Source organism: Mobula hypostoma, chromosome 6 (assembly GCF_963921235.1).
Source record: "Mobula hypostoma chromosome 6, sMobHyp1.1, whole genome shotgun sequence".
Classification (NCBI taxonomy): domain Eukaryota; kingdom Metazoa; phylum Chordata; class Chondrichthyes; order Myliobatiformes; family Myliobatidae; genus Mobula; species Mobula hypostoma.
In genome coordinates this window covers 118845620-119051005 of record NC_086102.1, presented here as the reverse complement: position 1 = coordinate 119051005, position 205386 = coordinate 118845620, and the positions used below count along the sequence as shown (strand labels likewise).

At 42.8% G+C, this 205386-nt stretch overlaps 1 long non-coding RNA gene across 1 annotated transcript; it reads right to left on the bottom strand.

The window, feature by feature from the left end:
* Positions 1–47131: 47131 nt before the first annotated feature.
* Positions 47132–146956, bottom strand: LOC134347630 (uncharacterized). Its single transcript, XR_010018211.1, has 5 exons — positions 146859–146956; positions 125914–126024; positions 111147–111234; positions 64760–64832; positions 47132–47584 (listed from the first exon to the last, which is right to left on the bottom strand). It is a non-coding gene; the product is annotated as an uncharacterized LOC134347630 (long non-coding RNA).
* Between the last annotated feature and the right edge of the window lie 58430 nt (positions 146957–205386).

Sequence of the window (205386 nt, the reverse complement as noted above, 5' to 3'; positions counted from 1 at the left end):
ATAAGCACACGTCAGCACTGCCAATCGTGTCTATTACTAAAAGTTGATATTGTAAATATCATGATTATGCTGCTCTTAATAGGCCACATCCAACGTCGCTTTACTTTCACGTGCACTCAAGGCGTAAGCTCTTTCAGGCATTACTGGGGTCACTAGAGCAACACTGACTTAATTGTATTTATTTTTGCTCAGCGTGACTGGAGTTCAAGGGCAGGCTGAACCAGGTTACAGAGGTATTGGCCAAAGGTCGAATCTGACCAATCTGCATTGTGTTTGAATTCAGTCAGACAACAAAGCAGGCCAGTCTGGAGCACAGTTGACACACACTGGCTGACTTGGGCAATTGCACCTCCAAGGTTCTCAGCAGCACCCAGGCTTGTCCATCTTCGCAGAAAGACAGTGAATGAATGTGAGTGAACTCAGCTAATCAGCCCATTTATATCTCTCTCTGGAAATGATAAAGTGCTGGTATCTCAAGGTGTCCTTCCCTGCAGTGTTAAGGATAGTTGTTCGCTCTTTACGAAAGCCACAAGGTTAATCGGAAATTACTTGAATGATTACTGCTCGGCTCTGTAGCATTGCTCTCTGGAAACATTACCTTACAAGTTTTCCCAAAGGCTATCTGTAGAAGTGTTGAACACAGAAAGAAACACAGCATCTATTTACAATCTAGGTCAACAAATCTTAGTTAAGAACTTGAAAGAATTTTATTTTTCCTTTTTTTTATGCCAACTTTTGAGATTCAGTTCTTTTTCTGTCCCTTAGCCGTGACACCTTATTTAACCCGCAATAAATGTTTCGATTGAAATGCAATCATTGAAGCACAATCGTGGCCTCCACATAAAGTTAAACTGGGGATACTCAAAAGTCACAAAATCTCTTTTTTTTTAGCAGGGCTGATGAGATTTCTGTATCTGGATGGATTAGTAGAGGAATAGTGAGTGATATAACAGCTGGATGTTTTCTGCCTGATTTGCTTTTGGACACCAGTGACCTTGGTAATGAAGTATAACTGCTATAAAGACAGTAGAATGATGAGGGGTCGAAACTCAAAGCTGGAGACTTCTCTACATTGAGCAATCCTGTAAGTTCTGTTCGACAGTGAAAGATGGAAGCAAGCAATCTGCTGGACAAAGTCAGCGGGTTGAGCAGCATCTGTAGAAAGAAAGGAGTTATCGATTTTTAAATTTTTTTGGGGGGGGGGTCAAAATCTTACATCAGGACCAATAGATGCTGATCAACACTAAGTTCCTTCAGGAGATTGTTTGTTGTTCCAGATACCAGTAACTCTAGTCTCTCATGTTTCCACTGATGGGCAAAGACTTTGTGTATACACCTCATTTTGGATACGAGCTCCAAGAGCACTAACAGTGTTGGGACCTCCTGAGAGAATTTGCAAAATTGGGTTGAAGTTGAAAGTTGGACTAGAGCATTTCACACATTGCTGGACAGGATCTGATGGGCTACCACGACAAATCATGTGTAGTGTTCATGCTAACTGTCGGGAAGGTGGACAGATTTTAAAGATCTTCCCCATCAGCAACTGCAGAGCAGCCACAAAGGTGAGGTAGGATGTGTCGTCATCTCCATATGTGTGACCACCCCCTTCTCTGTCCATTGCCCCTATCAATGACGCTACAATGAATGGCCCTTGCCTCTGTGAAGTGTGTTTCGAACGATAACAAATATGGTAGCATCTTGAACTGAGGCACAGAAGAAATAGTCAAGAAAGGTACCCATTGTAATGAAAAATATGTCTGGCCAAATCTGTGAGTTAAGCATTAATGTCACTCTTAAATCCACTTCTCTTGCTGATTTTCCATGGGTTTTGCTCCTCATTTCTTGAATCTGATGAACAAAATTGCACCTTTGTATTCACTTATTTCGGTAACAGTGACATGTGGTGACATCACAGGGTGCGTGGCTGTTGCAGCGGAAGTGTTGACTGCATTATGGTGAATCACGTGGAGGCTAATGTTCCAATGTGCACTAATCGACACAGAATTGATTGCTAACACGATCTAACTCGGAGAAATTATGGAAACATTGGCAAATGGATCCAACTCCTTGAGTTTTCAGTCTCAGATTGTAAGTGGCATTTCTTGGCACATGAGTTATAAAATTACTGTCAGCAATTGCAGACGCAAAAGGATGTGTTGGCTCTTTTTTGTTCTACCCAACCATAAACACAGAGGCATGCGATTGAAACATGTCATTCAGAAACTGACAGCAGTAATGTTATTTCTGGATGATTCTGTAATTATAACCTGACCTGGGGATATCTGGCGATAACACTGGCTTTCACTGAGGTTTAGAAAGCTTTGCAGATTTATGGGGATAGAGCTGATCATGGTGAGGTTTATGGGACAGAACTTTCAAAGAGCTAGTACAGGCATATGATGTGTTAAATAGTCTCCTGAATGACATAAAGAAGTGAGCATTAGTAAGTGCACCAATAAAATTTAGGAAATGACTGTGTCAAAATTCCATGCTCTCAATTTATACACAAAGTTGAAGGCCACTCAGCCCCTTGATCTGCTACCCCATTCCATAAGATAATAAATGATCATATTGTAATTTTCAATCCCAACTACCCAATATGTCAAACAACAACAAACTGACGAAGGGTCTCAGCCTGAAACATCGACTGCGCCTCTTCCTAGAGATGCTGCCTGGCCTGCTGCGTTCACCAGCAACTTTGATGTGTGTTACCCAATATGTCAATAGATTGTGACACCTCATCACCTGTCAGCTATCCAGAAGCTCTGTTTACTACAGATGACCTCTTTTATCATCCTCAGTGTGTTTGAGCACAGGTATGTAGGAAACAGCAGAAGAAGTGGACTGGTTAGCCCTTAGTATCATCTCTGCCATTCAATATGTCTTGGATGATCCTCTACCCCAATACCATATTCCTTTCCTCTCCCTTTCACCCATTCTTACATATATTTGTCAATGGCCCCCATAACCCCCTGGGTGAAGATAATTCTCTTCATCTCAGTCCTACATGTCATATCCTGTGTCCTGAGCCGGTGATCCTTCTCCCGATCCCCTACCCCAACCAGGGAAAAGGTCTTCCCAGCACCTGGCCTGTGGGTGTCTATGTATGAGACAAAGACCTCACTTCATCTTCTAGTCCTGCCTTCCTTTTGCAGCACCCCATTACAGGGTTGAAAGCACAAAAACGAACCCTTCAGCCCTCCTTGTCTATGCTGACCATTTGTGCCTTGCCTATTCCTACCGAAGACTGCTTCATCCTATCCGCTCTTGTACCGATCTTCTGTTTCAGCCCGGCGGTGTTCTTTGGGATAGCCTCGCACACCTGAGTATCTCAGTAGTTGGAGAAATCTCCGACAGCATCGTTACTGCACCCTTACACCCCTCTCACATTAGCCTGGTGGAATGGGGAGGATACCCCGGTGTGTAGCTCGATTAGTGTAGCTTTTGATTTCCTGGGAATCAGGAGCTAGGGGGCAGAGGTTTAAGCTGAGAGGAAAAAGCTGAGGCATGTCCTTTAGTGTTAGAGAAAGCCTAGCAGCTCTTTGCGGGAGACCAGGCTGAGGCTTAAGAAGGTATACACACTGTGTCGTTAAGCATATCCAAAGCTCAGACGTTCATGAAGCAGTGATGTTGCTGGGATTTGGGGAAGTGAGCTATGAGCAGCTTGGGACTGCTTGCACTGGAGTGTAGGAGAGGTGTATGAAATCATGAGAGGCACACAGACCTTTTCCTGGGGTTGAGGAATCACAATCTAGAGGCTGGAGGTTTAAAGTGAGAGGGGGCAAATTTAATAGGAACCTGAGGGGCAATTTTTTTTTTACCCAGAGGGTGCTAAGTTTTTGGAACAAACTGGCAGGGCAGGTGGCTGAGGCAGGTACACATTTACTGGCTTCTTGAATGGATATGAATGATTTAGGGGGAAATAGGCCATGTGCAGGCAAAAGGGATGAGCTTAGGCAGAAATCCCTGTCAGCGAGGACCATCTGGGCTGAAAGGCACATTTCTGTGCTGTATGGCTCTGTGGCATTTCCCTCCAATAACCCTTCACCCCTAATCAACATTCCGTCAACAGCCATTCACCAAAGTACAATCTGACTTCCTTGATCTTTGAACTCTGACCTCAAAGAATTGAAAATTCCCTGGAACTACCAATAATCAGTCATACTGCCTGGAGTTTGGAAACATTTTGTCGGCTTGACCTTAGTTTATATACCATTTAGCCTGACTTTACTGTGGGTTCTCAGATTCAATTTACAAGAGGCACATTTAGTTCCAGAGAAGAATGTCATTGATGTATAGCGAAGAGTTGGTGAGCACTGTTCATGTGAACAGCTTGGCCTTTCAGATAATCACTGCTTTCAACGTTGTGATGCCTGGATGAAAGTCCTGGTCAACATGACCATATTTGATTCATCTCACAGTAAGTCACTGTGAACCACCCTCAGGATGAGATAAGCTGTGATCAGAATGCAAAATATTAATTTCCTTATTGCATTTTCAACGGCTACATTATTGTGTAAGTGTTTATTGCACTCGCCCATCAGAACTAGCGGCTGGGTGGACGTGACTTGCGTGACAGCTACAGTGATCAACCCGCCCATGAGACGTCAATCCTGAGCAGGCAGGCAGGAGGACCTGAGAAAGCTGTCAGTGACCCTCCCAACTTAAGCAGACCCAGGTCTAGTCGTGTCACCTGTCTGCGTCTGCCGCAATAAAACGACCGGTTAAAAACTTCTCGCGTTCGCAAGTGACCCACTGGAGGAGCAGCAGGTCGAACAGCATCCGTGAGGGAGAAAGCGGTTGATGATGAAGTCAGAGCGTCTGACATAGTCCTGAAGAGCCACGGAAGGACTGACTGCAGTGCCAAGAAGTTAACCAGTAAACCTAAAATAATCCTTCCTTTCCTTTATTCAGTAACAAAAATGGTTTATTGGCATCATGGAGACTTCAAGCAGCCCAATGAATATCAAGAAAAGTTGACATCCTCAGCCAGACTTGCTACCACAACCACATGTCCTTCCTCAGTACTTGTCTTCACTGTTGCTGATCACCCCACCTCAACTGAATCCACCTGTCACCTGTCACCTCTGCCTCATGCTTTCTGTTACCTTATTATTTTGACTATTTCCCCTCTATTTTTCACTCCAGAGGAAGGATTGTGACATGAAATGTTGACTGCCCATTTCCCTCAGCAGATGCAGCCTGACAGTGCAAACAATGTCTCTCTATAGTATTGTCTAAATCAGTAATGGGAAGTTTTATCCCAGAAAAGAATGAAAGTCCTATCAAAACAATTCAAAGTGGGTACTAAGTCACTAAAGAAATAGGTGTAAAATTTCTCCACCACAGACGACTTGATTTTCAAACCAGAGCATTATTTTATTATTAAAGTTGTCGAAATAAATCTTAAGCCTGAGTGATTTGTCCAAATACTGATTTCCGTTGCAGTGTCCAGATATTGTTTTAAGTAGCTTCATAATTGTTGCAAACACAACAAATCTTGTGGAATTTAAATTATACAGACTTTTGCTGCTGGATGATTCTCATGACCTAACTTTCTGCTGGGTGGTTCGTCCATCTTTGCTCTGGTGGTGGCCTTGGGTGTAAAGGGCTATGTACTTTCAATACTCGTGATTCAGATTCAGATTCAGAGTCAGATTCATTATCACTGATTTACTTGACATGCAATTTGATGTTTTGAGCAGCATTATAATGAAAAGGTGTAGAATCACTAAAATTACACAAACAAATAATGCAAAAATATTAATAATGAGGTGGTGTTCATGGACCATTCAGAAACCTGATGATAGAGGCTATGAAGCTGTTCCTGAATCATCGAGTGTGGGTCTTTAAGCTCCTGTACCTCCTCCCAAATGGCAGTAACAAGAAGAGGGCAGGTCCTGTATGGGTGATTCCACATAATTGTTGTGTTTAATTAATTTGTGAATTATTTTTATGCACAAACTCTTTGCTTGAGGATCAGACACTGGAAATTAAATTTATTAAACTTTGCCTTCCTGTTTAAATATTGTCTGTGGGCAACTCTGGTGTTTAGTTACCAAGTTTGGATTGGTCAGTGTGGTTTGCAAGTAAACAATAATCAAAACCTTTAACCAGTTTCCAATTAAGGTAACTTGGAGTTATAATAGAGCACTTTATCAGTAAGAATGGCTGTTTAAAGATTAAAGATGAGCGTTACCTGTGACATGTGCATCAAAACATACATTAAAGTGTGTCGTTTGCATCAAATTAAATCAGCGAGGATTGTGCTGGGCAAGTGTTGCCACATTTCCAGCACCAACGTAACATGCCCACAATTCCCTATCCCTAACTGTATGTATTTGGAATGTGGGAGGAAACCCAAGCAGTCACGGGGAGGATGTATCAACTCCTTATAGACAGCGGAGGGTGGGAATTGAACCTTGATTGGTAATCGCTGACACTGTAAAGCAATGTGCTAACTGCTAGGCTGCTGTGTCGCTCCCCCCTCCCACCCCCACAGTGGTAAACATGCCAAAGGAGTTTTAAATGCAAGCATTTTCATCCAAAAATTCTTTGCATCCACCACTCAAACTTCCTCCTCCTCCACCTCCATATTCTCCTCAAAGTTCCAAATAAGTATCAGGTCCAAACCTTAAAGAAGACAATTGGGCAATTCCCCCATGAATCACGCAGCGATCATGTTACCATAAGTGAGCGGGCTGCTTTTGTGCGCAAGTATACACTATGTAACTAACCTTCACTTATTTGCTGAGAAATTATCCTGCTGTAATCAAGAGAATTTGCTCTAGTTTTGATCATGCATTCTGTTTGTTTTAATGCACAGAGACTTGGTTTTAAAAAGCTTTTGTCTGCTGTAAATCCTGCCCTAGCTCCTAACCAGTTATTTCTCAGTCCATAAAGTATTTCCCAACAGGTCAAAGTGACTAACAATCAACAATCTGGTCTGCAATATTTATCCTTTGAGAAGATCACTTAGTGCTTTGCACTTGGTGTGTATACAATTAACTCAAAGTAATTTGAATGGAAAATTCCAAAGATAAAATATATTTTTGGAATGGCCACAGCATTGTGAAAAAGCACTATAGCTACACTGCGTAAAAAGGTGTTTCCTTTTGATGAGGTCACCATTTGTTCCCTCGGCCTTTGTTGTGCGGCAGGATAAAGAATTGACTAATTAATGAAACTTTGAGCAAATATTGATACTGAATTCATGGAAAATGTGAATAGTATTTTTTATAGATTGTTAAAGAAATGGCTAGATGCATTTGTAAATAAGGGAGACTCTTGCTTTTAATTTGTGGAATTGTTTTATTTGAGACATACTTGTTCCTTTAGAGTTGTTTTGTATATATATGTATTTGGATTGTGGCTTTTTTTAAATTCACAGCATTGTAGACCTGCTGATGATTATGTGTTCAGCACTAGTTAATGTGGTGTTTTAACTTTTGCGCTTGGCTTTAGCTATAGAAAGCCTTAGCTCCGTGTCTGTTGTCTGATTAATTAGCTTTTGGAAACACAGCTTAAGACAAATAATTGTATTACTCACCTTCACAGAACCAATAACTAACTTTGAAGCTATAATTCTCTTCAGTCTCTAGTTTAGCTTCTTAAGCTCTTTTCGTTCAAATGGCAATGTTCATTCCTGCCTTTTGTCTTTTCTGTGCTCATTCGCACTGCAAACCTGCCTCCTAACTTTTATTTGAGTGTTTAAGTAAAATGATGCTGTAAAACTGGTTATATTGCAGCAAACCACAAATCAGTCATCATCTATACTGTACAATTTGAAAACTTCTTCGTTTTTGTTACATGAATCTGTCAAAAATATATTTTTAATTTAATATAAACAAACTTAAATAAACTGTGAACCATGCTGTCTGTGATGTTCTTATAACAGTGGAGTTATCATAACAGATCAAAGATCAAAGCTAGTTTTGGAATTGTGTGAGCACCTGTATTCTGTCCAATTACATTGGAAGGGGAATATATAAATGCAAACACGTACCTGAAGCAAAAGGATAATAATGTAGGAGCAAGTTCAGGCTGCGTATAAGCAATACTCCCTGATCTTTGACATCATGACACAAGTGTCCAAGAAAATTTTCTTTGTTGTTAAAAAATGTTCAACAGTTGAAATTATTCCCTCCTCCAGATGTGGCAAAAGCTGTCTACAGAACACATCAAGGTGGTCTTAGTTATAGCTGGAGGTCAATTTCATTGGCAAAACAAACGCAAGCCGGTGTAACCCACTGTGTTACACAGCCATGGCATTGGAGCCATACATGTGAGCAAGTGCTAAGACAACTCAACGCAGTAGTTTACTGGGTTTGAAATGTTCCAACAATGCCACATCACATGGTGTCCTCATATTGTATTCTGAAGTGAAGCATTTCTTGATTAACTCATTGATGTCTAAAGATTAATACAATTTGCTATCCAAAACTATGCACACAATGGCAGCTTTTAGATTTTAACAACATTAAATCCGATCTCAGTGCCAATATCCCATATATTCACTCTCTTGAAGTGGAATCTGAAAAAGGAGCAACTCCAGGCATCTCTCTGACAAAAACAAATGGAAGCAACTTGTGTGTTTGTTTTCCAAATAGGTGGTGTCGAACAAATGAATGAACCCTGCAAATGGCTTCCTTAAACTGTTCCTAGTTGTAAACGTGCATTTTTTTCATTGTGTCAATCCATTGTGTTTATAATCATGGTCATGCAAAATGGAAACGGGCTCTTTAGCCCTCTATGTACATCCCAACCATCGAACACCGTTTAAATTAATCCTATACAAAGTCTCCTCATGGTTTTATCAACACCACCCACCTAAACACCAGGATCAAATAACCTTCCAACAGTGAACAGTTAACCCACCAACCCATGTGTCTTTCCTCCCATGGGATGTGGGAAAAAATTGGAGCACCTAAGTTAAACCCACATGGTTCACAGGGAGAACATGCAAACTCCACATGGACAGCACCTGAGGTCAGGATTGAACATAGGTCACTGGAGATGTACTACTAGTTCTACTAGCTGCAGCACATTGTCGCAGATCCCACTGAAGTCAATGGCAGAGCCACCTATTTAATTATCTCACGAAGGAAACATAGAAACCAAATCTGAACATGGGTACTTATTCCCTGGACAACAATATTATTGAGAGATAAAGTACAGTCCAGTATTCCCAGGTTAATAATCCCAGATTTACTCTTTCCCACTTGGTTGATGTGCAGAGCTCATTGGTAACACCTGGAACCACATGCTACCTCACTTAAGAGACACTTTGAAATGATCCCTGGTCATGAAACCATTGGCTGGATCAGATTTAAGGTGACCTAAGAAGGTCCTCTAACAAAGCCCACAGCTGCTAACACGAACCAGCAATCAAGGTTGATTTAACACACCTCTCAACAACAGCATATACCGCTGTTTTTGGGAATTATGTAAGACAAAGAACTTGATAGAAAAAGAAGCAAATTCTCTCATAATGAGGAGGAACTGGAGAAAATACAAAAGAAAAAATATTGATACACAGCAAAATAAAGAGGCAGCAGAAATTAGACGAAAAGCTGATCGATAAATTCCTGAGGAAATATACATCCCTGAAAAACATGAATAAACTAGACAGTAATAAAAATCATTGTGCAGATAAGGGCATGTATAAAACTGAAAGGAAGATGAACACACATAATGTGCAGATAATTAAGGATGACAAAGGCATGCAAAAACGGCAGGAAGGAATTCAAAAATTGCAATTTAGCAACACAAAATGAAATTTAGAAAAGAAATTCTCAATAAATCTTAAAGAAGGTAATATTCTCCAGACTGCTGTTAAGAAGGAATCATTATGGCCACCAACATATACACGAGAGGCAATGATGGTGAAATGATACAAATATTTAATAGTTATTTTTCCAATGGGATTAACTATTTGGATATGATATAGAAGAACTAATAAACATGACATGAATATATAATAAAAATGGTGATATAATTTTTAATTAATCAGGGAGTATGAACCCTATGCTCTTGATGGATTTTACTGGTGGATGTCTAAACAAGTTAGTAAAGTGATAACAAAGGTATTTCTGTGCACATGCAACAATTCATTAGGGATCGAATATAACACCAAGGATCTGGTGCATTGCAAATGAGATCCCTATGATGCATAAGGTTAAATTATCTCTGGAATTGTAGATCAATTTGTTTAACCTTAATGCTAGGGAAGATAATAAAATCTTTATTCAAATATGTAATGGGAAGTCATCTGGGCATTGAAAATAGAATAAGACTATAGCTCAGGCTCTAAAAAAGGAGGTTGTTTTTGAGGAAATCAAATTCTCCTTTTTAATCATTGTGCTATGCTTCACACTGTGCAAAATCAGCTCTTGGGGAATAAGTGGTGTAAATGGTGGGGGTGAAGGATTGACTATGCTGGAAGCATGGCGTGAAACAGGATCTGAAAGGTTCCTGACAAGACCTCACGCAATTCAGAGTTGCTAAGCAATCATTCGGAGGGTGGGGAATGAGAGTCAACTGCTGCTCCTTGAGAAAGAGATGTAGCACTCTTATCAATGATGTTGGGGGGGGGCACAGTGACAAAGCGGGTAGAACCACTGCCTCTCAGCTTCAATGACCTGGGTTAATTCCTGACCTCTGGTGCCGCCTTGTGCTGTTTCCAAGTTCTCACTGGATGCTCTGCCAAGGATGTACAGCTGGTATCTCAATTGGCTACTGTAAGTGGTATCGAGTATGTGTAGGTGAGGAGCAGGGTGTTGGGGAGCTGCTAGGGGAATAGATTTTTCCAATTTTTATCACTGCACCATAGAAAACATCCCATATAGATGCGTCACAGTTTGATAAGGGAACAGCTCTGCTCGTGACTGTAAGAAACTGAAGAGAGTTGAGGACACATCTCAGCTCATCATGGAAACCAGCCTCTCCTCCATAGGCTCTGTCTATGCTTCTCACTGCCTCAATAAAGCAGTCAAAATAATCATAGACCCCACTACCCTGGATATTTCCTTTTTTCTCCTGTCTCCTCCACCGAGATGAAACACAGAGCGTCATAGGAGGTCATTCCTACCTGCGGCCATCAAACTTTACAACTCCTCCCTTGGAGGGTCAGACACCCTGAGCTAATAGGCTGGTCCTGGACTTACTTCCTGGCATAATTTACATATTACTATTTAACTATTTATGGTTCTATTAACTATTTATGGTTCTATTACTATTTATTATTTATGGTGCAACCGTAACAAAAACCAATTTCCCCCGGGATCAATAAAGTATGACTATGACTATGACTATGATGATGACTATTGTGGAGAAGATACAAATGCTTGAAAACAGGTACCACCAGGGTCTAGGACAGCTTCTACCCTGCTGTTATAAAAATAATGAATGGCTCCCTGGTGATGAATGACCTCACAATCCAACCCATCATGATCTTGCACCATAATGTCTAGCGGCACTGAACTTTCTCTGTAGCTGTTACACTTTCTTTTGCACATTATTATTGTTTTACATTGCACTACCTAAATGCACTGTGTAATGATCTTATCTGAATGAATGGTACACAAGACAAGCTTTTCACTATATTTGTGAAAATAAGTACAGTGGAAATAACACTGTATTGGTGACAATACAAACCATTATCATAGAGTCATGGAGCTCTATAACACAGAAACAAGCCACCTAGACAATGTTGAACTCTCTTTCAGCCTAGTCCTATCTACCTGTACGCAGACCATTGCTCTACTTGCCCCTCCCATCCATGTACTTATCCAAACGTCTCTTAAATGTTGAAATTGAACCTGCAACCCACTTCCATTGGCAGCTCGTTCCACAATCACCACCCTCTGAGTGAAGAAGTTCCCCCACCTTTCATCCTGAACCCATGACGTCTAGTTCTAGTCTCACCCAACTTCAATGGAAAACGCCTGCTTGCAGTTACACTATCTATACCACTTGTAATTTTATATACCTCTATTAAATCACAACATCATTCTCCTACACTCCAGGGAGTAACAAATTCAGCCTTTCCCTATAATTTAGGTCCTCAAGCCCTGACAACATCCGTGTAAATTTTCTCTGTACCCTTTCAGTCTTATTGATAGATTTCCTGCAGGTAGGCGACCAGAACTGCGCACAATACTCCATATTGGGCCTCACTATCATCTTACACAACTTTAAGATAACATTCCAACTCCTGTACTCAGTACTTTGATTTATGCAGGTCAAGGTGCCCTAAGCTCTCTTTCCAACCCTATCTACCTGTGACACCATTCTCAAGGAATTACGGACCTGCATTCCCAAGTCCTTCTGTTCAACCTCATTCCTCACTGCCCTACCACCCACCTGGATTGTCCTCCCAGTTTGCAACATCTCACACTGCATGAGGCCACCACATAGGGTGCAGGTTAGTGCGATGCTGTTACAGATCTGGGAGTCAGAATTCAGAGTTTAACTTTGGCATCCTCTGTAAGAAAGTTTGTACATTCTTCCCATGTGCGCGTGAGTCTCCTTTGGGTACTCCAGTTTCCTCCCACAGTCCAAAGACGTAATGGTTAGTATGTCCTTAATTTATGTCATTAACTGGTCATTGTAAATTATCTGTGATTAGGCGAGGATTAAATCAGAAGGGTGCTGGGCTTAGTGACTCAGTAGGCGGGAAGGGTGTACTTTACGGTGTATCTCTAAGTAAGATAAATGAATAATAACTTCCATCTACCATTTTTCAGCACATTTTTCCAGCTGGTCTAGATCCTGCTGCATGCTTTGATAGTCTTCCTTGCTATTCACTATACGCCATTCTGTGTCATCTGCAGATTTGCTGATCCAGTTTCCACACATTATCATCCAGATCGTTGATATAGATGACAAACAACAACGGGCCCAGCACTGATACTTGCAACACAGCATTAGTCATGGGCCTCCAATTAGAGAGGAAACCACCTACTACCACTCTCTGGCTTCTCCCACGAAGCCAATGTCTAATCCAATTTACTGCCTCATCCTGAATGCCAAGTGACTTCTTTTTTTGTTTTTTCGGAGCAGAGTTAGGCCACTCAGTCCACTGAGTCCACTCCTTCCTTCTATTATGGCTGATTTATTATCCCTCTCAACCCATTCTCCTGCCTTCTCCCCATAACCTTTGATGCCCTGACTAATCAGGAACCCAACAACCTCCATTTTAAAGACACTCAATGACTTGGCCTCCACAATCAGCCATGGCAAAGAATTCCACAGATCCACTTCCATCTAACTTAAGAACTTCCTCCTCATCTCCGTTCCAAGTGGGCGTCCTTCTAATCTGAGGCTGCTGCCTCTGGTCCTAGATTCACCCAGTATAGGAAACTTTCCCTCCACACCCACTCTATCTAGGCCTTTCTATATTCGATAAGTTTCAATGAAATCCCCTCATTCTTCTAAACTCCACTGAGTACAGGCCCAGAGCCATAAAACGCTCCTCATATGTTAACCCTTTCATTCCTGGAATCATCCTCGTGAACCCACACTGGTCCCTCTCCAATGCCAGTCCATCTTTTCTTAGGTAAGAGGCCTAAAACTGTTCACAATACTCCCTGCGGTGAGACCAATGCCTTATAAAGCCTCGGTATCACATCCTTGCTCGTATTTATTTATTTAACGATACAGGGTAGAGTAAGCCCTTCCAGCCCTGAAAGCCATGCCAACTCAGCATCCCCACAACCCTGAATGCACAAATAGCCCAGCCAGTATGTCCGTGGACAGTGGGCAGAAAACGGAGCACCCTGGAAAAACCCACGCATTCCACGGGGAGGATGTACAGAGACTCCTTACAGAACGGCACCACAATTGAACTCTGAACTCTGAGACTCCCTGAGCTGTAACCACTAAGTTACAGTAGTGCGTAATTTAATCCACTCGAAATAAATGCTAACATTGCACTTGCCTTCCCTTCCTCCGACCCAACCTTTTGGTTAAACGTTAGGGAATCCTGCACAAGGCCTCACAAGTCCTTTCGTACAGTACTTCCAATTTTTGAATTTATCCCCAATTAGAAAATAACTAAGCCTTCATTCCTTCTATCATAATGTATGACCATACACTATATTCCATCTGCCATTTCTTTGCCAATGCTCCCAATCTGTCCAAGTCCTTCTGCAGACTCCCTGCTTCCTCAACTCTACCTGCCATCCACCTGTTTTTATATCATCTGCAAACTTGGCCACAAAACCATCTACTCTATCATCCAAATTATTAACATATAATGTGAAAAGAAGACCTCCCAACAAGGACCCCTGTGGATACCACTAGTCATTGACAGCCAATAAGAATACACCCACTATATTCCTACTGTTTGCCTCCTGTCAGTCAGTCAGTCAATCTTCTATCTACACTGGTACCTTTCCAGTAATATTATGGACTCTTCTCTTGTTAAGCAACCTCATGTGTGGCGCCTTGTCAAAAGCCTTCTGCAAACCCAAATAAACAACATCCACTGAGCCTCTTTTGACTCTCCTGTCTGTTACTTCCTCAAAGAATTCCAACAGATTTGTCGAGCAAGATCTCCCTTTAAGGAAACCATGCTGATCAACCTTCAAGTACCCTGAAAATTCATCCTTAATAACAAGGAATGTAATAATGACAATGTTACGAATGTCATGAAGGATTTCAATATGCAGGTAGATTGAGAAAATTGGATAGTTGCTGCATCCCAAGAGACGGAACTGCTGGAATGCCTATGAGATGGCTATTTAGAGTAGCTTGAGATTGAACCCACTAGGGGAAAGGTTATTTTGGACTGGGTGATGTGTAATGAGCCAGGTTTGATTAGGGAGCTTAAAGCAAAGGAACCCTTAGGAGGTTAATCTTAATATGAAAGAATTCACACTGCAGTTTGATAGGGAGAAAATAAAGTCATCTTCCCAACCACTGAAGTCAGGCTAACTGGCCTATAATTTCCTCTCTCTGCCTCCCTCCCTTCCTGAAGAATGCAGTGAATTTTGCAATATCCCAGTTCTCCAGAAGCATTCCAGGATCCAGTGATGTTTCTAAGATCATTACTAAGGCCTCCATAATCTCTTTAGCTACCTCTTTCAGTCCATCTTTTCCAGGTGACTTATCCACCTTCAGACCTTCCACCTTCCCAAGCTTTGGTAATGGTAACTACACTCACTTCCTCCCTCAGTGCTCTTAAATTTTTGCATATTGTTAGTGTCTTGCACAGTGAAGACTGACACAAAATATTTATAGAAACATAGAAACATAGAAAATAGGTGCAGGAGTAGGCCATTCGGCCCTTCGAGCCTGCATCGCCATTTATTATGATCATGGCTGATCATCCAACTCAGAACCCTGCACCAGCCTTCCCTCCATACCTCCTGATCCCCGTAGCCACAAGGGCCATATCTAATTCCCTCTTAAATATAGCCAGTGAACTGGCCTCAACTGTTTCCTGTGGCAGAGAATTCCACAGATTCACCACTCTCTGTGTGAAGAAGTTTTTCCTAACCTCGGTCCTAAAAGGCTTCCCCTTTATCCTCAAACTGTGACCCCTCGTTCTGGACTTCCCCAACATCAGGAACAATCTTCCTGCATCTAGCCTGTCCAATCCCTTTAGGATTTTATACGTTTCAATCAGATCCCCCCTCAATCTTCTAAATTCCAACGAGTACAAGCCCAGTTCATCCAGTCTTTCTCACAGCTAACACTGCCGCCCAGCTTCGTGTCATCCGCAAACTTGGAGATGCTGCATTTAATTCCCTCATCCAAGTCATTAATATATATTGTAAACAACTGGGGTCCCAGCACTGAGCCTTGCGGTACCCCACTAGTCACTGCCTGCCATTCTGAAAAGGTCCCGTTTATTCCCACTCTTTGCTTCCTGTCTGCTAACCAGTTCTCTATCCACATCAATACCTTACCCCCAATACCGTGTGCTTTAAGTTTGCACACTAATCTCCTGTGTGGGACCTTGTCAAAAGCCTTTTGAAAATCCAAATATACCACATCCACTGGTTCTCCCCTATCCACTCTACTAGTTACATCCTCAAAAAATTCTATGAGATTCGTCAGACATGATTTTCCTTTCACAAATCCATGCTGACTTTGTCCGATCATTTCACCGCTTTCCAAATGTGCTGTTATCACATCTTTGATAACTGACTCCAGCAGTTTCCCCACCACCAACGTTAGGCTAACCAGTCTATAATTCCCCGGTTTCTCTCTCCCTCCTTTTTTAAAAAGTGGGGTTACATTAGCCACCCTCCAATCCTCAGGAACTAGTCCAGAATCTAACGAGTTTTGAAAAATTATCACTAATGCATCCACTATTTCTTGGGCTACTTCCTTAAGCACTCTAGGATGCAGACCATCTGGCCCTGGGGATTTATCTGCCTTCAATCCCTTCAATTTACCTAACACCACTTCCCTACTAACATGTATTTCGCTCAGTTCCTCCATCTCACTGGACCCTCTGTCCCCTACTATTTCTGGAAGATTATTTATGTCCTCCTTAGTGAAGACAGAACCAAAGTAATTATTCAATTGGTCTGCCATGTCCTTGCTCCCCATAATCAATTCACCTGATTCTGTCTGTAGGGGACCTACATTTGTCTTTACCAGTCTTTTCCTTTTTACATATCTATAAAAGCTTTTACAGTCAGTTTTTATGTTCCCTGCCAGTTTTCTCTCATAATCTTTTTTCCCCTTCCTAATTAAGCCCTTTGTCCTCCTCTGCTGAAATCTGAATTTCTCCCAGTCCTCAGGTGAGCCACTTTTTCTGGCTAATTTGTATACTTCTTCTTTGGAATTGATACTATCCCTAATTTCTCTTGTCAGCCACGGGTGCACTACCTTCCTTGATTTATTGTCTGACATTTCTTTGTCCCCCATTATGACTTCTCCAGCATCATTTTCTTGCAGTCCAATATCTACTCTCTCCTCTCTTTTACTCTTTATATGTTTGAAAAAGAAAACTTTTGGTATCCTCTTCTATATTATTGGCTAGCTTAACTTCATATTTCATCTTTTCCCTGCTTATGGATTTTAAGTGCTTCTCAATGCTCTACCTTCTTACTAATTTTTGCTATAGCATGTGCCCTCTATGTTATCTTTGACTTGCCTTGTCAGTCATGGTTGCATCATCCTCCCTTTAGAATACTTCATCTTTGGGATGTATCTATAATGCACTTTCTGAATTGCCCCAGCCATTATCCATGATAGTGTCCCCATCCAGTGAACTCTGGCTGACTCCACTGGAATACTGATACATCTGACTTTATTTTCTCCCTATCAAACTGCAGGGTGAATTCTATCATATTATGATCACTGTCTCCTAAGGGTTCCTTGACCTTAAGCTCCCTAATCAAATCTAGCTCATTACCCAACACCCAGTCCAAAATAACCTTTCCCCTAGTGGGCTCAACCACAAGCTACTCTAAGTAGCCATCTCATTGGCATTCCACAAGTTCCCTCTCTTGAGATGCAGCAGCTGCCTGATTTTCTCAATCTACCTGCATATTGAAATCCCTTGTGACATTTATAACATTGCCATTATTACAATCCTTTTCTATCTCCCATTTTAATTTGCATCCCACATCTTGACTGCTCTACATAGAAACATAGAAACATAGAAAATAGGTGCAGGAGTAGGCCATTCGGCCCTTCGAGCCTGCACCGCCATTTATTATGATCATGGCTGATCCAACTCAGAACTCCGCCCCAGCCTTCCCTCCATACCCCCTGACCCCCGTAGCCACAAGGGCCATATCTAACTCCCTCTTAAATATAGCCAATGAACCGGCCTCAACTGTTTCCTGTGGCAGAGAATTCCACAGATTCGCCACTCTCTGTGTGAAGAAGTTTTTCCTAATCTCGGTCCTAAAAGGCTTCCTCTCTATCCTCAAACTGTGGCCCCTCGTTCTGGACTTCCCCAACATCGGGAACAATCTTCCTGCATCTAGCCTGTCTAATCCCTTTAGGATCTTATACGTTTCAATCAGATCCCCCCTCAATCTTCTAAATTCCAATGAGTACAAGCCCAGTTCATCCAGTCTCTCTTCATATGAAAGTCCTGTCATCCCAGGAATCAATCTGGTGAACCTTCTTTGTACTCCCTCTATGGCAAGGATGTCTTTCCTCAGATTAGCGGAGCAAAACTGCACACAATACTCCAGGTGTGGTCTCACCAAGGCCTTGTACAACTGCAGTAGTACCTCCCTGCTCCTGTACTCGAATCCTCTCGCTATAAATGCCAGCATACCGTTCGCCTTTTTCACCGCCTGCTGTACCTGCATGCCCACTTTCAATGACTGGTGTATAATGACACCCAGGTCTCGTTGCACCTCCCCTTTTCCTAATCAGCCACCATTCAGATAATAATCTGTTTTCCTATTTTTGCCACCAAAGTGGATAACTTCACATTTATCCACATTAAATTGCATCTGCCATGAATTTGCCCACTCACCCAACCTATCCAAGTTACCCTGCATCCTCTTAGCATCCTCCTCACAGCTAACACTGCCACCCAGCTTCGTGTCATCCGCAAACTTGGAGATGCTGCATTTAATTCCCTCATCCAAGTCATTAATATATATTGTAAACAACTGGGGTCCCAGCACTGAGCCTTGCGGTACCCCACTATACATGCGCCTATATATAACTCCCATCGGGGTCTTTTTAACTATGCAGTTCTTTAACCCTACCCAGAAGGATTCTACATAATCTGATCCTATGTCATCAATTTCTAAGACTTTGATTATATTTTTGACCAACAGAGGCACCCCACACCTTCTGCCTACCTGCCTGTCCTTTCAATACAATGTGATTCTTGGATGTTAAGCTCACAACTATGATCTTCTTTCAGCCACAACTCAGTGATGCCCACAATGCCATACCTGCCAATCCCTAACTGCACTAAAAGATCATCTACCTTATTCTATATACTGTATGCATTCAAATATAATGCCTTCAACACTGTACTTGTCATCTTTTTCAATTTTGCCCCCATGTTACACTCCAACTCATCCCACTGACTGAAATTTTGCCCGATCCTTCCTCACAGTTTCACTATACAATGCATCAACTTGTATACCAATTTTTCCAGCCTCAGTCCCATCACTCTTGTTTCCATTCCCTAAATTAGTTTCAAGCTCCCCAACAGCCCTAGCAAACCTGTCCATATGGATTGCTGTCCCCCTCAGGTTCAGGACACCTGAAGAAGGGTCTGAGCCCGAAACATTGACTGTTTGCTCATTTCCACCGATGCTGCCTGACCTTCTGAGTTTCTCCAACATTCTGTGTGTTGCTCAACATTCGATAGTTTCAACGAGATCCCCTTCATCCTCCTAAATTCCAGCGAGTACAGGCCCAGGGCCATCAAATGCCCCTCATACAATAACCCTTCTTTCCAAGTATGATTCTTGTGAACATCCTCTTAACCCTTTCTAATATCAGCACATCCTTTCTTTAATCAGAGGCCTAAAACTGCTCACTGTATTCCTTACCACCATCTCATAAAGCCGCAGCATTCCATCCTTACTTTTATAGTCTAGCCCTCTTGAAGTAAATGCTAACATTGCATTTGTCTTCCTCACCACCACCTCAACCTGCAAGTTAACCCTTAGTGAATTCTGCACAAAGACTCCCAAGTCCCTATGCACCTTGATTTTTGAATTTTCTGTCCATTTAGAAAATAGTCTACTCTTTTGTTCCTTCTACCACAGTTTATGATCATACACTTCCCAATTACTGTATTCCATCTGCCTCTTGTATGCTCATTCTCCTAATCTGTCTAAGTCCTTCTGCAGTTTTCTTCATTCAACACTACCTGCCCTACCATCTATCTTTGTATCGTCCACAAACTTGGCCACAAAGCCATCAATTCCATCATCCAAAATCACTGATATATAACATAAAGAGAAGCAGTCCCAACGCTGATCCATGTGGAGCACCACTAGTGACCAGCAGCCAATCAGAATAGATTCCCTTTATTCCCACTCTTTGCTGCCTGCCAATCAACCAATGCTCTGTCCCAGGAGTTCGAAACGGGTCCACGGACTTCTCAGTTAATGGTGGTGGTCCATGGTATAAAATAGTTTGGAACCCCTGCTCTATCAATGATAGAATCTTTCCTGTAATACCATGTGGTCTTATCTTGTGAGGGTTCACCCTCTTGAAAGATGTTCTGACATCTCCCTCTGAGACAGAGTTCAAGGTCACCAGATGCTGCAGGAATTCACACCGGTGTCGATTTACTCTCCCTTTCAAAGCCTGCATGAAAGGCGTTGAGCTTATCTGGTAACAAAGCATCACAGCCGTTCACGATGTTAGGTTTCACTTTGTAGGAAGTAATGGCCTGCCAATCTTGCCAAGGCTGATGTACATCTGATTCCATCTCTAACCTCAGTCAGAATTGGTTTTTTTTCGCACTTAAAATAACCTTCCTTAGGTCATATTTGGACTTCTTGTATAGTTCTATATCACCAGTCCTGAATGCCACAGATCTGGCCCTCAACAGACTACCAATCTCTTAGTTCATCTGCGGCTTTTGGTTTGGATATGTCTAGTATGTTCTCAAAGGCACACATTCACCCACAAAGGTCTTGATGAAGTCAATGATGATTCTGGTGTTTTCACTCAGATTTGAGTATGTATTCCTGAATATTGTCCAGTTCACCAACTCAAAGCAGTCCCGTAAGCACTCCTCTCACTCCCTTGGTGCTCATGACTGAGACTGTGGTCTTTAATCTCTGCCTATATACTGGGAGTAGAAGTACAGCCAGGTGATCAGACTTTCCAAAGTGTGGGTGTTGGATAGCATTCTTGATAGTGGCATTACAGTGGTCAAATGTATTGTTTCCTATGGCTCCACAGGTGATATGTCAGTGTAGTTGTTGACAGGTGTCTTCAATCTGTCCTGGTTGAAATCTCCACAATGATAGGGAAGACATCAGGATATATAATTTTGTGCCTACTGATTGCATTGCCTGCCTGATGTTGTTCTGAGGTGGAATGTACACCACTACCAGGATAATTGAAGAAAACTCCTTGGGCAGATAAAATGGATAATATTTGACTGCTAGACTTTCCAGGTCGGGTGAGAAGTACTGAGATAGAACAGCCACTTCTGTGCACAGCAATGAGTTAATCATCAAGCATACTCCACCTCCTCTACCTTTAAAAGACTGAGCTGTTCTGTCTTTGTGAAGAATGATGAAGCCATTGAACTGTAGCACTGCATCCGAAATGGTGGGAGATAGCCACGTTTCCATGAAGCAAAGAACACAGCAGTCTTTGATGTCTTTCTGCTACAGCAATCTTGCTCTGAGGTCTTCAGTTTTAATTTCCAGACACTGTACATTTCTAAAGGGATATTCAGGAGTGTGGGTCTAAAACCTGTGTATTGAAATCGTACTTACAGGCACGCCATCTCCACCTCCATTTTCTTAAAGGAGAACTGAACTTGCAACCCAAGTCTGCTGTCTGAGGTTCATCAATTTTGAGTATTGATAGATTTTTCTAAAATCTTAAAACAATGCTGCTTATGAAAGAGCCCATGGCTGTGACTGTGGATTTCAGTTGTTGTAGTCTTAAACAGGAGTATTTGATGATTCCCATTGGAGCTGCATGCAAACAGTCTCCCAGTGATGGTGCCAACTTCTGTCACATGGAATGACAGCAGGGTTAAGAAGATATACTTGGCAGAGACAACTAGAAAGGGATGGTGTGGGACCGGGGATGGTTGGAGGTGATAAGCTGACAAAACAACCAATGGACTGGCGACAGTAGGTGCAAAAAAAGGTTTCTCACTTGTGGTGGCAACCAGGCCATTAATATTTGGTAACTGGTAATTGCTAATTTTTTAATTACTGTCACATGTGAAGAGGCGCAGTGGAAAATCTTGGTTTTGCATGGTATCTACACAGACCGTTTCACCACATTAGTACATTGAGATAAGTCAAGGGAAAAGCAATAACAGGATGTAGATTATAGTGTTACAGTTCCAGTTACAGGGAAGGTGCAGTGCAGGTAGGCAATAAGATGCAAAGACAATGATGAGGTAGATTGTGAGATCAATAGTTCATCTTATTGGAACATAAGCATTCAGCCTATGATATTGCACTGACCTTATGACCTACTCTAAAATCAATCTAATCCTCCCCCCCCCAACTTATCCTTCCATTTTTCTATCATCCATGTGTCTAAGAGTCTCTCAAATGTCCCTAACGTATGTACCTCCACCATCACACCTGACTGTGTGCTCTACACACCCACCACCCTCTGTGTAAGAGACTTACCTTTGACCTACCCCCTACTCTTTCCTCCAATCACCTTAAAATTATTGCACTAGGGAACTATTCAGTAGTCTTATAACAACAGGATGAAAGCTCTCCTTGAGCCTGGTGGCACATGCTTTTAGGGTTTTGTATCTTCTGCCTGATGAAAGAGGGAGAAGAGAGAACGTTCAGGGTGGGAGGAGTCTTTGATTATGATTGAATATAAAATAGCCACTAATAAATTCATAGGAAATGAGGCAGGGAGTGGAAAGATTGTTGAACGTGGTACGACACCAAGCAGAACAGGGAGCCTGATTTCTGTGAGAAGAAATCAACAGGTGGACAAACTTTGCCCAGGGTTTGTTCGATCGGGGCAGTGAGAAGAGGCTGGTGTGGGGCAGAACTGGTGGGATAGACAGGTGGACAGGAATGCTAGTTGTGCACTTTAGCTGATCTTCCACAACTTTACTTTCTAGGCCCACTCTTCACAGTCAGTCTTCCAGGTAATGGCGACATGTCAGACGTCTCCTTCATCATCTCCTACACAGCTACCAAGTGGCATTTACCCTGTGCTGCTTCTTCAGCCAGTGCTTTGCTGTTGAACACTCAGAGAGCATCTCCCTTGGCAACGTTTACCTGAATTGAAATTTATCTGTGGGCCTTTGGCAGTGTGACATCAAGGGCGTGACAGGAAATGACCACAGCACTCAGAAGTGCTGCTCTTACGAAACATTTTTGAGGTAATCTGCGAATGAATGAAGGCAAACCACTGGTACACGGAGCAGTCAAATGAATGTCTTCAAACTGCCCAAGGTATTTCTGTTACTCTCTTCAATCACAGTTGGAGATAAATGTTAGAAATCTCGGGACGGCATGGTAGTGTAAAGCTATTACAGCTACATGGGTTCAATTCCTGCCACTGCCGGTACGGAGTTTATACGTTCTCCCCATGACTGTGTGGGTTCATCCGCAGGCTCCAGCTTCCTCTCGCATTCCAAAGACGTTGGTTAATTGGCCACATGGGTTTAAACTAGTGGCACAGGCTCATTGGGCTGGAGGGGCCTATTACCATGCTGCACATCTAAATAAAAAATCTCTGTCGAGACAGCTGAGTGTCATACAATTATATCATTGCTGACCGTATTACTGAGTCAGTAAGTTGCATTCAGAATTGTGTTGGGAAACAGCAACATCTCCAGAATGAGTAACAAGGTCACACTGCAGATTAAACCCGTAAACATCCAACACACAAATAGAAGTGACAACAAAGTGCCAATTTCATTTTAATAAATGGAATCACTGGATACAACAGTATACACAATGGGAAAACAGAGGAAGGTAAAATAAATACAGAAAATGCCGAAAATACTTAGCAGATCAGGCCAAGTGGGAAGAGAAGCAGAGTTAACATTTCATTAAATAATGCAATCTCTTTTTTTCCCAGTTACAAAAGTAAACCTCATTCATAAAAATTATGCACATGAAATACAGAAGACCATGCTTGGCTTCATTTACATTCAGTCAATAGCGTGATCAGTTCTATGCATTTGTTGAGTCAGTAGATTCTTCGCAAAGAATTGCCACTCATGTGGCCTCCTGGAACAATCAACTTCAAGTGTTTAGGAGGCTTCTGTGTGGGGCTTGGGTCCTCAGTGTCTCGTGGCAGAAGGACTACAGACTGCAATCCTTTTAGACTGCAATTACAGTTCTGGTCATCGTAGGTGATTAACCTAGAGACGGTGCAGAGAGGATTCACTAAGCTGATAGTGGAACTGTACAGCTGTTATAATGAGAAACCTGGTAGCCTGGGATAGGTTTTCCTGGAATGAAAGAGGCTGAAGTGTGACCTAATAGATGTGCTCTGTTAGAGATGCTTTGTATAAAATGCTTTGCTTTATAAAATTATGACGGGCATGGATAGAGCAACAGTTTGAAAGTGAAGAGAATCTGATTAAGGTGAGAGGGGAAAGATTTCGAGGGGCAGGTTTTGCACACAGAGGGTGGTGTGTAGAATGAGCGAACTCCCAGAGGTAGGTACAACTACAACATTTAAAACATGTTTGGACATGGATAATAGGAAAGGTTTAGTGGAATTTGGATCAAACGCAGGCATCTAGGATTAGCTTAGATAGACAACTTTGTCAGCATGAATAATAAGGACCAAAGGTCCTGTTTCCGTGGTGTATAACTGTGACTGTGTATGAACCTATGCATGCCTTTTCACCAGCTGCACCGAGCTTCAGAGAACCCTGGAACATGCACTCCTGTAGCCTAGAATGTGCCATTCTGCAGCATTGCCTGGCAGACCTCTCACTGAGCTGGAAGATCAATGAGCTTTGGGTAGACCAAAGTGTGCCCAATACCAAACTGAAGACCTTCGGGCAGTAGTTGATGTTTGCCTTGCTGTATACCCCTGGAACAGCTCATTCTCCAGACTCCTCCTTTTCACAGGGGCTCAGAATGACAGCCTGGATATTGACAAGTGCAACCTAAAGCTGACTGGTGCAGGGGCTGTTGGATGTTGTGTACAATATTAATGCAGTAGCAAAGGTAAGGGACAAGGATACTCTCTCTATCAACATGGAGATTTATTTCAGCTTAAATAAGCCAGTAATGGAGTAGGCTTCTGGCTTTACTAACTATTAGCCACAGTATCTAGGTTATTAGATATTCGATCACAGCCCCCTCTGGAGCCTGTGCTGCAATGTGATCAGAAGGTCCCACTCTAAAGTCACCATTACTGGGCATATTCAGCAGAGATTCACCTCTCCAACCAAGACACATGACTGTGTTTTGGGCAGGAATTGTTCCAGAAGAAAACACTATTGAACTAATGGAAATAATCACGGGTTCCTGGATGAGCAGTACACACGACACAGCTCCCTCGTGTCACCTTTTACACCATTTCACCAAATTCCACCTTACGGATACCGTAATGTGGAGAGAAAATGTTCCGAACTATCGCGTTCATTATCAACAGAGATCCAATCACTCTTGGATGCGCAAGAAAAAAGGGTATATTGCAGGAAAATGGGTTTGAGGTAAAAATTTATCCTGTTACCAGTTTATTTAAGCTGAGAGAGATCTCCACACTAATTGAGAGAGCAAGTTTTCTCCTTATGTTTCATACTGCCTTAATCTTGCACACAACACCCTGCAGAGCCTGTACCTTGACACACGGTGGATCAGACCAGGGGGAAACCTACTCCTATTTACTTCTCCTGTATAAAACCTCGGCTGGTCTGCATTTCAAGTGTTATGTGCAGATCTGGTAGAACCCTCCCCCGCCCCCATTACAGGAAGGGAGGCTCTGAAGGGGATGCAGAAGAGGTTTACCAGGATGCTGCTTGGATTGAAGGGCATGTGCTATGAGAAGCGGTTGGATGAACTTAGAGTATTTCCTCCGGACAGTCAGAGGTTGAGGGGTTGATAGAAGTTTATAAAATAATGAAGGGCACAGATAGAGCAGATGGTCATTTTTTTTCCCTAGAGTAGAAATGTCAGCTATTAGGAGGCATGGCTTGAAGGTGAGCGGAGGGAAGTTTAGGTGGGATGTATGGGGCAAATATTTTTACACAGAGTTGTGGGTCCCTGGAAAACGTTGCTAAGAATGTGGTGGATAAAGATATGATAGGGATTTTAACAGGTTTTAAACAGGGCAAATAACTATACAGGAATGGAGGGATATGGATCAAGTGCAGGTGAAAGTATTAGCTTAACTTAGCATCAAGTGCAGCACAGGCATCATTGGCTGAAGTGCCTGTTCCTGTACTATACTGTTCTATGCTCAATGGTCTGGTGACCCAGACTTATTTGCACCAATCCATTCATACAAAGACTACAAGCTCAGGAAGACAATTATGTCTATTCTTCATGCCTCCAATTTTCTCTTAAATGCCATTCCTGGAAGTCCATTGCATAAGCAGAGCTCTCTTTGGTTAAAGATACTTCTGGATGTTTGGCCTTCATTTCAAAAGTAATTGCCAATTGATTTGTAAGCATAGGTTCATTGGTTTGAACTCTGCTGAATGCTTGCTTCATGTACTCTAAGTATAGCCACTTTATTAGCTACACTTCTACACCTGCTTATTAAGGCAAATATCTGATCAGCTAATTATGCGGCTCCAACTCAATGCATAAAAACATGCAGACATGCTCAAGAGGTTGAGCTGTTGTTCAGACCAAACACCAAAATGGGGAAGAAACGTGATCTAGATGATTCTGGCCATTGTATGATTGTTGATACCAAACGAGGTGGTTTGAGTATCTCAGAAACTGCTGATTTCCTGGAATTTTCACTCACAGCAGTTTCTAGAGTTTACAGAGAATGGTGCAAGAAACAAAAATCATTCAGTGAGCCACGGTTCTGTGGGTGAAAATGCGTTGTTAATCAGAGAGGTCAGAGGAGAATGGCCAGACTGGTTCAAGCTGACAGGAAGGCTACAGTAACTCAGGTAACTATGGTTCAGCTGTGGTGTGCAGAACAGTATCTCTGAATGCACAACATGGGAAACCTTGCAGTGGATGGGCTACAACAGCAGAAGACCATGAACATACACTCAGTGGACACTTTATTAGGTACAGGAGGTAGCTAATAAAGTGACCACTGAGTCAATAGTTCCATTTAATATCATCTCCATGGCATTGAGGCTATGACGACCACCCAAACTGCTGTGCTTCATGCCCGCTAGTATGATGAACTGATAAGCAAGGCTTCGGGCCTACTCTGGGCTGCTCTGGGGTTCTGATCTGAGAACTCAATTTCAGTTCAGAATGCTGTTGTTTACTTCAATTGTTTGCCTGATTTGTATTTTGTTTTCTTTCTCTTGCACATCAAGTGTGGTCTTTTATTTTTACTTTTATTCTTTTTTTTCTTTAAATTGGGTTCTTTTGGGTTTCTTGCTTTGTGGCTACCTGTGAGCAAGCAAATTTCAAGGTTGTATAATTTATACATTCTTTGATAATAAATGAATCTTGAATCTTGAACATCAGAGGAAACATACAGTATACAACGGAAATTCTTATTCTTCGCAGACATCCACAAAACCAGAAGGGTACCCCAAAGAATGAGTGACAGTAAAAAATGTTAGAACCCCAAAGCCCCTTCTCCCAGGCACAAGCAGCAGCAAAGCATCGACCCTCTCCCTCCGCCACTTAGTTCATCGTAAGGTATCTGCACCCTCCACCCACCAAGCAAGAAATAGAAAAGCACCCAAGAAAACCATGATCTGCAGTACAACCAAAACTAATCATTCACCCAACAATCCAGCATATCACAGGCTCTCTCTTTCCTCAATAAAAGGGCAGAGATGTGTCATACAGTGAGCTGGGAGACTGACAAGACAAAAAAATTGCTGATTTACGATTTACAAGTGTACATAAATGTAATATTAAAAGTAGAACAGGAGAGGTAGAAGCAGGAATACACCATTCAGTTCTTCAAATCTGCTCTGCTGTTCATCATAGAGATGGCTGAAATTCTACCTCTCTTCCATTTTCCCCTCTCCTCTCCACACCATCCAGTAATCTATTGATCTCAGTTCTGAAGGAACTCAATAACCAAGGTCCCCAGAGTCAAGAATTCCCAAGATTCATCACCACTATGTGAAGAAATTTGTTGTCACCTCAGTCCTAAATAACTTGTCCTTTATTAGAGACCATGCTAACTTCTTCAACCAGAGGAACTTTCATTCTGTGTTCACCTTCAACATTCTAGTGTAAATCTACAAGGTTATTCCCTTTTCAGGACCCAGCCTCCCCCCGCCCCCCCCCGCCTTTGCCCAGAACCCACAACAAAAGAGGAAAACTCTTGCATTTGGGCTCCAATATTTCTGTGGGATTTTTCTCCATTTGTTTCACAGATGTCCTGACATTGGCATTGACTTAAACTGGCAGCAGCTTCTTCCTCTGTACAGTAGACAGCCACATGGGCTCCACAGACTCACCAGCTCCCAGCTTGCAAAGACTACCCACACACCCTGCACTGGGTCAAACTTAATGCAAGGGCAACGGCCCCAGTGGAAGGCATGGCTGTCCAGCACAGGACACAAAAGGCATTTCCACATTCTAATTGAACGCAGCAGGCCAGGCAGCAAGGAAGAGGTAGGGTCTTCCGGAAGGGTCTCGGCCCGAAACGCCTACTGTACCTCTTCCTAGAGATGCTGCCTGGCCTGCTGTGTTCACCAGCAACTTTGATGTGTGTTGCTTGAATTTCCAGCATCTGCAGATTTCCTCATGTCCACATTCTAATTAATTGGTTTAACTTGCTCAATTGTTCCCAGTGCAAATTAGTGTCTCCATTGTAATAAGTAACTCCAGTGCTTAATATTATTCTCATCATTTAATAGTTCCAATTGAATATTTGTACATGTTAAGCAGGAAAGGGCTGCACCAGCTGTAACAGCAGATTTTGGCCATAGGTGCACAATAAAACACTTCCCTGCATTATAATGCAAATGATCACACTGTGCTGGTTTGTGTGACCCTGTATTACCATACATTACAATGGACTGTCATGTGTTACAGTGCACTGTCCTTTTTTTAACAAAAAATACATTTATTATAAATTCAAACCACTGCATTGTGTTTTGTAATACCTCAATACCCATGTTAAACTGTTAAACTACACAGCTCTTGGTTACACTACACTTCCCTATATTGCACTGCACTGTGCTCTGTTAGTATAGAAGTCCTCCTCACATTCCCCCTTATTACACTGCAGGGTCCTTTGTTACAGTACAATGCCTCTGGCTACTAGACAATGCCTGGATCATACAACACTACCTTGTCAAAATCTGATGTTCTGTAAGTTATTTTAAAAAAAGCTGTGAGGTATTTAAAAACCATTAATATTTCTTTAAATAAATGATTTTTAAAAAGTAAAATATATAGCATTTATTACAGACAAATTAAGTGCTAAAGATTAAAGATTAGCTTTATTTGTGACATGTACATCGAAAGATCAAAACATTATCAATAAATAAAGAAATGCTGTAGATAGATAGATTTTTTTTTCATAATCTCCAGATCGGGACTGGTATTGTGGGAATTTAGGCCCTCTGCTTATCTGGCTGTGAGGGAGTCACAGAGGCTGGCTGTGCACATGTAAGTAAAACCAGGGATTCCTAGCTATTCGATGTATATAATTACAACAATTAATTCTCACTAAAGTAAGTGAACACGGTCATGAGGAGACACCAGATTGTGGAGAGAGAAAGAGAGTTTAAAGCAAGTGAGTTGGGGAGGGGTTGCAATTGGCACATTTTGCACGCTACAGTCCCAGAGAAACATTGGATTGCACATAATCAGCACTTGGCAAGGACCAATATAAAGAACTTAGGTTCAAGCGGAGTGGAGATTGTATGAATGGGTCACTGTTAGAGTGGAGAAGTTGAGGCTTTGGCTCATCGAGGCTTTGACGAGGGGAGGCAAAGGCCATAGGTAGGTTTTCTTTTCAATTATGTATTCTTTATTTATTTCTTATTGTACGTTTAGAGCAGTGGGGATGTCAGAAAGAATACTGGAACACTCCTTTTGCAGAACTGGAGAAGACAGGGAGACCTTCAGTGTCCCTGACAACTACACCCGTGCATCAAGAAGTGCATCCAGCTGCAGCTTCTAACAGACCATTTTAAGGACTTGGAGCTGGAGCTGGATAACCTCCAGATCATTCGGAAGGCTGAGGGGGTTTAGCGACAGGAAACAAAGCTGGGTGGCAGTGTTAGCAGTGAGGAGGATGCTAAGAGGATGCAGGGTGACTTGGATAGGTTGGGTGAGTGGGCAAACTCATGGCAGATGCAATTTAATGTGGATAAATGTGAAGTTATCCACTTTGGTGGCAAAAATAGGAAAACAGATTATTATCTGAATGGTGGCCGATTAGGAAAAGGGGAGGTGCAACGAGACCTGGGTGTCATTATACACCAGTCATTGAAAGTGGGCATGCAGGTACAGCAGGCGGTGAAAAAGGCGAATGGTATGCTGGCATTTATAGCGAGAGGATTCGAGTACAGGAGCAGGGAGGTACTACTGCAGTTGTACAAGGCCTTGGTCAGACCACACCTGGAGTATTGTGTGCAGTTTTGCTCCACTAATCTGAGGAAAGACATCCTTGCCACAGAGGGAGTACAAAGAAGGTTCACCAGATTGATTCCTGGGATGGCAGGACTTTCATATGAAGAAAGACTGGATGAACTGGGCTTGTACTCGTTGGAATTTAGAAGATTGAGGGGGGATCTGATTGAAACGTATAAGATCCTAAAGGGATTAGACAGGCTAGATGCAGGAAGATCGTTCCCGATGTTGGGGAGGTCCAGAACGAGGGGCCACAGTTTGAGGATAGAGGGGAAGCCTTTTAGGACCGAGATTAGGAAAAACTTCTTCACGCAGAGAGTGGTGAATCTGTGGAATTCTCTGCCACAGCAAACTGTTGAGGCCAGTTCATTGGCTATGTTTAAGAGGGAGTTAGATATGGCCCTTGTGGCTACAGGGGTCAGGGGGTATGGAGGGAAGGCTGGGTTCTGAGTTGGATGATCAGCCATGATCATAATAAATGGCGGTGCAGGCTCGAAGGGCCGAATGGCCTACTCCTGCACCTATTTTCTATGTTTCTATGTTTTCTATGACATACAGGGAGGTAGTTACACCCAAGGTGCAGGACACAGGTAACTGGGTGACTGTCGGAAGGTGGAAGGGGTATAGGCAGTCAGTGCAGAGTGGCCCTGTATCGTTCCCTTCAACAACAGGTATACCGCTTTGGATATTGTTGGAGGAGATGGCCTAGCTGAGGAAAACCACAGTGGTCAGGTCTGTGTCTCTACGGTTCAAAAGGAAAGGGGGGAGAAAGGGGAGAAGTGGTGAGCTGTAGTAATAGGGGATTTGTTAGTTAGGGGAACAGAAAGGAGGTTCCGTGGACAAAAAACAGATTCCCAAATAGGACGTTGTCTCCCAAGTGCCAGTGTCAGGGACATCTTGGATAAGATCCACAGCATTCTTTATTGGGAGGGTGAGCAGCCATAGGTCATTGTCCATGTTGATACTGTGATGACAAACCAAGTTATCAGAAGATTGATGCTGATGAGAGAGATAAGGGAGACAATGGAGAAACATTCAAAATGCTAATAAGAGAGAAGACAGAGACTAACAAGAAAGAAACACATTTCAGAATGTTGACAGACCGGTTGCTTTGAATCTGAACTGTTTGAAGTTTGATGGACTGGTGATACCCCAGCAGGGGGATAAAAAGAACAGGTTCACTAAGGCACGACACACACCACGAGATCACGAGATAACGAGACCCTGGAAGAGCGGTGTGCCCCCACAACTTAGTGGGAGTTGGAGGTCTGGTTCAAGGGAACCGAACATAGATTGATAGGGTGAAAAGGGACGATCGGCGGGAACCTGGTGTGTGTGTCCGCCCTTGCCTGGGTGCCGGGTTCACCGCGGAAGAACGGTCGTATCCGGAGTGGAGGGGTCACAGTCAGTGACCACAGAAGACATAAAAAAGGGTCCGCCCAAAAGCTAATCAAAGGTCTGCTGTATCAGATTTGCATATCTCTATCTCTCTCTCTCTCTCTCTCTCCAACGGCACCACAGCGATTACTGCGAATTGTACTAAGCTGAACTGAACTCTGCGTCACTTGAGACTGATCATTTTACCACTAGACTGCGATAGAGCTTGGTTGATTCCTATTACCCTAGTTCTGTGTACATGTGTGTTTTATCATTGCTAACCTGTTGCATTTATATCCCTACAATTAGAGTACTGTGTTACTTATTTCTTTAATAAAACTTTATTAGCTTCTGTTGAACCAGACTCCAACTAACTGGTCTATTTCTGCTGGTTTGGCAACCCAGTTACGGGGTACGCAACAATACCAGTGATATGGGTAGAAGGGGTAACGATATCCTGCAAAGTGAGTTTAGGGAGATAGAAGGATAAATTAGAGAGCAGGACCTCAAGGGTTGTGACCTCAGGATTGCTACCCATACCAGGTGCCAGTGAGGCCAGAAGTAGGAAGATCATACAGTTAACACTTGTCTAAGGAATTGGTACAGGAGGGAGGGTTTTATATTTTCCAATCATTGGGCTCTCTTCCAGGGAAGGTGATGGAACCTAAACAGAAGAGACGGTTTGCACCTAAACTGGAAGGGGACTAATATCCTAGTGAGAAGGTTTGCTAATGCTACACAGGGTTGGGGGGAGGTGTTAAACTAGAGTTGCATGGAGATGGGGACCAAAACATCAGAATAGATAGTGGAATAGTTGTAATAAAGATGTTGTTAAGCCTACATTCAAAGTCATTCCTGACTTTGGTCAAAAGGTCAAACATGGTGGGACTAATGTTCTGAGCTGCACATATTTCAATGCAAGGAGTATTGTAGGAAATCAGGAGGGCTAAAAGAAGGCATGAGGTTGCTCTAGCAGTCAAGGTGAAGGAGAATCCTAAGGACCTCTGCAGATATATTAATAGCAAAAGGATAACAAGAGACAAAATTGGTCCTCTGGAAGATCAGAATGGTAATTTATGTATGGAGCCAAAAGAGATGGAGGAGACCTTAAATGAAGTTGTTGCATCTGTATTTACTCGGGAGATGGGCGCAGGGTTATAGATGTGAGACAATGCAGCAGCGAAATCTCATCACGGACCATATGCAGATTACAGAGGAGGAGGCATTTCCTGCCTTGAGGCAAATTAAGGAGGATTAATCCCCTGCAGCTGATGAGGTGTTCCCTCGGACCCTGTGCAAGGCTAGTGCAGAAACTGCAGGGGCCCTAACAGAGATACTTAAAATGTCCTTAGCCATAGGTGAGGTGCTGGAGGACTGGAGGATATCTAAAGTTCTTCCATTATTTAAGAAAAGCTTTAAGAATAAACTAGGAGAATATATGCTGGTAAGCCTGCCATCAGTAGTGCCAAAGTTATTGGGAAGTATTGTAAGGGATTGGATATATAACTATTTGGATGTACATGTACAGATTAGGGGTGGACAACTTGGCTTCATGAGCAGTAGGTCATGTCTAACAAATCATATAGACTTTTTTGAGGAAGCTACCAGGAAAGTGGTTGAAAGCAAGGTAGCAGAGGTTGTCTACATGGACTTCAGCAAGGCCTTTGACAAGGTCCCACGTGGGAAGTTGGTCAAGAAGTTTCAATAACTTGGCATTCAAGATGAGGTAGCAAATTAGATTAAACATTGGGTTCATGGAAGAAGCCAGAGAGTAGGTGTAGATGGTTGCCTCTCTGACTGGAGGCTTGTGACTAGTAGTGTGCCGCAGGGATTAGTGCTGGGGCTGTTGTTCTTTGTCATCTACATCAATGATCTGGATGATAATGTAGTAAACTGGATCAGCAAATTTGTAGATAACACCAAGTTTGGGGATAGTGGTGGACAGTGAGGAATTCCATCAAAGCTTGCAGCAGGATCTGGGCCAGCTGGAGAAATGGGCTGAAAAATGGCAGATGGAATTTAATGCAGACAAGTGTGAGGCGTTGCACTTTGGGAGGACCCAGAAGAGTAGGTTTTACACTATGAGTAGGACACAGAGGAGTGTGGTAGAACAGAGGTATCTGGGAATTCAGGTCCATAATTCCTTGAAAGTGGTGTTGCAGGCAGATAGAATTGTAAAGAAACCTTTTGGCACATTGGTCTTCATAAATTAATGTATTGAGTAGAGGAGTTGGGATGATGTGTTAAAATTATATAAGACTTTGATGAGATCTAATTTAGAGTATTGTGTCCAGATTTGTTTTTCGAACTCCAGGAAACATGTAAATAAGATCGAAAGAGTGCAGAGAAAATTTATAAGGATGTTGCTGGGACTGGAGGACCTGAATTATAAGGAAAGATAGACTAGGTTAAGACTTTATTCCTTAGAACGTAGAAGATTGACGGGAGGTTTGATAGAGATAAGCAAATTATGAAGAGTACAGACAGTGTAAATGTAAGCAAGCTTTTTCCATTGAGATTAGGTGAGACTACAACTATATGTCATAGGTTAAGCATGAAAGGTGAAATGTTTAAGGGGAACATGAGGGGGAGCTTCTTCATTCAGAGGGTGGTGATTGTGGAACAAGTTGTCAACAGAAGTGGTGTATGCAGTGTTGATTTCAACATTTAAGAGAAATTTAGGTAGGTACATGGATGGGAGGCGTATGGAGGACTATGGTCTGGGTGCAGGTCAAAGAGCCGATGTAGGTTAATGGTTCAGCACAGACTAGACAGGCAATTTGCAGTACATATCTGCAGGAGACACATAGAATGGAACATTGACCTTCAGCCTTAATGTAGTGAGAATATGAGAAAGAAAATTAGTGGAAAGAAAATAATGTCTGATTTGCAGTTTACATAAAAATGAAATATTATGAAACTTCAACTGGAGATGATTTATATCTAATTGTAGACACATAATTTAACAAATCAGGTTGGACTGTGTGGAGCTTTCATAATTGACACAAAATATTTCATAACGACTAAGCAGAATATTCCGAATATTTTCTGCCACAAGGCAGGTACGGGTACATTAACTCATTTGTTTATTTGCTTTTTGGGTGATGGCAAGCATTTATTTCCCATCCCCAATAGCCCTTGAGAAGATGAATGTGACACCCTTCCTGTACCAGTGCAGTCATCTAATGAATGGAAAGTGATGTTGGGGAGGTTGAAATACGGGACAAAGAAATGGTGGACAAACTCCATAAGTATTTTGCATCGGTCTTCATGGTGGAAGACGCTAGCTGTATGTCAAAAATCCAAGAGAATCAAGCGGCAGAAGTGAGTGTAGTTCCTATTACTATAGTGAAGATGCATGGGAAGCTGAAAGGTCTGAAGGTAAATAAGTCATCTGCTCCAGATCAACTACACCCCAGGGCTCTGAAAGAGGCAGCTGAAGGGATTGTGGAGGCATTAGTAATGATCTTGCAAGAATCACTAGATTCTGGAATGATTCCGGAGAACTGGAATATTGCAGATGTCACTCCTCTCTTTAAGAAAGGAGGGAGCCATAAGATAAAGATCATAAGACCATAAGATATAGGAGCAGAAGTAGGCCATTCGGCCCATCGAGTCTGCTCCGCCATTCAATCATGAGCTGATCCAATTCTTCCAGTCATCTCCACTCCCCTGCTTTCACCCCATACCCTTTGATGCCCTGGCTAATCAAGAACCTATCCATCTCCACCTTAAATACATCCAATGACTTGGCCTCCACAGCCGCTTGTGGCAACAAACTCCACAGATTTACCACCCTCTGACTAAAGTAATTTCTCTGCATCTCTGTTCTAAAAGGACCTCCTTCAATCCTAAAGTCTTGTCCTCTTGTCCTAGAATCCCCTACCATGGGAAATAACTTTGCCATATCTAATCTGTTCAGGGCTTTTAACATTCAGAATGTTTCTATGAGATCCCCCCTCATTCTCCTGAACTCCGGTGAATACAGCCCAAGAACTGCCAGATGTTCCTCATATGGTAACCCTTTCATTCCTGGAATCATTCTCGTGAATCTTCTCTGAACCCTTTCCAATGTCAGTATATCCTTTCTAAAATAAGGAACCCAAAACTGCATACAATATTCCAAATGTGGTCTCACAATTGCCTTATGGAGCCTCAACATCACATCCCTGCTCTTATATATCTCTAGAAATGAATGCCAACATTGCATTTGCCTTCTTCACAACCGACTCAACCTGGAGGTTAACCTTTAGGGTATCTTGCACAAGGACTCCCAAGTCCCTTTGCATCTCGGCATTTTGAATAGAGGGGGCCCTCTCTGGTTGACAGCCGGTGACTAATGGTGTTCTGCGGGGGTCAGAACTGGGACTGCTTCATTTCATGTTATATGTCAATGATTTGGATGACAGGATTGAATGCTCTGTGGCCAGGTTTGTAGATGATACAAAGATAGGTGGAGGGGTCGGTAGTGTTGAGGAAGCAGGGAATCTTCAGAAGGAATTAGACAGATTAGGAGAATGGGCAAAGAAGCAGCAAATCGAATACAGTTCAGGGAAGTGAATGGCCATGCACTTTGTTAGAAGGGATAAAGGTATAGACTATTTTTTAAATGACAGCAAATTCATGAATCAGAATTGCAATGGGACTGGTACAGGATTCCCTGTAGGGTAACTTACAGCTTAAGTCAGTGGCAAGGAAGGCAAATTAGCATGCATTTTAAGAGGACTAGAATACAAAAGCAAGGATGTAATGCTGAGGCTCTGTACACATTGGATAGACCACATTTTGGAGTATTATGAGCAGTTTTGGGCCCTTTATCTAAGCTAGGTTGTGCTGGCATTAGAGAGAGTCCAGATGAGGTCCACGAGAACTATCCCAGGGATGAAATGATAATTGTATGAGGAGCAATTGACAGCTCTGGGCCTCTACTCACTGGAGTTTAGAAGAATGAGAGGGGATTTCATTGAAACCTACTGAATATTGAAGGATCTAAATAGAGTGAACATGGAGAAGATGCTTTCTATAGTGAAGGAGTCTAGGACCAGAGGGCACAGCCTCAGCATAGAAGAACGTCCCCTTTGAATGGAGATAAGGAGGAATTTATTGCCATGGATGGCTGAGGAGGCCAAGTCATTGGGTATATTTAAAGTGGAGATTGAAAGGGGTTTGATTAGTAAGGGTCTCAAAGTTTACTTGGAGAAGGCAGGAGAACGGGGTTGAGATGGATAATGAACCACCAATGATGGAATGGCAGAGCAGTTCGATAGGCTGAAGAGCTTAATTCTGCTCATATGGTCTAATGGTCCTATGAAGATGCTCCCAGAGTGCAGCTGGAGATTTTCTGGACTTAGACCCGATAATAATGATGGACCAATGACATATTTCCAAGTAAGAATGGCATACAAGGGGAACCTGCAGGTGGTGGTGATGTGTGTACTTGCAGCCCTGGTCCTTCTTGATGACAGACATTATGGGATTGGGAGCTGCTAACAGAGTAATCAAGTTCATGTTCAAGTTTATTGTCATTCAACCGTATGCATGTCTACAGCTGTACGAGACATCGTTCCTCCAGACCACGGTGCACAACACAGCACATATAACTCACACACACACACAACACAAAAATATTATTACCACAAATAAATGAACAAAAAATAAGGTGCATATTTAAAAGTAAACATATAACGCATATGTGATGAGGTTTGGATGGTGGCAGGAAGTTCCAGTCTTACGGCCTGGAGGAAAAAGTTGTCTTCCATCCTAACAGTTCTTGTTCCAATGGTTCAGTGCCTCCTGCTTAATGGTAGGGGTTCAAAGAGATTGTTAGATGGATGGTAGGGATCATTGACAATGCTAAGGATCCTGCATATGCAGCGCACCTGATAAATATCTCTAATAGGTGGAAGAGAGAGCCCGATGATTTTGATTCATGCTTTGTGACCCAGCATCTGGCTGCCTTAATTCAGTTCCTGATCAGCTGTAACCCCAGGATATTGATAGTAATATCAAAGGCAGATGGTAAGATTATGCTTTATTGAAGATGGTCATTGCTAGGAAGGATTGTGGCTCAAACGTTACTTGTCACTTATCAACAGAAGCCTCAGTTTTTCTAGGCCTGGCTGCAGCAGGCATGGGCTGTTTATCTACTGATTTTAAACTCTCCTGAAGGAGCCAAAATACAGATCTACTGTAAGTAACCGGTAACTACATAAACCTTCTGCAAAACATAATTAAATCCACCCACCGCCCTCTTTTCAACATAAATCAACAGTGAAGAGTGATTTGTTGCCTTGTCTGTCTTCTTAAAAATCACAATTACGTTAGTGATTGAAACCTGCCAATGGTTCTTTTAATTTTGTTGCCTGCTCAGAGCCTTCTTAACGAGGATCCATCAAAGAGGGTGCAATAACTATTAAGGCTGTGTGGCACAGAAGCAGAGCAGATTGCACAATGCTTTTCAGCACCTGCTCTAAGATCAGGATTGGATTCCTGTCGCTGTCTGTAAGGAGTTGGGATTTGCTTCCCATGACCATGTGAGTTTCCTCTGGGCAATCCAGTTTTCTCCTACATTCCAAAGGCATAAATTTGAGTTCAGTGAATTGTGGAGAACATAAGAAATAGGAGCAGGAGTTGGCCATCTGGCCTGTCGAGCTTGCTCTGCCATTCAATAAGATCACGGCTGATCTGACAATGGACATATCTCCACCTACCTGCCTTTTCCCCATAACCCTTAATTCCCCTACTATGCAAATATTTATCCAACCTTGTCTTAAATATATTTTCTGAGGTAGCCCCCACTGCTTCATTGGGCAGAGAATTCCACAGACTCACCACTCTCTGGGAAAAACAGTTCCTCCCCATCTCCATCCTATATCTACTTCCCCCAAATCTTGAGTCTATATCCCCTAGTTCTAGTCTCACCTACCAGTGGAAACAACTTTCCTGCCTCTGTCTTATCTATCTCTTCCATAATTTTCTAAGTTTCTATAAGATCTCCTCTCATCCTTCAGAATTCCAGCGAGTCCAGTCCCAGACGACTTAATCTCTCTTCATATTCTAACCCCCTCATCTCTGGAATCAACCTGGTGAATGTCCTCTGCACCGTCTCCAAAGCCAGTATATCCTTCAAGTAAGAAGACCAGAACTGGACGCAGCACCCAAGGTGCGGCCTCACCGGTACCCTGTACAGTTGCAGCACAACTTCCCTGCTCTTAAATTTACTCCCTCTAGCAATGAAGGACAACATTACATTTGCCCTCTTGATAGCCCGCTGCACCTGCAAACCAACCTTTTGTGACTCATGCACAAGCACTCCCAAGTCCCTCTGCACAGCAGCATGCTGCAGTTTTAACCATTTAAGTAATAATCTGATCTTCCACTTTTCCTTCTGCTGATGCTGGAAGCGTGGTGACACTTGCGGGCTACCCAGCACAGCTCTTGCTGATTTCATTTCCCCCAAATGATGCACTTCACTATATATTTCGATTTGCATATGACAAATAGTTAATCTATCTATCTTAAATACTACATTAACATTCAACAACCCTTAAGTGATTTACTGAAGAGTAACCAAACAAAATTTAACAGAGGCACCTCAGAAGCTGTCCAAACAGATAATCTGAAATGCGATTAAAGATCTCAAAGTTTAGAAATATTTTGAAGGAGGCCAGAGGCAGTGAAAAGCAGACTGTGTTAGGAAGGGAATGCCAGAGCTTCTACACAGAGAAAGTGCAGCTACCAGCTTTTTAAGAAAGGAGGGAGAGAGAAAACAGGGAATTATAGACCAGTTAGCCTGACATCTGTGGTGGGAAGGATGCTGCAGTCAATTATAAAAGATGAAATAGCAGCACATTTGGATAGCAGTAACAGGATCGGTCTGAGTCAGCATGGCTTGACGAAGGGGAAATCATGCTTGACTAATCTTCTGGAATTTTTTGAGGGTATAACTAGGAAAATGGACAAAGGAGAGCCAGTGGATAAGGTCCCACATAGGAGATTATTGGGAAAAATTAGAGCACATGGTATTGGGGGTAGGGTACTGACATGGATAGAAGATTGGTTGGCAGACAGGAAACAAAGAGTAGGGATTAACGGGTCCTTTTCAGAATGGGAGGCAGTGACTAGTGGGGTACCACAAGGCTCGGTGCTGGGACCGCAGCTATTTACAATATACATTAATGATTTAGATGAAGGGATTAAAAGTAACATTAGCAAATTTGCAGATGACACAAAGTTGGCTGGCAGTGTGAAATGTGAGGAGGATGTTATGAGAATGCAGGGTGACTTGGACAGGTTGGGTGTGTGGGCAGATGCATGGCAGATGCAGCTTAATGTGGATAAATGTGAAGTTATCCACTATGGTGGCAAGAACAGGAAGGCAGATTATCTGAATAGTGTCAAGTTAGGAAAAGGGGAAGTACAACGTGATCTCGGTGTCCTTTTTCATCAGTCACTGAAAGTAAGCATGCAGGTACAGCAGGCAGTGAAGAAAGCTAATGGCATGTTGGCCTTCATAACAAGGGGAGTTGAGTATAGGAGCAAAGGGGTCCATCTGCAGTTGTACAGGGCCCTGGTGAGACCACACCTAGGGTATTGTGTGCAGTTTTGGTTTCCAAATTTGAGGAAGGACATTCTTGCTATTGAGGGAGTGCAGCGTAGGTTCATGAGGTTAATTCCCGGGATGGCAGGTCTGTCAAATGTTGAAAGATTAGAGCGACTGGGCTTGTATACACTGGAATTTAGAAGGATGAGAGGGGATCTGATTAAAACAGATAAGATTATTAAGGGATTGGACACGCTAGAGGCAAGAATACAGGTTCCCGATGTTGGGGGAGTCCAGAACCGGAGGCCACAGTTTAAGAATAAGGGGTAGGCCATTTAGAATGGAGTTGAGGAAAATCTTTTTCACCCAGAGAGTTGTGTGGATCTGTGGAATGCTCTGCCTCAGAAGGCAGTGGAGGACAATTCTCTGGATGCTTTCAAGAAAGAGTTAGAAAGAGCTCTTAATGATAGCAGAGTCAAGGGATATGGGGATAAGGCAGGAACTGGATACTGATTGTGGATGATCAGCCATGATCACAGTGAATGGCAGTGCTGGCTCGAAGGGCCAAATGGCCTACTCCTGCACTTATTGTCTATTGTCTATTGAAAGTGAACGGAAAATATTTCAGGATGCTAAATGAGAGGGACAGTGGTACTGTTGACAAAGTTGCCACTGCAGAGTTCCTCCCACACCCCAAAGATGCGCAGGTCAGTAGTGACATGGTTATTGTAAATTGCCCCTTCCGTGTAGGTAAATGGCAAATCCTGGGGGAGCTGATGGCAGTATGGGGAGAATAAAGCCCAATTAGCGTAGGATGAGTGTAATTGAATGCTTGATGTTCAGTAAGAAAAAAGTTGTTCGATCAGGCAAAGACAACAGTATTCATTCATTGACCAAGAATGATGTCAGCACTAAATAGAAATAAATTAGGGAAAGTGTCGCAAAGGTATGATATGAATAACAAAGCTTGAAGTGTCAAAAGGAGTCATATACGATGATATAGGATGTGATAGAGGAGGGGTTCCAGCCTGAAAACTATGTTGTTGCAGCTACGCTGTTCTTGGATGACGTAATGAATCTTCCGTCAGGACTAACTGAAGGAAGAGTGAGTAAGGGATTTGAAAGCTGGAGGGGGAGGGGGAGGGGGAGATGCAAAATGATAGGAGAAGACAGGAGGGGGAGGGATAGAGCCGAGAGCTGGACAGGTGATAGGCAAAAGGGGATACGAGAGGATCATGGGACAGGAGGTCCGGGAAGAAAGACAGGGGTGGGGGGATCCAGAGGATGGGCAAGAGGTATATTCAGAGGGACAGAGGGAGAAAAAGGAGAGTGAGAGAAAGAATGTGTGCATAAAAATGAGTAACAGATGGGGTATGAGGGGGAGGTGGGGTCTTAGCGGAAGTTAGAGGTTGATGTTCATGCCATCAGGTTGGAGGCTACCCAGACGGAATATAAGGTGTTGTTCCTCCAACCTGAGTGTGGCTTCATCTTTACAGTAGAGGAGGCCGTGGATAGACATGTCAGAATGGGAATGGGATGTGGAATTAAAATGTGTGGCCACTGGGAGATCCTGCTTTCTCTGGCGGACAGAGCGTAGATGTTCAGCAAAGCGGTTTCCCAGTCTGCGTCGGGTCTTGCCAATATATAAAAGGCCACATCGGGAGCACCGGACGCAGTATATCACCCCAGTCGACTCACAGGTGAAGTGTTGTCTCACCTGGAAGGACTGTTTGGGGCCCTGAATGGTGGTAAGGGAGGAAGTGTAAGGGCATGTGTAGCACTTGTTCCGCTTACATGGATAAGTGCCAGGAGGGAGATCAGTGGGGAGGGATGGGGGGGACGAATGGACAAGGGAGTTGTGTAGGGAGTGATCCCTGCGGAATGCAGAGAGAGGCGGGGAGGGAAAGATGTGCTTAGTGGTGGGATCCCGTTGGAGGTGGCAGAAGTTACAGGGAATAATATGTTGGACCCGGAGGCTGGTGGGGTGGTAGGTGAGGACCAGGGGAACCCTATTCCTAGTGGGGTGGCGGGAGGATGGAGTGAGAGCAGATGTACGTGAAATGGGGGAGATGCGTTTAAGAGCAGAGTTGATAGTGGAGGAAGGGAAGCCCCTTTCTTTAAAAAAGGAAGACATCTCCCTCATCCTAGAATGAAAAGCCTCATCCTGAGAGCAGATGCAGCAGAGACGGAGGAATTGCGAGAAGGGGATGGCGTTTTTGCAAGAGACAGGGTGAGAAGAGGAATAGTCCAGATAGCTGTGAGAGTCAGTAGGCTTATAGTAGACATCAGTGGATAAGCTGTCTCCAGAGACAGAGACAGAAAGATCTAGAAAGGGGAGGGAGGTGTTGGAAATGGACCAGGTAAACTTGAGGGCAGGGTGAAAGTTGGAGGCAAAGTTAATAAAGTCAACGAGTTCTGCATGCATGCAGGAAGCAGCGCCAATGCAGTTGTCAATGTAGCGAAGGAAAAGTGGGGGACAGATACCAGAATAGGCACGGAACATAGATTGTTCCACAAACCCAACAAAAAGGCAGGCATAGCTAGGACCCATACGGGTGCCCATAGCTACACCTTTAGTTTGGAGGAAGTGGGAGAAATTATTAAGAGTAAGGTCTACTATAAGCCTACTGACTCTCACAGCTATCTGGACTATTCCTCTTCTCACCCTGTCTCTTGCAAAAACGCCATCCCCTTCTCACAATTCCTCCGTCTCCGCCGCATCTGCTCTCAGGATGAGGCTTTTCATTCTAGGATGAGGGAGATGTCTTCCTTTTTTAAAGAAAGGGGCTTCCCTTCCTCCACTATCAACTCTGCTCTTAAACGCATCTCCCCCATTTCACGTACATCTGCTCTCACTCCACCCTCCCGCCACCCCACTAGGAATAGGGTTCCCCTGGTCCTCACCTACCACCCCACCAGCCTCTGGGTCCAACATATTATTCTCCGTAACTTCCGCCACCTCCAACGGGATCCCACCACTAAGCACATCTTTCCCTCCCCGCCTCTCTCTGCATTCCGCAGGGATCGCTCCCTACACAACTCCCTTGTCCATTCGTCCCCCCCATCCCTCCCCACTGATCTCCCTCCTGGCACTTATCCGTGTAAGCGGAACAAGTGCTACACATGCCCTTACACTTCCTCCCTTACCACCATTCAGGGCCCCAAACAGTCCTTCCAGGTGAGACAACACTTCACCTGTGAGTCGACTGAAGTGATATACTGCGTCCGGTGCTCCCGATGTGGCCTTTTATATATTGGCGAGACCCGACGCAGACTAGGAAACCGCTTTGCTGAACATCTACGCTCTGTCCGCCAGAGAAAGCAGGATCTCCCAGTGGCCACACATTTTAATTCCACATCCCATTCCCATTCTGATATGTCTATCCACGGCCTCCTCTACTGTAAAGATGAAGCCACACTCAGGTTGGAGGAACAACACCTTATATTCCGTCTGGGTAGCCTCCAACCTGATGGCATGAACATCGACCTCTAACTTCTGCTAAGGCCCCACCTCCCCCTCGTACCCCATCTGTTACTCATTTTTATGCACACATTCTTTCTCTCACTCTCCTTTTTCTCCCTCTGTCCCTCTGAATATACCTCTTGCCCATCCTCTGGGTCCCCCCACCCCTGTCTTTCTTCCCGGACCTCCTGTCCCATGATCCTCTCGTATCCCCTTTTGCCTATCACCTGTCCAGCTCTCGGCTCTATCCCTCCCCCTCCTGTCTTCTCCTATCATTTTGGATCTCCACCTCCCCCTCCAACTTTCAAATCCCTTACTCACTCTTCCTTCAGTTAGTCCTGACGAAGGGCCTCGGCCTGAAACGTCGACGGTACCTCTTCCTACAGATGCTGCCTGGCCTGCTGCGTTCACCAGCAACTTTGATGTGTGTTGCTTGAATTTCCAGCATCTGCAGAATTCCTGTTGTTAATGAATCTTCCGTTCACATAAAGGGGAATGGAGCTGTGGAGTCCTCTCCTCCTGCTACCTCTTTCTGTTCTTAACAAAGAAACTCCGTGTGATTGAAGGAAACAATCCCCGCAAGTCATGTAGCTACTCGTTTAAACCTCGTGTACAAACTCGGAATCAGAATCAGGGCACCACTGACACATGTCATGACATGTGCCATTCTGTGACAGCAGTTCAGTGCAAGACATAAACATTCTACAAGTTACAGCAGTAAATAAATAAATAAACAAACAAACAGAAAGGAGTGTGAAAGAGAAGTAGTGTGCTGGTGTTCATAGGTTCATGGACCGTTCAGAAATCAGATGGTAGAGGGGACGAAGCCTCTCCTAAAACTCTGCGTATGTGTCTTCAGCTCCAGGACCTCCTCCCATGAGAAGAGGGCATGTTCCAGTTGGGGAGGGGTCTTAATGATGGATGGTACCTTTCTGAGGCATCACCTTTTGAAGATGTCTTCAGTGGCAGGGGAGGTTGTGGCTGTGATGGAGCTGACTGAATCTACAACACTGCAGTTTCTTTCGATCCTGTGCTATGCAGACTCCATAGCAGGAGGTCATGTTGCCAGTCAGAATGCTCCCCACTGCACATCTGTAGAAATTTGCTAGGGTCTTTGGTGATGTACCAAATCCATCTGGGCACTTGCCCATTGAAAACTGCCTGATTTGCAGCTTGGGAATCAAACCTGAATGACTTTAACTTCACAGGATATCAGGCACAACGTACCCCACATGGACCTTCCACATAATTTCATCTAAACTTATGAACAGATCTTTCCAAGAACTTTATCACTCATGAGTTTACAAAATTATTTTGCTCTGACTATTTATATGCTGGGAATCTCTCCTTTCTAACAGCTCCAGGTGTGTTTTGTCAGTAAGTCCTAATAAGATTTATTGCTAATCTGAAACTTGTATCTCCGAGTTTCATTCTGCCCATAACTTAGAACATCTTTACAGCTATCACACTGCTTCACAATCAACTATTGCTTAGTCCATTACTTTTGGGAGATGAGAAGCCAGCCTTTGCTGTCTTTCCTGATAAACGCATCCTCTTAATTCTGATGTTGTATCCTGCACTTATGATAGAAAGGCACATATACAGCAAATTTAGCAAAATACTAAGTGATGCCTGTACCCACAACACAGCTGAGAAATCTCAGACAGGATCTTTTGTTATTCTGTTGCTTTAAATTCCTTCTAAGAAATAATATGCAGTATGTGCCTATCACCAGTTTTCTTTGAATGGCATCTGAATCCAATGTGTGTGGGCGAACAAATCAGCCTTTTTTCATGGTAATAACTCTTCATTAAAGAGTACTATAATAAGGGTAGCTTTGTTCTTAATAAAAGGATTTTAATTGCAGAACACCTGCTAACTAACATTGTTACCTGCTTACTCGTTTCTTTCAGTAGCGCTGTGCGGTTGGCATCAGTAACCACCTCTGTTTCATCAGTTCTAAATACATCAAAATCCAAGTGGCATGGGTTCTGCTTCTGTTACATTACCATGCCATCTCAGACAGAATGGATCTGGAACATAAAACTTCACAAAACAAGCCCACCTTTGTGCAGCTGGAAAAGCAATCTTCTGGTTGTGAATTGTGAGATTAATTGGGGGTTAAGTTCCACAGCTCTCAAGAGTGTCCAGGAGGGTCACCACACGTGATGAGCTCATGTCCTGTAAACGGGACAGAACTTCCATTCTGTCCATTGAAACAATGCAACCATAAGGTACGCACTTAAATTGTGCAAGACCACAGCACAAATTTTTTTTGAGGCACCCTGCTGTTGTGAAAGGCAGTAGCGCACAAGGAGCTACAGGAACCCATATGCTCACGGAGCATCTATGGAGTTAAACAGTTGGTTTCAGGTCAAGACCTGTCGTCTGTGAAGGGCAGTCTTTCTTTCCTTTAAGAAGCCAATGCCATGAGAGGCAGTAGCTTGCACTTCTTAAAGCCAGACCACCCTTCTCCAAGTACGGATGTGCATTGCATCCGTAACAGGTTATTGGAACCCACCCAGTGAAAGTGCCCTGAAGGAATCAAACAGCAGTACAATATTGGTTTTGCGGGTTGTGCTGGAGATCTTGTCGGAGCTGCAAGTTAAAGAAGCCTCTTAACTTTCTGATCGACCCTCTCAGTGCCCTTCCCAGCTATTTTCCTTCACCCTGCAGTCAAAGGATTTACAACATTTGTTCCTCCACCACTTTCCTCACCACCATCCAGTGATTCTTTCTGTTAATCCTGGCACAGTAAATGGGGGGGGGGCACGGTTTTTATTAATCACTTTTCTCAGGATAGTCATCACTGAGTTAGAGAAGAATTGCCTTGTCATCTTCTGCTCTTAATTCCATTGAGTTTGTGAGAATGAATGGTTAAACTAGAAAGAGTCCAGAAATGTTTCACAAGGATATTACCATTTCTAGATAGCCCGAGTTATAGGGAATGTTCACCAAACTAGGTCTTTACTCCATGGAATGTAGGAGAATGAGGAGCAAGCTTTAAGAAATCTTTAAATTTATGACAGGCATGGATAAGGTGGGTGGTAGCAATCTTTTCCCCAGAGTAAGGGAGCCCAATACTACACGGCATAGATTTACGGGGAGAGGGGAAATACTAGAAAGGAACCTGAAGGGCAGCTTTTCCATGCAGAGGGTAGTGAGAATATGGAACAAGTTTCATGAAGTGATTGAGAATGGTACAATAGTATCATTTTAGAAGCTTGTGGATAGGTACGTGGAGCAGTAGGGACTGGAGGGATATGGGCCAAACACAGGAAGGTGGGACTGACTGGGTAGACAACATGGTTGGCATGGACACGTTGGAACAAAGTGTGCTTATCCACGCTGTAATGCTCCACGATTCTACACTGAGACGGAAAAGAGTACCACACGAAAGACCTTGCTTATGCTTTTAATATACCAACTTTGAAATGTAATTATCAGTTTCCCGGTTGACCATGTTTGTGACAATTCTGCTACAGTTATTCAGTATTAGAGGTTCTATTTCTCAGGAAGCCGAGAGCTCGGTGGTCAGCAGAATTCAGACTGAGAGTGGCCTTCACTCAGTGATGACCTCAGCCATTTCTGACTCTGTTGCTATTTGGTGGTGGCTGCATCACATTGATAGGGATTGAGGTTTAAGCAGGAGAGAAACAGTTTCTGGTGTGTAGCTGGGTAGTAACTTGCAATGCAACTGTCCTGTTCTGGCCCCTGTCATTCTGCCAGTGAATAATGTTTCTTTGTTTCTTCATCTGTTCTTTCAATGGGAGACATTTAGAGTCCCTGAGGGTTGGTGTGCTGGGCAGTTTCTTTGGGTTTCCGGGCTGACACTTTGGAACTTTCAAAACGGAGTGGCTTCTGTAATAAAAGTGATGGAAAACAATTGGATATATTCTATCAGAGTAAGGTCAGCCATTTCCATGTACACGTGTTTAAAAAAAAGTAAATGTTGGAATTCTGAAACAAGGTAATTACTGCAACTACACAGAAAATCGTCACTATTTGAGAAAGGATTAGTTACAGTTGGTAAATCAATTTCTCTCAGCAATTCATAATTTTATATTTATATAGGGGGAAGGATGGCTTCCAGACGGTAATGGCTAATATGAGGGGGGCATAATTTTAAGCTGCTTGCAGGAAAGAATAGGGAGAGATGTAGGAGGTAGGTGTTTTTTTTACACAGAGAGTGGCGGGTACATGGAACACATTGCCGGGGGTGGTGGTAGAGGCAGATACATTGGAGACACTTAATGGCAGTTAGATGAGCTCATGGTTAAAACAAAAATGCAAGGCTATGTGAGAGGGAAGGGCTAGATTGAACTTGAAACAGGTCAAAAGGTTGGCACAACATTGTGGGTGAAGGGCTCATGATATGTTGTACTGTTCTGTCATCTATGTTTCACATTCCATTCAGAGGAGCACTCTTAGTATCCAAAATCCGCTCTTAATATACCTTGGTGAATTGGCTTCTTACGGGGAAATGTTAAATTTCAGTTGAATAGCAATGTTTGCAATATACATCCATTTGTCTAATATGTTACAGGTTCATAGAATTTTAGAGCTATTCACCAGGAAAACAGGCCTCTCATCACAACTGGTCCATGCTGGCCAAGATGCGCCTCCAAGCTAGACCCATTTGCCATTGTTTGGCTCATATCATTCTAAATCTTTGTAATTTATATACCCGTCCAACTGTTGGTTGTTGTACCTGCCTCAACCACTTTCACATACAGACCACTCTCTAGATGAAAAAATTGCCCTTCAGTTTCCTATAAAGTGTCTGTATAGTAATAGTTTCTGATTATTCAGATTCTTATCTTTCTCTTTGCATCTTCAACCAATGCCCTCTTGTTGTTGATTCTCCAATGCTGGTGAAAAGACCGTGTGCATCTACCCTATCTATCCATGACTCTCGTGATTTCATGCACCTCTGTACGATCACCCCTCATTCTCCTGCACTCCAAAGAACAAAGTCCTAGGCTGTCAAACTTCTCACAACAATTCATTCCCTCAAATCCTGACAGCATCCTGGTAAATCTTTTCCTGCGCTCTTTCCAGCCCTATAACATCTTCCTGTAGCAGAGTGACCAAGCCTGAACACATTACTCCAAGTGCAGTGTGGCAGTGTCATCCTGAACTGATCTAGCAGCTCAAAACTGGGTTTCCTTAAGGCACCTTGGACCGTCAGCAGCAGGACTTTTACTATCACAAACTGCATGACTGTGTCCCAATATACTCCTCACTCAACCATTGCTATCAAGCCAGAGATGCAGCTTTGGTTCAATGGGAAATGCAGAGCACCATCCACGCACACCTAGAAATGAGATGCAACATCCACCACTAAGTGTGAGCTAATGATCATACATAGCACCTAAAAGACAGGCAGAAGCACCTCACAGCCAATGGCTCCAATCATACCAAAGCTAACCGTGTCACATCTGGCCATACATGTATGGTAACTGAACAGCCAACAAGAAGATGGGTTTCAGGAACATATCCAATGTCAATAACAGAGATATTACAAAGACACCTTGTGTTTCTCCACCCCCTTCCCCCACCTTTTAAATCTACTCCTCTTCTTTTTTTCTCCAGTCCTGCCGAAGAGTTTCGGCCCAAAACATCGACTGTACTCTTTTCCATAGCTTGGACTTCTGAGTTCCTCCAGCATTTTGAGTCTGGTGTTTCAATGACAGAGAAGCCCAGCATGTGGACCAAAATCAAGGTTGGAGTGTTTGAAGCTATCTACAGCCAGAAATATCTAATGGATCATCCATATTGTCCTCTTCCCATGATGCCACCATCGTAGAAAACAGTCTTCAACAAATTTGATTCACTTTTCATGATATCAAGAAACAGACAAAAAGTTTGATACAGTAAAGGCAGTGGGACCAGATAACGTTCTAGTTGTACACTGAGGAGCTGCATGCCAGAATTAACTGTGCCTCTTGTAAGCTATTTCAGTACAGTGTAATGCTAGCATCTTTAGAAAAGATGACAGGAGTGTTTCATATCTATAGAAAACAGGAAAAATCCAATCACAGTAATTACTACCCAATCAACCTACTCTTGATCATCAGCAAGTTGACAGAAGCTGCCATCAATAGCTGCTGTTATTGTGGGACTCACTCCCCAGTAACTTTGTTACTAATGTTCAATTTGGGATCACCATGACTACAAACCTCATCAGAGTATTGATCCAAATATAGATCTGGAGTGAAGTCTGGAGGTGAGGAGATGAACATGTCTTTGATAACAACACAACATGTAACTATGTGAGACATTAAGGTGTAGCTGGATTACGAACAGAGTTCTGGAAGTAGCAGGTTAATTAACATTATTGGATAGAGAAACTTGTCTATGTTACAGTTCAATAAATGGTAAAATTGAGTTTGAAAGAAATCAGGAAGAAATATCTCCACTAGCTAGAATTATGCTCAAAAAGTGAGAAGTGAAAGTGTTTGCTGATGATTGTACAATGTTTGATTTAGAAAGATGAAGATAGCATTCAGGCGTGAGTTGGTAAAGTGAAAATACCAGACAATGACAATATTGAAGAAGAAGGAGCTTAACTAAATCTCCTAGATGTTCAGTGGCAACATCGCCATGAGGTCTCCTAGCATCAATATCTTGAGGAGCTGGCGGGTGGGGGGGAGGGGGGAGACGGTGGTTGAGGAACAGTAATGGTGAGTGAAGTCACCACTGACTGTAAAGGTAATCGGATTAGCAAAATAAGTTTCTCTGGGTTAGGGGCTGGGTGTCCTGTGGTGATGTAATCAACTCCCAGCAATGCTTTTCTTGCAAAGTAAAATCACAGGTACAACAAAAATTCTTTACACTTATTGGGTAAGTCCAGCCCCAACAGCTCTCAAAGAAGATCAGCACAATCCAGGAGAAAGCAGGTACAATTGATTAGCACCCCATTCATCATTCTAAGCATTTTCTTTCTCCTCCTTCTGTTCAATATGACTATCTTAAAAATGCTTACAGCACCTCACCAAGGTTTCTTCAAAGTTTCCCCTAAATCTAGAGCTACTCCTACCTAGAAGGAGGCGTAGGGCAATGGAGCCATGTGAAATTCCAAAGTGACACAACATTTTGATTTGGAAATGCATTTCTGGTCCTTCATTGTTGTTGAACATAAATACTAAAACTGACTACTCAGCAGGGCAATGGAAGTGTCTTCGTAACAAGGACTGCAGCATTGGTGGAGGGTCTTTTCAAGGCTAAACAGGGGTATGATGAAACTCAGTGGACCTCCCAAAAACTGTCTCCATCTTATATATTGCAAGACATGATATTAACCAGTTGACTCACATCAGATCCATTCTTGGTAAAGACTAGCATCAGACAAGGTTGTATCATTGTCCCAACACTTTTCTCAATTTTTCTTACTACCAACGTCCTCCAGAAGTGGAACTAACTTTCATGACTAATGGAAAGTTGTTCAACTTCTGATGACTACAGTCCAGAGCCATGCTTATCCAAGTGTCAGTAGCTGACCACCTACTCAATGACTACTTTCTGGTGGCACTTATATCAACCACAGTGGAGTTCTTTGAGAAGTTGGTAATGGATCTTATCAACTGCCTCAGAGATAATTGGGTCTGCTCCAATTTGCCTACCTCCACTACAGGGCAACTGCAGAAATGATGTCTCTGGCTCTAAAATTGTGTTCATGATGTATATGCTCTGCTCTGGATCATATGGACAACAGGAACACATACATTAGGCTACAGTTCATTGACTACAGCTTGGCATTCAGCTTAGGGTTTCTGTGGCAACAGGCGAAATTTAAGGATGGCGTGTTGCCTCCCTGGTGCCGGGATCCAGGATGTCATGGACCAATTGCAAGGAATCCTCAAGAGTGAAGCTGAACATCCGGAAGTGGTGGTGCATGTCAGCACAACTGACGTGGGGAAGAAGGGGAAGGACATTCTACTGCGTGACTTCAGAGAACTCGGAAGAAGGCTGAAAAGCAGGACTTCCAGGGTGGTTATCTCCGGTTTGCTTCCAGTTCCCCGTGCTGGAGTGGTCAAGAACAGGGAGATAATGGATCTGAACGTGTGGCTGAGGAACTGGTGCAGGAAGCAAGGATTTACATTCTTGGACCACTGGGGTATGTTTCGGGGTAAGGATGAATTGTACAAAAGGGACGGGTTGCACCTTAATAAGCGGGGCACCAGCATTCTGGCAGGCAGGTTTGCCTCTGCAACACGGGTGTGTTTAAACTAAGTAGTGGGAGGGAGGGGATGAACTGGAAACATAAGGATGGAGAAAAAGGGAAAGTGAGAATAAGAAAAGTTAAGAAGGACAACAGAATCAACAGAGCAGAAAGCTCAAGAAGGGATCATACAGTATGGCCAAGTGAAACAGGAATTGATATGGGAGGTGAGGGGAGTAATGAATTAAAAGTATTGTATATGGATGCACGGAGTATAAGAAATAAAGTGGATGAGCTTGAGGCTCAGTTGGAAATTGGTAAGTGTGATGTTGTGGGAATAACAGAGACATGGCTTCAAGTGGACAGGGTCTGGGAAATGAATATTCAAGGGTATACGTCTTATTGAAAGGACAGACTGATGGCAGAGGGGGTGGGGTGGCTCTGTTGGTGAGGAATGATATTCAGTCCCTTGCGAGGGGGAACATAGAATCAGGAGATGTAGAGTCAGTATCGATAGAACTGAGAAATTCTAAGGGTAGAAAGACCCTAATGGGAGTTATCTACAGGCCACCAAACAGTAATCTGGATGTAGGGTGTAAGTTGAATCAAGAGTTAAAATTGGCATGTCACAAAGGTAATGCTACAGATGTTATGGGGGACTTCAACATGCAGGTAGACTGGAGGAATCAGGTTGTTACTGGACACCAAGAAAGGGAGTTTGTGGAGTCCCTCCAAGATGGATTCTTAGAACAGCTTGTACTGGAGCCTACCAGAGAGAACGCAATTCTAGATTTAGTGTTGTGCAATGAACCGGATTTGATCAGGGACCTCGAGGTAAAGGAGCCATTAGGAGGTAGTGACCATAATATGATAAGTTTTAATCTACAATTTGAGAGGGAGAAGGGAAACTCGGAAGTGTCAGTATTACAGTTGAACAAAGTGAACTATGGTGCTATAAGGGAGGAGCTGGCCAAAGTTCAATGGAACAATACCCTAGCAGGGATGACAGTGGAACAGCAATGGCAAGTGTTTCTGGGAATAATGCGGAAGGTGCAGGATCAGTTCATTCCAAAGAGGAAGAAAGATCCTAAGGGGAGTAAGGGGAGGCCGTGGCTAACAAGTGAAGTAATGGACAGTATAAAAATAAAAGAGAAGTATAACATAGCAAAGACGAGTGGGAAGCCGGAGGAGTGGGAAACTTTTAAAGAGCAACAGAAGGTAACTAAAAAGCCAATACGCGGAGAAAAAATGAGGTACGAAGGTAAACTAGTCAAGAATATAAAGGAGGATAGTAAAAGCTTCTTTAGGTATGTGAAAAGGAAAAAAATAGTTAAGACCAAAATTGGGCCCTTGAAGACAGAAGTGGGTGAATTTATTATGGGGAACAAGGAAATTGCAGACGAGTTGAACAGGTACTTTGGATCTGTCTTCACTAGGGAAGACACAAACAATCTCCCAGATGAAATAGTGGCCAAAGGACCTAGGGTAATGGATGAATTGAAGGAAATTTATATTAGGCAGGAAATGGTGTTGGATAGGCTGTTGGGTCTGAAGGCTGATAAGTCCCCGGGACCTGATGGTTTGCATCCCAGGGTACTTAAGGAGGTGGCTTTAGAAATCGTGGATGCATTCGTAATCATTTACCAATGGTCTATAGATTCAGGATCAGTTCCTGTGGATTGGAGGGTGGCTAGTGTTGTCCCTCTCTTCAAGAATGGAGGAAGAGAGAAAACAGGGAATTATAGACCAGTTAGCCTGACGTCAGTGGTGAGAAAGATGCTGGAGTCAATTATAAAAGATGAAATTATGACACATGTGGATAGTAGTAACAGGATCGGTCCAAGTCAGCATGGATTTATGAAGGGGAAATCGTGCTTGACTAATCTTCTGGAATTTTTTGAGGATGTAACTATGAAAATGGGCAAGGGAGAGCCAGTGGATGTAATGTACCTGGACTTTCAGAAAGCCTTTGATAAAGTCCCACATAGGAGATTAGTGGGCAAAATTAGGGCACATGGTATTGGGGGAAGAGTATTGACATGGATTGAAAATTGGCTGGCTGACAGAAAATAAAGTGTTTAACGGGTCCCTTTCAGAATGGCAGGCGGTGACCAGTGGGGTACCGCAGGGTTCAGTGCTGGGACCGCAGCTGTTTACAATATATGTTAATGATTTAGATGAGGGAATTAAAAGTAACATCAGCAAATTTGCCGATGACACAAAGTTGGGTGGCAGTGTGAAATGTGAGGAGGATGTTATGAGAATGCAGGGTGACTTGGACAGGCTGGGTGAGTGGGCAGATGCATGGCAGATGCAGTTTAGTGTGGATAAATGTGAGATTATCCACTTTGGTGGTAAGAATGGGAAGGCAGATTATTATCTAAATGGAGTCAAGTTAGGAAAAGGGGAAGCACAACGAGATCTAGGTGTTCTTGTACATCAGTCACTGAAAGCAAGCATGCAAGTACAGCAGGCAGTGAAGAAAGCTAATGGCATGCTGGCCTTCATAACAAGGGGAATTGAGTATAAGAGCAAAGAGGTCCTTCTGCAGCTGTACAGGGCCCTGGTGAGACCACACCTGGAGTACTGTGTGCAGTTTTGGTCTCCAAATTTGAGGAAGGACATTCTTGCTATTGAGGGAGTGCAGCGTAGGTTCACAAGGTTAATTCCCGGGATGGCGGGACTGTCATATGATGAAAGATTGGAGTGACTGGGCTTGTATAGTCTGGAATTTAGAAGGCTGAGAGGGGATCTTATTGAAACATATAAGATTATTAAGGGGTTGGACACGCTGCAGGCAGGAAGCATGTTCCCACTGATGGGTGAGTCCAGAACCAGAGGCCACAGTTTAAGAATTAGGGGTAGGCCATTTAGAACGGAGTTGAGGAAAAACTTTTTCACCCAGAGAGTGGTGGATATATGGAATGCTTTGCCCCAGAAGGCTGTGGAGGCCAAGTCTCTGGATGCTTTCAAAAAAGAGATGGATAGAGCTCTTAAAGATAGTGGAATCAAAGGTATGGGGATAAGGCAGGAACTGGATACTGATAGTGGATGATCAGCCATGATCACAGTGAATGGCAGTGCTGGCTGGAAGGGCCGAATGGCCTACTCCTGCAGCTATTGTCTATTGTCTATTGTCGATAGTCGATAATCATCTCCTCCAAGCTAATCACTAAGCTTTAAAACCTGGATCTGTGTACTTCCCTCTGCAACTAGATCCTTGACTTCCTCATTGGCAGACCTCTATCAGTGAGGTTTCCTCCTTGTTGATCATCAACACAAAGGCATCTCAAGGCTGCTCTGCTCCTTACAAACATGTGACTACATGACTAAGAGTTGCTCCAATGCCACATACAAACTGGCCAAGGACACCACTGTCATTGAATGTGTCTAGATTGGTGATGGGTTAGTGTACAGAGGCCGGAATGGATACCTAGTTGAGTGGAGCCTAAGAAAGAGAGGGAAACAATCTAATTAAAGATATAACCAGAATCATTAATGCTGGTTCTCTCACCACAGATGGCTGTATATTCTGTTCTCATTCTTGGCTTCCAGTATGTAAGGGATTTCACTCTTGTATGTCAGCAACATCCACATCTCATTAATGAATAAAATAAATCTTTATTGATTATCACTCCTATGAATATCAATGGACGTGAAAACTGGAGGATTTTGTAAAAGGTAACAAAATCAATGTTACTCAAGATGACCTTCCTCGAATCAGCTGTGGGCAGATTATCCCTCTAAAGCCACTTCCCTTTAGATGTCCTCTCCAATGACATACCATCAATCAATCTTCAGCATTGCTGGTGAATCCCTATCTGTCTAGAGAACGTAAGCTCACATCATCCATGACAGACATGACTAGCTGCCAAACATATTCGCAGCGGAACAGAAATGTCGACGACTTTTAAAACCTCTCACTCTGTGAACTTTTCTAGCCCTTTGTCAGAGATACTTTAGGAAACGACACTGAACCCAGAGCTCCTTAGCAGCTCTCAAACAATGAAAATGTTTCCAATCACAACATTGCTCCAGTCCTGGCCTCATACTGATTTAATTTGTAATTGTAAATGGGGTTTTTATTGTAGTTGCTGCTGAGAAATGCGAAGCTAATTACACCATGAACAGCAGGGATGTAGGAATAACATCAGATGGAAATTGTACTGTATACTTTAAATAATATGCATTATTCCCTGGTAACATGATTTATTTCCAATGGATTATTAATGATTAAACAAGAGAGTGTGCAGGTGTGCTTTATCTACTTCCAGCCCATTTTATTCTCCTTCCTGCTGTTTCTTCTTTTCAGACTCTCCCTCACCAATCCTTTTCCCATTGCTCCATCATTCCTGTTCTCTTTCTTCCTCTCTCTCTCTCCCCCTCTCAGTTTAATCTGATCATCATATCACTGCTCCTTGCAATGTCCCTGTTCTCTCCCTGTATGTAGGTTTGGTATTCTGTGGTGAGGAAATCAACTAGTGCCAATGCTTTTCCTGCAAAGCACAAATTCACAGATATAGCAAAATATTTTCCACTTGCCTGGAAAGCAAGCAAATGATATCGAAGCGGATAGAGAAATCTTTTTCAAGTATGTAAAAAGTAAAAGAGAGATGAGAGTGGATATAGGACCACTAGAAAATGAGGCCAGGCAAATAATGACGGGGGTCAAAGAGATGGCAAATGAACTAAATGAGTATTTTGCATCAGTCTTCTCTGTAGAAGACACTAGCAGTGTGGCAGATGTTGAAGGGTGTGGGGTAAGAGAAGTGACCGAAGGGTATGTAAGTCACCTGGACCAGATGAACTCTACTCTAGGGTTCTGAAAGAGGTAGCAGTAGAGATTGTGGAGGCATTAGTGTTGATCTTTCAAAAATCATTGGACTCTGCTATGGTGCCAGAGGACTGGAATATTGCAAATGTCACTCAGCTCTTCAAGAAAGGAGGAAGGCAGCAGAAAGGAAATTATAGACCAGTTAGCCTGACCTCAGTGGTTGGGAAGATGTTGGAGTCAATTGTTAAGGATGAAGTTATGGAGTACTTGCTGACACAGGTCATGATAGGACAAAGTCAGCATGATTTCCTTCCGGAAAAATCTTGCCTGACAAACCTGTTGGGATTTTTTGAGGAGATTACAAATAGGATAGATAAAGGGGACGTAGTGGAGTGTTGTAAATTTGGACTTTCAGAAGTCCTTTGATAAGGTGCCACACATGAGGCTGCTTATCAAGTTAAGAGCCCATGGTATTACAGGAAAGTTACTGGCATGGTTAGAGCATCGAGTGATTGGTAAGTGGGAATGAAAGGATCCTTTTCTGGTTGGCTTCCAGTGACTAGTGGTGTTCCACAGGGGTTGGTGTTGTAACCACTTCTTTTTAGACTGTATATCAATGATGTAGATGATGGAATAAATGGCTTTGTTGCTAAGTTTGCAGATGATACAAAGATTTGTGGAGGGACAGGTAGTGTTGAGGAAACAGGAAGGTTGCAGAAGGACTTAGACAGATTAGGAGAATGGGAAAGAAAGTAGCAAATGAAATACGATGTTGGAAAATGCATGGTCATGTACTTTGGTAGTAGAAATAAATGTACAGACTATTTTCTAAACGGGGAGAAAATCGAAAATTCTGAGATGCAAAGGGAGTTGGGTGTCCTTGTGCAGAACACCCGAAAGGTTAACATGTAGGTAGAGTTGGTGGTGAGGAAGGCAAATCCAATGTTAGAGGTCTAGAATACAGGAGCAGGAATGTGATGCTGAGGCTTTATAAGGCATTGGTGAGGCCTTACCTTGAGTATTGTGAACAGTTTTGGGCTCCTCATCTAAAAAAAAAAGATGTGCTAGCATTGGAGAGAGTCCAGAGGAGGTTTACAAGGATGATTCCAGGAATGAAAGGGTTATCATACAAGGAACGTTTGATGGCTTTGGGTCTGTATTTGCCGGAATTTAGAAAGACAAGGAGGGATCTCATTGAAACCTTTCGAATGCTGAAAGGCCGAGAGTAGATGTGGAAAGGACATTTCCCATGGTGGGGGAGTCGAGGATAAGAGGGCACAGCCTCAGCATGAAGGAGAATCCACTTAAAACAGAGATGCGGAGAAATTTCTTTAGCCAGAGGGTAGCGAACTTGTGGAGTTTACTAGCACAGGTAGCTGTGGAGGCCAGGTTGCTGGCTGTATTTAAGGCAGAGCTTGATAGGTTCCTGACTGGACACAGCATCAAAGGTTGTGAGGAAAAGGCCGGGGAGTGGGGCTGAGGAGGGAAAAAAAGGATCTGCCATGATTGAATGGTGGAGCAGATTTGATGGGCCAAATGGCCTAATTCTGTTCCTATGTATTATAGTCTTATGGCATAACCTATGATGAAGATGGTGGGAGTTTGCTATCAAATTGTCCGTTAAAATTGATACCTGTACCTGGCTGGAAGCCTGAGAAGAGTTTATTCATCATATACACAGGGAAAGCACTAGATCCCAGGGGAAGGGTGATTTCAATTACCTGCAGATAAATCTACATCTGACAAGGGCAACCTTTTAAAGTTGTTAAACTGGACACTGAGAGTCCAGCTTAACAAATTCTTGTAAAGGTGAAAGGTAAGGACAGCAAATGCAAGGAACCTTGAATATCAAGGGATACTGGGAGTTGGGAAAAGAAAATGAAGGAATCATATGTTAGGACTGGTATATTGAATATAGGAAAGGCCCTCCCAGCTGGGAAGTGTAGGCAGTCCTTCAGACAGAAATTAGGAAGTCAAAACAAGGGCTCAAATTATCACTGGTAAATATGATTATGGAAAATCCCAAATAATTAAATAAGTATAATCGGAGCAAAAAGGTAACCAGGGAGGGAGTAGAACCCATTAGGGACAAAAGAGATGATCTGTGCAGGAATCCAAAGAAAGTAGTGAGGTAGATGCTTTTCCTCTGAATTCACCAACGGCAGGGACTTGTAGTGGAATGACTCAGAAAAGGAAATGGTGGAATTCTGAATATGTTAAGATTTTCTGAAAAAGGTCTAAATATTATTTATATCTTAGCAATTTGAAGATGGATAATGTGCAGGGCCTGTTGAGATGAATTCCAGACTGCTCTTGAAATAAGACAGGAATTTTCTGGAGCACAGAAAAAGATTTTTGTTTCTTTGCTGGCCATGATAGGAGCCAGCTATCTGAAGGACAGCAAATGAGGTCCCTTTATTCTCGAAGGGCAGCAGGGATACACCAGGCAACTATGAGCTAGTGAATCCGGCATCAGTAATTGGTGAATTATTGGGAAAGTTCTAAGGGACAGGATTGATCTATGTTTGGAAAAGAGATTAATCAAAGCCCATCCACATGACTTAGTTAGGAAGAGGTCCTTTTGAAAAATTGAGTGGAATTTTTCCAGGAGGTGACAAAGTGTATTGATATTAGCAATGCAATTAATGCTACGTACATGGACTACACAGAATCTTTTTACAAGGTCCCAGGAAATCCAAACAGTTACAGCTTACGGGATCCAAGGCAAGTTGATCAATCAGATCCAATTTTGGCTTAGTAACAGGAGCAATGGGGGATGATGAGAGTCATTTTGTGATTAGGAGCCTGTGACCAGTGGTGTATCATAGGATCAGTGTTAGAACCTTTACTGCCTGTTATGTACATCAATGATTTGGAGGTGAATTGTCCTTTTATTTTTTTGCTCTCCCCCCCCCCATTTTTACTTACTCTTTTCACAAACTTTATGAACTAGAACAGCATCAAATATACTTTTGTTCTTTCCTATCAGCCAGCTTCCAGCTGGAATTTTCAGAGAAACTCCCAAGAACTAAATGTTTCATGGACATATAGAACTCAGCATGAAACACTCTTGATGAATTTCTCGCTGATTTACTGAACAACTCCATAAACTTCCACGGGTACAGAGCTGCAGACTTCCTGATGAACAGGAGACTGTGCCTTCTTCAGCCAGATTTACTTCCCAGAGTTGAATCAAAAATGCCATCATGAACCTAATCAGAGAGAAAAATTTCAGGCAAATCTAATGTGGGTATGTTCTTAGGCCACCCAGGAAATGGAGCTGACAGCAGTGGCAGGACGGACCAGTGGGGGCTCTGTGGCACTGTGGGATGTACATGGATGGAGAATCTGAGGAACATCTCCACCAGAGATGGACCAAGTCTGGACGGTGCCCCACTCAGTTGTGAAGCTATATCTGAGTTGGATCCAGTGTGAGACATCAGCAAGTGAAGAACCAAATCTTAGCAAGGCTCATATTAAAGCAAAAGCTTTTTGCAATTCAAATCCAGGAGCCAACAGTGAGCGAGGATCCAAGACCCATAATGTGTAAGGAGGAAGCTTCGAATGATCAGTACAATACTGGGTTATTATTATTTGTTGCTCATTAAATATGAATATACATTGATAACTTCCTTGTTTCTCATTAATGTATTACAGAAAATTGTGGAAAATTGGGGTCTTCCATCATGAACATGTTGCTTTCGCTATATCAGTGTACTTTTGTGTGATCCTTATTAATGTGATCCTTTTGGAAAGAGTCAAGCCATGTGCGTACCTTTCAGGTCCAGTCAACCCAATTTCTCCCCATAAAATAGGTAACATTATCATAAACAGTTCATAACTATCAGCCTGTCAGCTTAAAACCTTAACATATGCATGGTTTAAGTGTTCTGTCATTGAAATAAATTATCTCTTCAGGTATATCCTGTCCTGTTTTTGCACAGACATTACGTAAACTAGGTATTGGGATCAGATCTCTTTGCTATTGTGCAGGCCAACTTTGTAATGTATCCCCAGAGGAAATCTTCACTCGGACTGATGGGAGTCATTTTAACTTGTTGCCACAATGAACAAAGGGCAGTGTGGATCAACAGCCCTTTTGTTTCCATTGAGGCAAAATTACTCCCTAAGTTTCAAGGATTGTCTGTTGTTTGAGAGGGGAAAAAGATAATCACTTCCATGCAATTATGGAAGATCCCAGAAGTGTAGATTAAATACGTATTACTGAAGCTGAACGGAGAGAGCTTTCCCCACTGTCTGACTCGCAGAATGTCTGTGCCCCATGCCAAGAACTACAGATGTTGAAGTAATGGTCGCTGAAATAACTAAAATAACTGGGCCCAGAACACACATACTCTTACCACTCAAGCATTCTTTTTTTATTTTACTTGTGCACAAGAAGAAAAGCATGGCTGTTGTCACCCAGACTGTTCTGAAATCTGAATAGAAAATTGCTTCCTTTATTCAGAATTGGCTTATCAGTTATGATATTGATCATTGTGAATTCCTTGCTCGCAAGGTCAACCGCCATTCACAACAGAGGTGTTAAAGTCAATCAAAATGTTTAAGGAAGATCTTTCTGGAAAAGTCAGAAAGGTGGTACATATATGCTACCTCATAAACCAGATAACAACAACCCCTCAATGGCATTGGTTCAGGCCAAAGATCTCATTTTAGGATGGGATCGGAGATCACTAGTAGTTTCAACATTTCACATATTGTTACCTAAGTCTAGTCCTGTCCCTTGATTGTTACAGTAACATACTTCACCCTTAGCCCCATAACTTTTACAGAAAATTCTTCCTAAAACATAGCACCCCTTTACATAATTTACATTTACATAATGGAGACAGACGAGATAACAGAAAGATGTGAAGTATACCCAACAACTAAGGCTCTATTGTCCTTACTAACTTCAAAATATCATCAGCTGTCCACTTGAAGTTTTGATTGACTTTGCCACCTCTATTATGAATGGCGATTGATCTTCCAAGCAAGGAATACAAATATATACAATTTACAATGATCAATATTCATAACTGTCAAGCCAATTCTGTATAAAAATAGCTGTTCTCTGTTCAGACTTCAGAACAGTGTGGGTGACAGGGGCCCCTGTTGTTCGCCATGTAAAATAAAAAAGTATGCTCGAGTGGTAAGAGTGCCAGTGCTCTGGATATTTTGGGTATTTTATTTATTTTATCAGTGGCTTTGACATTTACTTCAAAACACAGATTCAACAGCACCTTTAGTATCAATGCTGTAAAAACCATGCAGAGGGGAGAGCAATAGGCATATCAAACCAAATAGGCATTGGTACAGTTAATACAACATAGGCAGAGCTCTTTATTAAATAAAATAATGCTAAAACTTGTTTCTTAGCTATAAAATGAGTGTTTCAATCAGAGAGAAAAGTTATCAAAAATATTGACAGTGGCTGGCTGGAGCTCATTGAAGCCTTTGGCACAATCACACTAAAATCATCTTTATTTAACTGCAAATTAAAACTGATTAACATCTTTTGAAATGTATTAAACCATTTAGCTCAGTGAATAAAATCATTATGAATAAAGGTTAGATTTATGATTTTTTTAGATACACAGGAAAGACTATTTTCCATTTAATCCAATTTACATTTTCAGAATAGGTTAAATTTGCATAATATGCTGACTCTGTTAAGATAAGCAGCATATTTTTTAAACACTGATCATTCTTCCAAATTTTTTTAAAATTTTCCAGCAAACTTTGTTTGACTGTATCACTGCTTCATGCAACAAGAACTTGTGTTTTTGCATTGGTTAAAGTAGCAAAACATCTGAAAGTGTTCCATAGGAATATCAAACAAAATTAGGCAAGTAGGTGTGAAGAAAAGTGATAAATGCTTGGTGAGAAAGATTGGGTTTAAATAAAACATGAAAATGCTCGAAATACCCTGCAGGTCATAAGGCATCTCAGTTTGGTATTTTGACCTCTTTTAAGTTAGAGCAAAGAGACCCCTCTAAATGCATGAATTAGAACATAGAACATAGAACTTTACAGCTCAGTACAGGCCCTTCAGCCCACAAAGTTGTTTTGACTTTTTAATCTATTCTGCGATCAATCTAACCTTACACTTTTCTGTCATCATGAATAAAATAGAGATTCACCCATTTTCAACTGGATAACATAAAGCTTTTCATTTAGCCAAATTAATTTACAATGTTGATGACAGGCTGATGTTATTGATACAGTTAGATGCTGCACAGCATTCAAGGTGGAGAGCTGGCCAATGAGAGTTCAAGCAATGAGCACGTGCCCATGAATTACTGCGGTACACTATTATAGAGGGAGCTTCCTAAATTACTGAAAACAACTTAGACAAGGAGATTACTTCAGTGAGTTTCTACAGGGAATTGTGGAAAGGAATTGACCAATGAACTACACACTCACACAAAATGCTGGAGGAACTCAGCAAGTCAAGCAGCACTTATGTAGGGAAATAAATAGCCGATGTTTTGGGACCCTCTATTAGGACTGGAAAGGAAGGGGACCGGAGGAGTGAAGACAGGATGATGATGGAGTGCTGAAAGAGATGATAGAGGTAACAAAGGCTCAGGCAATAGAAAGATTTGAGCACATCATTTGGTAAGTTAGAGTAAATCGCTGGTCACCAGGAACACCAGGCCTGGTCCAAATAGATTGATAGATACTTTATTGATCCCAAAGGAAATTACAGTATCACCAATGTGCATTACAAGTGCACATATACAAATATTAGAAGAGAAGTAAAAAAGAATAAAAAATAAGTTGCCTCAAACAGTCTAATGGTGGGGAGGGGGTCATCACTTCTCCGTCTCTATTTCCTGAGGAGACTGAGGTCCTTTAACATCTGCCGGACAATGCTGAGGATGTTCTACGAGTCTGTGGTGGCCAGTGCTATCATGTTTGCTGTTGTGTGCTGGGGCAGCAGGCTGAGGGTGACAGACACCAGCAGAATCAACAAACTTATTCATAAGGCCAGTGATGTTGTAGGGATGGAACTGGACTCTCTGACGGTGGTGTCTGAAAAAAGGATGCTGTCTAAGTTGCATGCCATCTTGGTCAATGTCTCCCATCCACTGTATAATGTACTGGGTGGGCACAGGAGTACATTCAGCCAGAGACTCATTCCACCGAGATGCAACACAGAGCGTCATAGGAAGTCTATGGCCTGTGGCCATCAAACTTTACAACTCCTTCCTTGGAGTGTCAGACACCCTGTGCCGATAGGCTGGTCCTGGACTTATTTCATAATTTACTGGCATAATTTACACATTACTATTTAACTATTTATGGTTCTATTACTATTTATTATTTATGATGCAACTGTAACGAAAACCAATTTCCCCCGGGATCAATAAAGTATGACTATGACTATGACTATGACTATAGGTTGACTCATTATACAGCCTAATAGCTGAGGGTAGGAATGATCTCGTATAACTCTCTTTGGAGCAGCATTGTCCAGAATTGCCAGTATTTTCCAACGGTCCTTTGTTCCACCACAGCCTCCAGTCTGTGTTGAGTCTATGTTGAAGTAAATGTCATTGCCGCTAATAAAGTATTAAGTCAGATGCCTTTCTAATCAATTTATTGAACCTGTTGGCATCACCCGTGTTGATGCCATTGCCCCAGCACACCACCGCATAGAAGGTTGTACTGGGGCAACAGACTGATAGAACATGTGAAGTCAAGACCTGCATACTCCAAAAGACCTCAGTCGCCTCGGGAAGTAGAGGCAACTGTGGCCCTTCTTGTATGCAGCCTCTGTGTTGGAGCTCCACTCAAGTCCATCATCCAGGTGTGCCCTCAGGTACTTGTAGGTCCTCGCCACATCCATGTCCTCACCATCAATAGTAACAGCATTCAATTGATTAATACTGTTGTGGCTCCATACCTATAGTTGTTATTGAGGATTCAAGCTTGATTGTAATGTTCCCTGGAGACAAATAGCTGCTAAATAGGAAAGGATATTTAATAATAGTGGCACTTTTGGCAACAGATATTTTGCTAATAGACTCCGAAGGGAGTGCCATATATATGGGGAGTTAAAACCTGTTACAGGTAAAAACATGAATTTTACCTCTTTATTAGGCTCAGAGGCTGTTCAAATTCCTTAGCCCCCACTTCAGATGTTGTCTTCATCAACATGCTCTCTGCAAAGATAAAGAGAACAAAAAAGGATTTCATTTGCATTTCATTTAGTCTGTGAGATCTACTCACAGATGGACTATTTCACTCGAATAGCTGGAGTCAGAGGCAACTCAAAGAAGGGGGTGCTCCTCTCTCTGTGCAACCACAAACTTCTTTTGATTTTCTGGTATCCAATCAACTAAATAACTTCGACATGTTCATTAGGCAGCTTGGCCCTTTCAGTAGGAGGGTTTAACTGATAGATCTAAGCAAGTAGGGTCACAGCTGTTCTTCATTAAAGGATATGAAAGAGAGATCCAACACTCCAAACTCCTGCAGGTTAGGGCTAGTGAGTTGTGGACATGCTATGTTGGCACTGGAAGTGTGGTGACACTTGCAGGCTATTCTGCACGATCCTCGCTGATTAGATTTGCTGCATTTCACTGTATCTTTCAATGTACATGTGACAAATAAGGCTGATCTTCTTTAACTGTATTTAGAGTCATAGAACACTACAGCACAGAAACAGGCCCTTCAGCCCATCTAGTCTGTGCTGAACCATCAATCAGTCGAGCCCCATGAACATGCACATGGACCGTAGCCCTCCATTGACTTCCCATTCATGTACCTTTCCAAATTTCTCCTAAATGTTGAAATTGAACCCGTATCCACCACTTGTGTAGGCAGCTCATTCCACACTCTCATCACCCTCTGAATGAAGACGTTCCCCCTCATATTTCCCTTAAACATTTCACTTTTCACCCTTAACCCATGATCTCTAGCTGTAGTTTCACTCATCCTCAGTGGAAAGAGCCTGCTTGAATTTATCCTATCTCTACCCCTCTTAATTTTGAATATCTCAATCAAATCTCCCCTCAATATTCTATGTTCTAAGGAATATAGCCCTAACCTATTCAATCTTTCCCTATGCCTCTGTTCTACCACACACCTCAGTGCCCTACTGTTCACAGTGTAATACCTACTCTGGTTGGTCTTGCAAAAGTGAAACACCTCATACTTGTCTGCATTAAGTTCCATCTGCTATTTTTCAGCCCATTTTTCCTGCTGGAAACTTTCATAGTCTTCCTCGCTGTCCACTACACCCCCAATTGTGGTGTCATCTGCAAGTTTGCTGATCAAGTTTTTCACATTAACACCCAGATCATTAATATGGATGACAAACAACAATGGACCCAGCATTACACCACTAGTCACAGGTGTCCAGTCGGAGAAGCAGTCATCTACTATCACTCTCTAGCTTAGAGTCCCTACCCATCCCAGATATTCTCTCTTCTCCTCCTTCCCTTCAGGCAGGAGACATAAAAGCCTGAAAGCACATACCACCAGGTCTAAGGATATCTTCTATCCTGCTACTGAATGCTCCCCTTGACAAGGGCTGAAGACGATGGAATCTCATTGGATAGAATGTGGAGCATGAATTAAAGTTGGGGAGTGTAGAGGGAACAATGGGGGGATGAAAACCATTGGGAAGAGTGACATTTATGTAGCACTAAGATAGATGTTATGCTTGTATTTTGTGATGTTGTCAGTATGGCAGTTATTTTGTTGGATTGGAAATCCAAAGACCTCAACTATTTACTCCACAGGGTTAAACTTCAAATCTAACTTTTAAACACATTTCTGCCCCCCTCACCCAATGCAGTTTGACAACTCAAATTACTTTAGAAACAAATAATCTGGAGTCAGGTCACTCGTCTGAGTGCTACTGGTACCATGTAACCCAGTACTACCTGTTGCATGGTCGGGTGGTCGGCGACTAAACCGGCTCCCCCACCAGGCTTGCCCGGTGAGGAGGGTGGCTAGACACCCTGCAGGACGAAAAACAAGACCTGTCAAAGGGTGGGTGAACCCTCTCGTAGGGTCAATGGTCATCTTGCAAACACGTGCCGTGAAGCGCGGAAAGGGCATCCCTTGCATCGAAGCTTGGTCTGGCACTCACTGCAACAGAACTTCCCCCAGCTGTCTTGGACTCCACCATGCCACTGGATCCGGGAGGGAATGTCGAGAGGGTGGGTCTGGACCTGTGCAACCCCCTACTCACCTAAAATCCATTCACACATACCCCGTTCCTTTCTGAGGAGTGGGGTACCACCCCACTAACTGACTGAAAGGAACCATCATCATCCTATGGGATGGATAGCCAGAGATCTGGAAACAAAACAGCTGATATCAATAAGATAACTACAGTGTTGCCTGAAAACCTAGCCTGTTTTTTTTTCCTCGTCCTCACCCTCAACAATTTCTTCTTTGGCTCCTGCCACTTTCTCCAAACTCAGGGGATAGCCATAGGCACCCACATGGGCCCCAGATATGCCTGCCTTTTCGCTGGCTACGTAGAACAGTCCATGTTCCAAGTCTTCCCTGGTAATGCTTTTCAACTCTTCCTGCATTATATTGACGACTGCATTGGCACTGCTTCCTGCACCCATGCTGAACTCATCAATTTCATCAACTTTGCCTACAACTTCCACCCTGCCCTTAAATTCACTTGGTCCATTTCTAACACCTCTCTCCCTTTTCTCCATCTCTCTGTGTCCACTCCTGGAGACAAACTGTATACCAATATCTTTTGTAAACATATCGATTCCCAATGGCTATCCTGACTATACCTCTTCCCAGTGAAAATGCTATTCTCTTTTCTCAGTGACATCATCTCCACTGCATCAGCTTCCAGGATGAGGCTTTCCTTTCTAGGTCATCAGGGATGTCCTCCTTCTTCAAAGAATGGTGTTTCCCTTCCTCCGTCATTGACATTGTCCTCCATTTTCGAGACATCTGCACTCACCAATCTTCCCACTGCTTTAACAGGCGTAGAGTTCCTCTAGTCTTCACCTACCACCCATGAACCTCTGCATCCAACACATTATTGCCTGCAATCTCTGCCGTCTTCAACAGGATCCTACCAAAACACACCTTTACCTCCTTCCCACTCTCCACTTTCTGTAGGGATAACTCCATCCATTATTCCCCTTGTCCATTCGTCCCTCCCCACTAATCTCCTTCCTGGCACATATCCCTACAAGTAACAGAAATGCTGCATCTGCCCACTTAACTCCATCCAGAGCCCCAAAGAGACATTCCAGCTGAGGCAACATTTTGCCTGTGAATCAATTGGGGTTGTGTATTGCATCCGGAGTTTCTGATGCTGCCTCCTCTACATTGGTGAGACCCGACATAAATTGGGGGACCGCTTTAACGAGCACCTCTACTCCATCTACAAAAGGTGTAATTTCCTGGTAGCCGACCATTTTATTTCTTATCCTCATTTGCAATCCATCGTGTTGGTCCATTGCTTCCTTTTTTGTCACAATGAGGTCACTCTCAGCAACACTTCATATTCTGCCTTGGTTGCCTCTGTCGATGGCATGAAGATCAATTTTTCTTTCCAGTAACTGTTTTCCCTCCCTCTTCCCTCTTCTTCTATTTCCCACTCTGGCCTCTTACCTCTTCTCCTCCCCTGCCTGTCACCTTCCTTTGGTGCCCCTCCTTCTTCCATTTCTCCTATGCTCCACTCTCTTCTCTTATCAGATTCCTTCTTCTCCTGCCCTTCACCATTCCTATCTGCCCGGCTTCACCTATCACATTCTAGCTAGTCCTCCTTCCTCTCCCCCACTTTTTTATTCTGGTGTCTTCCCCCTTCCAATCCAGTCCTGAAGAAGAGCCTGGCCCAAAATGTCGACTGTTTATTCATTTCCACAGATTCTGCCCGACCTGCTGAGATCCTCCAGCATTTTGTGTGAGCTGCCCTGGATTTTCAGCATCTGCATAATCTCGTCTGTTTTTTTTTTCTCTATTCCCTTGGGGAGAAAACCAGAAAACCTGTTGTCCTTCCCTGAATTAGACTGCATGCAGTTTCCAATCTGATTACATTGCAGTGACTGAACATTGTTCTAGTGACATAGCTGAGTGACAGACCACTGTGGTTCAAGGCAAAGGCCCATCACTGCATTCTCAAGGTGACTAGGGATTCAGAAAAGTAATGCCAACTGACAAGATGGATAGCATATGATCTAAAGACTTTCAACTGTTCCATATGTTCTGCTTGTTCATGGAAATCCTTCATATTACCTTACTGCTTATTGTCCCTGATGCCTACCAATATGGCACATTGTCAAAATACAGCATATCACTGAAAATCTTATCACATTCACCTCTTCCAAGGGTTTTGGCTTAAATACATGCTGCAGTCACTGATACCTAGATGTATGGGGAATGCATTGGAGAAATAAAAAAAGCAGAACCTGTTGGAAAAATCAGCAGATCATAACCATGTTATGACAAAGGGCCATGGACCCCAGACGTAGACTGTTTCACTTCCCACAGATACTGCCTGACCTGCTGAAGTTCCTCAGCATTTGCTGTTTCTGTTCCAGGTTTTCAACATCTGTGTTTTTTTTAAATTTTCATTTATCTGTGAAATAAGGACCTGCTTTTGTCACTGCGTGGTCCGAAGATTATCAAATTGTCGTAAGTGCCATGGCTAATTTGCGCATTGTCCCACTAAAAGCAATTAAGAAATGGTCTGTCAGGGTATTGCATTTTGGAAGAACAAATCATTGGCCACATGGACTCAGATAAAAACATGGTATCCATTACATCCACCTCGTTGGGGGTCTTGCTTTACTATCTGATCCAAAAGTTGGCATCTCTCAGGACAGTTTATTGTCAAAAGCACCAGGGTGCAATGAAATTCCTTACTCATGTGGAGGTCATACAGTAAACAGTATAGATGTAATAATATGTACAATGAGTGCAGAGAAGTGTACAAAACAACTGAACTGTAGAATGATTGCAGTGCAAGTTGAAATTGTGAAGTGATAACAGCAGAATAACTGATGGAGGTACAGGCAAAAATCTGAGGACATGGAGCCAGCACCAGCAAGGGGACATGAAAGAGGTGATTGATTCTGGTCTGAAAGCAGAGGGGTAGAAGCTGTCCTTGAGCCTGATCATCTGGGTTTTCGAGCTCCTGTATCTTCTCCCAAAATGCAGAAGAGAGAAAAGGGAATTGCCAGGGTGGAAGTCGTCTTTGATGATACTGTCAGCCTTGCTGAAGAAGACTATTCTCTATAGACATTTAAGGAAATATATATACTCTATGTGCAGAACATGTTATATAGAACAGTATAGGACCTTCGGCCCACAGCGTTGTTCTGACCTTTTAACATACTTCGTGATCAATCCAATGCTTCTTTTCCCATATCGCCCTCCATTTTTCTTTCATCCATATGCCTGTCCAAGAGTCTCTTAAATCTCCCTAATTTGTACTTCTTTCTACCACCAACCCTAGCAGCCACATTCCACGCACCCACCACTCTGTGTAAAAATCCTACCTCTAACAGCTCCTCTATATTTTGCGCCAATCACCTTAAATGATGATGAAAAAGGCAAGGGCTATCACCTTGATCTATGCCTCTTATCACCTTATACACCTCTATCATCTCTCATCCTTCGCTCCAAAGAAAAAAGCCCCAACTCATTCAACCTTTCTTCATAAGACATTAATTCAGACAGAATCCTGTTAAACCTCTTTTGCAACCCTCTCTAAAGCTTTCACAGAACTGAACACAATACTCCAAGTGTGGTCTAACCAGAGGTTTTATAGAGATGCAAGATTACCTCATGGGTCTTAAACTCAGTCCCCTGAGCAATGAAGACCAGCACACCCACACGCATCCTTAATCACCTTAACAACTTGTATGTTGGCTTTGAGGGTTGTATGAACATAGACCCCAAATTCCAACTGTTTCTCTACACTTCCAAGATTCCTGCCTTTCATCCTGTATCCTGCCTTCAATTTCATCCTTAACACATTTTATTTCACACTTTCTGGATTGAATTCCATCTGCCTCTTCTCAGCCCAGCTCTGCACCCTACAACAACAAATTGATGAAGGTAGAGCAATGGGTGTGGTGTATATTGTACTTAGCGCAATGCTTTACAGTTTCAATTCATGCCACTGTCTGTAAGGAGTTTCCCCATGACCGTGTGGGTTTCCTCTGGGTGCTCTGGTTTCCTCCCTCCATCCATGGTGGGTGAATTTGTCATTGTCAATTGTCCCGCGATTAGGTTAAGGTTAATTCAGGGGTTGCTGGGCGGCACAGGCTCGAAGGGCTGGAATGCCTATTCCACGTTGTACCTCAATAAATAAATAATGTCTTATTATTTTAAAATTCATGGTAGCCTGAAATCGTCAGATCAAATGTGAATTTATACACATTTCAGGAAGGCTGCTTAGCAATAATTAAAAGTACAATTAATGAAAACTAACATTTTCCGGGTTTTTACTTACAGTGGGAATAATTTATAAGATCTCATCAGTTCACTAATTTCTGCAGTTTACGGTGGAGATAGTTGCCAGAACGATGCACCCTGAAGAGTGAGAAATATTGGCAACAGCTTCTAACTGTGCATATGAATATTCTGCAAGATGCTAAAATAAAACATGAAATGCTGGAAACAGTCAGCTATTGGAAACATTATGCTGTTAGCCTTATTGTTATTCTCACTGCAGGTTCCAAGCCGCTGTGCTCAAGTCTCTGGAGTAAGGTTGAACCTTAATTCAGAGGCGCTGCTGAGCTCCTTCTGACCCCCTGATGAAGACAACTCTGCAGATATGCAGAATAGAAAAAAAATCATTTACCTGATAAAATTTATACCAGTGTAGAATACATCAAATTGTTCCGCTTGATCAAAATATGTGCAAAGTGACTGCACGGGTCAGAAGCCCGCACATCTAATTTCTAATACTTGTCCTCAAGGAGGAGGTACAGGAGCCTGAAGACACACATTCAACATTTCAGGAGCAGCTCTTCCCCTCTGTCATCAGATTCCTGAGTGGACAATGAACCCATGGATACCACCACATCTTTTTAACCATTTCTTTTTGTTCTATTAATTTAATTTACTCTTTTTTTCTATATATCAATGAATATAATTTATAGTTTTTATTATTATGCATTGCAATGTACTGCTGCTGCAAAACGACAAACTTCATGACATATGCCAGTGATATTAAACCTGATTCTGAAATTTAATTACAGAGCATGCTAATTGACTTCAAGTTAGTTCTGCAGTTCCCAGATGTACAAGCACAAGAGATTCTGCAGATGCTGAAAATCGATGGACTTACCTATCGACTCACTTACAAGGACTCTTCAGCTCATTCTCTCAACGCATATTGCTTATCTATTTATCATTATTATTTCTTTATTTTTGTATTTGCACAGTCTATTGTCTTCTGTACACCCAGTTGGTGCGGTCTTTCATTGATTCTATTATGGTTATTATTCTATTATGGATTTATTGAGTATGCCCACAAGAAAATGAAGCTCTGGGTTTATATGGTGACATATATGTACTTTGATAATAAATTTACCTTGAACTTAGAAATTCGAAATCCAGAGCAACACCCACAAAATGCTGGAGGAACTCAGCAGGTCAAGCAGCATCTATCCATGAAAAGGAATAAACAGTCGACATTTTGGACTGAGATCCTTCCCCAGGACTGGAAAGGAAGGGGGAAGAAGCCAGAATAAAAAGAGGGTGGAGGGGAAGGAGGATTAGCTGGAAGGTGACAGGTGAAGCCAGGTGGGTGGAAATGGTAAAGGGCTGGAGAAGAAGGAGTCTGATAGGAGAGCAGAGCGGACCATGGGAGAAAGGGAAGAAGGAGGGCCACCAAAGGGAAGTGATGGGTAGGTGAGGAGAAGAGGTAAGAGGCCAGAGTCGGGAATAGAAGAAGGAGGAAGGGGGAGGGAAAAATACCAGACCAAGGAATCAACCTCCATGCCTGCAGGTTGGAGGCTACCCAGATGGAATACGAGGCATTGTTCCTACCGTGCCACCCCCCCCCCAAGAGTGAATGACCTAATCATGGCAAAAGAGGAGGTCATGAACCAACATGTTGCAACGGGAATGGAGATAGGAATTAATTGGTTGGGAAATTCGCTTTTAGTGTATGGGGCTCATCAATGCCCCCCCCCGCAATTTATGGTGGGTCTCACCACTGTAGATGAGGCTGCATTGGGAGCATCAGATACAATGGATGACTGCACAGATTTTCAGATTTTCTGCCTCACCTGGAAGGACTATTTGGGGCCCTGAATGGCCCTAAAGGAGGAGACCTATGTGGGTATAGTATTTCAGCCTCTTGCAGGGATATGAGCCAGGTGGGAAATTATTGGGGAGAGAAAAATTGACAAGGATATATTAAGTGATTGGAAGAAGAAAATGTTCCAGTATTGCCCGTCCATCTATCTGTTCCCATCTAACGGTCCTTTGGAGTTTGCTGGATATGCTGTTTCATGTGAAGAATAGCATTGTAGGTCCCAGGAGTTGGGAAAGGAAATCAGCAAGAATATTCAACATGCTTTAGAACTGTGCCATATTATAATGCATCTGAACCCACAGCCACCAAATCATTGGACCCAGGTGCAGTCCTTAAATCTTGCACAGATCAGGTGCTGGGGGTATTTGCAGACATTTCTAACCTTTCCCTGCTTCAATCATCTGCTTTAAGGTGACCATTATCATCCTGCTTCCTAATAAAAATAAGGTAATGTGCTTTAATGGCAACAATTCAATGGTTCTAATGTCCTCCGTCACAAACTGCTTTGAGAGGCTGGTCATAGCATATGTTATCTCTACCTCTCTGACAACCTTGACGCAGAGTAATTCGCTCACTTCCAGACTATCCTAGGTAGACACCATTTTCTGAACCCAACACTCATCTCTGGAGCATCTGATTAATAAGGACACCTATATCAGACTAGTACTATTGACTTCAGGTCCACCATAACTCTAAGCAAACTCTATCTCACCTAAACCAGGTACTCAGCACCTCCTGTTACAACTGAACCGTTGACTTCCTGACCAGCAGACCACTAACAGTAAGGATACCCCTGCCATGATTATCCTCAGCACTGGTATCCCACAAGGGTGTGTCCTCAGCCACCTTCTTAACTTGCTGTGCACTCAAGAATGTGGCCCAATCCTGCTCTAACTCCATCTACAAGTTTGCAGATGGGATGACATCACCATAGTGGGCCGCATCTCAAATAATTATGAGTTGGAGTGCAGGAAGGAGACAGAGAGCCTCATGGTATGGTGCCATGGAAACAAGCTTTTTATCAATATCTGCAAAGCCACAGAGTGGTCCATTGATTTCAGGGTGAGGTGTAGTGCACACATTCCTATTCATATCAATGATGCTGAGGTCAAGAAGGTTGAGAGCTTTAAGTTCCTTGGAATAAACTTCACCGATAGCCTGTCCTAAACCAATCATATAGATGACAAGATCGAAGTAAGTTGCAGAAACTTGTAAACTTAGCTAGCTCCATCATGGGTACTAGACATCTTTATAGAGCTGTGCTGTCGGAAGGTGGCGTCCATCATTAAGGACCCCCACCACCCAGGACATGCCTTCATCTCATTACTACTGTTGGGAAGGAGGTACAGAAGCCTGAAGGCACACACTCAGCAATTCAGGAATAGCTTCTTCCCCTCTGACATCCAATTTCTAAATGGACATTGAACACATGACCTCACTACTTTTTTTATTTCTGTTTTCTTTGCACTGCTTATTTTAACTAAACTATTTAATGGACATATATATACTTACTGTAATTCGGGTTTTTTTCTCTATATTTATTTATCATGCATTTTGTTGTACTGCTGCCATAAAGTTAACGAATTTCACAACGTACGCCAGTGATATTAAACTTGATTCTGATTCCGACATGACCAAGAAAGCACAAGTCCAAAGAATTATCTCTCCAACCCCAGACATTCTCTCCTCTCACTCTCCCTTCTGACAGAATTGGAATTTGAATTGGAATAATTTATGACTGTCATATGTACCGTTCATACAGTCTTATATTTTGCAGCCTATTATAGAATGCAAGACCTGCCACAACTGAGTTAGTCTGGGACTCGACTTTGAACTGGTGTTGGCTCTTGGCCTCCCTTATAGCCTTACAGTGGTCATATCTCAATTTCTTGGAAAGATCAGGGTCTCCTGATTTGAAGCGGTTATCCTAGACTTCATCGCGGAGAGGATTTCCCAGTTCATCCATGGTTTCTAGTTTGGGGGCATCCAGATTGTCCTCTGGTACACTGTTCTCAAAACACCTGTTGATAAGTTCTGTGGCAGTAATGACATACTCATCTGGGCTGGCAACAGGAGTCCTTCAACATGGACCAGCCCACTGACTCAAACCAGTTGTGTTGAAGCTCATCTCCTTCATCAGGCCAACATAATATCAATGTTTTGCACTGGATCTTCCAGTTTCCGTTTCTGAGATCATACAATCACAAGAGATGTAGATAGGATAGACAGCCACAAACTTTTTCCCAGGGCAGGGATGTTGAACACCAGTGGCACAGCATTAAGGGTGAGAGGCAGAGAGTTTTTCGGGGATGTGTGGGTTAAGTCTCTTCACATAGAGAGTGGTGGGTGCCTGGAACCAGCTGCCAGGGATGGCAGTGGAAGCAGAAATGATAATAGCATTCAAGCAGTGTTTTGACAGGCGCATGAAGATATAGGGAATGGAGGGATATGCATCATATGCCTGCAGAATCCATTAGTTTAGTCCATGACACAGACATTGTGCGCAGAAGTGCATGTTCCTGCACTGTACATATTCTATGTTCTATGCTTGTTTGTGGATGTGGAAAGAAACTGAGGCTCGCAGGAAAAGCTCTTATATCATAGGGAGTGCATATAAACTCCACACTAATTGCGCCCAAGGTCAGAGTCAAATCCCAGTTCCTGGAGCTGAGTGTTTCCAGCATTTTCTGTTTTTATTTCAGCTGTCAATTGCAACAGGTTCTTGGATTAACAACCTTGACATAATTATACATAGATTTCAGATCTAATTTAAAACTCTTAAATTTCTGTTGCACTGTGCAATTAAGTTGAACAAAATTGAAGAATTTTGATTTTCCAGTATTAACAAACAGGTAATCTTGCTACATTTTTATGCAATCTGAGAACAGTGGAAGTATTTTTACACATCACCAGACATAGGAATGGGACCTCCTTATCAGTGTAAATAAGCACTATTCTAGAGACCAAATTGCTCAGTCTCTAAATTTTAGGAAAGATGATTGATCTGACCATGGTTGGGCCCATTCCTAAAACAATCTGGCATAAACTAAGGGATTTACACTTGTTTTAGGATGCTCACTCCTAAAATTAGCTGTATTGTATCGAGCAGGTTCATTGACAAGGCAGTCGAATCAGATAAATGCATACAATGCTGGAGAAACTTAGCAGGTCAGGCAGCATCTATGGAAAGGAATAAACAATCGATGTTGTGGCTCAAGACTTTCTGGGAATAATACAGAAGGTGCAAGATCAGTTCATTCCAAAGAGGAAGAAAGATTCTAAGGGGAGTAAGGGGCAACCGCGGCTGACAAGGGAAGTCAAGGGCAGTATAAAAATAAAAGAGAAGAAGTATAACATAGCAAAGATGAGCAGGAAGCCAGAGGATTGGGAAACTTTTAAAGAGCAACAGAGGATAACTAGAAAGGTAATACGGGGCGAAAATATCAGATACAAAGGCAAGCTAGCCAAGAATGTAAAGGAGAATAGTAAAAGCTTCTTTAGGTATATGAAGAGGAAAAAAATTAGTTAAGACCAAAGTTGAAGACAGAACCGGGTGAATTTATTATGGGGAACAAGGAAATGGCAGACGAGTTGAACAGATACTTTGGATCTGTCTTCACTAGGGAAGACACAAACAATCTCCCAGATGTAATAGTGGCCAGAGGACCTAGGGTAACGGAGGAACTGAAGTAAATTCACGTTAGGTAGAAAATGGTGTTGGATAGACTGATGGGACTGAAGGCGATAAATCCCCAGAGCCTGATGGTCTGCACCCCAGGGTACCTAAGGAGGTGACTCTAGAAATCGTGGACGCATTGGTAATTATTTTCCGATGTTCTATAGATTCGGGATCAGTTCCTGAGGACTGGAGGGTAGCTAATGTTATCCTACTTTTTAAGAAAGGAGGGAGAGAGAAAACAGGGAATTATATACCAGTTAGCCTGACATCAGTGGTGGGGAAGATGCTGGAGTCAATTATAAAGGATGAAATAGTGGCACATTTGGATAGCAGTAACAGGATCAGTCCAAGTCAGCATGGGTTTACGATGGGGAAATCATGGTTGACTAACCTTCTGGAAATTTTGAGGATGTAACTATGAAAATGGACAAGGGAGAGCCAGTGGATGTAGTGTACCTAGACTTTCAGAAAGCCTTCGATAAGGTCCCACATAGGAGATCAGTGGGCAAAATTAGAGCACATGGTATTGGGGGTAGGGTACTGACATGGATAGAAAATTGGTTGGCAGACAGGAAACAGACAGTAGGGATTAACGGGTCCTTTTCAGAATAGCAGGCAGTGACTAGTGGGGTACCGCAAGGCTTGGTGCTGGGTCTGCAGCTATTTAACATATACATTAATGATTTAGATGAAGGGATTAAAAGTAACATTAGCAAATTTTCAGATGACACAAAGTTGGGTGGCAGTGTGAAATGTGAGGAGGATGTTATGAGAATGCAGGGTGACTTGGACAGGTTAGGTGAGTGGGCAGATGCATGGCAGATGCAGTTTAATGTGGATAAATATGAGGTTATCCACTTTGGTGGCAAGAACAGGAAGGCAGATGGCTAACTGAAGGGGAAGTACAACGAGACCTAGGTGTCCTTGTTCATCAGTCACTGAAAGTAAGCATGCAGGTACAGCAGGCAATGAAGAAAGCTAATGGCATGTTGGCCTTCAGAACAAGGGGAGTTGAGTATAGGAGCAAAGAGGTCCTTCTGCAGTTGTACAAGGCCCCGGTGAGACCACACCTGCAGTATTGTGTGCAGTTTTGGTCTCCAAATTTGAGGAAGGACATTCTTGCTATTGAGGGAGTGCAGCGGAGGTTCACAAGGTTAATTCCCGGGACGGCGGGACTGTCATATGTTGAAAGATTGGGGTGACTGGGGTTGTATACACTGGAATTTAGAAGGATGAGAGGGGATCTGATTGAAACATACAAGATTATTAAGGGATTAGACATGTTAGAGGCAGGAAACATGTTCCCGATGTTGGGGGAGTCCAGAACCAGAGGCCACAATTTGAGAATAAGAGGTAAGCCATTTAGAATGGAGTTGAGGAAAAACTTTTTCACCCAGAGAGTTATGGATCTGTGGAATGCTGTGCCTCAGAAGGCAGTGGAGGCCAATTCTCTGGATGCTTTCAAGAAAGAGTTAGATAGAGCTCTTAATGATAGCGGAGTCAAGGGATATGGGGAGAAAGCAGGAATGAGGTACTAATTGTGGATGCTCAGCCATGATCACAGTGAATGGCGGTGCTGGCTCAAAGGGCCAAATGTCCTACTCCTGCACCTATTGTCTATTGTCCATTGCCTATAAGATCTTCCATTAGGACTTCTTCAGGTTTTGATATTGACTGATTCCATTCCATAGATGCTGCCTGACCTGGTGAGTACCTCCAGCATTTTGTATGTGTTACTCTAAATTTATAACTTCTTCAGAATCTCTTGTGTTCATAGTAGAACCAGATACCTTCTCCAACTCTGAATAACATCTAAAAATATAACTCTGAATTTACCTGGGAGCCACAGAGGTCTGATATTGCAAGGAAAATGCAGAAGTTTGTTGGGGGCAAGTCTGCCGGTGGCTCATTAATCCCAGTATTTTACAGCCTAATCAATGACAGCAGTCACCGTGAAGAGCCGGAGTCATTACCCCAAAATCCAGAGTTCAAAAGGACAAATGAGAGAAGTTGGAGATTTTGGATCTTCGAAGGAGGAGAGCAGGGTGAGAGAAATGGCACTTTCAAAACCTACAAGTTTCTCTCAGGATCTGCTGCTGGTGGCTGTGGAGCCAAAAGGCACACACATCTTTAATGTGGGAGAAAGAAACCTTCAGCAGAGACCAGGAAGATGCACTTGAAGGAAGTATGGACTTGGACCCCTGAGTCTCTTTGCTGGTGCACATTCCTTTGTGCCCTCCAATCAGCTTGCCATCTGATCTATATCTTTGCTATCCACAACACCACCAACTTGTGTGTTTTCATGAACAAAAAGAGTCCCAGCATTTTTTTTTGTATAGGCATCCGTTAGTCTCGTGAAACCATGGATTTGCGCCTTGGAACTTTTCCAGGGCACAGGCCTGGGCAAGGTTGTATGGAAGACCAGCAGTTGCCCATGCTGCAAATCTCCCCCTCTCCACGCCATCGATGTTGTCCAAGGGAAGGGCACTAGGGCCGATACAGCTTGGCACCCGCGTCATCGCAGAGCAATGTGTGGTTAAATACCTTGCTCAAGGACACAACACGCTGCCTCAGCTGAGGCTCGAACTAGCGACCTTCAGATCACTAGACCGACGCCTTAACCACTTGGCAACGCGCCAACACAGTCCCAGCATTAATGCATGTGTTACACTGATATCACAGTCCTTCAATCGGAAGTCTTTCCTCCACTGCCCGCTTCAATCTATCACCAAGCCCATTTTGGATCCAATGAGCAAGTTCACCCTGACCTCATATGCTTTAAAGTTCTAGACCAGTGGGATCTTGTCAAATTCTTTACTGGAGTCTATATTGATACCATGCCTTCATTAATCTTCTTAGTTTGACCTAACCAGTAAACCAGCAAATTAGCGAGACAATAATTCCCTGCACAAAGCTGTGCCGATTATCTTTGATCAGTACTGTCTTTCAAAATTTACGTAAATCATATCTTTCAGGATTTACTACAAAAATTTCCCTACCACCGATGTAAGCCTCATCTGGCTTATGTACTGATGTAAGGTGTCAGCCCGAAACGCCAACTGTTTACTCTTTTCCATAGATGCTGCCTGGCCTGCTGAGTTCCTCCAGCATTTTGTGTGTGTTTCTTTGGATTTCCAGCATCTGCAGATTTTTTTGTGTTCCTGTTTTATCCCTGCTGCCCTTCTTAAATAAAGGAACTACAGCAAATATCCTCCAGTTTTGTGCACCTCATCTGTGCTTAACAATGATATAAAAACCTGAATCAGGGCCTCAACTATCATCTCCTTTGCTTCCCATGGCAATGTGGGATTGATCTAATCCACCTCTGGGGATTTATCCAACACAGATGAGAAGTATTCATTTAGGACAGGGGTTCTCAACCTTTTTTTATGCCATGGACCAATACCATTAAGCAAAGTGTGTGTGGAGCCCAGGTAGGGAACCCTTGGTTTAGGACCTTGCCCACATTGCCCATTTTTACACATTCTTTTCTTTGTTCTCTAAGCAGACCCACTCATCATTTGGTTGCACATTTGCTCTTGATATACTTACAAAATGCCTTGGGTCCTCCTTAATCTTACTCGCCAAGGACATTTCATGACCCCATTTTATCCTCTTAATTTCTTTCTTAAGTTGTCATCTTTATGTTTGACATTTCTAGAGACTCCCATAATTCCAAGCGCCTGTAGGTGCAATAGGCTTTGTAATTTTTTCCTCACCCAGTCTTCAATATCCTTTGTCATTTGTTTATTGCCATCCTCCGAGAAAGCAACCTCAATCTCTTTGTCTTCCATTACTCCATTCCCTGCATCCCACCGCCCCTCAATTCCAATCTTCCTGTTCATGCCAAAGTTCTTGAACAGTATATCACCTTGCAAGCACATATCTCTGCAAACTTTTGAACATTTGAATCCTCCAACCAGATTTCTCCATTCACTTATGACGGCTCTTGTTAAAGTAACAAATGGCATTCTTTTGTGACTTAGACCAATAAACTGTCCGCTTTTCCTTGCTTTTGTCATCCTCCTCCTCTACAGTCCAGCATTTGGCCCCAGTCACCCACTAACTGCAGCCAGAGAATCGTCGATTCCTCTCCTGCTGCTTCCACAGAACCCAGGGATCTATTCTTGACCCTTTTTCCACTTTTCATGTGCTACTACTCAGAAACATTTTCTGACATATTTAGGATGAGCAGAAATATAGTCTGGTAAGGGAAAAGACTAGATGCTGCCACTGGTGATCACAAGAAAATTTCAGTTCCCCTGCCATCATTTCCATCGCTGGCAGCTGCCTGAAATGAGCCAGACTGTTCACAACAGCAATCGTGTGTTGGGTCCTGACACAAATCCACTCCCTCGTCAAGACTGTCTACTTCCTCCTTCATTATATTGCCTGACAACCACTACGCATCAGCTCATTTGCTGCTGGAATTCATAGATAACTCTGTAACTTCTAGATTAAACATTTTATCTCTATTTCAAAGACTAATTTTATTCAGGTTCAAGTTTATTGCCATTCAACTGTACAGACATATACTGCCAAATGAAACAACGTTCCTCCCAGGTGCACAACACAGTACATATAATTCACACATAATACATGAAGTAATACCATAAATAACTCAACAACTAATAAGGTGCATTTATATCGCAAGTTATAAGTAAACAGTATAATGCTACTGGTGTCTCATACATTGTGAGACCTGGGAGGTGGCAGGGAGTTCAGTAGTCTCACAGCCTGGGAGAAGAAGCTATTTCCCATCCTAATAATCCCATCCTAATTCTCCCGTACCTCCTGCCTGATGATAAGGGGTTAAAAGGATTGTTAGGTGAATGGGCGGGTTCATTGACAATGCTAAGGGCCCTGCATGTGCAGTTCTCCTGGTATATATCTCTAATGGGTGGAAGTGAGACCCTAATGATCCTCTCAGCATTTCTTGCAATCCTTTGTAGGCAGTTCATTATTCATTTTTTGTTAATGCTAAGAGCTAGTACTTATCCCATTAAATGGGTATAATTGTAGCAACACAACACATATATAAGGTCCTTAGAGTCATAACTGAGTAGATGTTGAGATGTCTCTACTACTGGAGGTCATTACAAGATTTTGGGGCGGTCATTTAAAATTGATATGTACAGGAATCCCTTTTCACAGAGGGTGATGAACCTCTGGGATTCTCTCCTGTAGAAGGTTACTTAAGGCTAGATGACAGGAGGTATTTACTGGGGAGGTAATAATCGTTTGAATGATTGGGGAACTGGCACAGAAAAGGAATTGGGGCCTGAGGAGATAAGCCAAGATTCTGCTGAATGGGTGGGCATACAAATCCGTTTTCTTGCTGTTGATTGTTTAGCTGTCTTTTAAATAAAACAATGTCAACTGCTAGATGGTCAATACAACAAAGAAGCTTTGAACTCTTTAGTCTCTCTCTATCCTCTACGTCTCCCTCCTCTTTTAAGTTGATTCTCAAACTCCACCTTTTTGATCATTTTTTCAGTCATCTATCTTGATACCTCTTTAGTTCAGTGTAGACGTAGCCCACCATTTAAATATTTCCTTTTCACTATGTTGAACTTTATATTAATTCTCTAGGAACATGTTACACAGTATCCTGGACTACAGAGTACAGAGTATCCGGTTCAGACTACCCCAGGATCCATTATGTTCAAAAGAAAGCTCCATATTGACAAGTCATCGCTAATAGTAGATCCTGCTTATTTCAGTACCTTAAGTCCAAGGCATACAACTGACCTGCCTTTCTAGAGGTCAGTGATCACTGGAAAAAGAACTACCCCATATTATTGCAATTATATTCATTTATTAATTGCAACCTGAAGTGAGGTTGTTTCTCACTGCAACAGTGGAGATTTGTTCCACAAATGGAGCATTTCTAATCTTGTTGTTTATGTACAACTAGAGCTTCAGGACCAGTAACTTCCAACAAAGCAGGGGAATTGACTGAGTTCAAGGGAAAGTAACTTGATAAATGGCTATAGGATTAAGCAGGTCAGTGCCCGTGAGGATGTATTTGTAAGTGAGAGAAGTATCTGTGACTGCAAGTGTGCTTGAGAGTGAATGTTGCATGCTTTCTTGATCAGTAGAGGCAAGCCAAAACATTTTTAAAGTGGCAAGAGAACAGAAGTAAAGAGTAAAGAGAGCAGTGGGAATTGATACACTTTGTGATTTTCCTGCAGCCTTCAATATATCTCCTCGAAATTTTATGTGTCTCCTAATTTAGCAAGCACAAAAATTGTCCATTGAAAAATATTATATGTGCAATTCTATCATTTTCAATCCAAAAGCAGAACTGTATCTTTCATAGAAAAACTACAACTGGTGTCAAGCAAGAAATCTAATCATGCAATCTAGTGGGCTGAAACCGTCAGTTGTTGAGCTGTGTAGCTGTCCTTCCTCCAAGTTTTTAAATGAAACATTGTCTAGTGCCAGATGGTCCATACAGTGAAGAAGACTTGAACTAACATGTGTCCATAACACATCTGCTACTCACCACACATTTCTGGCATGAAAACTGACTACTGCCACACCAGGTGTCTGCACGTGACGGCTTCTGAGCTGTCAGCAGCTTTTGAGAAGTTGCAGGTAATTCTCACTTTGTCCAATCCAATCCAGTTGCCTCGTGGTGGATTGAATTAGAAAGCTCTGGCCTCCTTCAATCAGTCCAAGTCTTAGCAAAGACAGATGGTGAAGTATTCTCAACTGCTGACTAAGAAAAGCAAAATCTAGCAGATGATTCTTCACAGGGGAGAATTTTTCTACCTCCTCTTGAAAGATTACATTGCGAAAGAATTATGATTAATAGCCTTTTTTGTTAGCTCTGCAAATTGTCTTTATAGTTGTTTCTTGCTTATTTACAAATCATTGGTCTCGTAACTCAGTAACTTTCTCCAGATCTATATCCTAGTAGAAGATTTGTATTCTCTAGCTCTGTTCTGTAAATCACTCTTACTTCCCAGTGTCCATACGACTGCTAGTTGTACCTTTGTTTGTGAGGGCTCTAAAGTCAGCCCCTCCCCTCCTCAAATCTGCTTTTTGTTTCCTAATCAACCCCAACTATTGTTCTCACATCTATGATATCCTTTAACTTATTTTTATATCCACGCTTGTTTCATTTTTCAGTTCTCTCCTTTATTTTTTATTTTTATTTTAATGAGATACAGCACAGAACAGTCCCTTCCAGCTCTTTGCGCTACACTGCCCCGCAATCCCCAGATTGAATCCTAGCCTAATCACAGGACAATTTTCAATGACCAATTAATCTACTAACTGCTACGTCTTTGAACTGTGGGAGGATACTGCAGCACCTGGAGGAAAGACACAGCTGTCACAGGGAGAATGTACAAACTTTTTACAGGCAACGGTGGGAATTGAACCTGGGTCACCTGTACTTTAAAGCACTGTGCCTCTCCTATTGCATTCAGCTTGGTTTTCAACTGAATTATGAAGCATACAGTTGTCCTTTCTGTGGATAACTTTAATTTCTTCACTTCAAATCAAGTGGAAGATATAGCTTTGGAAGACCTTCTCTTCCCCTAGCATGAATGTTTCCAGTCTGAGCCTGAACAATCTTCTTTTTAAAGGCCTTATTTTACTCAGATGTATTTTATCTGCCAACCTTTTATTTCAGTTTACTGGGCCTCTTCACTACTTATTGAAATTTTCCAAGACTAAAGCTTTCTAAAACTACGTCCTCCTTCACAGGGCGAGGAACAGAGTGGGACAGAAATCCAGTTGAACATGTATACAAATGTATGGTAAAATTTGTCTTGCATTCCTCCTGCTGATCTCTCCTATTGCTGAACTTTCTTAGAGTCATAGAACATTACAGCACAGAAAACAGCCCTTTCGGCCTGTCTAGTCCATGCTGAACCATTATTCTGCCTAGTCCTACACCTGGACATTATCGCTCTCTACCCCTTCCATCCATGTGCCTATCCAAGTTTCTTTTAATGTTGAAACCAAACTTGTATTTAATGGTGTGTTTCTTTCTTCACCTTCTCCTCATCCTGTTTCTGCTGTCTGACATTCAATCCTAATGTATCTCCTTGTCTCTTTAAAATTCAGCAAGGTTATTTTCTTTACTAATCCAATTATATTCTGGCCTTTCCCAATGGCTTTAATGCTGCATCAGCTAAGACCAACTCACTTAACATCAACCAAGCACTGAAACTAGGACTTTTCCACCTTGCAACACTTAATTACTCATTTATCAAACATATGTAATTTAGAAGGAGAGTAAAAGCAATTTTACAGTGAAGTTTCTAACATCTTTTGAAATCAATTTTACCATATTAACTTGTAAATTCAATAAAATCTTTAGTAATTATATAAATATTCAGAATGCTGAATTGATGTTTGGAGTAGCCTTTATTCTTTCCCACAGCTTGTTGATGTTGTCATGAAATCAGCCATGCATGACCTAAGGGTATAAATATTTTTCAAGATAGTGACAAGGCATGGGAGAGAATAACATTCTAGTCCAGAAATATTTTCAGCAATTGCCACCTTTGGTGTCCTGAGTGACAAGAAGATGTTGCTACTGCTGACTCCTGGAAGATTCGATTCTGACACACCAGGGGTGATTGATAAGTTTGTGGCCCAGGGCAGAAGGCGTCAATTTTTGAAAACCTAGCACATTTATTTTTCAACATAGCCCCCTCCTACATTTACACACTTAGTCCAGCAGTCGTGGAGCATATGTGGAGTTATACCACTCTGGAGTTATACATGCACGTGCAGTTCAACTCTTTGAGTGAAAATGCAGAAAGTCTGAAGTTAATAACTCATCTCCTTCTACCTTAGGCCAAAAATTTATCAATCACCCCTGCTGTGGACCACTTTCTGGAGGTCCAAGACACCTGCTTCTACGAAGAAGGAATCCGTATGCTGCACGACTACTGGACTAAGTGTGTAAATGTAGGAGGGGACTATGTTGAAAAATAAATGTGCTAGATTTTCTAAAATTGACCCCTTCTACCTTAGGCCACAAACTTATCAATCACCCCTCATAACGCCAATTTTAAGAATGAAAATAAATTTATTCACAACAAGAGAATGCCACTTCCAAGAACTGTATTTATTGTTCATTTCTAGTTGCACTAAAGAAGCTGGCGAAAGACGTCTTCAAGAAGGACTGTCGTCTATGGGATGTAGGTGTCATGATCCGGTCTGTGAAGTCTGGATTCTGGTTCACGGTCCGGTCCATCGTTCTTTATTCCAGGTTTTTTGGTTTTCCCTTTTTTCTGTTGGGTGCTCTATTTGAGGCAGCTGAATCACATTTTGGGATACTACATAAATAGCTCTTTGGTTCAACTTCAGTTGCTGGGAATAGAAATGAAATCACTTGTAGGCAAGACCAGGTAGGAGTTGGCTTGACTGGAAGCTGGCTGTGTTTTACTTGATGTGTGAGTGTGTTTTGGAACCTGTTGAGGGAAAGAGAGTGGGGAAGGAATGGAAATTGCTGGGAGGAGGTTGTGTGGGTCTGGTAATGGTGGACAAGATAAGAGGTGGGGTTGAGGGAAAGAAAGTGGAGAAGGAGAGGGATAGAGACTTGGGACCAGTGGTAGGCAGCTGGGGAGAGGTGGATTATTGTGAAGGGAAAAATAAAGGGAATGAGGAGGTAGTGAGGGGTCGGATGAATAAAAACCAAGACAAAGGGAATAAAAGAATAAGAAATGATAGTGGAGAAAGCTCTGAAAGTGAGGAAGATGAACAAGCTCAGAGAGGAGGTGTTGTCATAATTAGGTTTAATGAGAAGGCTCAGGGACATATGAAGAAAATTAACCTGTTTGTGCTAACAACAACTCTGACAAATAAGATAGGGGGAATAGTATTTGCAAAAGTCCTTAATGATGGCAACTTATTGGTAAGATGTGTGAATGAGGAACAACTTGAGAAAGCACTCAAGCTAAAAGAGATAGGAAAATGCAAGGTGGAATACACTGGGAGGGTGGGAGCACAAAACAGTGGTTGTAAAGGAGTGATCATGGGGATACCAATGAGTATAAATATGGAGGAGATAAAGAGGAATATCAAAGGAGGGAAAGTAATGAATGTTCAAAGACTGAAAACAACAAAGGAGGGAGTGAAAAAGGAAAGTGAATCAGTATTGATTGAATTTGAAGAAGAAAGAGTGCCAAGGAAGGTGTTCCTGGGTTTCATGAGTTACCCAGTAAGGGTGTATGTGCCAAAGCCACTGAGGTGCTATAATTGTCAAAGGTTTGGACATGTGGCTAAAAACTGTAAAAGGCAGAGGAGATGTGCTAGATGTGGGGGTGATCATGAATATGGAAAGTGCGGAACAGGAGTTCAACCAAAATGCTGCAATTGTGGAGGAGCTCATAATGTTGCATATAGTGGGTGTGAGGTTGTGAGACGGGAGACTAAAATTCAAGAAATAAGAGGGAAAAGAAAGATCACTTATGCAGAAGCTGTAAGAATGTCAAGAGAACAGAATAATGTTCCTAATGAACAGGGAGCAATAGGGATACGAGAGATGCAACAAAGAACAAATGACAGGATTTATGTAGACAAAAAAGCTCTAGTAACATTCATTGCAGGAGTGATTAATAGTACTGCTGAGGTAAAGTCAAAAAGTGACAAAATTCAGCTGGTGGTAAAAGCAACAGTAAACCATTTAGGGTTAGTAGGACTGACATGGGAGGAAGTGAGGGAGAACCTCAGTAATCAGTCAAGCCAGGAAGTGTCATGTGTTGGTTAATACTAATTATGGTGATTCTTTTACAATGGAATGCAAGGAGCTTACTGGCCAATAGCCAGGAATTCAAGCACTTTATTAAAGAAATGGTTGTAAAACCAGATGTAGTGTGTATTCAGGAAACTTGGTTGAAACCAACTTTAGACTTTGTGGTATATGGGTATACAATGATAAGGAAAGATAGAAATCTAGGGGGAGGAGGGGGTTGTGCTATGTTAGTCAAGCAAGGTATACCATATAGGGTACTGGAAAAAGGAGATGATCAGGAATACATAGTAGTGGAAGTGTGGGAGAGAGGGGAGGGAGTGATTATAATTAACTACTACAATCCATGTAAAAGGTTGGATTTGGACAGCCTATTAAAGATACAAGGACAAAACAGACATAAAGTAGTGTGGTGTGCAGATTTCAATGCTCATAGCACAATATGGGGGGGATCAGATTACAGATCCAAATGGAAAGGTAATTGAAGATTTGATGGAAGAAAGGGATTTGGTGTGTATGAATGATGGTAGTGGCACAAGGATAGATATAACAACAGGAACTGAGTCAGTGTTAGATATTATGTTAGTGTCTAATACCTTGGCTGGCATTAGTAACTGGGGAGTTTGGACTGCTTCAACAGTAGGCAGTGATCACTACCCAGTTTTGTGTTCAGTGGGTGAAAGAGTTGAAGTAAGACCAGGTGGCGGAACCCCAAAGTGGGTGTTTGAAAAAGCTGATTGGGGTAAGTTCCAGAAGTTGAGTGAAGAAGGGTTGACAAAGATTGATATTTCTGGAAATGTAGATGAATTAAACAGTCAGGTGACTTCAGCAATTATCATGGCAGCAGAAGGATCTATACCTAGGAGTAAAAATAGGATGAATAGAAAACTGGTACCATGGCGGACAGAGGAATGTTGTCAGGCTGTAAAAAACAGAAACAGAGCATTCAGGCTAGTTAAAAGAACCCATAATATGCAGCATTTGGTTCAATATAAGAAAGCACAGGCAGTGGTGAGAAGAACTATACGTCAAGCTAAAAGGGCAAGTTGGAGGAGTTTTTGCGACAAGGTAGGAAGAACAACACCTGTGGAAGAGATATGGGGAATGATTAAGAGGATGGGAGGAGATGGAAGTGAATGGGAATATCCAGTAATGATATCTGAGGAGGAAACTGCAGTCTCCAGTAGGGATAAGGCTGAGGTCATGGCCAAGTCATTTGTACTGATACACAGTTCAGAAAATTTGTCTGAAGAAGGGAGAAGAAGGGAAAGAATAATGAGCCAACACCCAGGTGTGTTAAGCAGGAGGGAAGGAACAGATGATATAATTGATGATCCATTTACATTAGCAGAAATGGTGAGAGCAATAAAGAGATCGAGACCAACCTCCCCAGGGAAAGATCTGATGTGCTCTGTGATGCTAAAAAAAATCTAGGAGAAGGAGCGCTCTTGAAGTTGCTGCATTTTTATAACAGAGTGTGGGAGGAGGGAAGATTACCAAGTGCATGGAAAGAAGCAGTAGTAATTCCACTAAGGAAGCCTGGCAAGGATCTGTCAAAACCCACTAGCTACAGACCAATTGCATTAATATCAAGTATATGTAAGATAATGGAAAGGATGATAACAGAAAGGTTATCATATGAGCTTGAGAAAAGGGGAATGCTGGCAAGTTATCAGAGTGGTTTTAGAAAGGGAAGGAATTCCATGGACTCAGTGATTATGTTAGAGACTGAAATAAGGAAGGCCCAGGCAAATAGAGAGTCAGTAGTGGCAGTGTTCTTTGACATTGAAAAAGCCTATGATATGATGTGGAAGGAAGGATTATTAATTAAACTGCACAAGATGGGGGTTGGTGGGAGAGTTTTTAATTGGATTAAAGATTTTTTGTTTGGTAGAAAAATTCAAGTTCTGATTGGATCAGAATTATCAAAATAGTACATAATGGAAAATGGCACACCTCAAGGTCGTGTGATTAGCCCATTACTTTTCATGATTATGATCAAAGATGTCTTCACAAAGGTACCAGTGGATATAGGTAGGTCACTGTTTGCAGATGATGGGGCCTTGTGGGAAAGAGGCAGGAACATGGACCATATAGTCAGGAAACTACAAGAAGCAATTGATGAAGTGGTGGAGTGGGGTTATGATTGGGGATGTAGATTTTCAGTAGACAAAACTCAATCTGTATTTTTTACCAGGAAAAGGGTTGAGGTAGGGAAGAAGTTAAGGGTGTATGGGGTTGAATTAGAAAAGGTTGCATCATTTAAATTTCTGGGAGTTGTATTTGATCCACGATTAACATGGGCAGACCATATCAGGAAAGTTGAGGAGAAATGTAAAAAAGTAATAAATGTGATGAGATGTTTGACTGGTAGGGAATGGGGAGCAAGTTGTTCAGCTTTGAAGAGAATGTATGTGGCTTTAGTAAGATCTGTATTGGATTATGGAAATATATGGATCAGCAGCTAAGTCTCTTAAGGAAACTGGATGTGATTCAGGCTCAGGCCTTGAGAGTGTGCAGTGGGGCTTTTAAAACGTCACCAGTGTCAGCCCTACAGGTAGAAATGGGAATAATGCCTTTGGAACTAAGAAGGATGCAACTGATGGCAAACTACTGGGCTAACTTGCAGGGGCACAATGATTCTCACCATACTAAAGGAGTGTTGCAGGAGTGCTGGGAAAATGGGAGGTTTCAGAGGGATACCTTTAGTCGGGTAGGGAATGATATCGCGAAAGAATGTGAAGTATTTGATCTGAGGATAAGTCCTTCAGTAGTTTATCCGGTTGTAGCTCCATGGAAGCTTGTATGGCCTGACATAGACTGGCATTTGTTAGAGGTAAAAAGGAAAGAAAGATATAAAACAGATTTGGTAAATGCATTTAACTGTCATGTGATGGAAAAGTATAGTGATTATACTCACATTTATACGGATGGTGCGAAGGAACCTGCAACAGGAGTGACAGGGTTTGGGGTGGTCATACCAGCAAAAGAAATTGGAATCAGCAGAAGAACATTTAATAAGTTAGGGGTGTTTACAGTGGAGATGCTGGCAGTGTTGGTTGCGTTGCAATGGGTGCAGAAAGCCAGACAAGTCAAAGCATTGATATGTTCAGATTCATCCTCAGTTCTAGCATGTTTAAGGTCTTTTCACGCAAACAGTCGGCAAGATGTACTTTATGAAGTCCTTCAGTTAGTTACAAGAATTGCAAATCAGGGAGGTCAGGTAAAATTTCTATGGGTTCCAGCACATGTAAGGGTGAAGGGGAATGAGAGGGTGGATGAGTTGGCAAAGAGGGCGTTAAAGAAAGAAAATGTGGAAATGCACATTAGTATCAGTAAAGCAGAGGTTAAGTGTGTAATCTGGGGAAAAAGTCAACCGAATGTGGCAAGAAAGATGGGACAGAGAGGGGAAAGGGAGGCATTTATATCAAATACAAAAGAGTGTTGCAGTTACTAGGGTAGGTAATGGAAACAGAAGAGAGGAAATTGTGTGGACTAGGTTAAGGCTGGGGCATTGTGCGTTAAACAAAACATTGAAAATGATAGGGAAACACCAGACAGGATTGTGTGAGGAATGTCAGGAAGAGGAGTCAGTAGAACATGTAGTTTTGTGTTGCAGGAAGTATGGGACACAGAGAGAGATGATGAGAATTAAACTAAGGGAGTTGGGGATGCAGGAATTCACATTAAAGGGGTTGCTGGGCATGGGTGAGAGAGCACAAGTCCGGGTATTTTTAGCGTTTTTAAGGGGTACAGGGGTTTTTTTATGGAATATGACGAATAAACAGGAATAGGATACTAGGATGGTCAAAGATGGGAGGGTGGTTGTGTGTGTGTGTGTGTGTGTGTGTGTGTGTGGTCTAGTGCACATTCTGGAGCAGAGGGTGGTGGTAATGCACCATTAAGCTGGATGCCAACTGCCGTAAAACAAGATACAGACAGAACTTCAGTTGCTAGTCCAGCATGTTTTGCTGAGCTGTAATTGATACAAAATTGAAAGAAGCATGTTGTTCAAGAGGCTATCTGGCTTAAATTTATTTTGGTTTTCTATTAAATCTTTGTTTGGCCATCAAGAGAATCAACATCTGATTGAAGTGTATGGGGATCTGTCTCCGTGTCCATGCTTTTGCTAGGTAGGTCTGGCTGTTTGCTGCTACCTAGTGTTGAAAACTGTCTCTGTGTCCACGCCTTTGCTCGGTAGGTCTGGCTGTTTGCTGCTACCTTGTGTTGAGAACTGTCTCTCTGTGTTCTGTGTATGAGACCTGACCCTATGTCCTGCTCCCTAGGAGGGGTCCTGAATCTGTGTAGAGCCCTGGCCCCAAATCCTGTTCCCAAGGAGGGGTCCCGGCTCTGTGTTCCATGTCTCTGCGTTCCTGTCCTCCCTCAAGCAAGGTTCTGCGTTCCTGTCCTCCCTCAAGCAAGGATATATGTTCTTGTCTCCCAAGACTAAGGCTCTGTGTTCCTGTCTCCCTCGACCTAGTCAAGGCTTTGTGTTCTTGTCCTGTCCATGCGCCTCACCCAGCCCTGTAGTACCTGGCCCATTCCGGTGCTGAGGTTCCCTTGTCCTGTCCCAGCCACGTCTAAGGGTCCTCTGGCTCAGAGTCCAAGCCCAGGCTCCTAGTTCCCAGTTCCTTGTCCTGGTCCCGCTTGCCTAGCCAATGTCCTAGCCCAATTCTGTGTTCTTGTCCCAGCTCCTAGTCTGCATCTAGTCACGTCCCTAACCCAGCTCTCCAGTCAAGTCCTGTTCCTAATACTTCAGTGTCTGTGTCTTGCATTTGGGTCCATTCCCAGCCGCTCCCTTAGGACAGTAGGTGTTCCCACAGTGCTAGTGGGTAGCATGTTCCTGGATCTTGACCTGATTTTGAGACTGAATAGATGTGACAGAACAGGACTTGGATGTTGGGGTGTTTGCTTATGATCCCTGGTCTTTTTCTTCCAGTTGACAGAGGTCATGGGCCTCCGATCATTGAAGAAGTTGCTAAAGATGGTGGGACCAAGTACAATTAAGCAACTCCTGCTGGAATATCTTGGAGCTGAGATGACTGGTTTTCAACCACCATAATTACCTTCCTTTGTACTAGGAATGGGTCTATCCAGTGGAATGTTTTTCCTTCAATTACTATTGACTTCAAGGTTGCTTGGGTTCCTTGGGCATTATTCTTGGTCAAATGTTGCGTTGATGCCAGATACAATTAATCCCACTTTAGCAATACAGGTCCTTGTCAAGTTCAGACTAAATCTGTAATATCTCCGGCAAAACACAAACTAAACATTTGTAGGCAAGTTATTAGAAAGTAAGTGGTTTGGAGAATTAGGGTTTCAACTCTTTAAGACTGAGAGAAGACTGTGAGATAACAACTTCTGTTCTGTTGGTAGATATCAGTTGTAACAAAGCAACAAGGCTAGAGGTGCAACACACATCAAAGTTGCTGGTGAACGCAGCAGGCCAGGCAGCATCTGTAGGAAGAGGTGCAGTCGACGTTTCAGGCCGAGACCCTTCGTCAGGACTCAAGGCTAGAGGTGCCCTATTTCTGGAGTTTTAAATCTATAGTTTTTGGTATGTACTATGTGTTTATCATATGAAGTGAATCAAATTGGTTAAAAATATTACCTTTGACAACTAGCACGTTATCAGGAGGATGGGGTGGATTATCCATTCAGTCTGTGACGACAGACCAAATTATCAGAAGATTGATGCCGATAAGAGGGCAATGGGGGAACATTTAGAAATGTTAATGAGAGACGAAAGGGATTAACGAAAAGGAGACACAGTTCCGAGTATTGTCAGAGACCAGTGGCTTTGAACCCTGAACTGTTTGAAGTTTGATGGACAGGCGATACCCCAGCAGGGGGATAAAAAGGGACAGGTTCGCTAAGGCAACAGACACAACACCACGAGGTAACGAGACCCTGGAAGTGGTGTGCCCCCACAAGCTGGTGAGCGTTTTGGAGGTCTGATCGCAGGACCAGCCATAGACGCACAGAGTGGAAAGATACGGTCGGGCGGGAACCTGGTGTGTGTGTCCGCCCTTGCCTGGATGCTGGGTTCACCGCAGAAGTATGATCGTATCTGGAACGGAGGGGTCACAGTCAGTGACCTCAGAAGACATTATAAAGGGCTCACCCGAAAGCTAACTGCGAGGAATATCGAAGGTCTGTTTGGAATCCGATTTGAATATTCATTCGTTCTTTCTCCCCCCCCACCCCGCCCCAACAGCACAACAGTGATTACTGCGAACTGAACTGAACTAAATTGAACTGAACTTTACGTCACTTGAAACTGATCATTTACCCCTAGACTGCGATAGAGCTTGATTGATCCTATCCTAGTTCTGTGTACATGTGTAAATTATCATTGCTAAACTGTTGCATTTATATCCTTTTGATTAGAGTACTGTGTTGCTTATTCCTTTAATATAACTTTCTTAGTTCCAGTAATCCAAACTCCAACTAAGTGGTCCATTTCTGCTGGTTTGGCAACCCAGTTACGGAGTACGTAACAAGTTTTCTTCACAGGAACGTTATCAGACAAAGTTTGAACTCGACTAGTGGAAGGGCAGCCAACTAAAATCTCAGAAGAGTAAGTATGTTTTTAAGAGAGACCAAATAGGGTGGAAGGTTTATGGAAGGAATTCTAGAGTCGAGGAGTTAGACAGCTGAAAGCATGTGCCTCAGCAGACCAGCAAAAATATTTGGATGTAGAATTGAAAGAATACAAATATCACAGTTAGTTACAAGGCTGGAGTAGATTACATAGGAGAGGGAGAGACCATGCAGGGATTTGAAAATGGGTAAGAATTTTAAAACTTTGCCGTTGTTTAACAGGGGTGCATTGTATACATCAACAAACAAGAGGTGATACTGTATCTCAGATTCATACAGTCCATGCTGATATTTTTAGCCATTTACTCTAATCCCATTTGCCCACATTAAGTCCATATCCTTCTTTACCTTGCCTATTAAAGTGCCTGTATAAAATTGGATCAACCATGATGAAATGGCAGAGCAGACTCAGTGGGTCAAAAAGACTAATCTGCTCCTATATATTATGGACTTGTATTGCACATGTAACCAACAGTGTTAAGATCAGTTCCCAGCAAGCACCTGTTCCTTGTGCAGCACTTCATAGTCATGTATTTATTAATGGAAGGCGCCATCAAGGTGGAGAGTTTGGTTGGCTAACTTTATCCTCTTTCCTTGTTTTCCTTTATCTCACACCTTCCCCATGGAATGGCTGGCTTTCTTCTGAGCTGGATTCAGCTTGTGCCTTAAGTATTGCTGGAAACTCAACCAAGCATGATGAGAAACTGAATTACAGGCGATGTTGGAACTGCAGTTCAGATGGGTTGAAGATTCATTATGTGCTCATTTTCCACCAGGAATACATTGAAAGAAATGAATTTTGACGCTCTTAACCATGACAGTAGCTCTGTCCAAATCAGGCAAAATTTAAATCAGAGAAATATATCCAAGACACACACATTTCATTCAAACTAAATGGCAGCATATTATTACTTCAACTCCCATTATACTGTGTAATTGAGAATGAAGTATGAAAGAAAAAGGCCAACCTGGAAAAGCTAATCTAATGTAATGAGAATGGAAACTAGGAAAGGTAAACCGTAATACAATATTGGCAAACTAAGAGAGGGAATAGTAGTGGAAAATGTATATAAAGAGAATTCAGGAGAAATATACCCTATTGAAAAGAAGTGGATTAAACTAGATATGAAAGTAATGTAAAGTAGCAGAAAAGGCTCACACCAAGTAAACAAGCAATTATGGAGAGGATGATGAACAAGAATCCAAAAAAAAGCTTTGGAAAAGTCAGAAAAGAAATTAGATGAATGAAGAGCAACTTTGAAGTTATATCATGCAGCTTCTTCCTCAGTGCTATCAGACTTCTGAACCAATCACCTCTTTCATATCCCCTTCCTGGTGGTGATGTCATATGTCACTGTCTTCACCCTTTGTCTCTCAGGAGTGCAGAAAGTGCAAGGGCCCTAGCAGAGATATTTAAAACATACTTAGCCACGAGCAAGGTGCCAAAGGATTGGAGGATAGTTAATGTTCTTCCGTTGTTTAAGAAAGGCTCTAAGAATAAGCCAGGAAATTATAGGTTGGAGAGCCTGACATCAGTGGTGGGAAAGTTATTGGAAGGTATTCTAAGAGACTGTATATATGAGTACTTGTATAGACAGGACTGATTATGGATAGTCAATATGGCCTTGTGCAAGGTAAGTCATGTCAAACCAATCGTGGAGTTTTTCGAAGAAGTTACCAGGAAAGTTAATGAAGGCAAAACAGTGGATGGTGTCTACATGGACTTTAGGAAAGCCTTTGACAAGGTCCTGCATGGGTGGTTGGCGAAGAAGGTTCAGTCACTAGGCATTCAAGATGATGTAGTGAATTGGATTAGACATTGGCTTTGCAGAAGAAACCAGAGTGGTTATTCTTGGCTGCTTCTCTGATTGGAGGCCTGTGACTAGTGGTGTGCCACAGGGACCAGTGCTGGGCCCATTGTTGTTTGTCATCTATATCAACAATTTGAATGATAATGTGGTAAACTGGATCAACAAATTTGTGAATGTCTAGATTGGGAGTGTAGTGGACAGCAAAGAGGATGATCAAAGCATGCAGCAGAATCTGGGCCAGCTGGAAAAATAGGCTGAAAAGTGGCAGATGGAATTTACTGCAGACAAGTATGAGGTATTGCACTTTGGGCGGACCAACTAGGGTAGGTATTTCACAGTGAGTGGTAGGGCACTCCGGAGTGTGGTAGAACAGAGTGATTAGGGAATATAGATCCATAATCCCTTGAAAGTGGTGTTACAAGTAGAGAGGGTTGTAAAGAAAGCTTTTGGCACATTGGCCTTCATAAATCAATGTATTTAGAACAGGAGTTGCAATGTTATGCCGAAATCGTATAAGACGTTAGAGAAACCTAATTTGGAGTATTATGTCCTATTTAGGCCTTTCGGAAAGGTGTAAATAAGATTTCAAGAGTTCAGAGAAAATTTACAAGGATGTTGCTCATACTTGAGGAACCTATTCAACAAGGGAAAGGTTGAATAGGTTAGTACTTTAGTCCCAAGAACGTAGAAGATTGAGGGGAGATTTGATAAAGATATACAAAATTATGAGGGGTATTGATGGAGTAAATGCAAGCAGTCTTTTCCTACTGAGGCTGGGTGAGACAACAACTAGAGGTAATGGGTTAAAAGTGAAAGGTGAAATGAGGGGAACATGAGAGGAAACTTCTTCACTCAGCATGGAATGAGCTGCCAGTGCAAGTGGTGGATGTGGCGTCTATTTCAACATTTAAGAGAAATTTGGATAGGTACATGGATGGGAGAGGTATGGAAGGCTGTGGTCCGGGTGCATGTCAATGGGGCTAGTCAGATTAATGGTTTGGCACAGACTAGATGCGCTGAAGGGTCTGTTTCTGTACTGAAGTATTCAAAGGCTCTACGAATCCAATACTCTAAATCAAAGTACTCAGGATAGGAGTTGGGATGATATGATAAAGTTTTACAGCATACGACTTCAACTTATCTGTCAGTAAGGCCTAGTTTGGAGTATTGTGTATGGATCTGGTCACATACCTACAGGAAAGATGTCAATAAGATTGAAAGTGTATGGTGAAAATTCACAAGGAACTTGAGGAGCTAAGTTATAGGGATAGGTTGAATAGAAAAGGACTTTATTCTCTAGACCATTCCCTGAGTTACACATGTTCCCTTTGTACATCGGTTGTTTGTCCATCCTGTTGGTTGGGGTCTTTCATTGATTCTATTCTGTTCATTGTACTTACTGTGAATGCCCACAAGAAAATGAATCTCGGGTTTGTACATGGTGACATATATGTATTCTGATAATAAAATTACTTTGAACATTGAACTTTGAGGGGGAGCTTCTTCACCCATAGGGTGCTGGGAGTGTAGAACCGGCTGCCAGCAGAAGTGGTAGATGTGGGCTTAATTTCAGCATTTAAGGTAAATTTGGTTTAAGTACATGACTGGGAGAGGTATGGAGGTCTGTGCTTCAGATGCAGATCAATGTGACTCTACAGAACGATAGTTTGTCATGAATTAGATGGACCGTAGGGCCTGGTTCTGACCTGTGGTGCTCTATTATTCTATGATGAGAAGTGACTTGATAGAGGTTTTCACAATAATAAGTGGCCGAGATAGAGTGATGGGCAGAGATTTTTTCCCAGGATGGGAAATGGCTAATGCAAAGGGTATCATTTCAAGGTGGTTGGAGGGAAGTACAGGGGGTGTAAGAGGTGAGTTTTTTACACAGTGGTGAATGAGTGGAAAGCCCTACCAGGGGTGGTGAAGAGGCAGATACATCAGTGGCATTTAGGAAACTCTTAGATAGGCACATGGATGATAGAAAAAATGACAGCTATGTAGGAGAGAATGGTTAGATTGATCTTTGAGTAGATAAATAGGCTGGCACAGTACCATGAGCCAAAAGGCATGCACAGTGCTGTAGTGTCCTATGTTCTATCAGTTAGTATTACATTGGCTGTAGGAAAGATAAATCTTTACGCAAAGATATACTTTAAAAAAAGGACTGAAATAGAAAGTCCTAAATGAGCAGTCAGATTTCAAAAGGGAATAAATAGAAACACAAACATAGAAAACCTACAGCACAATACAGGCCCAGCAGCCCACAAAACTGTGCCGAACATGTCCTTACCTTAGAAGTACCTAGGTTTACCCATAGCCCTCTAATTTTCTAAGTTCCATGTAGCCATCCAGGAGTCTCTTTTTTAAAAAAAAAAAAAAACCCTATCGTTTCCACCTCCACCGCTGCCGGCAGCCCATTCCACACACTCACCACTCTCTGTGTTTTCAAAAAAAAAAAAACTTACCCCTGACATCTCCTCTCTACCTGCTTCCAAGTACCTTAAAACTGCCCTCTTGTGCTAGCCATTTCAGCCCTGGGAAAAAGCCTCTGACTATCCACATGATTAATGCCTCTCATTATCTTATACACCTCTATCAGGACACCTCTCATCCTCCATCGCTCCAAGGAGAAAAGGCCGAGTTCACTCAACCTTTTCTCATAAAGCATGCTCCCCAATCCAGGCAACAGCTTTGTAAATCTCCTCTGCACCCTTTCACGTCCTCCTTGTAGTGAGGCGACCAGAATTGAGCACAGTACTCCATGTGGGGTCTGACCAGGGTCCTATATAGCTGTAACATTACCTCTCGGCTCTTAACTCAATCTCACGATTGATGAAGGCAAATGCACCGTACGCCGCCTTAACCACAGTCAACCTGCGCAGCAGCTTTGAGTGTCCTATAGACTCAAACCCCAAGATCCCTCTGATCCTCCATACTGCCAAAAGTCTTGCCATTAATGCTATATCCTGCCATCTTATTTGACCTACCAAAATGAACCACCTCACACTTATCTGGGTTGAACTCCATCTGCCACTTCTCAGCCCAGTTTTGCATCCTATCCATGTCCCACAGTAACCTCTGACAGCCCTCCACACTATCCACAACATCCCCAACATTTGTGTCATCAGCAAATTTACTAACTCAAAACAATAGATATTTAAATATGTGAATACTGACTTTTAAGGGTAGAAAAGGTGTTTTCAGTAGACCTAGTATATTTGAATTTTTGAAAAGCTTTTAATAAGCTATTTTGTATTGAGTCATGCATATGGTCTAAGTATGTCAAGTTAGGCGATAGGTATCAAAACAGACAGGAAGTTGTCAACAAAGCAGAACTGAGTGAATAAGAAACTCGCGATTTGTAGGTGACTCCAGTTAGTTGTGTCCATCAGAAATAGAATAACCACACACATACTTATTCATTAAAATAAGTTTGAATAGTTGAAATTGAAGACGTGTACAGCATTTTAACAGCTTTTTGGTTAGTTTTTGAACGGTGCATGCTCACCTAATATTACATTCAGAAAGTACACTTGCATTTACTGCCAACTGACCACTGCTAGCCATAAGAGATCGGGCAAAATAGAGTAATTTCAGGAAATGAACACACTTGCATTCCTAATTGTCCACCTTGCTCAGTTTATTAACTGACAGGAAGCACCATTTACCAACACACCATTCAAGGAGTGTCAGTCAGCAGCAGCTACAGCTTTGGCTTTCGGGCTGCTGGATAATTCCTAGGGTTTTAGTGTGGTTTCTAACTCTGGGAATTTAAATTTGAATGCTGAGAGGATGACTGTGTTGGAACTGCAACATTTCTGGCTGCAGTCTCACTGAGGTACTGCCTTTGGGCAGAAGCAACAAGAGGACAGAAAGCAGTTGCTGTTGTGCCAGGAGGTAGGAGAAAGGATTTGTTCAAGAGGTCATACACAGATCGATGATTTACAAATGATACACTGACAGCTGAGGCATCAGCATTTCAACCAAAGTCCAATCAAGTTAAGCCTTGATATATGCACAACTATGGTGAGGTATAGGTACAATGGAAAACTGGCTTATAGCAGCATGTATGTAGGTTCAGACCTCAGTCTGTCCATGAGCTATGGCACTCACTGTAACCCCAGTTTAACCTTGTAGAAGGACGTGATCAGAGCCAGCAACTCTTCACTGTTGAGTGTCGGGCTTCTTCTGTGACATCCAAAACATGTTGTACTTATCACTCGGTAAGAGGACACTGTAAACAAGCTCTGAGCTCTCCATCCTCATGCGCTAATGAAGCGAGAACAGGGACCATAAATCTTTACCTGGATTGCAAGCCTCCCCGGGAGGCAAGGTGTCAGTACATTAACATGGCCTAGTGGGTTCTCCAACAACCAGGCATCCTTATCAATCATAAGAGATTGTACTTTCTAAACGTACGGTTGATTTGGGGCCAGATGCAGCTTATTATACAGTTCTACTTTTGGTTTCTTGGCTGCAGCTATGATTCTTTCATTCTGCCTCAGGCTCTCATCTACTAGGCACCTGCGATAATTCCCTTATTACTATTGTTCGGAGCCTGCGGAGAGCAGAAGATCTAGCCAAAGCCAAAGCTGTGCTGCCAAAATAGGCCCATGTGACTAAAACAAATAACTCACTCTCTGTTTGAGGAGTGTTGCCGCGGAGCACTGAATGGGTAGCCAGATTTATGGTTGTCAGCTGCAGACTGAATAACTCTGTCATCAGGTGGGATCTGCATTTGCCATAACATCAGCGGCAGGATTCACAGCAAACACTGCAACAGCGAGAGCAGCAGGGGCAGAAAGGAGAAGGGAAGAGACGAAAGAATGAGAAAGGTAGTGTTCATGAATGGGCATGGTAATCAGGGCTCCTGGGAGATCATTCCCATTAAAGAACACTTTACCTAAATCCCGCTCAATGTCAATAATCCAATCATCACACCATCCTTAATTACACTATCAACTGCATTCCTTTAATCCTGTCTTCTGGGACTTGGCCATCACCATTACAAATATAATTACCAAGTGCAGAAGAAAAACTAAATTATCAAACAAATCTGTCTATATACAAAATTTTAAATAAGCTACAGTCTGACAGCATTGAAGAAACTTCACTGGGTATAGTGGATGAAACAAGCTTTCCTAAGCCTTGTGAACTTATCTCCTGCAGCTTCTCAGCGAGTGCAGCGCAGTTAGTTGCCTGCATGGCATTAACAAAGAGGCTGGTAATGGTCTAAGAGGGAGAAAGCATCCCGAGACTAAGCAGTCAGTGCCCCTCCTGTGAACACATTTCTCTTCCTCAGGGCTGCATCTCAACAATGTGACTCCCCACGAGAGTGAAAGCTGTGCTTCAGATTTCCAGGTCTCCAGCAGTGACTCTCGTTCTCACCATCAGTAGGGCAGCTATCTGAGCTCTCAAGGAATGTGAGAGATTTCAGTGCCACTAAAAGGTTGATGAAGCTGTCTAATTGTTTAGTGTAGGTTAGATAATATCTTCACCCTTTGCACTAGACAGAAATTGGAGCTGTACTGGGGGCCTCCTGTCCCATGATCCTCTCATATCCCCTTTGCCAATCACCATGTCCAGCTCTTGGCTCCACCCCTCCCCCTCCTGTCTTCTCCTATCATTTTGGATCTCCCCCTCCCCCCCCCCCCACTTTCAAATCTCTTACTAACTCTTCCTTCAGTTAGTCCTGACGAAGGGTCTCGGCCTGAAACGTCGACTGTACCTCTTCCTAGAGATGCTGCCTGGCCTGCTGCATCCACCAGCAACTTTGATGTGTGTTGCTTGAATTTCCAGCATCTGCAGAATTCCTGTTGTTTGCCTTCATACAATGCTTTTTTGACAATTGCACCCTCCAGACCTTCATTTTCAATGTATGTTCAAGATGCTTGTCAATACCTTCAGATTATTTACAGCTTCTAACTTGTTGAACTAGCAAAACAGTCCTGACGTTTCTGGCATCCCCAACCCTGAATGCTTGAAATCGCAGAGAGGTTGTCTTACTGCTTATTCCATGCCAACTATGAGTGACAAAAATTACTGTTTTTTTGAACACAAACACACACAAAAGATGCTATTTAAAAACTGTTCACTCTAAGTATGATGTAGCATCTAACAGTCACAAAATTCACATGCCTGACCCTAGTTAGAAACTGTTTGGCAGCAGCCTCCTGCCACAGTTAAGCGGCATTGTGTCCCAAATAAACAAAGGGAGTCCTGGCTAACTTCTCCATGAGTTTTTGTTCTGTAAGAGTTGTCCCAAATAAGCAGCTGCTACTAACCGATAACTGATAAGTGGCCTGATTAACTGTTGGACCAATTAACCAGAAACTACCGTATTATTTATATACAATATGCACTTTAGAATGTGGCTGGGTACCATCCAAATGCCATCTAAAAATCTGCTGATGATACATCGATTGTTGGCAGAATCTCAGATGGAGGCGAGAGGACGTACAGGAGTGAGATATACCAGCTAGTTGAGTGGTGCCACAGTAACAACCTTGCACGTCAGTAAGACGAAAGAGCTGATAGTGGACTTCAGAAAGGATAAGACAAGGAAACATGAACCAGTATTCATAGACGGATCAGAAGTGGAGAGAGTGAGCAGTTTCAAGTTCCTGGGTGTCAATATCTCTGCGGATCTAACCTAGTCCCAACATATCAATGCAGCTATAAAGAAGACAAGACAGTGGTTGTACTTCATTAGGAGTTTGAGGATATCTGGTTTGTTACCTATGACACTCAAAAACTTCTACAAATGTACTGTGGAGACCATTCTGACAGGTTGCATCACTGTCGGCATGGGGTCGGGGGGAATGCTACTGCACAGGACCAAAAAAAGCTCATTAGAAGTTTGAAGAGATTTGGTTTGTCACCTAAAACACTCAAAAACTTCTATAGACGTACCGTGGAGAGCATTCTGACAGGCTGCAACACTGTCTGGTATGGGGGGAGTGGGGGTGGGGGGGCTACTGCATAGGACTGAAAGAAGCAACAGACAGTTGTAAAATTTGTCAGCTCTATCATGGATAGTAGCCTCCATCATCCAAGACATCTTCAAGGAACGGTGCCTCAGAAAGGCGGCGTCAATTATTAAGGATCATCACCACCCAGGAACAGCCCTCTTCTCACTGTTACCATCAGGAAGGAGATACAGAAGCCTGAAAGCACACACTCAGTGATTCAGGAACAGCTTCTTCCCCTCTGCTATCCAATTCCTAAATAGACATTGAACCCATGAATACTTTTTCACTTTTTTTAATACATATTATTTCTGTTTTGCACTATTTATAATTTTACTATTTTATATATATATATATATATATATTTACTGTAATTGATCTATTTATTTAATTGTTTTAATATATTAGGTATTGCATTTTACTGCTGCTGCTAAGTTAACAAATTTTACGACTTATGCCGGTGATAATAAACCTGATTCTGATTCCAATCACCCCTTGCAGAGCTGCTGACTGACCTCAACTCCGGCCGAGTATCTGACCTCCCAAAATGAGTGGGTAGGCAAGTAACGGAATACATGTTTTAACAATGACAACAGCCTTCAGGTTGATTTATACTTGTGCGTACTAGCCTACGCCGTAGCCTATGCAAGTGGGCTATGCCTTTGTGAGCATTTATACTTGTGCATTGGTGTGTCTGCGTCGCGCTGCAATTCACCGCCAAAACGCTAGTTGGCGGTGGGGTTTCTATGCAACTGTGTTGAGTTTCTTCTTGTTGAAACTCAACACGAAGGAACTCAAACTTCAAACAATGGCAACTGAAACTGAAGGAGGGTGAATTTTCTGTGCTTGTCCGGCCACTGAGAGACATGGACGAGGAAATGCATTTCAAATATTTCCAGATGTCGACAGGTAGATTTGACGATTTGGTTCATTGTCTCCAACCATTTATTTTGCATCAGGGTACGCACAGTATACTCAGAGACAGCCAATCACCATTCAAGTTTTAGCTTCTGATGGAAGTCAACGGGCTGTAGCAGCTAGCTACAAACTGGCGTCAAGCACAGGGTCCTCCATAATTTCGGAGGTCTGTAAAGCTTTATGGAAAGCATTGTAGCCAGAGTTCCTTCCCTGCCCTTCAGTCACCCAATGGGAAGCTATTGCAGCGTAGCAGGAAATGCGATGCTACCAAGCGGACCAATCACAGCTGCTGCGGTCTGCGTCACCGCGACGCATAGTTACATTTACGGGGAGGTGCGCGTCAGACTACGGCGTAGGTTATGGCATAGGGTATGGTGTAGGGTACTTGGCTACGTCGTACCTACGGCGTAGATTTGACACACAAGTATAAATTGGCCTTTAATTCACCAACATTGTATTATGTTTGAATAAACCAAGTATGGTGTGTGTTAAATGTATGGCTGACTTTCTAACCTACAAGATTCATATTAGCTTCATGCAGCGGTGTCTCGTGAAAGGCCGTTATAGTTTACAGTGACAGAAATTACACTACAGTGATTTATCCTTCCTTTATGAAGAAGAAATAATTATAATCTATGTATATTGAAGGGAGCACAGCAAAAACAAGAAACCAAGTCTTTCTCTCATATAATTACACTGATCTGTCACTGGGCAGAAGATACAGAAGCTCAAAGCCTCACACCACCAAGTTCAAGAACAGTTTCAACAATTCAGTTCTTGAACCAACCAGTAAAACTCTAATCACTACATTTTAGCTACATTATGACCACTTTTCACTAAAATGGACTTGGTATTTCTTTTGCTCAAAGTTTTTTTTCAAAAACAGTGTTTAATCTATATTTAAATTAAGAATGCTCATGAATGCTGCTAACATGACACTGTGTGTCTGTGATGCTGCTGCAAGTACGAATCACTTTGCACCTGTGCATACATACAAAAATAATCTTAACTTTGGTTTTGGTTTAAAGCTGCTTTTCATGCTGTAATATTACTGCAGTGTAGAGCTGCACTATGCAGGAAAAATTATGCATGCCCTATAGTTGCATTACTGGCTTCCAATGTGATTCCAGTGATTGATGATGTGTGACAGCTTTTAAGTAGTCACTTTGATTGTTTATATGGGAGTGTTAATTTCTGTTAAATGCAGTAATTAGGATTAGCCTCATAATGGAACAGCTGAGGCACTTGCCTGAGGTTCACACCCACAGAACTGGAGTGCTAAATCCTAGTGAAAGATGACAGCTCAATCCCCTAGCCAGTGTAGGTGATGATGAGTTTTTATCAGTTCCTAGAGAAGCTCCTCTGCTGCTTTCAAGGATTCATAATCTGCTCACCCCCAATCACCCATCTACGCTAGATCCTTAGCTGCTGGTAATTGTTCCTTCAGTTAGGCTTAAAAACGTGTCACACTCCTGCCCGTTACCTGCTGTAGAGGGACTTTCAGTATTCCTTGTTTTTTCTGTGTGGAGCTTTGGGCCACTTTTGATGCTTACCAAAATGAGATTAGGGGGAAGGGTTTGATGTTGATGGGGATAGCACAAACAAACACTGTGGCGGAAATTCCACTTTTATCAAAGTATTAACTCTACTTAGAAAATAATATAGAGTGGAACTACTTCCAATTGGTTAGTGATTTCACCCTCTCTTGCCCCCTCGCCTGTGACTTGCCTCCAATCTTTCCACAAAAACTTTCTCTTTACACAATCTCTCCTACTCACATCAAGGGCCACTTTCTCATCTGTCATGTTGTGATCTACAGTTTTCATCAGCCCTGATTATTCTCCTCACCGTACACATTGCTTCCTCCCCTCTTCAAGCCCTACTTATTCCAAATCTCTCCTGTCACTAACGAGAACTCGTTCAAGCAGCCAATTGCCGAACTTTTGTCTCATAAATCTCATTTGTCACAATCTTAATTTACTTAAGTTTTCTTAGTTGTGTGCCGAGATGATACACAGCCTTTCAGAATGTGAGCGGATCAAATCATAAAAACTTTTTTTGTCATCTTACTTTCAGTGTAGAAGATTGAGTAACAGTATATTTGTGAAATTTAAAACGTTGGGCATAAGGTAAATACAGGGAAACTTCATCCCCGATGGAGGTACTCGGTAGGGTTGCCAACTGTCCTGTATTTTCCGGGACATCCCGCATATTGGGCAAAATTGGTTTGTCCCATACGGAACCGCCCTTGTCCCATATTTTCCCTGCTAAGGTAGAGTGTTCCTATGAAACAATTTGTAAGCCGAAACGGTGTAAAGTGCAGAAGCAATTACCATTTATTTATATGGGAAAAATTTTTGAGCATTCCCAAACCCAAAAAATAACCTACCAAATCATACCAAAAAACACATAAAACCTAAAATAACACTAACATATAGTAATAGCAAGAATGATATGATAAATACACAGCCTATATAAAGTAGAAATAATGTATTACACAGGTATCAGAATTCAGAAGATTAAGCCAAAACTGATTTGTAGAAAAGAAATTGGCACATACACGCATGCGCACTTCACGTACGCGCACGTCACACATGCGCACACAGGTGTCCGCGCAAGGCTTCATGGTCATGGTAGTCTTTCTCAGGGTAAACACAAGTGTGCTGTATTTGACTGCTACTTTTGTCCCTTATTTGGGAGTGAGAAAGTTGGCAACCCTAGTACTCTGTGATATACAGATATAGGGCGACACAATAGCGTAGTGGTCAGTGTAATGCTATTACACTGCCAGAGGGCTCGGTTCAATTCCTGCTGCAGTCTGTATGTTCTCCTTGTGATTGTGTGGGTTTCCTCCATGTGCTCCGGTTTCCTTCCCTATTCCAAAAATGTACGGATTAGCAGGTTAATTGGTCACATGGGTGTAAATGAGCTCGTTGGGCCAGAAGGTCCTTTTACCGTGCTGTATCTCCAAATAATTTACAATGGAAATTGATCTTCAGAGAGAAACAATGAAGCACTTTCTGAAGGACAAAATCTGGGCTCTCTCAAATGGCCGGACCAGTTTCAGAAGTCAGATTGTTAGAGAAAGGTGTCAATGATATGGGATGAATGGGAGGTACAATTCGTCCTTGAACTAACAAAACAGCAGAGCAGGCACAAACATCTGCCTGCTCCTAGTTCCCTTTTCCCAGCACATTGCTTTCCCAGCCTTCACTAAACATGCAAACACGAGGAAATCTGCAGATGCTGGAATTTCAAGCAACACACATAAAAGTTGCTGGTAAACGCAGCATGCCAGGCAGCATCTCTAGGAAGAGTGTTACATACCCCGTAACTGGGTTGCCAAACCAGCAGAAATGGATCACTCAGTTGGAGTCTGGAGTACTAGAACTAAGAAAGTTTTATTAAAGAAACAAGCAACACAGTAACCAAAAGGATAATAAATGCAACAATTCAACAATGATAACCACACATGTGCACAGAATTAAGATAACAGCATCAATCAAGCTCTATCGTTGTCTAGGGGTAAATGACCAATTTCAAAATGACTCGAAGTTCAGTTCGCAGTAATCGTTGCCATGGCGATGGACAAGGTGGGGGAAGAGAGACAGAGAGAACAACTCATCATTCAGCACAGCTTCACTCACAGACCAGCGAGATTGCTCACGAGCAACTTTTGGGCGGGTCCTTGGTGATGTCACCTGAGGTCACCGACTGTGACCCCTCCTCCAGATGCGGTCGATCCTCTGCAGTGAACCCGGCACCCAGGCAAGGGCGGACACACACCGGGTTCCCGCTGATCGTACCTTTCCACCCTGTGCGTTGTCCGGTACTTCTCACCACTCGTGAGAGGCGCACCGCTTCCAGGGTCTCGTTACCTCGGGTGGCATGTGTGTCTGTCTTAGCGAACCTGTCCCTTTTTATCCCCCTGCTGGGGTATCGCCTGTCCATCACTTCAAACAGTTCAGGGTTCAAAGGGGGGGAGCCGCTCCAGACAGCTCTCTCTCCCACATCCCTTCATTACACATCTCCAGACGCTGCTCCATTGTTCCTTATCTCTCCTTCCCCTGAGGGCAGGTGGCAGACCAACTGCTGATGCCACTGATGCTAGCCCAGGCCAGCAAACATCTTAATTTTATGTGTATTCTCGTAACAAGAGGTACAGTCGATATTTCGGGCCGAGACCCTTCATCAGGACTAACTGAAAGAAGAGCTAGTAAGAGATTTGAAAGTGGGAGGGGGAGGGGGAGATCCGAAATGATAGGAGAAGACAGGAGGGGGAGGGATGGAGCCAAGAGCTGGACAGGTGATTGGCAAAAGGGATATGAGAGGATCATGGGACAGGAGGCCTAGGGAGAAAGAAAGGGGGAGGGGGGAAGCCCAGAGGATGGGCAAGGGGACAGAGGGAGAAAAAGGAGAGAGAGAAAAAAAAATTAATAATAATAAATGAATAAATAACAGATGGGGTATTAAGGGGAGGTGGGGCATTAACAGAAGTTAGAGAAGTCAATGTTCATGCCATCGGGTTGGAGGCTACCCAGATGGAATATAAGGTGTTGTTCCTCCAACCTGAGTGTGGCTTCACTAAACATGTTGGAATTTCTTCATAGTTTACTGGCCCTTGCTCCATTCTACCAAAATAATCATGGCTCAGGAATCATTATGATGAGCAAATATAACTACTTCCTACGGCAAACTGTTTTCTTTAATTTGTCTCTTTTTTTATCTCAAATTATGCAAAATGCTAACAGATTTTTATATTACTGGCATAAAGACATCGCTTCAACCAAAAATGATCTGATTCAGTTCAGCATCCGGCATTATCATCCTCTCAAAACTCATCATTAAGCACCAAAAACTGGGCCTCGGTAGCTCCCTGTGCAACTGGATCCTCACTAGCAGATTCCAGTCAGAGCAGATTGACAACAATGTTTCTTCCACACTCACCATCAAAACATTTATTACCCTACAACCATCAGGTTCTTGAACTGGTGTGGATAATTTCATTCACCACTACTCTGGACTGAATCTACAACCAACAGACTCACTTTCAAAGATTCTTCACAACTTATGTTCTCAGTATTATTTTTATTTACACAATATTCTTTGTTGTTTGTCAGTTTTTGTCTGCTTATGTAGTTTTTTGTTATATTCAATTGCATTTATTTTTTCTTGTAAATGCTTGCAAGAAAATGACAAGGTAATGTATGCACTTTGATACAAAATTTACTTTGAACTTTTGAAGTTTGAACTATCTAAAATCATTTCCTTCTTTTCACTGCTCTAAACTAAATCAGGTTGTTTTTAACCAAAACAGTTTAAGCAATACGAGAACCATCAGGACTATAGTAAACATAAACCAGAGCCAAACAGTCCTAATAGATTTTTTCCCCAAATTTCCAACAAATTACATTGTCTGTATTTTTTTGGGAGAAGCCTCTATCTTCATTGTTTTTGTTAACAACTTTTGCACTTTTTACCCAAACTCATGAAAACCCCCACTGGCCAGACTTCATTTGTGACATAAAATCATGTGTAAACCTCGTAGTTACATTCCACATCCCATTCCCATTCTGACATGTCTATCCACGGCCTCCTCTACTGTAAAGATGAAGCCACACTCAGGTTGGAGGAACAACACCTTATATTCCGTCTGGGTAGCCTCCAGCCTGATGGCATGAACACTGACTTCTCTAACTTCCGCTAATGCCCAACCTCCCCCTCGTACCCCATCCGTTATTTATTTTTATACACACATTCTTTCTCTCACTCTCCTTTTTCTCCCTCTGTCCCTCTGACTATACCCCTTGCCCATACTCTGGTTCCCCCCCCCCTTGTCTTTCTCCCCGGACCTCCTGTCCCATGATCCTCTCGTATCCCTTTTGCCAATCACCTGTCCAGCTCTTGGCTCCATCCCTCCCCCTCCTGTCTTCTCTTATCATTTTGGATCTCCCCCTCCCCCTCCCACTTTCAAATCTCTTACTAGCTCTTCTTTCAGTTAGTCCTGACGAAGGGTCTCGGCCTGAAACATCTACTGTACCTCTTCCTAGAGATGCTGCCTGGCCTGCTGCGTTCACCAGCAACTTTGACGTGAGTTACATTTTGTGTCCAGCTCACTCAGGAACATAGAAATGTGAATGTCACTCTGAACTGCCAATTATCAAAGTCGCCAGCAAATTGCTTAAAAGAATCATAACTCTCCTTACTTTCCAAGAAGTTGAACATTAATAGTCTATTAATGCTGCCACAGAAAAATGTTCACGGCTTAACACTGTTAACAATGCAATTATTGAAATAACTACCAATCAAGTTCTTGTGCTAAGAAATTGAACATTCTTTTTGAAATGAACTAATACTGACTAAAAATATCAAATCCAAACTTAGTATTTCCTACATTTTATTTCCCTCTATAGTTTTGCTTATTTCTCTTGAAGTGATTAATTTAATATTCAATTCAACTGCCTGCTCCTTCTCATTACTGGTTGTTTGTTTCTCAGTTCATTAATCCCCTTGGAAAAGAAATAGATTGTCGGCCACGTCTGTCACCAAGGTCCCAGGAGCCCTGCTGCTCTTATTACATTGTTATTAGCAAAATACTTCTACCTTTATAGACATGAAACTGTGAAACCCCATAATGTACAAACAGGACACACCACCAGATGCCCTGCTGCCATCAACTCTGAGCTGCCCTTTGGTGGGGGGTGGGGGGTGGAGGTGGGCCAATGTAACTTCAGACAAATATCCAGCTCTCTGTATAAACAGGAATTCTGATCATCTCTGTGGTTGAGTGGATGTGATTCCATTCCCAATCTCCACTGGGGGATTTCTTGTTGGCAGCACTTAAAAGTGACTCTTTTTCTCAGTGCTCTCTGTTGGAAAATCTCATAAAATGTAGAAATATGGCACTATCACATTTTCTGAGACAAGAGGGCTTTGCAGGAGGTGGGTCTCGTGTGGAGAATAAAGAAAACAAAATTGCAATACAAGTAAAGTGTTAAATGTTGGAATAAAATACTAAGGGACTTTGACATTATTTGTAACTTCAATTCTTCAGAGTAAACACTAAACTGGGGAATAAATGAATTTAAATAATTTACAAGTTGAAATAGCTGGGCTAAACTGAATCATTATGGAATGTAGCATTATTTTTGCATAGAAACAATTGTTTTTTGGTGGGTAAAATGGTCCCTATATCTAAACCAGTCAACAATTATTCTTTTATGTAAAAAATGTTTCTGAATGGGGATGCTAACACAATTGGGTGTTAAGCTTCTTTCATCTAATTACCCTTGAGCTTCTTTGCAAATGAATAATTACACTGATCTGTGCACTAATAGATCCAGCAGAAAGGGTAATAAATTATTTTCAAATAAGATAAAATCAAGCATGACATTGTCTAATTAATTTTGAGGAGTTTTTTTGAGAGAAGAATACAGGCTTCCGCAGGGAAATTGGCTATTCATTGTGCAACTAATATCACATGATCGGTAGAAAGCAAAGAACCCACCTGCACCTTGTCTGGAGGCTGACAACTCCCTATAACCAGGTAGGTAATAATCTATCTTCCAGCTTTGTTCCAATTCTGCACGGTCCTTCTGTGAAAAGCAATCATGTGCAATTATTCATTTTGTATAAAGGTTCTACAACTCAGGTCTTCTGGTCAAATTAAACTAAGGATTTTTACATGCACCATTTTAAGACTGTGACAGAATAGCTCCCTGTATTTAATAAGTGTAATATGTGTAAGTTATTAAATCAGTACATTGGTGTGTTGCTGGATTAAAACAGTGCTATTAGATGAGGCTTTCATGTTATCAATATGAGGCTTTTTTTCCAGGACATCTCTAATGTTCTCCTTGATCTGAAAGCATGGCTTTCTTTCAGCTGTGATCTTGCACCTCCTCTGTTTCTTGCATTTCTACTTTCCTTCTGCACGGTACAAAGATAGGGGTCTCATGGTCCTTATCTTTCACACTATGAGCCTCAACATTCAGCATACGTCATCAATTTGCCAATGGCAAAGTAATTCCACCACCAGCCACATCTTCTGCCTTCCACAGGGACCACACCCTTTTTGACTCCCGGATCTGCTCAGACCTCCACAACCATCCCTCCCTTACTCCAAAACTTTCCTCTGCCTTTACCATAGATGTAGCACTTGACCTTACACCTCTCCCTTACCACCATCCAGGGACCTAAACAATTCTTCAAGGTGCAACAAAGGTTCACATGCATCTCCTCCAACCTTGTCTACTGCATTTGGTGCTTTCAATGTACCTTCCCCTACATTGGGAGACCAGGTGCAGACTCGGTGATCATTTTCCAGAACACCTACACACTCTCCACACCGGCCTGAACTCTGCACTCTCTCCTGAACTCCCAGTTGCGACCATTTCAACTCCCCACCCCATTCCCACACTGACCTGCTATTCTTGGTCTTCTCTATTGCCAGGATGAATCTCTATGCAAGCTAGAGGAACAACACCATGGGTAGTCTTGTCAGGAATGAGCTGCCAAGGGTTGTAGTGGAGACAAATACAACAATGATATTCAAGAGGTTTTTAGATGGCACATGAATGTGCAAGAAATGGAAGAGTACGGACTTTGTGTAGACAGAAGAGATTAGTTTAGTTACGTATTTGATTTCTCATTCAATTATTTCACAACAACGTCATGGGCTGAAGAGTCTACTCCTGTGTAAGAAACTGAAGCTGCTACCTTCTGAGTTAATGCCAAGTGTGCTCAGAATTATGGCCTATCGGCCTTTGTGATTTCATGGAAAATATTCTCAAGCGGTTTTCTGTCCCTAAGGGAAAGAGCTAACAGGTTCAAATTGATATAAACAAATCACATATAATGATGTTTGAGAGGAATTTATTGTTAACTGAACAGTAGACTGCTCACTGATTGGAACAAGTCCTAAAACAGACAGGCTTGCCGAGAACTTCCACCTTCCCTAACTTCTGCCCAACCTTCCCGAAATGCATTATTTATTACTGAAAGCCCAAGAGAAACAAAGCTGTCCTTGTTGCTTCAGCTCTTGCTTCTATTTAAGCCAGAAATATGCCAAATTTCCTTTGATGTAGGAGGAAGTAGAGGTGCTGGTATGCTTTTTTGACCATAATGTCTACTTGGTTCGACTAGGATAAATTGTTGGTGTTATTCACATCTGGAAACTTGAAGGTCTCAACCTCTTCACCCTCAATAAAGACAGAGATGTGTATAGCATCCTGTTTTCTGAAGTCAATGAGCAGCTTATTTGTTTTCCTGACATTGAGGAAGGATGCTGTTTTGATACCATAGAACAAGGTTTTCTGTATCCTTCCTGAACTCCATGTTATCACTGTTTGAGATCTGGCCAACTATGTTAGTGCAGATTCTGGTTGCGCAGTCATAAATGAACAGGGAGTAAAGTAGGGGGTTGAGTATGCAGCTTTGCAAGACATTATGTTGAGGACAATCGTAGCAGAGGTGTTGCTACCTATCCAGAACTAATTATGGTCTGTTGACCAGAAAGCCAAGAATCCAGCTGCAGAAAGTGGTGCTGATTCCTAATTCAGAGAGCTCAGAAAAGAGGGTTTTGGAATTATGATATTAATAGGAGCCTGACATGAGTGTCTTTGTTTCCATGGATGAGTGTAAAGTCAGGGACATGGAGAGGAAGTGAGAGAGCAAGAGACTGAGTATAGAAAGAAAAGCAAGGATGTGGGTAAAGGTGAGAGAAAGAGAAGAAACAGATGAACTATAGAGGGAGAGAGTTGGATGAAAACGAGGGAGGGAAGGAGGCAAAGTGAGAGAAGTAGTAGAGTGGGAGATAATTTCAGAGGAGATGAGGAATAAGGTAAAGATAAGGCTAAGGGAGGAGTAGGAGAAGATATAGAAGAAGAAAAATAAGAGTGAGGCAAGTATGAGGAGAGAGAAAGAGAAGGAATAATAGGGAGAAAATTGGGGGAGGTGGGAGAGGGAGGGAAAGTCGATGAGAGAAAAGGAGAGGAAAAAAAGATGAGAGGCACTGATACCCCACTGGGTCCATGTTAGGCTCAATCGTATTGTGAAGAGAGGATGGTTAGCACCCAAGTGCTGCAGTATCCGAGACTAGAACCGAGACACGATATGAAACTGAAATGAAGGCAGGGGTCAAATCTAGACGCTAGACAAGAATCCAATGTTGAGCTGATGATTGAGCACCAAAGCTCAGTTCAGATGCTCTTTAAGTATTAAAATCCTGGCACTACAACATGACAACTAACTAGTGGGGCAACTACAACATGACCACTAAGTAGTGGGGCGAGCCTGATTCCTTAAAGCGGCTGCACCAGCTAGCCATATTCCGGAGAGTTAAGAGCATCTAAACCCCAGAGGCTGGCATAATAGAGTGCATGTTGTAACAATTCCTGAAACATTAAGGGTGTATAATCAGGCTCCTGTATCTCCTCCTTGCTGGTAGCAATGAGAAGAAGGCATGTCCTTGGAGATGGAGTCCTTAATGAGGAATCACCTTTTGAAGATGTCCTCGATGCTGGGGAGACCAACGCCCAAGGCGGAGCTGACAGAGTTCACAACTTTCCCCAGCTTTTTCCGATCCTGAGCAGTGGCCCCTCCACACTGGACGGTGATGCAGCAGTTAGCATGCTCTCCGCGGTGAATCTGTAGAAATTTGCGAGTGTATTTGGTGACATCCTCAAAGTACCAGTGAAAGATAGACACTGTAGTAGTGTCTTCTTTGTAATTACATCAAAATGTTAAGCCCAAAAAAGATCCTCAGAAATGTCGACACCCAAGAACTTGAAACTGCTCACTTTTTCCACTTCTGGCTCTCTTTATTTCATTTATTTTTTTTCCTCCTCAGTCTTTTCTCGCCTTCTTCACGTTTTTTTGCTCTCTCCATCACCCTCTTCACCAGGTCTCTTTCCTCAGAACTTTGCACCACCTTGCTCTCCGCTCCCATCAGCCAGCTCCCTCTATACCTCCTCCCACCCTTGCCTGCCTCACTTCCCCTTCACTTTCTCCACTTGCTCCCTTCTCTTCCCACATTCCCCTCAACTCAGCGGTCAGGGCGAGAAGCCTGTGTGCCAACCTGTGAAAGTTATTTTGTTTTATCTCACTATCATTAAATAGTTTTTGATTTTAGTTATTTTAGATAACTTAATTTTTGTTTACTTAACTTGAATTCAAAAAATTGTTTCACTTTTAAATGGCTCTATATGTCAGGGACAATTAAAAGCTAAATTCAGTAACGGGTTTTACAGCCAACTACACCAGCTTTACCAGCTGTCACAGAGTCTTAGTAATCATGATCATCCTTACTACACTTTCAGAGGCCTCCTTACCATTCAGACAGACCATGAACTGATATCCAGCTCAGCTAACTGTTGAGTAGGCGAGACAACTAGTGTGGGCTGCTTCCTGTATTTTGGATAGCTTGATTTGAAAAGAAAATCATGATCATGCTGGCCATAGTAGAAGTAAAACCCGGTTACAGCAAAGAAACACATCATTCCATGGAAACTACTCTCATCTGAAGGGCTAGATCAAATGAGAACATTCAATCCTTTAAGTCCTAGGTAGTTCATGAAGAAAAGAATCCCACTTTTTCTCACTATGGGAGTTAATTGTCAGAGGACTACTATGACCCATATACAGAGCTGCAGCTTTTTTTATAAAGGTAACCTTCTAATAATTATTAGATACATATTTAATCCTAGCAGTAATGAGATAAGCTCATTACTTTGACAAACTGCACAAATCACTAAACTATTGACATACGACAGGCATTTAAACAGAGATCATTTAACAATTGTGGCTTATTTTATTTTAATAAAAATCATTATTTTTTCATCTTTCTTCCGGGACTTTAATATTTCAATTTGGAACTCTAAGCTTGTTTAGTTATGAATATTACCCTAGGAACCTCTACACACATTGTCTCTACTTAAATGATGAAGCCAAAGATGTTTCTTCAATTGGATGAGGCCATTTACACCCAAAACACATTCCTTTCATCCATATGACATGCTAGGGAGAACAACACTGCCTGAATATTGATGGTTACTGGTGTAGAGTGGCCTTCAAACAAATGAGGAAAGGGTGATGTGCTGGCCATGGGAAGTAAATGGTGTCTGGCATCATATATGTTACCAGAATATGGAAACCCTTCTCCTTTTCCGATTAAAAATGTACATTATTGCTTGCAACCTTTAAGGATAATTGGTTAAGAAGTACATTGAAGTAAGGGTTCAAATCTTAGTGCATGTCATAAACATAAGAGATTCTCACAATCAACACTCACAAGGAACTATACCAGTATAATCACTCATCTTTGGCGTCACATCAGGTCCAGCAATTTGACAAAGAGCAATGCATCAAGTGCTCCAAGATATCCCAGGAACACAGTTACCTTGATGACATCATCGTGATTGGCAAAAATGATAAAAAAGCACCTCCAGAACCTTGCTAAAGTGCTTACCAGGCTGAGTGAGTCTGGTCTGCAGGCAAAGAGAGAGATATGTGAGTTTTTCAAGAATGAAATTTCATGCTGTGGACATGTCATTGACAAGCATGGCTTACATAAGTCACAAGAGAAGACTGAAGCAGTGTTATAGGCATCCAAATCAGAAAATGTTTCACAATTCAGGTCATGTAAACTACTACACCGGTTTCTCTCAAACATTGCTACAGTGCTGCATCCTTTGAATGCACTGTTACAGACAGGAGCAAAGTGGGAATAGTCAGAAAGATGTGAAAGAGCGTTCAAGGAAACAGAGACTAATAACATCCGATGAACTGCTCACCCATTATGACCCATCCCTGCCCATCAGACTGGCATCCGATGTGCCCCCTTATGACATTGGAGCCATTTTGTCACATATTATGAAAGATGGTTCTGAACGTCCGATTTGCTTCAAGATCATTGACGAGCGTAGAATGCAACTACGCACAGGTCAACCGAAAGGCCCTTAGTCGACTATAGGAAATAAAGAAGTTCCACCACTACCTCTACGGACAAACGTTTACGCTAGAGACAGATCACCAGCCACTTGTGTCGGTTTTCACTACCAGGAAGGGAATTCCAATGGTGACTGCTACTCGGTTACAATGTTCGGCACTATTCCCAGGAACCCACTCTTATGGCACAGAGATCAAGGGTGCCAAACAACACAGCAACTGAAGAACTAAAGTCTTCAAACTGTGACCCAGCAGAAATGCTCCACAGCGCAGTGGTGGTCCAGTTGCTAGTGACAAATTGCGAAGTACAAAGGGAAACAAGGAATGACCTGACATTCCCAAAGTCTATGAAATCACCACGCAAGGATGGCCAGCTCATGGTAACCCTATGTTTCCAGAGTTCTCAGTGAGACAAGACCAACTGTCAGTATGTCAAAGAACGCTGATGTGTGGGTCTCATGTTGTGGTTCCCTCTAAACTGTGCACCAGTTAGAAAATATGCATGAAGGACATTTGCGTACAGTCAGGATGAAGAGTCTCAGCAGGAGCTACATGTGATGGCCAGGAATAGATAAGCAGATTGAAGACTTGGCCGGAAGTTGTTTGGGATGCTGAAAAATTCAAGATGGGAGTGGCCATCTTCACTTTGGCAAAGAGTACGTACTGCCTTTTCTGGACCATTCATGGACTCCATGTTTCTGTGAGTGCTCATTCGAAGTGGCCAGAGGTCATTCAATGAAGTCAACACCCTCAGCAAAGACTGTCTCCTCTCTGAGGATTATCTTTGCCAAAAACGGCTTACCAGAACAAATTGAGATTGACAACAGACCACAATACACGTCAGAAGAATTTCAACTGTTCAGAAAGAAAAATAGCATCAGACATTTTAAGTCAGCTCCTCACCACCCAGCAATGAATGGGTTAGCTTAAGGTTTATTCAAACCTTCAAGAAGTCCATTAAAGTAATGGACAAGGAGGACATACCTCTACAGAACAAAAACTTCTCTTTTGTGTATTGGAACTCTGTTCATGTGTCAACAAATCAAATGTTGTTCATGAACTGGAGTCTGAGATCTCGCATTGACCTCCTGAAACCAGATCTATAGAGGTACAAAATAAACAGCTCAGCCAGTTGCCAAGTGAACTGGCAAGGAGCTTTGAGATTGGACAGGAAGACCATGCACGTGATTACTGGGAAGACAAGTGGACACCTGGTAGGATAGCTACAAGTACTGGACCACTAATGCACACGGTGGATGTTGGAGGTCAGACATGGAGACGTCATGTGGACCAGATATTAGATGCTCAACCGAGCACACACTGGAGTCGACTGCATCCAACAAGATGGACACATTACAGTCACCGGACCTATCTCTCAATGGTGATGTCACTGACAGCAATGTGACACTGGAAACTTAGACAAGACGCCTACCAAACTGGATGCCACTACGCTGGTCCAGAAACACTATCCTGAAAGAAACAGAGCGCCACCCTAAAGATTGAATCTTTAGAACTGTGAAGTTAGTTAAGGACTATTATTGTGAAAGCATACTTTTGAAATGTGGGTTATGAGAGGGAAATTGAATGTTTTCTACATATACAGTTTATGTTGCATTAATCTAAAGGGGGAGGAAGTGTAATGTATGGATCTATTGTTTTTAGAGCAATGACCCTCCTTTGCAATACGTATTGATCTGTTGTCTGCACATGTGCTGTTCTCTATGCATGTGCATTGTTTTCTCTCTCTCTCGTTGCAATGTGAATACACCAGTTAAAGCCATCGCTCGTGTGTGTACTTTCATTTAATTGATATGTAGTTGTGTACAGATACAACAGAAGAGTTCTTGAAAGTGAGCCCATGGGTTGTGGGAACAGTTCAGTGATGGGACGAGTGAAGTTATCCCCTCTGGTTCAATAGCCTGATCCAGGTTAATGGGTAATAACTGTTCCTAAACCTGGTGGTGTGGGTGCTCAGGCTCCTGTACCTTGTTCTTGATGGCAGCAATGAGAAGCGAGTATGACCTAAGTGGTGGGGGTCTTTGATGATAGATTCTGCTTTCCTGCAACAGCACTCTGTGCAGATGCGCTCAATGGTGGAGAGTGCTTTACCTGTGATGGACTAGGCCATATCCACTACTTTTTGTAGGATTTTCTATTGAAAGGGCATTGTTTCCATACCAGGCCATGATGCAACCAGTCAATATACTCTCTCTCACACCTCTATAGACATCTGTCAAAATTTTAGATGTCACGCTGAATCTTCGCAAACTTATGAGGAAGTAAAGGCACTGATGTGCTGGGCCCAGGACAGATCCTCCGAAGTGATAACACTGAGGAATTTAAAGTTGCTGACATTCTCCACCTCTGATGCCCAATGAGGACTGGCTCATGGTCCTCCAATTTCCTCCTCCTGAAGTCAATAATCAGCTCCTTGGTCTTGTTGACACTGAGTGAGAGGTTGTTGTTGTGGCTCCACTCAGACAGATTTTCAATCTCCCTCCTATATGTTGATTTGTCACCACCTTTGATTTGACCAAGGACAATAGTCTCATTAGCAAACTTAGATATGGCTTGGAGTTGTGCTTAGCCTCACAGTCATAAGTATAAAGTGAGAAGAGCAGGAAGCTAAACACACAGTCTGTGATGCATCTGTGCTGATGGAGATTGTGGAGAAGATATTGTTGCCCATCAGAAATGACTGGGGTCTGCAAGAGAGGAAATCAAGGATCCAATTGCACTAGGAGGTATTGAGGCCAAGGTCTTGATGCTTATGGATTAGTTTTAAGGAGATGATAATATTGAATGCTAAGCTGTAGTCAATAGAGAGCATCCTGATGTATGTATCTTTGCTGTCCAGATGTTCTAGGGTTGAATAAGGAGCCAATGGAATGGCATCTGCTGTGGTGGTAGGCAAATTGGAGCAGATCCAAGTCTCTTCTCAGGCAGGATTTGTTATGTTTCATCACCAAGCTCTCGCAGTGGATGTAAGTGCCACTGAATGATAGTAATTGAGGCAGGTTACCATGTTCTTTTTAGGCATCTTTCTTAAGGGTCATCAATAAACTTTAGTCAGATTGTCAGCTCCACCTGAAATCACAATGTCAGCTACTGCCCAGTGTTAACAATCTTACCAGGGCATTTCAAATCTATGCATGCAATCTGGGCAGATTATTGCACTTTCCCAGGAAATGGCTTTTGGCCAAGGTATTAAACCACCTACTTTCTCACGGGGACAGATAAGATCCTTAGCATTGTTTCAAAGAAGAGCAGGGGAGCACACTGTGTTTTCCTAATCAATACTTAATCGAAGCTGATTACCAAAAACAGATTAAGATGCCATTATTATAGATTCATGCAGTCAATGAAAATTACAGTCCTCCTGGTCCATAGACTCTATGCTTCCAAGTAGTTGTTTCTTTTAACACTAATTGTACCCTAACGCAATTTATTGTCCCCAAGTTCTCAGTTCCTGCCATTCATTTACACACTAGGGGCAATTCATTGTAGTCAGTTAAGCTATCAAACTACATTTTTTGGGGGGATGCAGGAGGAATCAGGAGTATCTGCAGGAGACTAAGTAGTCACAGGAGAATGCAAATTCCACGCAGAGAGCACCAGAGATGGGAATTGAATGATTGGACCCTAATCATAGGAGGAGCAAGGTAGCAGTGCACATAGCAAAAATACATTACATGAATGACTCACCATCTATGAAGTGCCAAATCTATAAAGGGGACACTGCTGCTAATCAACCAACAAGTGCTTGACCCTTCTATCATTCCCCAAGCTGAGGAAGAACTCTTTAACCTTTGCACTTCGTGATTTAATGTTATAAGTTGTTGAATCCTTTCAACAGAACATCGAGGTTTTCAGCTCATTCTAGTCTTCTATTTATTTACTTCATGTTAACTTGTTACTACTTCACACCTTTGCCAGGAGTATTGTGGACAGAGTGGAAAAGATGGGAGAAGTATGGTACAGATTATGAAGCACAATTGGAACCAAACACCACTTGTGACTGCATAAGGGACTGAGAGTGAGCTGCTGTGCTACAGGTGGATTGGGGACAGCATGTGAACAAAATCTCACCAGAACCCGGCAAACCAAATTGGAATTTACATTTTTGAAACAAAGTTACAAAATTGCTTAATATTCTAGGGTTTTTTTGTCAGTTGCATGAGAATTCTGGATATATAAATACCAGAGATATGTGTTTACTGTGGTTGGTGTGGGAGGAATGGGTAGACAAGAGGTGCAGAAGGGTATGGTAGGGGATGGACTCTAGAGCTGGGAATAAGGGTACAGGAGGGACTTGAGAAGAAAGTGCAGAGAATAAGTGAGCGAGTCCCAGTATTAGAATTAATGGATGTGTTTCTACCCTACCTACTATGTCTCTCTCTCTCTCTCTCTCTCTCTCTCTCTCTCTCTCTCTGTATTAATACCTTCCCTCTTTTCTCTCTTCTTTATCTCCCACTTCTTTTCACTCCCTCATTTCAGTTACTTCCATTGCACTCTCCCTTTTGCTCCACTTTCTAACCCACTCCCTCTTCTATCAGCTCCCACTTCTCTCTCTGACACATTCTATTCTGCTCTCTCTTCCTTTCCTATCCCTTCCTCTTCTTCCCTTTCAAAACCTTTGCACCTCCTTTCTCCTCCACATGTCCCTCCTATTGACATGTCCCTTTTCCTCCCCCTCTCTTCCCTCGTCTCTCTCCACCGTCAAACTTTCCTCTACTCATCTTTTCTCTCACTCCATCTTCTCTGCCTCTCAAAACCTACCTCCTTCCCTCCACATTGCACTGCCTTTGTTGCATCTCATCCAAGTATATTCTTATCATGGAGATTCAGAAATGAGTGTGGCCAGGTAAAATGATGATGAGCCACGATGCCAGATGCCAGTCAGTGAATGATGAAAAGTAGGGTTACATAAGAAGCCAATTAGAGGAATGTAGAAATCCAAGGGTTATGGGATTGGAAGAGATAACAAGAAGATTTGACCACAATGACAATTTTAAATTATATTTATCAAACCTATGAAGTGTTGGATCCTAATGCTTTTGCGATCCAAAGGTTCTTCAGAAGTCAAGAATGAGGCATAAAACATGTTGCTTATGATCATTTTAAGTGTTACAAGAATGAAAAATGAACAAGAGCTGAGAGAACAAAGAAAAGACAAAGGAGAAAGCAGCTGTGGCTGTCTCGTACTCACTGGAGAAAACAAAAATTCCAGTGATAACAATTAACCTGTAAAATGAAACCTGCTCCTGAAAACTAAGAGGTTTCTCAAAAAATACAGAAGCAAGTGTATTACTGGAAAATTCATTGAACAATTATATGCAGAGTGAAGGGGAATGAGAGAAGGGATTTAATAGAGATATGCAGCAGAAAATTACGAGGTGTATAGATAGGGTAAATGCAAGCAATTTTTTTCCCCCTAAGGTTTGAAGTGAGACTAGAACTAGAGGTTATGGGTTAAGGGTGAAAGGTGAAATGTTCAAGAGGAACACAAGGGGAAACTTCTTCATTCAGAGGGTGGTAAAAGTGTGGAACTAACTGCCAATGGAAATGGTGAATGTGGGTTTTATTCTAGTATTTAAAGGAAATTTGGATAGATATGTGGAGGGGAGGGATATGGAGAGCTGTCGTCCTGGTGCAGGATGATGGGATGAGGCAGATTCAGAATTCAACATGGACAAGATGGGCTGAAGGGCCTGTTTTCTGCTGTAGTGTTCTATGACTCTATGTATATAGATGATTATTTAAAAATAGAAGCAAACATAGGAACGTTAAACTACAAGAAAAATAACAATCCCAATCCAACATTAGACAAAGCATTTTTCATTTGACCACTTAGAATTGAAAGCAAAGCATTTTTCTTTGGGCCACTCAAAAATATTGGTACTCTATTGTTTAACAGTGTAATTAAAACTGTGATTAACTTGCAATTATTTTTTTTAATTGCATGATTTATCTTTTTAATCGTGATTAGTTTTGATGTTAATTACGTTAATGAACACAAATGAATCTTCTCTGCAGATTTTGGCTGATAAACTGGTTCGTTCTATTTTTTTCACATATTTTGTATCATTGTTACTGTATACTTCAAAATTTGCTTTACCAGTCATAGCCAAACTTCATGAAAGTTTGAAATAATGAGTTAACTTCTACCCCTGTATAAACATGTATAAAAGTAAGCTGCAAAATATTCTTTGCTCATATGTCAAAATACCATCTAAAAAAAGTAGAGAGGTATAAATCTGCCAACGCTAACCCAGTCAATCTAGCATGAGTAAACCTTCAAAGGCACACTTTAACTAAGGAAGCAAAACCTCCCAAATCTTTGGCCAACAATTCCAATGAAATCAATGGGGACTTGGATCCTGCATCAACTCTGACTTGGCAAGAATTTGTGGATCGTACCTCATATAGAGTCCAGCAAAAAAAAACCCAACAAATTAGGTCTTCTGAATCTGTCAGCAATTTGACAGAACATGAATAGAACAATGGAGTTTACTGCAGTTTTAATGGCTGAATGGAGGCAGTTGCATTCAATACAGTTGGCAATAGACAGCATGATACAGCCCAGCCCAGTATTCTCTGTTTAACATGAGAACTAAGACTAATTTATTCCATGTTGTAAAGTGCCATTTGGGTCAGTGGTTGACTCATTCACCCTGCCATAAATCTGCTCTTTCTAACTTCTTCATTGTACATCCAGGCTGACTGTCCAGTGCTGGACAGAGAGCGTGACCCACATTCTTGGAGGCATTTTTGAAATGAGATGTTAAACTGAGACCTTGGGACTATTGTTGTTTGTGCCCATTTTACCACTGTAAAGCAGACCAAATGGAGATAAATAAGAAATTAGATAGGTGAAGAGTCATCATTATTCATTAGTAAGGCAACTAACTCCATGCAGTCACCATATAGAGTGATGGCACAAAGATAGGGAGGAAATTAAGTTGTGAAGAGGATCTAAATTGTCAATTTTGGCAGGGAAAATAGAAAATACCTATTATCTGAATGGTGAGTTGGTTAAAAGCTCTAAGATATTGAGGCATCTGGGAGTCCAAATGCATGACTTCCAGAAGGCTAGCATGGATATAAAGTAATTACTAAAACTATTAATGTTATATTATGTTGCTAGGAGAATTAAATGCAAATATATGGACATTGTGCTTATGTTATATTAGACAATTATAAGACTATACCTGAAATACTTTATACAGTATTGACCTCCTTATTTAATGAATGAACCAATGAATAGTGACAAACTTGTAGCTCTTGGACAAGTTGAGAATCACCTTTTTCCCATAGGAAGGTCCCCAGTCAAATTGCCAGGGAGCAGAGAGGCACAGGTACCAGTTAGCTCATCCTTTGAACAGTCATACCTTTGATTTGGCTGCCATGTTGGGAACTATCTAATGACATCACCATTTCTGCTCAGGTAAGAACCATGTCTCCCATCTGACATCAGTCTATAAATAGGAGCATAGATATTACACCAGTGCTCGCGACCCATCCTTCCTCCAATTACCAGCATTCTGTAATCATTAATGGACACTTCAACCCACCTCCTTCAGCTAAACCATCATGTTCTCCTTATTATTACTTGCTTCATTTCACGTCGCTTCTACTGAACCACTGCACAGTACTGACATGTACCCAAAGAGCATCCCACAGGTCTCCTGCCAACGACCACCCTCCTATCTAAATTGGCACACGTAGTGAGGAACTGTGAAAAACTTTTCCATCCATACAAATCATTTCATCATATTGAGGTAGAACAAGGGAAAAACAATAATACAATGCAGAATGAAGATTACAGTTACAGAAAGAGTGCAGTGCAGAATCAGTTTTAATTTCACCGGTATATGTCATGAAATTTGTTGGTTTGTGGCAGCAGTACATTGCAATACATAATAATAATTTAAAGAACTATAAATTACAACAAGAAAAAACAAATATATATAGGACATGCCTTGGGTGATGGGGATCCTTAATGATGGATGTCTCCTCTTTGATGCATCACCTTTTGAAGGTGTCCTCAATGTTGGGGAGGCTAGTGCTTATGATGGAGCTGGCTGAGCTTGTAACATTCTGCAGTTTTTTCAGATCCTGTACAGTGGCCCTTCTATATCAGATGGTGATGCAACCAGTTAGAATGCTCTTCATGGTACATCTGTAGAAATTTGCAAGAATCTCTGGTGTTGTACCAAATGTTGTCAACCTCCTAATGAAATATAGCCACTGTCGTGCCTTCTTTGTAATTGCATCATTATGTTGGGCCCAAGGTAGGTCTTTGACATCCAGGAACTTGAAACTGCTCACCCTTCCCACTGTTGATCCCTTGATGAGGACTGGTGTCTCAACCTCCCCTTTGTGAAATCCACAATCAATTCCTTAGTCTTACTGATGTTGAGTGCAAGATCATTGTTGCGGTACTACTCACCCAACTGATCAATCTCACTTCTGTCCCCTTCCTCGTCACCATCTGAAACTCTGCCAACAATAGTTGTGTCATCGGCAAATTTATAGTTGGCATTTGGGCTGCGCCCAGCCACTCAATCGTAAGTGTTGAGAGAGTAGAGTATTGGGCGAAGCATGCAGCCTTGAGATGCACCAGCGTTGATGTCGGTGAGGAGATGCAGGTAGACAATAAGGTGTAAGAGCATTGTGAAGTATATTGTGAGGTCGAGAGTCCATCTCGCTGAAGTAGCATACCACTCAGTAGTCTTATAACAGCAGCATAGAAGCTACTGACCCTGAAGCCTGGCTCTACATGCTTTCAGGCTTTTCTATTATCTGCCCAATGGGAAAAAGGAGAAGATAAAATGCCCAGGATGGGTGTGATCTTTAATAGCTGCTTTACCGAGGCAGCAAGAAATATACTCAGAGTCCAAGGCTGATTTCTGTGATGCACAGTGCTGCGTCTACAACTCTTGCAGTCTCAGCAGAGCAGTGGCCATATCAAGCCCCGAATCTTTCTCTGGCGCATCTTTAAAAATTGCTGAGAGACGAAGAGGACGTGCCAAGTTTCCGTAGCCTCCTAAGAAAGTAGAGGCACTAGTGTGCTTTCTTGGCCATGGCATCTGTGTGGTTAGACCAGTACAGACTATTGGTGATGTTTCCTCAGTACAACATGGGGTGTTGGTGGGTAGTTATTGTACATCTGACACCACTTCCTCTGGACTAAATCAGGGGATATTAAGGAAATGCGAGCATGCAGAATGGCTGTTTACTGAAAATGACTTTTACTTAGTCCATCGAAAGTGATATATATTAGGATAAAACTCTATTCCTTTCATTAAAGGAGAAGGTACCCTTACCACAGTATTTATCTGATACTCAAGTTCCTCTTTCTTCCTCTGTACTTCTTCTAGTTCCCCAGCAGGAAGTATTGGCGAAAGGCTTCGAGCAGTGTAACTGCCTAATTTCAGCTAGAATCAAAGATAGAGAATTTTGCATGAAAAAGAATAACACTTAGTGTCAAACAATAGAAAAGAAAAGTCCTACATCAAGATACTAAACCAAAAACCTATCTTATTCAGGTAATGCTGAAAATATTCAATTAAGTTTTTACAGATTCCTTCTGATGTCCATTACAACCCTTTTAATTGTTCTCCACATGCACTGATCCATTTTCTGAAGGCAAGGAAATGAACCATCGAGGTACATATTTAACAATATTCTTAAAATTAAGTCTATATTTTAATTCTTTGATCATTCAAAGAATATAATAGACTGAACTTCTTCGTGATCTCTCCTTTTCCCAAGGGAAAAAAACTATCACCAGCAAAATCCTCAGATAATTCTGAAATAACAATGCACTTTTCCCTTATCTGTTGTATAGAACTCAAAGACTGATGCATCACCTGGGACCAAAGTTAGGCCCAGACTTAGAGAGGGAAAAGAGGGAGTGCAGAGGCCCTATTTGTGCATGAACAGGATACAGTGCGAGGTAAACATAATCCATATTTGGAATCTTCTGGACAACTTTTGGGTGCTATATCGAAGGGAAAATGTGCTGGTTTGAAAGAGGGTCCAAAGGATGTTCACAAGAATTATCCCAGGAATGAAAAGCTTAATGTATGAGGAGCGTTTAATGTCTCTGAGTCTGTACACAATGGATCTCAGAAGGATGAGGGAGGGATATCATTGAGACTACTGAATACTGTAAGGCCTAGATAGAGTGAATATGAAAACTATGTTTCTATTAGTAGGAAAGTCTAGGACCTAAGGCCACAGCCTCGGAGATCAGGGCTTCTATTAGGTGACTGGAGGGTCATAGACTCAGGGATTGGAGCCCGTTGTTGACTCGGGAAATAAGTAATCAGGAGACCAGGGCCTGAGTTTGTTCGGGTAGGTGGCTCAGATGTTGGACTCTTTGGGTGGCAATTTGATGTCATGGTGGGTAAAGGCTGGCCTTTGTCTTAAACTAAAAGTTCCAAGTAATCAGGGTTTAAGAATATTAGAGCCTTGTGTTAACAGAGGCATGTATTGTCCCATTGACATGCCTTTCTATATAATATCACAATGCGTTAAAGTCAAATGATTATCTTACATTCACAGCGAACTCTATAATCATAAACACAAGAGATTCAGCAGATGCTGGAAATCCAGAGTAAGCTAGACACAAAATGCTGAAGGAGCTCAGCAGGTCAGGCAGCTTCTAGGGAGAGCAAAACAAAGCAGTCCATGTTTCAGGCCAAGACCCTTCATCAGCACTCTTCATCCTGGTAACCGTTTATTCCTCTCTATGGGTAGCTATGGTCTGCAGATCATCCAATTGTGAAAAAAAAATCTCCAAATCATTTCCAGTAATACTTCACTGTGCAATAGAAAAAGTAATCATTATTCAAATGAACCCAAACAGCTTTACTGAAGGCCTTGTTCCTTTTCCATGGAGTCCATTCATATGTCGGCCTTGCAGCAAACCCAGCACAAGCTTATTCTGTTTGCTCTTGTGTAGATGGTGCCGGGCTGTCTCTTTAAACGGGACCATCATATTATGATCCATTTAATGTCATGAATCCATCTGGTGCTGATCTTGAGCTTAGCTTTGCCAGAGGATGTCATATAGTCTATCTGGTGTATTGAGAAGCCTTCAGATTGAATGGCAGATAAAGCAGATATAAGCCACGTTTCAGTGAGGCATAGAACAGAACAGTTGTTCAGTTCTCTTTGGTACATCAGTTTTACCCGTAGTTCATTAACTTTGTTCTTGATAGCCTGGGTATTAGCTACAAACGTTTGTAGTAGTATGCTGGAGAGGGGATGGGGTAACTCAACAAATAAGACTGAACTTACTGCGGAGGTTATCAAGTGGATCACAGCCGTGAAAACATTTGCTGCTCAGAGAAATGGCTGGTCCACGCAGTTGTAAAAAAAATATTAGAGGGAACATTGCACCCACCCTAGACATCCTCTTTTCTCCTCTCTCCCATCGGTCAGAAGATACAGAAGTCAGAAAACCTGCCTCCAAGCTCAAGGATAGTTTCTATCCTACTGCTATCATACTCTTGAGTGGACCCCCTGTAAGATCAGATGCACTCTTGGCCTCACAATCTACCTCATTATGATTGTGCATTTTATCGTTTACCTGCACTGCACTTTTCCAGCTGCTTTTACACTTCATTCTGCATTGTTATTGTTTTACCGATTCTAGCTCAACGCGCTGTGTAATGATTTGATCTGTATAAACAATATGCGAGACAAGCTTTTCACTGTATCTTGGCACATGTTACAATAGTAAACCAATATCAACACCAATAGTATATATTCCTTTAATTTCTAAATTCAAGAGATAATTTGGGTTCAAACAAAGAAGGAAGTGGAAGGGTTGATGGAGAAATAATTTTCCCATTGGAAGGGAATTCAGGAAAATGGAAAGACTTAGTAGAGTTATTTGTAAAACAAGTCAGGAAAGTCACCGTCACATAATGTGTGGCAGATAAGTGGTCAGTTCATAGCTTTAATTTTGTGATTGGTTTATTTTACTCAAAAAGATCTTGCAAGCATAACAAGTGGAGAAGGTTTGGATATACATTGGTTTTAATCTCACAGAATGATTCAAAGTCTAAATGGTTTCTTCCTGTTGCTAACTGGTGACAACATTACAAGTATAAACAATATTATGAATTAGAACCACACTTTAAGCTCAATAATTGCAAGTGTGTTTTGAAAGTCAGAAATTGGGCCTTTCTTTCTCTGTTTTCAGAATCAAAGAATGACTACAGCATCAAAAGACATTCTTTTATCCATTAACTCTATACCGTCTCTACGTTAGAACAATCTAGTTAGTCCCAGTATCCTACTCTATTCTCGAGGTCCTGTAAATCTTTTAATACAGTTATAAAGTCATAGAACACTATAGCACAGAAACAGGCCCTTGGTCCATCTCATACATGCCAAACTATTAAACTGCCTAGTCCCAACAGCTGGCACCCAAAGTATAGCCTTCCAAACTCCTCCCATCCATGTGCCTGTCCAAATTTCTCTTTAATTTTGAAATCAAATCCACATCTACCACTTCCACTGGCAGCTCATTCCACACTCTCACGACCCTCAGAGTGAAGAAATTCCCCTCATGTTTCCCTTAAACTTTTCATCTTTCACCCTTTACCCACAACCTCTAGTTCTAGTCCCACACAAACTCGGTAGAAAAAGCCTACTTGCATTAACCCTGTCAATACCCCTCATAATTTTATATACCTCTGTCAAATCTCCCTTCATTCTCCTACACTCAATGCCCAAGCCTGCTTGGAAACAGTAATACTCAAGTTCACTACCCTTTAGATGAAAACCATTACTTCTCATTTCTGTTGTGAATAGCAGACCCTTATCTTGAGACTGTTACCCCTGTTTCCAGGAAGATCACCCAGGGAAACTTCAGCTTCACATTCACCTGGTGAAGCCCCTTATGAATTTTTAAGTTTCAATATTCACATTTTTTCATAAACTCTCTAGGATAGGTCTAAACTGCTTAATAATTTCCTTATATCAACTGGGTAAATCCTTCCGCATAACCACTATCTTTTTTTTCTGGTAGGGAGGCTAAACATGTACATGACATTCTAGTTTCTCAACAAAGGTTCTGACTTCTACTCTTCTAAACTACGGACAATATCACTCCAGGTTGCTTAATCTTTCCCTTTTAGAACAAGCCACTCAGCATCTCCATTCCAGGAATCAATCCAGTGAAGCTACATTTCCTCTTTTGCAAGCATATCCTTCCTTAGTTTTGGAGATCAAATCTATAAACAATATTTCATGTGCTGTCTCATTAACTTTTCATTCTTCTTAATTCTAGATAGCCTCGACCATTACCTTTGTCCATTAAACAGCCCTCTACAGCACTGCCTTCCCAGGAATTAATTCAGTGACTGTTAGCTGCATTGCAAGCATATCCTTGCGTTCACTGGGAGGCTAGATCTATGCATAATATTCTAGGTAAGCTTTCAGCAGGACTCTTGACTGTAGTTGAAACATCTCCATCTTAAATGTGTCCCAATATTCATAAGTTTTGGCCACCAGAATATCTCCTGAACTATCCGCCAATCATTCTAGTCATTCTGACAGTCAGCTACTGTATGCCTGCGCAAACCTGGGCCTCCTGATCAGTGTTATCCATGAAACACTCAGTCTTGCAGCTGGTCTACAGTGAAGATCGCAATTTGATCTCCTCCAGCTAACAACACTTCCATGGTCTTTTCTAATAGATGTATGATGGAGAGCATGCAAATTGGTTGCACCACAGCCTGATGTGGAGGCTCCAATGCGCAGGATCACAAGAGGCTGCAGAGGATTACAGACTTAGCCACCTCCATCACAGGCACAAACCTCCCCACCAGCAAGGACACCTTCAAGAAGCAGTGCTTCGAGAAGGCAGCGCCTATCACTCAAAACCCTCACTCTCTAGGTCATGGCCTCTTGTTCTGACCATCAGGGAGGAGGTACAGGAACCTGGAGACCCACACACAGTGCTTTAGGAACAGCTTCTTTCCCTCCAACATCAGTATTTCTGAATGGTCCAAGAACACGGCCACATTATTCCTTTATTTGCACTGTTGATTTGTTTTTTTTATTATTTATAGAAATTTTATCTTTGCACCATATTGCTGTTGCAGAACAACAAATTTGATTGTATATGTCGACAATAATAAATCTGATTCTGATTCTGATTCTTCCTGTATCTGTGGTTTTCTTGCTCACAGAAAATGACTTGTATTTCCCACATGGCACAGGATATTGCATTCCATGGGTCTCAAGTATTCTACCATGCCTCAATTTGTCAGACCAACTCAATTAATAAATAAGGAACTACAACTTTTGCTAAATCACTTGTGTTCATCCTGACCTGGGGCAATATAAAAAAAAATTCCCAGTACTTTATTTAAATTAAAATTTTCTCTAAATTTAGCAGCTCTCTGCCTCTCTTGATTCTTTTAAACTCATAACCTCTGCTTCCTCACTCTCTTTTTATTCATTGTGGCTCTATTTCTTACGACTCTGATCTCTACATCTGTCTCACGAACCTCTCTTGAATGCACAGGAGCTCTTTACTTCCGCTGCTTTTATTTACCAACTCCAAGTTCAAAGTAAAGTTATTATCAACGTAATAAATGTCGCCATATACAACCCTGAGATTCATTTTCCTGCGGGCATTCACAGTAAATACAAGAAGCACAATAGAGTCAATGAAAGACTGCACCGAAACGGGAAGTACACACAGTCAATGTGCAAAAGGCAACAAACTATGCAAATACAAAAAAAATAAATAAATAGCAAAAATTTTTGAGAACATGAGATGAAAAGTCCTTGAAAGTGAGTCCACAGGCTGTGGGAACAGTTCAGTGATGGGGTGAGTGAAATTATCCCATCTGGTTCAAGAGCCTGATGGTTAAGGGATAATAATTGTTCCTGAACCTGGCGGCTCCTGCACCTTCTTCCTGATGGCACCTGCGAGAAGAGACCATGAACTGGATGGGGGGTGTCCTTGATGATGGCTTTTCCATTCAAGGGCATTGGCGTTTCTATACCGGGCTGTGATGCAAGCAGTCAATATATTCTCCACCACTTATCTATAGAATTTTGTCAAAGTTTTAGATACCATGCCAAACCTTTGCAAACTTCTAAGAAAGTAGAGATGCTGTCGTGCTTTCCTTATAACGGCACTTGCGTGATAGACCCAGGACAGATCCTCGCAGACGATTAAACGAAGGAATTTAAAATTGCCGACCACCTCCACCTCTGATCCCCTAATGAGTACTGGCACATACACCTCTGGTTTCCTCCTCCTGACGTCAATAATCAGCTGTTTGATCTTGCTGACATTAAGTGAGAGGTTGTTGTTGTGGCACCACTCTAAGAGTTTCAATCTTGCATATGCTGATTCTTTTCTCAATATGCTGATTCTTCACCACCTTTGATTCAGCCAATGTCAGTGGTGTCATTAGCAAACTTAAGTGTGGCCTTTGCTGAGAACTCTACCAGGCATTGTTGTTTCCTACACTCACCTCCCTCGCCCATCACATTCCACCACCTTAAGCCCTTCATCACTTCCGCCTATCACCTTCTGACACCATTCCCAATCCCCCCCCGCCACCTCCCTGCCTATCACCTCCACCTTACATAGATCCACCTATCACCCTGCCAGCACTTGTTCCACCCCTTCAATACAGGCCAACCCCTCTATCTTTCAGCCCGGATAAAGGGTCTTCCACTAAAACGTGGAGTCCATTTCCTTCCATAGCCTGACCTGCTGTGTGCCTCCTGTGATTATGTGTTACTCACCTTTGCTTAAAGTCAATATCAGTGCTTTCTACAACATCCTGCTATCATGTATGAAGTGAGACACTGTGAAAAGGACATAACGAGGCTAATCACACTACCCTAGCCGAATCGCAAACCTCTCAGTGTTCAAGAGACATAGATTAGTTTCACACTATCTTTGAGTGACACGATACAGGCCCATAAACAGGGACGCAACCAAAGAACAACACGGGAAACATTAAATCTTACATGATGCATAGCAATAAGCAGGGGCTGAAATCATGATCTTGCACGGTGCACCATTAACAAGAAAATGCTGTGCACCAAACTCTCTGTGGATATCGGAACAATAGTGAATTTCTTCCCTCTGAGTGCAGAAGTACAAGACATAAAAGTTTCAAAACTGAAGCTGCCAATTTGATTCAAATAGTTCTGTTGGAGATTATCCTCCACACAAACAAATATTTACTACTATGTGCATGTCTACACACGTACACTGACAATAGTTGTGGGCTCAAATAATTACAGTAGTCCTTAAGAGCATCAAAAGGAAATAAAAAGACCAAATGGAAGTATTGTTTTTTGTAGATAATATTCCTGCCCCAATAGAGTTGGAGAGTGTGTCTGTAATGATTGGATCATCTTTTCCCTCACTGCTATAACCTTCAGTCTCTTTCACAATACAAAATCCACAGCTTCGTCTGAAGGGAGTTAATCAACATGGAATTAATTCCTTTTGATAAAAAATTTTTCTGGTTATCAGCTGATTGCTAATAAAAGTCATTCTTATCTCTAGTTTGACTTGATTCTTACAGATGCTCTTCAATCATCTGATGGCATTGTAAGGTTGCCATATCTCCTTACCTCATGCCTATCCACAGCTTTCAGCGCTTTAACCAGTCCAATAGTGATTTAGCATTTCCATAAATGTAGTTCTATGCCACACTTAGTTACTTATAGATGTGCTGAAATTGCAGGATAATCATCCAAAAATTTCTTCAAAGAAAACAAGAATAAATTGAAGTCTACTGCAGAGGACCATGGACAATTAAAATCTTTCTAACGGGACAAATTTTGGGACTGATATTCTGTGGTATGATGCCCAGCAGAATTCCCAGGAATAAATTGACGAAGAGCCAATCTCCTTCTGAGTGGAGAGCATGTGCCAATTAAATGCAAGGGAAGAACATTCAGTAAGCAAGTTATTTGCATGACCAATGCTCTGAGAAATCTCATTGAGGTCCCATAAAGATCATGTTAACGAGTAATAGGAGACAGAGGAGTGGAATACCGCTGCATCACAGCAGGTCAAATTTACATTCAAATCCTAGTACTCATAACAATTCTTGGACTTGTTTGCCACTGCAGCCAGATTAATTTAGAAAATGGCTCAAACTTTCAACCACCTGAGAATCTCAGAAGAATAGGTTGGACAGCTAAGTGGACAGGAAAGACTTAAACGGATATAGGCCAAACTCACAAGATTTAAACAGATGTAGCTTAGAGGAGATCTTGGTTGGCATGGACAAATAATGCTGAAGGGCCTGTTTCTGTGCTGTATGACATTAACAGAGGCTGCTACTGAGGGGGATCAGATGGCAGGCAATGAGATTAACCCAATTTATAAAACCAGCAAATCCCACCAAGGAAACTTTGGCTTCTAGTGATGAAACCTTGACAAAAGAAACATGGAAGCAAGTACCTCCAACCTCACCTCCCCTAAACTTACAGTGTCTGGCTCCTTCTGCTCGACTCCTCAGCTTCTGCTGCCGTGGGTCTCACAGCTCTTTCTATCCCTACTTCCAGCTCCAACTAAGCCTAAATCTAACCCTAACCGTTCCTGCTGCCTCTAATCCCTGCATTCCACCTCCTAGCCTGATGTCTCCGCCTCTGATCCCACATCATTGCAGTAGCTTTGATGGCTATCCAGATCAGAATTGGAATCAGGTTTTTTTCTCACTGATTTATGTCATGAAGCTTGTTGCCTTGTGGCAGCCACACAGTGAAATAGAGTTCATGAGTTCATGGGCCACTCAGAAATCTAATGGTGGAGAAGAAGAAGCTAAGAGGCAGTTCCTAAAACCTTGAGTGTGTGTCTTCAGGCTTGTGTACCTCCTTCCTGATGGTAGTAAATGGAAGAGGGCATGCACTGGGTGGTGGAGGTCCTTAATGAAGCATTGCCTTTTGAAGATATGCTCAATTCTGGAACGGCTAGTGCCCATGATGGGAGCTGGCTGAGTTTTCAAGCCTTTGCAGCTTTTACCAATCCTAAGCAATGGTCCCTTCATATCAGACGGCGATGCAATCAGTTAGAATGCTCTTCTGTAGAAATTTGTTAGAGCCTTTGGTGACATACAGTACTATGCAAAAGTCTTGGGCGCACACACACACACACACACACACACACACACACACACCCACACCCACCCACACACCCACACACATATATAGCTCGGTTGCCTAAGACTTTTGCACAGAACTGTCATAATCTTATGTATTGCACTGTGCTGCTGCAAAAAAACAAAACAAATTTCATGACATATGCAAGTGATAATAAACCTGATTCTTATATGGGGAAAAGGGGAAAGGGAGAGGGGAGGGAGCAGGAAGCACCAGACAGCCATTCTGTAATGATCAATAAAACAATTGTTTGTAATCAAATGACCTTGCCTGGTGTCTCTGGGCTGGGTGTGTCTGCACTCACACCACCCCCCACTCCTGGCACTTCTTCTCTGCCACCTGTCCCCACACCCCTCCTGCAGCGCTCCCCCTTGCCATTCCCAATGTCTCTTGCTCCCACCAGATTTACAAACTCACTCTCTGCTGCATGTTGACAAATACAGTACTATATATATATGTGCCTAAGACTTCTGCACAGTGCTACGCCAAATCTCCTCAAACTCCTAATGAAGGACAGGATGCCTCCTTTACAATTGCATCTATATTTTGGGCCCAGGGTAGATCTTCACAGTTGTTGACACTCAGGAATTTAAAATTGTTCACCCTTTCCACTGTTAATCCTTCGGTGAGGACTAGTATGAGTTCCCTCGACTTCTCTTTCCTGAAGTCCACAGTCAATTCTTTAGTTTTGCTGAGGTTGAGCGCAAGGTTATTGTTACAATGCCACTCAACCAACTGACCTATCTCACTCCTGTACACTTCCGAGTCACCATCGGAAATTCTGCCAGCAAAAGTTACGTCATGGGCGAATTTATAGATAGCACTTGTGCTGTGCCTAACCATACTGTTGTGGGTGTAGAGAGAGCACAACAGCAGGTTAAGCACACATCTTTGAGCACTCCTGTGTTGATTGTCAGTGAGGAGGTGTTATTTCTGATCTGCGCTGACTGTTGTCTCCTGATGGGGAGGCCAAGGATCTAGTTGCAGAGGGAGGTACAGAGGCCCAGGTTTTGAAGCTTATACTTTATACTTTAATTCCTTTACAGTATCTGTTTCAGATGTTTTAGTGCCAGAAGAAATGTTTTATACTTTATATTTTATACTTTATTGTCGCCAAACAATTGATACTAGGACGTACAATCATCACAGCGATATTTGATTCTGCGCTTCCCACTCCCTGGATTACAAATATTAAATATTAAAAATTAGTAAATATTAAAAATTTAAATTGTAAATCATAAATAGAAAATAGAAAAATGGAAAATAAGGTAGTGCAAAAAAACCGAGAGGCAGGTCCGGATATCTGGAGAGTACGGCCCAGATCCGGGTCAGGATCCGTTCAGCAGTCTAATCACAATTGGAAAGAAGCTGTTCCCAAATCTCGCCGTACGAGTCTTCAAGTTTCTGAGCCTTCTCCCGGAGGGAAGAGGGACTAGTACTAATCAGTACTGAGGAAATGATGGTGTTGAATGCTGAGCTGTAGTCAATAAACAACAGCCTTTTGTAGGTATCGCTATTGTCTAGGTGATCCAACAATGAGCTTAGAGCCAGTGAAATTACATCCACCATAGACCTAATGTGGTGGTAGACAAATTGCAGAGGGTCCAGGTCCTTGCTTAGGCAGAAGTTAATTCTAGCTATGATCAATCTCTCAAAGCACCGTTGCAGTAGTAATGGACAGCGGTATGTTTGATGCCCTTTTGAAGCAAATGTGCACCTCCATCTGTAGAATTGAGAGTTTGAGATGTTCTTGAACACTCCAGCACAGGTTTTCAGTGCTGTACCAGGTACACCATTGGGGCCTGATGTCTTGCAATGGTTCACCCACATGAAAGGCATTTTGACATCGACCTCTGAGACAGAGATCACAGGGTCACCAGATGCCACAGAGATCTGCACAGCTGTAGTTTTCTTCTCCCTTTCAAAGCTGCATAAAAGGCGTTCAGCTCATCAGAAGTTGAAGTATCACAGCCTAGCAGGAGGCGATGGTCTGCAAACGGTGCCATAGCTGACGTGCGCCCGACTCTGTCTCCAACTTCACGCGGAATTGCTTTATCGCTCTTAAGATAGACTTCTGTAAGTCACACCTGGACTCCTTGCTGAGGTCTGGATCACCACTCTTGAACACCAGAGATCTAGCCCTCAGCAGACTGATGAATCTCATGGTTCATCCATAGCTTCTGGTTCAGCTATATCCAGTATGTTGTTGAAGGGACACACTATTCCATACAGGCCTTGATGAAGTTGGTGACAACTGTGGCATCTTCATTCAGATCTGAGTACGAAACCTGGAATATGGTCGAGTCCACTGATTCGAAGCAGTGCTGTAAGGTGATCCCCCACCTCCCTTGACCAAGCCTCTGAATCTTCACTAGTGGTGCTGCAATCCTCAGTCTCTGCCCGTACGCTGGGAATAGAAGTACAGCTGGTGGATCGCCCTTGCTGAAGTGCAACTCTGCATCAAGGGTCCAGAGTTATAAATGACCAGTTAAAAAGTTAGCCTGCATCACTTGAGGCTCTTTAATGGGAGGCGGTCTGCAAACACATCTGATACTAGCAGGCACATGGGGATTCCATCTAACCCGGGTTACAGTGGAGTATTGGTTCATGGTTTTTGAACTCTGTATTGCTGTGTTGGTAGAGGGGTAGCAAAGGAAGAGTGAGCTCCTACTCTGCAGATACACGTTACAGAGCTAATGGACTGGGGGAACTGAAGCATTATGAGCAGTCATGGCACCAAGATCTAGGTACAGAGCCGCTAAAATTCCATTGACCCTCACACATATGTCTATGTCTATGAATGTCCATACCCTGCAAGAGTACCAGCAGTGTCACACCGCATCCACAACACTCAACCCAATCTACATCAGTTCGGAGAAACCAAACATTAGAAAACCGCTGATGCTGGAAATCTGGGAAAAAAAATCCCAGCAGGTCAGACGGCAGAAAGAGAAAGAGAGTTACCGTTTCAAATATTTTGTCTTTACCATCAGGGAAGACTGTTTTTGATGGAACTTAGCTATGAAGGTACGCTATTACCATTATTATAGCTGGAATAACTCATGCCACTAACAAGCACCAATGCGTAAGAATGGCTAAGTGGATTTTTTCGCCCGCTCATCTTCTAATTACCACTTAGCTGCGTGCAGGAGTTTTGTGTAAATTGGCTGTCACAATTCTGACATTACAACAGTGAACACAATCTTTCCTTGGCTGTAAATTGTTCTGGGACATCTTGAGAAGCCACAGCAGTGCAATATAAATGCAAATTTTCCTCCTGTTGAATCAAGGATGGGGCTCACCAAAATGCTATATGCAGAATAAAAAGTAATAAGGAAAATAATGATACCGAGTGGCACACTATATTGTTTGCACCTGAGGTGCTTAAAGGAAGTTGGTGACGACTTCAAGCAATACTTTGTAATATCGATAAAATAGTTGTATTATTGTCACATGGACTGAGGTACAGCGAAAAAAACTTTGTTTCACATGCCACCCATAGAGATCATTTCATTACAACAGTGCATTGAGTGGTGTAGGTAGTGTAAAATATAAAGCATTTCACGCAACTCTCTATTTTCTTCTCTGTATTAATAATAAAGTGGGTTTTGAAAGAACTATTGAGCTTGGGTCCATTTGTTCAAGCGAAACCAAATAATTGCAGCATCTACTTGTTACTGTTATTCTATTTTGATATTAGATTTTTGGAACAATTGGCGTAGTCGGCAGGATATGTGGATTGCTGACAATGTTTCACTGGAACAAAGAGGTTGCCCTGGAGCAATATCACATACCTGGGTGGACGGATAATATTGGTAGGTTTGCTGCGCTTGCTAACACCCTTGCTAAGTTGGGACCTCCCATAAGTTGGGATGATCGCCTAGATAATACTGGCGAGAAATTGGAAAGTAAGATGCCTAGATTGTTGCGAGAAATAAATTTTCCATCGAAACGAGGTTCTCATACTGATGGCTATTGGCTGCTGGCCACAGCTTTGCGCCAACAGTTGGAAAGGACCCGCGAAGTGGAAGAAGAAAGGTATAAGTTGAGGGATGAAGTGAATGCTATGAAGGAGAGGTGCTCAGTAATGACTGAGGTGGTGAGGACCAGTCAGAATAGGGCACAGGAAGCGGAGGAGAAGGGAATTAAGATGGCATGTAGGCTAGTGCAAATCAAACATCAGGAGGCGGCCTACTGCCAGAATTATACCCCCAATCCCATGAAGATAACATCAATGTTGTTATCCAAGGGAGATCCAGATACCTGGGATGGGAATATATGGTATGATGACAATGACAATGGGCTCTTTGCTTTTTCCCCAGAGCCATTGCAGGCTCGACCTGCTGTGGTGACTTCTCAAAAGAATGTACACGGGCAGCCGGGAGTACAGACTCTCGAGTACAAGGAGAAAAATGATAAGGAGGTATCTGAGATGGCTGCCCATTTTAAACAAAGATCTGGAGAGTTGCTAGCGGAATGGTTACTCCGCTTGTGGGACAATAGAGGTGCTACTATAACCTTTTACCCTGAAGATTTAGCAAGGTTAGGGTCTTTACCCTCGAATCCCCGTATTAATACTGAGTTACGCCAATTTCCCCGCGCGGATAGATTCTTTTCTCAAATGTTGGAGGCTGTTAAGAAAGTATTCCCACACCCCCTTGATTGGGATTCACAGGTACAGGGGGACTGGGAGACTGCCGCTGAAGGCATTCACCACTTAAGACAACAGGCCCTGGTCAATAGGATGTATGGGGACTGGGACACACAGTGGCAACTGGGTTGGGATCCCGACCAAGAGGAGTTCACCGGAGGGATGTACACGAGATTTGTGCAGTCAGCCGCCCCATCTATTCGGGGTGTGGTTCTTGCATTATTGGGGCCCTTAGTTCAGGAGGATGTGGAGGGCGTGACTAATGCCTTAGCGAACCTTTTAGACTTGCAGGTGGTTAAAACCCGAGTCCGTTCGACATGGCTAATGAATACTGGAGGGGAAGGTACTAATGGTACCGATGGGACTAGGAAACCCACCCTGACTTGCAGGGAGATGTTCACTACCCTTCTGAAAGCAGGCGTCAGTAAGGAGAAGATTGACGGTGTACCGACTAGTGTATTGTAAGCTATGTATCGTGAGCACATGACAGCCGGGAAGAAGCCGGCTGCCCCTTCTGCTCCTCCTGTCTCCTCACTGTACCCATCATTAGCTGAATTGCAGGACGTAGTGAAAAAGGCCATAGAGGAGGAGACCAGGAAATGGCGGCCTCCCAACCCCTCCCGGACCTAGCGAGGTGGCCGGGTTCCCCCGACATATAAGATCAATTCGATGTGGACCCGGGGGGACCCTAGGCCTTATGTACCTATAGTGGTCCACTGAGCTAAGGGAAATAATCAACGGTTTGTTGCTCTGGAGGATACGGGAGCAGGACACACTGTGATCCTGGGCGATCCCGACAAGTGGAGGGGACCCGAGTATAATATTGAAGGGATGGGGGGTGCCCTTACTAGGGCCCGGGAAGTCACTGTGCAAGTAATGATCAACAAAAACTTCCCGCGTTCTGTGTCTGTCCTAATTGCTGCAACCACCGAGTGTATTTTAGGAATGAATGTGTTACGGGGTAGGCAATTGAAGACCTCGATAGGGACCTTTAGGTTTGGGATCCGAAGTGTATGTGTGGTGGTCGGAAGGGCTAAGTGGGAGCCCCTGTTTATCCCACCGCTGACGCAGATAGTGTCGATTCCACAATACCTGATCCCGGGAGATCACGAGGAAATAACTGATACTATTGCCTCCTTGGAGCAAGCTGGGGTTATTCGACCCGCCACGTCCCTGTACAATAGCCCAGTCTGGCCGGTAAAGAAGCCAGACGGGTCTTGGCGAATGACTGTTGATTATTGACAATTGAATCGATACTCTTCCCCACTGAGTTCTGCTGTGCCCGACATAGTGACGCTGGTAGGTAATATTTCGGATGATGCAGATGGTCGATGGTACGCTGTTATTGATCTGGCCAGCGCCTTCTTTTCGATTCCCTTGGAGGAGGAATCACAGGAGCAGTTTGCTTTCACCTGGAACGGTCGGCAATACACCTTTACTCATTTGCCACAGGGATACGTTCATAGTCCTACCTTATGCCACGGGATAGTGGCACGTGATTTGGAGACCTGCGCACTGCTCCTAACATCAGAGTACACCACTATATCGATGATGTTATGTTACAGGCACCGGACGAGGAGGGTGTCGCAAAGGCACTGCGGTCCCTGTTACAGTGTGTGGGAGAGAGGGGATGGGTTGTGAATGAAGATAATGTTCAGGGTCACAGTCAATCAGTGACGTTTCTGGGGATCCACTAGCATGCTGGGGAGAGGATTATACCGGAAAAGGTACGAAATAGAATTCGAGCTGCAGCTACCCCCACTAATAAGCAGGAAGCCCAGCACTTTGCGGGATTATTAGGATATTGGAGGAGACATACTCCCCATTTCACTCTCCTATTGAAACCACTGTATGCCGTCACTCGTAAAAAGAGTGAATTCACCTGGGGAGATGAGAGGAAGAGGTGTTTGAGCAGGCCAAAACGGCAGTTGAACAGGCTCTTCCGCTTTCACCTCGGGTCCCGTGGGCCTTGTATGAATTACAGGTGTCTGTTCACGATAACGTGGCCGTATGGAGTCTGCGGCAACTGCAGAATGGAAGGAGGGTGCTCCTAGGGTTCTGGTCACACACTATGCCGAAGGCTGCCAAATGATATACTCCGTTCGAACGACAGCTCCTGGCTTGTTACTAGGCCCTGGTGGAAACGGAGTCCATCACAGGATCGGACCCCATGGTGTAGCGGCCCGATTTGCCTATTATGTCCTGGGTGCTCACCCCAGATATGAAGGTGAGACAGGGGCGTGCACAGCAGTCATCCATGGTGAAGTGGAAATGGTATATACAGGACCGGGCCGCTAAAGGATCCGAAGGACTCAGCCGTCTTCATGAACAAGATTACCTATGACAGCTGGAACCGAGGAAGAGAAGGTGGCTTCCCCTCGCGAACCCTCCCCCATTCGATGGGGCCAGCCGTACGAGGAATTGACATCGGATGAAAAGGCTAGTGCCTGGTTTATGGATGGCTCGAGCCGTTGGGTGTCGGGATGCCAAGGGTGGAAGGCCGCTGCTCTGCGACCCTCGGATGATGCTCAGTTAATACAAGAAGGAGAGAGCGGATCCAGTTAGCTGACGGAACTTGTAGCGGTTACCCTGCCTTTTTCACTCCCCACCAAGGAAATTAAAATACTTACTGACTCGTGGGCAGTGGCCAACGGAATGGCTATCTGGATGGTGAGTTGGCAGATGCACCAGTGAACAGTTCATAATATACCTATCTGGGGTAAGGAATATTGGCAACAGATATGGCAGGAGGCGCAAAGGCGCGACATTCATGTGTATTATGCGAATGCTCACCAAAAGGACATTAGCCCTACGATGCTCTACAATAATCAAGTAGACGGATTGGCTGCGGTTTCTGCTATTACAGTGCCTCTAGTTAGACGGGCTCACGAACAGTCTGGCCATCTCAGGGAGAAGGGGACGCGAGATTGGGGACGAGACCATGGGATATCTTTGACAGTGGATGACCGTCGGACTATTGTGTCGGAGTGTCCTATTTGCCAGCAAGTCAAGCATTGCTCTGTCCCGCATGGACCTTTTGCCCATATTAAGAGAGGCTCCGTACCGGCTAAAGTATGGCGGATTGATTACATTGGACTCCTGCCTCTACATAAGAATGATAAATATGTATTGACGATGGTGGACACTTATTCTGGATTCCTGTTGGCCAGACCCTTTCCTAGTGCCTGTCAGGAGTCCACCAATCGGGGGGTGGAATACCTGTTGTCACCTTATGGCACACCCGAGGAAACACAGTCAGATAATGGATCCCATTTTACAGGGCAACAGATCCAGGATTGGGCAAAAGAGCAAGGTATTTATTGGGTCCACCATATTCCTTATTACCTCCAGGCAGCTGGCTTGATTGAACGATTAAATGGACTTTTGAAGTAGCAGATTTGATTGATGACCCCCACTCACACTATGAAGAGATGGCATTCAGTGCTGCAACAAGCGGTGAATGTTCTGAACAATCATCCACAAAGGGGGTGGTCCCCTATCTCCCGTTTGATTCAGACATATCCTGTGGCTTTAGAGGGTATTTTAGAAGGGGCTCCCACAAATGAGGCAAGTGAGGTAGCTCGTAAAGTATGGGTAACAGGGCCAAAAGGGGAACGGCAGAAGGGGGAAATAGTAGCCCCCGCACAGGGCAACACTCGATGGGTCGCTATAGAAGGACAGAAGGAATTGCAATGTTTAATTTCCAAATGACTGACAGCTCGGAACTAGAACTAATGTTTTATTGTGCATTACAGACCGATGGCTGGAGTGTTGCTACGGTACATTGTTCTATTAGGGGCATTTCAGGGGAAGACCCTCGGGTCCAAACTTGGAACCCCTCCCCAGCCAATCGTAAAAGAAAGAGGAACCTTACGCGATCAATATATGCGATCTCCCAATTCAATGAGGGACACAGATGCTCTGTCTAAGGCGTGAAGAAAATGCCCTCGGTCCATGGGTCACCGTCTGGAGTCACGGATTTCCTCTGCCGTCCCTCTTCGTCGATGGATATGGACTGAGGAGGTCTGGACGGTGCGACCACATCAAAGGATTTGAGGACTTTGATGATAGTATCGAGCATCAAAATGTGTTTTTGAGAATGAGTTATGAATATGCTATACAACTGAATATTGGGTGTGTTCAATGGGTAATATGGATTGTAATAATATTAGTCATTATAGTAGTTATTGTGCATATGCTTAAGTCAACGTGTGCTGCTGTAATTGCTTTCAGGCGTCCATGATCCACTATACCAGGGTCAGTGGGGTGGAGTGTATAGTGTATGGGTAGAGTGAGTGGGTATGAAAATGGGTATGGTAAAGAAATGGTTTACAAGTAGGAATTTATGTTGTTGGGCAGATTGACCCTTGATACTAAATAAGGGGAGAAAAATATATGCCCCAGGTATACCGGATGACAATACATGAAAACAAGCTAAAATGCTGATTTGTGTAAAAGCAATCAATTACCTTGTCTCTAAAAATATTTTTCACATTGTTTGATTGTAAGCTTAATAGGATGCATTGTCCCTGGGGAGGCAGAGGCCGACTGTTGAAGGCCACCCAACTGTGGGACCTGCAGGTGTGAAGGATGTATGTTGGCTTAATACATGACCAGGACTTGGAATTGGCCCAAGATGGGGTCGTGTAGGTGTCGGATTGGATGCTTGGCCCCTTCCAGCTGGACTGGGAGGTGGCGATAGAGCTATGAAGGTGGGCAAGTTCTTTCTTGCGCAGACCACTCGCCTGGGTCCCACCTTTGGGCCAAACAACTGAACCGGCGCCAAGGACCTCCACCCTAGCCAGTCCACGGTCACTCGCCCGCTTCAGGGACCACGCAGACGTATGCTAAGTATAATCAGCGGTGTAGACTACCAGGGGTTGTTTAATTTAGCCCTACCTATTAGTGGTGTAGGTAGTGTACAATATAAAGCATTACTCGCAACTCTCTAATTTCTTCTCTGTATTAACAATAAAGTGGGCTTTGAAGGAACTATTGAGTCTGGGTCCATTTGTTCAAGCGAATCCAAATAGTTGCAGCATCCACCTGTTACGGTTATTCTATTTCGATATTAGATTTGCAGAACAGTTGGTGAGCTTTTTTGTCCATGGTATATTTATAGTTGTAGCAGGGCAGGTTTCTGGTGACCGAGATGGGGTGGGGGTTGTCCTTGGTTATTTGGCTGCTTTCCTGACACAATAGCAAATGCAGACAGAGTGCCTGGAAGGGTGGCAGGGTTTGATGGTAGAGTGAGTTGCATTCACAGCTCCCGGCAATTTCCTATGGCCTTAGGCAGAGCATTTGTCTTACCAAGCTGTGATGCATTCAGATAGAGTGCTTTTGATAGTGCATCCATAAAAATTGATGAGATTATCAAGGACATGCAAAATTTCCTCAACCATCAGCGAACATGGAGGTGCTAATACCTACTTGGTTGGACACTAGTGTCTACTTGGTTGGACTAGGATTGCTGGTGCTATTCACATCTGGGAACTTGAAGGTTTCAACCTCTGCACCCTAGATAAAGACAGGGATCCGTAATCCATCTTGTTTCCTGAAGGCAATGGCCAGCTTATTCATTTTGCTGACATTGAGGAAAAGGCTGGTGTCTTGTTACCATGGCATTCGATTCTCTTTCTCCTTCCTGTACTCCCACTACAGTGGTGTCACTTGCAAACTCGTAGATGGAGACAGAGCAGAATCCGGCTACACATTTGCGAGGGTAACAAGAGTAGAATAGGAACTGAGAACACAACCGAGTGGAACACCAATGTGGAGGATAACCATGGGGAAGGTGTTGCTGCTGATCCGCACTGATTGCAGTACATTTAAGTGTGGTATAACTGAAAGTATTATCGAAAGACCTGGACAAATGAGGTGTGATTTTAAAGCTCAAAACAATTCTAAAGTTAGTTGATTAAACAATTCAGAATGAAAGTGGCAGCAATGGTAACCATGAAAATACTGGACTGTTGTAAAACCCCGTTCGGTGCCCAATGTCAGAACATAGAACAGTGCAGCAGAGCAACAAGCCCTTCAGCCCATCATGACTATTCTGACCATGGTGACAAATGAACCTGATCCCAGGATCCATATCCCTCCATATCCTGTATAAAGTATCTCTTAAACATCACTATCAGGCCTGTATACATTACTTCCGCCGTCAACCTGTCTGTTATGTTAAAAAAAAATCCTGCCTATCTTCACTAAACTCTCCCCGCTCTTAATTTTAAGCAATACCCTCCACTACTTGGCATTTCTACCCCAGGAAAAAACCTCCATGCACCCTATCTATGCTTCTCGTAACTTTATAAACCTCTACCAAGTCTCCCCTCAGCCTTTGACGCTCCAGAGAAAGCAAACAAGCACTCCTTATAGCTAATACTCTCTAATCCAGGAAGCATCGAGGCAAACCCCTTCTGCACCCTCTCTGGAGCCTCCACATCCTTCCTGTCATGGAGTGGCCAGAACTGTACGTAATACTCCAAATCTGGCCTGTATAGCCACCACATCACTTCCTGACTCTTATTCTCAATGCCCAACTAATAAAGGGAAGCATGCCAAACACCTTCCCTACAACCCTGCCTTTTCATGCTGGCACTTTCAGGGATCAATGGACTTTCACCCCAAGATCCCCTTATAGATTAGTACTTCAAAGAGCCCTGTCACTTACTGTATACCATTCTCTTACATTTAAACTCCATTTACCATTTCTCCGCTCATATCTGCAACAGATCTATATCTTGTTCCTTCACTGTCCACAACGCCACCATTTGTTTCTGTCATTAGCAAACCACATTTAGCCCGTCTACGTTTTCATTGAAGTCATTTATGCTGCCACAAGCAACAGAGGTTCCAACACTGATCCCTGTAGAACACTACTGGTCACAGATCTCCAGTCAGAATAGTTCCCCTTCACCACCACCCCTGCGTTTTCAAAGGTCACACCAAGTCTGAAAACAATCTACCAGTCACCATGATCCCGTGCATCTTAATCTTTTTGATCAATCCACCTTGAGAAACCTTGCCAAATGCCTTGTAAAAGTCCATTAATTTCCCTTAAATTGAACTAAGCAAAAAAAAAACTCTTCATACCATTAGCAAGAGAAAATCTGCAGTTGCTGGAAATCAAAGCAACACATGCAAAATGCTGGAGGAACTCAACAGGCCAGGCAACACTTATGGAAAAGAGTAAACAGTCGATGTTTTGGGCCGAGATCCTGATGAAGGGTCTCGGCCCCGAACGTCGACTGTTTACTCTTTTCCATAAATGCTGCCTGACCTTTTGAGTTCCTTCAGCATTTTGTGTGTGTTGCTCTTCAATTCATTCCCCATCAAATAGATTCTACATATAAAACATCAGAGGCATCAATGGAAATCCACTGGGGTGATATTTACATTGTCACTTCAAAATTAACTAAGCCAAAAAATAACAGACTTTAAGCATACTTTAGGTGAATATTCCTCAGCAGAAGAAAAGCGGTTTGCAAAAGCAGAACCATTTTTTGTAGACGCACTCTTTTGGCTTCACTGTGGGAGGCATAAAAGCCCTGCTGTATATCAGCAGGAATGTCATGATGTTATGTCTACTGAACAATGTTTACTCCCTTCGTTCAATATGCTGGGACTGCCACTGCAGAACAACAGCTCACAAAATGATTATACAGAAAGTATTCAATTAAGCTGAGACACCTCACTTAACATTGGCTGCATACTGCATGCATAGTCGGAGATTTTTCTTTGTAATATCTCTAAGTGACTCACAGGAGCAACAGCTACCACCCAGACCCAATCATCCATTTTCTTCCCGTTGCCACTGTGTTCCTGATGCTGTAAAAAAATAAAAGAAAACAGCTTCAGTATCTTAAACTACAGGCTCAGAAAACTCCACGGTAAGAAATGCTTATTAGCAAGTAATTTAAATGTGTCACTGCATTTTAGATGCAAATTTTCCTTTTGTTTCTGTAAACAGGTGTAGGTGATGACAAAACTGGGAAACTAAGCAGGTAAAGAAACATTAGTGGAAAGAGAAATATTCCATTCAAAGCCAGATGTTAGATATTTTATTTCAAACTTTATACATTTATATTATTTGTTTTTATTTTAGTTTGGTAATATTCTTTATCTGCCAGGTTATGATTAATTGATTCGCTTATATACCTTAATATTATTCTGCTAATTATTACTTCGGAGAAACAAATTATTTTGGAGAAATACATTCGTTATTCACCCAAAACCAGATCTGCATCCCTAGGGCGAACTACTACATAACCTTATGTTGAGGTGCATTTTAACTAAACTGCCTTCACAAAACAGATGAAGGAAGTACAACTCTAGACTTGGGCCTTATTCAATTTTGCTGATGATTGAATCTATTGAAGAATAAAATCAAAATTTAAAAAGAATGCAGGTAGAGAAAGTCAAACAGAAGCATAAAGTACTGGAAATGCTCTTCCGGTCACATTGGATGTGTGGGAAGAGAAGCAGGGTTAACATTTCAGGTTGAAGAGCTGGGAACAAGATAGAAGTGCAGTTATCTGTGGCGAGGGCAGGGAACATGTTGTCAAGTAAAATCAGGGTGATTATGGGGATAATCTGTGAACAAGGTTATTTGGTCAAGTTTGAGGGTGAAAACATGGACAAAATGATTTAAGCAAAAGAATACAGAAGTTGCAAAAATCCATAGCAAGAAGAGAAGCTGTTATCTGGAATCTGGTTTCTTTTAGTCTAGTTTCATTAATCAATCAATATTATTCTTTAGAAAATGCTGAAAACACTCAGTAGGTCAGGATGGCCCTGCTTTTTAGGTCAAAGACCCCTCATCAGAATTGGAAAAGAGAGAAAAGAAGTTTATTGAGCTGCAGGGAGGGTGGGGAGTAGTTTGCCTCTGATATAAAACCCGCTGACCATGGGAATAATCTACAACCAATCAAGGTTAGCTGGCCGTTAAGTGAACAGGAGCACTCAAAGAGTGAGAGCATAGACAGAAGTATGTAGAAGCTGGGAAGTACAGACCTGCTGGAATTTTGTTGCCGGTGTTTTGAGCAAAGAAATTAAAATGCGGACACAATAACATCCGTTGAAAGAGAAACAGATCTAATGTTTCAAGTTGATAATTTTGTGAAAGCTCATAGACCTGAATCAAAAATTCTCTTTTTCCACATACGTTGGCTGACTTGCTATTTCCAGTCCTTTTTGCCTTTATTTCAAATACATTTTATCCAACGTTCTGTTAACACTAACAAAAACAAAATGTGCAATTACAATTAGGGATGATTGTTTTGCTAAAGTATGTAAAATATCATCCCTCTTTCTTTATTATCAAAATTTGCCTTCTACAATTTATCTTTCTTGAGGTGGTATTACAACATATATTTGATTATCATTGTGCAAAAATTTTCTCTGTTGGTTGCTGCAAGAAAACACTGACTCAAGATCAGTCACCCAGAGCTACTATGGTAAACTGAAGAACAGGTCACTGGAGACGCAAGAGGCTGCAAATGCTGGAATCTGGAGCAACAAACAAGAAGCTGGAGGAACTCAGCAGGTCAGGCAGCATCTGTGGAGGGAAATGGATAGTTGATGTTTCAGGTCAAGAACCTTCATCTGGACTGGAACAAAAAAGAAGGGAGATAACCTGTTCAGGTCAAGATATCATGGGAGTCAGTGGCCAATTATTCCATTATAATCCTAACAGGGCCCAATTGAGGAGCAATAATCTCAAAGCTGATGTACAGTCCAACTGTTTATGATTAGAACTGCACTTTTGGAATTCAGATGTCTTTACCCAGATGATAATATGTTTAGAAACCCAGATGGTGACTAATAATTTAGAGAGTTACAGAACAGTAATTAATGAGAGCATTTCTAGAGCTCCTGTGAAATTCATGCTCCACCCAATCACACTATGTTTTGAAAGAATGAGTTCATATTGATCATGTGCTGACTTGACCACTGACTGGGTGAGCAGGACTGAGACAGAACCGCCAGCACTGTGCACCACAATGAGTTAATCATAAAGCATACTCCATCTCCTCTCTCTATTGAAGACTCAAAAGGTAACCTGTCTTTTCAGTGAATGGTGAAGCCCAAGGGCTGCAACACTGCTTCCAAAATGGCGGAGGTGAGACAAGTTTCCATGAAACAAAGTACACAGCAGTCCCTGATGTCCCACTGGCACTGCAATCTTGCTCTGAGGTCTTCAGCTTAATTTTCCAAAGACTGTACTTTTGCCAGCAGGATAGTTGGGAATGGTGGTGCAAGGCCTTTGCATTTCAACTGAACCTGTAGCCTGGCTTGTCTTCCCCGCTTACTTTTTTTTAAAAACGGGAACTGCACTCATGTCCTAAGTCTGCCAGATAGGGTCTGCTAATTTTGAGGATTGATAGATTAATTGTCTTAAAAAAATGTTGCTTACTGAAGTACCCATGGCAGTGACTGTGGATTTCAGTTGTTAGTAGTTCTAAATGGGACAGGAATAATTGATGATTCCCATTGGAGCTGCAGGCAAAGTTGCCACTTTTGGCACCATCTTAGAAAGGTGCTAATGTCCATATTGCTACCCATCCTATGTGCTAGTGAGGCAAGAAACAGAAAGATAATACAGTTTAATGTGGCTAAGGAGAATACGAAGGATAGAGAGCTTCAAATTTTTGGATCACTGGGCTTTCTTCCTGGGAAGGTGGGACTTGTACAAATTGGACAGTTTGCACCTGAACTGGAGGGCAACCAATATATTTGCAGGAAGTTTTGCTAGTGCTGCTCCGGGGATTTAAACTAGAGTCACAGGTGGTTGAGAACCAGAGCGCCAGGGTAGTTTGTGGAGTGATTGTGGGGAAAGTAGATGTTAAGCCTACACATACAGAGACAAGAACCAAGAGATTGAGCATAGTGGGACTAATCTTCTGAGCTGCATCTAGTTCAATACAAGGAACATTGTAGGCAAGGCAGATGAGCTTACAGCATGGATCAGTACGTGGAATTATGATATTGTAGTCATTAGTGATACTTGGTTGCAGGAGAGTCAGGACTGGCAGCTCAGTGTTCTGAGGTTCTGCTGTTTTAGATGTGATAGAAGGTGAGGTATTAAAGAGAAGGAAGGTGTCATTATTAGTCAGGGAAAACGTCACAGTAATGCTCATCTACTGAGGCACATGTGACTTGTTGTGTTTGTCTATTTAAATTCCTGTTGTGTTGGCGCATGGCCAAGTGGTTAAGGTGTTCGTCTAGTGATTTGAAGGTCACTGGTTTGAGCCTTGCCTGAGGCAACATGTATGTCCTTGAGAATGGCACTTAACCACACATTGCTCTGCGACGACACCAGTGCCAAGCTGTATGGGTCCTAATGCCCTTCCCTTGGACAACATTGGTGGCGTTGAGAGGGGAGACTTGCGGCATGGGTAACTGCCAGTCTTCCATACAACCTTGCCCAGGCCTGAGCCCTGGAAACCATCCAAGGTGCAAATCCATAGTCTCGTGAGACTAACAGATGCCAATTTTGTTTTGTTCACCTTTGCTCAGTTTTGAGCCTACCTACCCTGTATGTAGTGACCTTTCAGTCATTGCCTCTGGTCTCAACTAACCAATTCACAAGTAAAGATTCTTTATTCTATTCCACCCTTGTCTCTGGTCTTCTCTGCACTTGAGTCCACCTGGTCTATCTCTCCTGCTAGTCCACAGGTTAAAGGTACAGAGCTTCACCATAACAACCCCGGTTCAAACCCAGTTTGGCAGCCACCCCTGTTACAGCACGACTGAGCCATCTATAGACCCAGCAGTGTATGACCATCTTCAATCAGCACTGGTCAGCCAGGAAGTCATGGAGCATTTTCTCCAGCAGTTCTTGACCACCTCTGCAGTCCATGGATGCTTTTCTTGCTTCATCCCCTGGCCTGCCTTCTTACCTTCTCCTGGGCTGCCTACCTGCCTCTCCCAAGCTGTCTTGAGTCCCCACCACCCCTCCCCCAAGTATGCAGACTTGCTACAGGTTTTTACTAAGAAGAAGGCCACAACACTCCTGCCTCATCGAGCCTGTGGCCACGCAATTCAATTGCCACCTAAAACCTGTCTGTTGCAAGGAAGCCTCTACTCCCTTGCAGCTCCAGAATGGTGGCCATAGAGGAGTATATTCATGATGCCCAAGCATTCGGTTTCATCCGCCCCCTCCACATGCACAGCTGGTGCGGGCTTCTTCTTCATGGTGAGAAAGAATGGTGGACTCCCATCTGGTTGGTGGCTGGCTCCAGTATTTGGTGGATTGGTAGGGTTACAGCCCAGGGGAAAGGTTGTGGGTTCCTCCCATGAGATCCTGAACCCTGACCTGATCTGGTACTTCCTCTGTCACCGTCTGGATCACCCTGGGCTGTCAGGTGCCGGTTGTATGGTGGTGGGGGTTTTCTGTCATGCCTCAGTCTGACCACCTGGGGGTGCCAGAGTCTTACAGGCTCTGATACTCTTCTTCCCCTCATTATTCATTGATTATTTTACCTGTGTCTTGTTTTAGTTATCTGTGCACGTGTGCCTTGTTTATTTGTGTATTTAAATTCCCCGTTTTGTTTGACATTGCTCAGTTTTGAGCCAACCTACCCTTTGTGTAGTGGTTCTTGAGTCACAGCTTGTGTTCTGTACTAACCAATCCACAAGTAAAGGTATTTTGTTCTATTCCATTCTTGTCTCTGGTCACCTCTCCACTTGGGTCCACCTGGTCCAAGTTTCTCCTGGAAGTCCACTGTTTAAAGATACTGAACTTCACCATAACAGGCCCAGTTCAAACCCAGCTTGGCAAATTGGGAAGTCTGTTCTGCCATATCAGAAGCATGAAGTTTTAGGTCGATGTTCCCGACGTATTTTATGCCAGCACAGTCAAATTGAACCTCAGTGATACAGACAATACCATGCGTTATCCAGTAAAGAATCATTTAGAATCCTCCATTCCCCATCCCACACACAAGGTCAGTTTCTGAATGGTTTATATCATGTTGTTTACACTGAGGTCTAGCTTTAGACATCATGGTAGTTTATGAAGTCCACGTGAAGTGGTACAGTATTTATCTTCATGGTTTTAGAAAAACTTTGTTGTTTATATCACGGGGTCTTCATTAATCTTCTGTTTAAGGCAGCAGGATTACAGGTAAAAGTATCAGTGCAGGCTGCTAGGAGTCGTAGATCCATGCAATATGGAACAGGTCCTTCTGACACTGAGTCTATGCCAACCATCCATCAGTCTACAATGCTAATCCTACACTAATTACATTTTACTTTCTCATATTCCTATCGACTCCCCTCAGTTACTACCACTCACTAATATTATAGGCAATTTACAGAGTCATTTAGCCTATCAACTGCATACTTTGAGATGTGGGAGGATACCTAAGCATCTGGAGGAGACCCGCGCAGTGAGGATAGCATTGAACCAGGTTGCAGCTGTGAGTTAGTAGCTCCACTAACTGAGCCATTTTGCTGGAAGAAGGGAGAAAGAGAAGACGAGTCCTTAACTGGATGTCCAATCCAGCAAGGTAGTTCAGGAAACAAATCTCCTATGTACATTTCAAGACGGAGCAATGCTTGAATTGACTCTACTTTAGTTAGGGGATACTATAAGAAATGTACTGTAGCCTCAACTGCAGCTGAACAGTGGGGTCATAATCACCACCATTCTGGGCTATGATCAAGATTTTGCAAAGTTATTAAGTAAACTGGGGAAAGTTATAATAATAAAATTGATTGCAGATTAACTAAGATCTCAATGAATGGCAGAAGAGGCACAAGGAGCAAAATGTTCTTTCATGGTTCTTTGCACCCATGTCTAGAATTGTTGTTCAATTTTTTTTTGGGTACACTCACATTCTTATTCTAGGATTACACTTAGGAAGCAACAACCAGAACTCTGGATCCAAGCTATCCGAAAAAGCTCTTGCAAAGTATTTTGGTTAATATTACATTCATGTTCTCATCCACCATACCAGATTCCCTTCCTGATACCTGAGTGCCCCTATAGTCATTGTTTTTATTTATAATGCTTGTAAAATCTCTTTAGATTTCAATTTATCTTGCCTACTTGACTTTCTTCCTCTTGCCTTTTTAACTCGGATATTCTCACATGAGCAACATCATATTAAAGTAAATTCATCATCAAAGTACGTATACTGTATGTCACCAAATGCTACCCTGAGATTTGTATTCTTGTGGGCATTCACAATAGATACAAGGAAACACAACAGAAACAATGAAAAAACTACACACAAAGATGGACAAACAACCAATATGCAAAAGATGACAAGTTGTGCAAATACATAGAGAAGAAAAAATAATAATCAATAAATAGATAATAAATAATACTGAGAGTATGAATTGTAGAGTCCTTGAAAGTGAGTCCGTAAGTTGTGGAATTAGTTCAGTGTTGGGGTGAGTGCAGTAATCTGCTCTAGTTCAGGAGCTTGATGGTGGAGTGATAATAACTGTTCCTGAACCTGGTGATGTGGAATGCGCCTCCTTTCTGATGTCAGCAGAAAGAGATCATGGCCTGGGTGGTGGAGATCCTTGATGATGGATGCTGTTTTCCTGTGACAGTGCTTCTTGTAGATATGCTCAGTGGTGGGGATGACTTTACATCTGATGGACACGAAAGAACATTTCACCCCTTGAGTCTGTTCTGCTATTCATTGAGATCTTAGTTAATCTGCATTCTATTTCATCATACTGTATTATAACCTTCCCCAGTTTACTTAATAACTTTGCAAAAGCTGTACGAACTACAGAGCTAAAATAAAAAGTTTGCTTAGAAACTGTTACTATTTACATAAATACTTTCAAATCTCTACCTTTGTGGAAATGGCAATCAATGCCAAATCAATTGTTAAGAATGTTGAAGGGCATGGGTGTTTCCATACCAGGCTACGATGCAACCAGTCAGTGTACTCTCCACCATGCATCTGTAGAAATTTCTCAAAGTTTTAGATGAGATGCCGAATCTTTGCAAACTTCAATGAAAGTAGAGGCACTGTCATGTCTTCTTTGTAATGGCACATATGTGCTGATCCTCTAAAAAGGTAACACCAAGGAATTCGAAGTTGCTGACCCTCTCTACCATTGATCCACAGTTGAGGATTGGCTCATGGACCTCCAGTTTCCTCCTCCTGTAATCAATAATGAGCTCTTTAGTTTTGCTAACATTGAGTGAGAGGTTGTTGTTTGTGGCACCACTCAGCCAGAATCTCAATTTCCCTCCTGTATGTTGATTCATCACCACCTTTGATTCGGCCCACAACAATGGTGCCATAAGCAAACTTAAATATGGCATTGGAGCTGTGCTTAGACTTACAGTCATAAGTATAAAATGAGTGGAGTAGGGAGCTAAGCACACAGTCTGGTGGTGCGCCTGTGCTGATGGTGATTGTGCAGGAGATGCCGTTGCCAATCCGAACTGACTGGGGTCTGCAAGTGAGGAAATCAAGGATCCAGTTACAGATGGAGGTCTTGGAGCATATTGATTAGTTTTGAGGGGATGATAGTATTGAATGCTGAGCTGTAGTCAGTGAAGAGCATACTCATGTATGCATCTTCTCTGTCCAGATGTTCCAGGGCTGAGTGAAGAGCCAATGAAATGGCATCTGCTGTGGACCTGTTGTGATGGTAGGCAAATTGGAGTGGATCCAAATCACTCCTCAGGCAGGAGTTGGTATGTTTCATGACCAGTCTCTCAAAGCACTTGATCACAGTGGATGTAAGTGCTACTGGATGATAGTCACTGAGGCAGGTTACTTCAGTATTATCTGGCCTAGTTTGATTCCAATTTTGGTTTCCATTTAATTTTAATTTGTCTATTTATCTATGGAACTATAGTCACACAATTAGAATTTGTGGCACATATTTTTGGGCACTGTGAGTAATATTTTAGTTCCAAGACCTTATCTGGAGTACTCCCAGACTTTTGTGGGGTAAAATGCATTGCATGCTGTAATGGTGAGGCTGTGAATTCACAAGAAGCTAACGCCTGTGGAGAGCACATAGATTATGGCAGATCATGGCACTGTGCCTGTGCAAGGTTGATTTGATGTTAGCACTGCTATTTTTCAGCTCAAATCTCCTTCCAATGCTTTCATTTAAGCAGCTAGAGTTAAACACGTGCTTGGGAGCAGGAAGAACTCCCGCATCTGTGCTCTTTAAAGGACTTACCAACAACTTCCATTCCAGTTGCTGATTGAATTCGACTTGAAACCACATTTGTTGACAATTGTAATGTTACCACCTGTGAGTAGGTTGCTGATGATTGCATCAAAATTCCTGCACAAACCAGAATCCTGGACATGATAAACAAAGAGGCAATTCATTTGAATCAAGAATGACAATAAGCAGAACAAACAGACTGCATGCAACAGACAGCCGGAAGAATGAAGGGGAAGTGATCAGAAGAGCTTCGGCAGATAGCCATATCTCCCAAATGTGTCCAGGGGACATATTCTTATCTGACTCCCTGCATGAGATGACTGCTTCAGAAGAAACATCCTCCAATGAAGTTTGTCACTGCCAGCTGCCACAATGGATATTGAAAGCAGAGCAAAAGCAGTGGCTACCAAGATGTTAGGGATCAGGAACAAGTTTGACGAAGGGCCTCGTAAATGACATCCTAGCTCTATTTTTGTTCTCACAGATGCTGCCTACTTGCTGAGTGTTTCCAGTACTTTCTGCTTTTATTTCAGATTTCCAGCATCTGAAGTGTTTTATTTTATTTTCATGGGCTTTTGGAAGGCTGGAGACAGAGGTTTCTGTAACTTTGCACAGATGGCCATCCATAATTTCAATATGATTGTGGTCACTACTGCCTTTGACTGCCTGTGTCACCTGTCAATAGTGTAGTGCCTTGCAGATGACAATGATTCTATTCCCCCAAAGTCCCATTGGGCCAATCTTCTTTTTAGATGGCCCCTTGGGTTCCAGGATGAATTGTTTCAAATTTTGTGGTTTCTGAGGAAGCCAATGTAGTGAATGTGGGAAGTATGGATTTGACTACAATAAGATAGATTCTTGACTTCATAATCTAACTCACCATGGCCTTGGACCTTAGTGTCTGCCTGTGCTGCCCTTTCTCTGTAACTGTAACACCTTAATTTGCATTCTATTAATCTGGAAGAAAATGGCACCAGCAAATAACACCAGCAAGGGTGACGTGCTTCAGACGATTCCTGAACCTGCTTCCTGTGCTTTGTTTACTTCATCTTTTTCTTTCAAATATGGTTCTGCTACTGTTGGAGCATATCATCTACACTTTGGTGGTGTGTCTTCTGGCCAACTGAGTGATCTGGCCATTCACTGTCTCTGAGGGAGGTCAGCGAGGTTTTGAGTGACGTGTGCAGCCTGGAGACAGGGCATGAGCCCATGATCAACTCCATTTCTCACTGACCCCACTGATGAAATCATTGCAGAAGATTGAAATCAATGTGGACGTGAGTGGAAGGTGGGCAGGTACCCAACAGCGACTACGTGCGTATGACTGGTCACTCTCTCTCCGTTCTCCCACTGCTCCTGGAGGAAGGTGCCTTCATATGAACTCTCTCTCCTTCTCACTCGATGCTGTCGGAGGATGGTGCCAGGGTCCTGTGACTTGGGCAAGGTGTATTCGAAGCGGCTTGTGGATAGGACTCTGTCATTCACGTTGTGATGTGTTTCTGGTTTCTGGTTGCTGTTTTGTGCAATTTTGATCGGTGCGGACATGTGCTGCAGCCTGCAAATTGCGAGCGACACAGAGCTGGATTGAACTGAACTGAGTTGAACAGAATATGCCTGAACACCTTCAATGACTTTGTGATTTGGTGCTTTGTATTCTGTGTTTTTCGATTGATTTTTTTGCTGTTTGTGCTATTTGTTCTTTTTTTGTGCATTGGGAGTTCGACGTTTTTCTTTAAACGGGTTCTGTGGTTTTCTTTCTTTCGTGGCAGACTGTCGGGAAGATGAATCTCAGGGTCATATACTGCATACATACTTTGATAATAAATACATTTTGAATCTTTGAATCTTTGAATTACTTCAATGTGCTGATGTTGTGAAATGATCTGTATGAATAGCAGGCAAAGCAAAGTTTTTCACTGTATCTCAGTACATATGGCAATGTTAAACCAGCTACCAATTACCAAACACTAAATAGACAATGGCAAAAAGTTGGCAGGCTGCCGGCATGAAGCAGAGGTAAAAACAGCGGGTTAATCTGACATTGCTTTGTGAGACATTTAGGTTTATCTCTCAAAATATTCCAATCGCATCCTTTTTACTTCAAAGCATTATATCTGCAGAACAATGTACTTCATATCTTCCCATTTCTTACCTAAGCAGTTCTGTTTATGTACTGCTCTATTTAATAGTTTTTTTTTCATTCTTATTGGATTGAGCCAACTGTCTTTCTGTCTGTCAGCCCTTTACAAACCAGAACATTTCATTGTTTCTTTTTAAACTGAACTTGACTGCAGTAGTTGCCATTTCCCAGGTATTCCCTTCTATCAGTTACTTGCCTAAATCCAAGAATTTACTGAAGCTTTACTGCTTGGTGACCTCTCAACAGGCTGATCCAGGAGCTGTCCATGGCCATGTTCCGGAATATATTCCCTGATCTGGCATGCAGAAAATTGAATCGAACTGTCAGAACTATAAAGTGATAAAGGCTGAATTAGAAAAGCGTCAGTAAAAAGATTTACACTGGTATTGGAACATCAATATAAAATAGCTTGAAGCTTTTTTCAATAAAAATACTGATTATGATCCAAGACCTGAACAAAGAGCGTTGTCTCGATATTGATTGGTGATATAAAGACACTTTAAGCAGTTAATTCACAGAAGACCAGAGAATGCTGGAGGGTTCACGCCAGTAAATTCCAGACTGCATAAGGGTCTAAAGTGTTGTATACTACTCAACAACCTTTATATGTCAGCACTACCTTATACATAGCAACAAATACAGATTCCAGTCTCTTGTGTTTATGATTTGCTACCTTAAGCATGCCCTGCAATAATGGGGTGCATGAAGGAACGGGTATGTTCAGGCCAGGGCAGTCTGAAGGACTGTGGGACTTAGAGGCCCGAGCATGGTGGGAGTGGTCAGAAACCAGAAAGTGGGTTTGAGGATGGAAGTGTTTCCAGCGCTTCGAAATAACACAGAAGACTCTGGGCAGTGTCTGTGGTGAGATAATTAGATTTAATGTTTCAGGTCAATGATCTTTCTTCAGAGATCTGCTGATTTGAAAGAGGCCCGTGGTACCAAAGTCCTGCCTCGCCAGTGCGGCATGAAATAAGGTAATCCAGCAGGAATGAATAACATGATATGTTATTCAAAATTCACACCGTCAGACATAAAAAAAACTGCCTCCTTGCTGGTGAAGGCACAGAAAGTGGAATCAAAGGCCTTTCATTCATGAATTCTACTTTTTAATCATTCCATGATTAATAATTATTTCTATGATTCTATAATTAAAATAGATTTCTCCTTAATTCCTATTGGAGTTAGGGGGTATTATGTGGCCTCTACTTTGGACATCTAGGAATATAATTTGGTCCATAAATATGTGCTGTAGTATCTCCCTCTTGATATTCAACTCCACTAAACACAACCAATGCTACAGTCTCTATTTATCATCAAAGAGTAAAGTTAAATTCCTTCTGTTACTTAAGATTACATAAATTTACAGAGCAGAAACAGCCCATGCAATTCAGCAGTTGTGGGCAAATGTTAGAAACATAGAAACATAGAAAACATACAGCACAATACAGGCCCTTCGGACCACAAAGCTGTGCCAAACATGTCCCTACCTTAGAACTACCTAGGGTTACCCATAGTCCTCTATTTTTCTAAGCTCCATGTACCTATCCAGGAGTCTCTTAAAAGACCCTATCGTTTCCACCTCCAACACCACTGCCAGCAGCCCATTCCACGCACTCACCACGCTCTGCGTAAAAAACTTACCCCTGAATTCTCCTCTGTACCTACCTCCAAGCACCTTAAAACTATGGCCTCTCATGCTAGCCATTTCAGTCCTGGGAAAAAGCTTCTGACTATCCACATGATCAATGCCTCTCATTATCTTGTACACCTTAGATTATGAGGACAATCAGTCCTCGTTCATTGTCACTTGGAAATGCATGCATTAAGAAATGATACAATGTTCCTCCACAGTGATATCACACAAAAACAGGACAAACCAAAGGCTAACACTGAAAAAAACAAATAATTATAACAAATAGTTACATCAGTGCAAAACAATACCATAATTTGATAAAGAACAGACCATGGGCACGGTAAAAAAAAATCTCTCAAGTCCCAATCGACTCCTTTAGTCCTCGATAGCAGGATGCAAAAAGGGAGGAACTCCCCTGCCATAAACCTCCAGGCACTGACAACTGACAACCGCCAATGCAGCACCATTGGAAGCACCCGACCACAGCCGACTGATTCTGTTTGAAAACCTCAAGCCTCTGACCAGCCCCTCCGATACAGCCTCCCGAGCGCCTTCAACCTCGTCCCAGCCACCAAAACAAGCAAAGCTGAGGACTCTGAGGCCTACTCCTCCGGAGATTCCGGACCACACAGTAGCAGCGGCAGCGAAGCGGGCATTTCAGAAGTTTCTTCAGATGTTCCTCCGTGCTCTCACGTCTGTCTCCATCAAATCAGAATTGTGCACGGGACCCTACTTAACAAGTACAGATATCATTCCGGAGCGGCCGTGCGCGCTGCGTCATGCCGCCATCTTCTCCTCCTCCTCCTCCACTTAATACTTAATATAAACCTTCTTCTACTTCTCTAGCTTCCACTTAGTACATTTTGCCTGAGTAAGTCTATCTTGGGATAAGTTATGTATTCCCACCAATTTTTGGTGTTATTTCAAAGTGCTGGAAACACTTCTATCCTCAAACCCTCTTCTGGTTTCTGCTCACTCCTGCCACCCTCGGGCCTCTAAGTCCCACAGTCCTTCAGACCTGCCCTGGCCAGGTGGCTTTCCCAAGTTCTTATTGAACTGTATTAAGAAATAATTCCAAGTTACAAACTCTCCCCATGTGAAAAACTCTGAAGTGTACATCAGAAGGATTCCATTTGGTCTCTGCAGATCCAGAATGAAGCTACTTAGGTTATTCCTGCTTCTCAATTTTGGGCAGTAATCTTGGAGGTTGTGGTTCTCCAAGTGCTCAAACAGGCAGCTTTCTCTACATTTGATTTGGTAAACTCTGTTAGAATATGACTTCTATCTATTTTTGACCTCATCTGTTATAATCCAGAAAAAGTTTTGTTTTACTTCTGTTTGTTGCGCATGCGTGGAAGTTACTGTCCGAAGTGAAGCATTTTGATAAGAAAAATAAAGAAGTCACATATTTCACAGAAGGTAACTAAGTGGCATGAAGAAACAAAAGAACCTAGAGGTACAATTGTACAAATCTCTAAAAGTGATAATACAAGTTAATAAGGTAATTAACGATAGATCGCTTAAGTTTCTCTCAAGGGGATAGAATTGAAAATAATATTAGACCATAAGACCATAAGACATAGGAACAGAATTAGGCCATTCAGCCCATTGAGTCTGCCCCACCATTTCATCATAGCTGATCCTGGATCCCATTCAACCCCAAACACCTGCACTCTCACCAAATCCCTTGATGCCCTGACCAATCAGGAATCTATCAACCTCCGCTTTGAATATACCCATGGACCTGGCCTCCACCACAGTCAGTGGCAGAGCATTCCACAGATTCACCACTCTTTGGCTAAAAAAATTCCTCCTTTCTTCTGTTGGAAAAGGTCACCCCTCAATTTTGAGTCTGTGCCCTCTAGTTCTGGATACCCCCAGCAAATGGAACATCCTCTCCACATCCACCTTTTCTATTCCTAGATAAGGGCTCAGAGTCTATCTGGTCTAGTGTAGGGCGGTAGCTCCAACCTATTTCTAGACCATTAGCTGCAGTCTTGTAATCTTGGTAGATGATATTCGATGCCACTAACAATGTTCTCTTTGTGCAAAGATGTACTAATGGCAACAACTTAATTTTTATCCTCCAAAAAGTAAATGATGATAGAGTTCACAAAGTTCACCGGAATGCATCACTAACTGTAAAATACGAACAGACATTGGTCAGAATTCCTAGCTGTGCTCCAGACAGGTGTGAAGATTAAAGCAAAGGGTGACAGAAGTTCTCATTGGTCTTTGAACTGCAAGCTGCAACGAAAGTAAATGAAATAAGAATTAGCCAAAAAAAGATTATTCAAATAGTAATGCCAATGCAGCTGGTGAACCCTACTTTGTCTGCAACACTCACAGTGCAGAGAAATTGCTATTCCGAGCAAGCTTGTACTACATGCACATATTTATTGCTGTGATGTTCCAATTCTCAACTTAATAAGCACAATTCTTAGATCTTTTTTTTTGATATTGTGTCTCTCCTGACTGCAAAATAGAAGAGCAAAACAATTGGTTTGACTGGTGGTACAGAAGCATGCATTCTGAGATGGAAATCTGGAAAAGACTTGGTACGGGTTCGTGAAAATCTGTTTGAGAATCAAACTGTCCATCAGGAATGCAGCAGGGCTGGGTCAGAAGTTCACCTGGTCACTAAAAATGTAGTAAAATTAGATGTCTTCCTTTACAGCATGCATAAGCAGCAACTTTATCCACATAATAGGTCGCTCCCTAGCCAGAGGGTCATGAGAGAACCATGTCAGTTCATTCATAGCTTTGGTCCCTGTGATCTGTGACACAAAATCCAAGAATGAACTGGAGATTTCAGCACAGACAAGAGAAAATCTGCAGAAGCTGGAAATCCGTGCAACACACGCAAAATGCTGGAGGAACTCAGCAGGCCAGGCAGCATCTAGGAAAAGAGTGAACAGTCAACATTGCGGGCTGAAACACTTTAGCAACCCCTGTGTGGAGATTTCATCATGTCTCTCTTCCCATTCTATTGTTGGACTCAGCACTGAGCGCTGGGGAAGAGCTCACATGGCAGCCGTACTTTATGCAGTGTGGCCTGATACAGTTGAATGGACTGATCTGAATTGAAAGGCTACATAAAATCTTTCTTTCTTTACTTTGCTTACTATGCCTTTCATCATCGTGGCTGATTTATTATCCCACTCAATCATATTTCTCTGCCTTCTCCCCGTAACCTTTGTTGCCCTGACTAACCAGGAACCTATCAACGTCCACTTTAAATATACTCAATAACTTGGCCTCTACAGTTCTCTGTAGCAATAAATTCCACAGCTTCACCACCACCTGGCTAAAGAAATTCCTCTTCATCTCGGTTCTAAATGGAAGTCCCTCTTTTCTGAGTCACAGCTCTCTGGTCCTAGACTCACCCACTATAGGAAACATCCTCTCCATATCGATTCTATCTAAGCCTTTCAATAGTCAATCGATTTCAATGAGATCTTCCTTTATCTTCTAAACTTCAGAGAGTGCAGGCCTAGAGCCATCAAAAGCTCCTCTTTTGATAAAAACATCATTCCAGAATCATTTTTGTCAGCCTCTTCTGGACCCTCTCCAATGCCTGCACATCTTTTCTTAGAAAAGGGGCCCAAAACTGTTTACAATATTATAAATGTGGTCTGACCAATGCTTTATAAAGCCTTAGCATTACACCCTTGATCTTGTACTCTAGTCCTCCAGAACTGAATTCGAACATTGCATTTGACTTTATTACCACCGACTCAACGTGTAAGTTAACCTTTAGGGAATCCTGCAAAAAGACTCTCAAGTCCTTTGCACCTCTGATTTTTTAATGTTTTCCCTGTTTAGAAAATAGTCTACACCTTTATTCTTGCTACCAAAGTGCATGACCATACACTTCCCTACATGATATTCCATCTGCCATTTCTTTGCCCATTTTCCCAGTCTCTCTCAGTCCTTCTGCAAACTCCCTGCTTCCTCAACACCAGCTGTTCCTCTACCTATCTTTGTATCGTTTATAAACCTGGCCATAAAACCATCAATTCTGTCATCCAAATCATTGACAAATTAATGTGAAAACTAGCAGTCCCTGCACTGACATCTGTGGAACACCACCAGTCACCAGCAGCCACCTAAAATAGGCCCTCTTTATTTTCACTCTTTGCCTCCTGCCAATCAGCTAATCTTCTATCTAGGCTAGTATCATTCCTGTAAAACCATGGGCTCTTATCTTGATAAGGAGCCTCATGTGCAGCACCTTGTCAAGGGCCTTCTAAAAATCCAAGTAAATAACATCCACTATTTTATATATCCTGTCTGTTATTTCTTCAAAGAATTTCAACATATTTCTTAGAGATGGTATATATGGTATATATAATTATCTCGATAGACAGGGTCTGATTAGGAACAGTCAACATGGATTTGTGCGTGGAAGGTCATGTTTGACAAATCTTATTGAATTTTTTGAAGAGGTTACTGGGAATGTTGATGAGGGTAAAGCGGTGGATGTTGTCTATATGGACTTCAGTAAGGCCTTTAACAAGGTCCCACACGGAAGGTTGGTTAGGAAGGTTCAATCATTAGGTATTAATATTGAAGTAGTAAAATAGATTCAGCAGTGGCTGGATGGGAGACGCCAGAGAGTGGTGGTGAAAAACTGTTTGTCAGATTGGAGGCCGGGGACTAGTGGTGTGCCTCTGGGATCTGTACTGGGTCCAATGTTGTTTGTCATTTATATTAATGATCTGGATAATGGGGTGGTAAATTGGATGAGTAAGTATGCAGATGATACTAAGATAGGTGGAGTTGTGGATAATGAAGTAGGTTTTCAAAGCTTGTAGAGAGATGTAGGCCATTTAGAAGAGTGGGCTGAAAGACGGCAGATGGAGTTTAATGCTGATAAATGTGAGGTTCTACACTTTGGTAGGACTAATCAAAATAGGACATACATGGTAAATGTTAGGGTATTGAAGAATGCAGTAGAACGGAGGGATCTAGGAATAATGGTGCATAGTTCCCTGAAGGTAGAATCTCATGTGGATAGGGTGGTGAAGAAAGCTTTTGGTATGCTGGCCTTTATAAATCAAAGCATTGAGTATAGGAGTTGGGATGTAATGTTGGAATTGTACAAGGCATTGGTGATGCCAAATTTGGAGTATTGTGTACAGTTTTGGTCACCGAATTATAGGAAAGATGTCAACAAAATAGAGAGAGTACAGAGAAGATTTACTAGAATGTTACCTGGGTTTCATCACCTAAATTACAGAGAAAGGTTGAACAAGCTGTGTCTTTATAGTCTGTCATAGTCATAGTCATACTTTATTGATCCCAGGGGGAAATTGGTTTTTGTTACAGTTGCTCCATAAATAATAAATAGTAATAGAACCATAAATAGTTAAATAGTAATATGTAAATTATGCCAGTAAATTATGAAATAAGTCCAGGACCAGCTTATTGGCTCAGGGTGTCTGACCCTCCAAGGGAGGAGTTGTAAAGTTTGATGGCCACAGGCAGGAATGACTTCCTATGACGCTCAGTGCTGCATCTCGGTGGAATGAGTCTCTGGCTGAATGTACTCCTGTGTCCACCCAGTACATTATGTAGTGGATGGGAGACATTGACCAAGATGGCATGCAACTTAGACAGCATCCTCTTTTCAGACACCACCGTCAGAGAGTCCAGTTCCATCCCCACAACATCACTGGCCTTATGAATGAGTTTGTTGATTCTGTTGGTGTCTGCTACCCTCAGCCTGCTGCCCCAGCACACAACAGCAAACATGATAGCACTGGCCACCACAGACTCGTAGAACATCCTCAGCATCATCCGGCAGATGTTAAAGGACCTCAGTCTCCTCAGGAAATAGAGACAGCTCTGACCCTTCTTGTAGACAGCCTCAGTGTTCTTTGACCAGTCCAGTTTATTGTCAATTCATATCCCCAGGTATTTGTAATCCTCCACCATGTCCGCACTGACCCCCTGGATGGAAACAGGGGTCACCAGTACCTTAGCTCTCCTCAGGTCTACCACCAGCTCCTTAGCCTTTTTCACATTAAGCTGCAGATAATTCTGCTCACACCATGTGACAAAGTTTCCTACCGTAGCCCTGTACTCAGTCTCATCTCCCTTGCTGATGCATCCCACAATGGCAGAGTCATCCGAAAACTTCTGAAGATGACAAGACTCTGTGCAGTAGTTGAAGTCTGAGGTGTAAATGGTGAAGAGAAAGGGAGACAAGACAGTTCCCTGTGGAGCCCCAGTGCTTATCCTTTGGAACATAGAAGGTTGAGGGGGGACTTGATAGAGGTACTTAAAATTATGAGAGGGATAGATAGAGTTGATGTGGATAGGCTTTTTCCATTGAGAGTGGGGGAGATTCAAACAAGAGGACATGAGTTGAGAGTTAAAGGGCAAAAGTTTAGGGCTAACATGAGGGGGAACTTCTTTACTCAGAGAGTGGTAGCTGTGTGGAACGAGATTCCTGCAGAAGTGGTTGAGGCAGGTTAGATGTTGTTATTTAAAGTTAAACTGGACAGCTATATGGACAGGAAAGGAATGGAGGGTTATGGGCTGAGTGCAGGTCGGTGGGATTAGGTGAGAGTAAGAGTTTGGCACAGACTAGAAGGGCCAAGATGACCTGTTTCTGTGCTGTAATCGTTATATGGTTTTATATGATTATATTTGTCAGGCAATGTTTCTTCTTAAGGAAACCGTGATGACTTTGGCCTATTTTATCATGTGCCAACAAATAAACAAAACCTCATCCTTAGTAATGGACTCCAACATCTTGCCAACCACTGAGATCAGGTGAACTGACCTATAATTTCCTTTTTTTCTGCCTCTTTCTCTTCGAGTGGACTGACATTTTCAATTTTCCAGTCCTCCAGAATCTAGTGATTACTGAAAGATTATTATTAATGCCTCTACGATTTCTTCAACCACCCCTTTCAGTACTCTGGAGTGAAGTCCATCCAGTCCAAGTGACTTATCTACCTTCATACCTTTCAGCTTCCCAAGCACCTTCTCCTTAGAAATAGCAACTACGCTCACTTATACCCCTGACACTCGCAAATTTCTGACATACTGTTAGTGTCTTCTACAGTGAAGACTGATACAAAATACTTACTCAGTTCTTCTGCCATTTCTTTATCCCCCGTTACTGCCTCTCCAACATCATCTTTTTCCGACAGTCCAATATCCACTCTCGCCTCTCTTTTATTCTTTATATATCTGAAAATACTTTTGGTATCCTCTTTTATATTACTGGCTAGCTAGCTTATTTACGCATTTCATCTTTTTTTTTCCTTATGGCTTTTTAGTTGCCTTCTGTTAGTTAGTTTTTAAAAATCCTCTAACTTCCCACTAATTTTTGTTCTCCCTTTTGCTTTTATGCTGTCTTTGACTTCCCTTGTCATCCATCTCTTCATCATTGGTATGTATCTATCATGCACCTTCTGAATTGCCCCCAGAAACTCCAGCCAAGGCTGTTCTGCCATCATGGCTGATAGTGTCCCCTTCTAACCCACTTTGGCCAGCTCCTCTCTCATGCCTTCTGTATTTCACTTTACTCCACTATAATACTGATACTTTTGACTTCACCTTCACGCTCTCAAACTGCAGGATGAATTCTATCATATTATAATCACTGTCTCCTAAGGGTTCTTTTGCCTTAACGTCCCTAATTAAATCTGGTTCGTTACACAACACCTAATCCAGAATTGCCTCTTCCCTAGTGGGCTCAACAACAAACTGCTCTAAAAAGCCATGTAATAGGCATTCTACACATTCCCTCTCTTGGAATCCAGCACCATCTTGATTTTCCTAATCTATCTGCATATCGAAATCCTGCACGACTATTGTAACATTGTCCTTAGTACATACCTTTTCTATTTCCCATTATAATTTATATCCCACATCCTGGCTACTGTTTGGAGGTCTGTATATAACTCCCATCAGGGTCTTTTTACCCTTGCAATTTCTTAACTCTGCCCTTCCAATCTACGTCTTTCAATCCCGTATCACCTCATTCTAATAATTTGATTTCACTTTTTACCATCTGAGCCACCTACCCTTCTGCTACCTACCTGTCCTTTTGATACAATGTGTATCCTGTGCCCACTCACTACATAATGTACTGGGTGGGCACAGGAGTACATTCAGCCAGAGACTCATTCCACTGAGATGCAGCACAGAGCGTCATAGGAAGTCATTCCTGCCTGTGGCCATCAAACTTTACAACTCCTCCCTTGGAGGGTCAGAAACCCTGAGCCAATAGGCTGGTCCTGGACTTATTTCATAATTTACTGGCATAATTTACATATTACTGTTTAACTATTTATGGTTCTATTACTATTTATTATTTATGGAGCAACTGTAACGAAAACCAATTTCCCCTGGGATCAATGAAGTATGACTATGACTATGACTATGACTTAAGCTCACAACTATGATCTTCTTTCAGCCATGACTCAGTGGTGCCAGCAATATGATAACTGCCAATCTCTAACTGTGCGAAAAGATCATCTACTTTACTCCGTACACTGCCAGAATTCAAATATAACACCTTCAATCCTCTATTCATTACCCTTTTCGATTTTGCTCCCATTTTACACCTCCACTCATCCCACTCACTGCAATTTTGCTTTATCATCTGCCTGTCCTTCCTCACAATGCATTGACTTGTATACCCCATCCTCAGCCCTATCACTCTGGTTTCCATCCCCCTCCCAAATTAGTTTAAACCTTCTCCAACAGCTCTAGCAAACCTGACAGCAAGGATATTGGTCCCCCTCAAGTTCAGGTGTAAACTATCCTTTTTGTACAAGTCATACCTTGTCCATAAAACATCACAATTATTCAGACATCTGAAACTCATCCCCTCACACCATTTCCTCAGCCACTTATTCACTTGTAACACTATCCTAATCCTACCCTGACTAGCATATGGCACCTGAAGTAATTCAGAGATTACTACCCTGGAGGTCCTGTTCTTCATAGCTACATAGAGAAGTGTACTTAGAACGTTACCATCATGAAACACATCAGTTGAGGGCAAGTCAGAAGCCATGACTTACTGCAGAGGTCCGTACCCAGCTGAGGGATCGTGATGCTGCCTTTAGATCCAGGGATGACAAGGCTCTCAGGGAAGCAAGAACTGTGCTTTCCCACTCCATCAGTAAGGTGAAATGAGAGCATTCTTAGAGAATTTACAGCCATTTCTGCGATACCAGCGACACGAGGCACAGGTGACAAGGAATTCAGAGGATTACAGACTACAAGTCTACCCTGCGCATCAGTGACCAGGATGCCTCACTCCCCGAGAGGCTGAATGTCTTCTGCACCTGGTGTGATGTGCAGAACAAAGTGCTGGCAAGGAAGGAACCCCTCCCCCCATCTGACTGAAGCTGGGGGGGGGAAAGACGCTGGCCAAATTCAACCCACGCAAAGTGCGGGGCCCGATAGTATACCAGATCGGGTTCGGAAAGACCGCGCAGCCCTGCTGACAGATATATTCAATATCTCTCTGGAACAATCCATTGGCCCCTTCGTTTTCAAGGTGGCAACTATCATTCCAGTGCCAAAGAAGGTGACAATAACCTGAGAATCATCCAATTGCACCAACATCAACCATTATGACATGCTTTGAGCAGCTGGTCATGGAGCACACTAATGCCTTTCTCCTGGCTACACGGGACCCTTTCCAGTTTGCTTATTGCTCAGGTCAATCCTCTGATAATGCAGTGGCCTCTGCCTTCCACTCTGTCCTGTCCCACCTGCAAAATGGGGTCTCGTAGGTCCGACTGTTGGTTATCGACTTCAGTTCACCATCCAGTATCCTCTTTGACTTTCTGCCATCAGGCAGGAGACCATGATGCATAAAAACAGGAACAGTCAGGAGGCGAGACAGTTTCTTCCCCCAGGCTGTTAGGCTTCTGAACTCCCTGCCCCATCGTATTCGAAGTGGTTAATCTGTTTCATGCTGTACAATATTTAATATTAATGCACTTCAATTTGCTATTTATGTGTGATTGATCTGTAGATTTTATCCTTATGTTCATAAATCATCAAGTGTAATGTGTACTACTGTTCTTTACACCCTGGTTCAGAGAAACGTTGTCTCGTTTCTATATACATTATATGGTTGTATATGTTATATACAAGTATATAGTCAAATAACAATAAACTTGGCTTCAGTCTTTTTCCTAACTGCACAGGACCTTCTCCCACTTTCTGCCTATGTCATTGGTGGCAATGTGCACCACAACCTCTGGCTGCTCGCACTCCTCCTTGAGAATCTTCTGCAGCCACTCTGAGACATCCTGGTCCCCAGCACCTAGACCCTAGCACCTAGGAGGCAACACACCATCCTGACATCTCTTTTGTGGCCACAGAGTCTCCCATTCATCCTCCTAGCTATCACGTCTCCTAGCACAATTGCTCTGCCAGACTTTACCCTGCCCTGCTGAGCCTCCGAGCTGGCCACGGTGCCAGTGGCCTGGCTCTGTTGTTGTGCCATCCCAGCAGTATCCAACAGGGTATACTTGTTGCTGAGGGGAATGGCCACAGGGAAAACCTGCACTGACTTGTTCCTTCCCTTACTTCTCCTAGTGGTCACACATCTACTTTCTGCACTCTTAGGTGTGACTATCCCAGCAAAAGTCCCACCAATAAGGTTTTCAGTGTCTTGGAAGATCCTGTGTATATTCAACTCCAGCTCCAGTTTCTTGAATGCACTTCAAGAAGTTGAAGAATGTGCTTCTCGCAGACATAGTCAGCAGGGAGACTGTCACATTTCAGAACGCTTAAACATGAGAAACAGAAGCAGGAGAAGGGCATTTTCCCACCCTCCACTTGTGTGCTCTGCCATTTGATAAGATTATTTACCTTTCACCTCGTCTCCATCCTGCACAAACTTCATGTCCTTTCAATCTTTTATTAGCCAAAAATCTTTCACTCCTTGTTATTTCATAACTTTTCACGTCTCTTTATTTTGTTGAGAACTCAAATGTATTTGAACTATTTTAAATGTCTTTGATTATCAAAGGATTTAATGACACCTAAGCAAGGAGTTGTTAAAAGGGCATCAGTGTGGTCTAGAGGACTGATCTCTACTTTACCTTATGCTGTATCACACAGAGTTGAGTACTTGCTTGTTCTGTTCAAGAGATGGCTGTCGCAGCCCTGGAATTTAATTGGATTGACCAGAAGGAAACAGTGTGATGGTGGGACTAACACAGTGGGCATGAGGAACGGAGGGGTTGCAAATAATTCATTCTGATGCTTATACATCATAAAATGTTCAGAAGCTCCTCAGACATTATCACATAAAACTTATGTATTTTATACAATCTTATTTTCGAGGGTTTAATGCATGTAGATTCAGAATCGCCTCTGAACTCTGCCGACAGCTTTTACTTTCCTGAAGAGAGTAAGGACATTTTAGAAAGGGTGGTTACAGTCCTATAAAATGTTTAGGAGTTTAATGGAAAATAAGATCATAATATTTGAAAGGAGCTGAGCACATCTTTCTTCAGTAATAAATATCAGATGGTCCAGGCTTATCTGTTTACCAATAAAGATTAATAAAGTTTTTTTTGGCCAGAAAAATACTTAAGATGGCTTACAGTCTTGGGTTTTTGACGTTTTGAGTTCTGCTTGAAATTTCTGGGAGAAATCGATCGGTGAGTGAAGATTTAATTATTCTGTGAATGGCGCATGCATATGAGAGCCTTTTCTTATTCTGGATTAATAGACAAAAGCATTAAAATAAATGGGTTATTCTACTGGAAGCCAGGGCTAATATATCACCTCTGACCCTCCATAGTGGCTAATCCAAGGGAATAAAAGCCACAAGGTGGCATTCAATCCATTCTCTACCTAAAGGAACACGATGTGGCAGCAGTGAGAATGGGATTTCAAATGAAACTAAACACAGAATCAATATAGACCTTTCACTAAATATGAACTCACGCTGTCAGTACCAATATAAGTCAAGCTAAAAAAAGATCCCACAGAAGACAGCTTTAAATGTCAGTCAAGTTTGTTCCTATTTTAAAAGCTGTCATACAATATAGTAACACTAATCTCTATAATTCACAGTTCATTTAAGAAAGCACTGCTATTGTACATACAGACTCTGGCACTTCAGACCCCTGACTTGCTGGTAGAGGAACTTCCCTGAAAGAAAAGGACAAAAAGGATGATTTTTCGATTAAAATCCCGCTGCTCAAGAGCACCACAGAAAACTGGCTGTATGCCAGGAACATATTTCAATTTCAGCTTTTTTTATTCTCATTAATGAAAAACGGTTATCTTTTTTGTCATTTAAATTCTCTCCGCTAGCATTATCAGTGTAAAGCCACGTTATATTAATTTTTATCCGAGTAGCTGTAAAAGGATTTTTTAATACCGATTAAGCAAACCAAAATGAATGGAGCTATAAAGAGCAAGAATACAATTATGCCCTTGGAAGAATGCACAAGGGAAATACTAATCAGGATGAGAAAAAATTCACACATTGGCCTGATAACTGCTAACTGGGTACCACAGCACTCCAGTAACTTTGTGTGTCACAACAAATCATTAAAGACATTTGAAATATTTACGTGTGAGGTTAGGAAGAAGTGGAAATGCTCAGTTAAAGTTGTCAGTGACATTTATAGATCAAATTTTAGCTTGATATTCCAGTACTTTCACTGGATTACACGAGTTGTGAATGTGTCAAAATTACTTGAGTACTTTGCTGGATGCCATGGTAACATAAATTAACGAGCATTAGTTTGAGCATTGTGCAGGGTCATAATAATCCCAAAAAACAATGAAAGAAGTAGGTTTCAAGTTGTATTGGGTCAGATTTCTAAGTCCCTTTCTGCCAGTGATAAAACCCAATCTTAGCACTGGCGGAGGAAACAAGCTTACTGTTTTTTTTTGTGTGAATCATTGTCAAATTTTGGGCACTTTGTGGAACAGAGTGGGAAACATCACTGAGGCATTGAACAAGTTCCAAAAAAAAATCAAAGGAATTCAAAGAAGGCAAAAATGGAGGAGAAAAAAATGCAAGGGACATTAAGCTACCAAGAAATACTTCTATGAATATTTGAAGAGAAAATAGTTTGGAACTTCTACTGCTTATTGAAACAATTTTGGGTACTATGTGACAGAAGGTCAATTTTTAAAAAAATGAACAAAAATATCGAAGTCCTCGTGGGATAGAGAACCTCTGAGAATTTCCAGTCCACATCAGCTAATGCCTAGATGAGTCTGTATGCCTTCACAATGCATCTACGGTCTGACTTATCATTATTTAAAGGGGAGTTAGCCAGATTGGTCATACGATTGGGGTGATGGTGTGGCTTCAAGGTTGCAAATGCATTAAGAAAGCCATCATATAAGTAAGCTCTTGAGGACCAACCTGAGGGGTTTACATCACTAGTTTCTGAAGGCTTCCTTCAGCCATCACTAGCCCCCTCTGGCCATGACCCAATTGCAAACCTTGAAACAGCCCATCAGTAGACAAAACTCAGCAACCTGAATGCCCAATCACAAGTCTGACCCTATCCCTCTCTCCTCCAATCACAGTTTTCAAATCAGACCCACAACCCATTACCCAGCAGCTGACCATGTCCAGTCTTTCCTGGCTCTGATGACCCTTTTGATCCTTGAAAACAAAATATATTAACCTCCCTCCACCCCTCCAACTGGCTCCCAACCCCCAACCCCCACTGTCCTGCTCAGACTTCTGATCAATGCAACTCACTTCCTCAGTGCCCATGTCTCAACTTGCCCCATCTTGCAGATGGATTTCTTTCTTTCGTACACTCTAAAAAGGAAAGGTCTTTGATCATGCATGAAATCTATGGCCTGTTCTATAGTGAGCAACCATGAGGGCCTTGCATGAATTCAGCCATTGAGCAAGCCTACAGTGGTCCAGGCTGCTTTGAAAACACGGAGAAATTAAAGGCGCACTTATAAAAAAGGTTCCACAGCTCTCAAGAAATTCTGATTTGGTTTGAAAAAGAGTGGAGACAATTACTTAAAAGTCTGCAATCAATTGTGACAGGGTTACTACAACAGAGTGGCTGAAGCCATGGACAAATGTGAACTCATCAGAGAGTTATTTTGATGGGTGAATAACCCGATTAAATGTTTTGAGGTAATGATAGCATAATTATTATGTTAGTTGTTTGCTGATCTAAATGTGAGGTCCGGTAACCTAGAGAATGGGAGTTTAAATCATGCCAAAAAATTGGCTCTATGTGCAAGTGACTGGTAGAACCTCCTGGGGAGAATAAAATATCATCAGCATGGGATTAGTGTTAATGTGCGTTTAATGATCAGCGTGGACCCATCGGGCTGAGTCTGTGTTGATTCTAATAATTACATACTTCCCTATCACTGAGGTCAAACTTCTAGGTTTCTCACTGTCTTCTCTCTCTCTCTTTCTCTCTTAAAAAATACTATCATATGAACTCTCTTCCAAACCATATCAGAACTTCTAGGTGCTAGGGAATTCTCCATTATTCTTATAAGAGTCAAGGACTGAAATGAGTAGGCAGCTGCAGACATACTCATTGGCACACCACATCTGAGTTCATGCAAGGCCCAAGTGGCTACACACTAAAGAGCAGACCAAGATAAGATAAGAATGAGGAGATTGTTCATGATGATCAAAGATCTGAACAAGAGAGTGGGGATTTGACAGTCACTTGGAGGTGTGGAAAGAGATTGGGACAACTGTCTGTGAATTTGAATATGGTTTAACGCGGAAATAAAATTTGGGCACCAGTAGAAGTTGTCTGGGGCCGGCTAGTGGTGTAGTGGCATCAGCACTGGACTTCAAGACAGATGGTCTTGAGTTCAAACCCAGCTGGGTCCCAACCTGGGCAGCAGCAGTATCTATGCGGAAGAAAGGCTTCTGTATCTTGCCATGAAAACCCTATAGACTCTATGGGCCACAAGGTCACAAAGAGTCAGACTCTACTAATGACTGAATAACAACAAAGAAGTTGCCTGATTTTTAAAAACTGATGTCCTTCAGTGAAGACGTTCTGCCATTGTTTATGTGTGATTTCTGACCCACAGTCGCTTACGCTTAATTGCAACCCAAAAGCACCTAGTAAGCTATTCATTTGTTCATGAAGAAAGGGCACCACTGTTTCCTCCAGGCATCTTTGCAGAACAAGAATTGGCAACATGGAGCCATGAGCACATTACAGACAGGAGCGAATCATCAGGATTGAATTGGGAGGTAACATTACGTAGATTGGTAACTGGTTGAGTGATAGGAGGCAAAGATTAAAAGAAAAGAGACAAGATTCTGACTGATGGGATCTCCAGGAATCTGTATGGAAGCTCAGCTTTTCATCATATTTATTAATGAGTTGGAAGAAGAAATATTGAGCCGTATATCCCAGCTTGCAGAAGACACTAAGTTAGAAGGCACGGTAAGTAATGCAGACAGGAGTAGGATTTTAGAAAGGAACACAGAATGATGAAGTGACTCTGCAAATCTTCAGCAGATGAAGATCAATATGGGAAAATGCAATTCTGGATCCATGAAAGAGAAGTCACAGTGTTTTTTTGTTTTGTGAGACTACCTGCTGCAAAAAATAAAACTGATTTATGTGTCCGTAAAAAGAAATCTTTAAAAGCAACCACATATTCACAAAATTTATTCGAACAGCAGAGTAAGTGTCCCAGCCTTTATCGACTCCTCAGTCGAAGTTACTAAAAGAAATTAACTTACCATTATCATATTCATTATTGCTGTACAATAACTGGCTATTACATTTCCTGCATTACAATGAATGTCATTCATATGTATTGCAAATGTTCATGGACAATCTGTTTCACAGATCTCACAGTGAGTTTACTTTGGGGACTGCACCTTTGGAAGGATTGGGCCGATTCACCAGAATTATACCAGAGATTAAGATCAGTAAGGCTTTGTTAGCTGCTTGGCAAGAGGTGATTTTCTAGATTCAGTGGTAAGGACCTCGATGTTAGAGCAGGTGAGAATGAGGCATCTTATAGCAGGAGTGCCAGGGAGCCATCCTTAGTTAAATCAAGTTGCATTCAGAAAAGGGCCAGAGTAATAAAGGTTAGGAGAAAATCCCTATGGATTCAATGAAACTATGGCTCCAACGTGCAGGCTTTACTAGATTGTGAGCCTATGTCGGGGAACAGAGGACAAATTGCTACCCAGTGCTGTTTGCCAGAAGGACAGCCAATAGGTTGCTCCCATGCCACACCTCAGCCAGCAATGTTTGAGATGAACTGATTCTAAATGAAGTGGAAAAATATAATTACCCAGGATTTCAGTTTGTGTGGCAATGATTCTTTTTGATAAATAAACATCAATTTTTATCCAGCATGAAGCACTATACAAACATTTTCTGATCACATCATGCTACTGTGGAAACTGAATGCAGTACTATAGGTCGCATTTGCACCAACGATACATTTTCTGTGTCGGATGTACACGTGCGGAAGGATTGTTTAAGGACAATGCCAACAGAAATGAGATGACACTGGTCCTAAGCACAACTCCAGCAGTGCTGTTTAAGTAGCTAGTGACAGTGAAAGTTCAAACCTATGAGCTGATATTGAGTTTTCTGTAGGCTGCCTGCTTAGAGAGAAAACTGCTCTTACTGACCACACAGGAATCATACAATGCTTGCTTCCACTGTGATCCTTCAAGAGGCTGAGTGGTATACAAAGCTGGAGCTGCAGGCAAGATCAGGGACACAGAAGAAGCACAGAAGTGCTTGCATTTTCCGGTGTGGTCCGACATAGTCCACAGAGATACAGGCATCCTTTCAAGGAGCCAGACCTGCACAGACAACACATGTAAAGTGCCAGAGGAGCTCAGCAAGTCAGGCAGCATGCATGGAAAAGAGTAAACAGTCAATGTTTCAGGCTGAGACCCTTCCTCAGGTCTGGAAAAAAAGATGAGAAGTCAGAGCAAGAAGGGAGGGGAAAGATATCAGAGTACAGAGTTGGGGGGAGGGGAGGAAGAAATAAAAGGCTGCAGGTGATAGGTAAAACGGGAAGAGGAGGAGAGGTGAAGTAAGGAACTGGGAAGCTGATAGGTGAAAGAGATAAAGGATTGAAGAAGGGGAACCTGATAGGAGAGGGTAGCAGACCATGGAAGAAACAGAAAAAGGAGGGCAATTTCCAGAAGTTCGAGAAATCGATGCTCATGCCGTCAGGTTGGACAGCACCCAGACAGAATATAAGGTGTTGCTCCTCCAACCTGAGTGTGGCCCCATCGCGGCAGTAGAGGAGGCTATGGACTGATATGTTGGAATGGGAATGGGAAGTAGAATTGAAGTGGGTGGCCACCAGGGGATCCAACTTTTTCTGGGGTCGGCAAAGCGGTCTCCCAATCTACATCAGGTCTCATTGATATACAGGCAGCCACACCAGGAACAGCGGATACAGTAGATGACCCCAACAGTCTCACAGGTGAAGTGTTGCCTCACCTGGAAGGACTATTTGGGGCCCTGAATGGTAGTGAGGAAGGAGGTGTAGAGACAGGTGTGGCACTTGTTCCGCTTGCAAGGATTGTCATCTACTGTATCTGGTGCTCTGGGAGATTTCCATTGTGGAATTCACATTACTATGATTCCACTGTCCACAAAATACCAAGAAGTGGAACTGGAGTCTTACACTAAAAATGTTCTGCCCTATCAGTAGCTTGAATGGGAGGATCCCTCAAAAAGAAATGTTGACCACACCTTTGTTCATTGGCACCACTCCTTGAGAAAGAAGTATTGCCTCACAGGGAGAACCTGTCAGCAGGACAGATCATTTGGTAAATTCACCAAGTATGTTGACTAATTAGCTTGGGTAGTCATCATTTTTTGTAGTAATTTGCTATTACTGGTTAGCCCTTACAGAAGATTTAAAGTGATTGACCTACCTTGCCTTTAGGTACATATTGGCTTAATTTATGGTGCCCAGGCAATCAGTAAAATTTCAATTACAAAAGCCAATTGCAAAGCATAAAGGATACATAAATACACACTCTTTACATTTTTAAAGTTAATTTTATAGGGAATTAGGTCTACACTGACAGGGACAGCATTTATTGCCTAATCCCAACCACCCTTTAGAAGCTGGTCTACCTTTGAGAGGCTGGTCAAGGACTACATCTGCAGCTTGCTGCCACCCACACTGGACCCCCTACAGTTTGCCTACTGACACAACCTATCGACAGATGACGCAACAGCCGCAGCTCTACACACCGTCCTTACATATCTGGAGAAGAGGGATGCTTATGTGAGAATGCTGCTCTTGAACTACAGTTCATCACCATAATTCCCTCCAGGCTCGACAAGAAGCTCAGAGACCTCAGCCTTCACCCTGCTTTGTGTAGGTGGAACCGGGACTTCATTTCAGATCGCTGGCGGGTGGTAAGAGTGGGCTCTCTCCCCTCTTCCCCTCTGACCCTCAACACAGGTGCCCCTCAGGGCTGTGTACTAAGCCCCCTCCTTTACTCTCTGTATACCCATGACTGTGTTGCCACCCACAGCTCCAATCCGTGAATTAAATTTGTTAACAACACTATGCTGATTGGCCAGATCTCAAATAATAATGAGGCAGTTTACAGAGAAGTCACCACCCTGACACAGTGGTGTCGAAAAAACAACCTCTCCCTCAACGTCACAAAAACAAAGGAGCTGGTTGTGGACTACAGGAGGAATGGAGACAGGCTAACCCCTATTGACATCAATGGATCTGGGGTTGAGAGGGTGAACAGCTTTAAGTTCCTTGGCATAAACATCACCGAGGATCTCACGTGGTCTGTACGTACCGGCTACGTGGTGAAAAAAGCACAACAGCGCCTCGTTCACCTCAGACAGTTAAACAAGTTTGGTGTGGGCCGCCAAATCCTGCGAACTTTTTATAGGGGCACAGTTGAGTGCATCCTGGCTGGCTGCATCACTGCCTGGTATAGGAACTGTACTTCCCTCAATCGCAAGACTCTGCAGAGAGTGGTGCGGACAGCCCAGCGCATCAGTAGGCCCGAAGGATCACTGGGGACCCAAGTCACCCAACCACAAACTGTTCCAGCTGCTACCATCCGGGAAACAGTACCGCAGCATAAAAGCCAGGACCAACAGGTTCCGGGACAGCTTCTTCCACCAGGCCATCAGACTGATAAACTCATGCTGACACAACAGTATTTCTATGTTATATTGACTATCCTGTTGTACATACTATTTATTATAAATTACTATAAATTGCACATTGCACATTTAGACAGAAATGTAATGTAAAATGTTTTACTCTTCATGTATATGAGGGACGTAAGTAATAAAGTCAATTCAATTCAAGGTGGTGCTGAGTGGTGCTGAGGTTGAACCCGGTGACAATGATGCAGTGGTAATATACATCCAAACCAGGATGTTATACAGCTTGGAAAGAACATGTTAGTTGTAGTGTTACTGCCCTGTTTTCTTTAGTGGTAGATGCTGTGGGGTTTATAAAGAATGCTCTGTAAACAACTGAGTGCATTTCGGTAGTCAGTGCAACAATATAGCACTCATTGTGAAGGAAAAGACTGTTTAGGGTGGTAGGTGTAATGTCAGTCAAGCTGGCTGCTTTGACCTGGATGCTGCGCAGCTCCTTGAGCTGTTGGAGCTGCACCCATTCAGAGAAGAGAAAAGTCATCCTGAATTTTGCCTTGTACATGGTAAAATGTTTTGGGATATCAGGAAGTGAGTCACTCAGGTAATACTCAGCCTCTGAGCTGCTCTCATATTTAGAATTACCTCCTGGCCCGCTTGAGTTTCTGGTCCATTGAAACTCCCAGCGTGTTGGTAGTAGGGGGTTCTCAATTATGGTAGTTCCATTGAATATCAAGGGCGGGGAGTTAAACCCTTCCTTGTTGCAGATGGTTGTTGTCTGGCACTGTTGTGGTGTGAATACAAACATATTTCATTTGCTGAGGATTTGTGAGTGGAATTAAACAATGTGCAATCATCAGCAAACATTCCTATTTCTGATTCTGCCATGGAAGGAAGATCACCGACAAATCGGCTGAAGAGGGTTATATGCCTATGTCATGGCTCTGTTCGAATCCCGCAACTGGGATGATTGACTTCTGACAACCTCAGTGATATTCTTTTGTGTGAGGTACAAATCCAACTACTATCTATAATCCATTCCATCAATTTGCTGATGATGGAGGGTAGACTGACAGGCAGTAACTAGTGGGATTAAATTTATCTTGTGTTTGGTAAAGAGGATATACCTCAACAGTATTGCGTAGTGTCAGGAGCCACCAATATGGTTTCTTTACTGGAGTAGCTGATTCTGAACTGGGATATTTTCTGGTCCCTTTACCCATCCTATATCCAGTACTCTTAGCCATTTCTTGGTATCACATTGGAACAAATTGAATTGAATGAAGACTTTGGAGATTTCTGGAGGGAGTAGAGATAAATCGTCCATTAAGCATTTCAGGCTGAACCCGGTTGTGAATGCAAACAAAACAGATTGCACATGTTGGATTCCAAATGAAAAGAAAAGGACCCTGGAAGAGCTGAGTGGGTCAATCAAGATCTTTGTAGGCAAAAGGTGTAAGTCGATGCTTTGGCTCAACACCCTGTACCCTGAACATGAGGGAAGAGGAATGATTGTCAGTATTCAGCAATGCTGAAAGGGTGGCATAGAAGCTGTCGGTGGTGAGTAGTCCTCTGGTGCAACTTCTCCGCTTCACTTTTAATCTGCTCCCAGTTTCTTGGAATCCTGACCCTAACCCTTGTATTCATATCTATGCTTGATTATGATTGCAAAATGAAAGAAAAGTCAAGCTGGGAAGTAACAGATTGTGGCGGCACACATGTTTACTGCTGCTGACGGGCCAGAACGTCCCGTGGTTACCATGTCTGAACTGTTTCCTACCCAACAACATGGGCAGTACACATTACTCACTTATACCCCTATTCTTGGGGCTCATTTTTCTCCCTTTATCTTTTCATAGGTCAACCCAAAGGAGACAAAATTTTATTGCTACCTTCAACCTCATCAGCTCTGTTCTTCTTGACAATAGAAAGGCTTGATTTTTCATTAGGCTCTAAATGTTGTTTTATATCTGGGTTGGTCTATTCATATCTGTCAGCTTGTTGCTCGGGCCTAGCCCTTTATCTTCTTTTTCAACCATATCTCAATGATTACCAAACATAGCTGTCTCCTTCAGCCAAAGACTTTGTATGAAAGAGAATACTCAATATAATTTATGTAACAATCTGAGGCGTACAGACACTACAATCTTTACGGCTGTGAAGGAACCGCATACATTCTATGTCCACCCACCAGAATGTAAACTCCAACACAAGGTGGTATTTGTGAATCCTGCCCGTGTCATGGCTCACCTGGCCAGGAGAAGAGACGGGGAAGAGGATAAGCAGAATGGGAATGGAAAAAAGAGAGAAGGATGGGGGAGGGAAGAAATTACTGGAAGTGAGAAACATCAATGTTCATGTCATCAGGTTGGAGGTTACCCAGGTGGAATTTGAGGTGTTGTTCCTCCATTGAATGGCACGAGCATCAATATCACTAACTTCCAATAATTTCTTCTCCTCCTCTCTTTTGCCATTCCCTATTCTGGTTACCCTTTTACCCCTTCTCTGCTTCTCAGCACCCATCAGTTCCCTTTGGTTCCTCTCCTCCTTCCCTTTCTTCCATGCTCCACTACCCTATCAGATTCCATTTTCTTCAGCCCTTTACCTTTCCCATCCATCACCTACCTGCTTCTTACTCCATCCCCCTCCCCCATCCACACATCTTCCCCTTCACCCATCACTTGCCAGCTTGTACTCCTTTTCCTCCCCCTCACCTTCTTACTCTGGCTTCTGCCCCCTTCCTTTCCAGGCCTGATGAAAGGTCTCAGCCCAAAACATCGACTGTTTATTCCCTTCTGTTGATGCTGCCTGACTTGCTGAAGTGCACCGGCATTCTGTATGTGTTATTCAATATTTCCAGCATCTGCAGAATCTTTTGTGTTTACGACGAGCACCTTATATGGTCATGTTTAATTCATGGATTAGTTTTCCACAGCTAATACAGTAGATTATGAGATTTCTTTAAAGTAAACATTTGAAATAATGTTACCTGTGAATATAATAGCCAATAAATGATTGAGATCCAATCTCTGAAATAAACACAGCTTTCAAACCAGTCAGATATAAAATGGATACCCAGTGCTCTTATCTTCCATTCCCTCTACAAGCATCACTGGGAGACATGGTGTTTCGTATTAGGCACTTCAAGGAGAAGGGGAAAAAAATACTTGTCAAGGCTTCTGTCCTAGTCTCATTACAAGCGCTATGACATCACTGTGGTTTGAACATCATAGCATTATTACGTAAATTACATTCTGCATGTTAACTACAGAACCCAATTAAAGTGATTTTTGGTGAGCTAATATCTGATTAAAAAGTATATATTTAATTTAATATTAAACATAATGATATCACTATAGTGTTATCCCATCTTGAAATCCTTCAAATATTTTTGGTTGGGTTGGTACCTGAACAAAAATGCACCTTCCTCGTCCCAGTCTTTTGTCCTTTCTCTTAATGGCTCCTGCTTCAGCTCAGTATTTATATTGTCCTTACATTACTGAAATATATTTGAGATGTTTCTTCTATATGCAGATGTTGTGAAGAATGGAAACAACAGTATTTATAATTATAGGGATGAAAAAAGAATGCAGCAGAATTAGTAATGCAAATGCTTACTATGATAAATTATTCTGAAAATGATAGCTTATAAACAGTTTAAGGTCTATTGCAGAATCTTTTCATTGACTGCATGATAATCATTACAGGCAAATTTTCTCCCTCTGAACTTCAGTTTCAGCTCCATGATGTAGAAGACAAATGGTTGCCATCAGATGGAGCATCCAAGTCATGATACATCCGGATAGGATACTTCCCATGGTACATTGATAAAGTTGGTAAAGGTCATTAGTGACATACCTAATTTCTTTAGTCTCCTGAGGAAGTAGACATTCGAGTGAGCATTCTTGGCCATGATGTCTCTATGGTTGGACCAATCAACGTTCAAATTTCAATGTAAATTTATTATCAAAGTACATATCTGTCACCATATAAAACCCTGAGATTGGCTTTCTTGTGGGCATATTCAGTAAAACCAATAACCGTAACAGAGTCAGTGAAAGACTGTACCCAACAGGGCGGATAACCATTATGCAAAAGACAGTAAACTGGGCAAATGCAAAGGAAAGAAAAGAAATAATAATAATAATAATAACTAAATAAACAATAAAAATCAGGAACATGAGATGAAGAGTCCTTGAGAGTAATTCCACAGGTTTGGGGAACAGTTCTGTGATGGGGCAAGTGAAGTTGAGTGAAGTTATCCTCTCTGGTTGAGGGGTAATAACTGTTCCTGAACCTGCTGGTGTGGGACCTGGAGCTCCTGTTGTTCGTCCATCGTTGACGTCGATGAGGACCTCGACACCATTATGATGGTGTCGAGACTAGCGCGTGATTTGGATTTAAGTGAGGGAGAGTTGCGCAGCGTCAGCCTCACTCTCTCTTCCCAATTCCCATCTGGATCCAGTGGCAAGACAGAGTCTAGACGGCTGGAGATGGGACTAGGCGCAGTGGATGACCAGGACGTCTTCTGTGTCTTGTCCTGCTCTAGACGTTCCACGACGCTTGCAGAGACCGCCTTCGTGACCGTCGGACCTTCCATAGGTCTCGTCCGCTCAATCCACCGGAGTCTGTCTTCACATGCTGGGATAGACAACTCCCTATCTCACCGAGGGTTTGAGACCCGTCGGCTACCCTCACCTGGTTTAGCCGGCTTGTCGAAGCCGTTGCCCAGGATGTGGCCGCTGTCGCATGCAAACAGCTACGGGGAGCCACAGGTGAGAGCTGAGTGCCAGGTGGGAACCAAAGGTGGACTAACTGCCCTGAAAAGGACGCGACAGGTTTGCCCACCAGAGGTGCTACCCCTCCCTGACACCCCATACACCCCACTGGGATTATAGTGGTCTTCTTAAAGCAGGTGGGAGTCTCAGGTTGAAGTAGTGAAAATTTAAAAATGTCTGCAAATACCGACCCCCCCCCCACCAGCTGATCTGCAAGGGCTCCAACGACTTAGACAGGGACAGCATCTACCAGCTGCTTTCCATGGGTTCACTCTCTGGAAGACTGATCTTACATCTGCTCCAGTGACTATGGGCTCAGGTGCACTGGAGTCTGTCAAAGTGGGTGCTGACATTCCAATCCACTTCTGTTCAGAATGTCCATAGAAAGTGTTAAGCTGAAAAGGAAAGGGAAATGCTATTTTCCATTGCTGACTGCTGTACTCTGTTGTCTTCCTGTACAAGTACAAACAGAAACATGACAGCATTAGTGCAAGTCTGAGGTAGAATTAGGCTTCATCAGGTCAGTTCAAGAATCTGATGGCAGAGGGGAAAAAGCTGTTGCTCACCTTTGAGTTGTGGGTCTTCAAGCTTTTGACTAATGACAGCGATGATGAGAGAGCATGGTCCAGATGGTGAGGGTCCTTTATGATGAGTATCGCCCTCCTGAGACATCACTTTTGTAAACGGTGAGGAGAGGCATTCCAGTGTCTAAGTCCGTCACTCTCTAGCCTCATGTGTACTGTGCACTGGATCTCCTATACCAAGCTATGATGCAACCAGGCAGAGAACCATCCAATTGTAACCCTCAGGTTTGGCCAGTCTAGGGGAAGAGCCTCTGGCCCAGCCAAACTGAGAAATTTCATTTGTGTGGATGCTGCGCGATATGTTGCCCGGTTACAAATCCGAACCGCAAAACATCAGGCAGTACACCATATGCGATTAAATTATTGAACTTTATAAATCTTAATCTGGCTATAGGGTTAGTAAAGAAAATAAAAAGAAAAAAGGCCCATTTTAATGAAACAGTCTAATGTGCATGTTGGAACTCACGAATTCGGCCAATGTTTCCCCATCAACCTCCTTCGAGTGTCGCTGACCTTCGGACCCTCGATCCAAGTCCACTCCGTCTGGCTGGCTACCAATTCTCTCCACTCGTGTCTTCTCTCTTCATCTCTCGCCAACAAAAGACCGCAAAATCCCTACTTCCAAACCCACAAGAAAGAACAACGTGCCTCTCATTGGATAGCACACATTCCAAAGGCCCCATTATCTCTAGTCATAACCCAAACATTTCTGCTACAGAGAAACCATTACATTAGCAGTGAAACCCTATGGCGCGTTAAACTCTCCACCCATCAAATTTAATCATGTCCTCATGACGTTGAGGTAATTTGCTAACCCTCCCTGCAAGACACAAAGTCCAATCCACTTGTAAAAGGCAGTGACATTGCTCCCCAAAACGGTAAGGGTCATACTCTGCTCCCCCAGGGCTATGTAGGCCAACCTAACTGGTGGTCTCCTATTTCTCTGAGACATCTGTACCCTCTTGCAGTAATGGAGGCACTGATGCGTGTTTTGTCTTCTCCGCCTGAGCCACATCTCCCTTTCCGACCGCCGACCAACTGGTAACAATGCCCAGATCATTTCACTGAGCAGCTGCCACTTCCCCAGACCTCAATTCCAACAGTTGATTTGTCTTCAGGGCAGTCAGATTGCAGTGACCTTGAGGAATGGTGTCATCAGAAGCTCCCAATTGATCCACTGCTTGAACCTACCCCTCCTTTCCCTCTGCCTTCACAGTGATGGCAAACTGACAAATGGCCTTCACCCCCGGGGCAGGAACGCTCTCCCACTCCTCGTCCCTGTCCAGTCCCTCATGCATCCGTCGGGACAAAGCATCAGCATCAACGTTCTTGCTTCCTGGCCGGTACTTCAGGCTGAAATCATAGGCAGACAACGCCGCCAACCACCGATGGTCTGTGGCATCTGGTTTTGTCGAGGTCAGGATATAAGTTAGGGGGTTGTTGTCCATCCTCACCTCAAACTTGGCTCCATAGAGATAGTCACTCACCTTATCCACCAGCACCCATTTCAATGCCAGAAATTCCAACTAGTGTGTGGGACAGTTTATCTCAGAGGGTGACAGACTCCAGCTGACAAATGCAACGGCTCTCAACCTGGTGCCCTGATCCTGATACAGGATCAACCCCCTCCCCCCACCAGCCAAGTCCTCTTAACTGGTATCCATGTGCAGTACATACAGCAAACGGGGTCCGCAAAAGCCATTACTGGCACCTGGGTCAGCAGCTCCTTCAATGACTGAAAGGCCTCTTCACATTTTCCATCCCACCTCGGTCCAAAGGGCCCTGACGGTCTAAGATACTCTCCACCCTCCTGTCCTTTTCTCCCCCTCCCTTTCTTCCCCAAGGGAGGGTAACTACAGAGAATCTAATTCAATGGGTGACTCACTGTGGCGTAGCCCTTCACAAACCTCTGATAGTAACCACAGACCCCGAGGAATGAGCGCAGAGTGCTCACAGTCTGAGGCCTTGGCCCAAGTGCTCACCGCCTCTATCTTAGCCAGATATGTAGCTATTCCATTCCGTGAGACTAAGTGCCCAACATAGCTGACAGACATTTTGCAGAATTGGCTCTTGTCCAGGGAAAGTTTTAACCCTTCAACTTTCAGGCTGCCGAGCACCTTCAGTAGCCTCGCTTCGTGTTCCTCCAAGGTGGATCCAAACACTATAAGGTCATCCAGATACACCAATACCTCAAGCAAGTGCATATCCCCCACCATCTCCTCCATGACCCACTGGAACGTTGCAGGGGCTCCCGATATGCCCTGGGGCATCCTTTCGAACTGGAAAAATCCCTGGGGAAACTTAAGTGCTATCTTCTCTTTATCAGCCTCACTCATGGGGATCTGGTAATATCCACTCCTCAAGTCCAGCACACTGAACCACTTCACACCACTCAGGCAGGCCAGCACGTCTTTGATCCTCAGGACTATATACTGGTCAGGGACAGTGCGCCTATTCAGAATCCTATAGTCCACGCACATCCATACCTTCCCATTCTTCTTTCGGGCCACTATTATTGGGGACACATAGGAGCTTTGGGACTCGGTGACGATCCCAGCTTCCTTCAACTTACACAAATGCTGCCAAACGTCCTCCACCTCTACAAGGGTCAGTCTCCGTAACCTCTCTCTGAACGGGGTATCCTCCATCGCCCGGATAGTGTGGTGAGTGCTCTTAGACCAACCTACATCAAACTCGTCAGTGGAAAAGACAGCTTCCAGCTTCAACATCTTCTCTACCAACCTACTCTTCCAACCCACAGGAAGTTGAAAGACTCAGCTGTTAACTTTCCCCCCTTTTCCAAAAGTTTCTCCCCGGCTTGTCTCACAGGGACACTAGACATTACCGTCACCAGGAACAGATGCATCAGGGGCATCCCCCACTTGAAGGAGACCTCCCTCGTCGTAGTGTTCTAGAGAAAATAATCCAAGTCTGTCTAGCCTCTTATTATAATTCAAGCTCTCCTGTTCTAGCAAAATCATTGTGAAGCTTTTCTACACCATTTCTCGTTTAATCATTCTTCCTATCGTATGGCGACTAGAACTGCACACAATATCGAGGTGTGGTCTCACCAATATCCAATGTCCCAACTCTTCTATACAGTCTCCTGTCCAGTGAAAGGAAGCACATCATAAACCCTCTTGTCCACCTTGTTGCCCCATGTTACCACTTCTAGGGAATTATGCACTTCTACCCTCAGTTCCCTCTGTTCTTCAACACTCTCAAAGGCCCTGTCATTTAATATGCAAGACCTTCTCTGGTTTATTTTCCCATAATGCGTTGCCATGCACTTGTCTATGCCATCTGCCATTCTTTTGCATTTCTATTGTAACGATAAACAACACTCTTCACCATCCACACCACCAATTTAGATGTGATCTGCAAATTTACTAATCATTCTCAACAACCAACATTCTCATCCAAGTGGATAGCACAGATGATAATCTACAGGGTAATCAGCACTGATCCCTGCAGTACAACACTGGTTGAAGGCCTCCAATCTGAAAAACAGGTCCTCCACAATCACCCTCTGTCTTCTTCCACCAAGCCAGGTTTATATCCAATTGATTAGCACAACTGGATCCCATGTGGTCTTACCTTCTGGACCACTGTACTACATGAGACCTTGACAAAGGCCTTTCTGAAGTCTATGTACACAACATCACTACTCTGTACTTATCTCTCAATTGCCTCTTCAAAGAACTCAATTGAATTTCCATGCACAAAGCCATGCCGACTACCCATAATCAGTCCTTGCCTCCCCAAATGTGGATAGATGCTGTTTCTCAGAATCACTACTAGTAACTTACCCACTACTGGTGTTAGCTCACTGGCCTGTAGCTCTCTGTCTTCTCCTTTCAGTCCTTTTTAAATGAAGGCACAAGATTAACCACCCTCCAGTCCTCCCATTGCTAAGAAAGATATTAAAATCTCTGCCTGGGCCCCAGCAATTTCTCCTCTTGCTTCCTATGATATCCTAAGATACACTTGGTAAGATTATAGGAATTTATTGGCTTTTATGCTTTTATCACTCTCTCTTTTGTATGATCAATATGTTTCAGGATTTTATTGTTCCCTTCCCTGCTGTTCTTAGCTTCTATGACCTACCACACAGTAAGTACAGATGAGAGTATTAATTTAAGATATCACCCATCTCCAGTGGCTCCACGTATAAATGACCACACTGACCCTTAAGCTGACCTACTCTACCCTTAGATATTCTTTTGTTTCTAACTTACCTCAAAAGTCCTTTAGGATTCTCTGTCTCTTCTGCCAATGTTATTGCATGTTCTACTTATGTCCTTTATAAGGCATTGTAATTATGTTGTCCTGAACCCTTATTTTGTGGAAGATTAAGATTGACTGTGAGCATTACGCTTTCATCTTGTTCATCCATCAGCTGAACTGTGTGTATACTGGCCAGAGTGAAATTTCCCACATTGGAGATTTTGCGATGCTGAAAGTCTTTAAATTACCAAACTATCTCGGAGGAATTCTAAGTGCTTTGAGATGTTTCAATTAGTCAAACTTTCCAGCATTTTAACCCAACACTTTATAAGTATTTTCTCTACAATCAGTTGAAAATGGCAAACACACAATAGCCGGTCAGGTTCTCTGCGGTTTGCAAGGAAGGTGAGGCACTGGGAAAGGTGATAGATTTGGGAATGAAACATTACCTGGATAATAAGACTGGAAACTTGAGCAAAATTATTTTTAAATTTTATCCTGATATCACCTGCTTACAGAAAAATATGGACAGAAGGCAGATAAAATCCATTGTCCCTCTCCAAAAAAACTGAATAAATGATATATCCAGCAGGTGGGATTCACAAACAGGAATAAGCTGCAAGTGAATCCTTTGCTAGATCAGTAGAAGTACATCCTGTAAAATATTAATTAAGTTAATCTTGGTTTAAGTACTTACCTCACCAACAGTTATTAAGGAATGTAAAACACATATGCTTTACTTATTATTCAATATACAAGGATTATATGATTATACTGTGGAATTTTTATTTTTACCTCAAAAATAATTCCAAAAGTAGACAGAAAGTAGCAATTTAACAACCACTTTCATCCATTTTTTTGTAATTTTTCTCCTTTTCTGCTATTCTTTTATTATCATACACCTTCTTCGAAATTTTTCACACCTTTACCGCTGTTACTCGTTTATTGTTACCCGATTTCCTATTGTGTAGTCACCTGGCTAAAGTAGGAGTCAGAGAACCTGTTGATATGTTGCTCAAGAGAAAGGTGTCAGGTTACCACCCTTGGGATCATTTACAAAGAGGACACATTAATTTGCAGCTCACTGTTGCATTAAGTAATAGACTCATAACATGTTTGCTGCAGCTAAGATTTCTCCAGAAATATTTATAAGTGATTATTATTAAATATTATTCAGTTTGCAGAAACGGTGGCGTTCCACCGACTGCTATTGCTAAACACAAATGATTCTGCAGATGCTGAAAATCCAGAGCAATGCACACAAAATGGTGGAGGAACTCAGTAGGCCAGGGAGCGTTTGTGGAGAGGAACACACAGTTGATATTTCAGGCCAATTCCCTTCATCGGGACTGGAAAGGAAGGGGGCAGAAGCTTAAACAAAAAAGGCAAGGGAAGGGAAGGAGTACATGCTGGCAAGTGAGAGGGAAGATGGGTGGGTAGGGGAAAGGGGTATGAAGTGAGAAGCTGGGAGGTGATAAATGGAAGAGATTAAGGGCTGAAGAAGGAGAAGGAATCTAATAGGAGAGGAGAATGAACCATGGGAGAAAGGGAAAGAGGAGGAGCACCAAAGGGGGGCGATGGGTAGATGAGGTGAAGAGAAGGGTTAAGAGGGAAGCTAGAATGGGGAATAGAAAAAGAGAGAAGGTGAGAGGGGAGAAATTCCCAGAAGTTAGAGAAATCTCCATAACTTCTGCCATCTTCAATGTGATCCTACAACTAAACACATCTTCACCACCCCGCCCCCAGTTTTCTGCAGGATTGCTCCCTCCGTGATTCTGTTGTCCAGTCAGTCTTCTCCACTGATTTCTCTCCAGGCACTTACCCCTGCAAGCTGGTCAAGTTCGACACCTGCCCCTACACCTCCTCCCTCAGTACCATTCAGGGCCCCAAACAGCCTTTCCAAGTGAGACAACACTTTACCTGTGAGTCTGTTGAGGTCATCTACTGTATCTGGTGCTCCTGGTGCAGCCCCCTCTACAATGGTGAGACAGGACATAGATAACCCTAATGCTCCGTCGGCCACAAAAGGAGGAATTTTCCAGTGGCCACTCATTTTAATTCTACTTCCCATTCCCATTCTGACATGGTAGTCCATGGTCTTGTCTGTGGTCACAATGAGGCCACCCTCAAGTTGGAGGAGCAATACTTTATATTCCATCTAGATGATCTCCAACCCAATGGCATGAACATCAATTTCTCTAACTTCTACTAATTTCCCCTTCTCCCTCTTCTCTCTTTTTCCATTTCCATTCTGGCTCCTATCTTACCCCTTATCTTCTCCTCAGCTGCCTTTCACCTCCCTTTGGTGCCCATCCTCCTTCCCCTTCTCCTATGGTCCACTGTCCTCATCTACCTGATTCCTTTTTTCTTTAGCCCTTCCACCTCTCGCCTCCTGGCTTCTCACTTCGACAACCTCTCACCCACCCACTGTCACCTACTGGGTTATACTCCCTCGCCTGTCCCCTTCTTAATCTGGCTATTCTACCCTTCCTTTCTCATCCTCATGAAGGGCCTCAGCCTGAAATGTCAACCGTCACTGTTGTTGATGCAGCCCTTATCTGCATCTCCTCTTTGCTGCAATGTCTGCCCTCAGCCCATTTGTCAATACCTCCAGTTGAACTGTGTCTTTGTGTGTGTTTCCCCCTAGCCGTCAGTCTGTGGTGTTGTATTGCCATGTGATCTTGTTTGTTATCATGCCCCGTGTGCTCCTGTCCCCAACGGCCCCTGTACTACTGAGTACTCCGCCTCTCACCTGTTTCTCATTATTACCTGTGTTGCAGCCACTTCTGTCTCATTGTGTTCCACCTATCATCTGCCTCTCTGTTTATTGCTCAGTATATTTCAGTCCTGTGTTTTCACCTGTTTGTTGCCTGATTGTGCCAGTGAATTTTCCTGAGCCTTTCCAGCATTCGTATCTGTACTCTGTCCGTCTGAATTTTGACTCTGCCTGTTTCCCGATTCTGGTTTTTGGATTTCTCTGGATGTTTTCATCTCTGCCCGAACTTTGCGCTGACTTTGTTTGCACCTCGGGATTTGTTACTCAATTAATTTCACTGTGTGCTCAGTACTGGGTCTGCGATTGGATCCCTGCTCCAGCGCCCTGACACCATTCCCCTTCCCACTAACAATCTGATTTGTCCCATGATCCTCTCATATCCCCTTTGCCAATCACCTGTCCAGCTCTTGGCTCCATCCCTCCCTCTCCTGTCTTCTCCTATCATTTTGGATCTCCCCCTCCCCCTCCCACTTTCAAATCTCTTACTAGCTCTTCCTTCAGTTAGTCCTGACGAAGGGTCTCGGCCTGAAACGTCGACTGTACCTCTTCCTAGAGATGCTGCCTGGCCTGCTGCGTTCACCAGCAACTTTGATGTATGTTGCAACAACCTGATTTTATACTTTATACTTTATTGTCGCCAAACAATTGATACTAGAACGTACAATTAACATAGCGATATTTGATTTTGCGCTTCCCACTCCCTGGATTACAAATCAATAGTAAATATTAAAAATGTAAATTATAAATCATAAATAGAAAATAGAAAAATGGAAAGTAAGGTAGTGCAAAAAAACCAAGGTGCAGGTCTGTAAATTTGGAGGGTACGGCCCAGATCCGGGTCAGGATCCATTCAGCAGTCTTATCACAGTTGGAAAGAAGCTGTTCCCAAATCTGGCCGTATGAGTCTTCAAGCTCCTGACCCTTCTCCCAGAGGGAAGAGGGACGAAAAGTGTGTTGGCTGGGTGGGTCGTGTCCTTGATTATCCTGGCATCACTGCTCTGACAGCGTGCAGTGTAAAGTGAGTCCAAGGACGGAAGATTGGTTTGTGTGATGTGCTGCGCTGTGTTCACGATCTTCTGCAGCTTCTTCTAGTCTTGAATAGGACAACTTCCATACCAGGTTGTGATGCACCCTAGAAGAATGCTTTCTACGGTACATCTATAAAAATTAGTGAGGGTTTTAGGGGACAGGCCAAATTTCTTTAGTTTTCTCAGGAAGTAAAGGCGCTGGTGGGCCTTCTTGGCAGTGGACTCTGCTTGGTTGGACCAAGTCAGGTCATTTGTGATATTGACCCCGAGGCACTTAAAGCTTTTGACCTGTTCCACTTGCACACCACCGATGTAAATTGGGTTGTGCGGTCTGCTACTCCTTCTGAAGTCAACAACCAATTCCTTTGTCTTGCTGATGTTGAGGGATAGGTTATTGTCTTCGCACCATGCCACCAGGTTCTTAATTTCCTCTCTGTACTCAAACTCATCATTACCCGAGATACGGCCTACAATTGTTGTGTCATCAGCAAACTTATATATTGAGTTTGATGGAAACTTGGCTACACAATCATGGGTGTACAGTGAGTACAGCAGGGGGCTGAGTACACAGCCTTGTGGGCACCGGTGCTCAGAGTGATTGTAGAGGAGAGCTTGTCCTCTATTTTTACAGCCTGGGTCCTGTCTATGAGGAAGTTGAAGATCCAGCTGCAGATCTGAGTGCTAAGGCCCAGGTTCCGGAGCTTAGGAATCAGTTTATTTGGAATGATGGTATTAAAGGCAGAGCTGTAGTCAATGAAAAGGAACCTTACGTATGCATCTTTATTCCCAGGTGTTCTAAGGAGGAATGTAGGGCCAGAGGGATGGCATCTGCCATTGACCTGTTGCTCTGGTAGGTGAATTGCAAAGCGTCAACGTTGACTGGTAGGCTGTGGTTGATGTGTGCCATAACCAATCTCTCGAAGCACTTCATAGCAGTTGAAGTCAGAGCCACAGGTCGATAGTCATTCAGGCATGCCACCTTGCTCTTCTTCGGCACTGGGATTATCGTTGCCTTCTTAAAACACGAGGGGATCTTAGACTGAAGCAAGGAGCAGTTGAAGATGTCAGCAAACACTCCAGCTAGCTGGCTTGCACAGGCCCGGAGTACCCGTCCTAGGACGCCATCTGGGCCCGTCTCCTTCCTTGGATTTATCTTCAGGAAGGCCCTTTAACGTCCTCCTCGGTGACGATGAATCTCGATGCCACCAGGTCCGGTTCATCCGGAGGGAGCAGGATGCTCCTCTTCTGTTTGAATCTTGCGTAAAATATGTTAAGTTCATCAGGAAGAGAAGCGCCACAGTTATTGATATTCCCAGCCTTTTCTTTGCACCCAGTGATTTCATTTAGACCCTGCCATAGTCTATCGGCATCCCTCTGGTTAGCCTGGGCTTTCAACTTGGCTCGATATTGCCTCTTGGCACCCTTAATGGTTTTCTGAAGTTCACGCCTGGATTCCGTGTAGTGACTGGTATCCCCGGACCTTAAAGCCTCAGCTCTAGCCTTCAAAAGAGACTTGACCTCATAGTTTATCCAAGGTTTCCCGTCAGGGAATACCCGGATCGTCTTGCGAGACACGCAGTCCTCCATGCATTTCCAAATAAAATCCGTGACAGCTGAGGCGTACTCATTGAGGTTAGCTGCCGAGTCCTTGAATACTAACCAGTCCACCAATTCAAAGCAGTCACAGATTACCTCATTTGTTTCCTCCGTCCAACGCGACACTACTTTTGACACCGTGACCTCCCGCTTCAGTTTCTGTTTGTAAGCCGGGAGGAGGAGTACGGCCTGATGGTCCAATTTTCCGAAGTGAGGTCGTGGGACGGAACGGTAGGCATCCTTGACTGCTGTGTAGCAGTGGTCAAGTATATTCGGGCCTCTAGTTGGGCAGGAGACATGTTGGTATAACTTTGGCAGCGCCTTTCTGAGGTTGGCCTGGTTAAAGTCCCCGGCTGTAATGAGCAAAGCTTCCGGATACCTGGTCTCAAGTTCACTGATGTTGGCATACAGTGTGTTCAAAGCACACTCCACATCCGCCTGGGGGGGAATGTAGACCGCTGTCAGTATGACCGAGGTAAATTCCCGTGGCAGATAGTAGGGACGACACTTCACTGACAGGTGTTCAAGGTCCAGACTGCAGGAGCTTGTCAGTGCCACTGTGTCTGAGCACCACGCAGTGTTGATCAGTAGGCAGACACCACCTCCCCTCGTCTTGTTTTAAGACGCCGTGCGGTCCATCCAATGGATCGAAAATCCCTCCGTTCGGATGGCACAGTCAGGGGTGGCAGGGGTTGAGCCAGGTCTCGGTGAAACAGAATACACAGCAGTTCTGCATCTCCCTGCAGTAGGTGAGTCTCCCTTTAAGATCATCCACCTTGTTCTCTATGGCTTGCACATTAGCTAGAAGGATGGTGGGCATAGGGATCCTGAAGCCCCTCAGCTTCAATCTGACTAGCAACCCAGCTCTTTTCCCACGCATCCTCGGTAAATAGTGCATCTTTCCAGGTTTCCATTGATGCAGTGTGTTGTTGTCAGCTCTTTGAGGTTGGTGGACGCGTCCCACTGGGATCGATCGGCGGGTCGCGTCGTCGGGCGCTCCAGGTCAGGCTGAGTGACGGGGGAGGCTCTGCTGCCACTTCTAGCTGCCGGGGACCCGGGCTGTCGATTGGGTCGGGCCCCGAAACTGATACTTAATCCTGGCGGGCCGGGCTCCTGGCTGAAACAAGTCCGTAAACCAAGTCACAGTTGCGGAGGCCTCTGCTCCAGCCGAGCCTCGGGCTCAATTTCCAAGGTCGGCAGCGGAGGCCTCACTTCCAGCAGCTGTGGATGTCCATCAACGGGGCTTTACGGTGGTCGCTCCGGGGAAGCGTCTGGGTTACCTTGAGGTCTCTGATGTCACTTCTGTGTGGTCGTCTTCTCCGGAGATGCTCTCGGAACGGGCCGTGTCTCCAAGCGCTCCGGCACAGTAGCAGACCGCGGGTCTCTGGGAACATGGTGGGCCTTGGACTAGGCCTCGCTGGTGGGGTCCAGGTGCAGTCCGGAGTTTAAGAAGCAGTTCTGGTGTGGTGGTCTCCAGCTGGGTCAGTAGCTTCGCCAGGGTGTTGTTGATCTTGCTAGATGTAGCAGATTGTAGGTTTAGAAGAGTTTCTTGGGTATAGGAAAGTATGGAGGACAGTTTGCTCGGGAGAGCACGCGCAGAGTCGCCAGTTACCGGCGCCATCATTTGCACCATTCTCTGCAACCCGTCCCCTCTCCACTTTCAGCAAGGATTGCTCTCTCGGTGAGTCCTTCGTCTACTCATCCCTCCCCACTGACAAGGCACCTATTCCTGCAACTGCCCTGTGACATCTGTTCCTGCTTCTCCCTCAAGCAGCTCTTCTAGGTGAGGCAACACTTCACATGTGAATCCATTAGTGAGATCTACTGCCCCTGGTACGACTCTAAGCAGCGAGACCTGACACAGATTGGGAAATTGTTTCACTGAGCACCTTTACTCTGTCTGCTGTAACAACCGGAGCCTTTAGGTGACCAGCCATTTTAATTCAACTTCCGTTTCCACACTGATATGTCTGTCCCTGGTCTCCTCTCCTGTCAGGTGGAGGCTAGATGCAGATTAGAATAATAACACCTTATATTCTGCCTTGGTGGACTCTAACCTGACAGCACTGATTTCCCTAACTCCCCGTCCCCCACTTGATATGTCCTTCTTCCACTCGTTGTCTTTCCCCTCCCCGCTGCCTCACTCTGCCTTTCACTCACACATTCCTCCCTCTAGTTCTTCTCATCACCTCCTTCCCTTTATGCCAGGATCCACTGTCCTCTCCTATTGTATTCCATCTCTTTGTCACTTCTACTCATCACCTCCCAGATTCCTACACCCCTCACTTATCTATCCTGCCATTCTCACCTGGATCCACCTATCACACTCCTGTTCTTGCTCCACCTCTCCCCCACACTTTTATGCTGGCCATGTCCTCTCTTTCTTTTCAGTCCTGAAGAAAGGCTTCAACCCAAAATGCCAACTGTCGATTTCCCTTTATAGATGCCACCCGACTTGCTGAGCTTTTCCAGCATTTTGGGTGTAATTCAATGTGTAATTTCCCAGAAGTCCAGGCAGTCTGTGACCCTGTCATTTTCAGCTAACTTCTATAAACATTGCTTGAGTTTATGAATCACACACACCTCTTTTAATGCACAAATGACGTTCTTGACCAGAAGTCATCATGCAGTTTTTTTAAAAATCTTGCGCTAATCTTCTACTCTTTGCGATATTCAGCTGATGAGGGACTGGCTGCTTGGGGCCACATACAATTGTTGCACACTTCCTGGCACTTAGTATCTTTTTCTCAGAAATCAGCTTAACAAGCAAGGTGCCAGGATCGGATCAAATTCACACCGCGGACCACCTCTGAGCAAACAACAAAGCCTAAGTGATAACTTCGCTTGCTCCAGTGGTTTTCACCAATATGTACTGTAGGGAATTTACTAGATTATAAAAGTTGATATTTGTTATAAATTAAGAACAGGAATACACCATTTTGTCCACTGAGCCTGTATCACCATCTGAGTAAATCAAGTCTTCGACTAATCCTTTAATCCCATTACCTATTAATATTAATCTGTTAATTTTATTCTTAAAGATTAGAAATAACCTCCCGTAGTGATGGTTCTTTCTAAGGGAATGATTCCATATTTCACTGCACTTTATCTGGAAAAAAAAACTTTCCAATTTGACTCCTATATTGTATGACTGAAGTCTCGCATCTAATTGTACGGGGGCGGGGGGGGGGGGGTGATTGATAAATTCGTGACCTAAGGTAGAAGGAGTCAATTTTAGAAAACCTAGCACACTTATTTTTCAACATAGTTCCCTCCTACATGTACACACTTAGTCCAGCGGTCGTGCAGCATACGTATCTTGGACCTCCAGAAAGTGTCCACAGCAGGGGTGATTTGAAAGTTTGTGGCCTAAGGTAGAAGGAGATGAGTTATACGGCTCTCGTTACATACACGTGCAGTTCAATTCTTTGAGTGATTATGCAGAAAGTTTGAAGTTAATAACTTATTGGGGTGATTGATAAGTTTGTGTCTGGGGTGGATGAGTTATTTACAATATATTTTTACAATAAACAACCCCCATTGTTTACAATATATATTAATGACTTAGACAAGGGAATTAAATGCAGCATCTCCAAGTTTGCGGATGACACGAAGCTGGGCGGCAGTATTAGCTGTGAGGAGGATGCTAAGAGGATGCAGGGTGACTTGGATAGGTTAGGTGAGTGGGCAAATTCATGGCAGTTGCAATTTAATGTGGATAAATGTGAAGTTATCCACTTTGGTGGCAAGAACAGGAAAACAGATTATTATCTGAATGGTGGCCAATTAGGAAAAGGGGAGGTGCAACGAGACATGGGTGTCATTATACACCAGTCATTGAAAATGGGCATGCAGATACAGCAGGTGGTGAAAAAGGCGAATGGTATGCTGGCATGCATAGCAAGAGGATTCGAGTACAGGAGCGGGGAGGTACTACTGCAGTTGTACAAGGCCTTGGTGAGACCACACCTGGAGTATTGTATGCAGTTTTGGTCCCCTAATCTGAGGAAAGACATCCTTGCCATGGAGGGAGTACAAAGAAGGTTCACCAGACTGATTCCTGGGATGGCAGGACTTTCATATGATGAAAGACTGGATCGACTAGGCTTGTACTCTCTGGAATTTAGAAGATTGAGAGGGGATCTTATTGAAACGTATAAAATCCTGAAGGGATTGGACAGGCTTGAAGCAGGAAGATTGTTCCCGATGTTGGGGAAGTCCAGAACGAGGGGTCACAGTTTGAGGATAAACGGGAAGCCTTTTAGGACCGAGATGAGGAAAAACTTCTTCACACAGAGAGTGGTGAATCTGTGGAATTCTCTGCCACAGGAAACTGTTGAGGCCAGTTCATTGGCTATATTTAAGAGGGAGTTAGATATGGCCCTTGTGGCTAAAGGGATCAAGGGGTATGGAGAAAAGGCAAGTACAGGGTTCTGAGTTGGATGATCAGCCATGATCATGCTGAATGGCAGTGCAGGCTCGAAGGGCCAAATGGCCTACTTCTGCACCTATTTTCTATGTTTCTATGTTTCACCCTTAGGCCACAAACTTATCAGTCACCCAGCTGTGGACACTTTCTGGAGGTCCAAGACTCGTATGCTCCACCACCGCTGGACTAAGTGTGTAAATGTAGGAGGGGACTATGTTGAAAAATAAATGTGCTAGGTTTTCTAAAATTGACTCCTCCTACCTTAGGCCACAAACTTATCAATCACTCCTCGTACTCCCCGTTCTGCATTCCACCACCAGAAGAAACAGTTTCTACCACAACTCTAATACAACCTAAAATGCTGGAGGAACTCAGCAGGCCAAGCAGCACCTATGGAACAGTACAGTCGATGTTTTGGGCCGAGACCCTTCATCAGGACTGGAAAAATATATGAGGAGTCAGATTTGGAAGGTGGGGGGAGGGGAGGAAGAAACACAAAGTGATAGGCGAAACTCAGAGGGGGAGGGGTGAAGTAAAGAGCTGGGAAGTTGATTGGTGAAAGAGGTACAGGGCTGGAGAAGGGGGAATCTGATAGAAAAGGACAGAAGGCTCATCTATCAGATGAAAGAAAAGAGAGAGGAGAACCAGAGGGAGATGATAGGCAGATAAGGTGATAAGGTGAGGGAGGGAAATGGGAATGGGGAATGGTGAAGGGGGGAGGGCATCCTGACTTGTCAGAATGGGAATGGGAAGTGGAATTAAAATGGGTGGCCACAGGGAGATCCTGCTTTTATTGGCAGATGGAACATAGTTGCTTGGTGAAGTGGTCTCCCAATCTTGAATTTCCAACATCTGCAGATTTTCTCTTTCAACCACCTATACTCAAGAGTGTTGAACACTTAAACTTTTTAGCCCTGGTACCACATTGGTGAATGTTCCTGAAGCGCAGGGGCCAGAACTAGATGCAACACTATAAATGGGCTCTGATCATGGACAAACAAGTAGTGCGACTTCCATCCCTTTACACACCCAGTATGAATCAGACCCAAATATTACATTACCCATAACATTCATATTTTACACCTGCACATTAGCTAATTTGAATGCTTAGATATTGAGATTTATTGTTTCATTACTTCTCCAACCTGTTTTTTCACAATTTTAATATATCGATTTGTCATTTACAATAGAAAGTCGATAATATCCATACTTGATTTTCTTCAATTAATGCCACTATGTTCTTTTTAATTTTCCATTTCCACCTACATAACTCTGTGCCTTAGAAATGCCTGTGTGCTACATGGTTGGAGCATTATGAAACATTAAAGTATAAGCAGTTTCAGGTTGGATTTCAGCACAAGAGCACAGCTGTGTCTTTACAAGGCCATGCTTCCAAATGGTTGAGGCAACAGTTGTGACCAGCATGATTATATCAGCTTTGCACAGTTGTCAGCACCTCGTATACCTGACAGCATCTCATTATCTCCCTTTCCTTTATCGAAATGATCTTCACATCTGAAACATTTGCCATGTGTGCTGGCCACACTTTGCAGTACACAGCATCAGTGGTTTATTGTAATCACATGCAGGGTTCAGTGTGCAATGATAACAGCGAGAAGAAAGCCAGAGGACATTGAGTACACAAACAGATCCAGAGATCATGATGGGTGCAATTTACTCCTGAAGAGAATCCTATCCATCTGGCCTGGAGGTGGATAGCGTGCAAAAAAAGATTGCAAGAGGCAACAAAACAATGTATCTCCTACATATACAGTATGGTCACCAGAACAATAGGGCAACATTGAAAGTAATACTGTGATCTTACAAAGTGTGACATTTGTTTTCCCTTACTTTCAATTGTCCTCCCATCAACACACACACAAATATGCATACTCACATGCAAAGTGACACATACTTACACAAGTATGCACACTCATGCACAGTGATACACACCAACACTCACACACACACGCTCAATTCCTTCAAGCCTCTCAAGCAGAGGTTGCCCAGAAGTTGTGGGAGCAGCAGAGAGTAGGCAGACTTTCTAATCTCAAAACCTGACCAGAATGACGAATAGGCTCCTCTTTCTCACAAGCTGAAGAAACAGTTGGGGAACTATGTAAGTTATGTGGAATCCAAACATCTAACAGCATCTCATCATTTCTCTTTCGATTACTGAAATGATCTTGTCTAAAAAATTTGTCAATGCCACAGCAGCAATGGTTTCATGTTTATCGGTGGAGGCATTCCAAGCAGAAATCCTTTGCCGACCCAACCACAGAAACAAAGACGTGAGGAGGATTTGAAGAAGAGAGGAGGGGAGAAGGATGAGGAGCGAAAGGCAATGGCAGTGAGAAGAGGAAGGATATTCTGCACCTTGGCCTTGTTAATTCGTACTGCAAATGACCACTTATTGGAGGTTAATAACAAAAAGAATCAAAGAGAAGTTAACAGGCATGTGTGAGAGAGAATAAGTTGCAGGGAAATGAGGAAATATGGAGAGAAGGAATAGGACTAGTGGGATTGCTTCCCTGAGATCTGGCATGGATTCAACAATTTGACTGGCCTACTATATTGTTTATATGTATAAACTTAGTGGCCACTTTGTTAGGTACTTCCTATACCTAATAAAGTGGCCATGACTTACAATAAACATTGACACTCCTTAGAAATACATATTTTGCTGTTCTAACAAGATAAAAAATACAAAGGAAAAAAGACATCATGGGAGAGGAGTTCATCCATAGCTAACTAAGGAGACTGATGGTATTAGCTCGAAAGAATATTGAAATATTAATGTAGGCCTAAGGATAGTAAGAATTTCAGAAAGCAGCAAAGGATGGCTGAAAAATGAAAAATGGGGAAAACAAAAGATCAGGGTAAACTACCAAGGAGTATAAAAACAGATTGTGAGAGCTTCTGCAAGTTTGTAAAAAGAAAACAGCAGAAGTAGATAAAGGCCCCTTACAAGTTGAGATGAGGGAATTAACAATGGGAAAAAAGAAATGCCAATTAATTTTATAATATCAGAAGATAATAACCAATACGAAAACTACCAGAACGGATAAGAAATAAGGGAACAGGGAAGAGAGAAAAATGTCTGTTAAGATAGCCGCACGCTCAGGCACACAGGCCAACCAAAGGCTTTTTTGTCTTTTTTAAGTGTCTTTTTTATGATCGCAAGACAATGCTGGACCTTAAGAACTTTGGATACTACAAATCTACCCCAGCAGCGAAGTGTTCTTCAGCAGAGGAGCTGGAGGAGCTGGACTTGGTGAAGACCGTGTTGCTGCCTTCTACAGAAAGACAGCAAAGGCATCAGGATTGGTTCATGAAGGCAGCACGCAGTGTAACAGCAGGTGATTGTTGGACAATGACAATGTAAGATGCCACAGGCCTGTTTCCCTTGTTTGTTGGCGTAACAGACAGTGTGGCCTCAGATGTAGCAAAGACTAAGCCTCAAGTCTTGGGCTTGCCTGCTGCTGGAGTCGAGGAGAGGAGATACCGGAGGTAGTGCAGCATGGTGTCAATGCTCGGTTGAGAGCTGGCATCTCCTGTCAGTGTTGCGGTCTAGTGCTCGAAAGGTGGAATGACAGGCTGTATTATGTGCATGCCTTCATTTGGAGTCATGTCACTCAGAGACTTGGTCTTTTTTTTTAGTGTATATTTACTTGCTATCTTGAATGTGCTATGTGTGCCTTGTGTTGTGTTGTTCTGTGTACAGTATATTTCACACCTTGGCCCCGGAGGAACGCTGTTTTGTTCAACTGTATTCAAATATGGCTGGACAACAAAGGGTTTTCATCCTGAATACTTTAGGGTGTATAAGACAATAAGACATAGGAGCAGAATTAGGCCATTCAGCCCATCGAGTCTGCTCCACAATTCCATCATGGTTGATCCCGGATCCCACTCAACCCCATACACCTGCCTTCTCACCATATCCATTGATGCCCTGACCAAACAGAAAATGATCAGCTTCCACCTTAAATATACCCATGGACTTGGCCTCTGTGGAAAAGCATTCCATGGATTCACCACTCTCTGGCTAAAAATATTCCTTCTTACCTCTGTTCTAAAAGGTCACCCCTCAAATGTGAGGTTGTGACCTCTAGTTCTGGATACCCCCACCATAGGAAATATCCTCTCACATCCACCTATCTATTCCTCTCAATATTTGGTAGGTTTCAATGAGATCCCCCTGCATTCTTTTAAGTTCCTGTGAGTATAGGACCAAAGCTACCAAAGCTGTCATATGTTAAGGATTTCATTCCTGGAATCATCTTCATGACACCTCTGGACTCTCTCTGGACTCTCTCCAATGACAACACATCCTTTCTGACATTTGGGGCCCTAAACTGTTGACAATATTCCAAGTGCGGCCAGCCAGACTAGTGCCTTATAAAGCCTCAGAATTATTTCCTTGTTTTGATATTCTGTTCCCCTCGAAATAAATGCCAACATTGCATTTGCCTTCTTTACCACAGACTCAACCTGTAAATTATCCTTCCGGGAGTCTTGCACGAGGGCTCCTAAGTCCCTCCGCACCTTTGATGTTTGGACCTTCTCCCCATTTAGATAATAGTCTGCACTATTGTTCCTTTTACCAGAATGCATTATCATACATTTTCTGTCACTGTATTTATTGATTTTGGGCTGATGATCATGACACTTCCCTATCATGCGCCATTTTTTTTAAGAAGTCGCCTACATTTGTTATTTCAATTCATAATTCACATCAATTAAAATGTTGCCCATAATGTAAGCTGAAAGTTTTTCTGTCTTGTCCAGACATGCCTGGGCATGCTTAGGCAGGGCAGATGCTGCATGGCAGAACAGGCTGTAGAAGCCTTTCCTGGTATAATTTTACATATTACTATTTAACTATTTATGGTTTTATTACTATTTATTATTTATGGTGCAACTGTAACGAAAACCAATTTCTCCCGGGATCAATATGACTATGACTATGAGAAAGACTATAAATTTCCATGAAGGATTTCAATATTTGAGACAGATGTTTCCCAGAATAACTGATGCCTAGATTAAGGAAGACATTTTTGTTGGTCCTCATGTCAAACAGGTTATCAATGACAGGCAATTCGAAGAACTTCTAGTGGAATTAGAGTAAATTGCCTGGAAGGCATTCAAGGATGTTGTTGAAAATTTTTATGACAACTACAGAGCACCAAATTAAGTGCAACTGGTCGACAACATGCTTCAAGCATACACAACCATGAAGTGCAACGTAACACTAAAGATTCAGGTTCTACATTCCCATTTAGAATTCTTCCCTGCAAATTTTGGCACTGTAAGTGACGAGCTTGGTGAAAGGTTTCACCACGACATTCCGGTCATGGAGAAATGGTATCAGGACAACTGGAATCCATCAATGCTGGCTGATTCTTGTTGGACACTTAAATGAGAAGCCTCAAACACTGAGTACAAATGAAAATCATCAACAAAACGTTTTTAGGTGAGTTGAACTATTGCAAAGCATCAGCACCATTATGTAATTAATTAACCAACACGCATCAAAGTTGCTGGTGAATGCAGCAGGCCAGGCAGCATCTCTGGGAAGAGGTACAGTCACCGTTTCAGGCCGAGACCCTTCGTCAGGACTAACTGAAGGAAGAGTTAGTAAGAGATTTGAAAGTGGGAGGGGGAGGGGGAGATCCAAAATGATAGGAGAAGTCAGGAGGGGGAGGGATGGAGCCAAGAGTTGGACAGGTGATTGGCAAAAGGGATATGAGAGGATCATGGGACAGGAGGCCCAGGGAGAAAGACAACGGGGGGGGGCGGAACCCAGAGGATGGGCAAGGGGTATAGTCAGAGGGACAGAGGGAGAAAAAGGAGAGTGAGAAAGAATGTGTGTATAAAAATAAATAACAGATGGGGTACGAGGGGAAGGTGAGGCATTAGCGGAAGTTAGAGAAGTCAATGTTCATGCCATCAGGTTGGAGGCTACCCAGATGGAATATAAGGTGTTGTTCCTCCAACCTGAGTGTAGCTTCATCTTTACAATAGAGTAGTAATTAATTAATTACTTGTTTCTCCAAATTCCTACATAATACAAGTAGCCTGAAATTATATTTGTGTTCAGCTTCAAGCAAGTTAACATAAACAAAAAAAATTATGATGAAGAAACACTTTTGAAAAAATTTATTGTCTGGTGTAATTAAACTTGAGCTTGAATTGAAAACAAATATTATTGCTAAACTAATAAGTCTAAAAGTTGACAAATTCCCAGAGTATGATGGGCTGTATCTTCCAGTTAGGATGGATTGGTTGTGATCTTTCGTAATCCGCGAGTTTTCATGGAAAGATTACAGATGATAAGAAAAGTACACATGTAACTCCACAATTCAAGAGGCAGAGGATTTCTTGGAAACTATAGTCCACTTAGCTTAACACCTTTCATTAGGACAATGCTGTAGTCCATTTCCAAAGAAGTAGTAAAGTAACACTTCGAAATTCATATTTTAGGCGGAGTTAACAGTTTGTTGACAGGAAAACATGTTGGATAAATTTACATCTTTAAGAATGGTAACCAACAGGGTCAAAATAAGGAGTCAATAGGTGTAGTTCATATCTTGATTTCCAAAGACATTTGACAAGACATAATTTCAAAGATTATGCCATGAGTTAGGAGGCTAATATATTACAGTCGATTAAGGATTGATTAATTGACAGAAAATAGAGTGTGTGAACAAAGGTATCACCTTCATCTTGGGAACTGAAACTGTTGCAGTGTTATAGAGGTCAATGCTGAGATCCTCAGCTTACAGTTCACAGCAATGAATCTAACGAAACAATGAACCATTTTGTATCAATGTCTGCTAATGTTAAAAAGAAAGCAAGCTTTGAAGATGCAAGAGTCTGTAAAGTAAGTGGGAAAAAAAGATGGCTAATGAGGTCCTGTACACAGGGGCAGATTCGCCAAGGCCTCAGAATTACCAGTCGCCTGCTCCTAGCCCATGCTGATTATACTTGTGAGGGTTCTGGTTCATTGTTCCACTGACAGCTCGCCTCCCATCCTTTTGCTGCAGGTTAGTGCAGCATCAGAACAGGCAGCCAGCTGCACACACAGAAACATGGCAAATGGTAAAGCTCCACTCCAGGCTTAAGGCCTGTCAAACAAGCCAGTAATTTGGACTCCATACTGCCCTACTTCATTTGTCAAGGAGTTGCCATCTGAAGTGAAGATTATGTAATTAGTCAGCATCCTCCGACTTCATGAAGGGTTTAGAATACTGCTGCAAGGGACGATGAATGATGTCCTGCACCCAGGATATTGAGGTCCAACAACTACAACAATCTTCCTTTATGCAAGGTATAATATCAACCAGCAGACTGTTTTCCCTCTGAAGTTCATCAGCTTCAGTTTTAAACATGACACCTTGATGAAGAATCAGAATCAGGTTTAATATCACTGGCATATGTCATGAAATGTTTTTGTTTTGCAGCAGCAGTATATAATAATAAAAATTGATAAATTACAGTAAGGAGTACT